The 288,358-nt window shown below is 43.4% G+C and overlaps 3 protein-coding genes and 1 long non-coding RNA gene across 6 annotated transcripts in view; 3 read left to right on the forward strand and 1 right to left on the reverse strand.

Annotated features, from left to right (window-relative positions):
• LOC109865060 (CTTNBP2 N-terminal-like protein) overlaps positions 1-9,218 on the reverse strand; it is a 27,059-nt gene extending 17,841 nt beyond the window's left edge. The window contains exon 1 of the mRNA XM_020453216.2: positions 9,131-9,218. The gene's annotated coding sequence lies outside the window, so the exon portion shown is untranslated. The remainder of the gene's footprint in view (positions 1-9,130) is intronic.
• A 34,797-nt stretch (positions 9,219-44,015) lies between these two features.
• On the forward strand, positions 44,016-47,487 carry LOC109865001 (uncharacterized). Its single transcript, XR_002251524.2, has 3 exons — positions 44,016-44,440; positions 44,607-44,715; positions 44,982-47,487. It is a non-coding gene; the product is annotated as an uncharacterized LOC109865001 (long non-coding RNA).
• A 7,450-nt stretch (positions 47,488-54,937) lies between these two features.
• LOC109864922 (potassium voltage-gated channel subfamily D member 3) lies at positions 54,938-194,015 on the forward strand. Of its 2 annotated transcripts, XM_031834832.1 has the most exons (8): positions 54,938-55,284; positions 56,153-57,300; positions 170,086-170,254; positions 183,419-183,523; positions 186,675-186,707; positions 187,204-187,296; positions 190,698-190,951; positions 192,108-194,015. In XM_031834832.1, exons 2-8 carry the CDS (start codon positions 56,198-56,200, stop codon positions 192,334-192,336), a joined length of 1,986 nt encoding a protein of 661 aa, XP_031690692.1. In that variant the 5' UTR covers positions 54,938-55,284; positions 56,153-56,197; the 3' UTR covers positions 192,337-194,015. The 2 variants fall into 2 exon arrangements, with proteins under 2 accessions (XP_031690692.1, XP_020308623.1); XM_020453034.2 differs by lacking the exon at positions 186,675-186,707.
• A 25,376-nt stretch (positions 194,016-219,391) lies between these two features.
• Positions 219,392-234,043, forward strand: LOC109877199 (PAK4-inhibitor INKA2-like). 2 transcript variants are annotated; one of them, XM_020469505.2, is made up of 3 exons: positions 219,410-219,805; positions 220,364-220,405; positions 230,483-234,043. In XM_020469505.2, the coding sequence occupies exons 1-3, from the start codon at positions 219,770-219,772 to the stop codon at positions 231,560-231,562; spliced, it is 1,158 nt and encodes a 385-aa protein (XP_020325094.1). In that variant the 5' UTR covers positions 219,410-219,769; the 3' UTR covers positions 231,563-234,043. The 2 variants fall into 2 exon arrangements, with proteins under 2 accessions (XP_020325095.1, XP_020325094.1); XM_020469506.2 differs by lacking the exon at positions 220,364-220,405 and having other exon boundaries at positions 219,392-219,805.
• The last annotated feature ends 54,315 nt before the right edge of the window (positions 234,044-288,358 follow it).

The following is a 288,358-nucleotide window of genomic DNA, read 5'->3' on the forward strand; positions in this document are numbered from 1 at the left end:
CACTAAATAATAAGTGTATTGGTCGCACACTCAAATTTGCAGATGTTATCGCAGGTGCAGCTAAATGCTTGTGTTTCTAAATGCAGTAATACCTAGCAACACAAAACAATACACACAAAATCCAAAAAGGAAGAGGAAAGAAATGACTCCAGAATATAAATATAAATCATTAGGAACACCTGCTCTTTCCATGCATAGACTGACCAGGTGAATCCAGGTGAAAGCTATGATCCCTTATTGAATCCACTTTAATCCGTGTAGATGATGGGGAGGAGACATGTTTAAAAATGTTTTTTATTTAAGCCTTGAGGTAATTGAGGCATGGATTGTGCATGTATGTCATTCAGAGGGAAACTGGGCAAGGAAAAAGATTCAAGTGACTTAGAACAGGGTATCGCAGTAGGTGCCAGGCGCACCGGTTTGTGCCAAGAACTGCAATGCTGCTGGGTGTTTCACGTTCAAAAATGTGTGTATTAAAAATGGTCCACCACTCAAAGGACATCCGGCCAACTTGACACAACTGTGGGAAGCATTGGAGTCAATATGGGCCAGCACCCCTGTGGAACGCCCTGACAAAGTGTGTGTGTGTGTTTGTGTATATTTTTGTTATTTTCTACATAGAAGAATAATAGTATGGACATCAATGAAATGAAATAACACACATGGAATCATGTAGTAATTAAAAAAGTTATAAACAAATCAAAATATATGTTCTATTTTAGATTCTTCAAAGTAGCCACCCTTTGCCTTGATGACAGCTTTGCACACTCTTGGAATCCTGGTTTCAACTGTACCCGGGCAGATGGCAGACAGCGTGGTTTCAACTGTACCCGGGCAGATGGCAGACAGCGTGGTTTCAACTGTACCCGGGCAGATGGCAGACAGCGTGGTTTCAACTGTACCCGGGCAGATGGCAGACAGCGTGGTTTCAACTGTACCCGGGCAGATGGCAGACAGCGTGGTTCCAACTGTACCCGGGCAGATGGCAGACAGCCTGGTTTCAACTGTACCCGGGCAGATGGCAGACAGCGTGGTTCCAACTGTACCCGGGCAGATGGCAGACAGCCTGGTTCCAACTGTACCCGGGCAGATGGCAGACAGCGTGGTTCCAACTGTACCCGGGCAGATGGCAGACAGCGTGGTTTCAACTGTACCCGGGCAGATGGCAGACAGCGTGGTTCCAACTGTACCCGGGCAGATGGCAGACAGCGTGGTTCCAACTGTACCCGGGCAGATGGCAGACAGCGTGGTTCCAACTGTACCCGGGCAGATGGCAGACAGCGTGGTTCCAACTGTACCCGGGCAGATGGCAGACAGCGTGGTTCCAACTGTACCCGGGCAGATGGCAGACAGCGTGGTTCCAACTGTACCCGGGCAGATGGCAGACAACGTGGTTCCAACTGTACCCGGGCAGATGGCAGACAGCGTGGTTCCAACTGTACCCGGGCAGATGGCAGACAGCGTGGTTCCAACTGTACCCGGGCAGATGGCAGACAGCGTGGTTCCAACTGTACCCGGGCAGATGGCAGACAGCGTGGTTTCAACTGTACCCGGGCAGATGGCAGACAGCGTGGTTCCAACTGTACCCGGGCAGATGGCAGACAGCGTGGTTCCAACTGTACCCGGGCAGATGGCAGACAGCCTGGTTCCAACTGTACCCGGGCAGATGGCAGACAGCCTGGTTCCAACTGTACCCGGGCAGATGGCAGACAGCGTGGTTCCAACTGTACCCGGGCAGATGGCAGACAGCGTGGTTCCAACTGTACCCGGGCAGATGGCAGACAGCGTGGTTCCAACTGTACCCGGGCAGATGGCAGACAGCGTGGTTCCAACTGTACCCGGGCAGATGGCAGACAGCGTGATTCCAACTGTACCCGGGCAGATGGCAGACAGCCTGGTTTCAACTGTACCCGGGCAGATGGCAGACAGCCTGGTTTCAACTGTACCCGGGCAGATGGCAGACAGCGTGGTTCCAACTGTACCCGGGCAGATGGCAGACAGCGTGGTTCCAACTGTACCCGGGCAGATGGCAGACAGCCTGATTTCAACTGTACCCGGGCAGATGGCAGACAGCGTGGTTCCAACTGTACCCGGGCAGATGGCAGACAGCGTGGTTCCAACTGTACCCGGGCAGATGGCAGACAGCCTGGTTTCAACTGTACCCGGGCAGATGGCAGACAGCGTGGTTCCAACTGTACCCGGGCAGATGGCAGACAGCGTGGTTCCAACTGTACCCGGGCAGATGGCAGACAGCGTGGTTCCAACTGTACCCGGGCAGATGGCAGACAGCGTGGTTCCAACTGTACCCGGGCAGATGGCAGACAGCGTGGTTTCAACTGTACCCGGGCAGATGGCAGACAGCGTGGTTCCAACTGTACCCGGGCAGATGGCAGACAGCGTGGTTCCAACTGTACCCGGGCAGATGGCAGACAGCGTGGTTCCAACTGTACCCGGGCAGATGGCAGACAGCGTGGTTCCAACTGTACCCGGGCAGATGGCAGACAGCCTGGTTTCAACTGTACCCGGGCAGATGGCAGACAGCCTAGTTCCAACTGTACCCGGGCAGATGGCAGACAGCCTGGTTTCAACTGTACCCGGGCAGATGGCAGACAGCCTAGTTCCAACTGTACCCGGGCAGATGGCAGACAGCGTGGTTCCAACTGTACCCGGGCAGATGGCAGACAGCCTGGTTTCAACTGTACCCGGGCAGATGGCAGACAGCGTGGTTCCAACTGTACCCGGGCAGATGGCAGACAGCGTGGTTCCAACTGTACCCGGGCAGATGGCAGACAGCGTGGTTCCAACTGTACCCAGGCAGATGGCAGACAGCGTGGTTCCAACTGTACCCGGGCAGATGGCAGACAGCGTGGTTCCAACTGTACCCGGGCAGATGGCAGACAGCGTGGTTCCAACTGTACCCGGGCAGATGGCAGACAGCGTGGTTCCAACTGTACCCGGGCAGATGGCAGACAGCGTGGTTCCAACTGTACCCGGGCAGATGGCAGACAGCGTGGTTCCAACTGTACCCGGGCAGATGGCAGACAGCGTGGTTCCAACTGTACCCGGGCAGATGGCAGACAGCGTGGTTCCAACTGTACCCGGGCAGATGGCAGACAGCGTGGTTCCAACTGTACCCGGGCAGATGGCAGACAGCGTGAATTGCTGATGTCAAAGTTCTGAACTATTTTTGAACTATGTTAAATTGTTGCATGTTGCGTTTATATTTTTGTTCAGTGTTTATAATGTAGGACCCCATTTAGTAGACTGGTCGATTTTATGATTGACAGGCTGTTGGTCGACCAAGATTTTTTTAGTCGAGCAGTGGCAAATGTATATATAAAAAAATGTATGGCACATGAGACACCAGTCTGATTCACACCTGTCCATTACACCAGTATCATCAGTAGTACATTTACCATTAATTACCATATTTCTCATCTACAATGTTTGTTTGGTTATGGTAATTTCTGATAATGCATTCAATATATTATTATTATTATTATTATTATTATTATTATTAGATCTTACTGTTGACATTGTAGGAGTGGACACGTTGTTTGCAGAGCGCAAGTAAACAAAGTTTGTTTTTACATCCATAGAGAATGACAATAGTTCCTCAATGTAGACTATTTAAAAAATCTTTCCAGCTCTCTCCCTTTTGAGAACCACTCAGCATGAAAGGGGTAAAAATGTCCGGCTCTGATCCGGTGGAATCGTCATAAAATAGGCCTACTTGATTACTTGTCCGCACGGGAAACTCTGAGGGCCCCGAATATTTTATACAATGTTGCAAGTCGGCTAGCAGAGCTTCTGGCCAGACCAAGTTGATACAATGTTTAAAGTTCCTTGCAGACAAGCCATGTGTAGCCAATGTGATTTAAATTATATTTATTTTTATCAGGATATACTTGCGGGACTTGCGGGCTGCAATGTTTTTTATTTGTTGGCTTTATGTACAGTGGCAAGAAAAAGTATGTGAACCCTTTGGAATTACCTAGATTTCAGCATAAATATGTCCTAAAAATTGATATGATCTTCATCTAAGCCACAACAATCGACAAACACAGTGTGCTTAAACTAATAACACACAAATTATTGTATTTACAAAAGTATCTCTAAAAGCCTTAATGTTCATCAGTCCACGGTAAGACAAATTGTCCATAAATGGAGAAAGCACTGTTGCTACTCTCACTATGAGTAGCCGTCCTGCAAAGATGACTGCCAGAGCACAGCGCAGAATGCTCAATGAGGTTAAGAAGAATCCTAGAGTGTCAGCTAAAGACTTACAGAAATCTCTGGAACGTGCTAACATCTCTGTTGACGAGTCTACGATACGTAAAACACTAAACAAGAATGGTGTTCATGGGAGAACACTACAGAAGAAGCCACTGCTGTCCAAGAAAAACATTGCTGCACGTCTGAAGTTCGAAAAAGAGCGTGTGGATGTTCCACAGCACTCCTGGCAAAATATTCTATGGACATATTAAACTAAAGTTGACTTGTTTGGAAGGAACACACAACACTATGTGTGGAGAAAAAAAGGCACAGCACAGCACACCAAAATCAAAACCTCACCCAACTTTAAAGTATGGTGGAGGGAGCATTGCTGCTTTGCTGCCCCATGGCCTGGACAGCTTGCTATCATCGACGGAAAAATGAATTCCCAAGATTATCAAGACATGTTGAAGGAGAATATAAAGCTATCTGTCCACCAATTGAAGCTCAACAGAAGTTGGGTGATGCAACAGGACAACGATCCAAAACACAGAAGTAAATCAACAACAGAATGGCTTCAACAGAAAAAAATATGCCTTCTGGAGTGGCCCAGTCAGAGTCCTGACCTCAACCCGATTGAGATGCTGTGGCATGACCTCAAGAGCGGTTCACACCAGACATCCTAAGAAAATTGCTGAGGAGGAGGGTTGGGAACAGGTTTTTTTCTTCTGGTTAGTCAATATTGATCTCTGGTTCCTTCTTTAGTACTTTGTGTGTCTTCATTTTTAATCGCAGTGCTTAAAGCATCAGACAAGCTCAGTAGCCTAGATGATTTTATTCAAACATAGGGTGTGTCTATATATGGAAAATACATGTTTTAAAATTTCGACCAATCGTTTGGTCGAAAGTCAAACGACTCTCAGTCGACCAAGATTTGTTTTAGAGAATGGATCTACAGCAGTAGTTTTATAGTATGATCCTTGAAAATAATTTTATATGCTGATGAACCGATGTTCATAGGGCCAGTTGTTCCTGACCAGGAAAAACATCTAATCAACTCCTAAACAATAGTGTCACCTCCCCCAATCAGCATTCCCATATCTGATTATCCACGACAAAAGCAGAAGACCTAATGCCCTCCGTATAATCTGCCTGCCTCAGTCTCTCGACTTTATTAGTCCCCCAGCTCCGACCACTAAGCATTCAGCAGGCCTGCTCCTATACGAGTTCTGTGGTCGCTCAGTAGAATTTTCCACATCGTGAAGTCATCAGGAGGGGCCAGCCGGAGCTCAGAGCGTTGCATAATGAGATGGGAGCCCAGGGTGCTTTGATTGTGAGCTGCTACTGTACTGCATCATGGGGGCTATGAAGCTCTCCCAGCATCCCAATAACTAGACACTTGAAATATCTGAATGGACATAGTCTGACTCTAGACTTTACGGGGTATGAATCAATTCCCTTTTCTGAGCTCTGGGACAGTAGCAAAGGATGCATCAGCAGAAATAGCATGGCTTGATCTGAATCTAATCACACAAAGTTATTACTCTAATACATTATGGTTCATTCTGGCAGTTTCATCCCAGATCCAAGCACACACTGTACTGTAAAATATCTATGATCTGTAGATGGGTATTCTCCAGACACTCATGGCTTGGTTTGTGTTCTGACCACATGGCTAGCAAGCCAATTGAAATCCCCACCTCCTTCAGTCTTGCTTTTACAGCCTCGCTAATTTCACAGCCGCTTGTAACCTGTCTGAAAATGTGTTCTTATGGTTTTTGAAACACGTTAGGCCAGATATAGCCTACATGTGATTTTCACACTTTAGTAAATAATTTTCTAATGATTTTTCTAATCCCTTGTTCTTGAAAACATATGACTGAAAGTACGCTCACTAGTAATGTGTTATTCAAATATATAGCATGGGCATGTTATTGAACGCATGGGAAACCCAAATATTCCCACACTCGTTCATTTCCGCTTCCTAAAGAAATGCCTGCGTCTATAATCCCTTTTTATCCCTGTTTGTTTTAAGCCTAGTCAGCCATGTTCCCCATGTAACAAACTTCTGACTGAACCTCGGAGGCTCACTGTCTGTCTGTCCATCCATCCGCCCATGTAACAAACTTCTGACTGAACCTCGGAGGCTCACTGTCTGTCTGTCCATCCATCCGCCCATGTAACAAACTTCTGACTGAACCTCGGAGGCTCACTGTCTGTCTGTCCATCCATCCGCCCCTGTATCAAACTTCTGACTGAACCTCGGAGGCTCACTGTCTGTCTGTCTGTCTGTCTGTCTGTCTGTCTGTCTGTCTGTCTGTCTGTCTGTCTGTCTGTCTGTCTGTCTGTCTGTCTGTCTGTCTGTCTGTCTGTCTGTCTGTCTGTCTGTCTGTGTCTGTCTGTCTGTCTGTCTGTCTGTCTGTCTGTCCATCCATCCGCCCATGTAATACACTTCTGACTGAACCTCGGAGGCTCACTGTCTGTCTGTCCATCCATCCGCCCATGTAACACACTTCTGACTGAACCTCTGAGGCTCACTGTCTGTCTGTCCATCCGCCCCCCCCCTCCCTCTCTCTCTTTCTCTCTTTCTCCCTCATAGCACACAAGTAGCAGATGCCAGGGGCTAATTAGTGAAATCCCTTTGGCCTGCTGCACACTGTCTGAATGACTCAGTCAGTCACTGCGGGTCACAACAGACAACAGACAACTCCTTGTATAAAGAAACGTATCAAGAGACTCGATCAGATTACAAAGAGATAACTAACATTAATTTTTTAAGTCTGCAGCATGCTGTCTGTGTGGGGTGTGCTGTGCAATAATTTGATTTTCAGTATCATGTCAGTGTTATTACAAATAAAAAACACCTTTTACAAAGTCATTATAATTCATTGATTTCCTGCTGGTTTATTCCCATGAAGTCGGATCTAATTTCGGACCTTACATTGACAGCTTAATGAAATACTAGCTACCCATCTGTGATACATCAAAACTATTGGATAAGATAGGCGTGTAGTCTTGTCTAGGTGTGTGCTCTTGTCTATTTGTTGACACAATGTTACAACGTAAAATGCTAGTGTGTGATGTTATATATGTTATATAAACATCACCAGACAATAAATAGACAAGACTGTAGAAGAGACTTGTTCAGTCACGTCATATACAGTAGCCTGGATCCCATCATATAGCCTGGTTCACATCATATAGCCTGGTACATGTCATATAGCCTGGATCCCATCATATAGCCTGGTTCCCGTCATATAGCCTGGTTCCTGTCATATAGCCTGGTTCCCATCATATAGCCTGGTTCCCGTCATATAGACTGGTTCCCGTCATATAGAGTGGTTCCCGTCATATAGCCTGGTTCCCGTCATATAGCCTGGTTCCCGTCATATAGCCTGGTTCCCGTCATATAGACTGGTTCCCATCATATAGCCTGGATCCCGTCATATAGACTGGTTCCCGTCATATAGACTGGTTCCCGTCATATAGCCTGGTTCCCGTCATATAGCCTGGTTCATATAGCCTGGTTCCCGTCATATAGCCTGGTTCCCGTCATATAGCCTGGTTCCCGTCATATAGCCTGGTTCCCGTCATATAGCCTGGATCCCATCATATAGCCTGGTTCCTGTCATATAGCCTGGTTCCTGTCATATAGCCTGGTTCCCGTCATATAGCCTGTGTAACCAATGTGAAATGGCTAGCTAGTTAGCGGTGGTGCGCGCTAAAAGCGTTTCAATCGGTGACGTCACTCGCTTTGAGACCTTGAAGTAGTGGTTCCCCTCTGCAAGGGCGGCAGCTTTTGCGGAGCGATGGGTAACGATGCTTCGTGGGTGACTGTTGTTGATGTGTGCAGAGGGTCTCTGGTTCGCGCCCGGGTATGGGCGAGGGGACGATCTAAAGTTATACTGTTACACCTGGTTCACGTCATATAACCTGGTTCACGTCATATAGCCTGGTACATGTCATATAGCCTGGTTCACGTCATATAGCCTGGTTCCCGTCATATAGCCTGGTTCAAGTCATATAGCCTGGTACATGTCATATAGCCTGGTTCACGTCATATAGCCTGGTTCTCGTCATATAGCCTGGTTCACGTCATATAGCCTGGTCCACGTCATATAGCCTGGTTCCCGTCATATAGCCTGGTTCACGTCATATAGCCTGGTCCACGTCATATAGCCTGGTACACGTCATATAGCCTGTTACACGTCATATAGCCTGGTACATGTCATATAGCCTGGTTCACATCATATAGCCTGGTTCACGTCATATAGTCTGGTTCACGTCATATAGCCTGGTACATGTCATATAGCCTGGTTCACGTCATATAGCCTGGTTCACGTCATATAGCCTGTTACACGTCATATAGCCTGGCTCACGTCATATAGCCTGGTACACGTCATATAGCCTGTTACACATCATATAGCCTGGTTCACGTCATATAGTCTGGTTCACGTCATATAGTCTGGTTCACGTCATATAGTCTGGTTCACGTCATATAGCCTGGTTCATATCAGTACATTAAGGACAGACTAGTATGTCTGCCAAATATAAAACAGAGAAACCAGAATAAAGCATGAATCAAATATGATGGGATATTTATATTAGCCAATCTTTGATTATAGGCTATCATTCAGGATATTTTAGAACTTAGCCCAAGTCATTCAGACAAATCTGAAAGTGTAAAAACATTGAAGACGCTATAAAACCACTCTACGTTTAGTTTAGGTACTGAGCATCAATGTTCATTCATTCTATGTTTTACTTCTCTCAGTTTAATTGTATAGGCTACTGAGGATAAGCCATAGTCATATAAGGACAAACAATTATAGGAGTTATTACAACGTAGCTGTGCAGATTCGAGTGTCTGGCCAATTATAATAATATAAAAGTTTATCTTCGTCATTCAACATACCTTCTATGTCTCTTCAATGCCTTTGTAAACGCCAACATGAACTTTAACAATTGTCAAAGATTGTCTTGCGTCTTCAGCTGTCGATAGCGGAAGAACTCATATGTGACATATCCGTCAGCCTATAGGCAAGGCCGAATTTAGATTGTTGACCTATAAGATTAGTCTTGTCTACCTCAGACGCAGAGTCAGGGAAAGGAAGCTGTCGCATGGGTTTTGGAATTTGGACGAATTTCTTTGTGTAGACTTTTTTCGGCAAATCTTTGCCTCTTTCAAAAGTCTTGATTTTTTAATTTCCTGTATATTTCCCGTTGCGTTAATTTACCTTGTATCTTACAACCTGTGGTGCTTCACTTAAAAGTACTATTTTGGTTTTATTCTCAAGAGTGTTTAGTTGTCACGCATAAGTTTTGAGTTCGCATTGTCAGCACACAAAAATATTGAAATATGTAAGGTATGTTGTGATTTTTATCAAATAGCAAGGACTGCGCCGAGACCAGGGAACATTCACGTTTATACAGTATCCTATTATAGGCTACCTCAATTTAGACTCAGTTCAAATAGGCTGTCATAATGTTTCCATAATAACATAACACTTTATTCTTAACTGTCCTAAAATATACACTTTGAATACTTCAATAATCCTATATAACAAAATTAAATTATCAGTTTAATCATGAGCTTTATAAAGTGATCTGATAAAGGGTCAATTATTGTTATTTTATTGCTATTGTTATTTTTATTTAAGGTGGCTCACATTAGTTTATTTCTGACTTTATAAACCAGTTGATCATTAGGGCTATACCCAATGATCATTGGCTATACCCCCACACATTAATTTGTTTCCCATACAAACATAACATTAAAATCCCTGGGATTCTTAGCAGGATTAGTAGGGATTGCAGTTGTCTCCTGATCCTCTCAGATAATCCTACCTGTTGTTACAACACGCCACCTGGTGGGTAGAGACAACACGATTCTGGTGTTTTTAAGATTTAAGGTGATTGTCATCACTGAACCTAAAATCCCTAGCTGTGGTTCAGACTTCAGATCCTGTTTGGTTTTGTGATTTTTGTCCCAGTACGTCATCATCTCACCTGGCTGAGAGAGAACAAAAAACAGCCAACAGAGCAGTCACTCCAAATGCAGGTGTTGACTTGCCCGTGACGAGAGATTCTTCTCTGTGACTTCAGACAGGATTGTCTCATACATCAAACCATGTGTGATGTCTTACTCATCAGCCTTTGGCTACTACCTATGTCTTCTCTGGGTCTAAGGCACTGTGCTAGAGGGGTAACTACAGACCCTGGTTCGATTCCAGGCTGTATCACAACTGGCCGTGATTGGGAGTCCCAAAGGACGGTGCACAATTGGCCCAATGTCGTTAGGGTTTGGCCATGTAAGGCCATCATTCTAAATAAGAGTTTGTTCTTAACTGACTTGCCTGGTTAATGAAAGGTTAAATAAACAATGTTATTTCAATATCCTCTCATCAGTAAGTTTGATTAGTGACTGGGAATGCTTCTTAACATTAGGAAAACAATACAGGGATGTACTCTTTAACAATAGGGAACATATTATTGCAGGTCTATGCTATGATGGTTCTTATTCACACAAAAGCTAAACTTTTTTCCAACCTCGTTTATCTCAGGAACCTCTGTTGCCAATTGCAATACACTATATTTGCCAGTAGAAAGCAGTGTTGTGTTATTCAAGCCAAGCCACTCCACAAATTTCTTGTTAACAAACTATAGTTTTGGCATGTCGGTTAGGACATCTACTTTGTGCATGACACAAGTAATTTTTCCAACAATTGTTTACAGACAGATTATTTCATTTATAATTCACTGTATTACAATTCCAGTGGGTCAGAAGTTTACATACACTAAGTTGTACCTTTGGATGTATTTCAAGGCCTACCTTCAAACCCAGTGCCTCTTTGCTTAACATCATGGGAAAATCAAAAGAAATCCGCCAAGACCTCAGAAAATAAATTGTAGACCTCCACAAGTTTGGTTCATCCTTGGGAATAATTTCCAAATGCCTGAAGGTACCACGTTCATCTGTACAAACAACAGTACGCAAGTATAAACACCATGGGACCACGTAGCCGTCATACCGCTCAGGAAGGAGACGCGTTCTGTCTCCTCTCTATCCTTGAGATGAACGTACTTTGGTGCGAAAAGTGCAAATCAATCCCAGAACAACAGCTATGGGGGTGCTTTGCTGCAGGAGGGACTGGTGCACTTCACAAAATAGATGGCATCATGAGGAAAATAAGAATTTGTTGTTATCTGACTTGCCTAGTTAAATTAAGGTACACTTAAAAAAAACCTGGCTCTGCCAGATGAAATGGGCCAAAATTCATCCAACTTATTGTGGGAAGTTTGTGGAAGGCTACCCGAAACGTTTGAACCAAGTTAAACTATTTAAAGGCAACGCTACCAAATACTAATTGAGTGTATGTAACCTTCTGACCCACTGGGAATGTGATGAAATAAATTAATCATTCTCTCTACTATTATTCTGACATTTCACATTCTCAAAATAAAGTGGTGAGCCTAACTGACCTAAGACAGGGAATTTTTACTGGGATGATTAAATGTCAGGAATTATGAAAAACGGAGTTGAAATGTATTTGGCTAAGGTGTATGTAAACTTCCGACTTCAACTGTAAGTCATCATATAAGTAGTGTAAGAGAGCAATGAATTAACTCAGTCATTCCAGTCTTTGTGTGGTTATACACGTCTTTGTGTAGAAGAGGTGGTTCAGTCAACAACACCTGCATGATAATGAATAGCTTTTCCTTGAGTCTTTTCCCAGACAGGTGCCTCAATCATCAGCTTTAGCTCAGAGGGCTATCGTGGGTTCATCTCCCAGTTAGTCATGTTGTACAGCTTTTTAATGGTTGGTTTTTATCTGGAGTGTTCTGTGGGATGATGGAGTCAGAGTGTAATAGACTGCTGAGGGGAGCAGAGTGGGCTAAGGCCTCTCCAGCCCTAATCGGGAGGCTCTATTTCAGGCTCTTCAATTAAGGAGCTCTGCTCTGCATCCTGACTGCCGTGGAGGACAAACTGTGTCCTCACTCTAAACTCAGGACAAATTTCTGCCACTGCACTTTTTATTGTTACAGTTTTTGTAACGACAAGAAATTACAAGGCTCAGAGTAGATTGCGTTCTTTAAGATTCAATGTTGTTTTCACAGACTCACCTTGAATAGGATTTGTTACTTGCATTTTGACAGTAAAGCCCTGGGGAAGAAGTGCTGTGTGATCAAACTGTGATCTGATTGTTTTGATTGTCTCTAGAGTTTTATAAAAATTAACAATTAGGTGAAGCATCCACAGAATGGTTTGTATTACGTGGTAGAAGATCATTGTAAGGACATAATGCTGAATGACAGAACATATTTTTCAACTACAGTGTATAAAATAATATTTTATATACCGTAGTTGAAAAATATGTTCTGTCATTCTGTTTCCTCTGTTATGAAAAAAATAAGGTTACACTTTATTTGGATAGTCTGTATAGCATCTACAGATGGACTATCAGTAACCTTTCAACTATCTATCGACTAACCCTAACCTTAACCCTTATCCTAACCCTAAACTTAACCTTAACCCTTACACTAGTGTAACCAGTGTGAAATGGCTCGCTAGTTAGCAGTGCGCGCTAGTAGCATTTCAATCGGTTACGTCACTCTCTCTGAGACATTGAAGTAGTTGTTTCCCCTTGCTCTACAAGGGTCGTGGCTTTGTGGAGAGATAGGTACCGATGCTTCAAGGGAGTCTGTTGTTTATGTGTGCAGAGGGTCAATGGTTCAAGCCCAGATTGGGGAGAGGAGAGGGACAGAAACAATACTGTTTGACAAGTCCTAACCTTAGCAAGCTTTTGCTTATCAACATATAACTGTTAATAGTATGACCATCTGTAGAGCATCTACAGCTGGACTATCCAGACTATCCAAATAAAGTGTGACTCAAATTACACTATAAATACAAAAGCACCCCTTCAAATGAGTGAATTTGGCTATTTCAGTCACACCCGTTGCTGACAGGTGTATAACATCGAGCACACAGCTATGCAATCACCATAGACAAACATTGGCAATAGAATGGCCTTACCGTCATAAGATGCCACCTTTCCAACAAGTCAGTTTGTCAAATTTCTGCCCTGCTAGAGCTGCAATTGTAAGTGTTGTTATTGTGGAAAAGTCTAGGAGTAAAAACGGCTCAGCCACGAAGTGGTAGGCCACACAAGCTTACAGAACGGGACCGCCAAGTGGTGAAGCACGTAGCGCGTAAAAATCATCTGTCCTCGGTTGCAACACTCACTACCAAGTTCCAAACTGCCTCTGGAAGCAACATCATAAAAATAACTGTTCGAAGGGAGCTTCATGTAATGGAATGCGTCAGCTGGAGTAGTGTAAAGCTCTCCACCATTGGACTCTGGAGCAGTGCAAATGTGTTCTCTGGAGTGATGAATCAGGGTTTACCATCTGGCAGTCCAACGGACGAATCCGGGTTTTGCAGATGCCAGGAAAACGCTACCAGCCCCAATGCATAATACCAACTGTAAAGTTTGGTGGAGGACAAATAATAGTCTGAGGTTGTTTTTAATGGTTTGGGATAGGCCCCTTATTTCTAGTGAAGGGAACTCTTAACGCTACAGCATACAATGACATTCTAGATGATTTTGTCCTTCCAACTTTGTGGCAACAGTTTGGGGAAGGCCCTTTCAGCATGACAATGCCCCCGTGTACAAAGCAAGGTTTGTCGAGATCGGTGTGGAAGAACTAAGCAAGTCCCCTCATCTAGTGGAAAGCCTTACCAGAAGAATGGAGGCTGTTATAGCAGCAAAGGCCAACTCCATATTAATGTCCATGATTTTGGAATGAGATGTTCGATGAGCAGGAGTCCACATACTTTTGTTCATGTAGTGTAGATAGCCAATGATAACCTCATTCCAATGAAATCTTCCCCAAAAAGTTTTACATTACCTGCCACAATACTGAATAAACAAAGTGGAATGTAACTTGAAGGTTAGGCACAAGGCAAGATATTCCGACTAAAAAGCTCTGTTAGAATTGTGTGGTGTCAGCATCGCATAGCTGTTCTCTTTTTTCTTCTTCTTTCATTTTAAACTCTGAAACTTTTCTTCCCCTCTACTTATTTACACTGACGTTATTGCTGAGAGAGGTGTTTTCATGCTCGTAAACATACTCCTCAAGGTGTGCTGGCTGGCCTTCAGTCAAATACAGAAGCTAACTTTACGTAGAACATTGACTGTGGAATCCAGTTGTCAGATTTAGCTGAAAATAAGATTGGGCTCCAATGATATTTGAGGTCACACTTTGTCTTGGACCCACAAGCTTGGATGAACAAATGTATTTGGTATGCATGGACAAAACGTAATGGATGTACAATCGACTAGACTAAACAAATTAGTTAATGGCAATTCCACGGTCACAGCGTGATGCTGAGACTCACTTTTTCACTTTAAAATGCATCCCAAGCAAAAACCATTTATTGCAAAGTTGAACAAACCATACACCTACAGTTGAAGTTGGACATTTACATACACCTTAGCCAAATCCATTTAAAATCAGTTTTTCACAATTACTGACATTTTAATCCTCATAAAAATTCCCTGTCTTAGGTCACTTAGATGAACACTTTATATTAAGAATGGGAAATGTCAGAATAATAGTGGAGAGAATTATTTATTTCAGCTTTAATTTCTTTCATCACATTCCCAGTGGGTTTACATACACTCAATTAGTATTTGGTAGCATTGCCTTTGAATTGTTTAACTTGGGTCAAACTTTTCGGGTGGCCTTCCACAAGCTTCCCATAATAAGTTGGGTGAATTTTGGCCCATTCCTCCTGACAGAGCTGGTGTAACTGAGTCAGGTTTGTAGGCCTCCTTGCTTGCACACACTTTTTCAGTTCTGCCCACAAATCTATAGGATTGAGGTCAAGGCTTTTTGATGGCCACTCCAATACCTTGACTTTGTTGTCCTTAAAGGCACAGTCAACTTAGTGTATGTAAACTTCTGAAACAGTGAATTATAAGTTAAATAATCTGTCTGTAAACAAATGTTGGAAAAATTATTTGTGTCATGACCAAAGTAGATGTCCTAACTGACTTGCCAAACTATAGTTTGTTAACAAGAAATTTGTGGCGTGGTTGAAGAACAAATTTAATGACTCCAACCGAAGTGTATGTAAACTTCCGACTTCAACTGTATGTGCATGTCTTCTTTTAACAACTGCCTCCTATTTTATTAAAACACATTTACTTAAGGAACAGTGCAGGTGCGAAGTTTGGTAAAAGAATTACAGTACAAATCTCCCCCAGTTTTTTTATGTGACCACGTTTTCCAAAAACTCAGCTATGATATGGCACCTTGAGTTTGAAAGAAATCTCTTTTGGTTATTGAACTACAGTAAGTGAAATGGATCAACACTCGGTAACAGAATGACATCATGGGTCCTTGATCTGTACTATACAGAAATGCATCATTATGGATGTAATTCTGTCATTCTCTTCATGGTGATGTATCCTGAATAGTACACAAAGGTAAGAATATGTAATATCCTCCTTTGCATGTTTGGGTATTATTCTACACACTAGATGTTATACTAATGAGCTCCGCCCCCAAACAGCACCAAATGTGTTTGGTCCAGACCAAATCTGTACCAATTATAGACGTCTATGTTTGGACAGTACAGCACAGTAATGCAGGGTACAGTAAAGTAGAGTATTTTATTTAGCTTTTATTTTGACAGGGAGTCATGCTGATACAAATATCTCTTTTACAGTAGAGTACAGTACAGAACAGCAGAACACCGTACAGTACAGAACAGTAGAGCACAGTACAGTACAGAACAGCAGAACACAGTACAGTACAGAACAGCAGAGCACCGTACAATACAATACAGTACAGAACAGTACAGTACAATACAGTACAGAACAGTAGAGTACAGTACAGAACAGCAGAACACCGTACAGTACAATACAGTACAGAACAGTACAGTACAATACAGTACAGAACAGTAGAGTACAGTACAGAACAGCAGAACACCGTACAGTACAATACAGTACAGAACAGTACAGTACAATACAGTACAGAACAGAACAGTACAGTACAATACAGTACAGAACAGTACAGTACAATACAGTACAGAACAGTACAGTACAGTACAGAACAGTACAGTACAATACAGTACAGAACAGTACAGTACAATACAGTACAGAACAGCAGAACACCGTACAGTACAGAACAGTACAGTACAATACAGTACAGCACAGATTAGTACAGAACAGTACAGTACAGCACAGAACAGCACAGAACAGCACAGAGCAGTACAGAACAGTACAGTACAGCACAGCACAGAGCAGTACAGAACAGTACAGTACAATACAGTACAGCACAGATTAGTACAGAACAGTACAGTACAGCACAGAACAGCACAGAGCAGTACAGAACAGTACAGCACAGAGCAGCACAGAGCAGTACAGAACAGTACAGTACAGTACAGAGCAGTACAGAGCAGTACAGAACAGTACAGAGCAGTACAGTACAGCACAGAGCAGCACAGAGCAGTACAGTACAGTAGAGTACAGCACAGAGCAGTACAGTACAGTACAGAGCAGTACATAACAGTACAGTACAGCACAGAGTAGTACGGAACAGTACAATACAGAACAGTAGAGTACAGTACAGTATAGAACTCTACTACACTACTCTACAGTACATTTATTTAATGTATTCTACTGTGCTCTGCTGCACTGTGCTCTACTGTACTGTGCTGTACTGTGCTCTACAGCACTGTACTCTACTGTACTGTGCTCTACTGTACTGTGCTGTGCTCTACTGTAATGTGATGTGCTCTACTGTTCTGTACTGTGCTCTACTGCACTGCACTCTACTGCATTGTACTGTGCTGTGCTTTACTGCAACAGTTGTTTGTGACTATTTGTTGAAGGAATTCTAAATTCCTCTAATTTTGATTGGGAAATAAAACAAACACTCTGTCAAGTCAGGTAACAGCGTTTAATTCAAGAGAGTCCTGGCTTCATACACATTTTTCCACAGGTTATAAACTGAAAATGACGTCAGCGTTTTCTAAATGTTCTATCTCTTCTTGCCACTGGTAGAGAGGCCCTATAGTTCTCGAGCCTTCCCTCCTCGCCTGAAGCCAAGGTCAGTCAGTGTAGATAGCATTCTAGACAGTCTGGAGACAGTCCGTCCCTGCCATCTGGAGATAGTTCATTCATTTGTACCAAGGCATTGTTCTAAACTCCTGAGAATTCATACATGTCCAGTACATGATAGCATTTGGACTAGTCAGTCCTGATTGAAATGTATACATAATTACTCATCATTGATAAACATTCCCTTAACACTATTATAATTACCCATTGTGGCCAATTCAATTGCAATCATTCTGTTACAGATTTGGTACCGATTCAATTAGTAATTCATAAACAAAACTGTTATCAGTAAAAACGCTAGACCTAAACTAATTGTTAGGTCTACCTTTACTTGTTACTGTGAATCTTCATAATGCTCCCTCCTTATGAGGGAGAGAAATGTGAAAATATCTTAAAGATATCTGGGTTTTTGGTAATAGAATGACACGAAAACGCAAATAATTTCTGCTAAACTAAATATAAGTGTTGATATTAGTTGGCAGGGGCCTTCAACATGATTGTGTTTTGATGTATTTCTAATTCCTTTTAAGACTTTTTCTAGTACATGTTTTTTAAAAACCATTTTCCATCTGTAGGACCAGAAATCAAAGCTTTTATTTATTTCTCATGGTTGAAAAACATACCTATGCCTTCATTTCCCTAAAATCTAGACTCTTTAAGGGCTCTCCACAGCGATTTCACAGTATAACGGAGCTCTGGTTTATTAAATGTTTTATTTAGCCTTCATTTAACTGGGCAAGTCAGTTAAGAACAAATTCTTATTTACAATGATGGCCTAGGAATAGTGGGTTAACCGCCTTGTTTAGGGGCAGAACGACAGATTTGTACCTTGTCAGCTCGGGGATTCAACCCAGCAACCTTTCGGTTACTGGCCCAACACTCTAACCATTAGTCTAACAGCGCCACATTAAAAAAATAAGTTGCACCACAAAAGGACATAGAACTATAGTGCTATGCAAATTGAGCTCCATCGGATCCGTTGCAGATCCACTGTGTAGACTGTGTGGAGACCTTAGCTTTCATTTGACACCAAATTTGATATGTTCCTACAAACTTTGCATGTTGGTGCTCATAGGTCCTTTCACATGGAAATGGACTTAATGGAATGGCTGGTCCTTACACTATCATCAGTATGATACAACCTTGAATCAGAATAAGGCTAAAATACACATAGCCCCTTGATAATTCTATAAATACATTTTAATATCACACTCCAGAAGGTCAAGTGACTCTGGATGAGAAACAGCATTCCACACGAGAATGATCTCCCTCCTCTCTATTTCACCTCTGCATTCCACACAGGAATGATCTCCCTGCTCTCTCTTTCACCTCTGCATTCCACACAGGAATGATCTCCGTCCTCTCTCTTTCACCTCTGCATTCCACACCGGAATGATCTCCCTCCTCTCTCTTTCACCTCTGCATTCCACACAGGAATGATCTCCCTCCCCTCTCTTTCACCTCTGCATTCCACACAGAAATGATCTCCCTCCTCTCTCTTTCACCTCTGCATTTCACACAGGAATGATCTCCCTCTTCTCTGTTCTACCTCTGCGTTACCCTACTCATTAAAATAGTGCATTCTTCCTAACGCTTAAATTAATTTTTCATATCCATTTCACACCTGGTGCTCCAGTCAATACCCAACGACACTCACACACATTCACTCACACACATTCACTCACACACATTCACTCACACACATTCACTCACACACATTCACTCACACACACACAGTGCAGGCAGTGTTGATCAGAGGAGCGGAGGTGAAAGGCTGTAAATATTGCATCAGCGTCTTGGCGGGAACATCGCCAATCTAAGACCTAATCTGCGGCTGTTATCGGCATCTGTTGCTTGGCACCCAGATATGTAGGGTATCTTTCACTCTGTCTGTCTGACTCCCCGTAAAGAGGACATAACGGCGTAGGATGATGTAACCCTTCAGCAACCCCTCCTGAGTCACACTTAGACAGCTACACCTCCAACCACGCACCAGCAGGGTCTTTTACCATACCAGACTGCTTGAAGAAAGTGATTCTGGGTTATTGATTTGTTTCAGCTGTACAGTCACGTGATGTGCAAATTGCCTCGCCGCTTGGCCTTTGAGAGTGACAGTGATTTTTTTGTATACCTCTTGAGGGCTTATTTATCACAGGTGTCAGTGTGTCACTGCAAACAAGGAGCAAGTACTGCCAATCTATTTTTTTTCACTTATCATTTAAATATACTGTAAAATAATAATAATAGTAATAATTTAACCTTTATTTAACTAGGCAAGTCAACAAATTCTTAAAACACTGTAGTAGTTACAGTTGAAGTCGGAAGTTTACATACACTTAGGTTGGAGTCATTCAAACTCGTTTTTCAACCACTCCATACATTTCTTGTTTAACAAACTATAGTTTTGGCAAGTCGCTTAGGACATCTACTTTGTGCTTGACACAAGTAATTTTTCCAACAATTGTTTACAGACAGATAATTCACTATCACAATTCCAGTGGGTCAGAAGTTTACATATACTAAGTTGGCTGTGCCTTTAAACAGCTTGGAAAATTCCAGAAAATTATGTCATGGCTTTCGAAGCTTCTGATAGGCTAATTGATATCATTTGAGTCAATTGGAGGTGTACCTGTGGATGTATTTCAAGGCCTACCTTCAAACTCAAGCATCTTTGCTTGACATCATGGGAAAATCAAAAGAAATCAGCCAAGACCTCAGAAAATAAATTGTAGACCTCCACAAGTCTGGTTCATCCTCGGGAGCAATTTCCAAAGGCCTGAAGGTACAATGTTCATCTGTACAAACAACAGTACGCAAGTATAAACACTATGGGACCACGCAGCCGTCATACCACTTAGGAAGGAGACACATTTAGTCTCCTAGCGATGAATGTACTTTTGTGAGAAAAGTGCAAATCAATCCCAAAACAACAGCAAAGGACCCTGTGAAGATGCTGGAGGAAACCGGTATAAAAGTCTCTATATCCACAGTAAAACGAGTCGTATATAGACATAACCTGAAAGGCCGCTCAGCAAGGAAGAAGCCACTGCTCCAAAACCGCCATAAAAAAGCCAGACTACGGTTTGCAACTGCACATGGGGACAAAGATCGTACTTTTTGGAGAAATGTCCTCTGGTCTGATGAAACAAAAATAGACCTGTTTGGCCATAATGACCATTGTTATGTTTGGAGGAAAAAGGGGGATGCTTGCAAGCCCAAGAACACTATCCCAACCGTGAAGCATGGGGGTGGCAGCATCATGTTGTGGGGGTGCTTTGCTGCAGGAGGGACTGGTGCACTTCACAAAATAGATGGCATCATGAGGAAGGACAATTGTGTGGATATATTGAAGCAACATCTCATGACATCAGTCAGGAACTTAAAGCTGGTTCGCAAATGGGTCTTCCTAATGGGGAAAATGACCCCAAGCATACTTCAAAAGTTGTGGCAAAATGGCTTAAGGACAACAAAGTCAAGGTAATGGAGTGGCCATCACAAAGCCCTGACCTCAAATCTATAGAATATTTGTCGGCAGAACTGAAAAAGCATGTGCGAGCAAGGAGGCCTACAAACCTGACTCAGTTACACCAGCTCTGTCAGGAGGAATGGGCCAAAATTCACCCAACTTATTGTGGGACGCTTGTGGAAGGCTACCCAAAATGTTTGACCCAAGTTAAACAACTTAAAGGCAATGCTACCAAATACTAATTGAGTGGTTGTAAACTTCTGACCCACTGGGAATGTGATGAAAGAAATTAAAGCTGAAATAAATCATTCTCTCTACTATTATTCTGACATTTCACATTCTTAAAATAAAGTGGTGATCCTAACTGACCTAACACAGGGAATTTTTTACGAGGATTAAATGTCAGGAATTGTGAAAAATTGAGTTTAAATGTATTTTGCTAAGGTGTATGTAAACATCCGACTTCAACTGTATTATACTGTATAAGGGTAATGCCAAAATATATATTTGTATCTATTACAAAATGACACGAGCAACAAAACACTTCCGAAAGTGTCCTCACTACTGTTACAGAGTAGTGTGAACAAGAATGTTGAACAAGTAGTTGGAGCTGAAACTACTGTCCAGTTCTAAATCCACATTAGGCATAGCTGACACTTCCAACAAAAACAAACAAACATTAAATCATGATGTTTTAAGAAACCTATGTCAAATGGAGCCATTGAGTGCTGTAATTATATTTGTAGACACCTGGGTTGACATTTGGGCTGGCATATGGCTCTGTTCATCCATTTGAAAAAGGTGTTTTTCCTGGCCTACTCAAATAAACCTGCCCTATCAATTGGATGTTGTCTGCTGCTAGCTGTAATAATGGCTGGCAAGGACCAAACATGCCGGGGTGAAACCAGTGAACAGAGGGAAGGGAGATTTATATTAGTTGGATAATAGTTTTTTGTCTCTGCACAGCTGTGCCATGGTGGAGTTTGTGATTGTACCTCAAACTCCTCAAAACCTTTCAAGGCGCTAAATGAAGTCAGGGATTTTTGGACAGCCTGCAGGAATGGAGTAGACTACAGCAACACAGCTGGTGTGATATGCTCAGAATTTGTGGATCATGGGTCATGTCTAGGTTTAGGGCAAACAGTCAAGTAGAGGATGATGCACAAATAGGCAGTGTTGGTAAGATGAAGACCTTTTGGGTGCTATGTTTATCATAGCTGAGTGAATAACTTTAGTCTACTGACAGTGTGTAACACTGCAGCAACACCATGCTGCTGTAAAATAAAATGACCCCATTACAAGCTGGTGATGGACATACAAATGTACACAGAGAATCCTGAAATTGAGGTGACATTCAACTAAATCCACCATAGCAATGTTTGCGAAATACTGCCCATGCAAGCACACTTATTTTGAAAACAGGAAGCATTCACCTGTGAGCAGAATCTCGTAGAAGTCGGTTTTAAGACTACCCCCAAACAGTCTGCGATTGAATTTGACCATGGGGAAAAGAGCTACTGTGTAAATACTGCAATGCGGTTTAGATGAAATGGAAACCCTGAGGTTCAGGTCTTCCCCAGCAGTACTCAAAATCAGTGGAGGCTGATAATAACATCTGTAATGGAGCAAATGACATCAAATAAATTTTTATTTAACTAGGCAATTCAGTTAAGAACAAATTCTTATTTACAATGATGGCTTAGGAACAGTGCGTTGCCTTGTTCAGGGAAAAAAAGACAGATTTTTACCTTGTCTTTTTTTTACCTGACTTTTTTTACCTGACCTTTTTTACCTGACCTTTTTTACCTGACCTTTTTTACCTTGTCTTTTTTACCTTACCTTTTTTACCTTTTACCTGCCGCCCCATGTATTTGATGCCATTCCACTCATTCCAGTCCAGTCATTAACATCAGCCCGTCCTCCCCAATTAAGGTGCAACCAACCTCCTGTGCTCAAAGTACCATCTCCGTAACACTGTCTGGGTAAACAATGAGAGAAACCCAGCTAACAATTCTAGGGAGAGAGAACCTTTTTTGTAATGTTACCCGCAATGGTCCCCTAATGTTTGAGTGTCCAGTTTTTCGTTAGTTAGTAGAACATTCCATGTCAGCAAAAAACATTCTGAGAACCTTTTCAGCATGTTTTGGTGGAATATTCTCCAAACTCACAGAAAACTGGACACATTAATGTTTTTGCCATATTCCCATGAGACGTGTCTAGAACTTTCCTATCTTATGTTCTGTGAACATCGCAATCATGTTCTGTGTATGTTTGGTGGGACGTTGATGGAATATTCTCCTTACCCACAGAAAACTGGACACACGAATGTTCTTGCAACGTGCTCAAGAAACGTGTCTAGAACATGAATATCTTAAGTTCTGAGAACATGGTAACCACGTTAGGGGTAAGCTCTATTTTGCATTAAGAGAACGGTCTTTTGGAAAGATTCCTTGTACATCACAGAAACATTTCTATGAAGACTTTAGTTAATGACCTAACGCGACTCTAAAGGGAACATTCTCAATAGTCGTGAGAACATTTGTTGTTAGCTGGGAAGCCCTGTCCACACAGACCAACACGGCGAGACAGCCAGGCAAATGGCTCTGCTAAGTACCAGATTATGAATGGTAATTTAATCACATAGAGTCCTTTCAAATGGCTCATTTCTGGTGTCTGCTCCACTTTTCCACGTATATAGTGTCAAATGTAATGATAGATATCAGGGGAGAAAAATGTTACATTCCATTTTATTCAGACACCTCAACTTTGCCTGATAAGGAACTGTGCTGGACACCAAAGGGGTTGATATGTACAGTGAGTTAGTGTAATAAAAACAAAGGCTGAAGATTTGACATGCCAGACTCGTTGCATTGAAACACTGTATCTATTAGTTGAAACAATATATAACCATCATACATAGACACTTAGAGAGAGTATATTTACTATTATTGACAAGATGCAGCCTATCTGTAAATTATAAATCAGATATATTCCCACATTAGTCCCTAGGGACTAATGTGGGAATAGCAGCACATACAATATAGCAAAATCCTATTACAAAAGACATAAACAACATTTTTTTCATGGGTCTGAGGGGACCCATGCTTCCCGCTGAGTAAAAGCACATTTCGATTCTGTGTGTCGGTGAAACAGACTATTTTGTCTGAGAAGCCAATTTTATACCTTTACTTTTTTATACTTTTAGTGCTATTCATTCAGTAGAATAGGTTTTACATTTTATTATTGAATCATTTGTGACCCTAGAACTGTTTTTTTTTTGTCATGATGTTGGTAGTAATCTGAGGACATGTTGAAGCAGCAGTTTAAACTCTCTTCCTAGAGAATGAAATGAGTGGCTGTTTGGGTTAAACGATGATGTTTCTTTTGCTATTCAGACAGAAGATGTTGCTCCTGCAGGTTCCCTGAACATCCAAATTAGTTTGCCATTAAACACTCCCCATGTATGTCATCTACAAGGTTGATGCACAAGGCAGAGGCTGTGGAAACAGTTTGGCTGCCAGGGAGCACGTTCAAAAAGGAGATCTCTTTTCTCTACAAAGGATGTTTGGCTCATTGAAAACCAATGACCTTCCCTTGATTCCTTTTATATAGCCTACAGGATGTAAGCTGCTGCTGCTGCTTTAATGTGTAAGTCAACAAGTATCTGAAATTAATGAGTCCCTTCAAACATGACAGTTTGCTGAACCTAATGATGACTGCATCTCTTTTGTAATTGAGGCTCTGCATGGCATTCATATATTACTCCGGCAACAATGGTAGTTAATACAGAAAGGGACTGTCTCACTCGTTCTAATACACACACATGCACACTCACACATGCATGTGCATACAACGTACACACACACTGCCTGGTCCCTCTTACCTATGGTAGATTAATAGTATGGGTAGGACAGTATAGATCAATGTATGTCAAAATGTATGTTCCTATTAATCTGTCACTTCATTACAATTCTGTATCGAAAAGTACCAAAATAATAGGATTATCGACTTGTCACATATAGACAAACAGAATTCCCCTTTCTCCATCAGTCCATATATTCAGACATTTGTAAACCTTTAGACTGTCTAACAAAGTAAAGAATGTGGATCCAGATAGATATGTAAATAGAGATTAGATAGGAGAGTTATCTACTGTAATTACAATATTTCACTCCAGGCTTGTCTGCAGATGGTCTTTGCTCTTCAAATCAGCATGCTTCTGGCTTTTAGAATCTAATTTCCTGTTAAAACATCTGGAAGCTAGCGGCTCCTCATCTCAAAAGAAATGTTGGTACTCAGACAGTTCAAGTAAACATTTGCCAATGCATAGGGCAATATCTTTTCAAGTACCTCTATTTGTAACTCACATTGGCTGCTAATAAGATTCATGAAATGCATTTCTTCAACATCACTGGCCTTGCCTCTACTCTCACTTCTGTAAGTCACTCATAAGTACCCCTGGCAATTTCAAATTTGAAGACTGGCATACAGAGATTCCCATCTTATCTCCCTTGACCAGATTTGCCAAATGTCAACTGCAGTAATCCTGAAGTAGAAAAAAAGAAAGAAAGTGCAGCTGTCACAGCGGTAAAGATCCAAGACACTAGGGCTGAGGGCTCACATGTTACTATTGATATTACCATAGGTCATCCCTCAAGTTCATGGTAGGATCAGATAACTTTACGGTATAAAATGAATGGCCATTTGGGGTGTCTTACTAAAAGCATGTCACTGTAAGAGATGTCCAAGTATCATCGTGTAATTGTTTCAGCTGTAGCCTACGTTCGTTTCTTTGTTTTGTTTTTACCTGAGGCATATCATTTTAGCATTTTAAAACTAGCTAGCATTTTTCTAACTAATTTCACTCTAGCTGACATGTCTGTCTCAAACCTCTTAGAGATTACATACTTTATAAAGTGTGTCTGTTTTCAAACAAATTTGATTTGCATCTGCAAACTGCTCCTTTACCAGGCTATAGGATACTGTGTTACCTGAGGCATCTTGTTTTAGCAATAGATTTTATTTAGCCTTTTGCATCATTATGATGATGTGGTCGGTGACACTTCACTTCTTGAAAGTCCAATATCTTGAAAACTCGACTGCTGACATGCAAAACATTTTGGGACTGTGTCAACAGTGGACAATAGTTTTGGAGTTGATTTTCCATTTAAAGTGACGTATGTCTGTGGCTGTGTGAAGCCTGGTCTTTTCCAGGTGGCCGCACATTATGTAAAGGGTACAGCATCAGACTGACCGTCGGGCTCTCTCTCTCTTTCTCTCTCTCTTATTAAATCAGTGCTCTGTAATTGCCTCCATAACCTTTACTATAATCCCATTAAACAAAGTTGCACAAGCACCTGAATGTCTCATTTGTTATGTGTTACATGTTGAGGTCCATGACTGGCATGGCTGCTGGCTAGCTGCTGACCGGCTGGCTGGATGGCTGTCTAGCTGCTGACTGGCTGGCTGGCTGGATGGATGGATGGATGGCTGGATGGATGGCTAGCTGCTGACCGGCTGGCTGGATGGCTGTCTAGCTGCTGACTGACTGGATGGATGGAGGGATGGCTGGATGGATGGCTGGCTAGCTGCTGACCGGCTGGCTGGATGGCTGTCTAGCTGCTGGCTGGCTGGCTGGCTGGCTGGCTGGCTGGCTGGCTGGCTGGCTGGCTGGATGGCTGGATGGATGGCTAGCTGCTGACCGGCTGGCTGGATGGCTGTCTAGCTGCTGACTGACTGGCTGGATGGATGGATGGATGGATGGATGGATGGATGGATGGATGGATGGATGGAGGGAGGGATGGCTGGATGGATGGCTGGCTAGCTGCTGACCGGCTGGCTGGATAGCTGGCTAGCTGCTGACTGGCTGGCTGGCTGGCTGGCTGGATGGATGGATGGCTGGATGGCTAGATGCTGACTGGCTGGTTGGCTGGCTGCTGAGGGCCTTGACCACTGTCTGTCTAGACACCATTATTCTAAGTGGTGTTTCCTTTCTGAACTATAAATATGCCTATCTAATTGTGAACATTTCGGAAATAACGGCACAAATAAAAATAAACCCATGTTTAGGTGTTGCATATACTTATCTATGCCTAAGCGTTTCATTGAAATTTCCCATGCTTAAATTGAGCCAGAGCTACCCGGAACTGTGCTCTTGCACCTTGGATCAAAGTGAGAGCCAAGCGGAGCGGAGCTACAGCACCTTTCGAGTTCAAGTAGGATAAATGTACGAACCCTAACCATATAACCCCCTTAACCTAAAATGGTCATGCATTGTACTTTTTAATTTAAAGAATATATATATATTATCTTTATTTAACCAGTTAGGCTAGTTGAGAACAAGTTCTCATTTGCAACTGCAACCTGGCCAAGATTAAGCAAATCAGTTCGACACATACAACAACAACAGAGTTACACATGGAATAAACAAACATACAGTTAATAATACAGTAGAAAAAGTCTATATACAGCATGTGCAAATGAGGTAGGATAAGGGAGGTAAGGCAATAAATAGGCCACGGTGGCGCAGTAATTACAATATAGCAATTAAACACTGGAATGGTAGATGTGAAGAAGATGAATGTGCAAGTAGGGATACTGGGGTGCAAAGGAGCAAGATAAATAAATAAACACAGTATGGGGATGAGGTAGTTGGATGGGATATTTACAGATGGGCTATGTACAGGTGCAGTGATCTGTGATCTGCTCTGACAGCTGGTGCTTAAAGCTAGTGAGGGAGATATGAGTCTCCAGCTTCAGTGATTTGTGCAGTTCGTTGGCAGCAGGAAGAATTGGCTTTGGGGGTGACCAGTGAGATTTACCTGCTGGAGCGTGTGATACGGGTGGGTACTGCTATGGTGACCAGTGAACTGAGATAAGGCGGGGCTTTACCTAGCAGAGACTTGTAGATGACCTGGAGCTAGTGGGTTTGGCGACAAGTATGAAGCCAACGAAAGCGTACAGGTCGCAGTGGTGTGTAGTATAATGGGCTTTGGTGACAAAACGGATGGCATTGTGAAAGACTGCATCCAATTTGATGAGTAGAGCGTTGGCGGCTATTTTGTAAAAGACATCACTGAAGTCGAGGATCGATAGGATGGTCAGTTTTACGAGGGTATGTTTGGCAGCATGAGTGAAGGATGCTTTGTTGTGAAATAGGAAGCCAATTCTAGATTTTATTTTGCATTGGAGATGCTTAATGTGAGTCTGAAAGGAGAGTTCACAGTCTAACCAGACACCTAGGTATTTGTAGTTGTCCACATATTCAAATTCAGAACAGTCCAGAGTAGTAATGCTGGACGGGCAGGCAGGTGCGGGCAGCGATCGGTTTGATGAGCATGCATTTAGTTTTACTTGTATTTAAGAGCAGTTGGAGGCCAAGGAAGGAGAGTTGTATGGCAATGAAGCTTGTCTGGAGGTTAGTTATCACAGTGTCCAAAGAATGGCCAGAGGTATACAGAATGATGTCGTCTGCGAAGAGGTGGATCAGAGAATCACCAGCAGCAAGAGCGACATCATTGATGTATACAGAGAAGAGAGTTGGCCCGAGGATTGAACCCTGTGGCACCCCAATAGAGATGCCAGAGGTCCGGACAACAGGCCCTCCGATTTGACACACTGAACTCTGTCAGAGAAGTAGTTGGTGAACCAGGCAATAATTTGAGAAACCAAGGCTGTTAAGTCTGCCAATGAGAATGTGGAATGTCTAAAGCCATGGCCAGGTCTATGAATATGGCTGCACAGTAATGTCTCTTATCGATGGCGGTTATGATATTGTTCAGGACCTTGAGCGTGGATGAGGTGCACCCATGACCAGCTCTGAAACCAGATTGCATAGTGGAGAAGGTACGGTGGGATTCAAAATGGTCGGTAATCTGTTTGTTAACTTGGATTTTGAAGACCTTAGAAAGGCAGGGTAGGATTGATATAGGTCTGTAGCAGTTTGGGTCTAGAGTGTCTCCCGCTTTGAAAAGGGGGATGACCGCAGAAGCTTTCCAATCTATGGGAATCTCAGACGATACGAAAGAGGTTGAATAGGCTAGTAATAGGGGTTGCAGAAATTTCTGCAGATAATTTTCGAAAGAGAGAGGTAGGCATCATGGAGACAAGTGGCTAGCTCTTCACCAAGACTTACAGCGGTAACCATTACCCGAGCCATAAACCTAACCTTTTTGCTCAACCCTTGGCCTTAACCCACCAGATAGGGCTCCCCATCTCCAATTTCCCAATTTAACCCTTCAACGTTTCCATCTTGTCTTGGTGAAGAGCTAGCTACTCGTCTCCATGATGCCAACCTCTACCACGTAAGATCAGTGAGGAAAGTAAATAAATGATTCTATACTGCAGGCTTGTGCAATCAGAAGTAAATTATGCATTTGTGTTATGCATCATTGTAAACTGGGTGGTTCAAGACTTAAATGCTGATTGGCTGACAGCTGCGGTATATCAGACCGTATACCATGGGTATGACAAAACATTTATTTTAACTGCTCTAATTATGTAGGTGACCAGTTTATAATAGCAATAAGGCATCTCGGGGGGTTTATGGTACAGTATATGGGCAATATACCATAGCTAAGGGCTTTGTCCGGGTACTCCGCGATGCGTCGCGCATAAGAACAGCCCTTAGCCATGCTATATTGGCCATATACCACATCCCCTCGTGCCTTATTGCTTAAATCTAATATTGTACAGCAGGCTATCACTTAGTTACTTGTAAACGTAAGCGAGTGCTATAATACACTGTGTTCCAACGGTTTCAAGATTGTGCTGTGCCTAAGTGTTCTAGAGTATATCAGTTCAGTGGTGTAGAGGCTTTTCCCCTGATAACCTTTATCTCAGGCCATAACTGATCTTTTTTGCTTTTTTGACCGAGTAGAGATATCCCACAGGACACGACATGACAGGATATTCCTCAGCCGGTGTGTTTGTCAAAGCCTGCACACTATATTCTGAGTTGAAAAGGCTGCAATATCGATCCAGTGCCTCAAATGGTGAGGCCTTTCAAAGCATCTCTCCCATTCCACACATCAAGGCTTTCTGTGAGAGGATTTGCAGAATTATTGCTGTCAGAAAACCACCATTCTTAGCACCATAAACAGCCCGTTCAGACAGATCAATTCATATGGCGTGAGTAAGAAGGAGATACTTTAACAAGACGTTTGTTGATATTGAATTGAGGGAGGCAAGAAATTATATTATTTCCATAGTATTTAATTCCAGAGAAGCAAAACAAAATCATTGAAGAACTGTATGCCTAGGTCACAAACATTCAATCTCAAAGCTCTGTCAAGGCTCGACATCGAGTGGATGTGTAAACTGCATTTAACTTACTAACCAATCAAGAGCAGCAATGTCCAGGGCAGTGTGGTCTGAGAAGCAGGATGTGACTTCTTGTGAAATGTTCTGTTGACACCTGGCTTTCTCATTTTCCCCATCCAGACAGATTGAGCCAAAAATCCAGTTGCTCCAGTGGATTTCCTGTTGGTAATTTCTATGTTTCACTGCTGGCTCGAATTGTAGCTTCTGTGGTGATTGCTATTTTTCTTGGAAATCGATTTATAACTACAACCATCCACAATGGCAAAACCCCATAGAGATTAGAACAGCTAAACACTATGCTTCACAGCTGACACATCTACTGGAGAATAGGGATGTGCAATACATCTGCGGAAAAAAAGAGATTGTTCTTAAAGATACAATATGAACAACTATAATACCTCTGTACGAACAGATCTGGGACCAGGCTGGGACCCCCCCCTGCCCCCCCTAATGTTATTATCATGAGATTGTAAGTAACAAAAACAATTCCCAGGACATAGACCTATATGATATTGTCAGAAAGCTTAAATTCTTGTTAATCTAACTGCACTGGCCAATTTACAGTAGCTATTACAGTGAAAGAATACCATGCTATTGTTTGAGAAGAGTGCAGAATTATTAAACAGCGTTTAATGCATGTCAAATATTACCTCACCAGAGAGGAAAAGGGCTTGATGAAGTTTGTATCCTTCATCCAAGAATATGAACGCACTCGGTCATGTTTCATTCTAATTAGATTGGAAATTAAATTCCTAAAATCCAGAACAAGGCAATGGAACTGACAGAGGTTTATAAATGAGCTAGTATAATAATAGCCCAGGAGAATCAGGTGTAAAGATATTGAGTCAAATTATACGGTTACCAAGTCCATTATTATTCCATGAAATACCACATATTGAGAGATGGGAACGCGTAATACAGTGAGTGTTCAAAACATTATGAACAACTAATAATACCTTTTCACAAACAGATCTGGGACCAGGCTATCACTTAATTAAGAAACATTATGAACATCTATAATACCTCTGCACAAACAGATCTGAGACCAGGCTAACACTTAATTAAGAAACATTATGAACATCTATAATACCTCTGCACAAACAGATCTGGGACCAGGCTAACACTTAATTAAGAAACATTATGAACATCTATAATAACTCTGCACAAACAGATCTGGGACCAGGCTAACACATAATTAAGAAACATTATGAACATCTATAATACCTCTGCACAAACAGATCTGGGACCAGGCTATCACTTAAGAAGCATTATGAACAACTATAATACCTCTGCACAAACAGATCTGGGACCAGGCTATCACTTAACCTCTACGGGATCGCTTTTGGATGAAAAGCATGCCCAAATTAAACTGCCTGCTACTCAGCCATAAAAGCTAGAATATGCATATAATTAGTAGATTTGGATAGAAATCACTCTGAAGTTTCTAGAACTGTTTGAATGATGTCTGTGAGTATAAAATAACTCATATGGCAGGAAAAAACCTGAGAAAAAATCCAACCAGGAAGTGGGAAATCTGGGGTTTGTAGTTTTTCAACTGGCCTATCGAATACACAGTGTCTATGGGGTCATATTGCACTTCCTAAGGCTTCCATTAGATGTCAATCGTCTTTAGAACCTTGTTTGATGTTTCTACTGTGAAGTGGGTGCGAATGAGAGGGGAATGAGTCAGAGGTCTGCCAGAGAGCCACGAGCTGGCCACGCTCATTCACGTGAGAGTTAGCTTGCGTTCCATTGCAATTCTGAAGACAAAGGAATTCTCCGGTTGGAACATTATTGAAGATTTATGTTAAAAACATCCTAAAGATTGATTCTATACATCGTTTGACGTGTTTCTACGGACTGTAACGGGACTTTTCGTCTGTTCCTAGTGATCGCGCATCATGAATTTGGAATACTGGGCTAAATGCGCAAACAAAAAGGAGGTATTTGAACATAAATGATGGACATTATCGAACAAAACAAACATTTATTGTGGAACTGGGATTCCTGGGAGTGAATTCTGATGAAGATCATCAAAGGTAACTGAATATTTATAATGCTATTTCTGACTTCTGTTGACTCCAACATGGCGGATATCTGTTTGGCTTGATTTGTTGTCTGAGTGCTGTACTCAGATTATTGCATGGTTATTGCATGGTTTTTTGGTTTTTTGGTTTTTTGAAATCTGACACAGTGGTTGCATTAAGGAGAAGTGGATCTAAAATTCCATGGATAACAGTTGTATCTTACAGCAATGTTTATTATGAGTATTTCTGTAAATTGATGTGGCTCTCTGCAAAATCACCGGATGTTTTGGAACTACTGAACATAACGCGGCAATGTAAACTCAGATTTTTCGATATAAATATGAACTTTACTGAACAAAACATACATGTATTGTGTAACATGAAGTCCTATGAGTGTCATCTGATGAAGATCATCAAAGGTTAGTGATTAATTGTATCTCTATTTCTGCTTTGGCTGGAAAAATTGCTGTGTTTTTCTGTGACTTGGCTCTGACCTAACATAATCGTTTGGTGTGCTTTCGTCGTAAAGCCTTTTTGAAATCGGACACTGTGGCTGGATTTACAACAAGTGTATCTTTAAAATGGTGTAAAATATTTGTATGTTTGAGGAATTTTAATTATGGGATTTCTGTTGTTTTGAACTTGGCGCCCTGCAGTTTCACTGGCTGTTGACGAGGTGGGACGCTAGTGTGAATTGCCAAGTGTCACATAATGCTGGTCTGATGAATGAAACATGTAAACCCCTACTGAGCATGTTAGTGTAATGCTGGTCTGATGAATGAAACATGTAAAACCCTACTGAGCATGTTGTGGTAATGCTGGTCTGATGAATGAAACATGTACAACCCTACTGAGCATGTGGTGGTAATGCTGGTCTGATGAATGAAACATGTACAACCCTACTGAGCATGTTGTGGTAATGCTGGTCTGATGAATGAAACATGTACAACCTACTGAGCATGTTGTGGTAATGCTGGTCTGATGAATGAAAATGTAAAACCCCACTGAACGAACTGCTTTCTCAAAAAAAGTGTGTGAGCATTACTTTTAGAAATAGAAAAGATCTGGTAATTCTGCTATTGGTTTTGTCGGTAATGTGTCACCAAGCTTGAGACAAGTGGGAAATCTATGAAGGAGGATTTAGACCATTTTCATTGTGTTTATTCCTCTCTCATGATACTTCCTGGCTGTAAATGGAGTAATTCAGTAATTCACACAAGTACCACTCTCACACTCTCTCTCAGCCTCTGAAGGTAACCACACCAACATGACCTATGCATGTAACTGTGTTGTTAGTGCAGCGGAAAGCGAAGGCAACTTCATATTCTTGTGGAGATGCGGCTCGCATCAAAGGAGAGCGGCTGGACAGCAAGATAAATAGAGGTTAGAGTACTGTATGGTGAGCAGAGTGCAGGGGGAAGGGAGGCCCTGGAAGGCGAGGAAGGGAATGAGGAGGACACAGTTCACAAAGTCCTCCAACAAAGTGAGAACAAGAGCAAGAGGAGGAGTGGGATGGAGTGAGATCGTCGGAGAGGCATCAACAAAGCATACAGAGAAAGAAGAAAGGTTGTGGCTCCCTGAGGAGATAAGACAGCCGAGAATCTCCAGGAAGAAAAACAAACAGTCATCATGGAAAGTGGAAGATGGGAGCTAAAGATTCTTCGTATTGAAATGCATGTGTTGCTTATGACAGATTTATAGTGAATTCATCATAACATTTACTGTAGTGGCCTTTTAGCAGACACCTTTATCCAAAGCGACTTACAGTCAGTAGTGCCTACACTTTTTATTTATGGATTGTCCTGGGATTCAAACCCACTAACCTGGCATTGCAAGCTCCATGCTTTACCAACTAAGCTACAGAGGAACAATAACAACTATTATAAACATTACTTCCTTGTTATTGCTCATAGCTGTGTAAACACTGCAGCTTGAATAGCTACCTGCCTGCCTCACAGCACAGTTAAATGATTATTGCTTTTGGCACCTCATGCTGTGAGGGTTATTCAGAGTAGCTTGCAGACAGACATCCCAGGTGTACACTAATGAATGACCAGAAAGAGGCAGCAGCAGTGATTCAAAGACACGTGGAAGTATACAAGAAAGACTCCCGCTGGTTAGCTTTTATTTGCTATTATTAAACAGTAACTTCTCGTGATTTGGACATTGATTGTTTAGTAAATACAGTAGTAAATACAGTTCCATTATATGGTGTGAGTTTCATCTGTATACAATTACAATTTTGTGATTTGGCAGACGCTGTTATCCAGAGTGACTTACAGGATTTAGTGCAGAGATTGTGTGGTATGATTCATACCACATGACAAGAAGAGGTACGGTTTCTCCCTCCCTAGTATCGTCTTGTCACCCCAAAATTAGCTATATTATCTCAGAAAATATTTTAATTAAAACTAAAATGAGCACACAGGGGAAGTTACAGGATCAAGCTGATTCATGTCAGGGTAATGAATTGCATGTGGTAATGGATATTCTCAATTATAGAAGTCTTCCCTGACAAATTCACCCAAAGGCTCAAAGGAGAAAAACTTTTATCTAATAGTGTTGATGAAAATGGAGCTGCTATGTTTCTAGTTACATTGATGTGCACCTTTTCCCTCATAGACTATCGGAGTCCAAATGTGTTTTATCAGTTTCCACACGAACACACGTAAGCATGCACACACACATGGAGCTAATGTGAGTGTGACGAGCAGACAACCCAACTTTGTCTCCTCTCGCGACCTAGTTCTACTGCTCCTCATCATTATCCGCAACACTCCAGTTATAGACAGACCTCAAGGAGTGTTTGAGACACAAGACAGGGGGGTATGGACACCAATCATCTCTGTATTTCAAATGCTCTAAATTAAAACAAACCAGCCAATAGCCACATTAAAACCCATGAAAATAACTTCAGCTGTCGCAGTCAAGCATAAATTACACAGCAGTTTAAAAATAAACATTTAAATCTTACTAACATGAGAATGATGGTGTGATTTGGGGAAATGTTGTTCTTGTCACGCCCTGGTCTAAGTATTCTGTGTTTTTCTTCATGTATTGGGTCAGGCCAGGGTGTGGCATGGAGTTTTTGTATTGTGGTGTGTTTTGTCTTGGGGTTTTGGTGTGTATGTTTTTGGGATTGTAGCTAGTGGGGTTATCTAGCAAGGTCTATGGCTGTCTGGAGTGGTTCTCAATTAGAGGCAGGTGCTTATCGTTGTCTCTGATTGGGAACCATATTTAGGCAGCCATATTCTTTGAGTTTGTCGTGGGTGATTGTCCTATTTGTCCTGAGTGTCTTGATGTCCTTGTTTGATGTTAGTTGACACAAGTATAGGCTGTTTTTGGTTTTCGTTTCGTTTATTGTTTTTGTAGTGTTCGTGTTTAGTCGTGTTTACGTTTGTTTAAATAAACATGGATCGCAATCGGCACGCTGCAGTTTGGTCCGACTCTCCTTCACCACACTTAGAAAACCGTAACAGTTCTATTGATTCTGGATCATCATTTATAGTGGGGTCTGAAATGATTGACACCATTGATAATGACTAGCAGCAATTACTGTATAAAAAAGAATATTCAAATACTTAGCTATATTTTATGCTAAAAACAATTGGGAAATTGTGTTATTAGAGGTCAAAAGGTCAAGATTATTAACAACCCTGTTTTCAATACCTTTCAATACCTCACCTTGCGAGGATAACGTCATTGTGCCTTTTTCCAAAATGTTTTATGAGTTGAAGAAAATATTGGGAGGGATCTTACACCATTCCTCCAAACAGAATCCTTCCAGATCCTTGATATCCTTTGTCTGTGCTTATGGACTGGCCTCTTCAATTCAAACCACAGGTCTTCAATGGGTTTCAAGTCTGGAGACTGAGATGGCCATTGCAAAATGTAGATTTTGTGGCCAATTAACCATCTCTTTGTGGATTTTGACGTGTGCTTAAGGTTATTGTCTTGCTGGAATATCTACTTATATTTATCTACTTAGCCTCCTGGCAGAGGCAACAATGTTTTTGGCTGAAATATCCTGGTACTGGGTAAAGTTCATGATGCCATTGACCTTAACAAGGGCCCCAGGACCAGTGGAAGCAAAATAGCTTCTTAACATGAAAGATACACCACCATATTTTACAGTAGTTATGGGTTTCATTTCTGCTGTTCAACTCATCAAACATTTTAGAAAAAGGCTCAGTGCCATTGTCGTCGCAAGTTGAGATATTGAAAGGTATTGAAAACTGGGGTGTCGATAATTTTGACCCCTACCTTTTTGAGAAAAAATACATTACTTGTTAAACAAAATTATTTTTCTGAGCAATTGTACAGTGCATTCAGAAAGTATTCAGACCCATAGATTTTTTTCCACATTTTGTTACCTTACAGACTCATACTAAAATTTATTAAATTGTTTTTTTCTCCACATCAATCTACACACAATACCCCATAATGATAAAGCAAAAACAGGTTTTCAGATCATTAATTTATATTTTGTATTTTCCCCTCTTTCTCCCAAATTCAATTATGATCTTGTCTCATCGCTGCAACTCCCCAACGGGCTCGGGAGAGGCGAAGGTCAAGTCTGAAACCATGACCCGCCAAACCTCGCTCCTTAACACCCGCCCTCTTAATCCGGAAGCCAGCTGCATCAATGTGTCAGAGGAAACACTGTTCAACTGATGCCCGAAGTCAGGCTGCAGGCGCCCGGCGGCATGCCACAAGGAGTCGCTAGAGCATGATGAGCCAAGTAAAGCCCCCCCAGCCAAACCCTATGGGATTCCCGGTCACGGCTGGTTGTGACACAACCGGGGATCGATCGAACCCAGATCTGTAGTGACTCCTCAAACACTGCGATGCAGTGCCTTAGACCACTGAGCCACTCAAGACTCAGTTTCTAGAAATTTTAGAAAATGTATTAAAAATAAAAAATGTAAATATGACATTTATGTAAGTATTCAGACCCTTTAATCAGCACTTTGTTGAAGCACCTTTGGCAGCAATGGCAGACTAAATTATTTTTGGGTATGAAGCTACAGGCTTGGCACACTTATATTTGGAGAGTTTCTGACATTCTTCTCTGCAGATCCTCTCAAGCTCTGTCGGGTTGGATGGGGAGCGTCACTGCACAGCTATTTTCAGGTCTCTCCAGAGGTGTTCGATCAGGTTCAAGTCCGGGCTCTGGCTGGGCCATTCAAGGACATTCAGAGACTTATCCCAAAGTCATTATTGTAAGGTTCTGTATTTATTTTTTTAGTCGACCTTGTGTTCTGTTTCTTTGTGTTCTTGAACGTAGCCCTGTCTTTCATTTTGGTTAATTAATTTCACCTGTGTTAGTTACTCACCTGGTCTCATCAGCTCCTTATTTAGTTCAGTTCATTCTGTTTGTGCCTTTGTGAGGTATTGTTCGTTTTGACTCTACTAAGCCTTTTCCTAGCTCGTTGGTGAGAACCAGTTATAACCTTCAGTCCTAGTTTTCCTACCTGTGTATGATGATTGCCCGCCTGTGACCGATTCCTGCCTTCTGCGTGTGAATCTACACCTTTTTCTCCCTGAGTATTCATTACAATTATGGGGTATTGTGTGTAGATGAGGATTTGTTTTATTTAATCAAATTTGGAAAAAGTGAAAGGGTCTGAATACTTTGCAAATGCACTGTATATAGTTGTTGTATACAAAATGTGCATCCACTACAGCTCAGTATTTGAATGATTTATTTTTGCTCATCTTTATCAAGGTTGTCAATAATTTCAGACCCCACTGTAGATGGTAGTCCTCAATTGTCATGAATCTGTGTTAGTCCTGGTTCGTCATGAAGCTGTGTTAGTCCTGGGTTGTCATGAAGCTGTGTTAGTCCTGGATTGTCATGAAGCTGTGTTAGTCCTGGGTTGTCATGAAGCTGTGTTAGTCCTGGGTTGTCATGAAGCTGTGTTAGTCCTGGGTTGTCATGAAGCTGTGTTAGTCCTCAATTGTCATGAAGCTGTGTTAGTCCTGGGTTGTCATGAAGCTGTGTTAGTCCTGGGTTGTCATGAAGCTGTGTTAGTCCTCAATTGTCATGAAGCTGTGTTAGTCCTGGGTTGTCATGAAGCTGTGTTAGTCCTGGGTTGTCATGAAGCTGTGTTAGTCCTGGGTTGTCATGAAGCTGTGTCAGTCCTGGGTTGTCATGAAGCTGTGTCAGTCCTGCGTTGTCATGAAGCTGTGTCAGTCCTGCGTTGTCATGAAGCTGTGTCAGTCCTGGGTTGTCATGAAGCTGTGTCAGTCCTGGGTTGTCATGAAGCTGTGTCAGTCCTGGGTTGTCATGAAGCTGTGTCAGTCCTGGGTTGTCATGAAGCTGTGTCAGTCCTGGGTTGTCATGAAGCTGTGTCAGTCCTGGGTTGTCATGAGGCTGTGTTAGTCCTGGGTTGTCATGAAGCTGTGTTAGTCCTGGGTTGTCATGAAGCTGTGTTAGTCCTGGGTTGTCATGAGGCTGTGTTAGTCCTGGTTCGTCATGAAGCTGTGTTAGTCCTGGGTTGTCATGAAGCTGTGTTAGTCCTGGGTTGTCATGAAGCTGTGTTAGTCCTGGGTTGTCATGAAGCTGTGTTAGTCCTGGGTTGTCATGAAGCTGTGTTAGTCCTGGGTTGTCATGAAGCTGTGTTAGTCCTGGTTCGTCATGAAGCTGTGTTGGTGAAATCATGTTAGCCACTGATACCGGTAAAACTCATGGTCTTAGCTATGAATGAGGGCTGTGAAGGTGGATTCTATGTCGACATGGTTCTCATGTTCTAACTACAGAGGAGGAAGATAAGGGATGTTTAGTGCCATTCACACCAGATGGATATGGACGTCAGACCTCAAACTCATTTGCACAGCAAAGTCCTCCAGATTATATCTATGGCACCAAGACACATGGATGCTGGCAACCAGTCAAGATAATGCTCATCTATTTGCTGGGTCTAAGATATAGACGAGTCTAATTAGACTTCACAAACAAATGAAATGTGTCAGATATGGTATTGATAAGTAGGTAGACTAGTATGAGATCAAGTTAACTAGTATGTAGATTATCTAAGGAAAGTAAGGGTTTTGATTATTTAACCAGCTTTATGTAAACACCCAATATTAATATACCATCTTGATGGATTTTGCTTTTTACAATTTCAATGACTGTGCAAATGAGACCTAGATGATGTATTTATTTGACAGTGAATACTTAAATACAAGTGTTTATTGTCACGACTTCCACCGAAGTTGGACCCTCTCCTTGTACAGGCGGCGTTCAGCGGTCGAAGTCACCGACCTTCTAGCCATCGCCAATCCACTTTTCATTTTCCTTTGGTTTTGTCTTGTCTTCCATCACACCTGGTTCCAATCCCATCAATTACATGTTGTGTATTTAACCCTCTGTTCCCCCCCCATGTCCTTGTCCGTAATTGTTTGTGTAGTGCTTGTGCACGTTCTGCTGGTATTTACCGGGTTTTGTTTGACCCATTTATTATTACTATTCTGTTTATGGTTATTAAACACAACCGTTGTAAATCAGTTTCCGCTCTCCTGCGTCTGATTTCTCTGCCGCCCGTAGCATCGCATTACAATTATCCTAGAAATTAAGTATCTTCACATAATTATGAGGGAGAAAGAAAAGATGCTTCACTTGATAATAAGAAATCTGATAAGCAGAGCAAGGTGCCAACCTCTGTAAATCCTCTTCTTATTGGATTGAAATCCCTGAGATTTATCAGACTACACACAGTATATCCATCTACTGTCGATGTGTCACCATCACAGACATTTCCAAGGTTGAATTGCTGATTGACTTTCACACTTTATTATGTTATTCAGTTCTTCCCCCCCAAAAGCCTTTCCTTATTGAACAGAATGACTGGGTGTGCTTGAAAAATATATTTTCTTTTTGAGGTCCACACACGTTGCTGCAGAGAGGAGAGAAAAATGTTGCCCCCTTTCATCTGACACAGCCATGCCCTCGGTCCTTGATTGGCAGTCCTTATACAGTACCAGTCAAAAGTTTGGACACACCTACTCATTTAAGGGTTTTTCTTTATTTTTATTTTCTACATTGTAGAATAATAGTGAAGACATCAACACTATGAAATAACACATGGAATCATGTAGTAACCAAAAAAGTGTTATACAAATCAAAATGAATGTTATATTTGAAATTCTTAAAAGTAGCCACCCTTTGCCTTGACAGCTTTGCACACTCTTGGCATTCTCTCAACCAGCTTCATGAGTTAGTCACCTGGAATGCATTTCAATTAACAGGTATTCCTTGATAAGTGAATTTGTGGAATTTATTTAGTCCTTGATGCGTTTCAGCCAATCAGTTGTGTTGTGACAAGGTAGGGGTGGTATACAGATAGCCATATTTGGTAAAAGACCAAGTCCGTATTATGGCAAGAACAGCTCAAATAAGTAAAGAGAAACAACAGACCATCATTACTTTAAGACATGGTCAATCAATACGGAACATTTCAAGAACTTTGAAAGTTTCTTCAAGTGCAGTTGCAAAAACCATCAAGCGCTATGATGAAACAGGCTCTCATGAGGACCGCCACAGGAAAGAAAGACCCAGAGTTACCTCTGCTGCAGAGGATAAGTTCATTAGTTACCAACCTCAGAAATTGCAGCCCTAGTAACAGACACATTTCAACATCAACTGTTCAGAGGAGACTGTGTGAATCAGGCCTTCATGGTCAAATTGCTTTAAAGAAACCACTAGTAAAGGACACCAATAAGAAGAAGAGACTTGCTTGGGCCAAAAAACACGAGCAATGGACATTAGACCGGTGGAAATCTGTCCTTTGGTCTGATGAGTCCAAATTTTAGATTTTTGCTTCCAACCGCCATGCCTTTGTGAGACGCGGAGTAGGTGAACGGATGATCTCCGCATGTGTGGTTCCCACCATGAAGCATGGAGAAGGATGTGTGATTGTGTGGGGGTGCTTGTTGGAAAAGCATTCCTCATGAAGCTGGATGAGAGAATTCCAAGAGTGTGCAAAGCTGTCATCAAGGCAAACGGTGGCTACTTTGAAGAATCTCAAATATGTAATATATTTTGCTTTGTTTAACACTTTTTTCATTACTACATGATTCCATATATGTTATTTCATAGTTTTGATGTCTTCACTATTATTCTTCAATGTAGATAATAGTTAAAATAAAGAAAAACCCTTGAATGAGTAGGTGTGTCCAAACGAGACCGTGCCAACTGATTATTCCAGGCAAGAGTCCTTCACTTTGAAATGGTAATAGCTATGATCATTACCCAGTGGACATCCAAGCCTACTGTAAGTGCTTCAACTGCATGATGTGACCTACGTTATTTTGTTTACCAATGCACAGCAGTGGTTCGGAATAAAGTGACAATATTTGCCATGGTTTCTCTGCTCTGGAAGTATTTTATCCTCTCAGAAAAAAACATTTTAGACAGAAGTGCTTCTCTTCTAATGGATTTCACCATATTGAGCTTAAACCGATACAAACAATTAACCAACTTTTCCCCTGTATCTCCTTTTCCAAGTCAAACAGCACTGATCAAATCAAATCAAATGTATTTATATAGCCCTTCGTACATCAGCTGATATCTCAAAGTGCTGTACAGAAACCCAGCCTAAAACCCCAAACAGCAAGCAATGCAGGTGTAGAAGCACGGTGGCTAGGAAAAACTCCCTAGAAAGGCCAAAACCTAGGAAGAAACCTAGAGAGGAACCAGGCTATGTGGGGTGGCCAGACCTCTTCTGGCTGTGCCGGGTGGAGATTACAACAGAACATGGCCAAGATGTTCAAATGTTCATAAATGACCAGCATGGTCGTATAATAATAAGGCAGAACAGTTGAAACTGGAGCAGCAGCACGGTCAGATGGACTGGGGACAGCAAGGAGTCATGTCAGGTAGTCCTGGGGCATGGTCCTAGGGCTCAGGTCCTCCGAGAGAGAGAAAAAAAGAGAGAATTAGAGAGAGCATATGTGGGGTGGCCAGTCCTCTTCTGGCTGTGCCGGGTGGAGATTATAACAGAACATGGCCAAGATGTTCAAATGTTCATAAATGATCAGCATGTTCGAATAATAAGAAGGCAGAACATTTGAAACTGGAGCAGCAGCAAGGCCAGGTGGACTGGGGACAGCAAGGAGTCATCATGTCAGGTAATCCTGGAGCATGGTCCTAGGGCTCAGGTCCTCCGAGAGAGAGAAGGAGAGAATTAGAGAACGCACACTTAGATTCACACAGGACACCGAATAGGACAGGAGAAGTACTCCAGATATAACAAACTGACCCTAGCCCCCCGACACATAAACTACTGCAGCATAAATACTGGAGGCTGAGACAGGAGGGGTCAGGAGACACTGATGATTATAGTTGGATACAGCGCTCATAAGAAAACATAGCGGACAAAAACAACACTTAAGAAATCAAAGTAATGTTTGCAGTCCATTATTCTCCCAAGGAATGCTAATCAAATCATGAAACTACATCTCTCAAGACCTCCTGAATAAGTCTCCTGTATTACTGTCTGTAACTTTCCTTTATCAGTGAGAATGTTTTTATGGCGATGAATGGCAAACATCTCTCTGCAAGACCTTGAGAGTGGCTACGGTGGGAAGGTTGTAAAGTTTGAATAGGCCTACAAAAGATCTCCACAAATGCAACACAAAGCCTAAAACTTTAATAATGTCTTCATCTTCTGCCTGTCTGACTCCAGTGAGAGGACCAGGTTCAAAGGCCAACAATTAATTGGCTGTGTGCCAACCAACATGCTTTCATCCACTCAGGAGCAAATATCCCAGAACAGGTGAGCAGGTTTTGATTCATGAGCAATATGGCTTTACAGTATGGTCCCAGTAAATGTGGCTCTAATTTAGTTCAACCAAGTGTTTGAATGACTAAATATTGCAGCTATATAGCCACAATGTTGTCACTGTGGCGGTTCTGGGGGGGGGGGGGGGGGGGGGGCAGTGCCCCTGTGACAACAATTTTGGACCCCCTTGTGGCCCCCCTAAATGTGGAGTATGAAATCATTTTGACAGAACAAATTTTTGCTATCGTTCTTTTTTTACATCTGTTATTAGACAGTGGCAACGATGACGATTATGGTCTTTGCCTGCTAATGCAGTGAAGAAAACGATGACTACAATAACGTCTAATGTAACTGGCCCCTCTAACAGTACAACTGGCCCCAGCTTGGCCCCCCCAGTTGAAATGGTCTAGAACCGCCACTGACTGTAAATTGTGGCTTGTGTGTGAAACTTCAAATCACTGAAGATTGACAGCTACAGTAATAACCGCAGCAAATCATTCTATTGATTTTGCATTGAACTGACAATGCTGAGTCAAAGGAATCTGGCAATGGAAATGAATCTTTAGTGCAATCATCACTTTTAAACCACCCTCTTTCTGTTTTTCAGATACAGACTTTGATCTGGGAAGTCAAGATCTCTTCCAGAAAAGTACTAGAGGTACTTAAAGGGCCAATCAGCAGTTGAAACAATAACAAAGTGCAGTCCCCACCACTGTTTTGGTAAAAAGCTGAGGGATGTGGCTGGAGAAATATTATCACTCTCAAATTCATAGACATAGCTTTGCAAAGGCTGAATATTCATGATATCAAAATTATAGTTTAAAGATCCCGAACAGTGAAAATCATGTTTTTCATCAAATTAGGTCCTATTCGGATAAAATCAGTTCAAAGTATTGTTACCCAAGTATGAAAAACGACTGTAGCTAATACATTGATAAAGTTTAATAAAGTTACTGGTCCCCTCCCTCTAGTTCAAACTCTTGGATTCAGGAGGCAGGCATTACCAAAGCTGGAAATACATCAACGGTAGCATCTTATCATCTTAACTCATTTAAATCCGTCCCGCTTTAAAACCGTCATCACATGTGCGCCTACTCCTTGCTTTGGCTTTGTTTACAAACCGTAAACTAGCTATTAGTCGCTAGCTTAAGCAGAACGTACGACCAAATATACTGGTAACCTTTCATCTGTGGTGTGACTGTTTGCTAGCAAGTTACTTATTAGCATGCCGGCAAAAGCACACTCTGTTGTGACTGGATGCCTTAGTGTACAATTAACCTTACACTATTTTCCGAAGAATTAAGACATCCGACGATAGTGGCTCGGGTGGACAGGCTGCAAATGAAGATCATGTCAGACATGTGCAGTGCACATTTCGAGTGAAGTTGCTTTATCAATTGGGAAGAACATTCAATGGGTATTGCCAGGAAGCCGATCCTGAAGACAGATGCTGTACCATCATCGTCAGTAGATTTTGCAAGCGTAGACCATGATGTTAGTATCAGAGTTTGATGAGTCTGTCATGATACGTTACCCCTGAAAATCATATTTTGCTATTCCATTGTGTGGGTTGTATTGTTTCACCTTCCATCTCCTTTTGTCTTTCCACTATCATCAAGCTGTAATGATAGACATTTTAGAAAATGTACTGTCTTTACAGCTTCCCAGGCAACCCACCGAAACAGGAATAGTGCAATACAAAAAACAGCTTTCCCAAGGCAAAGAAGGGGGACTTGGTGTGAAGCCTATGAAGTTGGACCTAACATACTGTAAGTCATATTTATTCATTTCAAATCTACATTTCTGGCACAGGAAAATTCCAATTACAAACATTGAAAAGTTTCACAATAAAGTTCACAATCAAATATTGCATATTTCAAAATGAATACTTCAAAAACACCATAAAACACATGGTAGAATGAGTAGAACACGACATCAAGGAATTGATAGCATCATAACACAGAACAGTAAATAAAAGGAAATTCAATTCACTACCCATTTACCAAACATTTATTTTTTCAAAAATATTGAAAAGGGAAGGCTCCTGGATCTCCTCTTCAACGAGGTCTGCCTTGAGCCAGCAAAGGACCGTATGCAGGGAAGCTGTGGGAGCTGACCATCCCAGAACCCCTGTCTGCCCAGTGTGAGAGACCTGACAAGGAGGCCATGTGGGTGACTGAAGCCAAGTGGGTGACTGAAGCCTGCTTGATTGAAGTGGGGTACATGGGTCCCCCTCTCATCCATCTCTATACTGTAGTAGGTTACATTCCCTAAAGCCTAAGTAATTCACTTTTACGTGATATGACATCACACTTTGTATAGTTTTTTTCAAGCATTCGGACGGGAGATGAGTGTTACAAATTGTATGAATCAATGGATCCTGCACATTGTAGTGTGCCGGGTGCCTATATTAGGCTTTTTAACGATGTACGCTGAGAGTCGGGAAGAAAGTTCAGGGAGTGAATACATTTAATTAATAAATGAACAGCGCACCGACATGAAACAGCAACAATGACGACTGGGGAAGAAACTGAAGGGAGTGACATATAAAGGGCAGGTAATCAAGGAGGTGATGGAGTCCAGGTGAGTGTCATTATGAGCTGGTGGCAGGCTTATGGCTCTGGGACCTTTTATGTCAAATGATGTCTCACCATTATTTATCATGAGTGATCATGTTGATCAATATTTCAGCTATGGTGGCCAATGGTAAATAATCAAATACATTTCTGATCAATACATATCATTCTGAACATATTGCCATTTATAATGCTAATTCAGAGGCACCAATACATTTCCAGTACATTTATTGTATGCTGTTTTCATATACAATCCCTTATGTCTAAGCTTCTAAGATGACTCAAGCTTCACTAATTCTTGTGAAGTGTACCAGTTAACTGTATTCTGTAATGAGTTACAAAACAATAGAAATGCAGTTGTGTATTGCTGCTGTTTGTCTGATATCCAACAGTCCATGATCCGCTCTGTTGACCATGGGAACATTTAGCAGGGAAAATAGTTTGAGGCATACCATTTAGGCTCAGAATGACATGTGGTCCATTGTTTACCTTGTTACCTGGCAGCGACCAGTGTTTTTCAAAGCGATGTCAGTCAAGGCAAGTTCATGAATATAAGCTCCCCGCCCATTCAGCCTGTTCGTTCAGGCTTTCTGATCGTTAGAGATGAGAGAAAAGGTCAAATGTCTTAAATTCTGAGCATTTTAATAGCGTCAAAATATTATAGGTGATGTTTTGGTCATTCAAAGGCTATTTTTAACTTGGGAAAGAGGATGACTGTGCATGAGCTATAAAACATGAGTGCACCATGTTTTATAGCTATACAGTGTTTGTTTACATTTACTTTGTTTACAAACATTGGAGTTAAACAAGAGTATATTTTATGTTCGACAGTTAAACTAAGCTCATGAGGCATTTCTAAGATATTATTCAATAATCAATAGGTATAAATTATTAATTTACAAGTCTAAATGGATGGATGTGAGGAGTTGGCTATAGCACAAACAGGTCTGGGGCCAGGCTATTGGGTGCTTTTCTACTCTGGGATTTGCTTTACAGTGCCAACTCACCTCCCATTGGCTGGGTTAACAAGGAAATAATTGCTAATGATTACATGAGGATTTGATACAGTAGGTAAGCTTGCATTTCATCTTGTCTTTATTAAGAAAATTAAGAGGAAAAATGTGACAAAAATGTCATGTTAAAGTGAGGTCTCTAGCCATCTATGTCATTTTTATCCAGAGCAGCTTACAGTCGTGAGTTTTCCCCACGGAAATCGAACCCACGACCCTGTCGTCGAAACCACAACCAAAACCCACAACCCTGCCACAAAACCCACAACCCTGCCGTAGCAAGTGCCATAATCTACCAATTGAGCCACACGGGACCACACATAGTTCAATATTTCATTGTTTAAAATGCTTTAGTGGGTCTTGTACGCTAGCCTAAAGACAATGTAGTATGGTGTCTGACTGTTTTTCTGAAAATAACTGTATTTATATATTTGTATCTAAGGGCTAGACATCCATATTTTTCCACTCAACAAACTTAATTTCCAATTCATTAACACACAGTAGGGGCTATTGAGCCAATAACATGACTGGCACAGGATCAGGGTGATAAACCTGCCATGAATACAAATCCATTTTTACACTGCCTGCTATTCTCTCACTCACCAAAGTTGGTATTAGAGAATATAATGGCATGGCACAGTAACTATTGACTGATTCCAAATGTGAAGCAAGTTTAGACCAAGGCCCTCTTCCTCCTTTGAATCATACAGTGTAATCTGATCTGCTGTAGTCAGACAGGGAATCTCAAGAATCAAAAAATGTGTGAAAAATATGTGGGTATAAAAGGAGCACAACAATGATCTCATTTTATAGAATAGTTGAAGAAACTAGGAGGCAGAGTTTTGAGAAGAAGACAGACTTCAGTTCAAGTAAAGGCATGGTAGGAATACAAAATGATGTATTGAAATGTATGTAATTTATGTAATGCTTTAATTAAACAAAATCTGTGTCTGCACTACGTACTCTCACTACTGGTGTCCCTTAGGGCTCGGTTCTAGGCCCTCTCCTCTTCTCTCCATACACCAAGTCACTCATTCTGACACCCAGGTGGCGACACGCTCTCTGCGTGCCTGGCAGATATCTCAACTTGGATATGGCCCACCACCTCAAGCACAACCTAGACAAGACAGAACTGCTTATCCTCCCGGGGAAGGCCTGGCTGATCAAAGACATCTCCATCACGGTTGACAACTCCACAGTGTTACCCTCTCAGAGTGCAAAGAACCTTGGCGTGACCCTGGACAACACCCTGTCGTTCTCTGCAAACATCAAAGCAGTGACCCTCTCCTGCAGGTTCATGCTCTACATCATCCGTAGAGTACGACCCTACCTCACACAGGAAGCGGTGCAGGTCCTAATCCAGGCACTTGTCCTCTCCTGTCTGGACTACTGCAACTCACTGTTGGCTGGGCTCCCAGCCTGCACCATCAAACCCTACCTGGTTTTCAACCTCCCCAAGTTCTCTCATGTCACCCTGCTCCTCCGCACACTCCGCACACTCCGCACACTCCACTGGCTTCTGGTCAAAGCCTCATCCACTAAAAGGGCCATGGTACTTACCTATGGGACAGCAAGAGGAACTGCCCCTCCCTACCTTTAGGCTATGCTCAAAGCCTACTCCCCAACCCGAGCACTCTGTCCTGCCATCTCAGGTATCTTGGCCCTCCCACCCCAGTCCAAGCTCTTCCCTGTCCTGTCATCCCAATGGTGGAACCAGCTAGGACAGCAGAGTCCCTGCCCATCTTCCGAAACCCTACCTTTTCAAACAGTATCTTAAATAATCCTCCTCCTCACCTCAACCCCCCCCCCCCCCCAAAAGAAATGAATACAAAAATTAGACTAATAACCAGCACTTGCACTTGACCCCCCCCACTCGGACTCTACTGACTTTAATGAGGAAAAATATACTTTCTATAACTGTGATATATGGTTGTCCAACCTACTGTAGGTATCTGTCACACCTGATCTATTTCACCTGTTCCTGTTATTGTCTCCACCCCCTCCAGGTGTCACTTATTTTCCCCAGTGTATTTATACCTGTGTTTCCTGTCTCTCTGTGCCAGTTCATCTTGTATGTTTGTATCTTGTAAGTCAACCAGCGTTTTTCCCATTCTCCTGCTTTTTGCGTTCTCCTTTTTCTAGTCCTCCTGGGTTTGACCCTTGCCTGTTTCTGGACTTTGTACCCACCTGCCTGACCATTCTACCTGCCTTGACCACGAGCCTGTCTGCCACTTTGTACCTCCTGGACTCTGATCTGGTTTTGACCTTTTTGTCTGTCCATGACCATTCTCTTGTCGACCCCTTTTGATTAATAAACGTTGTAAGACTCCAACCATCTGCCTCCTGTGCCTGCATTTAGGTCTCGCCTTGTGCCTTGATACTATCTTAAGATGACTGCACTAACTGTAAGTCACTCTGGATACGAGTGTTTGCTCTTCATAATGGCGCCGGAGAGGATGGCTGCCATTTTATTGGCTCTAAACCAACCGTGCTATTTTGTGAGTTTTTTTGCATTGTTTGTAACTTATTTTGTACATAATGTTGCTGCTACCGTCTCTTATGACCGAAAATAGCTTCTGGACAAAACAGCAATTATTCACCTTGAACTGGACAAATATATATTTTTTTATAATGTGACGGACGAGAGGGATTTACTTCAGACACCCGAACAGGCCCTCATCCCCGTCATTCGCAGGAGAAAGAGACAGAGATTTTGCGGAAGGAGATCAGGGTGCCTTGTGAGGATCAAGCGATGAGTGGCTAATCTGCCTTCGCCATCGGTACTTTTAGCCAACGTACAATCGCTGGATAATAAATTGGATGAACTAAAAGCATGTATATCCTACTAGAACAGCAGGCTCCAGTTAGACAAGGGGTGGTGGTCTATGTATATTTGTAAACAACAGCTGGTGCACGATATCTAAGGAAGTTTCAAGGTTTTGCTCACCTGAGGTAGAGTATCTCACGATAAGCTGTAGACCACACTATCTACCTAGAGAGTTTTCATCTGTATTCGTCGTATCTGTCTACATACCACCACAGACCGATGCTGGCACTAAGACCGCACTCAATGAGCTGTATTTCTCCATAAGCAAACAGGAAAATGCTCATCCAGAGGTGGCACTCCTAGTGGCCGGGGACTTTAATGCAGGTAAACTTAAATCCGTTTTACCTCATTTTTACCAGCTTGTTAATTTCGCAACCAGAAGGAATACAATTCTAGATCTCCTTTACTCCACACACAGAGACACGTACAAAGCTCTCCCTCACCCTCCATTTGGCAAATCTGACCATGATTCAATCCTCGTGATTACTGCTTACAAGCAAAAATTAAAGCAGGAAGCATTGCTTTGCCTGCGCAGACTGGAATATGTTCTGAGATTCTTCCGATGGCATTGAGGAGTACACCACATCAGTCACTGACTTCATCAATAAATTCATTGATGACGTGGTACCCACAGTGACTGTACGTACATACCCCTACCAGAAGCCATGGATTACAGGAAACATCCGCACTGAGATAAAGGGTAGAGCTGCTGCTTACAAGGAGCGGGACTCTAACCCGGAAGGTTATAAGAAATCCTGCCATGCCCTCCGACGAACCATCAATCAGGCAAAGCATCAATACAGGACTAAGATTGAATCGTACTACACCGGCTCCAGCACTCGTCGATGTGGCAGGGCTTGTAAACTATTACAGACTACAAAGGCAAGCACATCCGAGAGCTGCCCAGTGACACGAGCCTACCTGACAAAGCTAAATTGCTTCTATGCTCGCTTCGAGTCAAGTAACACTGAAACATTCATGAGAGCATCAGCTGTTCCGGGACGACTGTGTGATCACGCTCTCCGCAGCCGATATGAGTAAGACCTTTAAACAGGTCAACATTCACAACATTACCAGGACGTGTACTCCGAGCATGCGCTGACTAGCTGGCAAGTGTCTTCACTTACATTTTCACATTCTCCCTGTCTGAGTATGTAATACCAACATGTTTCAAGCAGACCACCATAGTCCATGTGCCCAATGATGTGTTCTCACATCAACACCATTATCACAGAACAGAACAACACATCCACCTTGCTGATCCTCAACACAGGGGCCCCTCAGGGGTGCATGCTCAGTCCCCTCCTGTACTCCCTGTTCACTCATGACTGCATGGCCAGGCACGACTCCAACACCATCATTAAGTTTGCAGATGAAACAACAAAGGTAGGCCTGATCACTGACAAAGACAGCCTATAGGAAGGAGGTTTAGAGACCTGGCCATGTGGTGCAAGGACAACAACCTCTCCCTCAATGTGAGCAAGACAAAGGGGCTGATCGTGGACTACAGCAAAAGCCAGGCCGAACAGGCCACTATTAACATTGATGGGGCTGTAGTGGAGCAAGGCGAGAGTTTCAAGTTCATTGGTGTCCACATCACCAACGAACTATCATGGTCCAAACACACCAAGACAGTCGTGAAGAAGGCACGACAGAACCTTTTCCCCCTCAGGAGACTGAAAATATTTGACAATGGTCCCCAGATCCTCAAAGTTCTACAGCTGCACCATCGAGAGCATCCTGACCGGTTGCATCACCGCCTGGTATGGCAGCTGCTCGGCATCTGACCGTAAGGCACTACAGGGGGTAATGCATACGGCCCAGTACATCACTGGGGCCAAGCTTTCTGCCATCCAGGACCAATATAATAGGCGGTGTCAGAGGAAAACCCATAAAATTGTCAAAGACTCCAGTCACCCAATTCATAGACTGTTTTCTCTGCTACAGCACGGCAAGCGGTTCCGGAGCTCCAAAGTCTAAGACCAAAAGGCTCCTCAACAGCTTCTACCCCCAAGCCATAAGACTGCTGAACAATTAATAAAATGGCCACCTGTCTATTTACATGTTTATTATCTATGCATAGTCACTTCACCCCTGCCTACATGCCTACGTGTACAGAAACTAACCTGTACCCTCGCACACTGACTCGATACCAGTACCCCCTGTATATAGCCTCATTATTGTCATGTTATTGTGTCACTTCTTATTATTTTAAATTTTTTACTTTTGTTAATTTGCTAAATATTTTCTTAACCAACAGTGCATTTCAAGAAGAGTTAATGGGTTGTAAGTAAGCATTTCATGTTAAGGTCTACACTTGTTGTATTCGGCGCAAGTTTGATTTGAAATACAATGCTTTCAGTTTTTGAAATATTTAGGACTAACTTATTCCTTGCCACCCATTCTGAAACTAACTGCAGCTCTTTGTTAAGTGTTGCAATCATTTCAGTCGTGGCATGCCGTCGTGGCATGCCGTTAGTAAAGACAAAGTAAGGGGCCTAGACAGCTGCCCTGGGGTATTCCTGATTATACCTGGATTATGTTGGAATGGCTTCCATTAAAGAACATCCGCTGTGTTCTGTTAGACAGGTAACTATTTATCCACAATATAGCAGGGGGTGTAAAGCCATAACGCATACATTTTTCCAGCAGCAAACTATGAACGATAATGCCAAAAGCTGCACTGAAGTCTAACAAAACAGCCTCCACAAACTTTTTATGATCGATTTCTTGTTGAATGTCCTTCCCTATAAGCGTGCTGAAAGTCTGTTGTCGATTTGTTTACTTTAAAATAGCACTGGTCAAACACAATTCTTTCCAAAAGTTTACTAAGGGTTGGTAACAGGCTGATTGGTTGGCTATTTGAGACAGTAAAGGGGGCTTTACTATTCTTAGGAGAAGGACTTTTTCTAGGCTTAAATTGAAGATGCGGCAAATAGGAGTGGCAATATTGTCCACTATTATCCTCAGTAATTGTCCATCCAAGTTGACAGACCCGGGTGGCTTGTCATTGTTGATATACAATATTTTTTTCACCTCTTCCACGCTCACTTTACGTAATTCAAAATTACAATGCTTGTCTTTCAGAATTTAGTCAGATATACTTGGATGTGTATTGTCAGCTTTTGTTGCTGGCATGTCATGGCTATGTTTGCTAATCTTGCCAAAGAACAAAATCATTAAAGTATTTGGCCATATCAGTTGGTTTTGTAATTAATTGTAACGGTTTTCTTGAGGTGAAGGAGAGGCGGACCAAAATGCAGCGTGGTTTCTATTCATGTTTAATTTAATAAAGACTCTACACATGAACAGACTAACAAAACAAGAAACGTGAAAACCTAAAACAGCCCTATCTGGTGCAAACACAGAGACAGGAACAATCACCCACGAACGCACAGTGAAACCCAGGCTACCTAAGTATGATTCTCAATCAGAGACAACTAATGACACCTGCCTCTGATTGAGAACCATACTAGGCCGAAACATAGAAATATCCCATTCATAGAAAAACAAACATAGACTGCCCACCCCAACTCACGCCCTGACCATACTAAATAATGACAAAACAAAGGAAATAAAGGTCAGAACGTGACATTAATGAGCCATCTGATTGAATGAATGATGGAGCAGAGTGTGCCTGTTTGCCCAAAAATTCATTTTGGGCAAAAAGGCTGGGTTAAATCCTCAGTGAAAATTCTCCATTAGTCATTAAGCTGCTGAACAGACATTGAAATGTTTGCATCAGCACCATCACCTCACAAGGCACAGAGGGTTCTGAAAGCACTTCTATGAACCCTTGTAAGGCTTTTCATTACAGTATGCAGAGCTGGCTCTAGCATTTTGGGGGCCCTAAGCGAGATTTGGGGCCCGCTTTTGACGGCAGAAGTACATTAAAAAAAAAAGGTTAATTTCCTGCAATTCTACACATTTTGTCATGGGGTATAGAGAAAATGTAGCAGTTTTAATGCACGTTTTCTGCAGTTCTACACATTTTGCCATGGGGTGGAGAGAACATTTATCTTTTTTTTTTAACACTTCATGCAATTATACTAATTTTGCCATGGGGCAGAATTTTTTTTCCTTCCTGTTTTACAACTAATTTCCTGCAATTCTACTCGCTTTGCCATGGGGTGGAGAAAAATTGTTTTAGTTTTAAAGCAAATTTCCTATAATTCTATACATTTTTACATGACTTATGCCATGTTACGTAACGATATCTGACTGAGAGTGACTAACAAAAGCTTTGGGGGCCCCCTGCAGGTCAGGTATTTCGGGTGTGATTACTAAGTTTAGATAGTCTTGCCAGCTGACTTACAAATGTAAATATTGTTAGCTGACATGGCTAATTGAGTGACTGTTAGTGACTGACATAACAAGAGAAAAATTGTTGATGCACAAACGAATTTAAAACTTGCACCAACAGTAAGTTGAGACCCCAACTGAGTTTCTTTCTAGGGCCCTAAGCGACCGCTTATATCGCTTACGCCTGGAGCTGGCCTTGATAGTATGTTTTAAATCTGAGGGTTATTTCACTACTTCAAGGCCTCCAGAGCAATTTGGTACCTTTTTAGAATACATCACAATCCTAATGATAATTACTAATTAGTGAAAGAATGTCCTTCTGGAGGGCCTTTTTGGACATGGATAAAAATTGGTACTCGGGGAAAGAAAATTGATCCAAAGGTTTTGTCCAAGTTTGTGAAGGCTACTATTAATCAACAACGAAGTTGAGGCAAAGTAAATACTCTGTGAGTTGTGTATAGGCTGAGCACTCTTACTGAATTTTATGTCTGCACCGCCACAGTGCAACAAGGGAATTTGATGATACATAGAGTTGGCTCAATGATAGCACACATACTTTCTTCAGTCCAATCAATGCTTACTGCCTCTCTTGGGTAATAACGATGGGTATGCTAGTAATAAGGAAAGTCGAGGTCGACATTTTTAATTATCTCAAATCCAACTTAATGACCTTTTATTTCATTTTATCATATAGTGATATGATAAATCATTTACATATTCACAATGTAAAATAATTAACAAGGTACTGTATTTACTTCGAAATTGCATGGTAATAAATGTCAATTATAGAGGCTATTAAATATTTTCATTATTGAGTGAATATGCGATTTGATAAGGGATCTTAAAAAAGATGAGACGACAATCAATTGAGATATATAACCATGTAATAAAGACAATGTTATAAAGCACAGACGCTACAAGTATTTCCTGATCATAGAGATGCTGGCTGCTATCAAGTGTTCTTGTTATAGTATCCTGTCATGTCATACAATTTGTCTAGAAGACAACTTCTCTCACTGTGCTGCGCGTAATTGAATTGAGGACATTTTCCAGTAACACCAACTTCCTCATTAAAAGTGTGCAGAATAAAAAGGTTTATATTTTCTCAAATTAACTATAAAAAGTAAATAAGAAAGAAAGTGTTGTTGACACATCCGTCCATTTAGTCGGTGGAGTGGACTGATTTAGCACCGTAAAATTGTGTGAGAGAGGAGCCTATGCGCACGATAGAGTAAGAGAGAGAGAGAGAGAGCGAGAGAGAGATTACGGAGTCTGACTCATGTCCATCACCCACTTTTCTAGTCATCATCACAGTCATGAGGTAGGTGGGAATATCATCCTGAAGGCTGCGAAATGAATCTGTGCTGTCTGTCCAAACCGCAGGTGCATCAATATGCAGGTGTGGTTTAAAGAACAGACTAAGGTTTTAGTGAATTTCACTAACACGTTTACGATCGTTCAACGCATCGATATCCCCATCTCGTGTTCCTCTATGCTTGTTTCGCTCATTCGCACAGAGCTCCTTTGTCAATGCGTCTTTCAATTTCTGTAGCTTTTCCCCAGAGGAGTTATTTTGCTGGAGGATCGCGCATTGAAATTGTTTGGATCTTTCCTTGTTTGGAGGTAAGTGATAAAGAAAGCTTAGAAGATGCACCTGATGCGTTTTCTATATTTGTTTCTAATGTGCTGGTCTGTTTTTATTCTCTTACTTCTACAAGTAGCCTAACATGTGGAATTGATCATCGTAATCAGAATGTTAAAGCATCAAAATACTGAATTGTATTCAACTAACGTTAGAGCATACACTCCTTTCGAGATTTTTTCTTTAAAAAAAAGAAGAGCTATAAGTAGGCAAAGGTAAACTTGATTTTCTATCATTTTACATCATTTTTCTTCACATTAACATGATCCTTAAATCTGATACAGACCTAGCGATATGGCACTTCTGACTCAACAGGTCTCTCTCTATTCTGGAGAGACCACTTCTATTTTTCATAGATGTTTAACAGAGCTTCCTAAAGAGGCCTCACATTATCCTCTCTTTCTTAAACCTTCTGTTCAGTGAGCTCTGGAAATAACAGGGAATTTGACCTCCTGCTTAGAGCTCTTGTGGTGTTGGTGTTTTGGCAGAGGGATTGTCATTATAGTCCTTGCATCCATCTCCATCTATGAATTCCAGAGTGGATACATTTCCTGTTATAACACCACACCAAGTGGTGGGGCTACTGTTGGGATGAATAACAGAGTCAGGGTTGTGACTCCAACAGTCATGAGAACACAGAAGACTAGCATCAGCGATGTAACCTATCATCAAATATTTGTTTGAGTTCTTTAGAACGCATTAGGCTCTTAGGTTTATGATGGAAACACTTTAATACTATGAGTTGCTATAGTAGTTTATAGTGCAAACCACCTACCATGCAACCAACTTATAGTGGAAATGCTTTATTCATGAGTTACTGATTTTGTGTTGTCTGTTTCTCTGCTCAAGATGACAGGTCATTTTAAGGCAAGCGGGAAACCAGAGTGAGTTGCCATGGCGGCAGGAGTGGCTGCATGGCTTCCCTTCGCCCGGGCAGCAGCCATTGGCTGGATGCCTGTGGCCAACTGCCCCATGCCTATCGCTCCTAGAGACCACACAAAGAGACATGATGAGCTGATCATCCTGAATGTGAGTGGACGACGCTTCCAGACCTGGAGGACCACACTGGACCGCTACCCAGACACCCTGCTGGGAAGCTCAGAGAAACAGTTTTTTTACGATGAGGAGACCAAAGAGTATTTTTTTGACCGGGACCCAGACTCCTTCCGTAGCATTCTCAACTTCTATCGGACGGGCAAGTTGCACTATCCACGCTATGAGTGCATCTCGGCCTACGACGAAGAGCTAACCTTCTTCGGCATCATCCCAGAGATCATCGGTGACTGCTGCTATGAAGAGTACAAGGATCGGAAGCGGGAGAATGCTGAACGTCTCCAGGACGACCAGGATGACAACAAGGACTGCAAGCTGCCCAACATGACATACAGAGAGACCATGTGGAGGGCTTTTGAGAACCCTCACACCTCCACCATGGCCCTGGTGTTCTACTATGTCACCGGCTTCTTCATCGCCATCTCAGTCCTCACCAACGTGATAGAGACGGTTCCGTGCGGTGCCACGCCTTCCCAGAAGGACATGCCATGTGGCGAGCGCTACACCGTAGCCTTCTTCTGCATGGACACGGCCTGCGTCCTCATCTTCACCATAGAGTACCTCATGAGACTGTTTGCCGCGCCCAGCCGTTACCAATTCATGCGCAGTGTGATGAGCATCATCGACGTGGTGGCCATCTTTCCCTACTACATCGGCCTGGTGATGACAGACAACGAGGATGTGAGCGGAGCCTTTGTCACACTCCGTGTGTTCCGTGTGTTCCGCATCTTCAAGTTCTCCCGCCACTCGCAGGGCCTCAGGATCCTGGGGTACACGCTGAAGAGCTGCGCCTCGGAGCTGGGCTTCCTCCTCTTCTCCCTCACTATGGCCATCATCATCTTCGCCACCGTCATGTTTTACGCAGAGAAGGGGTCGTCGTCGACCAAGTTCACCAGCATCCCAGCCTCCTTCTGGTACACCATTGTCACAATGACCACGTTGGGGTATGTCCTCCTTCTGTCTATCTCTCTTTCTTACCTTTTCTCGTCCCTATCTCTCGCTTATCTCTCCCTCTCTTTCTCTCCACAGTTTTAGTTCTCTCTCCTTCCACTCGTGTGGTCCATAAAATGTGTGTCTTCTCCGTTGGAATAATGCCCCCAAGATAATTCAAGATGGTGCCCAAATAATATATTCAAATCAGGAGCTCTCCATAAACCTTACTTGGCATCCTAAAAAGTAAATCCTCCAAAGTTCAATCCAAACAACAACTATGTTCCAAAAGTGCTATAATTAGTTATACAACTATAATTAACGCACCTTAAACGGTTTGACCTGATGCTAAAATGCTAAAATGCTTGCTTGTGTTGTACAAAAAAATGTAATACCTCAGGCTATTGTTTTGATGTATTTTTGTAATGGGTGTCCTGGATACTGTATGTGTTCTGCTGTTATGGAATATGGATAAAAGCCAACAGCACTGTGCTAAATTTGAAGTTGAAGCATGAACCATCTTCAATAGACTAGTGGGTGAATGTGGTATGAGGCTGCTGCCAGTGTGAGTGATGGATGGGTGCCACCACTACATTCACCTACTGTACCAGGCCTAACAGTGTGTGTGTGTGTGTGTGTGTGTGTGTGTGTGTGTGTGTGTGTGTGTGTGTGTGTGTGTGTGTGTGTGTGTGTGTGTGTGTGTGTGTGTGTGTGTGTGTTTACCTGAATGTTATGTGACAGTAGTGGGAGATGTGTGTTCCCATGTTGTCTTCATCTAGTGGGTGTATTGTGTCTATTGTCATTTCTATAATTTCCTTAATCTGCCAGTAATCGTGGTTTACTTTGGAACACATAGTCCCAGAAAACAATATTGTAATAATATTTAGGATCCTGAATGCCGGTGAAATTTGTATTTGTTATAATGAAAATAACTGCACATTATTTTAATGTTTTCAAGAACCGTCTATAGGTACTTATGAAGATTTCATACTTTTAAAACTCTATTTTCCTCTTTTTATACTTTGTCTCTTTCTGCCGACTTCTCATTGGGCTCTATCCATTACCACATTGTGTTAGTCATTGGGCTCTGTCCATCTCCACATTGTGTTAGTCATTGGGCTGTCTCCATCTCCACATTGTGTTAGTCATTGGGCTCTATCCATCTCCACATTGTGTTAGTCATTGGGCTCTGTCCATCTCCACATCGTGTTAGTCATTGGGCTCTATCCATCTCCACATCGTGTTAGTCATTGGGCTCTATCCATCTCCACATCGTGTTAGTCATTGGGCTCTCTCAATCCCCACATTGTGTTAGTCATTGGGCTCTATCCATCTCCACATTGTGTTAGTCATTGGGCTCTATCCATCTCCACATCGTGTTAGTCATTGGGCTCTCTCCATCTCCACATTGTTTTAGTCATTGGGCTCTCTCCATCTCCACATTGTGTTAGTCATTGGGCTCTATCCATCTCCACATTGTGTTAGTCATTGGGCTCTATCCATCTCCACATTGTGTTAGTCATTGGGCTGTCTCCATCTCCACATTGTGTTAGTCATTGGGCTCTCTCCATCTCCACATTGTGTTAGTCATTGGGCTCTGTCCATCTCCACATCATGTTAGTCATTGGGCTCTATCCATCTCCACATTGTGTTAGTCATTGGGCTCTCTCCATCTCCACATTGTGTTAGTCATTGGGCTCTCTCCATCTCCACATTGTGTTAGTCATTGGGCTCTGTCCATCTCCACATTGTGTTAGTCATTGGGCTCTCTCCATCTCCACATTGTGTTAGTCATTGGGCTCTCTCCATCTCCACATTGTGTTAGTCATTGGGCTCTCTCCATCTCCACATTGTGTTAGTCATTGACAATGACCTCTAATGTCTTACTGGTAGACCGGTGCTGTTCTGATTCTTCACTGGTCAGCTAGTAAAGTGACCTTGACGCTTATTTCGCCAAGCAGCTAGGAAGTCTCTCCAGAAAATAGTGCCATTTATTTTGCAGAAGCAGCCGCTACTCTTCCTGGGGACAAAACAAAACATGACAAGTAATAAAACACTGATACACTGATAGACAAGGACAGTCACACACATTTACAATACATCGATATACAAACAATACAACAACAAAAATAATGTGTGTTAGAGTGTGTCTGTGTGTGTGTGTTCGCCATTCCATGAGTTTTTTTAAAGGTAATTTTGTTGTTTATTTGAGTAGTTGGAGATGGGAGTTCCATGCGATCATGGCTCTGTATAAAACTCTGCGTTGCCGTGAACTCGTTTTGGATGTCTTGTGTGGGGTGTCTGAGCTGAATTTTATTTGATTATGTAGACAATCTGGAATTTTCGTCACAGTAATATTTCTCATAAAAACTAGAAGAGAGGCAGTTAATCTCTTGCCAACCCTCAACCAGGAAAGACATGGTATGCATGTTGTTGATGTTAGTTCTGTATGTGCGGTTAAGGACAAAGCGTGCTGCTCTGTTCTGAACCAGCTGCAGCTTTTCTAGGTCTTTCTTTGCTGCACTTGACCATATTACCAGACAGTAATCAAGATGGGACAAGACCAGAGCCTGGACAACTAGTACAGTTGATCTTTGTGTCAAAAACACAGAACATCTTTTTATAACAGACACCCAGTTCAGGCTTGTTTCTGTTTTGTTTTTTATACAAACTCACTTTGCTGCTTCATCTTGGATTGACATGGTTGTTGACCTTGAGATTTCACACTCCAATAACAGAGTGTCCTTCATTTCTATCGCTTAGTTTAGCTTTGGGTTAAGGTTCAACTTTTTGTCAAAATCTTGAAAAGCGAAATAACTGGAATACATGGGTATTTGGGTTGGCATTTTCAACATGTCTGTCTAATAAATCAATTTGTTCTATAATATAATAATATGAATAACCCCAATCTTCTATAATTTACTGTAAGTGTGGATAAAGCTTCTCATTATTACAGAATGGGATCACCACAGAAACTCAGTAGTCAGTCAGCCATCTTTTTATTTTTTTATCCGTTATTTTACCAGGTAAGTTGACTGAGAACACGTTCTCATTTGCAGCAATGACCTGGGGAATAGTTAAAGGGGAGAGGAGGGAGATGAATGAGCCAATTGTAAACTGGGGATTATTAGGTGACCGTGATGGCTTGAGGGCCAGATTGAGAATTCTTGTTCCGACACAGCGTTTCTAAAACCTGTCACTTTGCTCACCTGCTGAAGGGACATATGCACAGGTGATGAGGTCACCCATTTCCCATCTGTCTCTTTATGTAAGAACTATGGGTGCAAACCAAGCAACCTTTTCTGCCCCAAACACATTTTACCAGCAAATCTTCCCATTTAGGTATTCAGATTAAGGCTTTTGTGGATGTAGAGATAGTGTTATCTTTTTTATTTATTTTCCTTATGTTTTAGTAGGTGTTTTGTTGGATGGGACCTTACAATATAAATACATATACAGAGAATGTATGCTGTTATTCTCTTTGCAAGCTACAATTAGGGCCTAAAAATCTGTATAATGGAGTACTAACCCTCATCGGCATACCATCAGCTGTGATTATGCAGTATATGTGTGGTAAATATTCCTCTGCATCCCAACTCCATTATCAATTCCAGAAATACCTTTACCTGTGTGACGCTATTAATGAATGGCTTTCCATGTCAATGGACCCAGATTGTCTATTAAAGAAGCAATTTGGGTGTGTACATGTGTGTACATGTGTGTACGCGTGAGAGAGAGAGAGAGAGAGAGAGAGAGAGAGAGAGAGAGAGAGAGAGAGAGAGAGAGAGAGAGAGAGAGAGAGAGAGAGAGAGAGAGAGAGAGAGAGAGAGAGAGAGAGAGAGAGAGAGAGAGAGAGAGAGAGAGAGAGAGAGAGAGAGAGAGAGATTGAGAGATTGAGAGATTGAGAGACTGTTCTACAGGGTGTGATCGGAACCATACATCACTGAGTAGGAAAGGTCCCAGACTGGTTAATAATGCATTGTGTTTTGTCATAGAATATAGTAACTGTAACATCTCTTCAGAAACATACAGTATATAAGTCACAAATAACCTCTCTGACACCATTATTGGAAGATGTAGTGGGGGATTTACTTCACTGTGTGAATACCATATTTACAAACCAGACTGCTTATAATCCAAGGTGATTCATTTGTTACAAGACTGTTCAATCTCTTCTCTCAGTCTGGCCCTCCATTTTACTCCTAGACTGTGAAGAAGTTAGAATACATCTTTAACCTTCCTCACTCTTAACCCCCTCCAAGGGCAGCACCTCCCCCCTCCATCCCAGACCCTCCACATTCAGCAATAAACCTTTCAGTTCTGTGGTCAGCCACCTACATCTATGCAACCCTTTTTTTACAACCACTTTTGAACCTGTCTCCTCTCTTTGGCCGACTGCTCCCCTCCTCCATTCCTGTCAGAGAGCAGACAGTGCAGCCTGGGTAATTGGGTGTACAGGGGGCTGGAGATGGGGGAATCACACCTTGGCCACAGAGGAACAGCACTGTTCAACCAAACTCAGGTGACTGATCATCACACCTTGGCTACAGAGGAACAGGGCTATTCATCCAAACTCAGGTGACTGATCATCACACCTTGGCTACAGAGGAACAGGGCTATTCATCCAAACTCAGATGACTGATCATCACACCTTGGCCACAGAGGAACAGGGCTATTCATCCAAACTCAGATGACTGATCATCACACCTTGGCTACAGAGGAACAGGGCTATTCATCCAAACTCAGATGACTGATCATCACACCTTGGCCACAGAGGAACAGGGCTATTCATCCAAACTCAGATGACTGATCATCACACCTTGGCCACAGAGGAACAGGGCTATTCATCCAAACTCAGATGACTGATCATCACACCTTGGCTACAGAGGAACAGGGCTATTCATCCAAACTCAGATGACTGATCATCACACCTTGGCCACAGAGGAACAGGGCTATTCATCCAAACTCAGATGACTGATCATCACACCTTGGCCACAGAGGAACAGGGCTATTCATCCAAACTCAGATGACTGATCATCACACCTTGGCCACAGAGGAACAGGGCTATTCATCCAAACTCAGATGACTGATCATCACACCTTGGCCACAGAGGAACAGGGCTATTCATCCAAACTCAGATGACTGATCATCACACCTTGGCCACAGAGGAACAGGGCTATTCATCCAAACTCAGATGACTGATCATCACACCTTGGCCACAGAGGAACAGGGCTATTCATCCAAACTCAGATGACTGATCATCACACCTTGGCTACAGAGGAACAGGGCTATTCATCCAAACTCAGATGACTGATCATCACACCTTGGCCACAGAGGAACAGGGCTATTCATCCAAACTCAGATGACTGATCATCACACCTTGGCTACAGAGGAACAGGGCTATTCATCCAAACTCAGATGACTGATCATCACACCTTGGCTACAGAGGAACAGGGCTATTCATCCAAACTCAGATGACTGATCATCACACCTTGGCCACAGAGGAACAGGGCTATTCATCCAAACTCAGATGACTGATCATCACACCTTGGCTACAGAGGAACAGGGCTATTCATCCAAACTCAGATGACTGATCATCACACCTTGGCCACAGAGGAACAGGGCTATTCATCCAAACTCAGATGACTGATCATCACACCTTGGCTACAGAGGAACAGGGCTATTCATCCAAACTCAGATGACTGATCATCACACCTTGGCCACAGAGGAACAGGGCTATTCATCCAAACTCAGATGACTGATCATCACACCTTGGCCACAGAGGAACAGGGCTATTCATCCAAACTCAGATGACTGATCATCACACCTTGGCCACAGAGGAACAGGGCTATTCATCCAAACTCAGATGACTGATCATCACACCTTGGCTACAGAGGAACAGGGCTATTCATCCAAACTCAGATGACTGATCATCACACCTTGGCCACAGAGGAACAGGGCTATTCATCCAAACTCAGATGACTGATCATCACACCTTGGCTACAGAGGAACAGGGCTATTCATCCAAACTCAGATGACTGATCATCACACCTTGGCCACAGAGGAACAGGGCTATTCATCCAAACTCAGATGACTGATCATCACACCTTGGCCACAGAGGAACAGGGCTATTCATCCAAACTCAGATGACTGATCATCACACCTTGGCCACAGAGGAACAGGGCTATTCATCCAAACTCAGATGACTGATCATCACACCTTGGCCACAGAGGAACAGGGCTATTCATCCAAACTCAGGTGACTGATCATCACACCTTGGCCACAGAGGAACAGGGCTATTCATCCAAACTCAGATGACTGATCATCACACCTTGGCCACAGAGGAACAGGGCTATTCATCCAAACTCAGGTGACTGATCATCACACCTTGGCCACAGAGGAACAGGGCTATTCATCCAAACTCAGATGACTGATCATCACACCTTGGCCACAGAGGAACAGGGCTATTCATCCAAACTCAGATGACTGATCATCACACCTTGGCCACAGAGGAACAGGGCTATTCATCCAAACTCAGATGACTGATCATCACACCTTGGCTACAGAGGAACAGGGCTATTCATCCAAACTCAGATGACTGATCATCACACCTTGGCCACAGAGGAACAGGGCTATTCATCCAAACTCAGATGACTGATCATCACACCTTGGCCACAGAGGAACAGGGCTGTTCATCCAAACTCAGATGACTGATCATCACACCTTGGCCACAGAGGAACAGGGCTGTTCATCCAAACTCAGATGACTGATCATCACACCTTGGCCACAGAGGAACAGGGCTATTTCAATAAATATAAATAAAAGGATCTCCCTTGAATCACAGCAGGAGTCGCTCGAAGCTACTTCACCTGCTTTATAGATAGATACAGAGCATTTGGCAGCCAGCAGCAGCAGTGGGACTGGACCCAAAAGATTGATGGGGATGGAGGAAACCCTTTCTATCTCCCCTCTCTTCCATCCCCAAGTGGTTCCTCGGCGGGAAGGTGGCTATTTTAGGCCCATCAACAGTGTGATATCTGTTTAAAAATGCAATATGCGGATGGACCCACTAGTGTAGTAGGGAGCAGTCATTTTACCTGAGCTACAAGGCGTAGGCAGGCCAGGCACAAGAGCTTCACTGGGTTGTGTCATTGACTCCCCCAAATATTAACCCAAAAATGGTTCTATATTAATAACGAGGTGTGATGTGAACTGTAGTATGACTCCGGTGTTATAATTAGTCAGATTCTCCCAGTTGTAAAGTCCTGAACCAAAGTATTCTGTGGCAGAGCAGCAGAAGTGTTGTTATGCATGTAGGTCATGTTCCCGTCTGCCTTAATCACTGGCTATATATAAGCTGCTTCAGAGAGACATTTAGCCCTCTCTCCTGTGTTAGGACCGTCATTATAAGACATTTAAAGATTGGACTGGATGGTGCTGGATGCCAGAGAGAGAGGTAAAGGTAGAGAGAGAAAGCGAGAGAGAGGTAAAGGGATTGAAAGAGAGAGAGAGAGTGTACCACTTACAGCATGTGCTGTGTGAACATTGCAGAGGCCCCGAATTGTTATTGTGAGGCCCCTAACCAAGGAGAGGTCTAAAAGAGGCCAAACACACACACACACACACACACACATACTTTCTTACCTCTGTGTTTTCCAAAACAAGTCTCAGTAACACCCAGTGTATCTTTCACTCCAGTCTCCTTTTCACCTCATTTGTGACCCAAGCCTCGATTCGATCTTATGTAGCAACATTTGAAATCGTTTTATTTTTATTTTTTACATTGGATAAAAGTAGCAACTCAGAGGTACAAAATGCTAGATCATACACTGCCGTTGAGGAACAATGGGAAAGTAATTCTGCTTTGAAAGTTGATCAACTTGTAACCCCACTAGAAAATGGCCCTTGTATGTTTTGGTACACCTACTGGAGAGCTCTTCTTGTCTACATCCTTGGCCAACAGTATATTCTAATCTGACTTTGAAAGTGTCCAGAAAAAAATATTATGTGAAAGAAATGTTATAACCAACCTGCAGCCACATCTATCTAAGTGGATGGGTCACTATTGTTTAAACATGTACACATGTTCATGAAATACAATAGATGGCCATAATCACCCCCAGACACAACAGGCTAACTTGATGGGTCATGTAATCATTCTCTTGCGAAGTGGAGTCTTTTGTTTAGGCATGTAGCTAGCTATCAGGCTAACCATAATCCCAACCCATAGCTACAGACATGCGGATTGTCATAGCTATCTACTATGCATGAAATGCTGGAGCATGAATCTGCAGGTAACTAAAGCCAACCAACTAGGTTCAATGTTAGCTAGCAAGCTAACATTAGGCTATAACTAGCAATGCAAATGGCTTTCTAAGATACACCGATCATACACATAACATCAGCTAGCGCACCAGCCAGCTAACATTCACTAGCTAGCCTTTTACGACTAGGAAGCAGTATTTTAATTTTTGGATAATTTAAAAAAAGTTTTAAACAAGATAGTTTGTCACGAAAAGATGCTCGACCATGCATATAATTGACAGATTTGGATAGAAAACACTCTGACGTTTCCAAAACTGCAAAGATATTGTCTGTGAGTGCAACAGAACTGATATTACAGGCGAAACCCAGATAAAAATCCAATCAGGAAGTGCCGCATTTTTTGAAACCGCCTCATGCCAATGACTCCTTATATGGCTGGGAATGAGCTACGAATGACCAATTGCCTCGACGGATATATTATCGAATAGATATGTTAAAAACACCTTGAGGATTGATTCTAAAGAATGTTTGCCATGTTTCTGTCGATATTATGGAGCTAATTTGGAAAAAAGTTCGGCGTTGTAGTGATAGCATTTTCCGGTCGATTTCTCAGCCAAGCATGATGACCAAATGGAATCTATTTTGCCTACAAAAATAACATTTGCTATCTAACTGGGAGTCTCCTGAGTGAAAACATCCGAAGTTCTTCAAAGGTAAATTATTTAATTTGATTGCTTTTCTTATTTTCGCGAAAATGTTGCCTGCTGCCAGCAGAGCCTAGCATAGCATTATGCCATGATAAACTTACACAAACTCATCTTTCAGCCTTTCCAGCCCATCCATTATCTCAGCCAATCATGGCTAGCGGGAAGGTTCCTTCCTTTTTCCGTTGCTAAACCAACTGGGCCAAAAAAATAATTTGTATATATAATTTGTTAAACGTTCAAATGGCTCTCCTGTGAAGTATCGATGTGCGACAAGCGTCGAGCTACTTGAAATGGGTAACATTTATCACCCGATTTATTTAACCAAAAAAATTTATTTAGTAAAACAATAAAAATAATTACCCTTTAATAAAATGTACTGTCTTTATACGTGTGATATCGCAGGAAAAGTTACAAAATAACTGGAGGACGTCTGTAAAGAGTGGCTTCTTCCACCAGAGACGAGTGACTTGCTGCATCTGTCAGGCTCCCCGACTGTGTTCTATGTCGCTCAAGAAAAAATGTTAAATGCAAATTAGGTTACTTGCCTTTTTTTTACCATTGATCCCCATGGCACTGTGCCACTGAGCTGAGTGAACGTGACAGACATTAGCCAGGGGTGGGGAAAGAAAACCAATAACCTCATGGTTAGTTATGATGAAAGCCAATATGGCTCCCTTTCTCTAAGACTCCATCAGTCTCCCACTCTTCACTGTCAGTCTTTCTGAGAACTTTACCAGCATGTCACAGAACAAGCCATCTACTACCAACATTTTGGAACGTTGAATGTATTTGATTGACTGCTGTCTCCGCACATTTATCAAGTCATACACTTATATAATGTACAATAATTTATGATATTTTGGGTGTTGGATTATTATTTCACCAGGAGAAAACTAGGGAATGAATGAAGATTCATCAACAGTAATGAGTGAGTGGAAATAGAAGACTGGAGGTGTGGATTGCTCAAATGCAATCTGTCAATGGCTTTATTTCTTTCATGTCTTCATGAACGGCATGGTGTACTGTATATTATTGGTGAATAATTCAGTGTATCGGCAGCTAGATGAAACATAAGTGAAATGCACAGTTACATGTTTTATAAGCACTAGGAAGACGTTTCACCCTCATTATCAAAGCTAAGTTATCTTCAATGGCAACCTAACTTCGAAATGGAATTAATGGTGCGTTTTGCGGCCCTACAGCCTCGCTGATCAGAATGAACAAGCCTAGTAGGAAATAAAAATTATGCCCTTTATCTGGCTAAGAAACTTGGAACCAATTTCCCAACACAGCCCTCTCAAATTGGACCTTTCTAATGATAGCTGTGGAATTTAATTTAGCTCTGTCGGAGATTCATTTAGCACCTAAACTCATTTAAAAGTAATTATACTAACTCTTCTAGCCGTGGAAGCCAAAATAATGGGCAACTAGGCATTTTTATACATGACCCTAAGCATCATGGGATGTTGATTGCTTAATTAACTCAGGAACCACACCTGTGTGGATGCACCTGCTTTCAATATATGTTGTATCCCTCATCAGAGAGGAAGAGGAAGAGGAAGAGAGAGGCCCAACGTGGCAGAAAATCTGTCTCTGTCCAGCAGGTGGCAATTTTTTGTTGGTTCGCCCACCAAGCAAGGACTTTTTGTATGGAGGTCAATGAGAGAGTGTCAAATTTGGTATTTGCTTTGTGAGGTTTATTTGATCGAATAGAAGTTCCGCTTAAGTTGTTACGAGTGTACTGATATAAGTATGATGCGTAACATCCCTGAAACCTTGAGAAAAAACACTTTATTATGGAGTTGTCTCGAGGTGGCTATGCATATTCATGGTTTGAAGCTAGTAGCATAGCATCTCTCTCCATTCAATGCAGGCGGTTGCCGTAAACAATCCGCATTGAATATTCAAAAAAGTATTACTATAATGAGCTGTATCCACCAATCCAAAGAAAGGATATGGGGGAGCTAGACAGCCCACCGCGCCGCTTTGTGGATAACGACACCCATTGTTAGGGCTGAGAGACATGTATCTTGTCAGTATATCCATAATCTTTGCCCTCATTTAATCAAGTGTTTCCTTTATTTTGGCAGTTACCTGTATTTCACATGCTACTGTACATGGTAAAAGCACCAGCAGGCTCCATCGGTTTACAATGTCTGGTCCTGAGCCATGAGTCTGTGAGAGATGAGACAGGGTTCATGTATTCTAGGGAGTTTTTCTTAGCCACCGTGCTTCTACATCTGCATTGCTTGATGTTTGGGGTTTTAGGCTGGGTTTCTCTATAGCACTTTGTGACATTGGCTGAGATAAAAAAAGGGCTTCATAAATACATTTGATTGATTGATTGATTCAGATTGCTTACTTTGGGTTGTGTGCGGTGTTGGGCCAGAGACAGATATATGTGCAGACGTTCAGTGGGAATGAATGTAAGATCAGCTGAGCTCTCACTGTAGACAGTTCAAATCAAAAATGAAATCAAATTGTATTTATCACATGCACCAAATACAACAGGTGTAGAACTTACAGTGGAATGCTTACAAGCCCTTAATCAACAATGCAGTTTTAAGAAAAATAAGTCTTAAGTAAAAAAATAGATAATACAAATAAATGTAAGTAACAAGTAATTAAAGAGCAGTAAAATAACAATAGTGAGGCTATATACAGGGGGTAATGGTAAAGAGTCACTGCGGGGCACATTGACATTGTTGGCTTGGTGAGACGGGTATAGGTCATGCCAGAGTCTGGGAGGAAGGAGGGAGTTGACTGGACTGGAAACAGCCAGGCAGTGGCCAATTATATTTCTCTTCAGTCAGTTCAACAATATTAATTGGAATTCAATGAATTCAATTTATCAATTCAAAATCACCCATCATTTTTCTGTGTGGACTGTTCAATTCATGACGAAATTCTTTGAGCTGAAATTGAACTGACTCCAACCCTGATCCTCTCAAGATGTTGACATTATAGCATAATAGCACGCTTTCCCCAAAATAGGCAGACTCATTTTTATTTTTGCCTTATCTTTCCTAACACCTGGCAGGTGTTGGCCCATCGGTCAACTAGGGGACAGCATACTCTGTCAGACAGGGGTCAGTTTCATAAAAGCATTGTTGTCAGGTAAACTCAAATAAACAAAATGTTTTGTTGTTTATAATATGTCTGTATATGTTAGTGATACTGTGTGTATATGTTAGTGATACTGTGTGTATATGTTAGTGATACTGTGTGTATAATGTTAGTGATACTGTCTGTATATGTTAGTGATACTGTGTGTATAATGTTAGTGATACTGTGTGTATAATGTTAGTGATACTGTGTGTATATGTTAGTGATACTGTGTGTATAATGTTAGTGATACTGTGTGTATAATGTTAGTGATACTGTGTGTATATGTTAGTGATACTGTGTGTATAATGTTAGTGATACTGTCTGTATATGTTAGTGATACTGTGTGTATATGTTAGTGATACTGTGTGTATATGTTAGTGATACTGTGTGTATAATGTTAGTGATACTGTGTGTATATGTTAGTGATACTGTGTGTATATGTTAGTGATACTGTGTGTATATGTTAGTGATACTGTGTGTATAATGTTAGTGATACTGTGTGTATAATGTTAGTGATACTGTGTGTATAATGTTAGTGATACTGTGTGTATAATGTTAGTGATACTGTGTGTATAATGTTAGTGATACTGTGTGTATAATGTTAGTGATACTGTGTGTATAATGTTAGTGATACTGTGTGTATAATGTTAGTGATACTGTGTGTATAATGTTAGTGATACTGTGTGTATAATGTTAGTGATACTGTGTGTATAATGTTAGTGATACTGTGTGTATAATGTTAGTGATACTGTGTGTATAATGTTAGTGATACTGTGTGTATAATGTTAGTGATACTGTGTGTATAATGTTAGTGATACTGTGTGTATAATGTTAGTGATACTGTGTGTATAATGTTAGTGATACTGTGTGTATAATGTTAGTGATACTGTGTGTATATGTTAGTGATACTGTGTGTATATGTTAGTGATACTGTGTGTATATGTTAGTGATACTGTGTGTATAATGTTAGTGATACTGTGTGTATATGTTAGTGATACTGTGTGTATAATGTTAGTGATACTGTGTGTATATGTTAGTGATACTGTGTGTATATGTTAGTGATACTGTCTGTATATGTTAGTGATACTGTGTGTATAATGTTAGTGATACTGTGTGTATATGTTAGTGATACTGTGTGTATAATGTTAGTGATACTGTGTGTATAATGTTAGTGATACTGTGTGTATAATGTTAGTGATACTGTGTGTATAATGTTAGTGATACTGTGTGTATAATGTTAGTGATACTGTGTGTATAATGTTAGTGATACTGTGTGTATATGTTAGTGATACTGTGTGTATATGTTAGTGATACTGTGTGTATATGTTAGTGATACTGTGTGTATATGTTAGTGATACTGTGTGTATAATGTTAGTGATACTGTGTGTATAATGTTAGTGATACTGTGTGTATAATGTTAGTGATACTGTGTGTATAATGTTAGTGATACTGTGTGTATAATGTTAGTGATACTGTGTGTATATGTTAGTGATACTGTGTGTATATGTTAGTGATACTGTGTGTATATGTTAGTGATACTGTGTGTATATGTTAGTGATACTGTGTGTATATGTTAGTGATACTGTGTGTATATGTTAGTGATACTGTGTGTATAATGTTAGTGAGATCTACAATATCAATGTGAAGTGGACTGATTGTCCTGGTAACTGTTGGGTCTCTTTCCGTGTCTCAGGGCCAAATGATAATTTGAGAATCGCATGCACAACACACATATTTGTACACGTTTTCGGATCATTTTTTAATGAATGATTTCACTCTCAGATAGATCAAATTCGTATTCAACACAGCACACTCGATAAAGCAAAATTAATCTGGCAACAGCCAGCATCATGAAGTGAACAAATACGCACTGCTATATGCTAGGGCTATTTTCATATTCCCCTGTGGATTTAACTGCATCATTGTAATGCATTAAATGTTTATTCATAAATCTAATTTACAAGCTTTTTAATACAGTTCTCATCTCTCCCAAGGGTATGTTACATGGAAATGGTTGTTCCATTCCACTGAAGGGGATTGTAGTGTGTGCAGTTTACTTACTGCTTCTCTGCTCAGCCTTGTTTTTGTTTACCTCTGCCTCTGGTGCATATTCCTACCTGACGTTATTATATGCTGGCATGTTTATTTATGGTGAGCTTATGGCTTTCCATTAACATCATAAATACAGCCGGAGAGTGGAAGTCAGAAGTCAAATCAAATCAAATTGTATTTGTCACATGCGACAAATACAACCTTACAGTGACCTTAACCAACAATGCAGTTTTAAGAAAAAAATACCTAAAAAATAAATAAATAAATAAAAGTAACAAATAATTAAAGAGCAGCAGTAAAATAACAATTGCGAGGCTATATACAAATCTTGTCTGCTAAATTAACTAGTGTAGCCCACAGCCAGATCAGGACCTGACATAAAGACAACTCAGAGTATGTTATTCTGTTCTTCTGAAATACACTACATTTTCTTCCTATCATACTTCTTTAGACCTGTCTAAAATAATAATGGCTTTATTGTGAAGGTGTGGGCTATATTACATGGATTTATTAGACTTTTTAAAATGGAAATGTTCGAAAGGTCTCCATCAGCAGCTTGTAGGCCATGTGTGGAAGCCAGGAGATGCTAAATGTGTTTATGTTAATTAACGGTCAATTACCGGGAGACCAACAGTTATTTCCTTGACAATCACCGGCTGACAGAATGTCATGACCTCCAAAGCCCTATCCATGGCTATTGCAATTCAAGTTGTTCACAAACTTGTTGGATGAGAGCTTGTAGGAAAATGTCAGGTCACCTCTCAACAACAAGTATTGTAGATGGTGATAGAAGTCTGATGCTAGAATTCCTTCACACATGCACTGACAGGAAGCGATATACAAATGAAGATCAGTGTTTACATCACATAGGCCGGTTGCTCCCTTCCAAGCCACATGAGCACTCAATCTGCCACCTCAGTATTCACCACTTTACCTTGAAGTGAATCAATAGTGTTGTTAGTGTACTGTATATGCCAACTTTGTTAATATTTCCAGTATGACACTGTTACCCTGTTACCCTTATACTGTGTCTCTGAAGATGGTGTCTGGCAGGATAGCCATGGGTGGGGAACTTTGTGCTGAATTTCCACACAACATATTAGGAGAAGAGACGTTTAGCTCCCATCACTTGATTTGATTTTTCATCTCTGTTGACATTTTTCCATATCGTAAGACAGGGGTCCCCAACTGGTGGCCCACGGGCCGAATCTGGCCCATGGGTGATTTTATCCCCCCCCCCACCCAAAGATTTCTGAGCAATGTATTTTTGGGGAAAATAAAAGACTAAGTGATTTTATTTGGGGAATTCTGTTCAAATCAATTTGTATTTGTCACTTACCCTGTACATGTGTTTAACAGGTCTAGCGAAATGTTTGTGTTTCTAGCTCCAACAGTGCAGTAATATCTAACAAGTAACACTTTCACAACAATACACACAATACACACTAATCTAAAGTAAAGGAATGGAATTAAGAATATATAAATATTTGGACGAGCTATGTCAGAGTGGCATAGACTAAGATACGGTAGAATATAATATAATACAGTATATACATATGAGATGAGTAATGCAAAATATGTAAACATTATTAGTGACAATTTAAGTCTATGTACAGTATATAGGGCAGCAGCCTCTAATGTGCTAGTGATGGCTATTTAACAGTCTGATGGCATTGAGATAGAAGCTGTTTTTCATTCTCTCGGTACCATCTTTGAAGCACCTGTACTGACCTCACCTTCTGGATGATGGTGGGGTGAACCTGCAGTGACTCGGGTGGTTGTTGTCCTTGATTATCTTTTTTTCCTTCCTGTGACATTGGGTGCTGTAGGTGTCCTGGAGGGCAGGTAGTTTGCCCCCGGTGATGCGTTGGGCAGAACGCACCACCCTCTGGAGAGCAAAAATATAAGCGCGGCCCCTCCCGAGTGACGCTTGAGGCGTCAATACTAGACCCGGGTTCGATCCCATGTTGTGTCACAAATGGCTGTGACCAGGAGTCCCATAGAGCAGTGCACAATTGGCCCAGCATCGGCTGGGTAAGGGGAGGGTTTGGCCGGGGGGGCTTTACAGGGCCGGGTGCCTGCAGGCTGACTTCGGTAGTCAGTTGAACAGTGTTTCCTCCGACACATTGGTGCAGCTGACTTCTGGATTAAGCGGGCGGGTGTTAAGGAATGCGGTTTGGTGGGTCATGTTTTGGAGGAGTTGCAGCTATGAGACAGGATCATAATTGAAATTGGGAGAAAAAGATGGTATTGCTTTAGAAAGCTTTGTCCCATTTTCTTTATGAAATCTTTCAAGTTTTCCTACTTCTTCATAGGGATCCTGAAGCAAGAAATTTCTTAGACTACATGTTCTTCTTATAAAATCACATCTTAGTGGCATTTGCTGCTGTCGGACACGATAATATGTTAATATAAATATCCATTGCTGTTGAGGACAACACAGGTGTCACTGTCATCTTACACGGCCTGAAGCATTGATGATTTCAGTATTAACTAGTTGGCTGTTATTCTAGATGGAATGACGGTCGCTCATCTGGCGAGCGTGAAGGATGAAAACCTGGGGCACAGACGGCAACCTGACATTTGCGGCAATTATCTTGCTTAATCACGGTCTACTTACGCAGGTGGGTAAATTCAATCAAAGTTTGAATGGAGATGGCTGACACAAAACAATTATTTCACACTAATGCCCATCACATTACCATGTGTCTGTTTGTTTAGTTTTTGATGCAAAGGCACAAATCAAAAAAAGCCATTTGCCTGTTTCTTATAAAGACTTGCAATTCTATTTTAGAACAGACTTTTTCCACCCAACACAATAAATTACATGACCTTGGTATGGGATCCATTCAGCATGTGGAATGTCCATGAGATTGTCTGAAACCTCAGATGCCCATTTCCAGCAGTACTGGAGACAAATATGCCTCTCTCAACTCTGTGCTCCCATCAGCTGAGCAGTTTCCTTCAATGTCAAAAGTGTTGACATGTGGACAACCACCCCAGGAAACACTTTTCATGTACTCATAACTAACAGATTATCTAGTAGGTGGCCGATTTAATAAATCCTCTAGTGACTCCCCATCCCGCATGCGGGAGCGTAATCATCGCCCGACACTAATTAGCATAACATAAATATTCCTCGAAAATATTCCTATTCATGAAAATCACAGATGAAATATATTGAGACACAGCTTAGCCTTTTGTTAATCACCCTGTCATCTCAGATTTTCAAAATATGCTTTACAGCCAAAGCTAGACAAGCATTCGTGTAAGTTTATCCATAGCCTAGCATAGCATTTTGTCCAGCTAGCAGCAGGTAACTTGGTCACGGAAATCAGAAAAGCAATCAAATTAAATCGTTTACCTTTGATGAGCTTCGGATGTTTTCACTCACGAGACTCCCAGTTAGATTGCAAATGTTCCTTTTTTCAAAAAATATTATTTTTGTAGGCGAAATAGCTCCGTTTGTTCTTCACGTTTGGCTGAGAAATCGCCCGGAAATTGCAGTCACGAAAACGGCGAAAAATATTCCAAATTAGCTCCATAATATCGACAGAAACATGGCAAACGTTGTTTATAATCAATCCTCAAGGGGTTTTTCAAATATCTATTCGATAATATATCCATCGGGACAATTAGTTTATCAGTAGGACCGATTGGAGTAATGGCTACCTCTGTATTTTATGCGAGAATCTCTCTGGCAGCATCAGGTGACCACTTGCGCAATGTAGCCGCTTACGGGTATTCTTCAACATAAATGCGTAAAACTACGTCACAATGCTGTAGACACCTTCGGGAATACGGAGAAAGAGTAATCTGGTTGATAGCCCATTCACTGCTCAATAGGGACTCATTGGAACGCAGCGCTTTCAAAACATGAGGCACTTCCGGATTGGATTTTTCTCAGGCTTTCGCCTCCAACATCAGTTCTGTTATACTCACAGACAATATTTTACAGTTTTGGAAACTTTAGAATGTTTTCTATCCTAAGCTGTCAATTATATGCATATTCTAGCATATTGTCTTGACAAAATATCCCGTTTACTACGTGAGTTTTTTTCCCAAAAATGAAAATACTGCCCCCTAGTCACAACAGGTTTTAAGGATGAAACCCATTTGTGTGTTCCAGTATTGAGTCATGGTGTCTCTTCTAGACCATAATAGGAATTGAACAGCCTCTTGGAGCGGATCCATCAGGAGGGAAGAGACCGTATGCAGAGTCTTGGCAACCATCCCCAACTTAACAGTTTACAGTTTGACTTGACATGTCTGTTGTTGACGTTTCTCAGGGCCATGGAAACTGGTCTGTGGTTTCCACACTTTATTCGTAACCACTGTCCAAGTATTGCATGGTCATACTGACACTGTCATTTCAATGACTCAGAAATGTAAATCCTTACAAAGTGGTGTCGAAATAAATGTTAAATAATCTAGGGTCAGTTTTTACGAACCGCATGACCGGACCACATGACCAGACAAAAAAGCCCTAACAAGGAAAAGCTATGGACCCTTGTTGTCACTTCTATCATACTGGTGATGCGTTGCAGCTGGAGAGAGAGCGTGAGAGGGGGAGGGGGGGGGCAACTCCCATACTGTCTGTGTCTCTCCAGCAGTGCATCTCTGCATCAAGCAGGGCTATTGTGACCTAGCCTCCATCCTGCCACAGCAGGAGACATAGTTGAAACAGAATGACTGATAGACACAGCAAAGATTAGCTCAGCACTCCTCCAACTGCAAATTAAAATATATATATATATTGGTCACATACACATGGCTAGCAGATGTTAATGTGAGTGTTTCTAGTTCTGACAGTGCAGTAATATCTAACAAGTAGATGTTAGATACAAATTCACAACATCTACCGTATACATACAAATGTAAAGGGATGAATAATAATATGTACATATAAATATATGGATGAGCGATGGTCATGTTGCATAGAAAAGTTGCAGTAGATGGTATAGAAAATACATATGAGATGAGTAATGTAGGATATGTAAACATTATTAAAGTGGTGTTATTTAAAGTGACTAGTGATACCTCTATGTAATCATTATTAAAGTGGCGTTATTTAAAGTGACTAGTGATAACTTTATTAAGTCCATTTATTTAAGTGGCCAGAGATTTGAGTCTGTATGTTGACAGCAGCCTCTCTATGTTAGTGATGGCTATTTAACAGTCTGATGGCCTTGAGATAGAAGCTGTTTTTCAGTCTCTCGGTCCCAGCTTTGATGCACCTGTACTGACCTCACCTTTTGGATGTTAGTTGGGTTGAACAGGCAGTGGCTCGGGTGGTTGTTGTCCTTGATTATCTTTTTGGCCTTCCTGTGACATCAGGTGCTGTAGGTGTCCTGGACGGCAGATAGTTTTCCCCGGGGGTGTGTTGTGCACTACCCTCTGGAGAGCCTTGCGGTTGAAGGTGGTGCTGTTGCCGTAACAGGCGGTGGTACAGCCCGACAGGATGCTCTCGATTGTGCACCTGTAAAATTTTGTGAGTGTTTTAGGTGACATGCCAAATTTGGCACTGTTGTGCCTTCTTCAACACTCACCACACTGTCTGTGTGGGTGAACCATTTCAGTTTGTCCTCGATGTGTACACCGAGGAACTTAAAACTTTCCATCTTCTCCACTACTGTTCCGTCAATGTGGATGGGGGGGGGGGGTGCTCTATCTGCTGTTTCCTGAAGTCCACGGTCATCTCCTTTGTTTTGTTGATGTTGAGAGAGAGGTTATTTTCCTGACACCACACTCCCAGGACCCTCACCTCCTCCCTGTAGGTTGTCTCGTCATTGTTGGTAATCAGGCCTACCACTGTATTGTCGTCTGCAAACTTGATGATTGAGTTGGAAGCGTGCATGGCTACGCAGTCATAGGTGAACAGGGAGTACAGGAGGGGGCTGAGAATGCACCCTTGTGGGGCCCCAGTGTTGAGGATCAGCGGGGTGGAGATGTTGTTTCCTACCTTCACCACCTGGGGGCGGCCCATCAGAAAGTCCAGGACCCAGTTGCACAGGGCGGGATCGAGACCCAGGGTCCGGAGGGTACTATGGTGTTAAATGCTGAGCTGTAGTCATAGGTCTTCCTCTTTTTCAGATGAGATAGGGCAGTGTGATGGCGATTGCATCGTCAGTGGACCTATTTGTGCGGTAAGCAAATTGGAGTGGGTCTAGGGTGTCAGGTAGGATGGAGGTGATATGGTCCTTGACTAGTCTCTCAAAGCACTTCATAATGACAGAAGTGAGTGCAACGGGGCGAGAGTCATTTAGTTCAGTTACTTTAGCTTTCTTGGGAATAGGAACAATGGTGGCCGTCTTGAAGCATGTGGGGACAATAGACTGGGATAGGGATTGATTGAATATGTCGGTAAACACACCAGCCAGCTGGTCTGCTCATTCTCTGAGGACACGGCTAGGGATGCCGTCTGGGCCAGCAGCCTTGCAAGGGTTAACACGTTTAAATGTTTCACTCACGTTGGCAATGGAGAGGGAGAACCCACAGGCTTTGGTAGCGGGCTGTGTCAGTGGCACTGTATTGTCTTCAAATCGAGCAAAGAAGTTGTTTAATTTGTCTGGGAGCAAGACGTCGATGTCTGCGACGGGGCTGGTATTCTTTTTGTAATCCGTGATTGACTGTAGACCCTGCCACATACGTCTCATACTTGAACCGTTGAATTGCGATCCTACTTTGTCTCTATACTGAAGCTATGCTTGTTTGATAGCCTTGTGGAGGGAATAGCTACACTGTTTGTATTCGGTCATGTTTCCAGTCGCATTGCCATGATTAAAAGCGGTACGACATCTCCGATGCCCTTGCTAAAAAACTGGCTCACCGAGTCAGTGTATACATCAACGTTATTGTCTGAGGCATTCCGGAACATATCCCAGTCCACGTGATCGAAGCAATCTTGAAGCTTGGAATCCGATTGGTCAAACCAGCATTGTAAATCTCCGCCTTATCTCAGTTCACTGGTCACGATGGCAACACCCACCCGTAGCACGCGCTCCAGCAGGTGTATCTCACTGATCATCCCTAAAGCCAAAACCTCTTTGGCCGCCTTTCCTTCCAGTTCTGTGCTGCCTGCGACTGGAACGAATGGCAAAAATCTCTGAAGTTGGAGACTTTGATCTCCCTCACCAACTTTAAACATCTGCTATCTGAGCAGCTAACCGATCGCTGCAGCTGTACATAGTCCATCGGTATGTAGCCCACCCAATTTACCTACCTCAGCCCCATACTGTTTTTATTTTATTAACTTTTCTGCTCTTTTGCACACCAGTATCTCTACCTGCACATGTTCATCTGATCATTTATCACTCCAGTGTTAATCTGCTAAATTGAAATTATTCACTCCTATGGCCTATTTATTGCCTACCTCCTCATCCATGCACACAATGTATATAGATTCTCTTTTTTTTCTTTTGTTTTCTACTGTTATTGACTTGTTTATTGTTTACTCCATGTGTAACTCTGTGTTGTTGTCTGTTCACACTGCTATGCTTTATCTTGGCCAGGTCGCAGTTGCAAATGAGAACTTGTTCTCAACTAGCCTACCTGGTTAAATAAAGGTGAAATAAAAAATAAAATAAAATAAATAGACCTGAGCATGGGCGTTTCCTGTTTTAGTTTCTGTCTATAGGCTGGGAGCAACAAGATGGAGTCGTGGTCAGATTTGCCAAAGGCAGGGCAGGGGAGGGCTTTGTATGCATTGCGGAAGTTAGAGTAGCAATGATCCAGAATGCTACCAGCTCGTGTTGCGCATTCAATATGCTGATAGAATTTAGGAAGACTTGTTCCCAAGTAAGCTTTGTTAAAATCCCCAGCTACAATAATTGCTGCCCCAGAATGTATTGGTTCCAGTTTACATAGAGTCCAGTGAAGTTCTTTGACGGCGAGGTATCTGCTTGGGGGGGATATACACTGCTGTGACTATAATCGGAAAGAATTCTCTTCAAAGATAATACGTTCGGCATTTGATTGTAAGGAATCCTAGGTCAGGTGAACAAAATGACTTGAATTCCTGTATGTTGTTGTGATTACACGATGAGTCGTTATTAATTGTAAGGCATACACCCCCTTCTTCTTACCAGAGAGATGTTTGTTTCTGTTGGCGTGATGCATGAAGAAATCGGACTGCTGTACCGACTCTGACAACATATCCCGAGTGAGCCATGTTTCCGTGAAACAGAGAATGTTACAATCTCTGATGTCTCTCTGGAAGGCAACTCGTGCCTTAATTTCGTCCACCTTGTTATCTAGAGATTGGACATTGGCAAGTAATATGCAGGGAAGCGGTGGATGGTGTGCTCGCCTTCTGATTCTGACCAGTAGGCTGCTCCGTCTGCCTCTCCTGCGGCGACCACGTTGTTTTGGGTCAGCCTCTGGGATAAGATCCCATGTCCAGGGTGGAGGTCCTAACAAAGGACCCGCTTGGGGAAATACATTTTTCTGGTCGTAATGATGGTAAATTGACATCGCTTTTATATCCAATAGTTCTTCCCGGCTGTATGTAATAACACTTGAGATGTTCTGGGCTAACAATGTACGAAATAATACATAAAAAAACAAATAACTGCATAGTTTTCTAAGGACCTGAAGCTAGGCGACCAGCCAGGGCTAAAGAAGCCCTGAGTTCTGCAGCCCTAGCTTCTTCAGCCCTGAGTTCTGCAGCCCTAGCTTCTTCAGCCCTGAGTTCTGCAGCCCTAGCTTCTTCAGCCCTGAGTTCTGCAGCCCTAGCTTCTTCAGCCCTGAGTTCTGCAGCCCTAGCTTCTTCAGCCCTGGCTTCTTCCGCCCTAGCTTCTTCAGCCCTAGCTTCTTCAGCCCTAGCTTTTTCAGCCCTGAGTTCTGCAGCCCTGGCTTCTTCAGCCCTGGGTTCTGCAGCCCTAGTTTCTTCAGCACTGGGTTCTTCCGCCCTAGCTTCTTCAGCCCTGGCTTCTTCAGCCCTAGCTTCTTCAGCCCTAGCTTCTTCAGCCCTAGCTTTTTCAGCCCTGAGTTCTGCAGCCCTTGCTTCTTCAGCCCTGGGTTCTGCAGCCCTAGTTTCCTCAGCCCTGGGTTCTGCAGCCCTAGCTTCGTCAGCCCTGAGTTCTGCAGCCCTGGGTTCTGCAGCCCTGAGTTCTGCAGCCCTGGGTTCTGCAGCCCTGAGTCCTGCAGCCCTAGTTTCTTCAGCCCTGAGTTCTGCAGCCCTGGCTTCTTCAGCCCTGAGTTCTGCAGCCCTGGGTTCTTCAGCCCTGAGTTCTGCAGCCCAGGCTTCTTCAGCCCTGGGTTCTTCAGCCCTGGGTTCTTCAGCCCTGGGTTCTTCAGCTCTGGGTTCTTCAGCCCTGAGTTCTGCAGCCCTGGCTTCTTCAGCCCTGAGTTCTGCAGCCCTGGCTTCTTCAGCCCTGGGTTCTGCAGCCCTAGCTTATTCAGCCCTGGGTTCTGCAGCCCTAGCTTCTTCAGCCCTGGGTTCTTCCACCCTAGCTTCTTCAGCCCTGGCTTCTTCAGCCCTAGCTTCTTCAGCCCTAGCTTTTTCAGCCCTGAGTTCTGCAGCCCTGGCTTCTTCAGCCCTGGGTTCTGCAGCCCTAGTTTCTTCAGCCCTGGGTGCTGCAGCCCTAGCTTCGTCAGCCCTGAGTTCTGCAGCCCTGGGTTCTGCAGCCCTGAGTTCTGCAGCCCTGGGTTCTGCAGCCCTGAGTTCTGCAGCCCTAGTTTCTTCAGCCCTGAGTTCTGCAGCCCTGGCTTCTTCAGCCCTGAGTTCTGCAGCCCTGGGTTCTTCAGCCCTGAGTTCTGCAGCCCAGGCTTCTTCAGCCCTGGGTTCTTCAGCCCTGGGTTCTTCAGCCCTGGGTTCTTCAGCTCTGGGTTCTTCAGCCCTGAGTTCTGCAGCCCTGGCTTCTTCAGCCCTGAGTTCTGCAGCCCTGGCTTCTTCAGCCCTGGGTTCTGCAGCCCTAGCTTATTCAGCCCTGGGTTCTACAGCCCTAGCTTCTTCAGCCCTGAGTTCTGCAGCCCTGGGTTCTGCAGCCCTGAGTTCTACAGCCCTGGGTTCTGCAGCCCTGAGTTCTGCAGCCCTAGTTTCTTCAGCCCTGGGTTCTGCAGCCCTGGCTTCTTCAGCCCTGAGTTCTTCAGCCCTAGCTTTTTCAGCCCTGAGTTCTGCAGCCCTGGGTTCTGCAGCCCTGAGTTCTGCAGCCATGGGTTCAGGGCGTACAGCTTGTCTTGATCAAGCTGTCAAGCAAAAGGGAGATTGTAAAGGGTCGCTAATAAGCCATTAATAAACAGTTATAACTCAAAGGTTCACATTGCATGGTTAGATCCATCAGCACGTTCGTACCAAAAGATGATTAACTGACTGTACATGTCAGTGGAGGCTCCTCAGAGGAGGAAGGGGAGGACCCTCCTCCTCAGTGAATTTCATAAAAAAATATATTTTTAAACATTGAAAAGGTTATCATTTTTATATAGATCTATAGTAAATATATTAACATTTCACCAAACAATTGATTAAAACACACTGTTTTGCAATAAAGGTTTACAGTAGCCTCCACAGCACTCTGTAGGGTAGCACCACGGTGAAGCTGGAGGACAGCTAGCTTCTGTCCTCCTCTGGGTACATTGACTTCAATACAAAACCTAGGAGTCTCATGGTTCTCACCCCCTTTCCATAGACGTACACAGTAATTATGTTCTCTCTACCTGTGTGCACCTATGCTGTAAACGTTCATTAATCGGCTAGGTTTTTAGCAACCTCATGATGGGTAGAGAGAAAATTTGAGTAACATGTAGTAGCCTAAACCTATCAATGTTACATTGAACTGGGTGTATGGAATATGAATGACAGTCATCCAAAATGCTGTAATAGAAACAAGGCCATGCTCATGAGAAGAAACAAAATCGTCCTCCCTCATCTTAAACAGCACCGACCTCCACTGGTACATGTATAATGACAGCTGGGATTAGCAGAACAGGCAGATTTGTTCTTTAGTTGAGTCATTGGCGGTCATATTAATTAGCATAATTAGCATATTGGCAATAATACAGTACATACGCAACAGAAACTCAGTCTACATTTTCCGGTTGGAAATCAAAGTGCAAGATAACTGATCAACTCAAACTTAATTTTTTATGTGACAGAATGTATAGACAATATGGACAGTTTATGGATAGAATATGTAGTATAAGAATAATATATGAAGACTAATATATGTACAGTAATAGTTAAATAGGATAGGCCTGGACTAGAATACAGTATATACAGTCGTGGCCAAAGGAATGACACAAATATACATTTTCACAAAGTCTGCTGCCTCAGTTTGTATAATGGCAATTTGCATATACTCCAGAATGTTATGATGAGTGATCAGATGAATTGCAATTAATTGCAAAGTCCCTCTTTGCCATGCAAATGAACTGAATCCCCCCCCAAATGTTCCACTGTAGTTCAGCCCTGCCACAAAAGGACCAGCTGACATCATGTCAGTGATTCTCTCGTTAACACAGGTGTGAGTGTTGACGAGGACAAGGCTGGAGATCACTCTGTCATACTGATTGAGTTCGAATAACAGACTGGAAGCTTCAAAAGGAGTGTGGTGCTTGGAATCATTGTTCTTCCTCTGTCGGCCATGGTTACCTGCAAGGAAACACGTGCCATCATCATTGCTTTGCACAAAAATGGCTTCACAGGCAAGAATATTGCTGCCAGTAAGATTACCTAAATCAACCATTTATCGGATCATCAAGAACTTAAAGGAGAGCGGTTCAATTGTTGTGAAGAAGGCGCTAGGACTGTCTCCTAAAGTTGATTCAGCTGCGGGATTGGGGCACCACCAGTACAGAGCTTGCTCAGGAATGGCAGCAGGCAGGTGTGAGTGCATCTGCATGCACAGTGAGGCAAAGAATTTTGGAGGATGGCCTGGTGTCAGGAAGGGCAGCAAAGAAGCCACTTCTCTCCAGGAAAAACATCAGGGACAAACTGATATTCTGCAAAAGGTACAGGGATTGGACTGCTGAGGACTGGGTAAAGTCATTTTCTCTGCTGAATCTCCTTTCCGATTGTTTGGGGCATCCAGAAAAAAGCTTGTCTGGAGAAGACAAGGTAACTACCATCAGTCCTGTGTCATTCCAACAGTAAGGCATCCTGAGACCATTCATGTGTGGGGTTGCTTCTCAGCCAAGGGAGTGGGCTCACTCACAATTTTTCCTAAGAACACAGCCATGAATAAAGAATGGTACCAACACATCCTCCGAGAGGATCTTCTCCCAACCATCCAGGAAGTTTGGTGACGAACAATGCCTTTTCCAGCATGATGGAGCACCTCGTCATAAGGCAAAAGTGATAACTAAGTGGCTCGGGGAACAAAACATTGATATTTTGGGTCCATGGCCAGGAAACTCCCCAGACCTTAATCCCATTGAGAATGTGTGGTCAATACTCAAGAGGCAGGTGGACAAACAAAACCCCACAAATTCTGACAAACTCCAAGCATTGATTATGCAAGAATGGGCTGCCATCAGTCAGCATGTGGCCCAGGAGATAATTGACAGCATGACAGGGCGGATTGCAGAGGTCTTGAAAAAGAAGGGTCAACACAAAAAATATGGTCTCTTTGCATCAACTTCATGTAATTGTCAATAAAAGCCTTTAACACTTATGAAATGCTTGTAATTATACTTCAGTATTCCATAGTAACATCTGACTAAAATGTCTAAAGACACTGAAGCGGCAAACTTTGTGGAAATTAATATTTGTGTCATTCTCAAAACTTTTGGCAACGACTGTACACATAAAGTGGTTAAAACAGTATGTGAACATTATTATATAATATATATAAGTTATATTATTATATAAGTGTCCAGTGTTCCATGACTATGTACAGTACATAGGGCAGCAGCATCTAAAGTGCATGGTAGAGTAAGCATATATAAATATACAGTTGAATTTTACATACATGTACACTTTAGCCAAATACATGTAAACTCAGTTTTTCACAATTCCTGACATTTAATCCCAGTAATAATTCCCTGTTTTAGGTCAGTTAGGATCACCACTTTATTTTTAGAATGTGAATGTCAGAATAATATTAGAGAGAATGTCACGTCCTGACCTTAGTTCCTTTTTTATGTCTCTATTTTGGTTTGGTCAGGGTGTGAGTTGGGGTGTGCATTCTATGTTTGTATTTCTGTGTTTGGCCTGGTATGGTTCCCAATCAGAGGCAGCTGTCTATCGTTGTCTCTGATTGAGAACCATACTTAGGTAGCCTGTTCCCACCTGTGTTTGTGGGTAGTTGTTTTCTGTCTTTGTATTAGTTACCAGACGGAACTGTTTCGGTTGTTCTTTTTGTTTACTTTGTATTGTAGTGTTCAGTTCAATTTAATAAAATGACGAACACTTACCACGCTGCATATTGGTCCGATCCTTCCTACTCCTCCTCAGAAGAGGAGGAAAACCGTTACAGAACTACCCACCACAAACGGACCAAGCAGCGTGGTAACCAGGAGCAGAGGGTTCTGGACTCCTGGACTTGGGAGGAGATACTGGAAGGCAAGGGAGCCTGGGCACAAGCTGGGGAATATCGCCGCCCCAAGGAAGAGCTGGAGGCAGCGAAAGCTGAGCGGCGGCGATATGAGGTAAGGCAGCGCAACAGGCATGAGAGGCAGCCCCAAAAATGTTTGGAGGGAGGCACACGGGGAGATTGGCGGAGTCAGGCAATAGACCTGAGCCAACTCCCTGTGCTTACCGGAAGAAGCGCAGTACTGGTCAGGCACCATGTTATGCGGTCAAGCGCACGGTGTCACCCGTACGCGCTCATAGCCCAGAGCGCTATAGGCCAGCCCCCCGCAAGTGCCATGCGAGAGTGAGCATCCAGCCAGGGCGTATTGTGCCAGCTCAGAGTGTTTGGTCTCCAGTACGCCGTATCGGCCCAGGGTATTCTGCACCGGCTCTGCGTGCTGTGTCTCCGGGGCGCTGAGAGGGGGCAGTTCGCCCTATGCCTGCGCTCCGCCCGTGCCGGGCGAATGTGGGCATTGAGCCTAAGGGAGAGGTGTGAGTGGTATGCACCAGATCTCCAGTGCTCCCCCACAGCTCGGTTCAACCTGTGCCTGCACTCTTGGGTGTCCGGGCTAAAGTGGTCATCCAGCCTGGAGGAGTGGTGCCAAGGCTGCGCACCAGAGCCCGGTCCATCTGGTGCCTCCTCCACGCACCAGGCCTCCTATAGGTCTCCCCAGCCTGGTGGGTCCTGTGGCAGCCCCACGCACCAGGCTGTCTCTCCGTCTCCTCCCTCCAGGTTCTCCTGTCTGTCTGGAGCTGCCAGAGCCGCCCGTCTGTCCAGAGCAGCCAGAGCCTCCCGTCTGTCCGGAGCTGCCAGAGCCGCCCATCAGTCCGGAGCTGCCAAAGCCGCCCGTCAGTCCGGAGCTGCCAGAGCCGCCCATCAGTCCAGAATTGCCAGAGCCGCCCGTCAGTCCGGAGCTGCCAGAGCCGCCCATCAGTCCGGAGCTGCCAAAGCCGCCCGTCAGTCCGGAGCTGCCAGAGCCGCCCATCAGTCCAGAATTGCCAGAGCCGCCCGTCAGTCCGGAGCTGCCAGAGCCGCCCGTCAGTCCGGAGCTGCCAGAGCCGCCCGTCAGTCCAGGGGCGCCAGAGCCGCCCGTCAGTCCAGCGGCGTCCGTCACTCCGGCGCCGCCAGAGTCTCCCGCCAGAGTCTTATTTATTTCAGCTTTTAATTCTTTCATCACATTCCCAGTGGGTCAGAAGTTTACGTACACTCAATCAGTATTTGGTAACATTGCTTTTAAATTGCTTAACTTGGGTCAAACATTTTGGGTAACCTTCCACAAGCTTCCCACGATAAATTGGGTGAATTTTGGCCCATTCCTAGTGACTGAGCTAGTGTAACTGAGTCAGGTTTGTAGGCCTCCTTTCTCGCCACACTTTTTTCAGTTTTGCACACACATTTTTGATAGGATTGAGGGCAGGGCTTTGTGATGGCCACTCCAATACCTTGACTTTGTTGTCCTTAAGCCATTTTGCCACAACTTTGGAAGTATGCTCAGGGTCATTGTCCATTGGGAAGACCCATTTGCGTCCAAGCTTTAACTTCCTGACTGATGTCTTGACATGTTGCTTCAATATATCCACATAATTGTCCGCCTCATGATGCCATCTATTTTGTGAAGTGCACCAGTCCCTCCTGCAGCAAAGCACCCCCATAACATGATGCTGCCACACCTGTGCTGCACGGTTGGGATGGTGTTCTTCGGCTTGCAAGCCTCACAAGTTTTCCTCCAAACATTGCGATGGTCATTATGGCCAAACAGTTCTATTTTTGTTTCATCAGACCAGAGTATATTTCTCCAAAAAGTACAATATTTGTCCCCATGTGCAAACCGTAGTCTGGCTTTTTTATAGCAGTTTTGTAGCAGTGGCTTCTTCCTTGCTGAGTGGCCTTTCAGGTTATGTCGATATAGGACTCGTTTTACTGTGGATAAATATACTTTTGTACCTGTTTCCTCCAGCATCTTCACAATGTATTTTGCTGTTGTTCTGGGATTGTTTTGAACTTTTTGCACCAAAGTACGTTCTTCTCTAGGAAACAGAATGCGTCTTGTTCCTGAGCGATATCACAGCTGCGGGGTCCCATGGTGTTTATACTTGTGTACTATTGTTTGTACAGATGAACATGGTACCTTCAGGCATTTGGAAATTGCTCCCAATGATGAACCAGACTTGTGGAGATCTACAATTTTGTTTTCTGGGGTCTTGTCTGATTTCTTTTGATTTTCCCATGATGTCAAGCAAAGAGGCACTGAGTTTGAAGGTCGGCCTTGAAATACATCCACAGGTACACCTCCAATGATGTCAATTAGCCTATCAGAAGCTTCTAAATCTATGACATAATTTTCTTGAATTTTCCAAGCTGTTTAAAGTTACAGTCAATTTAGTGTATGTAAACTTCTGACCTACTGGAATTATGATATGGTGAATTATATGTGAAATAATCCGTCTGTAAACAATTGTTGGAAAAATTACTTGTGTCATGCACAAAGTAGATGTCCTAACTGACTTACCAAAACTATAGTTTGTTAACAAGACATTTGTGGAGTGGTTGAAAAACGAGTTTTAATGACTCCAACCTAAGTGTATGTAAACTTTCGACATCAACGGTATATACAGTACCAGTCAAAAGGTTGGACACCTTCTCATTGAAGGGTTTTTCTTTATTCTTACTATTTTCTACATTGTACAATAATAGTGAAGATATCAATATGTGAAATTACACATACGTGATCATGTACTAACCAAAACAGTGTTAAACAAATCAAAATATATTTTACATTTTGATTCTTCAAAATAGCCACCCTTTGCCTTGATGAGGTCGCTTCCAGGTCGCAATTGTAAATGAGAACTTGTTCTCAACTTGCCTACCTGGTTAAATAAAGGTAAAATAAATAAATAAATAAATGACAGCTTTGCACTCTCTTGGCATAAATCTATGACATAAATCTACTTAAAAAACTATTGGAAGACTTGAAAATGGTTGTCTAGCAACGATCAACAACCAACGTGACAGAGCTTGAAGAATTTTTAAAAGAATAACGGGCAAATGTTGCACAATCCAAGTGTGGAAAGCTCTTAGAGACTTACCCAAAGGTATTTCTACAAAGTATTGACTCAGGTGTGAATACTTATGTAAATTATATGTTTCAGTATTTTATTTTCAATACATTTGTCAAAAAATGTCAAAACATGTTTTCACTATGTCATTATGGGGTTTAAAACAACAAAATGTGGAATAAGTCAAGGGCTATGAATGCTTTCTGAAGGCACTGTATATACAGTGCTCCATTCCGTAAAAGTTTTACCCTGAAAAACTCCCCAGTCCTTAATGGTTACAAGCATACCATTACATTATACAGCCACCACTATGCTTGAAAATAAGGAGAGTGGTACTCAGTAATGTGTGGTATAAGATTTGCCCAAAACATACCACTTTGTATTCAGAACACTCTTCTGGGAAGGCTTTCCACTAGATGTTGGAACATTGCTGCGGGGACTTGCTACTGTTCAGCCACAGAAGCATTAGTGAGGTCGGGCACTGATGTTGGGCAATTACGCTTGGCTCGCAGTCAGTATTCCAATTCATCCCAAAGTTGTTCGATGTGGTTGAGGTAAGGACTCTGTGCAGGCCAGTCAAGTTCTTCCACACTGATCTCGACAAACCATTTCTGTATGGACCTTGCTTCGTGCACTGGGGCATTGTCATGCTGAAACAGGAAAGGGCCTTCCCCAAACTGTTACATCCAAATAGGACGTCTAGAATTGTCTAGAATGTCATTGTATGCTGTTGAGTTAATATTTATCTTCACTGGAACTAAGGGGCCAAGCCCGAACCATGAAAAACAGCCCCAGACCATTATTTCTACTCCACCAAACTTTACAGTTGGCACTATGCATAGGTAGCGTTCTCCTGGCATCCGCAAACCCAGATTCATCCGTCGGACTGCCAGATGGTGAAGCAGAAAACACATTTCTACTGCTCCAATTTTTATTATTATAATTTTTTTCTATTTCACCTTTATTTAACCAGGTAAGCCAGTTGAGAACAAGTTCTCATTTACAACTGCGATCTGGCCAAGATAAAGCAAAGCAGTTCTACACATACAACAACACAGAGTTACACATGGAATTAACAAACATACAGTCAGTAATACAGTAGAAAAAGTCTATATACAGTGTGTGCAAATGAGGTAGGATAAGGGAGGTAAGGCAATAAATAGGCCATGGTGGCGAAGTAATTACAATATAGCAATTAAACACTGGAATAGTAGATGTGCAGAAGATGAATGTGCAAGTAGAGATACTGTGGTGCAAAGGAGCAAGATAAAAAAATAAACACAGTATGGGGATGAGGTAGTTGGATGGGCTATTTACAGATGGGCTATGTACAGGTGCAATGATCTGTGAGCTGCTCTGACAGCTGGTGCTTAAAGCTAGTGAGGGAGATATGAGTCTCCAGCTTCAGTGATATTTGCAGTTCGTTCCAGTCATTGGCAGCAGGGAACTGGAAGGAAAGGCGGCCAAAGTATGAATTGGCTTTGGGGATGACCAGTGAGATATACCTGCTGGAGCGCTTGCAATGGCGGCAAACTTTACACCACTCCAGCCAACGCTTGGCATTGCGCATGGTGATCTTAGGCTATTGTGTGGCTGCTCAGCCGTGGAAACCCATTTCATGAAGATCCCGACGAACAGTTATTGTGTTGATGTTGCTCCCAGAGGCAGTTTGGAACTCGGTAATGAGTGTTGCAACCGAGGTCGATTTTTACGCGCTACACACTTCAGCACTCGGCAGTCCCGTTCTGTGAGTTTGTGTGGCCTACCACTTCGCGGCTGAGCCGTTGTTGCTCCTAGACATTTCCACTTCACAATAACAGCACTTATAGTTGATTGGGGCAGCTCTTACAGGGCAGACATTTTACGAACTGACTTGTTGGAAAGGTGGCATCCTATGACGGTGCTATGTTGAAAGTCACTGAGGTCTTCATTAAGGCCATTCTACTGCCAATGTTTGTCTATGGAGATTGCATGGCTGTGTGTTCAATTGTATACACCTGTCTGCAACGGGTGGGGCTGAAATAGCCAAATCCACTAATTTGATGGTGTCCACATACTTTTCTATATATAGTGTATATAAAATAATTCATGGTTTATTTTTACTTCAATAAGAGAGAGGAAGGGTAGCCTAAATGATGGCCAGACACTCCAAGGGCATGTGTTTGAACTAGATACTGGAGCCTTTTAGTTAGCTATCCTCTATCTATCCAGTGAGACTTAATTGGATATTAAAAGTCCTTGGATTCAAATCAATTAGGTTGTGCTTGTTGGCAGACCTTGTTGGCATGGTCTAGGTCTGCCGACTGTTATACATATTTCCAAATTGGATTGCTCGCTCATCCTTCCCATCCGTCTCATCCTAGCAACAGCCGTTCCCATAGTAACTTCACTTGGGATGAATGGTTCCCCTTAAAGAAGGATAAAAGGTTGACTAGACTATAAAATCCACTCATGCCTTTTTTGTAGAGACAATAGTTTCCACATGGTTACATTCATAACACTGTACAAAAACTGTTTGAATCAGCATTGTTTCCACGTCATTTCAACCAACATTTCAATGTGATGACATTGACGCAATGTGGAAAACTGATCAGATTTGCAAAAAGTAAATTGTTTCTTTTTTTCAACAAACTTTTAACCTAAATCTAATGACATGGTGATATTTTTGGTTCATTTCATGTTGAATTCAAGTTAGTTGACAACTCAACCAAATGTAAATCAAAACTAGACGTTGAAATGACATCTGTACCAAGTGGGATAAAGTATAATTGAAATGAACGACCTAAATGGAAGGGTTTGGGATCCATTAAGCTGTGAAGACATTAGGTGATTGAGGGCATCACAGACTGTCTGTTTCATATTGTCGGCTACACCCTCACTAGTACAGACTGTCTGTTTCATATTGTCGGCTAAACCCTCACTAGTACAGACTGTCTGTTTCTTATTGTAGGCTACACCCTCACTAGTACAGAATGCCTGTTTCATATTGTAGGCTACACCGTCACTAGTACAGACTGTCTGTTTCATATTGTCGGCTACACCCTCACTAGTACAGACTGTCCGTTTCTTATTGTAGGCTACACCCTCACTAGTACAGAATGCCTGTTTCATATTGTAGGCTACACCGTCACTAGTACAGACTGTCTGTTTCATATTGTCGGCTACACCCTCACTAGTACAGACTGTCTGTTTCTTATTGTAGGCTACACCCTCACTAGTACAGAATGCCTGTTTCATATTGTAGGCTACACCGTCACTAGTACAGACTGTCTGTTTCATATTGTCGGCTACACCCTCACTAGTACAGACTGTCCGTTTCTTATTGTAGGCTACACCCTCACTAGTACAGAATGCCTGTTTCATATTGTAGGCTACACCGTCACTAGTACAGACTGTCTGTTTCATATTGTCGGCTACACCCTCACTAGTACAGACTGTCTGTTTTATATTGTAGACTACACCCTCACTAGTACAGACGGTCTGTTTCATATTGTAGACTACACCCTCACTAGTACAGACTGTCTGTTTTATATTGTAGACTACACCCTCACTAGTACAGACAGTCTGTTTTATAGTGTAGGCTACACCCTCACTAGTACAGACTGTCTGTTTCATATTGTAGGCTACACCCTCACTAGTACAGACTGTCTGTTTCATATTGTAAGCTACACCCTCACTAGTTCAAACTATCTGTTTTATATTGTAGGCTACACCGTCACTAGTACAGACTGTCTGTTTCATATTGTAAGCTACACCCTCACTAGTTCAAACTGTCTGTTTTATATTGTAGGCTACACCGTCACTAGTACAGACTGTCTGTTTCATATTGTAAGCTACACCCTCACTAGTACAGACTGTCTGTTTCATATTGTAAGCTACACCCTCACTAGTACAGATTGTCTGTTTCATATTGTAGGCTACACCCTCATTAGTACAGACTGTCTGTTTCATATTGTAAGCTACACCCTCACTAGTACAGACTGTCTGTTTTATATTGTAGGCTACACCGTCACTAGTACAGACTGTCTGTTTCATATTGTAAGCTACACCCTCACTAGTACAGACTGTCTGTTTTATATTGTAAGCTACACCGTCACTAGTACAGACTGTCTGTTTTATATTGTAAGCTACACCGTCACTAGTACAGTCATCATGAGCATGATGACAGAGAATTAGTAATTTAATTGAAAATGACAATGGATAGAAAAAACCTAAACATGTTTATCACTCTTGGAGGGATGAATAAACTAACACAGTTAGACCTCCCCACACACATGCAGTTCTCTTTGGCTTTTCAGACATTGTTACTGGTTATTGTTTATGGTCAGGTCCTATTTTCAAAGGAGTGAACTTTATCAGTAACACTTTGGTGTGATTTAATTGTTGGGAAATAGTTGTATTTTTCTTGTCTCTGCAGCTCTTGATAGATGAGCAGCTAGCTACCTGTTGAGCCGGTGGCATGTGGACGTTTTCTCCTCGTCTCATATCTTGAAATATCTCTTTCTTCCTCAACGGCATTGTCTCCTCATCCTGGAACATCCTTGACATCCTTTTTATGAGGTTACTTGAGAGCTTCAAACCGCTCTATATATAGTTTATTCCATAATGATGAATCAGTCGGACTGAAATAATTAAATGAGATAAACCAGCATTTTCAACAGGATCATAATCTCACTAGGGGTGTCCATTTAATGGAGAAATATAGAAAGATCCCTATCATTAAAAACTCTCTGCAGCACCTACTTTCCATGTCTGTCCGCTAATAGCACAGGTTACAGTATCACTGAGGAGACCTAGTTTCACTGCAGTATAACAAATAGGGAAAACTTTTTTTTCCTTGCAGATAGATAACTCCCTAACATAAACTGTTTACTGTTCCAATAACTCATGTTGATCCTAAAAGAGCCTTTGACTGTCGTCTGTGGCTCTGTGTGTTTAGACTGCAGCGTCCCAGGTATCTCGTTAGCAATAAGTCACACTGACGGAGTCGTTCGGTCGGCCAGGACTGAGGGGTCGTCATGGAGACATCAGGCGCAGTCCTAAATCGCCGTGGCCTTTTTCTCCTGTCTCTGTCTACAGCAGATGCACATGCTCCTTTTCCTCAAACTGTTGTTTATGTCATTTGACTTCAAATCAAATTTGATTTGTCACATGCGCCGAATACAACAAGTATAGTAGGCTACACCCATAGACCTTACAGTGAAATGCTTACTTACTAGTCGTGCTTCTACACCTGCATTGCTTGCTGTTTGGGGTTTTAGGCTGGGTTTCTGTACAGCACTTTGAGATATCAGCTGATGTACGAAGGGCTATATAAATACATTTGATTTGATTTGATTTGACTAGTCCTTAAAACCAACAATGCAGTTTTAAGAAAATACCTAAAAGAAAAGGTAAGAGATAAGAATAACAAATGATTAAAGAGCAGCAGTAAATAACAATAGTGGGGCTGTATACAGGGGGTACCGGAACAGAGTCAACGTGCGAGGGCACCGGGGTCGAGGTAATTGAGGTAATATGTACATGTAGGTAGAGTTATTAAAGTGACTATGCATAGATAATAACAGAGAGTAGCAGCCGCGTTCCAGAAGATGGGGGGGGCAATGCAAATAGTCTGGGTAGCTATTTAATTAGCTGTTCAGGAGTCTTATGGCTTTGGGGTAGAAGCTATTAGGAGCCTCTTGGACCTAGACTTGGTGCTCCAGTACCGCTTGCCGTGCAGTAGCAGAGAGAACAGTCTATGACTAGGGTGGCTGGAGTCTTTGACAATTCTTAGGGCCTTCCTCTGACACCGCCTGGTATAGAGGTCCTGGATGACAGGAAGCTTTGCCCCGGTGATGTACTGGGCCGTATGCACTGCCCTCTGTAGTGCCTTGCGGTCGGAGGCCGAGTAGTTGCCATACCAGGCGGTAATGCAACCTGTCAGGATGCTCTTCACTCCACACTTTGCCATGTATTTTTTCCATATCTTTTCAATGTCTTTGTCGTTTCCATGTCATTTAGGAATTTCATATGTGCTTGTTGAAAGGATTTGCAGGTACTATTGTATATGCTTTTTACCTAGTAGTTCTGAAAGTAGTGCCCACAAGCCAAAAGTGATCCCTGGAAATTGCAATTACATACAGTATGTGCAGATATGTGCATCACGTCATTGCTCTCTCTCTCACTCAGCTGTGGTTGCATCTTGCTAACTGTCACTCAAATGGTGAGGGGCTGAAGCTCATTGGTTGAACTCAAATTTCTAGGAGGCTCCTAGGAGGCTCCCCCACTTTGGGGTAAATGGCGCAGCACAGCTTCCAGAAAAATTGTTGGTTTCAATCTAGAGACTTCGTGGCTAATTGGGGTAACACAGTAATTCTGCTCATATACTATGCATGTGTAAACTGCACATTGACCCAAAGCGGGATGTTTAAAAATACTTTGTAGTCACCAAAGTTACGGAGCATCTCGTTAATAAATGACTGTGGATCTAAAGTAAGTGGTCTCTTTACACAGTGAGATGATGCCATTAAATCTACCTGAAACCGAGACCCCACCTACAGTATGCATCCATATTGTGAGGTTTAGCAGCCATCTGTTTCCACTGTCTCCAAACACACCTATTTAATGCATGCTACACAGAGAAGACATACAGCCAGCCCAGGGTGAGTCATCATTTAACATGGTCGCTCAAACAGTGCTGATTTACTCAACCACTGATGAACCAGGCTTTCAGCGGCTCTGCCGACTCCACTTTGTTCTCCTTTTACCCGTTGATCCGTGTCAAGCCAACAGCTCTCTCGGTAAGTAGATGCTAGAGTAAAGACAGGCCACCTTGGTGAGTGCCAATAGTATGAGAGTACCTGATACCAATATCCTCAAATCTGACATGCTCTCAACAGTGACTGAAGTCATGGATTGAGGATGTTGGATGTTGCAGACGTCTCCAGGACCACTTTGAAAACAAGTGTTTTAAAGATGCACACTCAAACTTTGGTATAGTTTCAGCCAGTAGTTTTCAAACTGGTTCTCACAAGCCAAAGGGGGTCCTCGTTTTTTGTGTACTATGTCATCCATTCCGTGGGATATGTTACGAATTGTGCAATTCGTATGATATCCCCCCAAAATTGCAATTTGTGTGATATGTGACAAATTTGTTACACTTAACATCCCTGAGTGTATCTTTAATGAATACTTTTAAGTGCTATCCTATGGTAACACATTGTACATATTTGTACATACAATATATTGTTGTATATATATTTTTCCCAAATAAAACTGTATTCAATTCGACTTCATTCCTTTTTTCAATGTTGTCCTGCAGCAGCAGAGCCAGTGGAATATGCCAGCATGTTCTCCTTCCAGAAGCCTACAGGGCAGTGCAGCATGGTTAACAATGAGGGAGCAGACACCAGCGGAGGTCCAACAATGCATCCATTCCATGGTCATAAACGAGAACAGAGCTAATTAGCCATGTGACCTTTAGGAACGGCTAGACTATCATATTGACTGGTCTGATGACTTTTATTGCTGAGCACCAGTCTATTTGAACGGTCATGATTAGGGACAGCCGTTTCCCTGACCATGTGACTTTAAGGGACGGACACATTGCACCGTCGAACAGCTTAAAGCAGCAAGTGGCCATCCTATGCGGTTGCCATGGTGTTTTTATAGCGAACACCTACTGGGTACTGGCGAACGGTGGCTGTTTGTGCCTATTCAACATATAGAATCATCAGGAAATGATCGGGCGATATGCTGGTCAGAGGCACTCGTCCGTCCATCATTCTAGTGTGTTTCATCTCTAACCAGGGAAAACTCTGCTACTAGTTATTGGCAATATGTACAATGCATTGGTTGTTGTACATGCTGACCACACCGCTTGCGTCGCGTACACCTACATGTTATTCAATAATTGCACCCGCACTGCTCGTGCTCCTCAGGAAGCGTCTGCGTGGCCAGGGGCTAAAATAGAAATGTTTATTTCTATTTTATTTTATTTGTGACGCTCAACACGCTTCAAGTACGGCCTCTCCCATCTCCTCATTGGTTTTTAAAAGCATATACCCACGTGCCATCTCCTCATTGGTGTTTAGGAGCATATACCCACGTGGGTGATTGTTAGATGAACGGACTTCCACACTCCAGTCGGTTGTAGTAATGCACAGTAAAGTTGGTTGCCAACCGTCATATAAAGTCCAAAGAGGAGAGATGACAAGAAAGGAATTTGGTTGACCGTTTTATGTGTGGATTACTTTTGGCGGAGTAGAGGACCTTGTGCATTTCAGGTAAAATAACAACCCAATGTTTATATCCCAGGACAAATTAGCTAGCAACAGCAAGCTAGCTAAATAGGACAAATTAGCTAGCAACAGCAAGCTAGCTAGCTAAATTGCCATACATGTTTAATGCTTTTCGACCTGTCCCCAAATTAATATAAATGGTTCAGAGTTTGTTTTGAAATTTCAACCTGCACGCAGGCGCACGTGCACATCCGGTTTGGTCAGCATGTTAGGCAGATGTGTTATGTTCGAGAACTGTATCTGTTTGCGTTGGAGCAGTACCTACTGTAAGTAAACTCCTATATTACTCCTACAGTGGAATAGACATGAAGCCCCGTAGAGGCTGTCACCTTTCCCCATGTCTTGACATCCACACATACCCTCATTACTTTATTACCCCCCCCATCCCCCTTTCCCTGATACATGTGTAAATATTGGACTATAAATTGTGCCTTCCTGTAATATACTTGCTAAAATGTTTATTCTATTCTACTGAGCCATTTACTTTATGTCCATATTCTTATCTTTTATTACATTTGTATTCTTGTTGCAATGTCGAGAAGGAACCTGCAAGTAAGCATTTTGTTGTATGGTGTATACCATGTGTATCCTGTACATACAACTAATAAAACTTGAAACTTATGCCATACAGCAGCCTGGAAAACACAGAGAGTTAAATAGATTCTGCATGTCGCTGTTCCAAACACATTTCTACTTAGTATCAGGACAACAAGGAATCCTGGGGCTCCTCTTGTTTGAATTGTGCTTGTAGGTTCAATGACAATTGATGATCTATTTTCAGTTATTTGCATTGATGATTTATTACTCAACTACACCGCCTGTCTGCCCTGCAGCAATATAAAGTACAGGCCCTAATCAGGGTTGTAAAGGTAGATTCTATCGGTTTATTCTTAAACAACACAATTTGTTTGTTTTTCATCGCTTCAAGTACGTCCCAAAAGAGTGCAAGATTAAACTGAACTCTATTTTTAGGGCTTGTAAGCGCATCAGTTAAACGTAGAACTTGCTTTTTCCTGCATGGGGTGGGAGCCGTAACACTCAAAATGGCTTGCAAATGAAATTGAATGTGCTAAAATACTGTACTCCGAAAGCAGTTGTGTTGATGTGGGGGTGGATGGGTTCTGTTTTCATGCTGTATACAGACAAAGGAACTGAACTGATAAATGGTTGCTATTTACATTTCTTACAAATCAGCAATGTGATAAGTGGGTCTTTATATGCGTATGGCTATAGACCGTAGACCTCGGTTCAAGTACTGTGAGCATTTGATTGATTGAGTCTGCCTGGAATGCCAGATAAGCGGGGTTTGTACTATTGGGACTATTCCATTACTTCCATTGCGCCAGGCAAGCTCAATCAAGCACAGCTAAAGTATATGAAAGAAAACAAATACTATTTGAACCCAGGCATGGTACTCTGCTATCAGGATGATTTGTTGATAGATAATGTATCTGAGGAGAAGCTGAACTTCTTATGAAAAGCACATTTCAATTAGAGTCTGAAGGACGCTGAGAGCAAGTAGTAGATAATACATGCAGATGAAAAAGATTACAATGTGTTGATCAAGGAGCTGAGATTAGAGTGGTGGAAATTTGAATTCATGAACGTAGCTCCTGATAGACCTCTGTTTTGGGCTTCCTGTCACTTTGTTGACTGCTAAAAAGGCAGATAGTGGCTGAATCCTGAAAGGAGCACAGTTAGGTCTGGATTCAATCCGTATTGCAGAAGTAACACGGGAAGTTCCACGTTACTAGCTCGATTTAAATCCTGCATTCGCGGGATCTTTGGATTGAATCCAGCCCTTAGTCTTCTGTGTATGACTCATAGAAGGCTGTTTGGTGTCTTAATTCACTAATCTCAATTATAACAGGTACAAGCACAATATGGATAACCTGATTTCCAGACTATACATCTTTTTTTGAATTAATCTCTTTGAAATTGGAGCGTTTGTTATTCAATCAACAAAGCAAGAGATGTCTTAGAATACATTTTGATTGCATTATTGGTGAGTTAATGTTACAGAATACAGAAAAACAAAAATACACTTTGATTGGTTGATTGGTGTGGTAACGTTACCGAATAGAGAAATACATTTTGATTAGTGAGGTAACGTTACCGAAAAGAGAAATACATTTTGATTAGTGAGGTAACGTTACAGAATACAGAAATACATTTTGATTGGTTGATTGGTGAGGAAATGTTGCAGAATACAGAAATACATTTTGATTGGTTGATTGGTGAGGTAATGTTACAGAGTACAAGAATACCCTTTCCAGAAAAGGCTATCAGCAGTTACAGCTCATCTAACCTACATAGGACATGGATGGAGTGGCACATCTGCCTCATAGCCTCCTAAGCACACAACCAAGCCCATCCCTACACAGCCCATCCCTACCCAGCCCATCCCTACCCAGCCCATCCCTACCCAGCCCTACCCTACCCAGCCCATCCCTACCCAGCCCTACCCTACCCAGCCCAGCCCATCCCTACCCAGCCCATCCCTACCCAGCCCATCCCTACCCAGCCCATCCCTACCCAGCCCTACCCTACCCAGCCCAGCCCATCCCTACCCAGCCGATCCCTACCCAGCCCATCCCTACCCAGCCCAACCCTACCCAGCCCATCCCTACACAGCCCATCCCTACCCAGCCTATCCCTACACAGCCCATCCCTACCCAGCCATGCCAAGCCCTACCCAGCCCATCACTACCCAGCCCATCACTACCCAGCCCATCCCTACCCAGCCCATCCCTACCCAGCCATCCCTACACAGCCCATCCCTACCCAGCCAAGCCAAGCCCTACCCAGCCCAACCCTACCCAGCCCATCCCTACCCAGCCAAGCCCTACCCAGCCCATCCCTACACAGCCCATCCCTACCCAGCCAAGCCAAGCCAAGCCCTACCCAGCCCATCCCTACCCAGCCCATCCCTACCCAGCCCATCCCTACACAGCCATCCCTACACAGCCCATCCCTACCCAGCCAAGCCAAGCCCTACCCAGCCCAACCCTACCCAGCCCATCCCTACCCAGCCAAGCCCTACCCAGCCCATCCCTACACAGCCATCCCTACACAGCCCATCCCTACCCAGCCAAGCCAAGCCCTACCCAGCACATCCCTACCCAGCCCATCCCTACCCAGCCAAGCCCATCCCTACCCAGCCCATCCCTACCCAGCCAAGCCCATCCCTACCCAGCCCATCCCTACCCAGCCCATCCCATCCCTACCCAGCCAAGCCCATCCCTACCCAGCCCATCCCTACCCAGCCTATCCCTACACAGCCCATCCCTACCCAGCCCTACACTACCCTACCCAGCCCATCCCTACCCAGCCCTACCCTACCCAGCCCATCCCATCCCTACCCAGTCCATCCCTACCAAGCACATCCCTACCCAGCCCTTCCCTACCCACCCAATCCATACCCTGCCCATCCCTACCCAGCCAAGCCCATCCCTACCCAGCCCATCCCTACCCAGACAAGCCCATCCCTACGCAGCCAAGCCCATCCCTACCCAGCCCATCCCTACCCAGCCCTACCAAGCCCTTTTTTATTTATTTACATTTTATTTAACCTTTATTTAACTAGGCAAGTCAGTTAAGAACAAATGATTATTTGCAAGGATGGCCTACCAAAAGGCAAAAGGACTTCTGCAGTTGCTGGGATTCAAAATAAAAAATCCTAAAATATAAATATAGGACAAAACACACATCACGACAAGCCCTACCCTACCCATCCCTACCCTATCCAGCCCTACCATATTCAGCCCTACCCTACCCAGCCCTACCTTAACCAGCCCTACCCTACCCAGCCCTACCCTATCCAGCCTAGCCCTATCCAGCCCAGCCCAACACACTTCCTCAGCACATGCAGTGGAGTCAGTCTCTGTTCACCAGGGGTTAACTCATCCCTGGCTCCACCTGGGCCTGCAGCCACACAGCCAGATGACCACTTGGTCTGCAGCAGCTGCTCGCTCTTGCTGGATGGACCATATTGAAGACGTACTGAATAATGTGGTGTATTTTTAGCTAATGACCATTGGAATAATATATATACTTTGAGGTGGCCTTGGCCGTATTCAGAATGGACTGTATGTCATGGTCATGGGACACGTTATTCTAGAGATACTATTTAGGATAGGTGTTACCTATGTCTAATACTGTACGTTGTTGGCTTGGGGCTTAGCTTGACTAATATCACTAGGTCATATGTTTTGATCTTGATAGACTGGACCTTAATCTAAGGTGAATTATCATACAGTAGCCAGGTGAGGTTTTGTCCCCGGCGTCTCTGGTCTATCTGAAAACTACTCTGACTGAGGATTGGTTCTAATCCATTAAAAATAAAAGATTAAGATGGGCATAAGAACACAGACACTGTGTCCCACAGGCCAGCATCCCGGAGTCGCCTCTTCACTGTTGACGTTGAGACTGGTGTTTTGACGGGTAATATTTAGTTAGGCTGCCAGTTGAGGACTTGAGAGGCATCTGTTTCTCAAACTAGACACTCTAATGTACTTGCCCTCTTGCTCAGTTGTGCACCGGGGCCTCCCACTCCTCTTTATATTCTGGTTAGTGCCCGTTTGCGCTGTTCTGTGAAGGGAATAGTACACAGCGTTGTACGAGATCTTCAGTTTCTAGGCAATTTCTCGTAAGGAATAGCCTTCATTTCTCTGAGCAAGAATAGACTGACGAGTTTTAGAAGAAAGTCCTTTGTTTCTGGCCATTTTGAGCCTGTAATCGAACCCACAAATGCTGATGCTCCAGATACTCAACTAGTCTAAAGAATGCCAGTTGTATTGCTTCTTAAATAATCAGCACAACAGTTTTCACCTATGCTAATGTAATTGCAAAAGGGTTTTCTAATGATCAGTTAGCCTTTTTAAAATGATGAACTTGGATTAGCTAACACAACATGCCATTGGAACACAGGAGCGATGGTTGCTGATAATGGGCCTCTGTACGCCTATGTAGATATTCCATTAAAAATCAGCTGTTTCCAGCTACGATAGTCATTTACAACATTAACAATGTCTACACTGTATTTCTGATCAATTTTATGTTATTTTAATGGACAAAAAAAGTGCTTTTCTTTCAAAAACAAGGACCTTTCTAAGTGACCCCAAACTTTTGAACTGTAGTCTATGTAAATGAGGGAAGAAGCGGATTGGATTTTCACCAAAAAAAACTGAAGATGCTTTATCTGAGTATCAATGACCAAAAACGGAGGCCATCTTCACTGGCCTCCTATATCTCTAATGGACATCCCTTGGAGACTGGCTGGTCCCCAGAGGAATAGGAAAGCTCACTGGTGTTGCTCAGTTCACAGCCATCTCCATCTCTCCACGCATCTCCAGCTCTCTCCTCTCTCTGCTACATAATGTATTGTCACGTACCAAGAGCCAGTCTATGGTAGCGTATGCAGTGTATTTCCACTTACCAAGAGCCAGTCTATTGTACTGTATGAAGTCTGATTGGTATGTAGAGCTTGGACTGTAGCAACAAGCTAGCCACACTAACCATTTTAGCCAGGGTTATTTGAGTTGTTCTGTCCCGGTAGTTGAAAAATGTTGTGGACTCCGTGTTCTGACTTCAGATCGCTGCAGCTTTTCCCAGGCAGCAGCACTGTAATTGTGAGGACATAGAGAAATCTATCAGTTACTAAAGCAATTTAAGGTCAAGCCATGCAATGGCCATTAAATGACATTACTCAAGCTGACCCCACCTATCATTGGGTTTGTCACATTGCATTAGCACTAACAGTCTTGTGTCTGTTGTTAATCATTTTCATCAGAAAGGTCAGAGAAATTCACACATGAAATGGAATAGAACTCAGCTGCCTATAAACCAAGATTGAATACAAAATATTTGTTTTACTCTGCATTGTTGGGAAGGGCTTGTTAGCAAGCATTTCACGGTAAAGTCTACACCTCTTGTATTTGACGCATGTGACAAATAACATTTGATTTGATTTTGATTTGAAAATAAATGATGGCTGTGTATAATTTACCACCATCATGTATTAACTATGTTTGATGATAAGTTGTTCAGCAGAAGGAGATTAGTTGACAGTGCCTGACAGGCCTGGGTAGTGTTAAAAGGAAAAAGTGAGGTAGCCTAGGCAACCAAATCAATGCGGTATTAATTGTGCGTTGCTTGTTGTAAAGAATTCAATCTGATAAGGAAATGGGACATTTTAATTGTCTCTCTCTGCCTCTCTCTCTGCCTCTCTCTCTCTGCCTCTCTCCCTCTCTCTCTCTCTCTCGCTCTCTCTCTCTCGCTCTCTCTCACGCTCACTCTCGCTCCCTGCCTCTCCCTCCTTCTCTCGCTCTCTTTCTCACTCTATCTCTGTCTCTCTCTCTCTCTCTGCCTCTGCCTCTCTCTCTCAAACATACACTTCATATCTCTCTCATGCATGCCTACACTCTCACTAGCTGTCTGTTCACTAAAGAAATACTGTTTCACTTGGAGTTTAGCTAAATATAGACTGTAGCAATATGTTTCACTTGGAGCTTAGCTAAATATATACTGTAGCAATATGTTTCACTTGGAGCTGAGCTAAATATATACTGTAGCAAAATGTTTCACTTGGAGCTTAGCTAAATATATACTGTAGCAATATGTTTCACTTGGAGCTGAGCTAAATATATACTGTAGCAAAATGTTTCACTTGGAGCTTAGCTAAATATATACTGTAGCAATATGTTTCACTTGGAGCTCAGCTAAATATATACTGTAGCAATATGTTTACATCTTGAATGTTATGGTGATGTTTTTAACACCCCCAGACTGATTTACACTTACTGGTGGCTAAAATTACAGACCTTTTTTTTTACAAATAAATCTTTGTCTAGAAATTGGTCTGAATGCTGATGCTAAGTGCAAGGGATTCGATTAGATATTTTATGTTATTCTTTCTCACTCCCTAATTGCATGGCCTTCTTAGTGCAATTCTCTCTGTAGCCACTTAAAGACCCAGGAATCAGCTTCAGCTTTGTTAATGATTATGTCTATTGCTTCTTGTTCCCTCATATTTCGGTATGGAAGCTGTTATTTAATCAACGACACATGGCACTCTGCAGAGAGACAGACCTTCAGGTATTTTTCATTCTGCTAGAAATCTGTTTTTCTGAAAGAGGACAAAAAGAAACACAGACAAGATGTTTAAATGAAGAAGTGAATACGTTCCAAACGCAGAACACCTCAAGCACCTTGTTTCTGAGGCAGGAATGAAATACATTTTTAGATAGATATGTTTTATTAATCCTACACATCTAATTCATTATGAGACTGCTTGTTAAAAACCTGTTGTTGAGCCTTGGTCCTGACTACTTGATCTAATATGTCTTTCATGTATCTGTAGACAAAGTGTAAGCCTCTCAAACTGACCTGATGTAATTGTGGAATCTATTGTGGCTCTCCTCTCACCTTGTCTGGTTGCAGTAAATAAATGGCAGTGCAGAGACAGCAACAGCTGGACACTGCAGGCAGCCAGAGCCTAGATGGGGAAAACAGAGGTGACTCACAGATTACATCGCCACTCTCCAGGTAAATTGCACCGAATGCAATGAAGAGTGAACAGATTGACTGGCTGATTTGATTTCAGTGTCTGCACACCTTTCGAAAGAGCATAACGAAACAATATTTGCAGTTCCAGTTCTCTTTATTTGTTGCCGCCTCTTGTTGACGCTAAACGACCTTGCACATTTAACAAAAATTTTGATTTGTGACAGGCACACAAAAGTTAAATCCCATTGAATGATTATGTGTTGTCGGTCAAAGCCGTCTAGTGCTGAGCAATTAACCAAAATGTTGGTTATTTTCTTTTTTTAAACAAGTTATTAATGGAGGTCAGCTAAATTATTTGAACTCTATTTTGTTCGTTTTTTTCTGTAAACTCAATGCACAGTTTCTTGCACATTGCAGTTTCTCTAGAGATAAATCAGCTCCAACCTGAACTGTGTGACGATAGTATGGAGTTGTAGTTTTCAACAGGCCAATATTCTACATAGTTTACCGCATAAAACATGGTAATTAACTACAATGACCATAATCCATTGCGGATCTACTTGTCCGGTATGTGTTTCTCACGATGGTGAGGGGATATAGAGAGAAATAGTAATGCCACCTTTTTCTCTAGGCACTAACTCCACCGTGGCTCGTTGGTCAAAGCCAATGGGGAAATTAATGGAGTTTTTGGATAAACGCCGAAAAGAAGGTCTGTGGTAAACACAGGCTTAGGAGATCTTATACATTTTGTTCTATGAGATAATCTTCATCAGCTAACACCACTTTTTGTGAATTTTTAAGCATAAAGCACATAAAGGCTTCATAATTCATAAAGGTCATGTTAACTGACTGATATATCATAAAACAAAAAGTATATGATCTAAGCCTGTGTTAACCTCAAACCTTAATTTCGGTGTTTATCCCAAAACCCTACTCCTTCCTCATTCATTTTCCCCATAGGAATGGCTGAATGAATCAGAGGTAACTCATTTCAAGGTTTTAGGACTATTCAAGCTGGCGGGCTCTATAGAGAGCAACGGTTACTTCGCGAGGTACAGTATCTCTACCTGAAAATACATGATCTAAGTGATTGATAGATGGAATTCAGCTGTCATAAAAGTACACTACATGACCAAGGGTATGTGGCCACCTGCTTGTGGAACATCTCATTTCATAATCATGAACATTAATATGGAGTTGGTCCCTTTGCTGCTATAACAGTCTCCACTCTTCTGGGAAGGCTTTCTACTAGATGTTAGAACTTTGCTGCTATAACAGTCTCCACTCTTCTGGGAAGGCTTTCCACTAGATGTTGGAACAGATACGGGAACCTGCTTCCATTCAGCCACAAGGGTATTAGTGTGGTTGGGCACTGATGTTGGGCGATTAGGCCTGGCTCGCAGTCGGAATTCCAATTCATCCCAAAGTTGTTCGATGGGGTTAAGGTCAGAGCCATGTGCAGGTCAGTCAAGTTCTTCCATACCAATCTCGACAAACCATTTATGTATGGACCTCGCTTTGTGTGAGGTTGGAAGCAAAAAAATAGATAGAATTTCATTGTATGCTTAAGATTTCCCTTCACTGGAACTAATGGGCCTAGCCCAAACCATGAAAAACAGCCCCAGACCATTATTCCTCCTCCACCAAACTTTAAAATTGGAACTATGCATTGGGGCAGGTAGCGTTCTCCTGGCTTGGTGAAGAGTGATTCATCACTCCAGAGAGCGTGTTTCCGCTGCTGCAGAGTCCAATCGTGGCGAGCTTTACACCACTCCAGCCAACTCTTGGCATTGCGCATGGTGATCTTAGGCTTGTGTGCTGCTGCTCAGCCATGGAAACCCATTTCATGAAGCTCCTGACTAACAGTTCTTGTGCTGACGTTGCTTCCAGAGGCAGTTTGGGACACTCTAGTGAGTGTTGCACCCGAGGACATATGATTTTTACGCGCTTCAGCTCTCGGCAGTCCCGTTCTGTGAGCTTGTGTGGCCTACCAGCCATTGTTGCTCCTAGACATTTCCACTTCACACTAACAGCACTTACAGTTGACCGGGGCAGCTCTAGCAGGGCATGCATTTGATGAACTGACTTGTTGGCATCTTATCTAATTGAGAATTTCAATAAGCATTTCTCTACGGCTGGCCATGCTTTCCACCTGGCTACCCCTACCCCGGTCTTAGTATTTTGTGTTTATATATTTATTTGGTCAGGCCAGGGTGTGACATGGGGTTATTTTGTGTTGTGTTTTGGTATTGGGGCTTTTAGTAGGTATTGGGATTATGGCTGAGTAGGGGTGTCTAGCATAGTCTATGGCTGCCTGAGGTTCTCAATCAGAGTCAGGTGATTCTCGTTGTCTCTGATTGGGAACCATATTTAGGTAGCCTGGGTTTCACTGTGTGTTTGTGGGTGATTGTTCCTGTCTCTGTGTTAGTTATTTCACCAGACAGGCTGTATAGGTTTTCACGTTCCGTTTCTTGTTTTTGTATTGTTTGTGTTTTCAACCTCTATTTTGTATCGTCTGAGATTCCCAAAGATTGGAAAGCTGCTGCGGTCATCCCCCTCTTCAAAGGGGGAGACACTCTAGACCCAAACTGCTACAGACCTATATCAATCCTACCCTGCATCTCTAAGGTCTTCGAAAGCCAAGTTAACAAACAGATTACTGACCATTTTGAATCACATCGTACCCTTCTCCGCTATGCAATCTGGTTTCCGAGCTGGTCATGGGTGCCACTCAGCCACACTCAAGGTCCTTAACGATATCATAACCGCCATCGATAAGAGACATTACTGTGCAGCTGTATTCATCGACCTGACCAAGGCTTTCTACTCTGTCAATCACCACATTCTAATTGGCAGACTCAACAGCCTTGGTTTCTCAAATGATTGCCTCACCTGGTTCACCAACTACTTCTCTGATAGAGCTCAGTGTGTCAAATCGGAGGGCTTGTTGTCCGGACCTCTGGCAGTCTCTATGGGGGTGCCACAGGGTTCAGTTAATGGGCCGGCTCTCTTCTCTGTATACCTCAATGATGTCGCTCTTGCTGCTGGTGATTCTCTAATCCACCTCTACGCAGACAACACCATTCTGTATACTTCTGGCCCTTCTTTGGACACTGTGTTAACTAACCTCTAGACGAGCTTCAATGCCATACAACTCTCCTTCCGTGGCCTCCAACTGCTCTTAAACGTAAATAAAACTAAATACATGCTATTCAACCGATCATTGCCCGCACCTGCCCGCCCATCCAGCATCACTACTCTGGACGGCTCTGACTTAGAATACGTGGATAACGACAAATACCTAGGTGTCTGGCTAGACTGTAAACTCCTTCCAGACTCACATTAAGCATCTCCAATCAAAAATTAAATCTAGAATCAGCTTCCTATTTCGTAACAAAGCATCCTTTACTTATGCTGCCAAACATACCCTCGTAAAACTGACCATCCTACCGATCCTTGACTTCGGCAATGTCATCTATAAAATAGCCTCCAACACTCTACTCAGCAAACTGGATGTAGTCTATCACAGTGCCGTCCGTTTTGTCACCAAAGCCTCATATACGCCCACCACTGTGACCTGTACGCTCTCGTTGGCTGGCCCTCGCTTCATACTCGTCGACAAACCCACTGTCTACAGGTTATCTACAAGTCTCTGCTAGGTAAAGCCCCGCCCTATCTCAGCTCGCTGGTCACCATAGCAGCACCCACTCGTAGCACACGCTCCAGCAGGTATATCTCACTGGTCACCCCCAAAACCAACTCCCCCTTTGATCACCTTTCCTTCCAGTTCTATGCTGCCACTGACTGGAACGAACTGCAAAAATCACTGAAGCTGGAGATTCCCATCTCCCTCACTAGCTTTAAGAACCAGCTGTCAGAGCAGCTCACAGATCACTGCACCTGTTCATAGCCCATCTGTATACAGCCCATCTATCTACCTCATTCCCATACTGTATTTATTTATTTTGCTCCTTTTGCACCACAGTATCTCTACTTGCACATCCATCTTTTGCACATCTACCAATCCAGTGTTTAATTGCCATATTGTAATTAATTCGCCACCGTGGCCAATTTATTCCCTTAACTCCCTTATTTGACCTTATTTGCACTCACTGTATATAGACTTTGTTTTCATTTTTTCTACTGTATTATTGACTGTATGTTTTGTTCATTCCATGTGTAACTCTGTGTTGTTGTATGTGTCGAACTGCTATGCTTTATCTTGGCCAGGTCGCAGTTGCAAATGAGAACTTGTTCTCAACTAGCTTACCTGGTTAAATAAAGGTGAATTAAAATAAATAAAAATGACGGTGCCACATTTTAAAGTCATTGAGTTCTTCAGTAAGGCCATTCCACAGCCAATGTTTGTCTATGGAGATTGCATGGCGGTGTGCTCAATTTTATACACCTGTCAGCCACGGGTGTGGATGAAATAGCCAAATCCACTAATTCAAAGGGGTGTCCACATACTTTTTTATATATAGTGTAGGTCTTATTAACTTTGAATAACTACTAGAATAGTGATTTTATCAGACTTGCATAGGCAGCAGCTCTATAGAGATGATAACTTGACTGGCCTTTCTAGGGAGTTTTTCCTAGCCACCGTGCTTCTCCACCTGCATTGCTTGCTGTTTGGGGTTTTAGGCTGGGTTTCTGTACAGCACTTTGAGATATCAGCTGATGTACGAAGGGCTATATAAATAAATTTGATTTGATTTGATTTGATAACTTAGAATAATAAAATCATCATATAAAATAAATGTAATATACGCAACAAAGAAATATTTTATTAAATTAATGTGAATAAATGATGGTTAATAAGTGATAAGCAGTAATGGGAAGTCACTACCATCATGGGACTTTTAGTAATTGTTTTATTCTGTGTTGTGTTGTTACAGCATTCAACCCAAATAATCTAAACCGAAATCGAAAACTGTGATTATTTTTTTATTATTTAATCGAACCGAAACCGAACAGAAAAAAGCATTAATCGCTCAGCACTAAAGCCCTCAGAAACATAGATTACATTTCTATCTATAGATTATATTATTATGCTCAAATCAAAATCAAATCAGGGGGTACCGGTACAGAGTCAGTGTGCGGGGGTACAGGTTAAAGGACATTTGTACATGTAGGTAGGGGTAAAGTGACTATGCATAGATAATAAACAGCGAGTAGCAGCAATGTACAAAACAAATGGGGGGGGGGGGGGGGTCAATGTAAATAGTCTGAGTGGCCATTTGATTAATTGTTCACCAGTCTTATGGCTTGGGGGTAGAAACTGTTAAGGAGCCTTTTGGTCCTAGACTTGGTGCTCCGGTACCGCTTGCTGTGCGGTAGCAGAGGAGGGTGACTGGAGTCTCTGACAATTTCATGGGCTTTCCTCTGACACCGCCTATTATATAGGTCCTGGATGGCAGGAAGCTTGGTCCCACACACTGGGCCGTACACACTACCCTCTGTAGCACCTTACAGTCAGATACTGAGCAGTTGCCATACCAGGCCGTGATGCAACTGGTCAGGATGCTCTCGATGGTGCAGCTGTAGAACTTTTTGAGGATCTGAGGACCATTGCCAAATCTTTTCAGTCTCCCTAGGGGGAATAGGTGTTGTTGTGTTTTCTTCATGACTGTCTTGGTGTGCTTGGACCATGATAGTTCGTTGGTGATGTGGACACCAAGGAACTTGAAACTCTCGAATTGCTCCACTACAGCCTGTTGATGTTAACGGTGCCTGTTCGGCCCTTTAGTCCACGATCAGCTCCTTTGTCTTGCTCACATTGAGGGAGAGGTTGTTGTCCTGGCACCAAACTGCCAGTTCTCTGACCTCCTCCCTATAGGCTGTCTCATCATGGTCGGTGATCAGGTGAACACTGTTGTGTCGTCAGCAAACTTAATGATGTTGTTGGAGTCGTGTTTGGCCATGCAGTCGTGGGTGAACAGGGAGTACAGGAGGGGGCTAAGTACACACCCCTGAGGGGCCCAATGTTGAGGATCAGCGTGGCAGATGTGTTGTTGCCTACCCTTACCACCTGGGGGCAGCCCGTCAGGAAGTCCAGTATCCAGTTGCAGAGAGAGGTGTTTAATCCCAGGGTCCTTAGCTTAGTGATGAGCTTTGTGGGCACTATGGTATTGAACGCTGAGCTGTAGTCAATGAACAGCATTCTCACATAGGTGTTCCTTTTGAGTGTGGTCTAAGTGCCAGCATCGGTCTGTGGTGGTAAATTTGACAGCTACGAATAATATAGATGAGAACTCTCTTGGTAGATAGTGTGTTCTACAGCTTATCAAAAGGTACTCTACCTCATGCGAACAATACCTCGAGACTTCTTTAATATTAGACATCGCGCACCAGCTGTTATTGACAAAAAGACACACAAAACCACCCCTTGTCTTACGGTTAATTGAAAATCCCTCCAGCTCTGTATAATCCGTGTCGTGTTCAGCCACGACTCTGTGAAACATAACATTTTACGGTTCTTAATGTCCCATTTTACGATAATCGGAATCGTAGGTCATCAATTTTATTTTCCAATGATTGCATGTTAGCAAGTAGAATCAATGGCAGTGGGAGTTTACTCGCTCGCCCTCGGGTTTCTCAAAAGGCAGCCCGATCGGCATCCTCTTTTCCTCCACCTTTTCTTCACGCAAATGTTCATGGTGTGTAATCCCAGTTCTGATGTCCAGAAGTTATTTTCGGTCATAAGAGACGGTAGCAGCAACATTATGTACAAAATAAGTTAAAAAATAAGTTACAACAATGGAGAAAAAAAAAAGAACGAAATTGCACTATTGGTTACAGGCATGTAAAACGTCAGCCATCCTCATCTTAAGGGGCTTTACAATTTATCACTATTTTGTTCTCTGCATTATTCTGTGACCAGGAATACAATCTTCTAATTGTATCTGCATTAAAAACAGAAGTTGAACATTTCAGAAGCATGATCTGTCCGTGGTTCTCTTGCCACTGGAACACAGAACATCAGGATCACAGAGATTTCCGTGTGTAGGACACTTTAATTATAATTCAGAAATACAGTTCTAGAAGCTAATTTTACCAAGCCCTCTCTCCTCTGTAGAAAGGAAATGCTTCAGTGAAAGTACAGAGATGGAGAGAGCCTGTCTCTCGACCTGTATGTGTGTGGAAAAGGTCAGGTCAGGCATGAAAGGGGCCGGGGTGAGGCCTCAAAGCTAGGGTGGGATAGGGGTCAGGCGGACTTCAGACTCCCCTACTGGGGCTCAGTGGGCGGAGAGCTGTGAATAGCATGGACCATTTTCTGTTCCACCTTTGACCCTTCCAACTGAGTGGGATGAAAGGAGGAAGAGAGGGAAAGGAGGGATGAAGGGGATTCGAGAGAGAGAGAGAGGATGTACTTTTATTTGTGTGTTCTGAACAGTTCTTTACTTGTGACGTTGTATACTCTGGAACACACTCTGGAATACAGTATAATACAAATCTTCCTAGACTGTCTTGGAATATAATGTTCAGTTATGAGAAGGTGCTCTGCCTATCACAGCAAATCGTATGGGAAATATGTTTTAAGGCTCGGAACTGGAGCTATCACAAAGCTGAGCTGAAGGCATACTTCAATTCAGAACCATCTCCTGCTAAATGCCATCGGATCAGCTCTTGAGTCTCACTTCGTCTTTACGTTAGGATTCCTCTCAGGGATGCGCACTAAAAGCTTGTTCTTTGTCACAATCCCCTTTACAAACAATCCAGGATTATCTCTGCCACCACAAAGAAGATTTATATTCTGATGAGCCAAAGAGCAATCTCAGGAAGTTTCTCCCTGGCTAGAGCTGACAGAGCCAGACCAATGGATTTGTCAGATTCTGGTGTCCACTCCACACAGGGAGTGACCAAGGTCTTTTGATTGAAACATTGGTTAACGCTCCTGTTGTGTTCGTTTCATGTTAATTAATTCTGTGTTCCCAGTCCAAAATGACCGCCCCATTATAGCTGATTATAAAATAATAATAATACATATATTACCTCCTAATGTTGTGTTAGATCTTTTTATCAACTTCACTTCTTGTGAACATTACTTCTATTTTAAGTTTTGAACTTCTCTTTTCTATTGATGGCCTGTAGGCCTCATTGACCTGAGCTCATACAACTCGTTTTTGAGTAAAAAATGCATCATGTATGGGTTATTTTGACTATAACAAATACTCAGATGAAACATACTGTGCTATTTATCACAGACTACTTTGTGTAAAAGTTTAACAGGGACATTTGTTTTGAAACCATTTAAATGTTTTAAATAGTGGCAGGCTTTTATGTCATCAACCCAGGATTTGGCGTATCTCGTTGGCCCTGGGGTCATCCTGATAACATTTTCAGCCGACAGCCAACCTCTCCGGGGGATGATGTTGGGGATGAAGACCAGGACAAATTCCCATTGTTTGACCGGAATATAACAACAACCTCAGCAGGGCCCTTTTCTTCATCACTGGATGGTTCCACATCGGTTGTCTCTTGGTCTGGATCATATTCTGTGTTGTCTTCAACTTCTGACACTTCCTCCTCTAATGCATCTTCACTGTTAGTTTCCTGACCTCTCTTCTCCTCACCAGTGTCATGATCAAAGATATGATCAAGAGCCTCACATACAGTATATCGTTTGGTTATTGTGCTGCCACAGAATGAATTGTGAGCAAGCCCTCAAAAAAGCTTTATATACCAGAGCTGCGAGAAAAGTTCTATAATTGAAACGATGTTGCGATTGTTTGTGAGAATGCTAACAGGTGTGGTTCCCGTGGGGGAAAGATTATATTGGGGAAAGGTTACCGTTGGGGTTGCCATGGAAGCCTGAAAGGGGAACGAGGTGTGTGTGTGTGTGTGTGTGTGTGTGTGTGTGTGTGTGTGTGTGTGTGTGTGTGTGTGTGTGTGTGTGTGTGTGTGTGTGTGTGTGTGTGTGTGTGTGTGTGTGTGTGTGTGTGTGTGTGTGTGTGTGTGTGTGTGCGTGTGTTTGTGTGTGTGCATGTGGGGGTCTGGGAGTGGAAGTGTGTCCATCTGATGACTGGGCATGTGCCGGAACTCAATTTTAGAACCCTTAACTCCTAATGACTGGTCATTTTTGACCGGGAAAAAAAGTTAAATAAAGCACCCAAAATGTAATGAAAATCATCTAAATGTATTTTGTATGTTCAGATGTCCTGTGTGGACAGAGTCATGGAACCTTAGGACAATCAGATTAAATTAACTACATTTTTCAGAGAGAACTTCTAAATCGGTCCCATTCGACCAGAACACAACAGCAGTGTTAAATGTTATGGAGCATTCAAGACTGCCAGTGTGCTGGAGTCTCCTTTTTTCTGTCTACAGAGGGACAGCCATTACCTTTATAGCGCCGAGTGAATAGAGATGGAGTCAGATACTGAACAGTCAGTCAATGTTGCTGTTGGAGATAAAAATCCCCCTAGCAGCAATTCACAGAGAAACAGGATAGCTGGACAAGATAGCCTGTCATAGGAACAGTACCTTGTTTTGGCCTGCGTTCTGCGTTCATGTTCAGGGTTTCTAGATCCTAGATCAGAGATGGACAACTGGGCAAGATGCAATTTCTAAATTTGTTGTGCTTCAGCAGTTTTTCTCTTGTTATGTCAGTCACTGATAGTCACTCAATTAGCCCATGTCAGATAAATGTTTTTAGATTGGTAAATTCATCTCGAGGCCAGCTATCTAAACTTGTAGTAAGCATGGTCAAATTACCGACCAATTGATTTTGTCAGACTCACTCAGATATCATATAAAAAAATGCAAACATTTCTCTCCACCCTAGGGCAAAATGTTTAGATTTGGACGGAATGAGTTCTAAAATTGCTAAATCTTCACTCCGACCCAGGCAAAATGTGTAGAATTGAAGCAAACATGTTTTAAGCGTCAACATTTTCTCTACACCCCATGGCAAAATGTGTAGAATTGCACAAATGGTGACTTCGCAACTGCGGCCCATCATGATGAGCTCAGATATTTTGTGGCCACCACCCCAATCAAAGTTGCCCATCCCTGTCCTAGATAAACAAATGGAATTTACTTTCCCTAAGAGCGATGCATTGAAAACATGACAGTACCTCCAAAAATTGGATGTGTGTAATTACAGCTCTAACCGTCCAAGCAGGTTCCCACGTTGGGAATGAGAGACAAGGCCCCTCCATCTCTCCCTCAATCTCTCTCTCCCTCCATCTCTCCACTCTGTTATCCTCCCATCTTCATCTCTCTCTTTTTCCTGGTTCCCATTCTTCACCCCATAGGTCCCCCGTCCCTACAGGCAGCCCCCCCCCCCCTCCATGTTCCCCTCAGCCTGAGGCACTGACACACACACACACACACACAGAGAGAGATGTGTCATGCGGCGCGACCTCTACCTCTATGACATCATCCGGGGAATCAGTGTCAGGCCGCTGCCAGCATGCTACCTCTCCCTCCGGCTGTCTGTCTCTAGTAAGGCATTTACAGTGTTCAACAGTTGATGGATGGCCATGATGTAACAGCCATGATGACAAATAATAGGGCTCATCTGTCAAGGGGAGAAGCAGCTCCTGCCTCAACTCCAATGTTAGGTCATGTTGATAGCACTTAAAGATCCAACACAGCCATTTTTACCCCAATATCAAATCATTTCTTTGTAACATTTAAGTAGGCTACCGTATTGTGATTGTATTAGATTCAAATCGTTTAAAAAATAAATACAATTAGCTTCTTAGCGAAGAGTGATTTCTCAAGCAATAATTATGCTAGGACAGTCAGGGAGTGGTCTGTGGCGAGGGGAAAATGGAAAACTAGTAGTTATTGGCAGAGAGCTTTGGAACTCTCTTTCTTGATGGTCTATTAACTAATTTACTGCCTGGTGATGTCAACAGGCAGTCCAAAACTCAATCCCACCAAAACAGGCAGACATTTCAAGCGTTCTTTCTTAACAGCTCTTACACTAAAATTACATTATCAAAATTTCACAGAATTATTCCAAACTATAGTGTGGAAATATTATAAAACACAGACTACATTGTGACTTTAATATGTCAGATGCCACATATGTCACTGTCACAATTAGTTAAGTGTATCTGAGGCTCTGCTGGGGAGTGGGGTCGAAACAGCAAAATGCTTTCCTCTAAGAGGCAAGAGGCAAGTTTCCACTGGCCAAGGCTTTTTGTCAATATCACCTTTTGCCTGCCTCTCTACATTCATGCTCTGTGAGAAAAAAATCCTAGTAAGAAAATCCTGCTGTTTTTATGGTCAGTCCGATTGTAGCAATGAGATCCATTCAGTAATTAAAACTGGAGCATACATTCTGAAAGAGAAAGAATGGAATGGGTGAGCAACAAAATACAAATTACAAAAAAAACACTTGCTTTTATTTTGCTGTAGAACAGAGCCGTATCTACTAAATTGACACCTGTAAAATGTCAGCTATAATTTATTCAGTGAATATTGAGCAGCTTGTGAATCTTAATGCCCCAAAACCTATCTCTGCTGTGCAGCTGTTTGCTGAGGGAAATGGCAAAGCAAAGGATGTTTGTTTTGAGCCCTAAAACATGTATAGACAAGCCCAACCAGATGGTAATGACTGGGAATTACAGCTACATGTGTCTGTAGGGGCATCAGCGACAAAATCCCTGGTTTTAATATAATTATGTGAAAACTTAATGGAGCTAATTCAGGCTTTGACACTTTGAAATGCCACTGTCATTCAGCAACGTATTTTTCACTCCTCATGGATTTCACTGTCGAATCATCTACAGCTGAACACTACTGATTCATACCAGATTCACTGTCATCTTACATCGTGGAATGTGTATACTGGTTTTTATCTGAGTTTTTAAATGTTTTAATGTCAAAAGAGCTAACATTTTAGACAAACTTCCTCATTCTCAATACATAGTTAGGAGCGGCAGGTAGCCTAGCGGTTCAGCACGTTGGACCAGTAACCCAAAGGTTTCTGGTTCAACTCCCCAAGCCAGCAAAGTGGAAAAACATGCTGTCCTACCCTTGAGCAAGTTAACCACTAACAACTGCTTCATGGGCGCTGATGACGTTGATTAAGGCAGCCCCCTGCACCTCTGTGATTCAGAGAGGTTGGGTTAAATGCAGAAGACATGTTGTGCATCTAACTAGGTAGTCCCCTTCTCAGTGAGGATACACTGGGAATATATGTAGATTAAGGTATGTTAGCTACCTTATGAATCACTTTGTAAAGGAAGTCCCTTTATGAAGATATTCCATTATACTGGCATATTAATTGAAACCAAAGTTAATCCATTATTTCACCACAGAAGTATAGTAATCTAACATGGTTTGTAGTGTTTTTGGTTGTTATTGAATCCACACACACTGTTCAAAGAAAGACATTCCCACAGTGATGTTTCTAAAGAACTAGCAGGAACTAGCAGGGATTAGTGAGTAGCTTGGAGCCAACAGAGGAAAACAGTGAGCCTGGAGCTGTGTCTCTCTCTTCAATGGAAATGTCTTAGCAGTAATAATTGACTGTAGAGAATTGGTGCTGCTAGGATAGGGCAATATGCATTCCTGCAGGGTATAATGTAGAATTCAGACTACATTTCACATGGCAAGTACTAGCCAGGTAAGCACAGAAGTGTTGTCATAGTGCAATTCACTTATTAGAAATGGAAAACCATATAATGCATTTGACAAGACTTGGAAAATAAAGGTTATGTTTTGTGTCATCGCCAAGGCAACCATAGTTAATAGCAGGTATAAGTGGTTCTCTGCAATTGACTCTTATGACATGTTGTCCCTGGAGCTGTGTCAGTAACCACTTTAAACCAACCTGTATGGTGATAAGATCGTTATCTGATGCACAATACAGCTTTTGCCACATATGTTAAATTACACTAGCTTCTGTTTTGTTTGCAGGGAGAACGATAAATGATAAGTGACTTGGAAAGTGAAAAGTCTTTCGTAATCTCTTTGTTTTTACACCGATAGGATTTTCATTCAGTCTCGCTGCTCTTGTTCTCACCAAGGCTCTTACTGAAGTATCCAGAGCTGTCAGAACTGATATCAAATTACCGATAATGACCTGAGTTCACTCTTTTTGGGCAAAGATAAGCCTAACATGGGTTATTAATGCCCAACTCACTAATTAAAAGTTTTTCAAACCTTTCTCACTGTCTCCCACTAATTAAAAAAACCCAGGGGAAAACATGAATCTGGAGTCTCTTCTCATGGAGGGAGTAGATGTTAAGGTATTGAATTGGAACATGGCTATAGAATGATGGGAGATGGGGAAGATGGGTGTACTCCCACACACATTGCCTTTTCGTCCCCTATACTCGTTATGTGTTATAAACTCCCATATCAAATCTAACTTCTCCTCTCCTCCCCTTTAATTAAAGTGAAATCTATTCACACGTATTATGGTGTGCAGCCCCAGCCAGGCTCTTTGTAGAGAGAGGAATGTGTTTTAATCCATCTATCTCACGAGCATGAAGTCCTGGCAGACCGTCTAGGGACAGAGCTGTTTTGTGCCCATTTCGTTAGAAGCCAGATGATTCGGCCCATGCCTTTAGTGCTCATGCCAGTCGCCCCTCATGCCAGTCGTCCGTCCCGGCTTCTGCTCTGGCAGACTTGCACTGCTGAACACGGTTGCTCTTCACTGTTTGCATGTTTTGCCAAGCAGTAAGCTTGTGGTTCCTCTAGTCCCGTGGAGGCTCCTCAGAGGAGGAAGGGGAGGGCCATTCTACTTAGTGAATTTCATAAAAGTTAAAATAGTGAAACATAAAAAATTATACAATAAAACTATACTAAATATGTTCACGTCACCAAATAACTGATTATTTAAAAAACACTGATTTGCAATGGTCTACAGTAGCCTCAACAGCACCCTCTAGGGAGAGCTAGCTATATTTCATTGTATGTTTTCCCCCTTAGTTATGTTAATTTAACTAGGCAAGTCAGTTAAGAGCAAATTCTTATTTTACAATGACAGCCTACCCCAGCCAAACCCTCCCCTAACCCAGACGACACTGGGCCTATTGCGCGCTGCCCTATGGGACTCCCGATCACAGATGGTTGTGATACAGCTGGGGATCAAACCAGGGTCTCTAGTCATGCCTCTAGCACTGAGATGCAGTGCCTTAGACCTCTGCGCCACTCAGGAGCACTTACAAAGCTAATGCAGCTAATTTAGCCTACTTGACAACCTGACTTAAACAGAGAGGAATGCTATTTATGTTAGCTAGCTGGCTAAGGCTAGCCAACACTGAAACTCTTTCAAGTCAAGGTAAGCTTTCGGTTGTATTAATTTATTGCCACCGGGGCCTGCTGGTGTAACTGCTTGCTGTACACTGTACTGCGTGATTGTACACATGGATTGAATTGTGGGCTTAATAGCGTGTTAGCTCTACTTTGTTGACTATAATGTTAATATGGTGACAGCGATATAGGCTGTGTAGCAGTTAGCAATTATGGTTTGGCTTGGAGAGGTTTTTGTACACCTGGTAAGAGACAGCTGTAGTGTTGTTCATTGAAGTCCACTCCACAAGCGAAGGGAAAAGGTGAGAGGAGCAGAGTGCATAGATGCTGTGTGTGGCCATATTTTATGACAAACAACTTATATAGGTCCTCCACCATTAGCAACTGCAATTTCATTTCTAGGGTAAATTAGTTTAAATGAAATAGACTGAGAACTGAACTACCGCAATGTTACTTTTTGTCACGTTCTGACCTTGGTTCTTTTGTTGTGTCTTTGTTTTAGTATGGTCAGGGCGTGAGTTGGGTGGGTTGTCTATGTTCTTTTTTTATGATTTGGGATTTCTGTGTTTGGCCTGGTATGGTTCTCAATCAGAGGCAGCTGTCCATCTTTGTCCCTGATTGAGAACCATACTTAGGTAGCCTGTTCTCACCCTTGAGTTGTGGGTGATTATTTTCTGTTCTGTGTCTGCACCAGACACTGTTTCGGTTTCATTTTGTTCACTATTGTTTTTGTTCAGTGTTCATTTTCTTTATTAAAAAGATGAACCTGTACCACGCTTCACATTGGTCCTCCGATCCTTCCTACTACTCCTCCTCGTTAGACAACCGTAATACCCTACTTTTGTACCTGCCAGCGAGAGGAGCCTTGGGACAGAAGTACACAGCCTTGGGACAGAAGTACACAGCCTTGGGACAGAAGTACACAGCCTTGGGACAGAAGTACACAGCCTTGGGACAGAAGTACACTTCACTTACGTGAAAAGCTGATCCATCAGGTCAATTGATTAAGGCATAATTCTAATGATGTCATATTATTTTTAAACATTCAGTCACATGTTGATATTTTGCTAACATTATTAATATGTATGATCTAGAGTTGTATTTTTTTCCAGGTCACCAGTTTACATTGTGTTACATCCCTCCTGTAACTTCTCCCAGGCTAACACCCAAGGCCTTGCTGGCATGATACTTCAAACCTATGCTGTCATTTAGTCACTCGTGTGGTTACATAAACAACATACAGTACCAGTCAAAAGTTTGGACACCTACTCATTCCATGGTTCTTCTTTGTTTTTACTATTTTCGACATTGTAGAATAATTGAAGACATCAAAACTATGAAATAACACATATGGAGTCATGTAGTAACCAACAAGCAAAGAGAAAAAACTGTCCATCAATACTTTAAGACATGATTGTCAGTCAAACCAGAAATTTTAATGAACTTTGAAAGTTTTTTTTGCAATCGCAAAAACCATCAAACCATACGATGAAAGTGTCTCTCATGAGGACCACCACAGGAAAGAAAGACCCAGAGTTACCTCTGCTGCAGAGGATAAGTTCATTAGAGTTAACTGGCTCTCATGAGGACCACCACAGGAAAGAGAGACCCAGAGTTACCTCTGCTGCAGAGGATAAGTTCATTAGAGTTAACTGGCTCTCATGAGGACCACCACGGGAAAGAAAGACCCAGAGTTACCTCTGCTGCAGAGGATAAGTTCATTAGAGTTAACTGGCTCTCATGAGGACCACCACAGGAAAGAGAGACCCAGAGTTACCTCTGCTGCAGAGGATAAGTTCATTAGAGTTAACTGGCTCTCATGAGGACCACCACGGGAAAGAAAGACCCAGAGTTACCTCTGCTGCAGAGGATAAGTTCATTAGAGTTAACTGCACCTCAGAAATTGCAGCCCAAATAAATGCTTCAGAGTTCAAGTAACAGACTCATCTCAACTTCAGCTGTTCAGAGGAGACTGCTTGCATCAGGCCTTCATGGTCGAATTGCTGCAAATAAACCACTACTATAGGACACCAATAATAAGAAGAGACTTGCTTGGGCCAAGAAACATGAGCAAACAACATTAGACTGGTGGAAATCTGTCCTTTGGTCTGATGAGTTCAAATTTTAGATTTTTGGTTCCACCATCTGTGTCTTTGTGAGTCGCAGAGTAGTTGAGCAGATGATCTCCGCATGTGTGGTTCCCACCGTGAAGCATGGAGGAGGTGTGATGGTGTGGGGGTGCTTTGCTGGTGCCACTGTCAGTGATTTATTTAGAATTCAAGGCACACTTAACCAGCATGGCTACCACAGAATTCTGCAGCGATAATCCATCTCATATGGTTTGCGCTTAGTGTGACTATACTTTGTTTTTCAACAGGACAATGACCCAAAACACACCTCCAGGCTGCGTAAGGGCTATTTAACTAAGAAGGAGAGTGATTGAGTGCTGCATCAGATGACATGGCCTCCAAAATCACCCGACCTCAGCCCTATTGAGATGGTTTGGGATGAGTTGGACCACAGAGTGAAGGAAAAGCAGCCAACAAGTGCTCAGCATTTGTGAGAACTCCTTCAAGACTGTTGGAAAAGCTTTCCTCATGAAGCTGGTTGAGAGAATGCCAAGAGTGTGCAAAGCTGTCATCAAGGCAAAGGGTGGCTACTTTGAAGAATCTAAAATCTATTTTGATTTAACACTTTTTTGGTTACTACATAATTCCATGTTTTATTTCATAGTTGTGATGTCTTCACTATTATTCTGCAATGTAGGTGTGTCAACTTTTGACTGGTACTGTATGTTTGGAACTTTAAACAACTAAACACAACTCTAAAACCAAAAAACACTTCCAGTTCTGTTTTTTTTTATACTTAAATCACTCAAAACCACTTTTTGTTGTTAACTCAGCGGAAAAAGGTCAAACTGAGCTGTTTTTTGCAGGTAGGTCGTCCTCCACATTAGGTACGTGCTGACTTCACTGTCATTCTAGCTTTGTGTCATCTGAGAAAATGGGCGTTATTTTAGCCCTGTCTTACTTTCGTCACGCCTCTCCCCTATCATTCCACCGATTCTGTTGCAAACCGTTTCTTAAATGGAAGCAACGGGAACAAAATGTTTTTTTAAATGTTTTTTATTTCACCTTTATTTAACCAGGTAGGCCAGTTGAGAACACCTTTATTTAACCAGGTAGGCCAGTTGAGAACACCTTTATTTAACCAGGTAGGCCAGTTGAGAACAAGTTCTCATTTGCAACTGCGACCTGGACAAGATTAATCAGTGCGACACAAACAACAACACAGAGTTACACATGGAATAAACAAACGTACAGTCAAAAATAGAGTGTGTGCAAATGGCGTAAGGAGTAAGGAGGTAAGGCAATAAATAGAACATAGTAGAGAAGTAATTACAATTTAGCAAATTAACACTGGAGTGATAGAAATACAGTACATATGATGATGTGCAAGTAGAAATACTGGTGTGCAAAAGAGCAAAAGTAAATAAAAACAATATGGGGATGAGGTAGGTAGTTGGATGGGATATTTACAGATGGGCTGTGTACAGCTGCAGCGATCGGTAAGCTGCTCAGATAGCTGATGTTTAAAGTTAGTGAGGGAGATATGAGTCTCCAGCTTCAGTGATTTTTGCAGTTCGCTCCAGTCATTGGCAGCAGAGAACTGGAAGAAAAGGCGGCCAAAGGGGGTGTTGGCTTTGGGGATGACCAGTGAGATATACAAATCAAATCAAATGTATTTATATAGCCCTTTGTACATCAGCTGATATCTCAAAGTGCTGTACAGAAACCCAGCCTAAAACCCCAAACAGCAAGCAATGCAGGTGTAGAAGCACGGTGGCTAGGAAAAACTCCCTAGAAAGGCCAAAACCTAGGAAGAAACCTAGAGAGGAACCAGGCTATGTGGGGTGGCCAGTCCTCTTCTGGCTGTGTCGGGTGGAGATTATTACAGAACATGGCCAAGATGTTCAAATGTTCATAAATGACCAGCATGTTCGAATAATAATAAGGCAGAACAGTTGAAACTGGAGTAGCAGCACGGCCAGGTGGACTGTGGACAGCAAGGAGTCATCATGTCAGGTAGTCCTGGGGCATGGTCCTAGGGCTTAGGTCCTCCGAGAGAGAGAAAGAAAGAGAGAAGGAGAGAATTAGAGAACGCACACTTAGATTCACACAGGACACCGAATAGGACAGGAGAAGTACTCCAGATATAACAAACTGACCCTAGCCTCCCGACACATAAACTACTGCAGCATAAATACTGGAGGCTGAGACAGGAGGGGTCAGGAGACACTGTGGCCCCATCCGAGGACACCCCCGGACAGGGCCAACAGGAAGGATATAACCCCACCGACTTTGCCAAAGCACAGCCCCCACACCACTAGAGGGATATCTTCAACCACCAACTTACCACCTTTCCTATACCTGCTGTAGCGCGTGCTACAGGTGGCTGTTATGGTGACAGTCTTCATCGACCTGGCCAAGGCTATTGACTCTATCAATCACCGTATTCTTATCAGCAGACTCAACAGCCTTGGTTTCTCAAATGACTTCCTCGCCTGGTTCACCAACTACTTCTCAGAGTTCAGTGTGTTAAATCGGAGGGCCTGTTGTCCGGACCTCTGGCAGTCTCTATGGGGGTACCACAGGGACCAACTCTTTTCTCTGTATATACCAATGATGTCGCTCTTACTGTGGGTGATTCCATGATTCACCTCTACGCAGACGACACCATACTGTATACTTCTGGCCCTTAAAACAATGTGTTAACTAACCTCTAGACAAGCTTCAATGCCATACAACTCTCCTTCCATGGTCTCCAACTGCTCTTAAATGCAAGTAAAACTAAATGCATGCTTTTCAACCGATCGCTGCCCGCACCTGCCTGCCTGTCCAGCATCACTACTCTGGACGGTTCTGACTTAGAATATGTGGACAACTACAAATACCTAGGTGTCTGGTTAGACTGTAATCTCTCCTTCCAGACTCATATTAAGCATTAAATCTAGAATTGGCTTCCTATTTTCGCAACAAAGCATCCGTCACTCATGCTGCCAAACATACCCTCGTAAAACTGACTATCCTACCGATCCTTGACCTCGGCAATGTCATTCACAAAATAGCCTCCAATACTCTACTCAACAAATTGGATACAGTCTATCACATTGCCATCTGTTTTGTCACCAAAGCCCCATATACCAATCACCACTGCGACCTGTATGCTCTCGTCGGCTGACCCTCGCTACATATTCGTTGCCAGACCCACTGGCTCCAGGTCATCTATAAGTATTTGCTAGGTAAAACTCCGCCTTTTCTCAGATCACTGGTCACCATAACACCCAGCTGTAGCACGCGCTCCAGCAGGTATATCTCACTGGTCATCACCAAAGCCAACACCCCCTTTGGCCACCTTTCCTTCCAGTTCTCTGCTGCCAATGGCTGAAACAAATCGCAGACTCATATCTCCCTCACTAACTTTAAGCACCAGCTGTCTGAGCAGCTCACAGATCACTGCACCTGTACACAGCCCATCTGTAAATAGCCCATCCAACTGCCTCATCCCAATACTGTTATTTATTTATTTATTTTGCACCCCAGTATCTCTACTTGCACATTCATCTTCATCTATCATTCTAGTGTTTAATTGCTATATTGTAACTATTTCGCCACTATGGCCTATTTATTTCCTTACCTCCCTTATCCTACCCCATTTGCACACACTGTATATACACTTTTTCTATTGTATTATTTACTGTAAAATCAAATCAAATGTATTTATATAGCCCTTCGTACATCAGCTGATATCTCAAAGTGCTGTACAGAAACCCAGCCTAAAACCCCAAACAGCAAGCAATGCAGGTGTAGAAGCACGGTGGCTAGGAAAAACTCCCTAGAAAGGCCAATACCTAGGAAGAAACCTAGAGAGGAACCAGGCTATGTGGGGTGGCCAGTCCTCTTCTGGCTGTGCCGGGTGGAGATTATAACAGAACATGACCAAGATGTTCAAATGTTCATAAATGACCAGCATGGTCGAATAATAATAAGGCAGAACAGTTGAAACTGGAGCAGCAGCACAGTCAGGTGGAAGTTGAAACTGGAGCAGCAGCATGGCCAGGTGGACTGGGGACAGCAAGGAGTCATCATGTCAGGTAGTCCTGGGGCATGGTCCTAGGGCTCAGGTCAGTTGAAACTGGAACAGCAGCATGGCCAGGTGGACTGGGGACAGCAAGGAGTCATCATGTCAGGTAGTCCTGGGGCATGGTCCAAGGGCTCAGGTCCTCCGAGAGAGAGAAAGAAAGAGAGAAGGAGAGAATTAGAGAACGCACACTTAGATTCACACAGGACACCGAATAGGACAGGAGAAGTACTCCAGATATAACAAACTGACCCCAGCCCCCCGACACATAAACTACTGCAGCATAAATACTGGAGGCTGAGACAGGAGGGGTCAGGAGACACTGTGGCCCCATCCAGGGACACCCCCGGACAGGGCCAAACAGGAAGGATATAACCCCACCCACTTTGCCAAAGCACAGCCCCCACACCACTAGAGGGATATCTTCAACCACCAACTTACCATCCTGAGACAAGGCTGAGTATAGCCCACAAAGATCTCCGCCACGGCACAACCCAAGGGGGGGGCGCCAACCCAGACAGGATGACCACAACAGTGAATCAACCCACTCAGGTGACGCACCCCCTCCAGGGACGGCATGAGAGAGCCCCAGCAAGCCAGTGACTCAGCCCCTGTAATAGGGTTAGAGGCAGAGAATCCCGGTGGAAAGAGGGGAACAGGCCAGGCAGAGACAGCAAGGGCGGTTCGTTGCTCCAGAGCCTTTCCGTTCACCTTCCCACTCCTGGGCCAGACTACACTCAATCATATGACCCACTGAAGAGATGAGTCTTCAGTAAAGACTTAAAGGTTGAGACCGAGTTTGCGTCTCTGACATGGGTAGGCAGACCGTTCCATAAAAATGGAGCTCTATAGGAGAAAGCCCTGCCTCCAGCTGTTTGCTTAGAAATTCTAGGGACAATTAGGAGGCCTGCGTCTTGTGACCGTAGCGTACGTGTAGGTATGTACGGCAGGACCAAATCAGAGAGATAGGTAGGAGCAAGCCCATGTAATGCTTTGTAGGTTAGCAGTAAAACCTTGAAATCAGCCCTTGCTTTGACAGGAAGCCAGTGTAGAGAGGCTAGCACTGGAGTAATATGATCAAATTTTTTGGTTCTAGTCAGGATTCTAGCAGCCGTATTTAGCACTAACTGAAGTTTATTTAGTGCTTTATCCGGGTAGCCGGAAAATAGAGCATTGCAGTAGTCTAACCTAGAAGTGACAAAAGCATGGATTCATTTTTCTGCATCATTTTTGGACAGAAAGTTTCTGATTTTTGCAATGTTACGTAGATGGAAAAAAGCTGTCCTCGAAATGGTCTTGATATGTTCTTCAAAAGAGAGATCAGGGTCCAGAGTAACGCCGAGGTCCTTCACAGTTTTATTTGAGACGACTGTACAACCATTAAGATTAATTGTCAGATTCAACAGAAGATCTTTTTGTTTCTTGGGACCTAGAACAAGCATCTCTGTTTTGTCCGAGTTTAATAGTAGAAAGTTTGCAGCCATCCACTTCCTTATGTCTGAAACACATGCTTCTAGCGAGGGCAATTTTGGGGCTTCACCATGTTTCATTGAAATGTACAGCTGTGTGTCATCCGCATAGCAGTGAAAGTTTACATTATGTTTTCGAATAACATCCCCAAGAGGTCAAATATATAGTGAAAACAATAGTGGTCCTAAAACGGAACCTTGAGGAACACCGAAATTTACAGTTGATTTGTCAGAGGACAAACCATTCACAGAGACAAACTGATATCTTTCCGACAGATAAGATCTAAACCAGGCCAGAACATGTCCGTGTAGACCAATTTGGGTTTCCAATCTCTCCAAAAGAATGTGGTGATCGATGGTATCAAAAGCAGCACTAAGGTCTAGGAGCACGAGGACAGATGCAGAGCCTCGGTCCGATGCCATTAAAATGTCATTTACCACCTTCACAAGTGCCGTCTCAGTGCTATGATGGGGTCTAAAACCAGACTGAAGCATTTTGTATACATTGTTTGTCTTCAGGAAGGCAGTGAGTTGCTGCGCAACAGCCTTCTCTAAAATTTTTGAGAGGAATGGAAGATTCGATATAGGCCGATAGTTTTTTATATTTTCTGGGTCAAGGTTTGGCTTTTTCAAGAGAGGCTTTATTACTGCCACTTTTAGTGAGTTTGGTACACATCCAGTGGATAGAGAGCCGTTTATTATGTTCAACATCGGAGGGCCAAGCACAGGAAGCAGCTCTTTCAGTAGTTTAGTTGGAATAGGGTCCAGTATGCAGCTTGAAGGTTTAGAGGCCATGATTATTTTCATCATTGTGTCAAGAGATATAGTACTAAAACACTTGAGCGTCTCTCTTGATCCTAGGTCCTGGCAGAGTTGTGCAGACTCAGGACAACTGAGCTTTGGAGGAATATGCAGATTTAAAGAGGAGTCCGTAATTTGCTTTCTAATAATCATAATCTTTTCCTCAAAGAAGTTCATGAATTTATCACTGCTAAAGTGAAAGTCATCCTCTCTTGGGGAATGCTGCTTTTTAGTTAGCTTTGCGACAGTATCATTTTTTTTTACTGTATGTTTGTTTGTTCCAAACTGCTGTTTGTGTCGCACTGCTTTGCTTTATCTTGGCCAGGTCGCAGTTGTAAATGAGAACTTGTTCTCAACTAGCCTACCTGGTTAAATAAAGGTGAAATGAATAAATAAATAGGGTCCACTGAGTAGGCCGGGAGGTTGGCCTGGCTCAAGGCTAGTTTCGGGGCTGGGCCACTCAGTAGCAGCAAGTTAGCTGCCATGATCAGGAGTAATGGTCCAGGGCTTACAGTAGGAATCTGGTGTTGTAGTGGAGTCCGGTATGCTCAGGGTTGATATTGCGCTATGCAGACTGGCAAGTATTATCCAGGCTAACAGCGGCTGGTGTCTGTGCTAAAGGTAAAGGCCGCTAGTGGCTAAGTAGCTAATTAGCTGGTTAGCCTCTGATGGCTAGCTTCTGATGGAGGTTCTGGCTATAAGGTCTAAAAATAGCAGATCCATATCACATTGGGTGAGGCGGGTTGCCAGAAGGTATATTTAATAAAAAAATGGAAAAAGAGATGGAAAAAAAACTAATTTACATGGGAGAATGACAAACAATGTCTGCACTGCTACGCCATTGGATTGAAATGGGGAGGGACCTACCTTGATTTGTCCAATAGAAACTGTTGTGGTTTTGCAACTGTTTGGAATAATGATTACACCCCAGATCAGCTGCGAGACAGTATTGAATTGGTCACTTTCTGTCACCTCCAATTTGCCTCTCTACCTGCTCACCTACGTTATGCGGCAGGTAGCCTAGTGGTTAGAACATTGGACCAGTAACCGAAAGGTTGCTGGATTGAATCCCCGAGCTGACAAGGTAAACATTTGTTGTTCTGCTCCTGTTCCTCAGGTGCTGAAGACATGGATGTCAATTATGGCAGCCCCCTGCACCTCTCTGATTCAGAGGGGTTGGGTTAAATGCGGAAGACACATTTTAGTTGAAAGCATTCAGTTGTATAAACTTTGATATGTAGGCTAGATTTTAGCAACCTCATAATGGGCATTATATAGGGCAAATTCATTGGAGGCTGGTGGTAGGAACTATAGGAGGATGGGCTCATTGTAATGGCTGGAATGGAATTAATGGAACGGAGTCAACATTTCCATATGTTTGATGTGTTTAATACCATTCCATTTATTCTGTTCTAGCCATTAAAATGAGCCCATCCTCCTATAGCTGTTACGGTTTTCCTCCGTCGAAAGAGAGTCGGACCAAAATGCAGCGTGGTTAATACGATACATGTTTAATGACAAATAAACACGACAATACAAAAACAACAAACTGACCGTGAAAACCTATACAGCCTATCTGGTGACAACTAACACAAAGACAGGAACAATCACCCACGAAACACTCAGAATATGGCTGCCTAAATATGGTTCCCAATCAGAGACAATGAGAATCACCTGCCTCTGATTGAGAACCGCCTCAGGCAACCATAGACTTTGCTAGAACACCCCACTAAGCCACAATCCCAAAACCTACGAAAAACCCCCATACATAAACACAACACATTATAAACCCATGTCACACCCTGGCCTGACCAAATAAATATAGAAAACACAAAATACTAAGACCAGGGCGTGACAATAGCTCCTCCCACCAGCCGCCTCCGGGAGAATAATATTATCATGTAGTGGTCTGAACCTATAGATGTTACATTGAGCTGGGTGAATGGAATATGACAGCCAATGTGCTGTAATAGAAATAAGGCCATGCTCATAAAAATAAATTGTCCTCCCTAATATTAAACCTCTCCAAATGCCCCTGCTCTAATCTAATCAAATCCCAACACTGCAGGACAACTACAGTGCCTTGCGAAAGTATTCGGCCCCCTTGAACTTTGCGACCTTTTGCCACATTTCAGGCTTCAAACATAAAGATATAAAACTGTATTTTTTTGTGAAGAATCAACAACAAGTGGGACACAATCATGAAGTGGAACGACATTTATTGGATAGTTCAAACTTTTTTAACAAATTAAAAACTGTAAAATTGGGCGTGCAAAATTATTCAGCCCCCTTAAGTTAATACTTTGTAGCGCCACCTTTTGCTGCGATTACAGCTGTAAGTCGCTTGGGGTATGTCTCTATCAGTTTTGCACATCGAGAGACTGACATTTTTTCCCATTCCTCCTTGCAAAACAGCTCGAGCTCAGTGAGGTTGGACGGAGAGCATTTGGGAACAGCAGTTTTCAGTTCTTTCCACAGATTCTCGATTGGATTCAGGTCTGGACTTTGACTTGGCCATTCTAACACCTGGATATGTTTATTTTTGAACCATTCCATTGTAGATTTTGCTTTATGTTTTGGATCATTGTCTTGTTGGAAGACAAATCTCCGTCCCAGTCTCAGGTCTTTTGCAGACTCCAATCCATCTTCCCATCAATTTTAACCATCTTCCCTGTCCCTGCTGAAGAAAAGCAGGCCCAAACCATGATGCTGCCACCACCATGTTTGACAGTGGGGATGGTGTGTTCAAGGTGATGAGCTGTGTTGCTTTTACGCCAAAAATAATGTTTTGCATTGTTGCCAAAAAGTTCAATTTTGGTTTCATCTGACCAGAGCACCTTCTTCCACATGTTTGGTGTGTCTCCCAGGTGGCTTGTGGCAAACTTTAAACGACACTTTTTATGGATATCTTTAAGAAATGGCTTTCTTCTTGCCACTCTTCCATAAAGGCCAGATTTGTGCAATATACGACTGATTGTTGTCCTATGGACAGAGTCTCCCACCTCAGCTGTAGATCTCTGCAGTTCATCCAGAGTGATCATGGGCCTCTTGGCTGCATCTCTGATCAGTCTTCTCCTTGTATGAGCTGAAAGTTTAGAGGGACGGCCAGGTCTTGGTAGATTTGCAGTGGTCTGATACTCCTTCCATTTCAATATTATCGCTTGCACAGTGCTCCTTGGGATGTTTAAAGCTTGGGAAATCTTTTTGTATCCAAATCCGGCATTAAACTTCTTTACAACAGTATCTCGGACCTGCCTGGTGTGTTCCTTGTTCTTCATGATGCTCTCTGCGCTTTTAACGGACCTCTGAGACTATCACAGTGCAGGTGCATTTATACGGAGACTTGATTACACACAGGTGGATTGTATTTATCATCATTAGTCATTTAGGTCAACATTGGATCATTCAGAGTTCCTCACTGAACTTCTGGAGAGAGTTTGCTGCACTGAAAGTAAAGGGGCTGAATAATTTTGCAAAAAGTTTGAAATATCCAATAAATGTCGTTCCACTTCATGATTGTGTCCCACTTGTTGTTGATTCTTCACAAAAAAATACAGTTTATATATCTTTATGTTTGAAGCCTGAAATGTGGCAAAAGGTCGCAAAGTTCAAGGGGGCCGAATACTTTCGCAAGGCACTGTATATACTAGTATATGTAGCTACTATATTTGTATTCTGTTTTAACAGGCAACCAATCCATTTGTGATTTAACATGCACTGGATATTGCATTTAGTAAACTCTCAGTAGATCACCATAAGGGGGTATGGGATCTGGATTCTTAATTGGACCTGAGATTGACTAGGTGTTACCACCAGATAGAGTCAGGGACCAATCAGAATCTTGCCGTTGCTATGCTACAGAGATGGAGCTTTGAAGATCATTTGAAGATCATTTAAATAATCTAACAAAAGAGAAGTGGTGATCATTTAATGAGATTTGTTCTGTCTCGAGACTTCAATCAAGGAATTACGCCATCTCTCGATTGGTTCGTTCTTGGCCTCACGTTGATGTTTTATAGGTGTTTACTGATTGACTTATTAGCAGTGATGGTTGATCGTAAGGGGTTCAGCAATCAGCATAGTGAAGTGTACACTACTGGTACTGGTCACATTGACCCTCATTGGACCAAGATGTTTTCCTGTAGGTCAGGGTGGTCATGCTGATATGACATACCGAGTTTCGAACACAGGTGTCATGCACACCACAAGATTGCTGAACCTGCTGAACTAAACCCAAGGCATTAACTCGGGGCACTAACACAAGTCTTCACGTCTCAGGCAAGGTTACTCGTCACATGAGAGTTTTTGACAGATCCACCTCTGTTACTGTGGACAGTAACACTGCATTCTATATTATATCCTAATGACCACATCTGAGTGAACCAACATGAGACTGATCTTCTCTTACATCAGACAAGAACCTCTTAGCTTACTGTATACCTGCTGCATCACACATCATCTGTCTCTCTCATTCGTTGGTTCATTTGTACCCTCCGTGTGGACTCCTGAAGTGGGATGGGGGCCCTCTGGAGTAGAACAACAGTAGCTACTCAGGTCTCCTGAGCCTCGCTGGCAGCCTACTTTTGTCTGTAACCTAGTTTAGGAACTTTTTAAAAAGCCGGCATGGGAACCCATTGAAGCTGTTCATCTCTTTTCTCCTCGCTCTCCATGAGATGAGGGGAGGTGGGAGATTGAAGGGAGCATTTTTAATTAAAGAGCAGAGAATTGAAATTGAGCTGGATGGAGGTAGGGAGGGTGGGAGAAGTGTCTGGACACACCAGGGGTGGTTTGATCAGTGGCCAGATGTGTCTGTGCTCTGTCTCTCACCTGGACAAAGGGGGACATTACATGAGTCACTGTTACTGAGGCTCACTAAGGTAAATAATAATTGCATAGTCACTGACTCTACGCTGTGGCTGCTTTAGGATTATCTCACCCTGGATACCTACAGTACCAACACAATGTAGTTCATTATCCATAAGGTTTTGAAGTTGATGAATCAGCAAATGTGTGAAATACATTTAAACAGCAGCTGTGTGTGTGTACTTCCCCTCCACCAGAACACCATGGCCCATTCCTGTTAGTGTCCGTCTGGCAGACCATCTGCAGCAGACACAGGACGCTAATCTCTGAACTGCTTTCCCTACAGCCACCAGACCATTTTTTTCACTTGAGACCCTCATACCGGCCTTTTTTTAAATTTTCCTAGAGACCCGCACATTGCCCGAAATACCATATGGCCAGTCCGCCCCTGCCCAGGTCACTATTCAATGCCCCAGCCCACATCTCTGGATGCTAGTGGACTGAGGTGACCTAAAACATCCAGTTGTAGGAAGTTCAACCAGTTTTGCCCTCCTCTACTTAACATTTTGGAGACACATTCTCAAAGAGACGTTCGTACTAGACACGAGACATTCTTATGAGTGAGTCTGGAGCAGAGTCCCAACTTATATTGTTGGTGTCCTCCTCAATAACTTTAAGTGAGCAGGTGAAGACATCTTCTCTAAATGTCTGGGTAGAGTCTGAGTGTGACACTTTCTGTCCTTACATCAGCGGGAGATCCTAATGCATTAAAACCCATGTGTCTTTTAAGCCTGTCTCTTAGTTCAACAGGGACAGCCCTAGTGTGTGGCTTCCATCACAGATGAGGTACGCAAAGCCTGATCAGAGCTGCCAGATTGGACCATTACAGAGAAAGAGAAAGGTAGAGCTGGACAAAGTTTCATTTCTCACCTTACATCCCCTGACGCAATTCTGACTGAGGTAAGTCCCCCCGTTTAACCTCTCTTGGGTAGGGGTCAGTATTTTCACGTCCAGATGAAAAGCGTGCCCAAAATAACTGCATTTAATTGATATAGTTTAATTTCTCACCTTACATCCCCTGACGCAATTCTGACTGAGGTAAGTCCCCCCGTTTAACCTCTCTTGGGTAGGGGTCAGTATTTTCACGTCCAGATGAAAAGCGTGCCCAAAATAACTGCATGTTACTCAGACCCAGAAGCTAGGATATGCATATAATTAGATTTGGATAGAAAACACTCTAAAACTGTTAAAATAATGTCTGTGAGTATAACAGAACTGATATGGCATGCAAAACCCCGAGGTCAAAACATCCAAAAATAATAATAATTCAGCCAACCACTTTTTGGCTCTCATGGCTCTCTCAATGGCTCTCATGTTAATTATGGGGAAAAATCCTCCCAGATTGCAGTTCCTATGGCTTCCACTAGATGTTAACAGTCTTTAGAAAGAGGTTCGTGGAGGTTTTTGGAAAAATGAGCCAGAAATTGTAGTTTATCTAGGTGGCACCCGTTTTGGCTGTAGTGTTTCCAAGAGCATGGAAGAGAGCGTGTTCTTTGGTATTTTTCTCCGGTATAGACTAAAGATTCTCAGTCTTAAATTTGATTGTTTATTTACATATTAGGGTACCTAAGGTTTGTGTATAAACATTATTTGACTTGTTTGGACGAAGTTTATTAGTAACGTTTGGGATTCATTTTATATGCAGTTTGATGGAGGGAAACTGGGTGGATTATTGACTGAAGCGTGCCAGCTAAACTGTGTTTTTATGGATATAAAGAAGGACATTATCAAACAAAATGACAATTTTTGATGTATCTGGGACCTTTTGAAGTGCCAACAGAAGAACATCAAATGTAAGGCATTTATTATATCGCTATTTCTGACTTTGGCGCACCTGCCTGGTTGAAATATGTTTTTCATGCTTTTGTATGCGGGGCACTGTCCTCAGATAATCGCATGGTGTGCTTTCGCCGTAAAGCCTTTTTAAAATCTGACACAGCGGCTGGATTGACAAGAAGTTAAGCTTTGTTTTGATGTATTACACTTGTGATATTATGAAAGTTAAATATTTATAATTCTGTAGTTTGAATTTCACGCTCTGCAATTTCACCGGATGTTGGCCAGGTGGGATGCTAGTGATAAGAAGTTAAACACTAATGGTTCACTGTCCCATTGTGTTACGGAGAGATTCAAACTGTAATCGATAGTATGGTAGGAGTCCATTGAATAAAGATAAAGATAAGGACTTGAGAGGAAAGAAGAGAAACAGAGAAGAGAAACTAATTTGAGTTCAGTCCTCTGGAGCAGGTACTCCCAAACTGGGGTAAGCCAAATAAAAATATGATTCACATTTTAATTGATAATTATTTGAACAAAAAAAAACACAACAATTCTTCACGTTTTCAAACAGTCCATTTATATTTTCTAACGGGGCTATATATTTGAGGTTTTTTTCTCGCCTGAGTAGCCTCGTTTCACTGCCAAAAATAAAATTAAACCATCTAGTGTTCAGTGAAATAACAACACATTGTCAAATACAGGTAGCCTAGTCAAATAATTAACATCCAATCACATTAACCGTTACTCTCTCGCAGGAATTCCACTAACGGTCCGTATATAGCCAAATATAGAAGCTGCTCATTCCGTTTGCTCGAAAATTGATAAATGGTTAAAAAAAGTAAGGCCCGCATCCATAGAGACACATACCAGCTCTACTGGTAGTACTGCTACTACCAGCAGTACTACACCTGCACCTGTCGACGACACAAGTTGTTCTGCTTCCACGAGTACATCCAATGCTAGCATCAGTACTTCTACATTTGTTGTTAGTCCAGCTAGCATGGACACTGATGGTTGTGAATCTGATGCAGCCGAAGAGCTACTACCCACGTACCCGGGAAAGCACAGAACAACAAATCAAATCAAATGTATTTATATAGCCCTTCGTACATCAGCTGATATCTCAAAGTGCTGTACAGAAACCCAGCCTAAAACCCCAAACAGCAAGCAATGCAGGTGTAGAAGCACGGTGGCTAGGAAAAACTCCCTAGAAAGGCCAAAACCTAGGAAGAAACCTAGAGAGGAACCAGGCTATGTGGGGTGGCCAGTCCTCTTCTGGCTGTGCCGGGTGGAGATTATAACAGAACATGGCCAAGATGTTCAAATGTTCATAAATGACCAGCATGGTCGTATAATAATAAGGCAGAACAGTTGAAACTGGAGCAGCAGCACAGTCAGATGGACTGGGGACAGCAAGGAGTCATCATGTCAGGTAGTCCTGGGGCATGGTCCTAGGGCTCAGGTCCTCCGAGAGAGAGAAAAAAAAGAGAGAGAATTAGAGAGAGCATATGTGGGGTGGCCAGTCCTCTTCTGGCTGTGCCGGGTGGAGATTAAAACAGAACATGGTCAAGATGTTCAAATGTTCATAAATGATCAGCATGTTCGAATAATAAGAAGGCAGAACAGTTGAAACTGGAGCAGCAGCACGGCCAGGTGGACTGGGGACAGCAAGGAGTCATCACGTCAGGTAATCCTGGGGCATGGTCCTAGGGCTCAGGTCCTCCGAGAGAGAGAAGGAGAGAATTAGAGAACGCACACTTAGATTCACATAGGACACCGAATAGGACAGGAGAAGTACTCCAGATATAACACACTGACCCTAGCCCCCCGACACATAAACTACTGCAGCATAAATACTGGAGGCTGAGACAGGAGGGGTCAGGAGACACTGTGGACCCATCCGAGGACACCCCCGGACAGGGCCAAACAGGAAGGATATAACCCCACCCACTTTGCCAAAGCACAGCCCCCACACCACTAGAGGGATATCTTCAACCACCAACTTACCATCCTGAGACAGGGCCGAGTATAGCCCACAAAGATCTCCGCCATGGCACAACCCAAGGGGGGGCGCCAACCCAGACAGGATGACCACATCAGTGAATCAACCCACTCAGGTGACGCACCCCTTCCAGGGACGGCATGAGAGGGCCCCAGTAAGCCAGTGACTCAGCCCCTGTAATAGGGTTAGAGGCAGAGAATCCCAGTGGAAAGAGGGGAACTGGCCAGGCAGAGACAGCAAGGGCGGTTCGTTTCTCCAGAGCCTTTCCGTTCACCTTCCCACTCCTGGGCCAGACTACACTCAATCATATGACCCACTGAAGAGATGAGTCTTCAGTAAAGACTTAAAGGTTGAGACCGAGTTTGCGTCTCTGACATGGGTAGGCAGACTGTTCCATAAAAATGGAGCTCTATAGGAGAAAGCCCTGCCTCCAGCTGTTTGCTTAGAAATTCTAGGGACAATTAGGAGGCCTGCGTCCTGTGACCGCAGCGTATAGGTAGGTATGTACGGCAGGACCAAATCAGAGAGAGAGGTAGGAGCAAGCCCATGTAATGCTTTGTAGGTTAGCAGTAAAACCTTGAAATCAGCCCTTGCTTTGACAGGAAGCCAGTGTAGAGAGGCTAGCACTGGAGTAATATGATCAAATTTGTTGGTTCTAGTCAGGATTCTAGCAGCCGTATTTAGCACCAACTGAAGTTTATTTAGTGCTTTATCTGGGTAGCCGGAAAGTAGAGCATTGCAGTAGTCTAACCTAGAAGTGACAAAAGCATGGATTAATTTTTCTGCATCATTTTTGGACAGAAAGTTCCTGATTTTTGCAATGTTACGTAGATGGAAAAAAGCTGTCCTTGAAATGGTCTTGATATGTTCTTCAAAAGAGAGATCAGGGTCCAGAGTAATGCCAAGGTCCTTCACAGTTTTATTTGAGACGACTGTACAACCATTAAGATTCATTGTCAGATTCAACAGAAGATCTCTTTGTTTCTTGGGACCTAGAACAAGCATCTCTGTTTTGTCCGAGACAGACAGGGATGTTGGACCATCGAGGAGGCGCAAATATGATGAAAACTACATTGATTTGGGGTTCACTTATATTGGGAGAAGTGCCTTTCCTCAGCCACAGTGTGCTATATGTGCAAAAGCACTATCTCACAACTCGATGAAACCTTCACTCTTGCGCAGACATGTAGAAACCAAAAAATAAGACACAGGAGATTTTTGAGCGAGAATTAAGACAACTTTCGAGTAGTAAGACATGTATAAAAGCAACAGATACCATTAATAAGAAGGGGCTAGAAGCGTCTTATATGGTGAGCTACCGAGTGTCTAGGTGTCACGGATCCCTCGGGAACTTTCATTGCGTACACCTGGCCCCTATTTCCACTGATTTGTATTTGTGTATATGTGCCTTTTGTTGTCGATTATTGTTACTATGTCCGTTGGTTCATGTGAGTACCTGTGCTGTGTGTTTTTTGGCTTTCGTGCCATTGTGGATTGCGCAGATGATTACGGGTCTCGTCCCGTGTGATAATCTTTGTGCGTTTGTGTTATTTATTTGAAGTACTCCTCGCTCTTGTTTGGGTTTCAACCCTGTGTTTTTGTTACGTGTTTGTTTGGTCTTCACCCTCGTGCCTTTACATGGCACGCCGTAATTTGGGGCTTAATGAAAACTCCTATTACGTATTCCTGCGCCTGTCTCCCGAATCATTTATGCCAACGTGACACTATTACAGGCAAGCCCCATACTATTGTAGAGGACTAAAATTCTTCCTGCTGCCTCAGATATGGCTGTGACACTGCTGGGGGAAAAGGCAAAAAAAATATACAGACAATGCCTTCATTAAGCAACACTGTTTCACAATGCATCAGTGACATGGCAGGAGATGTTTCGAAACAATTACTGCTTCGCATACAAGACAGTGAATTCTATGGATTAAGCTGGATCAACAGACGTGGCTGGCCTGGCACAGCTCCTGGTATATGTCTGTTATGTTTATGGGAAGTCAATTAAGGAAGACAACCTCTTCTGCAAACCACTGGAAACCAGGACAAAAGAAGAGGATATTTTTTTATTCTTCGGGATTGGTATCCCTTCCACGGGACGGTTGAGCTAATGTGTGATTAGCATGATGTTGTAAGTAACAAGAACATTTCCCAGGACATAGAAGTACTGTATCTGATATTGGCAGAAAGGTTACATTCTTGTTAATCTGCACTGTACAATTTACAGTAGCTATTACAGTGAAATAATACGATGCTATTGTTTGAGGAGAGTGCACAATTTTGAACACGAGTTATTAATAAACAAATTAGGCACATTTGGTCAGTCTTGATTCAACATTTTGAACAGAAATGAAATGGTTCATTGGATCAGTCTAAAACTTTGCACATACACTGATGCCATTTAGTGGCCAACATCTAAATTGCACCTGGGCTGGAATAAAACATTATGGCCTTTTTCTTGCATTTCAAAGATGATGGTCCAAAGAAATACAAAAGAATGGTTGGTTTTGTCTTTGTATTATCTTTTGCCAGATCTATTGTGTTATATTCTCCTACATTCCTTTCACATTCCCACAAACTTCAAAGTGTTTCCTTTCAAATAGTACCAAGAATATGCATATTCTTGCTTCAGGGCCTGAAATACAGGCAGTTAAATCTGGGTATGTCATTTTTGGCGAAAATTGAAAAAAAGGGGTGGATCCTTACTGGACAGCTTTGTGACATCAAATGGACTTTGGTGGTCAAGATGTGTTGGTATCTGTACTGATGGCACAAAAGCCATGACAGGGAGACATAGTGGAGTGGTAAGTCCCGTGAAAGCAGTTGCTCCCAAAGCCACTTGGGTACACTGCAGCATCCACCGAGAGGCTCTTGCTGCCAAAGGAATGCCTGACAGCTTGAAAGACGGTTTGGACACTACAGTGAAAATGGTTAACTTTGTTAAAACCTCTTTGGGCTGCGATCCCGTTAAAGGGATGATATGACAACAGTCAGTGAAAATCCAGGGCACCATGTTCAAAACAGAAATCTCATAATTACAATTCCTCAAACATACATGTATCTTATACCGTTTTAAAGGTAGTCTTGATGTTAATCCCACCACAGTGTCCGGTTTCAAATATGCTTTACAGCGAAGGCACCACAAACGATTATGTTAGGTCACCACCAAACCACAATAAAAACAGCCATTTTTCCAACCAAAGAGAGGAGTCACAAAAAGCACAAATAGAGATAAAATGAATCACTAACCTTTGATGATTTTCATCAGATGATACTCATAGGACTTCATGTTACACAATACATGTATGTTTTGTTTGATAAAGTTCATATTTATATCAAAAAATCTGAGTTTACATTGGCACGTTACATTCACTAGTTCCATAAGCATCCAGTGATTTTGCATATCCACATCTATCCAACAGAAATACTCCTCATAAATGTAGATGATAATATAAGTTATACACATGGAATTATAGATATGCCTGTCGTTAATGCAACCGCTATGTCAGATTTAAAAAAAACTTTATGAAAAAAGCAAACCATGCAATAATCTGAGACGGCGCTCAGAACAATAGTCATATTAGCCACCATGTTGGAGTCAACATAAACCATAAATTACATGCTAAATATTCCCTTACCTTTGACCTTCATCAGAATGCACTCCCAGGAATCCCAGGTTCGATAATGTCCATTATTTATGTCCAATTAGCTACTTTTGTTAGCGCATTTGGTACACCTATCCAAACGCTGGTGCTGGTCGACCATTTTTTTCGGAAAAAATCTCCAAAAAGTTATATTACAGGTCGAAGAAACATTTTTTCAAACTAAGTACAGAATCAATCATTAGGATGTTTTTATCATAAATCAAGTTCCAACCGGAGAATACCTTTGTGTCTTGAGGAGGAACGGAGCGCAGGAAGATATCATGCGGTATGCGTGTGACCTGGTACTGGCTCTCTGCCAGTAGTCTGATTTATTCCCCTCTTATTCAGTCCCACAACACAGTAGAAGCCTCATTCAAATTTCTATAGACAGTTGACATCTAGTGGAAGTGAATCTTCATTCATATCGCAATGGGATTTCAATAGGGAATGGTTTGAAAATATACCAACCTCAGATTTCTCACTTCCTGTTTGGATTTCTTCTCAGGTTCTTGCCTGCCATATGAGTTCTGTTAAACTCACAGACATCATTCAAACTGTTTCAGAAACTTCAGAGTGTTTTCTATCCAATACCAATATTAATAACATGCATATATTAGCAACTGAGACTGAGGAGCAGGCCGTTTACTCTGGGCACCTCTGGGCACCTTTCATCCAAGCTACTCAATAGTGCCCATGCAGCCATAAGAAACAAGGCCCCTGAACTGTCATGTATTTTCTGCACTATGCAATGAATTGGGCAGCCACCATGTAATGCTTCTACAACATACAGAAGTGCGCTGGTTATCAAGGGGCAAAGTATTGACATGTTTTTTTTAAATGAGAGATGAGCTTAAAGTTTACTTTACTGACCATAATTTTTACTTGTCTGACCGCTGCATGATGACGAGTTTCTCGCACGACTGGCCTATCTGGGTGATGTTGTTTCTTGCCTGAATGTTCTGAATCTAGGATTACAGGGACTCTTCACAACTATATTCAATGTGCAGGACAAAATTGAGGCTATGATTAAGAAGTTGGAGCTCTTTTCTGTCTGCATTAATAAGGACAACACACGGGTCTTTCTATCATTGTATGATTTTTTGTGTGCAAATGAACTCAAGCTTACGGACAATGTCTAATGTGATATAGCGAAGCACCTGAGTGAGTTGGAAGCGCAATTACGCAGGTACTTTCCCGAAACGGATGACACAAACAACTGGATTCGTTATCCCTTTCATGCCCTGCCTCCAGTCCACTTACCGATATCTGAACAAGAGCCTCATTGAAATTGCAACAAGCAGTTTTGTGAAAATGTAATTTAATCAGAAGCCACTGCCAGATTTCTGGATTGGGCTGCACTCAGAGTATCTTGCCTTGGCAAATCGTGCTGTTAACCTGTGGTGAGTTATTCACAATTTTCGATGAACAAATAATGTTTTATATGTAAGATGGCTAAATAAAGAGCAATTATTGATTATTATTATTATATTATTATTTGTGCCCTGATCCTATAAGAGCTCTTTGTTACTTTCCATGAGCCGGGTTGTGACAAAACACTCCTTTTAATGTTTAATAAAGTTATCGCACAGTGTGTGTGTGGCAGGCTTACAATGATGGCAAAAACAAATTTGAGAGTACGCAGCTGGGGGTTGAATGTTTAAAGGGGTATGGGACTATAACACATTTGGGAACCTTGTCTTGCCCAGTATTAGTCCCACCAGATAGCACACTGATTTAGTCCCACCAGATTGCAAACTGATTTAGTCCCACCAGATAGCACACTGATTTAGTCCCACCAGATAGCACACTGATTTAGTCCCACCAGATAGCACACTGATTTAGTCAAGACAGATATACAACACTGATGTAGTCCCACCAGATATAGCACACTGATTTAGTCCCACCAGATATAGCACACTGATTTAGTCAAGACAGATATACAACACTGATTTAGTCCCACCAGATATACCACACTGATTTAGTCCCACCGGATAGCACACTGATTTAGTCAAGACAGATATACAACACTGATGTAGTCCCACCAGATATAGCACACTGATTTAGTCCCACCAGATATAGCACACTGATTTAGTCAAGACAGATATACAACACTGATTTAGTCCCACCAGATATACCACACTGATTTAGTCCCACCGGATAGCACACTGATTTAGTCAAGACAGATATACAACACAGATTTAGTCCCACCAGATAGCACACTGATTTAGTCAAGACAGATATACAACACTGATGTAGTCCCACCACATATACAACACTGATTTAGTTCCACCAGATAGCACACTGATTTAGTCCCACCACATCTACAACACTGATTTAGTCCCACCACATATACCATACTTATTGAGTCCAACAGATACTGTAGCACACTGATTTAGTCCCACCACATATACAACACTGATTTAGTCCCACCAGACATACAACACTGATTTAGTGCCACCACATATACAACACTGATTTAGTCCCACCAGACATACAACACTGATTTAGTCCCACCACATATACAACACTGATTTAGTCCCACCAGACATACAACACTGATTTAGTCCCACCACATATACAACACTGATTTAGTCCCACCAGACATACAACACTGATATAGTCCCACCACATATACAACACTGATTTAGTCCCAGCAGACATACAACACTGATTTAGTCCCACCACATATACCACACTGATTTAGTCCCACCACATATACCACACTGATTTAGTCCCACCAGATAGCACACTGATTTAGTCCCACCAGATATACCACACTGATTTAGTCCCACCAGATATACCACACTGATTTAGTCCCACCACACATTCAACACTGATTTAGTCCCACCAGATATATCACACAGATTTAGTCCCACCAGATATACCACACTGATTTAGTCCCTCCAGATATACCACACTGATTTAGTCCCACCAGATATACCACACTGATTTAGTCCCACCAGATATAGCACACTGATTTAGTCCCACCAGATATAGCACACTGATTTAGTCCCACCAGATATAGCACACTGATTTAGTCCCACCAGAGATAGCACACTGATTTAGTCCCACCAGATATACCACACTGATTTAGTCCCACCAGATATAGCACACTGATTTAGTCCCACCAGATACCACACTGATTTAGTCCCACCAGATATAGCGCACTGATTTAGTCCCACCAGATATAGCACACTGATTTAGTCCCACCAGATATAGCACACTTATTTAGTCCCACCAGATATACCACACTGATGTAGTCCCACCAGATATACCACACTGATTTAGTCCCACCAGATAGCACACTGATTTAGTCCCACCAGATATACAACACTGATTTAGTTCCACCAGATAGCACACTGATTTAGTCCCACCAGATATACCACACTGATTTAGTCCCACCAGATATAGCACACTGATTTAGTCCCACCAGATACCACACTGATTTAGTCCCACCAGATATAGCGCACTGATTTAGTCCCACCAGATATAGCACACTGATTTAGTCCCACCAGATATAGCACACTTATTTAGTCCCACCAGATATACCACACTGATGTAGTCCCACCAGATATACCACACTGATTTAGTCCCACCAGATAGCACACTGATTTAGTCCCACCAGATATACAACACTGATTTAGTTCCACCAGATAGCACACTGATTTAGTCCCACCACATATACCACACTGATTTAGTCCCACCAGATAGCACACTGATTTAGTCCCACCTGTACTGATTTCCCCTGAGTAAGTCAAAGGGAGAGTCTAATGAATTAGCATTGGGACAAGTAGTTAAATAACACCCAATGGGGATTGTAAATGAATGTGTTTTCTGTCGGCCTTTAGAGAGGCATGTACATGAAGGAAGACTTCATAAAATAATACTATATGCAGATGAACATGTTAGGCTTTTTGTGTTTGAAGATATAAGGATTCTGTGGTATCAAATGATAGGAGAGGAGATTGTAGACCAATAACCTTAATGAATATATGCATGTACTTGATGATATATGAAGTGGCTTGGCAGTCTGCCGTATAGCTCAGCTATTGTTCAAAATGGTAATCAGCTAGGTGTTTGTGGCTGTGTGTGGATTCTGTGATCTGCACAGCACCATGGGAGTACTGACGTAATGATGAAGAATTTGTACTAACATCCTAATTAGCCAAACCTCTTTCTTTCTTCTATTGAGCCATTGTCCTGACTGAAGCTACACTGCACTGGCCAATCGTAGTGTTGTCAGATATGATGCCTTGTATGCATTACATCCCATTCATAGTCATTGAAACATTTGACATCTTTTCCTTGATAATGTTATATACAGTCATAACACCAGCAGACATATTTTTGTTCAGTCCACCACACAGTACATTGCAATAAGAGAAGGCAGCAGCACTAATCGTGTATGGTTCAGCACCGACACACATTGCTCCTAAGTGTACTGCTGCCACAGCATTTCAGAAGCACCGCTCCAGTCAGAGTAAAACAGAAGTCAAATATACATTTCCATCACATTCTCTGAATGCCATGCTCCATTACTCTGGCTGATTGCATAGCCGACATTGTCAATGAATAAAGTGTGACAGCACGCCTTCCAATTTGATTGGGAGAAAACTCAGTCAAGGAGGATGCAGCATTGGTATTGGATTGGAATAAGGCAGAAGGACAATGAGCAATGATTTGCGGAGATAAACTAGGTGAATGAAGGGAATTACTAATGCATTAAGAGACCATGTGTTGTTTTAACCATGTGCAAGCGGAAATAGAAGCTCCTATCTCTCCTCTCTGTATGGACAGCATCTTATAGTATTCTTTTTACCCCTTTCTTTCTACCCAATTTCATGACATCCGATTGGTAGTTACAGTCTTGTCCCATCGCTACAACTCCCGTACGGACTCGGGAGAGGCCGCTCGCTTAACCCAGAAGCCAGCCGTAACAATGAGTCGGATGAGACATCATACAGCTGGTGACCGAAGTCAGCATGCATGCGCCCGGCCGCCACAAGAAGTCGCTAGAATGCGATGGGACAAGGACATCCAACCCGGATCTGTAGTAACGCCTCTAGCACTACGATGCAGTGCCTTAGACCGCTGCCCCACTTGGGAGGCCGTATTTTATAGTATTCTAGAGATATCCTGGAATTCCTGACAGGCCGACCCCAGGCGATGAGGGTAGGCAACATCACGTCAGCCACGCTGACCCTCAACATGGGGACCCCACAGGGGTGCGTGCTTAGACCCCTCCTGTACTCGCTGTTCACCCACGACTACATCAGTAAGTTTGCAGATGACACGATGGTGGGAGGCCTGATCACCGGTGATGATGTGAAAGCCTACAGGGAGGAGGTCAGTGACCTGGCAGTGTGGGACTGGAACAGCAACCTCTCCCTCAACGTCAGTAAGACAAAGGAGCTGATCATGGACTACAGGAAATAGAGGGGGGCGAGCACTCTCCCATCCACATCGACAGGGCTGCAGTGGCGCAGGTCGAGAGCTTCAATTTCATCAGAGTCAAATCACTAAGAAATGAAAATGGTCCACAGAGACGCACCCAGTCGTGAAGAAGGCGTGACAGCATCTCCTCTCTCAGGAGGTTGGTAAGGTTTGGCATGGGCCCTCAAAACTTTAAAGAGTTTTACAGCTATACTATTGAGAGCATCTTGACTGGCTGCATCACTGCTTGTTATGGCATCAGCACCATCCTCGATCTCATGGTGCTACAGTGGGTGGTGTGTTCAGCCCAGTACATCACTGGGGCCGAGCTCCCTGCCATCCAGGACCTCTATATCAGGCGGTGTGAAAGGAAGGCCCGGAAAATCGTTAAAAATCCAACCATAGACTGTTCAGTCAGTCAATTGAAATAAATAAATGAGTTCCTAATCTGTGGATTTCACATGACTGGGCAGGGGCGCAGCCATGGCAGCCAATCAGAATGAGTTTTCCCTTTAAATACTCCTCAGCATACAGAAATACAGACAGAAATACTCCCCCCCCCCCCCCCCAACACATCTGTGTAATGCTGTTTAATCAGCTTCTTGATATGCCACACCTGTCAGGTGGATGGATTATTTTGGCAATGGAAAAATTCTCACTAACAGGGATGTAAAGAAATTTGTGCACAACATTTGAGAGAAATTAGTTTTTTGTGAGTATAGAACATTTTCTGGGATTTTTTTTTGGTCAGCTCATGAAACATGGGACCAGCACATTACATGTTACGTTTATATTTTTGTTCAGTGTAGAATTGTTTTTAGCTAAGCTCTTCTGGCACACCCACCGCCTGTGTTTGATACCTGGTTGGTTACAATCAAATAAAATGTTATTTGTCACATGCTTCATAAACAACAGGTCTAGACTAACAGTGAAATGCTTACTTACGGGACCTTCCCAACAATGCAGAGAGACATTTTTAAATAATACAAAAAATAATAACACAAGGAATAAATACATGAGTAATGGGTGGCAGGTAGTCTCATGGTTAAGAGCATTGGGTTCAAATCCCTAAACCAAATAGGTGAAAAATCTGTCGGTGTGCTCTTGAGCAAGGCACTTAACCCTAATTACTCCTGTAAGTCGCTCTGGATAAGATCATCTGCTAAATGATTCGAATGACAACTTGGATATATATAGATGGGGTACCTGTGTTTTATACCTGGTTGGTTACAATACACAGACCTCCAGTCTCTCCAGCTTTTCCCCCACAGAGGGAGTTTTTCCTCAGTTTTCCTTTTATCAACCCCTCCTCCTCTGCTGAATTGAAAGGAGATATTGTAGGGTGAGGCAGAGAAGATTAACCTGTAATTCCCCTTGGGTAGTTTTTCACTTATTGCTTGTTCACTTTGGTGACAGTCGTTTAGTGGACTAGATTGGTTTCTGTGTCGGCAGTACAATGATTAGGCCACAGAGGTGGGTTACAAATGTACCTTGAAGAGTGAAATAGGAACCAATAAGAAAAACGCTGTGGGGGAGTTGTTTGCCCTGTTATAGTCTTAACTACTTATTTCAGAGGTCACTGTCCCAAAGGTCAAGAATAGACAATAATCATTTGGAGTATGTCTTTTTTTTAAGAGGGTGGATCAGCTTAATATTGCAAAAAGAATGTTGCTTCCAATGTAATTGTCTGCATCATTTCCAATCCCCCATATGTTTTTGGTAAATATATATCCATACACGCATGCATATATATATATACACATATATACACATATATACACTGTAATGTCTTTGCTTTGTCAAAGTATTATTGTTATTATTATTTCAATCCTTTCTCGTTTCCAATCCTTAAATTATAAAATTAACATTTATTTTCAGGCAACTGATATAATCCAAATTATGTTAATAACATGCAGACATGCTATGCATTTCTTTAAACCAACTATTATCCTGCAATGCCACCACTGGTGTATGGCTGTTGAGGAACCTGACAACACATTAGAAGGCACCTTGGTGACATGTCTGATGTCAGGTTTATTTATCCCTTACCAGGTAAATTGACTGAGAACACATTCTCATTTGCATCAACAACCTGGGTAATAATTACAGTGGAGAGGAGGGGGATGAATGAGCCAATTGTAAACTGGGGATTATTAGGTGACTGTGATGGTTTTAGGGTCAGATTGGGAATTTAGCCAGGACACCAGGGTTAACACCCTTACTCTTACAATAAGTGCCATGGGATCTTTAATGACCTACACAGGGCAATGTCCCCAATCACTGCCCTGGGGTATTGGGATATTTTTTTAGACCCAAGGAAAGAGTGCCTCCTACTGGCCCTCCAACACCACTTCCAGCAGCATCTGGTCTCCCAGCCAGGGACTGACCAGGACCAACCCTGCTTAGCTTCTGAAGCAAGCCAGCAGTGGTATGCAGGGTGGTATGATGCTGGCATATGCAGTTCAACAACACTTAAGGAGATTTGTTGTTTTTATAATTCCAAATATAATCCTCTTTATCAGTTTATTACAGTGGTTTGGGAAAGTATTTGGCGGCCTGCACTTTCACTGGCTGTTGTCAAATCGATCCTGTTAACGGGATTTCAGCTGTAAGAAGTTATAAATAGCTTGGGAAATTTCAGTATGTCATGGCTTTAGAAGCTTCTGGCAGTCTAATTGACATCGTTTGAGTCAATTGGAGGTGTACCTGTGAATGTATTTCAAGGCCTACCTTGAAAGGAATCCGAAAATCTACCCCTAAACTTTATTTCAACAAGTCAAAATAAGTTTATATCCACTCCTCAGATACCCTAAAATATAATCAAACTATAATATTTCTAACGGACAGAAGTATGCTCAATATGAAACCGATTTTAGAAGGTGCGTCCTGTCTTCATGGTGCGCAAACACAAATTTCCAAGACTGTGTCCCTGTACTAAAATATATATTTCTTATTAGTTTTTAAAGTTACAAGCCTGAAACCTTGAACATAGACTGCTGACGTCCTGTGGAAGCCATATGAATTGCATCCAGGGAGCTAATTCTCAGCATGACCTTTTACTTGCCTTTCTAAGAGGATGGTCTCTCAACAAAAAAAATCCAGTTGGTTTTTCTTTGGATTTTCTCCTACCATATCTATTATCTATTATATTCTCTTACGTTACTAACCTATCTTTACCAATTATATGCATATCCTGGCTTCAGGGCCTGAGCATCAGGCAGTTTACTTTGGGCACATCATTCAGGCGGAAATAGAGAAAAAAGGGGCCTAGCTCTAATTAAGGACAACAAAGTCAAGGTATTGGAGTGGTCACAAAGCCCTGACCTCAAGCCTATAGAATATTTGTGGGCAGAACCAAAAAGTGTGTGCGCGCAAGGTGGCCTACAAACCTGACTCAGTTACACCAGCTCTGTCAGGAGGAATGGGCCAAAATGCACCCAATTTATTGTGGGAAGCTTGTGTTTGACCCAAGTTAAACAATTTAAAGGCAATGCTACCAAATACTAATTGAGTGTGTGTAAACTCTACTATTATTCTGACATTTCACATTCTTAAAATAAAGTGGTGATCCTAACTGTCCTAAAACAGGGAATTTGTACTAGGATTAAATGTCAGGAATTGTGAAACTGTTAAGGTTTTCTTCTTCCTCTTCCTCTGAAGAGGAGGTGTAGCAGGGATCGGACCAAAAGGCTGCGTGGTTATCTTCATACATCTTTAATAAAGATAATGATGAACAATACAAAAACAATAAACGTAACGTGACAAACCGAACCAGCCCTATCTTCAATACCATTCATTCTTTACAACTCATCATTTTCATACATACTCAAATAATGGTATTTTAATTTAACTAATTTAACTCAACATAAACCCCAAACAAAACCTCAGGGGAGCATCTTCCCTCCCCGTCACCCTACAAAATACCTTTCCCTATCTCCCCGTCCCTAATCTATCCCCTTACAAATCTAAATGACACCCAGCCCTAAACCCCCCTTCCACCTCTCCCGAGCAGCATGCTGCCCCCACTTCCTCTCCTCCCTCTTCATCCTCCCCCTCAAATCTCCTTCCACCCTCCTCACTATCCCTTCCACCCCCCAATCTCTCGCTGTCTTCACCATGTTCTGCCTGGCTTCCCACAGCCCCCGTTTAAAGAGACTCATGAGAAGCCAGAGCAGAAACCTGTCCCTATCCGTCCCTCTCGCTCTCCCTACACCTCTCTCTAACCTGGCCCACGTCAATACAAAATCCGCCCTTACCAAACCTAACAACACCCATGCCCTAGCCCATACTACTCCGGCAAAGGCACAGTCCCAAAAGACATGGCGCACAGTCTCCTCCCTGCCACAAGAAGATCTTGGACAGGTGGGGGATTGCACCAAACTATACCGGTACATGATGGAACGTACCGGCAAGCACTTATGGAGGCTCAACCAATTCAGGTCCTTGAGCCTGTTGTCCAGACCCCGCGCCTGCACTCCCTCCCAGACCACTTCCGAGATGCCCACTACAGTCGCCGGACTCCCTGCCTTTCTGACCTCCTCGTACAGGTGCCTGTGATCTAAACCTACTCGGGCAACTTCAACTCATGACCAAAGTGCCACGGCAGCTGTTCCGCCCGAGGACCCGTGTTAGACCACACCATTACGCTTCTCGCCTGATACGAGAGCACCCGCAGGAGGTAACCGGACGGGTGTATCACTGGATGAGCAAGCTCCGTTAACAAGAAAGAAACAAAAATTGTGTCCAGCTTGAGGGGGAAATGTGGTACCCCCCTACCTCCCTCCCCGATGGGACAGAGCATGCGTGCCCTGGCGACCCACTCGCACCTGCCACTCCACATGAACTGAAACACAAGCCTCACTAGAGGCCTCCTCAGACAAGCCGGCAATAGCAATTGGGATCCGATGCAAGGATGGAGTTGTGTTCGGTGTTGAGAAATTGATTCTCTCCAAACTGTACGCCAAATACAAAAGAGACGGCAACACATCCACCTTTAGGACCAGAACTTTGCCCATAAAAGACAAATACCTAACCTTCCACATTGCTAGCTTCCTCTGTACCACTGTGATACACATGTTCCAGTTTAGTGTCGCTGAGCCGGAGGTCTCAAAATGGACCCCGGGAATCCTCAGGGCCCCCTCACAGAGAGATAACCCCCCAGGCACATCCGTTCTACCGCGCCATCTTCCGAAAAACTTGACCGAAGACTTTGCATGGTTCAGAACCGCTCCCGACGCTCGGGTGAAATCCCCAAAGATGGCAAGGGACCTTGTCAGGCACAAGTCCTTGCACAGCAGCAAGGAAGTGTCGTCGGCGTACTGCGTCATCTTAACACGCAGCCCACCACTTCCAGGGATCAACAAGCCTTCCACCCCTGTGTCTGCCCTAATGGCAGCCCCCAGAGGCTCCATGTACAAGACGAAGAGGAGAGCCGAGAGTGGGCACCCCTGCCTGACCCCAGACGAGAGGTCAAAAACGTCACCTAAGTGACTATTTACACTAACTCGGCACCCCGCTCCGACATATAATGTACGAATCCATCCTATGAACTTCTCCCCAAATCCTAATCGACCTAACACTCTGAATAAAAAGGATCTATTCACGCGATCAAAGGCTTTCGCCTGATCTAGCGCTGCTACCATTAAAGGCAGTCCTCTATCTTCAACCCAAGCGATGGAGTCCCTGATTAACTGTAGGTTCCATCTAATAGAGCGGCCCTCTACCTTGGCAACTTGGACGACGTAGGGAAGGGCTGTGCACAACCGGTCTGCTAAAACCTTTGCAAGTAGCTTGTAATCTACACACAGCATGGTCAACGGCCGCCAGTTGCCACGTCTGATCCTCATGGACGACGTAGGGAAGGGCTGTGCACAACCGGTCTGCTAAATCAGGCGACCCTGCTAACGTGAGTAACTACAGGCCCATTAGTATATTACCTATGGTGTCAAAGGTTGTTGAAAAGTGTGTGGCAGAACAACTGATTGCCCACCTCAACAACAGCCCCTTCACATTACACTCCATGCAGTTTGGCTTCAGAGCGAAACACTCCACAGAAACGGCCAACTGCTTTCTTCTGGAAAATGTGAAGTCCAAGATGGACAAAGGGGGTGCTGTTGGGGCTGTGTTTCTGGACCTAAGGAAGGCTTTTGATACTGTTAACCATGAGATTCCCATCACAAAATTGTCCAAGTTCAACTTTTCCCCTGATGCCTTGAGATGGATGAAATCATACCTTGAAGGCAGAACTCAGTGTGTCAGAGTGAGCAATGAGTTGTCGCCCACTCGTAGCTATGATGTGGGCGTGCCCCAAGGGTCAATACTGGGGCCCCTCCTGTTCAGCCTGTACATTAATGATCTGCCTTCTGTCTGTACTGGGTCTGAAGTTCAAATGTATGCAGATGATACAGTGATATATGTGCATGCAAAGAGCAAACAACAAGCTGCACAAGAACTCACTACTGTAATGGTCCAGGTTACAAAGTGGCTCAGTGACTCGTGTTTGCATCTCAATGTGAAAAAAACTGTTTGCATGTTCTTCACAAAGAGGGCAACAGATGCTACTGAGCCAGATGTCTATGTGTCAGGGGAGAAGCTCCAGGTGGTATCCGATTTTAAGTACCTTGGCATCATACTTGATTCCAACCTCTCTTTTAAAAAGCATGTGAAAAAGGTAATTCAAATAACCAAATTCAACCTAGCTAATTTCCGATTTATACGAAATTGTTTGACTACAGAGGTAGCAAAACTGTACTTCAAATCTATGATACTCCCCCACTTAACATACTGCTTGACTAGTTGGGCCCAAGCTTGCTGTACAACATTAAAACCTATTCAGTCTGTCTACAAACAGGCTCTCAAAGTGCTTGATAGGAAGCCCAATAGCCATCATCATTGTCACATCCTTAGAAAGCATGAGCTCTTGAGTTGGGAAAATCTTGTGCAATACACCGACGCATGTCTTGTATTCAAGATCCTCAATGGCCTGGCTCCCCCTCCACTCAATATTTTTGTTAAACAGAAAACCCAGACATATGGCAGCAGATCCACAAGGTCTGCCATGAGAGGTGACTGTATAGTTCCCCTAAGGAAAAGCACCTTTAGTAAATCTGCATTCTCTGTGAGAGCTTCCCATGTCTGGAATACATTGCCATCAGACACACATAACTGCACCACATATCACACTTTCACAAAATGCTTGAAGACATGGCTAAAGGTCAATCAGATTTGTGAACATGGTCCCTAGCTGTGTGTTGCCGCTCTCCATGTTGTCTGTTGTCTGTAGCTTGTGAGGTGTGGAAACACTTTGTTGCTTTTATGAATTTTGTCTTGCTGCTTTTTGTTTTATGCTGCTCTGTCTGTATGCTACGTCTTGCTTGTCCTATGTTGCTCTGTCTGTATGCTATGTCTTGCTTGCCCTATGTTGCTATGTCTTGCTTGTTCTATGTTGCTATTGTTTATATTGTAATTGTTTTTAATAACCTGCCCAGGGACTGCGGTTGAAAATTAGCCGGTTGGCTAAAACCGGCACTTTTATTGAAATGTTGATTAATGTGCACTGTCCCTGTAAAAAAAATAAAAAAATAAAAATAAAAAATAAAACTTTGCAAGTAGCTTGTAATCTACACACAGCATGGTCAACGGCCGCCAGTTGCCAAGGTCTGTTACTTCCCCCTTCTTATATAAAAGTGACAGCACACCAACAGCCATTGATCCCCCCGGGACCCCCGTCTCAAGGATGGCCTTCAAGACTTCGAGGACCACTGGTCCAAGTATACCCCAAAACTTGAGATAAAACTCAGCCGGCAGCCCATCCATCCCAGGCACCTTCCCTTTTCCCATCCTCCTAAGAGCGCTCTCAACCTCTTCTAGTGAAATCTGGGCCTCCATCACTTCTCTAATGTCCTCCGGCAACCGCCTGGACAAGTGTTCTAAAAACACATTTCCCTGCTCTACATCTATTTCCCTTTCCTTCAATAAACCTTGGAAATGATCAGTTGTCACCCTGACCATATCCTCTGGTTCTCTAACTATACTACCATTTTCTTCCCTAATGCCATGCATTATCTTCCTACTCTGTCTGGCCCTAACCGACTTAAAGAACATAGCAGAACAAGTCTCATTGTGTTCTAGAAAGCCACTATGCGCACACTCCAGGAAAGCTCGAGCCTTCCGCTCCTGCAACTCCCTGAGCTGCACCTTTAGGGTTGTGGATCTCTCCCAGTCAAACGACCCGCCGAGGTTGCCTGCCTCGTACTCGAGTTCAATTAACCTTTGGATACGATCCACCTCCCTCCTCTCCTCCCTTTTTTTTGTTTTTAGTCCTTCCTATATTTCTGATGTCCATCCAGTTTGATTTCTATTTGTAACTCTGCTATTTCACAAAATATCTGAACCTAAATACATTTTACAGACCACATATGTTTTACATTGGTTATCTTGTTATTAGTCCCACCCTTCAGCTCCATGCAACCCCTCCCATCTATCTCTTAACATCATCCATTTTGGATTGCTATTTTCCATACATTTTTCAACTGTGCTGTTATGCTTCACAAAAGTACTGAACCTTTCTATTCTCATAGCTTCTACAGGTTGTAAATTAAAGATAAACATTTTTGCTTAAATAATTATTATGTTATTGATTGATTGACTATGACTTTTCACATCACCCAGTATAGCTATCTGCAGCGTTAGTTCTAGGCAAATGTTGCAGTTCTTCAGCCATTCCTGGACCTGTGAACAAAAACAAGCTACATATGGACAGTACCAAAATAAATGATCTAATGACTCTGACTCCTCACAGCAAAATCTGCAGAGCTGGGAAGATTGTATCCCCCATATATATATATATAACATTCTATTGGTTGCAAGAATTTTGTATAATACTTTAAATTGAAAAATGTGAAGTTTTGAATCCAGCATTGTTTTGCATATCAATTCATGAACCATGTGCCATGGAATGGGTACATCGCAAATCTCTTCCCAACTATTTTGCAATTTATATGGCACAGCTGTCAATTGTTTGGTCCTTAAATGAAATTGTTATATGTTTGTATTCATCACAATTTTCTTTAACCATTTATGTTCTTTAATGCAGTTCCAACAGACAAGTTCCTTACTTTTTCCACCTTCTACTTGCCTGTTCCATTTTTGTGGTAATGCTGCAATTAGTTGGTTGTAATCTTGGGTTGAGCAGACATTTCCCTATGTCTGTTTTAACTGCATGTGTGACATAACTCCACCAGTCCTATTTATGATATCATTTACAAAAATTAAACTTAAAAAAAAATTGAGTTTAACCACAATATTTGTTGTATTATTTGTTCTGTCTTTTCAGGATTAAACTGAAATTGAAACCAACTTTCTAAGGCTTGTTTTAAAAAATTATGATATTTTGGATATTTTATGATATTTCAAACAACCGAAAGTGAGCCGTTGTAATCTGAATAAAGGGAAAAAAGGCCACTCTTGAACATGGGGTGAGACCAATTTACTAGAGAACCATTTCGGATTTAAGTATAACTTTTGTATGACTGATGCCTTTACTGAGAGGTCTAATGCTTTAATATTTAATCATTTCTGCCCTCAGAATTCATATTAGTTCCAGAAATAAGCCCTTTAATTTTGTCTGTAATATTGAAAATTTTTTGTTCATATTATTATTTAGCAGGTCACTAGGTGTAGGCAAACCCATAAGCAAATAGGTCAACTGTGGTGTAATTTTTCCACAAATAGACAGGTATTTTCCTTTCCATGGTAGCAAGATTTTATCTATTTTTGTTAACTTTCTATAAAAAATATTGGTGAGATAATTTCTTTTTTTCAGGATTTGTATAGCGAGTATGTCCACATCCCCATCAGACCATTTCATTGGTAAACTACTCGGTAATGTATAAGTTCATTTTTTTAGTTCTCCAATACATAATTATCACTTATCATAATTTGGTTTTAATCCAGAGAGGTTAGCAAAAGTATCTAGATCCTCTATGAGGCTGTGGAGGGATTAAAATTGTGGTCTTAAAAGAAAACAAGAATCATCAGCGTACAATGACACCTTTGTTTTAAAGCCACAGATTTCTAATCCCTTAATATTATTGTTGGATCTAATTTTAACAGCTAACATTTAGATGGCAATAATAAATAGATATGCCGATAATGGACAACCTTGTTTAACTCCTCTTGACAGTTTAAAACTTTCTGAGATGTAGCCATTATTTACTATTTTACACCCATGTATACATAACTTTAACCAATTTTATAAGAGATTCTCCAAAATTGAAATATGCTAGGCATTTATATGTCAACTCCAGTTGTACTTTAACAAAAGCCTTTTCAAAATCTGCTATGAAAACCAGTCCTGGTGTCCCTGATATTTCATAGTATTCTATTGTTTCCAGTTTTTGTCTTATATTATCTCCAATGTATTGTCCATGTAAAGACCTGTCTGATTAAGATGAATAATATCTGACAATACCGTTTTAATTATATGCTCCAAGCATTTAGCTAGAATTTTTGTATCACAAGAGGCCTCCAATTTTTTTAAATGGACTGGATCTTTATATATACCACTTGGATCCTGTTTCAGTAATAATGAAATCAGACATTCTTGTTGTGTGTCCGATAATCTACCATTTATATAGGAGTGGTTAACCTCTCTGGGATATTCGGGACGGTAGCGTCCCACCTCAACAACAGCCAGTGAAAGTGCAGGGCGTCAAATTCAAAACAACAGAAATCCCATAATTAAAATTCCTCAAACATACAAGTATTTCACACCATTTTAAAGATAAACTTGTTGTAAATCCAGCCACAGTGTCCAATTTCAAAAAGGCTTTACGATGAAAGCACACCAAACGATTATGTTAGGTCAGTACCTAGTCACAGAAAAACACAGCGATTTTTCCAGCCAAAGAGAGGAGTCACAAAAAGCAGAAATAGAGATAAAATGAATCACTAACCTTTGATCTTCATCAGACATTTACATTGGCGTTTTTCATTCAGTAGTTCCAAAACATCTGGGGATTTTGCAGAGAGCCACATCAATTTACAGAAATGCTCATAATAAACCATGATAAAAGATACAACTGTTATGCATGGAACTTTAGATAAACTTCTCCTTAAATGCAACTGCTGTGTCAGATTTCAAAAAAGCTTTACCAAAAAAGCACACCATGCAATAATCTGAGTACGGTGCTCAGACAACAAATCAAGCCATACAGATATCCGCCATGTTGTGGAGTCAACAAAGTGAGAAATAGCATTATAAATATTAACTTACCTTTTATGATCTTCATCAGAATGCACTCCCAGGAATCCCAGTTCCCACAATAAATGTTCGATAAAGTCCATAATTTATGTCCAAATACCTCCTTTTCTTAGTGCGTTCAGTTCACAAATCCAAACTCATGACGCGCGGGCAGGTCCAGGCGAAAGTTCAGAAGAGAAGTCATATTACAGTTCGTAGAAACATGTCAAACAAGGTATAGAATCAATATTTATGATGTCTTTATCAATAATGTTCCAACCAGAGAATTCCTTTGTCTGTAGAATTGCAATGGAACGCAAGCTAACTCTCACGTGAACGCACAAGGTCAGCTGATGGCACTCTGGCAGACCTCTGACTCAGCTCCCATTCCCCCTCCTTCACAGTAGAAGCATCAAACAAGGTTGTAAAGACTGTTGACATCTAGTGGAAGCCTTAGGAAGTGCAATATGACCCCATAGACACTGTATATTCGATAGGCAAAGTTGAAAACTACAAACCTCAGATTTCCCACTTCCTGGTTGGATTATTTCTCAGGTTTTTGCCTGCCATATGACATCATTCAAACAGTTTTAGAAACTTCAGAGTGTTTTCTATCCAAATCTACTAATAATATGCATATATTAGAAACTGGGCCTGAGTAGCAGGCAGTTTACTCTGGGCACCTTATTCATCCAAGCTAGTCAATACTGCCCCCCAGTCCCAAAGAAGTTCAAACAAGTTAATAATGGTCGTCTGAGTATATCAAAAAAAGTTTGGTATACTTCCACTGGTATGCCATCCAGCCCTGGAGTTTGGTATACTTCCACTGGTATGCCATCCAGCCCTGGAGTTTTCCCAGCCTTAAAGGCTTTAATTGCATCAAGAATTTCTACCTCTGTAATTTGGCCTTCACATGAGTCTTTCTGTTCAGATGTTAATTTTACATTATTAATAGGAAAAAAATCCATATAATTAGCTTCAGTTAGTGGAGATGGAGGAGACTGAAACTAAAACATATTCTTAAAGTACTTCACTTCCTCTTTCAAAATATAATTCGGTGAATCATGTGTGACTCCATCATTTGTAACAAGTCTCAATGCATTTTTTTGGTAGCATTTCTATGTTGAAGATTGAAAAAATTTGTGCATTTCCCCCATATTCCATCCAGTTCGCTTTATTTTTAATAATATATTACACTGGAACTTTCTTGAATAAGTTCCTCCATTTCTTTTTGTTTTTCCTCTAAAGTATTCTGTGCCTCTAACTGTACTGTTAGTCCTTCAATTTCCTTTGTTATTATCGACTCTTTTAATCTAAATTGCTTTTGTTTTATAGATGAGTGCTGAATTGCATGGCCTCTAAAGGCACATTTAAAATTGTCCCATCCAAAATGGATCTGCTGTACCTACGTTATGTCGTAAAAAGTCAGTTATAAATTATTCTATCGTAGTTATAAACTAGTTATCATCCAGTAGGCTTTGATTACATTTCCAATATCCTCGCCCACATGGAAATTCTGTAAGAGTAATATATATGCCAATTATGTGATGATCCGACCGCATTCTGTCCCCTATCTTTTGGTGCCAGAGAGAATTACATAAGAAAGTAATCAAGATGACTAGCTTGATTAAGCCCCTGCCATGTATATCTCACTAGGTCAGGGTATTTAAGCCTCCATATATCCACTAATTCCAATATATCCATGACATTCATGATTTCCTTAAGTGCCTGAGGGTGATAGTTTGTAGTGTGATTTCCTTTCCGGTCCATAGAGGTATTTAAGACCGTATTAAAACCTCCCACCCTAACAATAGTCTAGTGTTGCTTGTAGAGTTGATCAATTCTTATATATTCTTATATATATATATATATTTTCAAAGAAGCTTGGATCATCATTATTTGGAGCGTATAGGTTAATAAGCTATATCTGTTTATGTCCAATAACATATTTAAAATAATCCATCTACCTTGATGATCTGTTTGGACAATTTGCACATTTGGATCAAAATTACTTTTAATTAATATCACCACCCCTTTTGAATTCCTTTGCCCATGGGAAAAATATATTTCGCCCCCACAGTCCTTTTTCCACAAAACTTAATCTAAAATTGTTGAATGAGTTTCCTGCTAACAATATATATTTTATTCCTTCTCTTTTAGCCAGGTAAATACTGATTGTCTTTTCTTATTATCTGCTAAGCCATTATAATTATAACTGGCTATACGTATTCACCACTTACCATAATGAGACACAAGCTTCAAATCTATTTATCAAAATACTGTATATGTTTGTAAACATACCATTGAAAAGTAACATGATGATTGAGTGTCTATATAGCTGTATTATGATATTTGCATTGCTACTAAGTAAACCTCCAATTGGTCCTCACTATTCCACCTACTAAAAGCCCTCCTTATCCCGAGTTGGGTTGTCATCCCAATGCCCGGCAGACCATACCCGACTCCCCGGATCCCATCCTTCGAAAAGAGCACACAGTGCCACCCACAGAACAGAAGCAGATCAACCGCCAAATGCATTATATATAGCTATTCAAAAATATATATTTAAAAAATACTGTTTATCTTATTTTCCATAATTAGCTATTAATATTTGTACTAATGTAGGCAATTTGTGCAATGGATTTTTACCTCTCACCAGTCTCGCCATTACCAAAATGACATTATGGCAAGCAATTATTATATTAGCAAACAATTATTGTGAATCATCCTATATTGTCCCTAACATCTTTTACTCCTTCGCAAAAGTTCTGGGATACACACACACACCAACACACTCATACACACTCAATCCCTTTGCACCCACAACAACCATAGACTCACATTCTCAACAGTTGCACCATCCCAGAGCCCAACTCAAGAAAGGTCTTGATTTACGAATGCATATATAGTTGCAGCTGTATGAGAAGGCCTGCAGAACTGTGCAAAAAAATGGGCAGAAATGGGGAGATTTTATTAACCAATGTCACGTCATAGATGATGGAGGTCAGATGTACCTCCAACCCCTGAAACACCCACAACATGGTCCCCCGGATTGACCATTTTCCCAAGCATCTCCATGCAGTCAGACCTTTGATTTTGTGCCACCAGGGCCTCAATAATATGGCCCCTCTCTGAATGTCTGAGTGTGACCCCCTCCCCATGGGTTACTGCAGCAAGTGTTGCCAGCACTGCCACTGCCTGGGTGGGGGCACCCCACAGGAATCTCCACCGGATAGGTACAAGGTTATCAAGGTTCTCATTAGCAGCTTTGAGAATTTCCTTGTATATTATGCTCTCCCTTTAGGGGGCTTTGGCTTTGCAGGACCAACCCAGCCAAGCAGGCTCAGAATCTTGAGGGGGTAGTGCTGCTGTAGGTGTCTGACCACATTTTGGCTGCATACAGGCCACTTACAGCAGGCCCATAAAACAGTTAGGGACTTCTCCTTAGTATCTGGGTAATTCAGGTGGATGTCTAGGGTATAGGGTTGTGGACCGTTCCATCAATATAGGATCATAAATAAATCAATTAGATGTATCATTTATTTTTCAAATGTAGTTCCCCGTGATAGAACAATAAATCAATTATATGTGTAATTTATTTTAAAACGCTGTTCCACTATGATAGGACAATAAATATATAAGTATGTATAATGTATAATAAGTATGTATAATTCATTATAAAATGTATATCCCTCATCTGAACAACATTGAACGCTCTCTCACAACACCTGCTCACAGAAATACATTGGTTCAGGGATATGCAATAATTTCCTTTCTCACTCAACGCCACACTTTCCCAAAAAACACACACCACACCGTCCATCCACACATACTGTGCCTTCTGTTTACTGAGTTTATCTCCACCATGTTGAATTAGTGCTTTGTGTTCCAATTAATTATATTAGAAAATAGATAGAAAAGCTATATTTTTTGTATTATTAGAATCCATAACCGGACTAGAATTATGTGTTTCCTTATTTGCATCCTCTATGAGAACTTTGTCATTTTTAAAATGGCAAAGTGGTCTTTGTGTCTCAGAACAACTGGTTATCAACATACAGTTTATCGACGACAAGAGCTACGCATTTCCCTTTCAATCTTTTCTCTTTGAAAATTGGATACAGAACTTTACACCGTTCTGCAATTTCCTTTGGGAACTGGTCATTCATGACAATTTTCATGCCAGCAAGTCTTTTACACAGGCTTTTAACCATTATTTTATCTTTAAGGAATACCTCTGCCCTCTCTGTCCAAAGCGGTGTACAAGTTCAAGTTGGATTTTGTCATTTTGTCAATAGCTTCATGTGGAATCTGAAGTGCTGTAAGGAGGAACTCTCTAACTACAGATTCAGTACTTCTTCTTTCCCTTGGATTCCTGTAAGTACCAGATTCTCTCTCATGGATCTAGCCTGTATGTCAAGTAAGGCTTCTCTCAGAACGATGTTCTCCTTTTTAAGTTCATTCACTTCGGTTTCAATCTTATTGACCGTCCCTTTTAGCTTGTTTGTGTCTTTCTCCAATGTCGCAGCTTTTTCGTCGCTCATCTCGAGGCCTTCAACTCTTTTATATCCTTACTGACTAGTTCAAGTATACCCAGTTTGTCATTTATTGATTTTAACAGGTGGGTTTCGATCTTTACCATTCCCGCTGGTGAAAATATTAAATCCTCTGTGTCTGTAGAAGAGTCACGTTTTCATTTTGAAATAGGTTCCCCTGTCTTACTCTCCATCATGTTTGGGTGTTGCTTGCTTTCATAATATTTGTAGATACATTTCTCTTATGATTTGTTTTGTGTTGTTATCCAGATTGAAGGTTGTTACCCACCAGATTGTGCAGTCCTAATATTTAGTCTAACTTACCGATATTAAATATTACATTTTTATCTTGAGGTGGTCTACATAGCAGTGTTCAGTTCGCCATCTTGCCACTTCCGGAAGAGGGTGAATGGGCAAGACAAAATATTTAAGTGCCTTTGGACGGGTTATGGTAGTAGGTGCAAGGCGCACCGGTTTGAGTGTGTCAAGAACTGCAACACTGCTGGGTTTTTCCTGTGTGTATCAAGAATGGTCCACCACCCAAAAGACATCCAGCCAACTTGACACAACTGTGGGAAGCATTGGAGTCAACATGGGTCAGCATCCCTGTGGAACACTTTCGACAGCTTGTAGTCCATACCCCAACTAATAGAGGCTGTTCTAAGGGCAAAAGGGGGTGAAACGCAATATTAGGAAGGTGTTCCTAATGTTTTGTACACTCAGTGTATATTTCCACACTATTCATTTGGGATAATACTGTGAAATTGGAAAAAGTATTATAATGCCATATTAGTGTAAGAGTTGTTTTAAAAGACCGCCTGAAATTTCAGCTTGTTTTTAATGGGAGGGGTTCTGGACCACCTGGTGACATCAGGCAGCATAAGTTAATTGACCAATAACAAGGAGAGTTTGCCCTCTGCCAATAACAGCTAGTTTTCAGGTTACATGTCCCTCCCAATCGGCTAGTCCAATTAGGCCGCTCACTCAGACCACTCACACACAGTCCTGGCACAATTGTTGCTTGAGAAATAGCTTTGTGCTAAGAAGCTATTTTTGTTTCTTCTTGACCATTTTAATTGAAAACAATGACATTAAGGTACATAATTGATATCCAGAAATGATTTGATATTCAGATAAAAATGGATGCATTTGGACCTTTAAGCAAATCACAGTATTAAGTATGTTTGACAGATCTCCACTGCTTTCATTCGGTCCCCAAACAAGCTGAAATAATTGAGTTTAATGGATTGTTTTGGTTGTACTGCGTCTTTTTGAAACGACCGATTCAATGTGTTTCATTTCATGTTCATCAGAATACAATCAAGAAGAACCCGCTTTAAAAGATTTTGACCTTGTAGTGGAAACAATTGGAGACATTTATTTAATGAAGACCACAGTAAAGAAGAAATTGAAGGGATAAAACACGGACACAGACCGAATACATTTCTTCACAAGTGATTTTCTCCTCCCCGTCCTCCTCTCATTCCTCTGTAAAACGGACAATAGATCATGTCAATACGGAGCATCCCACAATACCAATATAATGCCTGAAGAAACTAATTTGCCAAAGGAATGACAGCATGCAGTAGTTGAGTATCTTTAGCTTTATCTTCTGTCTCTTGTAACCACATTGTTTGTTTCTCTGACAAATATAGGCTTGTTAGCCTATTCGTTTTTCACTCAAAGTAATTGTCAAAATCAAAACCATAGACCATTTGCTCTGTCACATGTTCACTTTATTGACCTGTATGAATTGGATTAGCTTGCAGTATGCATGTTCAAATGTTTAATTTTCTTTCTTTCCATCATAAAACGAGCCACTAACTTCCTGATTAATTATAATCACCTAGTTATAATGAGGTTCCATTCCAGTGACATCCACACTGTTTTAGGAGCTCTCCTCTCTCTCTCTCTCTCTCTGTGTGTGTGTGTGTGTGTGTGTGTGTGTGTGTGTGTGTGTGTGTGTGTGTGTGTGTGTGTGTGTGTGTGTGTGTGTGTGTGTGTGTGTGTGTGTGTGTGTGTGTGTGTGTGTGTGTCAGTGCAGCTTTGTTTATCTCTCCTCTCCTAATTTCCTCTGTCTTCCTCTATGGTTGTGTGGAGTGGATACTAATGAATGTATTTGTGTCTGAAAATCAAACTGTAGATTAGCCAAATGGTTTCGCAGTACTGGCTTTACAGTTTCACAGTAACACATTGTATTGTTTTCCTTCAACTCGAACAAAGGATGTTTTCCAGGTGAATGTGGTTTTTCATAATGTTAGTTATTTTACAGCTTTGATGTTACAGAGTGGACATCCAACTTTCCATGCCTCCACCTCCAATCAAATCCTTGCCGTTCTCTAAATGGCTGGTTCGTAATTCTAAAAGTAAGGTAATTAAATTGACCGGATCATAACCGTCAGGAATTTTTTAAACGTCTACTTCTCTTTTACTAAACCTAGAGAAAGGTAAAGAGAGAACAACTATTTGTGAGGCGTTATTTTTCACATTTCTATCTGGCTGTAGAGCTGTTATGCAGAGACGGAGCCGTTGTCATCAGTAATAGAGAGACAGACAGACGGCATGGACTGGGAGATCCACCACTTGGCAGCCAGGACACAACTCAACACACCCGTCTCAATGCTTCAGAGACGGAGCCGTTGTCATCAGTAATAGAGAGACAGACAGACGGCATGGACTGGGAGATCCACCACTTGGCAGCCAGGACACAACTCAACACACCCGTCTCAATGCTTCAGAGACGGAGCCGTTGTCATCAGTAATAGAGAGACAGACAGACGGCATGGACTGGGAGATCCACCACTTGGCAGCCAGGACACAACTCAACACACCCGTCTCAATGCTTCAGAGACAGAGCCGTTGTCATCAGTAATAGAGAGACAGACAGACGGCATGGACTGGGAGATCCACCACTTGGCAGCCAGGACACAACTCAACACACCCGTCTCAATGCTTCAGAGACGGAGCCGTTGTCATCAGTAATAGAGAGACAGACAGACGGCATGGACTGGGAGATCCACGTTGGATCGCAGACGTTGCAGCTCTGATACCCAATTCTGACAGCTGGGATCATTTTGGGCTGTTTTTATCCAGAGTTGCTGTCCTTTTATTATGTTGTGTGCCCCCCTCTCCATGTAAAGGAAATCTTTGCCAGGGGTGATTGACTCTGAAAAAAGCATAAGACAGCAGGAAGTAGAAGAAACATTTTATGGCTCAATTTGCTTTTTTAGGAGTAACCTTGGTATTGACACAATCCCATTTCCCTCAGAGAAGAAGTCGTGGGCATTCAGTGAGTGTGGCAGGCAGAGGGAGTTTGCAGAAGACGTTGGAAATGGAGAGGGAGTTTGTGTGACAATGCACATCAGGAAAGGTTTGATGCCAGTGCCCAAGTCAGTGGTGTGCGTCTTCCTGCAGGCCCCGAGAGTCCCCTGAGAGCCAGCAGAGGCAACAACCCATGTGTTACCTGTCAGTTGTCCAATCTGTGCAGGGCGCAGTGGAGAGGAAAGTTAATGGCCAGAATCAGAGCAGTCAGAGGACGCTTCTGTCACAGGGTTTCCTTTATCCGGCAATTACCGGCTTTTGGCCGATTTAAAAAAAGAAAACTGGCTTATGTGTATTTTTGTTCGTCATCATGTATTATATTTATCCAACACAACTATCACAAGTGCACAGCATACAGAGCAGAGGTTATTTTGAGAGGGCTTTCTCCTGCTGCTCCTCAGCTGGTTGCTGCTTGAGAAAAACATGCTTTTATAATCCCATTCGTTGTGCAACTACTGTAAATGTAATCATGTGTTAAAAAAACATTTTGGCGGATGTGGAGGTCCTGGGCTTGCGTAGTTACACGTAGTCGGCGGTTGTGAGGTCGGTTGGACGTACTGCCAAATTCTCTAAAATGATGTTGGAGGCAGCTTATGGTAGAGAAATGAACATAAAATTATCTGGCAACATCTCTGGTGTACATGCCAATTGCACGCTCCATCAAAACTTGAGACATCTGTGGCATTGTGTTATGTGACAAAACTACACATTTTAGAGTGGCCTTTTATTGTCCCCAGCACAAGGTGCACCTGTGTAATGATCATGCTGTTTAATCAGCATCCTAATATGCCACACCTGTCAGGTGGATGGATTATTTTGGCGAAAGAGATATGCTCACTAACAGGGATGTAAACTAATTTCTGCACATAAATTGAGAGAAATAAGCTTTTTATGCATATGGAATATTTCTGGGATCTTTTATTTCAGCTCATGAAACATGGGACCAAGACTTTACATGTTGCTGTATAATGTACTCTATTATAATTCGCAATGGATGTAAAAAATAAATACAAATAAAACGCTTTCCTACATTTCCGTGCAGCAGGCCAGGTACTTCTATGCTTGCTCAAACATGCTCATTGCTCACATGGAGAACTCCAGACAAAAGACAATGAAAGAATTGACAAATCTCATAAATGATGGTTGTGAAATAAACCAAAACTTGTTTTTCACAGGTGTAGCAGGTGTTGAACTCTGCAAACAATGTTTCAACTCCAAGAATGAGAACGGACTGTAATTAATGCATACATTAACAGAAATGAATGTAACCAAATGACAGGGATTAAAGGTACATTAACTGGTGACATATTTAATAATGAGGAATTGATTAAAAAAACAAAAACGGGCACGGTTTCAACATGGCTGCGTAAAGATGTGTTCCGAGGCCTCTCCACTAAGGGTTGATACTTTTGGGCTGCAGTCTGAGGTGCAGTTAACTCTAATGAACTTATCCTCTGGGTCTTTCTTTCCTGTGGGTGTGCAGAGAACACACTTTGCACACCTACTGGCTCTAGCAATGTTTGGGTGGCATTCTTGGATATGTCTGTAACTGGGAAAACGAGACATAACGGTAAATAAGAAGACACGACGAGGACTCGCAACAAGATGGCGGATGCTAAAGTTATGGAGATGCTAGTCATCATCCACGCAGAAATGGCTCCGCTACGCTCTGATTTTCATGACCAATCTTCGTACCTCTGTGTCAAGTCTACAAGCTGAAATTATGACAGAAGTCCAGTCAACTATGGGGACACTACAAAACAACATATGGAAACATTGTTCACCGACATCAATAAGTGGCTTACCAAATTGGAGACCAAAAACTATGAGTTACCCCCGAGAACGTAAAGCTAAAGGTTAGTCTAGATAAACAGGAAAACCGTTTCCGGAGACAGAACATACATGTGGTCGGAATCCCAGAAGGGACAGAAGGGTGCAATCCTACCGAGTTCATGGCCTCTTTCCTGCAAGACATCCTCGGTGGAGAGATGTTTGACAGACCCCCAGTCATCGACAGCTTATGGCCGTGAATATGATTAACTTTTATTTGCCCTATTTGGGTAGTCCATGCACCGCATATAGATGGCTGACTACCTCGGAATGGAACCGTCTACCATGCCATGGTAGGTATGCAAAGTAATCGTTAATAAGCGTTATGGTGTATTGTAACTAGCCTTTTCATTTACAGAACTGAGGTTGAAAGAATAAGCCAAAACCCAATGACGTTCCAATGACGTTCCTTAATTTGCTCCTTTAGTTGGGCCTCAAGGTAGACAAAGTGACGTATATTACTAGGATATATTAATTTACTTTAGGCCCGCAACTTGTAAAAAAAAAAAATATATATATATATATATATATATATATATATATATATATATATATATATATACAGTACCAGTCAAAAGTAGTTTGGACACACAAATCAAGCAAAGGGTGGCAACTCTAAAATCTATTATCATTTGTTTAACACCTTTTTGGTTACTAAAATATTTCCATATGTGTTATTTCATCATTTTGATGTCTTCATTATTACACTATTATCTATAATGTAGAAAATCCTAAAAAGAAAAGAAAAACCCTTGAATGAGTAGGTGTGTCCTAACTATTGACTGGTACGGTATGGCCCAATGTTTTAAAGTCTGTTTCAGTCAATTGGAATGGAGATAGCATTTCTAAGTTGATTGTAGATGGGGATATTCAAAGGTAAAGCCATGGATTTATCTGTGTAAATGTTGTACCGACAGGCTACCATATGCAGATATGATGTCCATTACACATCATCAGTAATTAATTCAATTCTATGATTTTCGGCACCAATAGAGATGCCCCTAGACCTTATTGCCTCAGCCAGTGGTTCTATGACTAACGAGAACAGAGTAGGAGATAAAGGACAGCCTTGACGACAGCCCCTACCGATAGGAAATCTTTCTGATAATTTACCAGTTGTGTTAACTGCCGCTGATGGGTCAGAATAAAGTAATTTTACTAAATTAATAAAACTGTCACCCCGATTGACTTTTTCTAATACAGGAAACAATCATTTCCACTCATCTCTTTTCAGCATCGAGAGAGACAATGAGTGCAGGGTCTTTCATGAGGCCAAGATGATTTATGATATTAAAGCACGTCTGACATTGTCCATTTTATAGAAACAGGCTAATGGATGCAGTTTTCCAGGACTCTGGTATGATGTCTGTTTCAAACATATCATTTAGAGCAGGCATGAAGATAGGCCAAAGAACTCTGCCGGGAAGCCATCAAGGCTGGGTTCCTTGCCAGAAGGCATTGCCTTAATAGTTTCCCAAACCTCTTCAGGAGTGAAGGGAGCATTTAGTCTATTTCCATGCTCATTTGATATACTGTAGTGGGCAAGATGATCTTATTCAGATATTTTATAATTTTGTTGTTAGATCTTGTACATTGTGAAGTATAAAGACATTTTTAGAAGTCGCAAAACATATTATTGACAAGCAATGGATCATAAGAAGTGTAGCCATCTGCCATCCTTATAGACTTAATCGATCTTTCGTTCTGTTATTTTTTAAGTTGGTGTGCAAGTAGACAGCATGGACGATTACCGAACTCAGAATATTTTTGCTTGATAAAAAACAATATTTTTTTTTACATGCTTTGTATGATCTAAATAGAGTTTGGCCTCAGCATGAGCTAGTGACTTCCTGTTCTCCTGGGTTGGTTGTTGTTTATGAAGAAGTTCTACAGGCTTTACTTCAGCCTCCAACCTTTCCCTATTTTCCATCCTAAGCTTCTTGATCAGAGAGGCTTGGGAAATTATAAAACCCTTTATAGTTGCTTTAGCAGCATCCTAGACAATTGCAGCTGAGACAGGAGAGAGTTGATTGTCGAGACAGTAATGTGATAATTGATCTTTTATCACAGAGCAGAATCCTTTATTGTTAAGCAGAGACGTATTTTGTTTTGGGATTGTTTTGCCAATTTCATTATCTATATACACTGGGGGCATGGTCAAAAATGACTATAGAACCAATAGCACATGACTGGACAACATGCATGTAAGTAGAGGGCATAAAAAATTGCCCAATCTAGAAAATGAATTATGGGGTCTAGAGTAGAAAGTATAGTCTCTGACATTAGGATTTAGCTCTTTCCATATGTCTACTAAACCAGATGAATCACAAATGTTTCTAAGAGTATTTGAGGCTCTATGAATCGAGACTGGAGCAGCTGAAGATTTATCCAGTTAATCCAAAGCCAGATATAATCTCCTGAAATAAACCCAAGTCCCTTTGGTGGAGTATGTATTCCGGGCATATACATTTAGTATAATAAGATGTTGACCAAGTATATTACCTGTATTCAAAATAAATAGTCCTTCCGGGTCTGTAACTTGGTGCTCAAATAATAAATGGGACATTTTATTTCCAAGGATGGCAGTGCCTCTTTTGTTTGAACTAAAATAAGAAAAATACCCCTGGCCCACCCAGTCCCCCTTCAGCATGTTCTGTTGAAGATAAATGGGTCTCCTGTAGCATAGCAATTAAAACCCTTTCCATTTTTAAGAATGTTAGAATTTTCTACCTCTTGACCACATGCCCCGAACATTCCAGGAGACTGTTTTCAATGTTTCATCTGTTTATGTTTCAGTAGTAGTAAATAATAACTTAACTCAGACTGAGTAGTGCATCACATAATAATACAATTTTGAAACCCCCCACTGCTGAGTCCCCAAATGAAACGACACACCCCAAAAACAGTATATACCCTGTTTTCTGTCATGTTGTTAACAGGAAGCCCACTAAGGGTTTTTAAGAAGTTGAATTATGTCCTATATTGAATAAAGGGGAATTAACATAGATCACATGCAGAGATCCTCCATTCACCTACTCTGCATCTTACAAAGACCAACGTAATTAGAGCAGTAAAAATACATATTTTGTCATACCCGTTGTATATGGTCTGATATACCACGGCTGTAAGCCAATCTGCATTCAGGGCTCGACCCACCCATGTTGTAATTGTGATGTTTGTATTTTGACTGCCTTTTTGTTTAATGTTTTACTCTATCCTTATTCCTTTTATTGTACTTAGTCTGTGTGGTGCACTTTGTCTGGTTGTCTATGTAACCCCTGTTAATAGAAAATAACATTTTAATAAAAAGATAATTACAAAAAACCTACAAAAACTACAAAAAACAATTCACACAATGAAACTGGCAGGAGACAGCTGAGCCATTGTGGAGAGATTGCCTATATCTTCGCCACATGCCCCTCCCCTTCTTCTTGTCTCAACATTTTAAATTATACTCTAGAAGACACTTTCTTAACACATATTTTAGATCCTTTTCACTGACAACAGCAACTCAATAATCAGCTAGGCCTATTGTCAAGTGCGCTGCCCAAATTGCAGGCTTCCCAAATAGGCATAGGCCTACGAGCTTGTGATTTGAAACAATCCACAGATATTTTTTAAAAGAAGCTAATGATCCTAGATTCCTCTGTGGCTAAGTCATGCTTTCTGGAGAAAGCATTTCCATTTGCTTTGCTATTTGCTTCTCTGTTTTTATATCATCTTTCTTTTTCGTTGTCCAGAAGCCAAAGGCACAATCTTAGTCATATTAGCAACTCATCCTAGTTGTTGCATCTTTAGATTCCACTTTCTCAAATTGCTCTGTTGTTTAACAGAATACATGGAATACACAAGGAATACATTATGACAAAGGTTGGTGTTCGGTAAAAAGGTCATAAATTGTCAGAATACATTTATAGTTGACTACAGATTTCTCAATCAGGGCAAATGACACAGGAAACAAAAGAAGTCACAGGAACATAACCTCTGATGATTGGTTTGCAGTGAAATATAACCTGGGCTGTGTGTGTCTGACATTCTCCAAACTCCACAACCTTATTTTACCTTTCTGTTTTTTTTAAACTAATTGATTCAGAGTAGGTCTGCCAAGTAAAACACTCTCAACCCCGTTAACCTCCCCGCCCTACCACTCACTTAGACCGCTGCTCCCGAGTGGCGAGCAGTGCATCTCAGTGCTAGAGGTGTCACTACAGACCCTGGTTCGATTCCAGACTGTATCACAACCGGCCATGATTGGGAGTCCCATAGGGGGGTGCACAATTGGCTCAGCGTTGTCCGGGTTAGGGTTTGGCCGGGGTAGGCCGTCATTGTAAATAAGAATTTGTTCTTAACTGACTTGCCTAGTTAAATAAAGGTTAAATAAATAAACACACACACACACCTCTGTTTTGGCTCAACTTCATGAGAGCTTGTACCTGAAGTCCCCATTGACAAAGTGATTTGTTCCCCTGTGCTCACCCTGCCTGCCCCTGAACTGACAAGAAAGGAGCTGTGCTGGCGTGACTTTGTTGTGCCCTGTCTGAGCAGCCCAGATAGCGCCTCTATCTCGCTGCCTCTCCCCACCTGTTACTAAGCCCTTCACTGCCTCCTCCACCTGTGTAATAAAATTAGCCTCAGCCGAAGGAACTGAGAGAGCAACACGTAATTGCATAGCAAGAAACGAATGGGAAGGCTGGGAATGAAAGGGTCGCTGTTGATATGGGTTTAGCCCCCAAGTCGAACAGTAGAGAGCGTCTCGGTACACAATACACAGACACACATACTCACATACACATAAACACACACATACACACGCACACATACCTAAACACACATACATACACACCTAAACACACACACACAACCTGCTGAGATGCTGACCCTTTGGAAGGTCAAATGTACAGTTTCAGAACTGGAGATTGCATTTTAAATGTATCCAATACAGCATATCATATTTTCTACTCTTTCTCTCTCCCTATTTCTCTCTCTATCTCCCCCGCCCCTCTCCCTCTCTCTTTCTCTCTCTCTATAGTTACGGGGACATGGTGCCCAAGACGATCGCAGGGAAGATCTTTGGTTCTATCTGTTCTCTGAGCGGGGTGCTGGTAATCGCCCTGCCCGTTCCCGTCATTGTGTCCAACTTTAGCCGCATCTATCACCAGAACCAGAGAGCTGACAAACGGCGTGCTCAGAAAGTACAGGTGAACACCATTCACCTGATGGATCACCTGCATCCAGCTGTAGGGAGGCAAGGGTGTGTGTGTGTGTGTGTGTGTGTGTGTGTGTGTGTGTGTGTGTGTGTGTGTGTGTGTGTGTGTGTGTGTGTGTGTGTGTGTGTGTGTGTGTGTATGTGTATGTGTGTGTGTGTGTGTGTGTGTGTGTGTGTGTGTGTGTGTGTGTGTGTGTGTGTGTGTGTGTGCGACAACCCTCGCCCCCCTATCTTCAGAGGCTAGCCCCGGCCCGCTAGACCTCTGGTATGCAGCATACAGACAGATGTGAGAGGTTACGCACTAGGAACTGCTGGGGGGTCGATGGGAGGCCCTTGTTCCAGCATCACACAATAAAACCACCATTTAGCAAAGGATCATTAGTTTAATGTCAGCGGCAAAGATCTGATGACAAATCTGCTCTGTTTGATGAAAGGCAGAAAGGATATTTTGGACATTTTCAGCTGGGTGTTCTCCCATTAAGTACGTACTCAGTGTCTGAGTAGCAGATTTATTTATTTATTTTTATTTCACCTTTATTTAACCACGTAGGCTAGTTGAGAACAAGTTCTCATTTACAACTGCGACCTGGCCAAGATAAAGCATAGCAGTTCGACACATACAACAACACAGAGTTACACATGGAATAAACAAACATACAGTCAATAATACAGTAGAAAAAATACAAATCTATATACAGTGAGTGCAAATGAGGTAAGATAAGGGAGGTAAAGGCATTAAATAGGCCATGGGGTGAAGTAATTACAATATAGCAATTAGACACTGTAATGGTAGATGTGCAGAAGATTAATGTGCAAGTGGAGATACTGGGGTGCAAAGGAGCAAGATAAATAAATAAATAAAGTATGGGGATGAGGTAGTTGGATGGGCTGTTTACAGATGGGCTATGTACAGGTGCAGTGATCTGTGAGCTGCTCTGACAGCTGGTGCTTAAAGCTAGTGAGGGAGATATGGGTCTCCAGCTTCATTGATTTTTGCAGTTCGTTCCAGTCATTGGCAGCAGAGAACTGGAAGGAAAGGCGGCCAAAAGAGAAATTGGCTTTGGGGGTGCCCAGTGAGATATACCTGCTGGAGCGCGTGCTACGGGTGGGTGCTGCTATGGTGACCAGTGAGCTGAGATAAGGCGGGGCTTTACCTAGTAGAGACTTGTAGATGACGTGGAGCCAGTGGGTTTGGCGACGAGTATGAAGCGGGGACCAGCCAACGAAAGCGTACAGGTCACAGTGGTCGGTAATATATGGGGCTTTGGTGACAAAACGGATGGCACTGTGACAGACTGCATCCAATTTGTTGAGTAGAGTTTTGGAGGCTATTTTATAGATGACATCGCCGAAGTCGAGGATCGGTAGCATGGGTGAAGGATGATTAGTTGCGAAATAGGAAGCCGATTCTAGATTTAGTAGTTGTCCACATATTCTAAGTCAGAACCGTCCAGAGTACTACTCGGGCAGGTGTGGGCAGTGATCGGTTGAAGAGCATGCACTTAGTTTTACTTGCATTTAAGAGCAGTTGGAGGCCTTTAAGAGCAGTTGGAGAGTTATATGGCATTGAAGCTCGTCTGGAGGTTAGTTAACACAGTGTCCAAAGAAGGGCCAGAAGTATACAGAATGGTGTCGTCTGCGTAGAGGTGGATCAGAGAATCACCAGCAGTGAGAGCAACATCATTGATGTATACAGAGAACAGAGTCGGTCTGAGAATTTAACCCTGTGGCACCCCCATAGAGACTGCAAGAGGTCCGGACAACAAGCCCTCCGTTTTGACACACTGAACTCTATCAGAGAAGTAGTTGGTGAACCAGGCGAGGCAATGATTTGAGAAACCAAGGCTGTTGAGTCTGCCAATTTGGCCAGGTCGATGAATACAGCTGCACAGTAATGTCTCTTATTGATGGCGCTTATGATATCGTTTACGACCTTGAGCATGGCTGAGGTGCACCGATGAGATGTCTACGTATCAGGGGAAAAGCTCAAATAACCAAATTCAAGTTCTAATTCTAGTTTCCCGAAACATATACAATTATGTTTTACTATAGAGGTTGCTTTTCAACATTAATACTCTAACATTGTTCCACATAATGGAAACAGTGCTCAAATTCACTGGTGTTACATAAACAATCAAAACAGGAATCAATAACCATCAGAATCCATTATCGCGATGTTTTACGATTCAGACATTCAATCTCCCTTTCTCATGGCCTAATACAGTCCAAATAAAGGCCACAAATCAATGATACCCACCTAGTGAATCAGCTGCTAGTTTTTAGCATCTTTCCTGACGACTCACATACTCATTTAAAAAATGTATTTGGACATTTTTATCACTTTCTGAAAAGTGACTCAAAACAATAATGCACGCATTTTCCTTCTAAAAGACACTAACTTCCGTGGCGACGAAAGTGCCTCGCGAGTGATGTCATCAACAAGCGCTCAACCTCGACTCAATTCGCAACGATTTTCAATGAATTGTAAATAATTGTTGGCTGTCTGCAGCAACAGTATTTCGGGTTCGATAAACCAAACCTAATTTATCACATCTGTTGAATCCTGAATTCGAGTTTACAACATCAATCAACATCTCTCATCTCCCAATTCGCTAAATTTATAAGAACATTTCGATGGGCACAAATCTATCGTAATTCATTTGATTTAAGTTACTGTCTCGTCTTTGATTTAGCATTTTAATTACGACTCTATTCCCAATATATTATTCCCAACAGATCATTTAGTGAACAGACATCGTCTTGCATCAAAATTCGCTTCGTCCTTATTTTAAGTTGAATGAATTAGTCTTTCAATTTGAACCAAACAAACTATTTAAAACGTTCAGTTTCTATCTTATACCAATAGTAGTGACTATAACTTTCTCTGCAAAACAAATAGTTTAATTACAACCAAAAACTCAGATATATATATATATATATTTTTTTTTTTGTTTACGCCTCAGCTGCTAACCAAACCCTGGACTGCAGGTTGTGAGACTGCTACCTCACCACTATACCACCGATGCTATGGAACTGACTGAGATTCTCCGCAAATAGACCCATTTTACAGTTATCTGTATTTGTTACTCCGGCATCTGGACAACAGAAAATAGCCCTACTTTAAACGCCCAAAGTTTTCCCTCAGTTAGGATTCTCATTAATCTCGCTCCCTTTGTACGTGACCCTTCTTTTTCTTTTTCTTTACCCGATTGTCGCCCCTGACCTTCCCCTCAGTTAAACTACAATATTGGTGGTGACGTCTTTTGCAGGGAGTGTTACACTCCCGGGCTAAATGTCCAATTTGGTTACAATTAAAACATTTTCTCTTTTTCTTTTGACTCGCCTTATCCACTTTTCTCGACTTTATAACTCTCGTCTCCCGTTAGTTCCGACACCTCCTTTGAGGAATTTATACCCATCTTTAATCCTTACCGTTATGTAGCTATGGTATTTAATCACTTACCTATGTGCGTGTTTTCTATGAATCTGCTATTTACCGTTACTTAGATACTTTTGTTGCTTTTCTGTCTGACTATGTGTGTGACTCTTTAATGATAATCAGTATGTATTCTCCTTTCTGGAAACCTCATCTATAGATGACTTTTGATTTGGACATTACATTTCACCCGTATACAATTATAAGCTCATTATAAACTATTGTTCCTTGGGACTTTCAACGTTAATATCTCATATCTCATTACTCTAGAATTGGCTTCCCTCTCCTCCCCTGGATATTAATCTCTTTCAGTATTGAATGGGTTCAGTATGTTCGCCTAGAATGTTCAGTATGTTCGCCTAGAATTGCCCTGCCTTCTCACCAAGCCTAATTTATCCTCACCTGTTTTAATATATCTATCTGCTACTTTTCATAGTCAGACTACTTCCCATATACAGATAGACTACTAGGTTAAAACTTTATTTAGGTATGTTTATTGAATTAATGGCTATCCTATTTGTACAGAATGACCGTCCCATCTAACAATACTTACTATATCCCACCCTTAAAAAATATTTCGGTTTGCAAGGCCAAGATTGATTAGGTCCTAGTTTACTTTCGGTAGCGCACCTTACCACGAGTCATTTCAGACTTGTTTCCTTCCTTCCTATCGATTTTGGTTACACACAAAGTAGAAACCATTGTATTTGTTCAAAATATTCAAGCAACTATCATTGATTAAGTCCAAACTCCTTTAGCACCTTTAATCAAAAATATCTTAAATAATTCCTCCCAAATTCGAGAATAAAGACTATTTACCTTCATCCTGTAGACTGGGAAAAGCAATGCCGGTTCGATTCCGTCACGTTCTCTGTCGACCTAAGATATATATACCGGCCTGTTATTAAACCTCTGCTGGAGGCCAGGACTTTAAATAACGAGTCCAGCCTCGTCCGTGCACGGTTTTCGGCTTTTCCCTTTGGACGACAGAGAAGTTTGTGGAATCCGGCTCGAAGGACCAATTGTTACTGTAATTTAATAATGCCAATGTGCTTTCATCAATTGAAAGCCCTTAATCTATTTTATGAGAATTTGTAAGATTTCTTGTTTACATAAAATAGACGCAGACCAGTCTTTAAATAATAGGTCATAGAATTTATTCTCGGAGCGCGCTCCCACTTAAACACGTGCAGCAGTTTATATACAGATCATGACGTCATTTCACTGCTTTAACAGAATCCCCTCCTCTCGACCGGGACAAAGTAAGGTGAAAAGTTCATTCTAACTTACTAACACACTCCCAGATAACTTATGACCCCTCAACATTATCGATCACCACTGAACTGACAGTTTTAATTAACAGAAAACCTAGGAATGCACTCACTGACTTATCTAAAAACCCCAGAGCTAAGTTTCAGTAGGGTCAACCATAGGCTAACGACCTTCTGTGTTTACACAGTCCACAACCCATTTGTTTCTGCCTAGTTGGAATGATGTTCATTAACTTTTTATTACTCCTTGTCCGTGTCACACAATCCCTTCTTATGAACTCATATTGTCAATCAGATAACAATAAAACAGAGTATAAGTTTACTTAGTTACAGTTCCATTTAAAATGATTTGTTCAGTCATATTAATCATAATTTCCTAACAGTAGGATAGATATAGGTCTGTAGCAATTTGGGTCTAGAGTGTCTCCCCCTTTGAAGTGGGGGATGACCGCGGCAGCTTTCCAATCTTTGGGAATCTCAGACGATACGAAAGAGAGGTTGAACAGGCTAGTAATAGGGGTTCGACAATTTCGGCAGATAATTTTAACAAGAGAGTCCAGATTGTCTAGCGCGGCTGATTTGTAGGGGGTCCAGGTTTTGCAGTTCTTTAAGAACATCAGCTCTCTGGATTTGGGTGAAGGTGAAATGGGGAGGCTTGGGCGAGTTGCTGTGGGGAGTGCAGTGCTGTTGACCGGAGTAGGGGTAGCCAGGTGGAAAGCATGGCCAGCCGTAGAAAAATGCATATTGAAATTCTCAATTATAGTGGATTTATCGGTGGTGACAGTGTTTCCTAGCCTCAGTGCAGTGGGCAGCTGGGACGAGATGCTCTTATTCTCCACGGACTTTACAGTGTCCCAGAACTTTTTTGAGTTTGTGCTACAGGATGCAAATGTCTGCTTGAAAAAGCTAGCCTAAGCTTTCCTAACTGCCTGTGTATATTTGTCCCTGACTTCCCTGAAAAGTTCCATATCATGGGGGCTATTCGATGCTAATGTAGAACGCCATAGGATGTTTTTGTGTTGGTTAAGGGCAGTCAGATCTGGAGAGAACCAAGGGCTATATCTGTTCCTGGTTCTACATTTTTTAAATGGGGCATGCTTATTTAAGATGGTGAGGAAGGCACTTTTAAATAATGACCAGGCATCCTCTACTGATGGGATGAGGTCAAGGTCGGGCCAGGTCGATTAGGAAGGCCTGCTCGCTGAAGTGTTTTAGGGAGCATTTGATAGTGATGAGGGGTGGTCGTTTGACCGCAGACCCATTACGGATGCAGGCAATGAGACAGTGATCGCTGAAATCTTGGTTGAAAACAGCAGACGTGTATTTGGAGGGCAAGTTGGTTAGGATGATATCTATGAGGGTGCCCGTGTTTACGGATTTGGGGTTGTACCTGGTGGGTTCATTGATAATTTGTTAGAGATTTATGGCATCAAGCTTAGATTGTAGGATGGCCGGGGTGTTAAACATGTCCCAGTTTAGGTCACCTAGCAGCACTAGCTCTGAAGATAGATGGGGGGCAATCAGTTCACATTTGGTCTCCATGGCACAGCTGGGGTCAGAGGGTGGTCTATATCAAGCGGCAACGGTGAGAGACTTGTTTCTGGAAAGGTAGATTTTTAAAAGTAGAAGCTCGAATTGTTTGGGTACAGACCTGGATAGTAAGACAGAACTCTGCAGGCTATCTCTGCAGTAGATTGCAACACCGCCCCCATTGGCAGTTCTATCTTGTCGGAAAATGTTATAGTTAGGGATGGAAATGTCAGGGTTTTTGTCAGGGTTTTTGGTGGTCTTCCTGAGCCAGGATTCAGACACGGCAAGGACATCCGGGTTGGCAGAGTATGCTAGGGCAATAAATAAAACAAACCTTTTCAGGGGACGAAGCGATGGCAGAGCCAGTTGAGAAAAACCCCACCGGGCGAATGACATCGGTGGTCCAGTCGTGATGAGTCGGCGGGGGTCCAAGCTAGTTGGCAAAAATAGATATTGTAGCCCAAGTAGTGGCTGGTGGACCTTTTTGGCTAGCCGGGAGTTGGGCCTAGCAAGGCTAGCTCCAGGCTAATTGGTTATTGCTTCGGGACAGTGACATTAGCCAGGAGTGGCCACTCGAATAGCAGCTAGCTAGCTGCGGTGATCCGGGTGAAGAAGAAAAAAAAGGTTCAGAGCTTGCGGTAGGAATCCGGAGATATGGAGAAAAATAAGTCCAAATTGCTCTGGTTTGAGTCGCACTGTGCAGACTGGCGAGAGTTGTCCGTGCTAAAGGTAGCTGATGACCGCTTGCAGTGGCTAGCTGACTACTATCTAGTAGCTAGTTAGCTGGCTAGCATCTGTTGGGGTTCCGGTTCAGGCGGCGGTTCAGACAACGGATCAGCATGGTGGGTATAGTGGCCAAAGAATTTGTCCGATGGGCCTCTTAAGCTAACAGTCCGATGTACTTTAGACAGCTAGCGGGCCGTGGCTAACTAGTAGCCAGTTAGCTGGTAGCCAGTTAGTTGGCTAGCTGTTGATGAGTTGATGAGTTCTTAAGTATAAATATAGCAGATCCATACCACATTGGGTGAGGCGGGTTGCAGGAGAGTATATTCAGTCCGTAGATAGAAAGTGATATTAAAATATTAAATATATATATGAAAAAAAACAAGGAAAAACTATGTTTACAAGGGACAAGACAAAAACACATGTCTGACTGCTACGCCGTCAGCCTGCACACATCCTGTGTGTTCTCGGAGTTCCTGGGAGAGTGACCCTCTACAGGTGCTCTGACCATACCCACTAAACGCTAAGTACACACACACACCAAGCATTAAGTGGCCGTGCCTAACTACTCTCACCACAGCCCCAGTGGTGTTGACCTTTCATAAAATGATAATAGTCGATCAAGGCAGAGTGTAGTTGAGTCCAGTATGAGGTCATACTCCTCAGGTTACACTCAAGTTACACTCCTCAGGACACACTCCTGAGGTTACACTCCTCAGGACACACTCCTGAGGTTACACTCCTGAGGTTGCACTCCCCAGGTTGCACTCCCCAGGTTGCACTCCCCAGGTTGCACTCCCCAGGTTGCACTCCCCAGGTTGCACTCCCCAGGTTACACTCCCCAGGTTACACTCCTCAGGTTACACTCCTGAGGTTACACTCCCCAGGTTACACTCCCCAGGTTACACTCCCCAGGTTACACACCCCAGGTTACACTCCCCCCAGGTTACACTCCCCAGGTTACACTCCCCAGGTTACACTCCTGAGGTCACATTCCTGTGGTTACACTCCCCAGGTTACACTCCTGAGGTCACATTCCTGTGGTTACACTCCCCAGGTTACACTCCCCCCAGGTTACACTCCCCAGGTTACACTCCTGAGGTCACATTCCTGTGGTTACACTCCTGAGGTCACATTCCTGTGGTTACACTCCTGAGGTCACATTCCTGTGGTTACACTCCTGAGGGCAAATAACTGGTGTGTGCTTTCCTATGGTTTCTACAGTGAGTAGCATTGTCATTTTATCTTCTAACACTGCAGTGGAAACGTCATAGACACGGTGCTAATCAGTCTCTAAAGACTGTCCCTGACGACCCCTACCCCCTACCTCCTGCCCGTACCTGCTAACAGTTATTACTCTCTTGTGCCAGGCTTCTGAAATGTGTACCACATGCACCTTCAAACTGGGCACACACTGGTTGAATCAACGTTGTTTCCATTTCATTCCTATGAAATTTCATTGAACCAACGTGGAATAGATGTTGAACTGACATCTGTGCCCGGTGGGTTGGTCCACGTTCGCTGACGAGCCAGAGCGGGTGTCTCTCAAATTAGCTGTCTTCTCCTCTCCCTCCCTCCCCCTCATCAGTCTTCCTCCCTGATTTAATAGCGGGCTGGCTGCTCCAGGCTCCCAGTACAATTAGCTGGCCGTCTGGGGCCAACACTGTAAAAGAACAGACTTCTCATGTATCCTATCCTGTCTTCCTCGTCCTAGTACAGACCTTTAACTTCATCTAGCAGACAGGCGGATAGTTATTCTATTTTCATAGCTAACTAAAGTACAATAATATGTAAGAAGGATACTAAGATTGGTATTGTTAGGCATCAACCCTGTGTGGCGGGCTCCCCTAACGCACCATCCCATTTACTCTAACTGAGGGTCGCCACTAGCTTGACCAGCCACACAAAGAGGACAAGTAGAACTTTGTGGCTCGTCTTATTCACTGGTGAAATGTTACTGAAGCCCAGAGTCATGGCAGCAAAGGTTTTATTTTAGTGTAACACAAATCACAAATCTAGTTGCTAGAGCAATAGGGAGGGCTCTCACCCACAGCACAGCAGGTTCTGACTGGGCTGGGGTCACGGTGTTAATGGCACAGCAAAGTTAAGTGGTGCCATACAGAGAGAGACAGTGTGCCATCAGGGCCAGAGAGAGACAGTGTGCCGTCAGGGCCAGAGAGACAGTGTCCCGTCAAGGCCAGAGAGAGACAGTGTGCCGTCAGGGCCATAGAGAGACAGTGTGCCGTCAGGGCCAGAGAGAGACAGTGTGCCGTCAGGGCCAGAGAGAGACAGTGTGCCGTCGGGGCCAGAGAGAGACAGTGTGCCGTCGGGGCAAGAGAGAGACAGTGTGCCATCAGGGCCAGAGAGAGACAGTGTGCCGTCAGGGCCAGAGAGAGACAGTGTGCCGTCAGGGCCAGAGAGAGACAGTGTGCCGTCAGGGCCAGAGAGAGACAGTGTGCCGTCAGGGCCAGAGAGAGACAGTGTGCCGTCAGGGCCAGAGAGAGACAGTGTCCCGTCAAGGCCAGAGAGAGACAGTGTGCCGTCGGGGCCAGAGAGAGACAGTGTGCCGTCGGGGCCAGAGAGAGACAGTGTGCTGTCGGGGCCAGAGAGAGACAGTGTGCCGTCAGGGCCAGAGAGAGACAGTGTGCCGTCAGGGCCAGAGAGAGACAGTGTGTCGTCAGGGCTAGGGAGACAGTGTGCCGTCAGGGCCAGAGGGAGACAGTGTGCCGTCAGGGCCAGAGAGAGACAGTGTGCCGTCAGGGCCAGAGAGACAGTGTGTCGTCAGGGCCAGAGAGGCAGTGTGTCGTCAGGGCCAGAGAGAGACAGTGTGCCGTCGGGGCCAGAGAGAGACAGTGTGCCGTCGGGGCCAGAGAGAGACAGTGTGCCGTCAGGGCCAGAGAGAGACCGTGTGCCGTCAGGGCCAGAGAGAGACAGTGTGTCGTCAGGGCTAGGGAGACAGTGTGCCGTCAGGGCCAGAGGGAGACAGTGTGCCGTCAGGGCCAGAGAGAGACAGTGTGCCGTCAGGGCCAGAGAGACAGTGTGTCGTCAGGGCCAGAGAGGCAGTGTGTCGTCAGGGCCAGAGAGAGACAGTGTGCCGTCAGGGCCAGAGAGAGACAGTGTGTCGTCAGGGCCAGAGAGAGACAGTGTGTCGTCAGGGCCAGAGAGACAGTGTGCCGTCAGGGCCAGAGAGAGACAGTGTGCGGTCAGGGCCAGAGAGACAGTGTGTCGTCAGGGCCAGAGAGACAGTGTGCCGTCAGGGCCAGAGAGAGACAGTGTGTCGTCAGGGCCAGAGAGACAGTGTGCCGTCAGGGCCAGAGAGACAGTGTGCCGTCAGGGCCAGAGAGAGGCAGTGTGCCGTCAGGTCCAGAGAGGCAGTGTGCCGTCAGGGCCAGAGAGAGACAGTGTGCCATCAGGGCCAGAGAGAGACAGTGTGCCGTCAGGGCCAGAGAGAGACAGTGTGCCGTCAGGGCCAGAGAGAGACAGTGTGCCGTCAGGGCCAGAGAGAGACAGTGTGCCATCAGGGCCAGAGAGAGACAGTGTGCCGTCAGGGCCAGAGAGACAGTGTGCCGTCAGGGCCAGAGAGAGACAGTGTGCCATCAGGGCCAGAGAGAGACAGTGTGCCGTCAGGCTCCAGAGAGAGACAGTGTGCCGTCAAGGCCAGAGAGAGACAGTGTGCCGTCAAGGCCAGAGAGAGACAGTGTGCCGTCAAGGCCAGAGAGAGACAGTGTGCCGTCAAGGCCAGAGAGAGACAGTGTGCCGTCAAGGCCAGAGAGAGACAGTGTGTCTCAGTACACATCACCCATATTTCCAATGCCTCCTTTCAGTTAGATTCTGCTCCAGTTTTTCATTTAAGTTTTTCCTACATCAAATGAAGCCTTTCATCAACTTGTCTGAATAAAGCGAATGACATGAAACAGGCAGCCTGCTCACTTAAGTGACATGTCCTATATCCCACTGGTGAGGGCCAGAAAAAGCAGCAGCATAGAAGTGCTGGCCTGTTCCCGGATCTGTTTGTGCTGTCTTGTCAATGACATAGGCGTTGGCAAGATAGTACAAACAGATCTGGGACCAGGCTACAGGTTCTGGCACAGTCACACATATCCACACGCTCTGTAATCCCCAAGGACAGCACAGGTTGTCTCACAGGTTGAATCACCAAACCTCTAAACCAGCAAATGGGTTTCATTACATCACAGGAGTCTTCTGGGAGAAGTGATGCTCCAACTCTTTTTCGGATTTCTAAAGTGTGTTTTTGCAAAGCGTTCGCCCGGATCAATGTAAAAGAAATGACACTCACCTTGAACGAGTGAAAAGCACATTAGACTGTTACAGTGCCGTTTGGAAGTATTCAGACCCCTTGACTTTTTGCACATTTTCTTACGTTACAGCCTTATTCTAATCTTGATTAAATAGTTTTTCTTCCTCATCAATCTACACACAATACCCCATCATCACAAAGCAAAACAGGATTTTAGATTTTTTTTGCTAATTTATATATTTAAAAAACAGATATCAAATTTATTCAGACCTTTTCAGACCTTTTACTCTGTACTTTGATGAAGCACCTTTGGCAGCTATTACAGCCTCAATTCTTTTTGGGTATGATGCTACAAGCTTGGCACACCTGTATTTGGGGAGTTTCTCCCATTCTTCTCAGCAGATCCTCTCAAGCTCTGACAGGTTGAATGGGGATGGTTACTGCACAACTATTTTCTCTTCAAAGATGTTCGATCAGGTTCAAGTCCGTGCTCTTGGTTGGGCCACTCAAGGACATTCAGAGACTTGCCCCGAAGCCACTCCTGCGTTGTCTTGGCTGTGTGCTTAGGGTCGTTGTCCTGTTGGAAGGTTGAACCTTAACCCGTCGGAGGTCCTGAGCGCTCAAGGAACTCTCTGTACTTTGCTCCGTTCATCTTTGCCTCGATCCTGACTAGTCTCCAAGTCCCTGCCACTGATAAAAACATCCCCATAGCATGATGCTGCCACCTCCATGCTTTACCGTAGTGATGGTGCCAGGTTTCCTGCAGATGTGACACTTTACATTCAGACCAGAGAATCTTGTTTCTCATGGTCTGAGAGTCTTTAGGTGCTATTTGGCAAACTCCAAGCGGGCTTTTACTGAGGAGGAGCTTCCGACTGGCCGCTCTACTATAAAGGCCTGATTGGTGGAGTGCTGCAGAGATGGTTGTCCTTCTGGAAAGTTCTCCCATCTCCACACAGGAACTCTAGAGCTCTGTCACCTCCCTGACCAAGGCCCTTCTCCCCCGATTGCTCAGTTTGGCCAGGAGGCCAGCTCAAGGATGATCAATGGAAACAGGATGCACCTGAGCTCAATTTCAACCTTATTTTTTAAAATCCATTTTAGAATAAGGCTGTAACTTAACAAAATGTGGAAAAAGTAAATGGGTCTGAATACTTTCCAAAGGTAGTCACTTGAATCTCACCTTTTTTTTCTCTCTGTCAGATGTCCTCTGTGATCTCGATGTACTTTTTTATTAACCAATAACTTGACTTATGATTCCGTCATAGAGATGGAGAATGAATCAAAATGACAATATATAAAGAGACTATGAGAGGAAAACCTGCTGCTTTAGCTACAAGGGAGACTGGGGCTGAAGGATAGCTTGATTCATTGGGATATGAACAGGACTGAAAAAGAGATTAATCACCCCCATTTACCATACTGTATAGCCGTTTCATAAGTCACAGACACACCAAGATCAAGGAAAGATCTCTAGGATTTAGAACAAGAGAGAACTTTGGAAGTCCTGCATGGATTGACAGACTCACAACTCACCTACCATAATGTCCTTCATCATGCTCTTCATCATCTTTATCACCATTTCAATGTTTTTACACTCATTGGCAGCAAGTTTTAATTGCTTATTTTTAATTTCCATCTACAATTAGCTTCTGTTTTTCTTCTTTTGTGTATAGTTATTCCCCACCAAGGATCCATTGGAAGTGCCTCAGTATCCTACTAAAAACAGCAATTGCACTAACATGAAATAGATCATAATAGCTAACATGAAATAGATTGAACCATAGGAAACTCTAAACCCTTTCAAGCCATAATAATACGAGTCATCATTTTACATCATCCAGGGACGGGGTGATGAGGCTGCACATTCTCACCATTAGATGATAAGACATTTCTCATCCTTGTCTGGTTCTGACACGTTAACCTCTCCCCACACAGAAAGCCAGACTGGCCAGGATAAGAATAGCCCAGGCAGGCAGCTCCTGCACGGGATTCCTTCAGAGCAAACGCAACGACCTCCTCAACGACCTGCTGGAGCTCACGGTAAGGCTCCCATTTGACCTCTGAGGGCCCAAGACTGCATTAGCCCACTGAGCTAAAGGACCCAGTCCTAGTTTGAAATATACACATGTCACCAACTAGGTTTGACCCCAGGATGTGTGCACCAAGTGGTGAATACCACAAGGCTGAGTTAGCCCGCTGAGCTAAAGCTCAAGCATGTCTGTTTTAGTGCTCTCTGCTGTCTGTGTTAGTGCTCTCTGATGTCAGTTTTAGTGCTCTCTGCTGTCTGTTAGTGCTCTCTGCTGTCAGTTTTAGTGTTCTCTGCTGTCTGTTTTAGTCCTCTCTATTGTTAGTTTTAGTGATCTGTTTTAGTGATCTCTGCTGTCTGTTTTAGTGATCTCTGCTGTCTGTTTTAGTGCTCTCTGCTGTCTGTTTTAGTCCTCTCTGCTGTCTGTTTTAGTGATCTCTGCTGTCTGTTTTAGTGCTCTCTGCTGTCTGTTTTAGTGCTCTCTGCTGTCTGTTTTAGTGCTCTCTGCTGTCAGTTTTAGTGCTCTCTGCTGTCTGTTTTAGTGCTCTCTGCTGTCTGTTTTAGTTTTCTGTTGTCAGTTTTCGTTCTTTGCTGTCTGCTTTAGTGCTCTCTGCTGTCTGCTTTAGTGCTCTCTGCTGTCAGTTTTAGTGCTCTCTGCTGTCTGTTTTAGTGATCTCTGCTGTCAGTTTTAGTGCTCTCTGCTGTCTGTTTTAGTGATCTCTGCTGTCAGTTTTAGTGCTCTCTGCTGTTTGTTTTAGTGCTCTCTATTGTCAGTTTTAGTGCTCTCTGCTGTCTGTGTTAGTGCTCTCTGCTGTCTGTTTTAGTGATCTCTGCTGTCTGTTTAAGTGATCTCTGCTGTCTGTTTTAGTGCTATCTGCTGTCTGTTTTAGTGCTCTCTGCTGTCTGTTTTAGTGCTCTCTGCTGTCTGTTTTAGTGCTCTCTGCTGTCTGTTTTAGTGCTCTCTGCTGTCTGTGTTAGTGCTCTCTGCTGTCTGTTTTAGTGCTCTCTGCTGTCTGTTTTAGTGCTCTCTGCTGTCTGTGTTAGTGCTCTCTGCTGTCTGTTTTAGTGATCTCTGCTGTCTGTTTTAGTGCTCTCTGCTGTCAGTTTTAGTGCTCTCTGCTGTCTGTTTTAGTGATCTCTGCTGTCTGTTTTAGTGCTCTCTGCTGTCTGTTTTAGTGCTCTCTGCTGTCTGTTTTAGTGCTCTCTGCTGTCAGTTTTAGTGCTCTCTGCTGTCAGTTTTAGCTCTCTCTGTTGTCTTGTGTCTTCTTTCAGTTCACAAGTCTGTTGTGTCTTGTTTTCCAGGTAATGAAGCGTAGTCAGGCATGTTGTCTTCTCTGTAGCCCTAATTAAACATGGTCAGACGGGAGAAGGAGAAACTGTTATTGTGTTTGTGTCACTCTTTGTTATTGTCCATGAATGTGCTGGCTGCTACATTGAAAGTTTACAGTAGAAAATGGCTCTAAATTATGCCATCGATTTAGAAGGCTTTAGTATGCATTGTGGGATGTTGTAGGATAAATTAAATTATATTGGTATTAATGTTATGGGATGAATTGAAATATGGTAGTATTCATGTTGTGGGAGAAATTAAACGATAGGGGTGCATCACAGCAGGCATTTATGGACAAATGTTCCATATCTCTTCACTTCTTCGCCATTTAGGGAGCGGTGGATGGATTACCATAATAAATGGCACAGACTGACATGACTGGCATTCTCTCAGCAACACTCTGGTTAACTGTAGCAAGGCCTGAAATCCCTCTATGTCTACTGGGCTCCCGAGTGGCGCAGCAGTCTAAGGCACTGCATCTCAGTGCAAGAGGTGTCAATGCAGTTTCTGGTTCACATCTGGCTGTGATTGGGAGTCCTGTAGGGCGGTGCACAATTGGCCCAGTGTTTTCTGGGTTTGGCTGGGGCAGGCTGTCATTGTAAATAAGAATTTGTTCTTAACTGACTTGCCTGGTTAAATAAAGGTAACATTTAAAGTAAATACTGTGTAATAGACTTGGAGCACAAAGTCCATGTGAGTTTAGGAACAGCAAAAAGTATGATAGAAAGCTGAAGCATTCAGAGGCATCATTTAGTTAGTTGTTTTACCGTGGCTGTGATACGGCTGCCAGCGCTCTGGCACTTTGAATTACTGTCATGTCACCGCAGTCAGTCAGTGCTGTGTGGGCCCACATACCGTAGCTGGAAGAAGAACTGGCAAACTCTGTCCTCTACACATTTTGGGAAGATTGTCTCCCCTTGTGGTTTTTCTCAGTCAGATGACAAGCTTTGTTTGGTTTTATCTTCTTGGTAATTTGTTTGCTAGTACCCCACACATCAACAAGCAAAATAAACTCACATGAGATTGTACTTCCAGATGAATTCATCCAACTGAAAAACCTTCATAGAGTAATCGTTCAAAGGAACGCTGTGTTAACTGTCCACTGAACTGACTGTGTGTGAAATTTGAATGAGAGTAAATGGAACAGATCTCTGTTGATCGAGACAGAAAAGTATTTCCAGCTATTGTGCAATGTTGTGCCTAGCACCATTTGTTGCAAACAGGAGGTATGTCTGCATATAATTTTTAAAATGTGTTTTACCGTAATTGTTGTTGAAACAGTTCAATGTTTAACTGCTAGATCAAGTTATGTTTCATGAAAATTGTAGAGAATGGGGGCCCTCCCGAGTGGCGCATCACTACAGACCTGGGTTCGATCCCAGGCTGTGTCACAACCAGCCGTGACCGGGAGTCCCATAGGGCAACGCACAATTGGCTCAGCGTCGTCCAGGTTAGGGGAGGGTTTGGCCGGGAGTGCTTTACTTAGCTCATCGCGCTCTAGCGACTCCTTGTGGCGGGCCGGGCGCCTGCAGGCTGACTTCGGTCATCAGTTGAACGGTGTTTCCTCCAGGTTAAGCAGGCAGGTGTTAAGAAGCGCGGTTTGGCGGGTCATGTTACAGAGGACGCATGACTCGACCTTCGCCTCTCCCGAGCCTGTTGGGGAGTTGCAGCAATGAGACAAGATCGCAATTGGATATCACGAAATTGGGGAGAAAAAGGGGGTAAAATACAAACAAAAAATATTGTAAAGAAATTGATCCATATGAGAAGTAAAGCCATTTCTGTCTTCATTTTTTTCTGTCGCTGTCTCTTCTCTCCTCTTCAACTCTCTGAAGCAACAACCTTACAAGCAAAACAATATCCACGAGGTATTTAATCAGCCATCACATGAGGTTACAATGAAAAACTACACATGCAACATCCTCAATCCACTTGAATTCTGTCAGCAAAGACTAATCTTAACCCTACCTGTCTGGTAGATATTGATAATGAGACAAAATGCCTTGAGCTCAATTGGCTAATCCACACACTTGTACCATTGTACAGATGTAGGATCTTAATTAGATCACTCTTTTGTTGTTGATAATTTTCCTGCAGACTTGTTGTGTATTTGAGGTTTAAAAATGCTTCTAAATTTGGCTATTTCCATGTTAAAATTTTAGACTTGATTTGCTCAAACGAAAAACATATCAACCCTAAAAAGAAATATGTTAATTATAATCCACATAATAATTATTTTCCTGCTGTAGCAGATTGACTCAAATTAAGATGCTACATCTGTATGCCATGTATGTGACTGTTAAAAATGTTTGTATTGTATGTTTTTCTTTGTGTTTTTGTGTGTTTCTGTGTGTCTCCACTAAGGGCTCAGACGATGAGGAACTGCTGCTCAGCAAGAGCATGTCATTATTAGAGAGTCAACACCACCATCTATTGCACTGTCTGGAGAAGACCACTGTGAGTCTCTAGTCCAACCATACTATATGACGAGAAAACCATACTCTAACATACTCTATGACTACAAAATCATAATATAACCATACTCTAACATACTGTATGACTAGAAAACCATACTCTAACATAGTCTGGCTAGAAAACCATACTCTAACCATATTCTAACATACTCAGTGACTAGAAAACCATACTCTAACATATTCTCTGCCTAGAAAACCATACTCTAACCATATTCTAACATACTCAATGAATAGAAAACCATACTCTAACCATATTCTAACATACTCAATGACTAGAAAACCATACTCTAACCCAGGGCTCTCTAATTCTGTTCCTGGAGAGCTACAGTCCTGTAGTTTATTTTGCTCCAAATGTGATCTAGTTACAACTGGAGTTAGAGCAAAAACCTACAGGAGGGTATTTTTCCGGGAACAGGGTTGGAGAGCCATGCGTCTAACCATACTCTAACATAATGTATGACTAGAAAACCATAGTCTAGCCATACTCTGCCATACTTGTCAGGATTCCTCTGTAAAAAACGTTTCATGATAAATATAGTCTTATTTGTTATTCAAATAAAGGAAACATGTTATCCAATGTTGTTATCGAGAGGAGTTGACATGCCCCACACCTAATAACTATTCTGTCACCATATAAACCTAATAACAACTATTCTGTCACTATATAAACCTAATAACAACTATTCTGTCACCATATAAACCTAATGACAACTATTCTGACACTATATAAACCTAATAACTATTCTATAACTATTTAACCTAATAACAACTATTCTGTCACCATATAAACCTAATGACAACTATTCTGTCACCATATAAACCTAATGACAACTATTCTATAACTATTTAACCTAATAACAACTATTCTATAACTATTTAACCTAATAACAACTATTCTATTACTATTTAACCTAATAACAACTATTCTGTCGCTATATAAACCTTATAGCAACTATTATGTCACTATATAAACCTAATAACAATTATTCTGTCACTATTTAACCTAATAACAACTATTATGTCACTATATAAACCTAATGACAACTATTCTGTCACCATATAAACCTAATGACAACTATTCTGTCACTATAAAAACCTTATAACAACTATTATGTCACTATATAAACAACTATTATGTCACTATATAAACCTAATAACAACTATTCTGTCACTATATAAAACTAATAACAACTATTCTGTCACCATATAAACCTAATGACAACTATTCTGTCACCATATAAACCTAATGACAACTATTCTGACACTATATAAACCTAATAACTATTCTATAACTATTTAACCTAATAACAACTATTCTGTCACCATATAAACCTAATGACAACTATTCTGTCACCATATAAACCTAATGACAACTATTCTATAACTATTTAACCTAATAACAACTATTCTATAACTATTTAACCTAATAACAACTATTCTATTACTATTTAACCTAATAACAGCTATTCTGTCGCTATATAAACCTTATAGCAACTATTATGTCCCTATATAAACCTAATAACAACTATTCTGTCACCATATAAACCTAATGACAACTATTCTGTCACTATTTAACCTAATAACAACTATTCTATAACTATTTAACCTAATAACAACTATTCTATAACTATTTAACCTAATAACAACTATTCTATAACTATTTAACCTAATGACAACTATTCTATCACTATTTAACCTAATGACAACTATTCTATCACTATTTAACCTAATAACAACTATTCTATAACTATTTAACCTAATAACAATTATTCTGTCACTGTATAAACCGTATAACAACTATTATGTCACTATATAAACAACTATTATGTCACTATATAAACCTAATAACAACTATTCTGTCACCATATAAACCTAATAACAACTATTCTATAACTATTTAACCTAATAACAACTATTCTGTCACTATAAAAACCTTATAACAACTATTATGTCACTATATAAACAACTATTATGTCACTATATAAACCTAATGACAACTATTCTGTCACCATATAAACCTAATGACAACTATTCTGTCACCATATAAACCTAATGACAACTATTCTGTCACCATATAAACCTAATGACAACTATTCTGTCACCATATAAACCTAATGACAACTATTCTGTCACCATATAAACCTAATGACAACTATTCTGTCACCATATAAACCTAATGACAACTATTCTGTCACCATATAAACCTAATGACAACTATTCTGTCACCATATAAACCTAATGACAACTATTCTGTCACCATATAAACCTAATGACAACTATTCTGTCACCATATAAACCTAATGACAACTATTCTGTCACCATATAAACCTAATGACAACTATTCTGTCACCATATAAACCTAATGACAACTATTCTAGAACTATTTAACCTAATAACAACTATTCTGTCACCATATAAACCTAATGACAACTATTCTATAACTATTTAACCTAATAACAACTATTCTGTCACTATATAAACCTAATAACTATTCTATAACTATTTAACCTAATAACAACTATTCTGACACTATATAAACCTAATAACTATTCCTTAACTATTTAACCTAATAACAACTATTCTATAACTATTTAACCTAATGACAACTATTCTATAACTATTTAACCTAATAACAATTATTCTGTCACTATTTAACCTAATAACAACTATTATGTCACTATATAAACCTAATAACAACTATTCTGTCACTATATAAACCGTATAACAACTATTATGTCACTATATAAACAACTATTATGTCACTATATAAACCTAATAACAACTATTCTGTCACCATATAAACCTAATAACAACTATTCTATTACTATTTAACCTAATAACAACTATTCTATTACTATTTAACCTAATAACAACTATTATGTCACTATATAAACCTTTTAGCAACTATTATGTCACTATATAAACCTAATAACTATTCTGTCACCATATAAACCTAATAACAACTTTTCTGTCACCATATAAACCTAATGACAACTATTCTATCACTATTTAACCTAATAACTATTCTTTCACTATATAAACCTAATGACAACTATTCTATCACTGTGTAACCTAATAACAACTATTCTGTCACCATATGAACCTAATGACAACTATTCTATCACTATTTAACCTAATAACTATTCTGTCACCATATGAACCTAATGACAACTATTCTATCACTATTTAACCTAATAACTATTCTGTCACTATTTAAACCTAATGACAACTATTCTATCACTGTTTAACCTAATAACTATTCCGTCACCATATAAACCTAATGACAACTATTCTGTAACTACATAAACCTAATATATTCACTTCTATAGGGTGAATATATAATCGAGCGAGCAGCATCTGTCTTTTAATGCCACTCCTCTGCAGGCCCATGAGTTTATGGATGAGCAGCTGTATGAACAGAACTGTCTGGAGACCACGGTCCAGAGCTACACCTCCCGTAGCCCCTCCCTCTCCAGCCAGGACAGGCCCATAGGCACCTGCTGTACCCGCCGGGTGAAGAGGAGCTCCCCCCTGCCCAACTCCAGCATGCCCCTCCAGCCCAGCCATCAGCATGGGCCGCTACAGGAGCTCAGCGCCCTCCGCATCCAGTGCGGGGACAAGCTACCCCCCACCACCAGGTTAGAGACTGCAGGCAGCCAGGCACAGGGAGACAGGTTGAATACGCTCTTGGCATCTTTTTATCCAAAGTGTTTGACACGGTTGATCATGGAAATATTACTTTAGAAATTGCATTATTACGGTTTTCATGATTATACATATAATTGGATATATAGTTATGTTTATTATAGAGAACAATTTGTTTAGGCAAATTGCTGTGCATCTACCATGGCCAAGATATCCTGCGGTGTGCCACAGGCAGTGGCGGATTTAGGTATAGGGGAGGGGGGGGGGGGGGGTCTTCTTTGATTCCTAAGATATATCAATGACCTTGCTGCTGTGTCTCCTACTCTACTTTACATTCTCTTTTCTGATGATACCAATTTGATTTTATCACACAACCATTTTTATTCACTAATTAATGAAGCCAACTCAGGTATGGCCACATTTTCTGAATGGTTCCAGATAAACAGATTATCTTTAAATGTTAAAAAGAAAGTCCTACTATTGTATTCACTAGTAAGAATAAGAAATAAAACTTTTTTTTAAAGAATGAAATAGAACAAGTCACATCCACTAGATATTAAATTTGTCAGTAGCAAAGTGATGAAATCTGTTGGTATCATCAGAAAGATTAGTGGTTAGGTACATCAGGCTTGCTTCCTAACTCTATACTTTTGCTTAATTTACCCATCTCTCATTTACTGTAATATTGTCTGGGCCAGTACATTTTTTTTGTACGTACCTGCACACCGTTTTACCAGTATTTATCTGTACTGTTTTGTCTTTCACTTCTTTTCTTTGGTGTGAATAAATAAAACCTAAACCCTATCCATTGCAGGTTGTATCCAATCCAAGTTTCCTCTCCTTAGGCACAGGTCTACAATCAACTTTAACTGGACTAAGCTGATCTTAAATCATGGTGCAACTTCATCATACTCGGCACAGACATGCGTCATGCACACATGGAGTCCCCATAGAAAACACTAGATGGCGGTGTAGGGTTGTATCTAGCACTTTTGTTACAAGTTGTTGGGCCATTTGTAAAATTACAGTACTTTTACAGTATTATTCCACCCTCTCCCTCTGTATGTCTGTCTTTATCTCTCTATCTTTCTTACTCTGTCTTTCTCTCTCTCTCTTGCTCTCTATACTCTCTGTCTCTCTCTCTCTCAGTCGCTCTAGTCTCAACATGAAGACAGACGAGGTGGGTCTGTTCAACTGCAAGGGCGGTCAGATTACCACGGCGATCATCAGCATCCCCACGCCCCACTCTGCCACCCCGGACGGGGACGGTCTTCACGGACCCCCCCAGCGCAGACCCCCCCCTCCCCCCACCGGCCCAGAGGCCGCCAGTATTAACACCACAGCCAGCTCCACTGTCTTCAAAGTGTCCGCTCTGTGACTGTGTGACTGACCCACTCGACAGACTGACTGAGCAGGAGGAGAGGTGAAGAGAGGCTTTCACTAGAACTCTACCTTGAAGGACCCCTGTCGCCCATTTCAGAGATAGAGAAATGGGAGAGAACTCCCCGTGTAACAAGGAGTATACAGCCTTTTAGGCAGCAAGGGGATAGGCTATACTAAGTGAAATGCTGCACGGCAGCTGATGGTAGAGAAGGCTACGATATGCGCATTTTCCTAAAACGGGCCAGTATGTGTGCATTTTGGGATTATGACAGGACAAAGGAAGTCACTGTGTCTTTGTGTACTTCGCACATACATATTATTGTTTTGATCTGCCTACAGCTAAACCCTGAATGTCTGAAAGATGAGGATGAAGACACCTATCAATGTTTTAACTTTAGGTTGTTAGGTCTTCTTTATGTTTTGTGTTGTCTTATCTATTTTCCGTGTGTGTGTGTGTGTGTGTGTGTGTGTGTGTGTGTGTGTGTGTGTGTGTGTGTGTGTGTGTGTGTGTGTGTGTGTGTGTGTGTGTGTGTGTGTGTGTGTGTGATACTTTTATGAAATGTTCATATTTTAGTGGGTTATAACCTTACATTTCCATCTATCCACAATGTCCTTAAAATCTAAACAACATAAATGCCTACTAGTACTCTGACAAATGTTCCATCAGACACGCTACAGTATTGCTGCTTTCCCAAATCTGTCTCTCTCTCTCGCTATCTCCCTGTCTCTCTCTCTCCCTTGCTCTCACTCGCTCTCTCTCAATTTCAATTTAAGGGGCGTTATTGGCATGGGAAACATATGTTTACATTGCCAAAGCAAGTGAAATGGATAAACAAACGTGAAATAAACAATAAAAAGTGAACAGTAAATATTACACTCACACAAGTTCTCTCTCTCTCTGTCTCTCTCTCTGTCTCTCACTATCGCTCCCTCTATCGCACTCTATATCTCTCTCTCCCTCGCTCTCTCTCTGTCTCTCTCTCTGTCTCTCACTATCGCTCCCTCTATCGCACTCTATATATCTCTCTCCCTCGCTCTCTCTCTGTCTCTCTCTCTGTCTCTCACTATCGCTCCCTCTATCGCACTCTATATATCTCTCTCCCTCGCTCTCTCTCTGTCTCTCTCTCTTTCTCTTCCAAACTGTCTTCATGTTTAAGACTTTAGCAGTTTAGTTGTTGTTGTTTCAGTTCAGTGGAAGACAGTATAGTCACCATGGCAACGATGAATGTCCATGTCAATGCCCTACTGTGATGTGAACAGGCCTCCTCTACATGTTACATTAACTGTTGTCCGTTGGAGGTCCATGCTGTAGGTGCCTGGTGTTTTGGAATAGCTTGTGACTACTTGCCAAGATGTGCTACACTAAAATTAGAACAGATAAACAAGTATTTTGTTTTCATTTTTTTGTGTAAATTATTATTTTACTCTGTAGGTTTTTGAATAATGAAAATGAAAATACCATGTTGCATTCAAGGTATCTGTATGTTTTTGTATTGACTTTGTGTACTCAGCCATGTGGTAGACAGAGGTAAGGACATACTGTCATAAAATCGCCACCTAATCCATTGTTGTGAGTCAATATGTAATGTGGATGTTAAAAATAGATGTTTTAACATGTTGACCATGTCACGTGAAAAGATGAGTAAAGTTCATATCAATGGGTTACTACAAACACCTATCTATTGGAGGGTGGTTCTTAACAATCCCAATTTGTCTCCATGCTGGTTGAGGCCTTGTCACATTTACCACACCCTTTAAAGAACGCTGTTCACTCATCTGGTTAAAACCTGGGTCCATAATGTGTAATGTGTAGGAGTTTTTCCTGGTCATATGAGCTGACCAAGCTGACCAAGGGCTCTATTCAGGGTGTATCGCTGAACTGTTAAAAGATTGGCCACTGTGAAAGTCATTTCCGATTGAGCCGACATGCAGCGTTTACCGTGAATGAAGTCTTCACGGACATTGCCTTTAATTGTCAATCGCGCTATAAAGCTGAACTTCCGCGATACGGATTGAATAGAGCCCAAGTTATAGTCAATGACTAGGGCATGGAGTTTTTCATTTGCCCAAGTAATGTGAATTCAGCAGTAGACCTAGTACACATTCTGTGTACTGTTTCATGCTTAGCGAGGACATCGAGATTACAAAGCTAACCTCTACAGAAAGCAGTGATGAAGTCTCATTCCTGTCTTGTGATGGGAAGATAATGGACACATTTATCCACCTGAGACAGAATGGAAAAGGTCGCTTGTCAAAAAGTATTTGTGTTGTCGTTTGTTTCCTCCTCCTCCTCTGTATTCTCTGTTTTTCTGTCTGCTCCGTATTCTCTGTTTTTCTGTCTGCTCCGTATTCTCTGTTTTTCTGTCTGCTCTGTTTTTCTGTCTGCTCCGTTTTTCTGTCTGCTCCGTATTCTCAGTTTTTCTGTCTGCTCTGTTTGTCTGTCTGCTCCGTTTTTCTGTCTGCTCCGTATTCTCTGTTTTTCTGTCTGCTCCGTATTCTCTGTTTTTCTGTCTGCTCTGTTTTTCTGTCTGCTCCGTTTTTCTGTCTGCTCCGTATTCTCTGTTTTTCTGTCTGCTCCGTATTCTCTGTTTTTCTGTCTGCTCTGTTTTTCTGTCTGCTCCGTTTTTCTGTCTGCTCCGTATTCTCTGTTTTTCTGTCTGCTCCGTATTCTCTGTTTTTCTGTCTGCTCCGTATTCTCTGTTTTTCTGTCTGCTCCGTATTCTCTGTTTTTCTGTCTGCTCCATGCTCTCTGTTTTTCTGTCTGCTCTGTATTCTCTGTTTTTCTGTCTGCTCTGTATTCTCTGTTTTTCTGTCTGCTCCGTATTCTCAGTTTTTCTGTCTGCTCCGTATTCTCTGTTTTTCTGTCTGCTCCATATTCTCTGTTTTTCTGTCTGCTCTGTATTCTCTGTTTTTCTGTCTTCTCCGTATTCTCTGTTTTTCTGTCTGCTCTGTATTCTCTGTTTTTCTGTCTTCTCCGTATTCTCTGTTTTTCTGTCTGCTCTGTATTCTCTGTTTTTCTGTCTGCTCCGTATTCTCTGTTTTTCTGTCTGCTCCGTATTCTCTGTTTTTCTGTCTGCTCCGTATTCTCTGTTTTTCTGTCTGCTCTGTTTTTCTGTCTGCTCCGTATTCTCTGTTTTTCTGTCTGCTCCGTATTCTCTGTTTTTCTGTCTGCTCCGTATTCTCTGTTTTTCTGTCTGCTCTGTATTCTCTGTTTTTTCTGTCTGTTCCTATTCTCTGTTTTTCTGTCTGCTCCGTATTCTCAGTTTTTCTGTCTGTTCATATTCTCTGTTTTTCTGTCTGCTTCGTATTCTCCTTTTTTCTGTCTGCTCCATGCTCTCTGTTTTTCTGTCTGCTCCGTATTCTCCTTTTTTCTGTCTGCTACGTATTCTCTGTTTTTCTGTCTGCTCCGTATTCTCTGTTTTTCTGTCTGCTCCTATTCTCCTTTTTTCTGTCTGCTCCGTATTCTCTGTTTTTCTGTCTGCTCCGTATTCTCTGTTTTTCTGTCTGCTCCGTATTCTCCTTTTTTCTGTCTGCTCCGTATTCTCTGTTTTTCTGTCTGCTCCGTATTCTCCTTTTTTCTGTCTGCTACGTATTCTCTGTTTTTCTGTCTGCTCCGTATTCTCTGTTTTTCTGTCTGCTCCTATTCTCTGTTTTTCTGTCTGCTCCGTATTCTCATTTTTTCTGTCTGCTACGTATTCTCTGTTTTTCTGTCTGCTCCGTATTCTCAGTTTTTCTGTCTGCTCCGTATTCTCCTTTTTTCTGTCTGCTACGTATTCTCTGTTTTTCTGTCTGCTCCGTATTCTCTGTTTTTCTGTCTGCTCCTATTCTCCTTTTTTCTGTCTGCTCCGTATTCTCTGTTTTTCTGTCTGCTCCGTATTCTCTGTTTTTCTGTCTGCTCTGTATTCTCTGTTTTTCTGTCTGCTCTGTGCTCTCTGTTTTTCTGTCTGCTCTGTATTCTCTGTTTTTCTGTCTGCTCTGTATTCTCTGTTTTTCTGTCTGCTCTGTATTCTCTGTTTTTCTGTCTGCTCCGTGCTCTCTGTTTTTCTGTCTGCTACGTATTCTCTGTTTTTCTGTCTGCTCCTATTCTCTGTTTTTCTGTCTGCTACGTATTCTCTGTTTTTCTGTCTGCTCCTATTCTCTGTTTTTCTGTCTGCTCCTATTCTCTGTTTTTCTGTCTGCTCCGTATTCTCTGTTTTTCTGTCTGCTCCTATTCTCTGTTTTTCTGTCTGCTCCGTATTCTCTGTTTTTCTGTCTGCTCCTATTCTCTGTTTTTCTGTCTGCTCCTATTCTCTGTTTTTCTGTCTGCTACGTATTCTCTGTTTTTCTGTCTGCTCCTATTCTCTGTTTTTCTGTCTGCTCCTATTCTCTGTTTTTCTGTCTGCTACGTATTCTCTGTTTTTCTGTCTGCTCCTATTCTCTGTTTTTCTGTCTGCTCCGTATTCTCTGTTTTTCTGTCTGCTCCGTATTCTCTGTTTTTCTGTCTGCTCTGTATTCTCTGTTTTTCTGTCTGCTCCTATTCTCTGTTTTTCTGTCTGCTCCGTATTCTCTGTTTTTCTGTCTGCTCCGTGCTCTCTATTTTTCTGTCTGCTCTGTATTCTCTGTTTTACTGTCTGCTCCTATTCTCTGTTTTTCTGTCTGCTCCGTATTCTCTGTTTTTCTGTCTGCTCCGTATTCTCTGTTTTTCTGTCTGCTCTGTATTCTCTGTTTTTCTGTCTGCTCCGTGCTCTCTGTCTGATGGTGTTTATCACGTGACTTTGTCTATGTGTCATAATGACTATAAAGTAGTGTCAGATAAAAGTATTTCATCTGCCACCCAAACCTGGCTTGTGAGCTTTCTTTTCGTGAACAGTTGTGGACATTTCCATGTCATTTTTCACACATGAAGTTGGTACAAAGAACTACAACAGAGAAGTAATGGAGATGTCTGAGACATATTACTGCAGCTCATATCACGTGTTCTGTTCTTCAGGTGCTTAACATCCTGCCTCATTAAAAGTGAATAGGTTCATTCCTCAAGCTGGCTGTTGTTACCCTGAGTGAAACCACATCTGGAGCAGATTGAGCCATATGGCAGTTTGCAGGTAAACTAAAGGACAAAAACATTCATTCTACTCACTTTTGCTATATGCACCCAGTCTTTCAATACAGATGTGGTAGCATGTATCACATCATTTGTGATATGACAGGCTTATGATTTCTTGGTTGTCCCTCCCCATTCTCTATTTAAATGTATACAATCGCATATGCCCAAAACTCAATGGCTGCCTTAACACAGGCAGCCCAATTCTGATCTTTTTTCCCACTAGTTGGTCTTTTGACCAATCATCAGATCTTTTTCGGAGCTGATCTGGTTGTTCAAAATACCAATTAGTGAGAGAAAAAAATCAGAATTGGGGCTGTCTGTCTAAACAGAGCCTACATGGCCAGATTGTGGTTAACTTGAAGGTGTGACCAGAGACAGAAGAGGAAGCTAACTAAGTGGACGAGACCCAGTTGCTAACGCATTGGTGCCAATGGTAGAGCCACCCCATAAGTAGAGTGGAATTGTGACCATTTCTGTCAATGGTACATGGCCTGAGTAAGACATCTTCATTTATCAATCATCTTTGGTGGGACCACACAACTACTGAGCAGCTTGCTAAGTATATGAGAGAGAAAAGTGAAGAGGAGTTGGTGAGCGCCACAAGTTGAGGCAATGATTAGAAGTTATTACTAGCAGAGGCATATACGGTTATTTTACAAGTGCATTTCGTCTTGGTGGTTCAAATGCTGAAATTCTTGGTTGAAATGGTTACACTTTACCTTCAATGTAAAATAGTGCAATGAGAATCATATAGCACTCTGATATTATTGTAAGCCACAAGGGGTCAGGTTAGGCCTGTCTTCAACCATTGAGCCAGCGTTGCTACATTTTAGAAAGCAGCTTGTGGAGATCATATTAATTTCAAAACAAGGTAACATCCGATCAGTCCTTATCTTCACCCTTAATCCCTTCATGAGAGTTACAGGGACAGTCGACGATGATGAGGAGAAACTGTGCAAGACAATGATGGCGCATTGGGACAATTTTGCTCGCACTGGGTGAACACTCACTCCAACATAAACAATAGTACATGGAATTGGGTGTGAAGTAGATGGTTGACCAGAAACTGAAGACAAGATGCACTGCCCAGTACTCAACTCAATAACCACTATCTAAAAGCATGTTCTTTGCCGCTGCAATGTGACACTGAATGATAGATGGAGAACAGTTGTTGTGTGGTCTGGCGCTGGACATGTTTCCGCAGACATCTTAGTCCTGGTGGCTGCTGGGGGAAATGGGAACATACAGGCGGGCAGCTGCAGGTCAGGGTCACGCATGTGTTCACATTCTTTACTAAAAGAAAGTTAGGTTGTCATATGTGACATGCATCCCATTACACTATGGCGGGAGGCAAGAAACTCTAAATACCGCTACAACAGTAACAGAGCTTCTCATTGCATCTGAATGAAGGCAACATGCAACAAGAAGACCGACTGTACAATGCAAATACCATAGAAACAAGAGCATCTCTAGCATAATACCATAATAACAACAATGATCTCTCTCTCTCTAGCATAATACCATAATAACAACAGGGATCTCTCTATCTCTCTCTCTCTCTCTAGCATAATACCATAATAACAACAGGGATCTCTCTCTCTCTCTCTCTAGCATAATACCATAATAACAATAATGATCTCTCGATCTCTCTCTCTAGCATAATACCATAATAACAATGGTGATCTCTCTCTTTCTAGGAAAATACCACAATAACAACAGTGATCTCTCTCTCTCTCTCTCTAGCATAATACCATATTAACAATGGCGATCTCTCTCAATTCATTTCAATTAAATTTGCTTTATTGGCATGACAATGTACATATCGCCAAAACTTATTTGGGATATTTACAATATAAAAATGAGAATCAAAATCAACGGGACAACAGTAACAACAATAACCAAGTGTCAAAATAACCATACATAACCATACATTCAACAATAACAATAAGCATACAGTAGAGGACATGTGCAGGTTGATTGGTCTGTCAGACACTGTCCCTCAACTTATGGCAGGTAGCAATGTAGTGCGCTGCCAACCCACAGCTCTCTGCGTCCTCCCCCAACAGGACAGGTAGCCTACTCTCATCAGAGAGGTCTTTGAAACCTTGAAAAAGGGTTTCAAATTTAGGGAAATGACACTCTCTTATTGTTTTATATTTTTTACATTTTGTCAGGAAATGCAGCTCCGTCTCAGGTTCTGCTGTGGTGCAGTGGTTGCACAGCCTTTCCTCTACAAGGAGCCAGGTTCTGCTGTGGTGCAGTGGTTGCACAGCCTTTCCTCTACAAGGAGCCAGGTTCTGCTGTGGTGCAGTGGTTGCACAGCCTTTCCTCTACAGGGAGCCAGGTTTTCCTGTGTCTACCCTTCTCAATGGCAAGGCTGTGCTCACTGAGCCTGTACTTTGTCAAGGTTTTTCTAAGGTTTTGATCAGTAACCATGGTCAAATATTTAGCCACAGTGTACTGTTGTGTTTGTGCTTGTGTTTCCCAATAAGCAATATAGTGTTGTTTTATTAGTGGATATTAGCCTAATTCTGCCCTGCATGCATTGTTTGTAGTTTTCCTCTGGACATGTAGGAGAATCTTACAGAACTCTGCATGCAGGGTTTCAATGGGGTGTTTGTCCCATTTGATGAAATTTTGTTTTGCAAGTGGACCCCACACCTCGCTGCCATAAAGTGCAATTGGTTCAATGACATATTCAATTAGTTTTACCCAAATTTTAATAGGTATTTCAATTTTAATTAGCTTTTTAATGGAGTAGAATGCCCTGCGTGCTTTCTTTCTCAGTTCATTCACTGCCTCATTAAGGTGTCCAGTTGAGCGTATGTTTAAACCTATGTAATTGTAGTGTGTGCAGTACTCTATATATGTTGTACCAATTGAGAACTTTGGTCTAATTCCCTGAGATCTGGATCTTCTCTGGAAAATCATTATTTGAGTCTTTTTGGGGTTTACTGCCAAGGCCCAGGTCTATTTTGGTATTATTTTGGTGGACATGTTTATCTATCAGGGTGTGTCTCTCTCTCTCTACCATCATACCATAATAACAACGGTTATCTCTCTCTCTCTCTCTCTCTCTCTCTCTCTCTCTCTCTCTCTCTCTCTCTCTCTCTCTCTCTCTCTCTCTCTACCATCATACCATAATAACAACGGTTATCTCTCTCTCTCTCTCTCTACCATCATACCATAATAACAACAGTGATCTCTCTCTCTCTCTCTCTCTCTCTCTCTCTCTCTCTCTCTCTCTCTCTCTCTCTCTCTCTCTCTCTACCATCATACCATAATAACAACGGTGATCTCTCTCTCTCTCTCTCTCTCTCTCTCTCTCTCTCGCTCTCTCTCTCTCTCTCTACCATCATACCATAATAACAACGGTTATCTCTCTCTTTCTCTCTCTACCATCATACCATAATAACGGTGATCTCTCTCTCTCTCTCTCTCTCTCTCTCTCTCTCTCTCTCTCTCTCTCTCTCTCTCTCTCATAATACCATATTAACAATGGTGGTCTCTCTCTCTCTTCCTAGCATAATACTATAATAACAACAGTGATCTCTCTCTCTAGTATAATACCATAATAACAACTGTGATCTCTCTAGCATAACACCATAACAACAACTGTGATCTCTCTAACATAATAACAACGGTGATCTTTCTAACATAATAACAATAGTGATTTCTCTTTATTATAATACCATAATAACAGTGGTGTGAAATCAAGCTGGCTAATAAAAGGAGACAGCGGGTTGAAGGCAGAAGCCTCTCTCTCTAAAGTACACTGATGTTTTAGGAGACAGCGGGTTGAAGGTAGAAGCCTCTCTCTCCCTAAAGTACACTGATGTTTTAGGAGACAGCGGGTTGAAGGCAGAAGCCTCTCTCTCTAAAGTACACTCATGTTTCAGGAGACAGCGGGTTGAAGGCAGAAGCCTCTCGCTCTAAAGTACACTGATGTTTTAGGAAACAGCGGGTTGAAGGCAGAAGCATCTCTCTCTAAAGTACACTGATGTTTTAGGAAACAGCGGGTTGAAGGCAGAAGCCTCTCTCCCTAAAGTACACTGATGTTTTAGGAGACAGCGGGTTGAAGGCAGAAGCCTCTCTCTCTAAAGTACACTGATGTTTTAGGAAACAGCGGGTTGAAGGCAGAAGCCTCTCTCCCTAAAGTACACTGATGTTTTAGGAGACAGCGGGTTGAAGGCAGAAGCCTCTCTCTCTAAAGTACACTGATATTTTAGGAAACAGCGGGTTGAAGGCAGAAGCCTCTCTCTTTCTCCCTAAAGTACATTGATGTTTCAGGAGACAGCGGGTTGAAGGCAGAAGCCTCTCTCTCTAAAGTACACTGATGTTTTAGGAGACAGCGGGTTGAAGGCAGAAGCCTCTCTCTCCCTAAAGTACACTGATGTTTCAGGAGACTGCGGGTTGAAGGCAGAAGCCTCTCTCTCTAAAGTACACTGATATTTTAGGAAACAGCGGGTTGAAGGCAGAAGCCTCTCTCTCTAAAGTACACTGATGTTTTAGGAAACAGCGGGTTGAAGGCAGAAGCCTCTCTCCCTAAAGTACACTAATGTTTTAGGAGACAGCCGGTAGAAGGCAGAAGCCTCTCTCTCTAAAGTACACTGATGTTTCAGGAGACAGCGGGTTGAAGGCAGAAGCCTCTCTCTCTAAAGTATACTGATGTTTCAGGAGACAGCGGGTTGAAGGCAGAAGCCTCTCTCTTTCTCCCTAAAGTACACTGATGTTTTAGGAGACAGCGGGTTGAAGGCAGAAGCCTCTCTCTCTAAAGTACACTGATGTTTTAGGAGACAGCGGGTTGAAGGTAGAAGCCTCTCTCTCCCTAAAGTACACCTCTCTCTCTAAAGTACACTGATGTTTTAGGAAACAGCGGGTTGAAGGCAGAAGCCTCTCTCCCTAAAGTACACTGATGTTTTAGGAGACAGCGGGTTGAAGGCAGAAGCCTCTCTCTCTAAAGTACACAGATGTTTTAGGAAACAGCGGGTTGAAGGCAGAAGCCTCTCTCTTTCTCCCTAAAGTACATTGATGTTTCAGGAGACAGCGGGTTGAAGGCAGAAGCCTCTCTCTCTAAAGTACACTGATGTTTTAGGAGACAGCGGGTTGAAGGCAGAAGCCTCTCTCTCCCTAAAGTACACTGATGTTTCAGGAGACTGCGGGTTGAAGGCAGAAGCCTCTCTCTCTAAAGTACACTGATATTTTAGGAAACAGCGGGTTGAAGGCAGAAGCCTCTCTCCCTAAAGTACACTGATGTTTTAGGAGACAGCGGGTTTAAGGCAGAAGCCTCTCTCTCTAAAGTACATTGATGTTTCAGGAGACAGCGGGTTGAAGGCAGAAGCCTCTCTCCCTAAAGTACACTGATGTTTTAGGAGACAGCGGGTTGAAGGCAGAAGCCTCTCTCTCTAAAGTACACTGATATTTTAGGAAACAGCGGGTTGAAGGCTGAAGCCTCTCTCTTTCTCCCTAAAGTACATTGATGTTTCAGGAGACAGCGGGTTGAAGGCAGAAGCCTCTCTCTCTAAAGTACACTGATGTTTTAGGAAACAGCGGGTTGAAGGCAGAAGCCTCTCTCTTTCTCCCTAAAGTACATTGATGTTTCAGGAGACAGCGGGTTGAAGGCAGAAGCCTCTCTCTCTAAAGTACACTGATGTTTTAGGAGACAGCGGGTTGAAGGCAGAAGCCTCTCTCTCCCTAAAGTACACTGATGTTTCAGGAGACTGCGGGTTGAAGGCAGAAGCCTCTCTCTCTAAAGTACACTGATATTTTAGGAAACAGCGGGTTGAAGGCAGAAGCCTCTCTCCCTAAAGTACACTGATGTTTTAGGAGACAGCGGGTTGAAGGCAGAAGCCTCTCTCTCTAAAGTACACTGGTGTTTTAGTAGACAGCGGGTTGAAGGTAGAAGCCTCTCTCACCCTAAAGTACACTGATGTTTAGGAGACAGCGGGTTGAAGGCAGAAGCCTCTCTCTCTAAAGTACACTGATGTTTCAGGGGACAGCGGGTTGAAGGCAGAAGCCTCTCTCTCTAAAGTATACTGATGTTTCAGGAGACAGCGGGTTGAAGGCAGAAGCCTCTCTCTTTCTCCCTAAAGTACACTGATGTTTTAGGAGACAGCGGGTTGAAGGCAGAAGCCTCTCTCTCTAAAGTACACTGATGTTTAGGAGACAGCGGGTTGAAGGTAGAAGCCTCTCTCTCCCTAAAGTACACTGATGTTTTAGGAGACAGCGGGTTGAAGGCAGAAGCCTCTCTCTCTAAAGTACACTGATGTTTTAGGAAACAGCGGGTTGAAGGCAGAAGCCTCTCTCTTTCTCCCTAAAGTACATTGATGTTTCAGGAGACAGCGGGTTGAAGGCAGAAGCCTCTCTCTCTAAAGTACACTGATGTTTTAGGAGACAGCGGGTTGAAGGCAGAAGCCTCTCTCTCCCTAAAGTACACTGATGTTTCAGGAGACTGCGGGTTGAAGGCAGAAGCCTCTCTCTCTAAAGTACACTGATATTTTAGGAAACAGCGGGTTGAAGGCAGAAGCCTCTCTCCCTAAAGTACACTGATGTTTTAGGAGACAGCGGGTTTAAGGCAGAAGCCTCTCTCTCTAAAGTACACTGATGTTTTAGGAGACAGCGGGTTGAAGGCAGAAGCCTCTCTCTCTAAAGTACACTGATATTTTAGGAAACAGCGGGTTGAAGGCAGAAGCCTCTCTCTTTCTCCCTAAAGTACATTGATGTTTCAGGAGACAGCGGGTTGAAGGCAGAAGCCTCTCTCTCTAAAGTACACTGATGTTTTAGGAGACAGCGGGTTGAAGGCAGAAGCCTCTCTCTCCCTAAAGTACACTGATGTTTCAGGAGACTGCGGGTTGAAGGCAGAAGCCTCTCTCTCTAAAGTACACTGATATTTTAGGAAACAGCGGGTTGAAGGCAGAAGCCTCTCTCCCTAAAGTACACTGATGTTTTAGGAGACAGCGGGTTTAAGGCAGAAGCCTCTCTCTCTAAAGTACACTGATGTTTTAGGAAACAGCGGGTTGAAGGCAGAAGCCTCTCTCCCTAAAGTACACTGATGTTTTAGGAGACAGCGGGTTGAAGGCAGAAGCCTCTCTCTCTAAAGTACACTGATATTTTAGGAAACGGCGGGTTGAAGGCAGAAGCCTCTCTCTTTCTCCCTAAAGTACATTGATGTTTCAGGAGACAGCGGGTTGAAGGCAGAAGCCTCTCTCTCCCTAAAGTACACTGATGTTTCAGGAGACTGCGGGTTGAAGGCAGAAGCCTCTCTCTCTAAAGTACACTGATATTTTAGGAAACAGCGGGTTGAAGGCAGAAGCCTCTCTCTCTAAAGTACACTGATGTTTTAGGAAACAGCGGGTTGAAGGCAGAAGCCTCTCTCCCTAAAGTACACTGATGTTTTAGGAGACAGCCGGTAGAAGGCAGAAGCCTCTCTCTCTAAAGTACACTGATGTTTCAGGAGACAGCGGGTTGAAGGCAGAAGCCTCTCTCTCTAAAGTACACTGATGTTTTAGGAGACAGCGGGTTGAAGGCAGAAGCCTCTCTCTCTAAAGTATACTGATGTTTCAGGAGACAGCGGGTTGAAGGCAGAAGCCTCTCTCTTTCTCCCTAAAGTACACTGATGTTTTAGGAGACAGCGGGTTGAAGGCAGAAGCCTCTCTCTCTAAAGTACACTGATGTTTTAGGGGACAGCGGGTTGAAGGTAGAAGCCTCTCTCTCCCTAAAGTACACTGATGTTTTAGGAGACAGCGGGTTGAAGGCAGAAGCCTCTCTCTCTAAAGTACACTGATGTTTTAGGAAACAGCGGGTTGAAGGCAGAAGCCTCTCTCCCTAAAGTACACTGATGTTTTAGGAGACAGCGGGTTGAAGGCAGAAGCCTCTCTCTCTAAAGTACACAGATATTTTAGGAAACAGCGGGTTGAAGGCAGAAGCCTCTCTCTTTCTCCCTAAAGTACATTGATGTTTCAGGAGACAGCGGGTTGAAGGCAGAAGCCTCTCTCTCTAAAGTACACTGATGTTTTAGGAGACAGCGGGTTGAAGGCAGAAGCCTCTCTCTTTCTCCCTAAAGTACACTGATGTTTTAGGAGACAGCGGGTTGAAGGCAGAAGCCTCTCTCTCTAAAGTACACTGATGTTTTAGGAGACAGCGGGTTGAAGGTAGAAGCCTCTCTCTCCCTAAAGTACACTGATGTTTTAAGAGACAGCGGGTTGAAGGCAGAAGCCTCTCTCTCTAATGTAGACTGATGTTTTAGGAAACAGCGGGTTGAAGGCAGAAGCCTCTCTCTTTCTCCCTAAAGTACATTGATGTTTCAGGAGACAGCGGGTTGAAGGCAGAAGCCTCTCTCTCTAAAGTACACTGATGTTTTAGGAGACAGCGGGTTGAAGGCAGAAGCCTCTCTCTCCCTAAAGTACACTGATGTTTCAGGAGACAGCGGGTTGAAGGCAGAAGCCTCTCTCTCTAAAGTACACTGATATTTTAGGAAACAGCGGGTTGAAGGCAGAAGCCTCTCTCTCTAAAGTACACTGATGTTTTAGGAAACAGCGGGTTGAAGGCAGAAGCCTCTCTCTTTCTCCCTAAAGTACATTGATGTTTCAGGAGACAGCGGGTTGAAGGCAGAAGCCTCTCTCTCTAAAGTACACTGATATTTTAGGAAACAGCGGGTTGAAGGCAGAAGCCTCTCTCCCTAAAGTACACTGATGTTTTAGGAGACAGCGGGTTTAAGGCAGAAGCCTCTCTCTCTAAAGTACATTGATGTTTCAGGAGACAGCGGGTTGAAGGCAGAAGCCTCTCTCCCTAAAGTACACTGATGTTTTAGGAGACAGCGGGTTGAAGGCAGAAGCCTCTCTCTCTAAAGTACACTGATATTTTAGGAAACAGCGGGTTGAGGGCAGAAGCCTCTCTCTTTGTCCCTAAAGTACATTGATGTTTCAGGAGACAGCGGGTTGAAGGCAGACGCCTCTCTCTCTAAAGTACACTGATGTTTTAGGAGACAGCGGGTTGAAGGCAGAAGCCTCTCTCTCCCTAAAGTACACTGATGTTTCAGGAGACTGCGGGTTGAAGGCAGAAGCCTCTCTCTCTAAAGTACACTGATATTTTAGGAAACAGCGGGTTGAAGGCAGAAGCCTCTCTCCCTAAAGTACACTGATGTTTTAGGAGACAGCGGGTTTAAGGCAGAAGCCTCTCTCTCTAAAGTACACTGATGTTTTAGGAAACAGCGGGTTGAAGATAGAAGCCTCTCTCCCTAAAGTACACTGATGTTTTAGGAGACAGCGGGTTGAAGGCAGAAGCCTCTCTCTCTAAAGTACACTGATATTTTAGGAAACAGCGGGTTGAAGGCAGAAGCCTCTCTCTTTCTCCCTAAAGTACATTGATGTTTCAGGAGACAGCGGGTTGAAGGCAGAAGCCTCTCTCTCTAAAGTACACTGATGTTTTAGGAGACAGCGGGTTGAAGGCAGAAGCCTCTCTCTCTAAAGTACACTGATGTTTTAGGAAACAGCGGGTTGAAGGCAGAAGCCTCTCTCCCTAAAGTACACTGATGTTTTAGGAGACAGCCGGTAGAAGGCAGAAGCCTCTCTCTCTAAAGTACACTGATGTTTCAGGAGACAGCGGGTTGAAGTCAGAAGCCTCTCTCTCTAAAGTACACTGATGTTTTAGGAGACAGCGGGTTGAAGGCAGAAGCCTCTCTCTCTAAAGTATACTGATGTTTCAGGAGACAGCGGGTTGAAGGCAGAAGCCTCTCTATTTCTCCCTAAAGTACTCTGATGTTTCAGGAGACAGCGGGTTGAAGGCAGAAGCCTGTCTCTTTCTCCCTAAAGTACACTGATGTTTTAGGAAACAGCGGGTTGAAGGCAGAAGCCTCTCCCCCTAAAGTACACTGATGTTTTAGGAGACAGCGGGTTGAAGGCAGAAGCCTCTCTCTCTAAAGTACACTGATGTTTTAGGAAACAGCGGGTTGAAGGCAGAAGCCTCTCTCCCTAAAGTACACTGATGTTTTAGGAGACAGCGGGTTGAAGGCAGAAGCCTCTCTCTCTATAGTACACTGATATTTTAGGAAACAGCGGGTTGAAGGCAGAAGCCTCTCTCTTTCTCCCTAAAGTACATTGATGTTTCAGGAGACAGCGGGTTGAAGGCAGAAGCCTCTCTCTCTAAAGTACACTGATGTTTTAGGAGACAGCGGGTTGAAGGCAGAAGCCTCTCTCTCCCTAAAGTACACTGATGTTTCAGGAGACTGCGGGTTGAAGGCAGAAGCCTCTCTCTCTAAAGTACACTGATATTTTAGGAAACAGCGGGTTTAAGGCAGAAGCCTCTCTCTCTAAAGTACACTGATGTTTTAGGAAACAGCGGGTTGAAGGCAGAAGCCTCTCTCCCTAAAGTACACTGATGTTTTAGGAGACAGCGGGTTGAAGGCAGAAGCCTCTCTCTCTAAAGTACACTGATGTTTTAGGAAACAGCGGGTTGAAGGCAGAAGCCTCTCTCCCTAAAGTACACTGATGTTTTAGGAGACAGCGGGTTGAAGGCAGAAGCCTCTCTCTCTAAAGTACACAGATATTTTAGGAAACAGCGGGTTGAAGGCAGAAGCCTCTCTCTTTCTCCCTAAAGTACATTGATGTTTCAGGAGACAGCGGGTTGAAGGCAGAAGCCTCTCTCTCTAAAGTACACTGATGTTTTAGGAGACAGCGGGTTGAAGGCAGAAGCCTCTCTCTCCCTAAAGTACACTGATGTTTCAGGAGACTGCGGGTTGAAGGCAGAAGCCTCTCTCTCTAAAGTACACTGATGTTTCAGGAGACAGCGGGTTGAAGGCAGAAGCCTCTCTCTCTAAAGTACACTGATGTTTTAGGAGACAGCGGGTTGAAGGCAGAAGCCTCTCTCTCTAAAGTATACTGATGTTTCAGGAGACAGCGGGTTGAAGGCAGAAGCCTCTCTCTTTCTCCCTAAAGTACACTGATGTTTTAGGAGACAGCGGGTTGAAGGCAGAAGCCTCTCTCTCCCTAAAGTACACTGATGTTTTAGGAGACAGCGGGTTGAAGGCAGAAGCCTCTCTCTCTAAAGTACACTCATGTTTCAGGAGACAGCGGGTTGAAGGCAGAAGCCTCTCTCACTAAAGTACACTGATGTTTTAGGAAACAGCGGGTTGAAGGCAGAAGCCTCTCTCTCTAAAGTACACTGATGTTTTAGGAAACAGCCGGTTGAATGCAGAATCCTCTCTCCCTAAAGTACACTGATGTTTTAGGAGACAGCGGGTTGAAGGCAGAAGCCTCTCTCTCTAAAGTACACTGATGTTTTAGGAAACAGAGGGTTGAAGGCAGAAGCCTCTCTCTTTCTCCCTAAAGTACATTGATGTTTCAGGAGACAGCGGGTTGAAGGCAGAAGCCTCTCTCTCTAAAGTACACTGATGTTTTAGGAGACAGCGGGTTGAAGGCAGAAGCCTCTCTCTCCCTAAAGTACACTGATGTTTCAGGAGACTGCGGGTTGAAGGCAGAAGCCTCTCTCTCTAAAGTACACTGATATTTTAGGAAACAGCGGGTTGAAGGCAGAAGCCTCTCTCCCTAAAGTACACTGATGTTTTAGGAGACAGCGGGTTTAAGGCAGAAGCCTCTCTCTCTAAAGTACACTGATGTTTTAGGAGACAGCGGGTTGAAGGCAGAAGCCTCTCTCTCTAAAGTACACTGATATTTTAGGAAACAGCGGGTTGAAGGCAGAAGCCTCTCTCTTTCTCCCTAAAGTACATTGATGTTTCAGGAGACAGCGGGTTGAAGGCAGAAGCCTCTCTCTCTAAAGTACACTGATGTTTTAGGAGACAGCGGGTTGAAGGCAGAAGCCTCTCTCTCCCTAAAGTACACTGATGTTTCAGGAGACTGCGGGTTGAAGGCAGAAGCCTCTCTCTCTAAAGTACACTGATATTTTAGGAAACAGCGGGTTGAAGGCAGAAGCCTCTCTCCCTAAAGTACACTGATGTTTTAGGAGACAGCGGGTTTAAGGCAGAAGCCTCTCTCTCTAAAGTACACTGATGTTTTAGGAAACAGCGGGTTGAAGGCAGAAGCCTCTCTCCCTAAAGTACACTGATGTTTTAGGAGACAGCGGGTTGAAGGCAGAAGCCTCTCTCTCTAAAGTACACTGATATTTTAGGAAACGGCGGGTTGAAGGCAGAAGCCTCTCTCTTTCTCCCTAAAGTACATTGATGTTTCAGGAGACAGCGGGTTGAAGGCAGAAGCCTCTCTCTCCCTAAAGTACACTGATGTTTCAGGAGACTGCGGGTTGAAGGCAGAAGCCTCTCTCTCTAAAGTACACTGATATTTTAGGAAACAGCGGGTTGAAGGCAGAAGCCTCTCTCTCTAAAGTACACTGATGTTTTAGGAAACAGCGGGTTGAAGGCAGAAGCCTCTCTCCCTAAAGTACACTGATGTTTTAGGAGACAGCCGGTAGAAGGCAGAAGCCTCTCTCTCTAAAGTACACTGATGTTTCAGGAGACAGCGGGTTGAAGGCAGAAGCCTCTCTCTCTAAAGTACACTGATGTTTTAGGAGACAGCGGGTTGAAGGCAGAAGCCTCTCTCTCTAAAGTATACTGATGTTTCAGGAGACAGCGGGTTGAAGGCAGAAGCCTCTCTCTTTCTCCCTAAAGTACACTGATGTTTTAGGAGACAGCGGGTTGAAGGCAGAAGCCTCTCTCTCTAAAGTACACTGATGTTTTAGGGGACAGCGGGTTGAAGGTAGAAGCCTCTCTCTCCCTAAAGTACACTGATGTTTTAGGAGACAGCGGGTTGAAGGCAGAAGCCTCTCTCTCTAAAGTACACTGATGTTTTAGGAAACAGCGGGTTGAAGGCAGAAGCCTCTCTCCCTAAAGTACACTGATGTTTTAGGAGACAGCGGGTTGAAGGCAGAAGCCTCTCTCTCTAAAGTACACAGATATTTTAGGAAACAGCGGGTTGAAGGCAGAAGCCTCTCTCTTTCTCCCTAAAGTACATTGATGTTTCAGGAGACAGCGGGTTGAAGGCAGAAGCCTCTCTCTCTAAAGTACACTGATGTTTTAGGAGACAGCGGGTTGAAGGCAGAAGCCTCTCTCTTTCTCCCTAAAGTACACTGATGTTTTAGGAGACAGCGGGTTGAAGGCAGAAGCCTCTCTCTCTAAAGTACACTGATGTTTTAGGAGACAGCGGGTTGAAGGTAGAAGCCTCTCTCTCCCTAAAGTACACTGATGTTTTAAGAGACAGCGGGTTGAAGGCAGAAGCCTCTCTCTCTAATGTAGACTGATGTTTTAGGAAACAGCGGGTTGAAGGCAGAAGCCTCTCTCTTTCTCCCTAAAGTACATTGATGTTTCAGGAGACAGCGGGTTGAAGGCAGAAGCCTCTCTCTCTAAAGTACACTGATGTTTTAGGAGACAGCGGGTTGAAGGCAGAAGCCTCTCTCTCCCTAAAGTACACTGATGTTTCAGGAGACAGCGGGTTGAAGGCAGAAGCCTCTCTCTCTAAAGTACACTGATATTTTAGGAAACAGCGGGTTGAAGGCAGAAGCCTCTCTCTCTAAAGTACACTGATGTTTTAGGAAACAGCGGGTTGAAGGCAGAAGCCTCTCTCTTTCTCCCTAAAGTACATTGATGTTTCAGGAGACAGCGGGTTGAAGGCAGAAGCCTCTCTCTCTAAAGTACACTGATGTTTTAGGAGACAGCGGGTTGAAGGCAGAAGCCTCTCTCTCCCTAAAGTACACAGATGTTTCAGGAGACTGCGGGTTGAAGGCAGAAGCCTCTCTCTCTAAAGTACACTGATATTTTAGGAAACAGCGGGTTGAAGGCAGAAGCCTCTCTCCCTAAAGTACACTGATGTTTTAGGAGACAGCGGGTTTAAGGCAGAAGCCTCTCTCTCTAAAGTACATTGATGTTTCAGGAGACAGCGGGTTGAAGGCAGAAGCCTCTCTCCCTAAAGTACACTGATGTTTTAGGAGACAGCGGGTTGAAGGCAGAAGCCTCTCTCTCTAAAGTACACTGATATTTTAGGAAACAGCGGGTTGAGGGCAGAAGCCTCTCTCTTTGTCCCTAAAGTACATTGATGTTTCAGGAGACAGCGGGTTGAAGGCAGACGCCTCTCTCTCTAAAGTACACTGATGTTTTAGGAGACAGCGGGTTGAAGGCAGAAGCCTCTCTCTCCCTACAGTACACTGATGTTTCAGGAGACTGCGGGTTGAAGGCAGAAGCCTCTCTCTCTAAAGTACACTGATATTTTAGGAAACAGCGGGTTGAAGGCAGAAGCCTCTCTCCCTAAAGTACACTGATGTTTTAGGAGACAGCGGGTTTAAGGCAGAAGCCTCTCTCTCTAAAGTACACTGATGTTTTAGGAAACAGCGGGTTGAAGATAGAAGCCTCTCTCCCTAAAGTACACTGATGTTTTAGGAGACAGCGGGTTGAAGGCAGAAGCCTCTCTCTCTAAAGTACACTGATATTTTAGGAAACAGCGGGTTGAAGGCAGAAGCCTCTCTCTTTCTCCCTAAAGTACATTGATGTTTCAGGAGACAGCGGGTTGAAGGCAGAAGCCTCTCTCTCTAAAGTACACTGATGTTTTAGGAGACAGCGGGTTGAAGGCAGAAGCCTCTCTCTCTAAAGTACACTGATGTTTTAGGAAACAGCGGGTTGAAGGCAGAAGCCTCTCTCCCTAAAGTACACTGATGTTTTAGGAGACAGCCGGTAGAAGGCAGAAGCCTCTCTCTCTAAAGTACACTGATGTTTCAGGAGACAGCGGGTTGAAGTCAGAAGCCTCTCTCTCTAAAGTACACTGATGTTTTAGGAGACAGCGGGTTGAAGGCAGAAGCCTCTCTCTCTAAAGTATACTGATGTTTCAGGAGACAGCGGGTTGAAGGCAGAAGCCTCTCTATTTCTCCCTAAAGTACTCTGATGTTTCAGGAGACAGCGGGTTGAAGGCAGAAGCCTGTCTCTTTCTCCCTAAAGTACACTGATGTTTTAGGAAACAGCGGGTTGAAGGCAGAAGCCTCTCCCCCTAAAGTACACTGATGTTTTAGGAGACAGCGGGTTGAAGGCAGAAGCCTCTCTCTCTAAAGTACACTGATGTTTTAGGAAACAGCGGGTTGAAGGCAGAAGCCTCTCTCCCTAAAGTACACTGATGTTTTAGGAGACAGCGGGTTGAAGGCAGAAGCCTCTCTCTCTATAGTACACTGATATTTTAGGAAACAGCGGGTTGAAGGCAGAAGCCTCTCTCTTTCTCCCTAAAGTACATTGATGTTTCAGGAGACAGCGGGTTGAAGGCAGAAGCCTCTCTCTCTAAAGTACACTGATGTTTTAGGAGACAGCGGGTTGAAGGCAGAAGCCTCTCTCTCCCTAAAGTACACTGATGTTTCAGGAGACTGCGGGTTGAAGGCAGAAGCCTCTCTCTCTAAAGTACACTGATATTTTAGGAAACAGCGGGTTTAAGGCAGAAGCCTCTCTCTCTAAAGTACACTGATGTTTTAGGAAACAGCGGGTTGAAGGCAGAAGCCTCTCTCCCTAAAGTACACTGATGTTTTAGGAGACAGCGGGTTGAAGGCAGAAGCCTCTCTCTCTAAAGTACACTGATGTTTTAGGAAACAGCGGGTTGAAGGCAGAAGCCTCTCTCCCTAAAGTACACTGATGTTTTAGGAGACAGCGGGTTGAAGGCAGAAGCCTCTCTCTCTAAAGTACACAGATATTTTAGGAAACAGCGGGTTGAAGGCAGAAGCCTCTCTCTTTCTCCCTAAAGTACATTGATGTTTCAGGAGACAGCGGGTTGAAGGCAGAAGCCTCTCTCTCTAAAGTACACTGATGTTTTAGGAGACAGCGGGTTGAAGGCAGAAGCCTCTCTCTCCCTAAAGTACACTGATGTTTCAGGAGACTGCGGGTTGAAGGCAGAAGCCTCTCTCTCTAAAGTACACTGATGTTTCAGGAGACAGCGGGTTGAAGGCAGAAGCCTCTCTCTCTAAAGTACACTGATGTTTTAGGAGACAGCGGGTTGAAGGCAGAAGCCTCTCTCTCTAAAGTATACTGATGTTTCAGGAGACAGCGGGTTGAAGGCAGAAGCCTCTCTCTTTCTCCCTAAAGTACACTGATGTTTTAGGAGACAGCGGGTTGAAGGCAGAAGCCTCTCTCTCCCTAAAGTACACTGATGTTTTAGGAGACAGCGGGTTGAAGGCAGAAGCCTCTCTCTCTAAAGTACACTCATGTTTCAGGAGACAGCGGGTTGAAGGCAGAAGCCTCTCTCACTAAAGTACACTGATGTTTTAGGAAACAGCGGGTTGAAGGCAGAAGCCTCTCTCTCTAAAGTACACTGATGTTTTAGGAAACAGCCGGTTGAATGCAGAATCCTCTCTCCCTAAAGTACACTGATGTTTTAGGAGACAGCGGGTTGAAGGCAGAAGCCTCTCTCTCTAAAGTACACTGATGTTTTAGGAAACAGCGGGTTGAAGGCAGAAGCCTCTCTCCCTAAAGTACACTGATGTTTTAGGAAACAGCGGGTTGAAGGCAGAAGCCTCTCTCTTTCTCCCTAAAGTACATTGATGTTTCAGGAGACAGCGGGTTGAAGGCAGAAGCCTCTCTCTCTAAAGTACACTGATGTTTTAGGAGACAGCGGGTTGAAGGCAGAAGCCTCTCTCTCCCTAAAGTACACTGATGTTTCAGGAGACTGCGGGTTGAAGGCAGAAGCCTCTCTCTCTAAAGTACACTGATATTTTAGGAAACAGCGGGTTGAAGGCAGAAGCCTCTCTCTCTAAAGTACACTGATGTTTTAGGAAACAGCGGGTTGAAGGCAGAAGCCTCTCTCCCTAAAGTACACTGATGTTTTAGGAGACAGCCGGTAGAAGGCAGAAGCCTCTCTCTCTAAAGTACACTGATGTTTCAGGAGACAGCGGGTTGAAGGCAGAAGCCTCTCTCTCTAAAGTACACTGATGTTTTAGGAGACAGCGGGTTGAAGGCAGAAGCCTCTCTCTCTAAAGTATACTGATGTTTCAGGAGACAGCGGGTTGAAGGCAGAAGCCTCTCTCTTTCTCCCTAAAGTACACTGATGTTTTAGGAGACAGCGGGTTGAAGGCAGAAGCCTCTCTCTCTAAAGTACACTGATGAATCAGGAGACAGCGGGTTGAAGGCAGAAGCCTCTCTCTCTAAAGTACACTGATGTTTTAGGAAACAGCGGGTTGAAGGCAGAAGCCTCTCTCCCTAAAGTACACTGATGTTTTAGGAGACAGCCGGTAGAAGGCAGCAGCCTCTCTCTCTAAAGTACACTGATGTTTCAGGAGACAGCGGGTTGAAGGCAGAAGCCTCTCTCTCTAAAGTACACTGATATTTCAGGAGACAGCGGGTTGAAGGCAGAAGCCTCTCTCTCTAAAGTATACTGATGTTTCAGGAGACAGCGGGTTGAAGGCAGCAGCCTCTCTCTTTCTCCCTAAAGTACACTGATGTTTCAGGAGACAGCGGGTTGAAGGCAGAAGCCTCTCTCTCTAAAGTATACTGATGTTTCAGGAGACAGCGGGTTGAAGGCAGAAGCCTCTCTCTTTCTCCCTAAAGTACACTGATGTTTTAGGAGACAGCGGGTTGAAGGCAGAAGCCTCTCTCTCCCTAAAGTACACTGATGTTTTAGGAGACAGCGGGTTGAAGGCAGAAGCCTCTCTCTCTAAAGTACACTCATGTTTCAGGAAACAGCGGGTTGAAGGCAGAAGCCTCTCTCCCTAAAGTACACTGATGTTTTAGGAGACAGCGGGTTGAAGGCAGAAGCCTCTCTCTCTAAAGTACACAGATATTTTAGGAAACAGCGGGTTGAAGGCAGAAGCCTCTCTCTTTCTCCCTAAAGTACATTGATGTTTCAGGAGACAGCGGGTTGAAGGCAGAAGCCTCTCTCTCTAAAGTACACTGATGTTTTAGGAGACAGCGGGTTGAAGGCAGAAGCCTCTCTCTCCCTAAAGTACACTGATGTTTCAGGAGACTGCGGGTTGAAGGCAGAAGCCTCTCTCTCTAAAGTACACTGATGTTTCAGGAGACAGCGGGTTGAAGGCAGAAGCCTCTCTCTCTAAAGTACACTGATGTTTTAGGAGACAGCGGGTTGAAGGCAGAAGCCTCTCTCTCTAAAGTATACTGATGTTTCAGGAGACAGCGGGTTGAAGGCAGAAGCCTCTCTCTTTCTCCCTAAAGTACACTGATGTTTTAGGAGACAGCGGGTTGAAGGCAGAAGCCTCTCTCTCCCTAAAGTACACTGATGTTTTAGGAGACAGCGGGTTGAAGGCAGAAGCCTCTCTCTCTAAAGTACACTCATGTTTCAGGAGACAGCGGGTTGAAGGCAGAAGCCTCTCTCACTAAAGTACACTGATGTTTTAGGAAACAGCGGGTTGAAGGCAGAAGCCTCTCTCTCTAAAGTACACTGATGTTTTAGGAAACAGCCGGTTGAATGCAGAATCCTCTCTCCCTAAAGTACACTGATGTTTTAGGAGACAGCGGGTTGAAGGCAGAAGCCTCTCTCTCTAAAGTACACTGATGTTTTAGGAAACAGCGGGTTGAAGGCAGAAGCCTCTCTCCCTAAAGTACACTGATGTTTTAGGAAACAGCGGGTTGAAGGCAGAAGCCTCTCTCTTTCTCCCTAAAGTACATTGATGTTTCAGGAGACAGCGGGTTGAAGGCAGAAGCCTCTCTCTCTAAAGTACACTGATGTTTTAGGAGACAGCGGGTTGAAGGCAGAAGCCTCTCTCTCCCTAAAGTACACTGATGTTTCAGGAGACTGCGGGTTGAAGGCAGAAGCCTCTCTCTCTAAAGTACACTGATATTTTAGGAAACAGCGGGTTGAAGGCAGAAGCCTCTCTCTCTAAAGTACACTGATGTTTTAGGAAACAGCGGGTTGAAGGCAGAAGCCTCTCTCCCTAAAGTACACTGATGTTTTAGGAGACAGCCGGTAGAAGGCAGAAGCCTCTCTCTCTAAAGTACACTGATGTTTCAGGAGACAGCGGGTTGAAGGCAGAAGCCTCTCTCTCTAAAGTACACTGATGTTTTAGGAGACAGCGGGTTGAAGGCAGAAGCCTCTCTCTCTAAAGTATACTGATGTTTCAGGAGACAGCGGGTTGAAGGCAGAAGCCTCTCTCTTTCTCCCTAAAGTACACTGATGTTTTAGGAGACAGCGGGTTGAAGGCAGAAGCCTCTCTCTCTAAAGTACACTGATGAATCAGGAGACAGCGGGTTGAAGGCAGAAGCCTCTCTCTCTAAAGTACACTGATGTTTTAGGAAACAGCGGGTTGAAGGCAGAAGCCTCTCTCCCTAAAGTACACTGATGTTTTAGGAGACAGCCGGTAGAAGGCAGCAGCCTCTCTCTCTAAAGTACACTGATGTTTCAGGAGACAGCGGGTTGAAGGCAGAAGCCTCTCTCTCTAAAGTACACTGATATTTCAGGAGACAGCGGGTTGAAGGCAGAAGCCTCTCTCTCTAAAGTATACTGATGTTTCAGGAGACAGCGGGTTGAAGGCAGCAGCCTCTCTCTTTCTCCCTAAAGTACACTGATGTTTCAGGAGACAGCGGGTTGAAGGCAGAAGCCTCTCTCTCTAAAGTATACTGATGTTTCAGGAGACAGCGGGTTGAAGGCAGAAGCCTCTCTCTTTCTCCCTAAAGTACACTGATGTTTTAGGAGACAGCGGGTTGAAGGCAGAAGCCTCTCTCTCCCTAAAGTACACTGATGTTTTAGGAGACAGCGGGTTGAAGGCAGAAGCCTCTCTCTCTAAAGTACACTCATGTTTCAGGAGACAGCGGTTTGAAGGCAGAAGCCTCTCTCACTAAAGTACACTGATGTTTTAGGAAACAGCGGGTTGAAGGCAGAAGCCTCTCTCTCTAAAGTACACTGATGTTTTAGGAAACAGCCGGTTGAATGCAGAATCCTCTCTCCCTAAAGTACACTGATGTTTTAGGAGACAGCGGGTTGAAGGCAGAAGCCTCTCTCTCTAAAGTACACTGATGTTTTAGGAAACAGCGGGTTGAAGGCAGAAGCCTCTCTCCCTAAAGTACACTGATGTTTTAGGAAACAGCGGGTTGAAGGCAGAAGCCTCTCTCTTTCTCCCTAAAGTACATTGATGTTTCAGGAGACAGCGGGTTGAAGGCAGAAGCCTCTCTCTCTAAAGTACACTGATGTTTTAGGAGACAGCGGGTTGAAGGCAGAAGCCTCTCTCTCCCTAAAGTACACTGATGTTTCAGGAGATTGCGGGTTGAAGGCAGAAGCCTCTCTCTCTAAAGTACACTGATATTTTAGGAAACAGCGGGTTGAAGGCAGAAGCCTCTCTCTCTAAAGTACACTGATGTTTTAGGAAACAGCGGGTTGAAGGCAGAAGCCTCTCTCCCTAAAGTACACTGATGTTTTAGGAGACAGCCGGTAGAAGGCAGAAGCCTCTCTCTCTAAAGTACACTGATGTTTCAGGAGACAGCGGGTTGAAGGCAGAAGCCTCTCTCTCTAAAGTACACTGATGTTTTAGGAGACAGCGGGTTGAAGGCAGAAGCCTCTCTCTCTAAAGTATACTGATGTTTCAGGAGACAGCGGGTTGAAGGCAGAAGCCTCTCTCTTTCTCCCTAAAGTACACTGATGTTTTAGGAGACAGCGGGTTGAAGGCAGAAGCCTCTCTCTCTAAAGTACACTGATGAATCAGGAGACAGCGGGTTGAAGGCAGAAGCCTCTCTCTCTAAAGTACACTGATGTTTTAGGAAACAGCGGGTTGAAGGCAGAAGCCTCTCTCCCTAAAGTACACTGATGTTTTAGGAGACAGCCGGTAGAAGGCAGCAGCCTCTCTCTCTAAAGTACACTGATGTTTCAGGAGACAGCGGGTTGAAGGCAGAAGCCTCTCTCTCTAAAGTACACTGATATTTCAGGAGACAGCGGGTTGAAGGCAGAAGCCTCTCTCTCTAAAGTATACTGATGTTTCAGGAGACAGCGGGTTGAAGGCAGCAGCCTCTCTCTTTCTCCCTAAAGTACACTGATGTTTCAGGAGACAGCGGGTTGAAGGCAGCAGCCTCTCTCTTTCTCTCTAAAGTACACTGATGTTTCAGATAATTAATTCATACATCCTGCCCATTTCCTTGCTTTTGGAGTTGGAGTCGGAGCTACTTCCTTCTCTCACATCCACCTGGGAAAGCCCAGCGGGGCAGATACAAAAACAAAGATGATAATAGTATTTAGATGGAATCAGGTCATACACCAGGAGCTCTGGAGCTCCCACTCCCAGTTCCATTTCTGAATTCTGGTCAAAGTGTCTCTGTCTGCAATACAAGAGGCATGTCACTTCTGCAAGAGCGGAATAACTATGAATGGAGTGCAGGTCAGGTTCAACCTCTTCCTTCCTCCACTGAGTTAGTATTGTATCCGGGTCAGGGATCACACAACAAAGGACTGTCACTCAGGTGCTTCCTTGCTGTGAGGGTGACAATGTTCTGCCCTCCTGATATAACCTATGTACTGTTCCTATTAGCAGTCACTTCCCTCAACACTTCCTCTGAGTAAAACCTTTTTGCAGATTTGGGCAACTTTGATGGGGGTGGCGGCCACAAAAAGGGCCCGCAGTGGCTCATGGGTCTGCTTACCCACATGTGGAACTGATCATGTGAATTATGCTTGTAGCACCAATGTCAAGCATAACACAACTGGCTTTCAACCAATCATCATCTGTGTGTCAAACACGGGGCCTTACATTCCATTTCAATTCCATTTAAATCATTTCAAATGAACAGGTGTCTTCACACCAGTGAAATTGTTACTGTAGTTCATTCAAATGAGTATGTTATATAGTCTAAAATACTGTCAACATATAGACCTACTATATATTTTCAACTAAATGTAGATTGGTTCATTTCAATACCACAAGGACATAACACATAACCTGACCTCTATTGCAAATACATGCCTTTTTAATTACGGCTCCAACAGCGTCAGCACTGTGCGATAGAAAATATCGCAACCTCATTGGATGATCAACCGAAGCGCTTCTCATGAATGAGAAAAAATATAGGTTGCACACTGTAAGCAAGGCATGGGATGACAAGTCGGAGATATCGACAGGCAGCCGTGCAAACCTAAAGCATGCTTTGGGTTTAACAATCATTTTTGGAGTAGGCTTAAATATACAGAGTGACAGATTTTAGAGTTCATGCCTTTGGAATCCACATGACAAGACGCGCGTATTCCAGAACAAGAGCGTCTTTACAGCGTTCCATAGTCAGGACGACAGTCGTCTCTTTATCAAAGTTTTTTTTTTCTGCGCACAATTTAATGGCCTATACTACGCGAGTGACATTTGTTAGAGACATGCTTGAAAGAACGAGCAAGTATTTCAGTTGAAAAAGCTTACATCTACAAAAATAGAACGACAGCTTCCCAAGTCAGAGCAAATAAATATGGATACTTGCTTAAGACGTCTGAAGCAGGAACTGGTATGTTGTCTTATTTGAGTTTTCTGCATGTTATAGTATACAATGTATGTTTGTTTTGTTTTTACTGTAAATACCGTTCTGATATACAATTGAAGTATATACATTCAGATTTTGCATTCAGATTTTTGCAAGTTAAAATGCAACTGGGTAATAAAAGAGTAAACAGCAGCTAAAATATACATACAATATACAATATTTCGTTATTGTTATACAGCTAACCCACTGGGCACAGACATTTCAACGTTTCGTTTTTTGGTTGAATTGTCAACTAACGTGAAATCAACAACAAATGTCACTATGTCTTTGGGATTTAGGTTAAAAGACTAACGTTGATGACTTTTTGCAAATCCAATCACTTTTCCACGTTGATTCAACGTCATCACATTTAATTATTTTGTTGAAATGACGTGGAAATAACGTTGTTTCAACCAGATTTTGCACCGTGGGGGGGGGGGGGGTTGCATAATAAGGCACGGTGCAATTGACTCCGTTTATAAATGGTTTACTCAAGCAAATCAAATAGCTCAGTGCGAACATCATGTCATGTACTTTTTGCAGACCGTTGTGCATGTGTCTGGGCGCCATGAACGGGAAGAAATGGTACAGTATAATGAATGGTCAAGCTTCCTGCTGCCTTTTCTTTTCATATTCAACTGCTGCTTCTTTTAATATTCTTATATTCATATTCCTAACCACCGAGGCTTGTATAGGCTATACACTCTCTTCAAACTCCTTTTAAACTGAGAAAGGATGTTCATTTAAACTTAACCCACATGGCCATGGCAAGGCATGCAAGGTCTGCAACATTACTCTTCTGTGGCTTCTGGGTTGTCTGCACTGAATTCGCTTGTGTTGCCCATGCCAATGTTCACACATGTCTGTCTGTGTCTTCCCATTCCTGGCTCCCTGAACACCCATGGCACAGAGGTACACTGCCAGTGGGGAAAAGCAAGGGTGTGTATATGTGCAACAGAATAGAGTGGAATAGAATAGAATACGGGCAGTAGATTAGCCTTCTTATTGTACATGTGGATGTTATGTCTCATTTTATGCACTGTTTTATCATCTGGGGTCTCTGTAATGTCAAGAAAATGACAAACATCTGCAACAGACCTTGACTTGACCCTCTGATCCACCCGCCATAGCTGGTAGGTAGCGCAGCACTATGTGTGGGAAAGTGTGGTGTCAAGAGGTCAAGCTGAACAGTGGACTTTGAAAGGGGACAAGGATCTGCCACGCTGGGCTCCTCAGGGGTGTGTACTTAGGCCCCTACTGTATTCCCTGTTCACCCATGACTGCGTGGCCAAACACGACTCCAACACCATCATTAAGTTTGCTGATGACACAACAGTGGTAGGCCTGATCACGACAACAATGAGTGGTGCCAGGACAACAACCTCTCCCTCAATGTGAGCGAGTCAAAGGAGCTGATCATGGACTACAGGAAAAGGCGGGCCGAACAGGTCTCCATTAACATCGACGGGGCTGTAGTGGAACGGGTCGGGAGTTTCAAGTTCCTTGGTGCCCACATCACCAACGAACTATCATGGTCCAAACATACCAAGACAGTCGTGGAGAGGGCACGACAAAACCTTTCCCCCTTAGGAGACTGAAAAGATTTGGCATGGGTCCCCAGATCCTCAAAAGGTTCTACAGCTGCACCATCGAGAGCATCTGGTTGCATCACCGCCTGGGATGGCAACTACTCGACATCTGACCGCGAGGTGCTACAGAGGGTAGTGAGTACTGCCCAGTACATCACTGGGACCAAGCTTCCTGCCATCCAGGACCTATATAATAGGCGGTGTCAGAGGAAAGCCCATACAATTCTCAGAGACTCCAGTCACCCAAGTTATAGACTGTTTTCTCTGCTACCGCACAGCAAGCGGTACCGGAGCACCAAGTCTAGGACCAAAAGGCTCCTTAACAGTTTCTACCCCCAAGCCATTAGACTGCTGAACAATTCATAAAAATCGCCACCGGACCATTTACATTGACCCTCCCCCTCCTGTACACTGCTGCTACCCGCTGTTTGTTTGTTACTTATGCATAGTTACTTCGCCCCCACCTACATGTGCACATTACCTTAACCCCTGCACACTGACTCGGTATTGGTGCCACCTGTATATAGCCTCGTTATTGTTATTCTTATTGTGTTACTTTTTATTATTACTTTTTATTTTAGCCAACTTGGTAAATATTTGATCTTCTTCTTGAGCTGCACTGTTGGTTAAGGGCTTGTAAGTAAGAGTTTCACGGTAAAGTCTACACTGTTGGTTAAGGGCTTGTAAGTAAGAGTTTCACGGTAAAGTCTACACTGTTGGTTAAGGGCTTGTAAGTAAGCATTTCACGGTAAAGTCTACACTGTTGGTTAAGGGCTTGTAAGTAAGCATTTCACGGTAAAGTCTACACTGTTGGTTAAGGGCTTGTAAGTAAGAATTTCACGGTAAAGTCTACACTGTTGGTTAAGGGCTTGTAAGTAAGCATTTCACGGTAAAGTCTACACTGTTGGTTAAGGGCTTGTAAGTAAGAATTTCACGGTAAAGTCTACACTTGTTCTATTCGGCGCATGTGACAAATAAAGTTTGATTTCATTTGATACCTAGTCAATTGCACAACTGAATGCATTTAACCCAACCCCTCTGAATCAGAGAGGTGCAGGGGGATGCCTTAATCGACATCATCGGTGCAGTTGTTGAGAGGGTTAACTGCCTTGCTCAAGGGCAGAACAGCAGATTTTTCCAACCTGCCAGCTCAGCGTTGCTGTCCCAACTTTTTATTATTATTATTATTATATATATATTTTTTCACCTTTATTTAACCAGGTAAGCCAGTTGAGAACAAGTTCTCATTTACAATTGCGACCTGGCCAAGATAAAGCAAAGCAGTTCGACACATACAACGACACAGAGTTACACATGGAGTAAAACAAACATACAGTCAATAATACAGTATAAACAAGTCTATATACGATGTGAGCAAATGAGGTGAGATAAGGGAGGTAAAGGCAAAAAAGGCCATGGTGGCAAAGTAAATACAATATAGCAAGTAAAACACTGGAATGGTAGATTTGCAGTGGAAGAATGTGCAAAGTATAAATAAAAATAATGGGGTGCAAAGGAGCAAAATAAATAAAATAAATACAGTAGGGAAAGAGGTAGTTGTTTGGGCTAAATTATAGGTGGGCTATGTACAGGTGCAGTAATCTGTGAGCTGCTCTGACAGTTGGTGCTTAAAGCTAGTGAGGGAGATAAGTGTTTCCAGTTTCAGAGATTTTTGTAGTTCGTTCCAGTCATTGGCAGCAGAGACCCAATGCTCTAACCTGGCCTGGCTACCAGCCGCCCGTATATCTGGGACTATTTAAACCTGTGCTGACTACTGGAAACATACCAGAGCCTGATAGATCTCCTAACCTTGACTCTTTACTTACATTTCCTTTCATATGGAAGTCCTGCATGGCAAAACAAACTCTTCCGTTTCTAACAATTCAATGTTGCTAAGCGACGATGATTCATAATGAGTCACACAAAGACTCAGTCCTTTTCAATGTTCCCCTGAGTATCTTCTAAATGGCAGTTGAACACTTGCATGGTGCTGTTATCTCTGAGACTAAAGGATATCAAAGCTTTTGATATCAATACTAACACGCGTTTTTGTATTTCATGGTTCTTCTATAGCTGTTATTCGCTTCACAACATTTAAACTAACTGGCTGTCCATTTGGAATTCTATTCAAAGGAGGGTGTGAGTGAGCCGCAAAGGTCATGGAACTTCTGAGAGGTGAACTCTGGCAATGCGGTTATGTCCTGAGGTGGTTAACCAAGCTACTGTGCTCACAGAGTTTGTTTATTCTTTGTTACCTCGAGGGCGTTGGGCTGGTAGTGGTATGGCTCTGAGTCTGAGCAGTGGTCTCTTTTTCGTTTGTTTGGAGCCTCTCCTGTGGTTCCATTCTCCAGCCAGCCCTTCCTTCCCCTCTGCTAAAATTGTCTGAGGTCACATTGGCAGCTGCATGATGTGATCATTGTGTTTCAGAGATCGCTGATAACCTCCCACAAGGACTAATGTATTTTATGCCACTCCAATCTGCACAGAGATCTGATGAATGTGATTCACAGTGAAAGTCAATTCTTCAACAGAAAACATAAGCAAGTTGCTCAAGACCTAATTAATATCATGGTTATTTGGGCAGCAGGTTTGTAGTGGTTAGAGCATTGGGACAGTAACTGAAAGGTTGCTAGATTGAATCCCGGGATGACAAGTTAAAATACTTTCGTTCTGTCCCTGAACAAGGCAATTAACCCACTGTTCCCGGTAGGCCATCATTGTAAATAATACTTTTTTCTTAACTGACTTGCCTAGTTAAATAGGCAAGTCAAAAATAGATAAAGTAATTACAATTATCTTGAGCGTTTGCAGTACAATGATGCAGTAACATTTGATATTGTTATTGTTATGCATTATGTTTGGATAGTAAACTAATGCTCACTTGAACAGCACACAGCATGTACAGACTTTCTGTTCTGCTGTTGGTCATTGTGAGCCAAGGCTCCAGATTGGATCACCAACTGTCTCCAAAACGGTTCTTCCAAAGAAGTAGCTTGGTAATCTCTCCAGCTACACTCGGGCCAGGAAACTGCCCATTAGACCACCTCCCAGTGTTAGATGCCCCAGGGGGCCTGGTCTGGCTCACCCCACCTCTGGTCCCTGCTCAATGGTCAGCGCAGTGTAGCGGCTCACCCCACAACAGGGCTCTGCTCTATAACATGGCTACAACAATAAAACTAGTAGTAGTAGTTTAAAGGGTAATAAAAAAACTGTGGTGCACATTCATGTTATAAACTATTTATCGTTATTGCGTCAATTGTATTTTTGTCCATATTGACCATCTCTAGTACAGAGGCATGGCCTGTATGCCCCCAACAAACATCCTATTACTGCTCCTGACCAACACAGCCTACCATTCATACTCAATGAGAGGGGTGTGGGGGGTTGTGGGGATGTTTGTGTGTGCGTGCATGTGCCTGCGCGTGTGTGTGTATGGGATAACGCCCTCTCTAAAAGCCCAGGGTTTGATAAACTGGCCTTGGCCTCCCATTTCCCCTGCCTCTGGTCAACAACTCTGAATGGCTCTCTTTACATTCATGACATTAAATAAGGGTGTTTAGTTGACTGTCCCTTATTACAATGAACTGACACTTAAAGACGTGTTTTTGTGTGTTGGTATGCTTCACTGAATCCAGTTTAACCGTGTCAATGCGGGTTCTGCGAACAACCACACATACAGGGAGCCGGCTTTAACCATTCCAACTGGGTCAGGTTTGCTCGCATTTATTTTCTCCTTAACTGAATGAGAAAACACGTAAGAGCACAGACCCTAATCTCAACTGAGCGCAATATAGTGTTTGTTTATTTATGCTGGGTTGGATTTAATTCACATTCATGCATATTCAATGACTAATGTGTGTTAACTGAACACTCCTTTCCTGCTTTCCTGCGAACATTTTATATGAATTTGAAGAAAGAAGCACTGACATCATCACCTTCTTAACTTTTAAAGGCCCAATGCAGCAGTTTATATCAATATCAAATCATTTCTGGGTAACAATTAAGTACTTACTGTAATCGATTTCCATTCAAATGGGCAAAATAGGTTTTTGGAAAAGATATTTCTCAAGCAAGAATTTACGTCGGCCTGTCTGGGAGTGGTCTGAGTGGGATGGGAAAACTGAAAACTAGCTATTATTGGCAGAGAGGTTTGGAACTCTCTTTGTTACTTGTCTATTAACCAATTTACCGAAACTCCCACCCATGCAAACCTGCTGAGTAGAAGGTCCTGTGTAGATTGTATTTTCAACCAGCCAGGCTGGTCTCATAGACTAGACGTGACATAGTAAATGAAAATCCAGGACACTCAAATAAATATGATATGTTACATAAGACAGAAGGTTACTGAAGGCAAAAACTAAAGGAAAAAACACAAACGTATAGCAATCCAAAGTTTGCGTGTTTGAATCTCATCACTGACAAATGTAGCTAATTAGCCACTTTGCAACTAATTAGCATGTTAGCTAAACCTAACACTAACCCTTAACCATTTAACCTAACTCCTAACCTTAACCCCTAGCTCACCTAGCTAACATTAGCCACAATAAATTGGAATTTGTAACATATCATCCATATTTCAAATTCTTAACATATTGTATCATACGATTTGTGATTCGTAAAATATAATACTAATTGTAATTCCTAACATATCATGTTACATCCACAAATTGATACATACCATACCAAACCCAACATATCATATCTATTTGAGTGTTCATTATGTGACGTCTACCCCTGAGTCCAGGTTGAACCAGGTTGAACCAGCAACTATCAGGCAATAACAGTGATACATTTTTTTCACACATTTACAATGTTAGTTTCATAAGCTGTTGTGCAATCTGATATAAAACACAGGAAAAACATAAATTGTACTGCACTGGGCCTTTAATGGCTGATCATTCAACATTAATTCGAGACTGGCAGCGATTACTCCCAGAGTTTGAGAGTATTGAGTTCTTCATTGACAATTAGCTTTAGTTTGTGTGTGAGGATGGCTGGATTGCCTTTAGCCTGCACTCTTACTTCTCAATACATACTCAGTCATTCCCCAAACCCTTACAGCTGACAGTTACAGGCAAACAGTAACATATCACACTGCTGAAGTAATGCTAGCACACTAACGTTACTGAAAGCTGCGGACTTAGCGTCAGTATTTGAGACATTGCTTAAGTTAATGGTACCACACAGTGTTTCATGCCCTGAAGCTCCTGATTCACAGATTTCAACCTGGAGGATGTGGAGCAGCGCCTGTCTGTTCCAGTTAATATGAGAGGGAGGCGAATAGCAGCCGTATTCTATGAGTCACTCACCCCATCCATCTCTGCAACACATTACAGTAAACATCTGGGGAGGTACAGTACACTGCCCTGGGGGACAGGGGGGTGAGCAGTCACTCAGTCAGTCTCATCCAGCAAAAATCTGATGCCAGCTATAGGATATGATTTGGGGTGGCAAGTAGCCAAGTGGTTAGAGTGTTGGACTAGTAACCGAAAGGTTGCAAGATCGAATCCCTGAGCTGACAAGGTACACATCTGTCATTCTGCCCCTTGAACAAGGCAGTTAACCCACTGTTCCTAGGCTGTCATTGAAAATAAGAATTTGTTCTTAACTGACTTGCCTAGTTAAAAATAAAAATCTGGAAATGTCTGACATATTTGGGTTAAAAGTTGTGGCCATGCGCTGGCAGAGCAAGTGCCTTAGGTGGCACAGTGAGGCCAACAATAGGACTGCTCCGCAGGGCACATTATGAATCATTTAACAGAGCCAGAGAGTCAAGATGGAGTAAACGACATGTGGTTTTTGATAACTGGAGGGAATGCGTGTATTTGGGGGCACAGGGAAGGGTTGCATGTGAGCAGTAAGCAAGGCATAAAAAAATGGCATGAACAAGTTAGCCAGCTAGATTCCATGAGAATAGGATGAATAGTAGCATCTCCAAACAGGGGTTGTAGTGAAGCTGTAGAAGGTTAACTTCTATACCTTGTGACGTAGTGTAACGGCGTTCGTCTGTTGAAAGAGGAGCGGACCAAAATGCAGCGTGGTGGTTACTCATGTTCTTTAATGAAAATGAACAAACGAACAATACAAAACAACAAACGTAACGCGAAAACCTATACAGCCTATCTGGTGACAACTAACACAGAGACAGGAACAATCACCCACGAAATACTCAAAGAATATGGCTGCCTAAATATGGTTCCCAATCAGAGACAACGATAATCACCTGACTCTGATTGAGAACTGCCTCAGGCAGCCATAGACTATGCTAGACACCCCACAAAACCCCAGGACAAAAACGCACCACAATAACCCATGTCACACCCTGACCTGACCAAATAAATGAAGACAAACATTATATACTTCGACCAGGGCGTGACACGTAGTCTTTTGAATCATACTGGTGTAATGTTTTTGAAAAAGCCACGTTGTTTAATGGAGATGTCTGTAATTGGGAAAGTGTGCATCATGTGGTAATGCTGGTTGAACTTTGATGTGGTTTGAAGTAAAACGTAATTATATACAGTCTGTTCCCCAGCTTCTAAAGACTCCAGCTAATTATACCTAATGAAGTCAACCATAGGTGTTAGCGCCTAGAACTGCAGGAGAACACAGAGATGACCTCATTGTTCCAATTACCTTCTCCTTCTATAATGGCTACTCAGGAAACAAAGACTACTTTGTCTCCAGCATATGCTTAGATAGACATATTATATGACCTTTGCCAATGTTATTCATACCCTAAGTTATTCCACTATCTTTCCATATGCTTCAGAGTAGGCCTACTGATGTTACTTTTCATTTCAGTGGAAATGTCAGCTGAGCTGCGTATGGATTCAAATGACATCTTCTATGAGACCTTTTCAAGTGCTTCTTAATGCGTAATGATCTTTGTTGGAATATGTGGGACTGAAAGGCCAGTTTAGCGTTTGTCAGTGCAGTGGCTCTTGCAACGGTTGAAAGTAGACAAATTACAAAATTCAACAGATTATTTTTCATGCAGATTAACTTGAGTTACTCTTTCAATATGAAAGTATGAAGTATTTTCAATGTGATTCATGAGGGCTCTTTACATATGAAGCATTATAACATGTTATTAACATGTCGTTACATAAAAACAACAGTCATACACTAGGACAAACTTACACATTATTATATTCACCTCTCAATCACTGCTGGTGATACTCTCCTGTCTGTCATATGCTACTGTGTTAGTTACTGTAAAACAGGATCCAATGCTTTCCCACTAGGCACTAATGGTACCCAGATACAGTACCACTGACCTTGTGATTTATGACACCCACCCACATCCCGTTCTTCAATCATTTAGACCGCTGCGCCACGTCTAGATGGATTAAGGCACTGCATCTCAGTGCTAGAGGCATCACTACAGACCCTGGTTCGATCCCGGGCTGAATCACAACCGGCCGTGATCGGGAGTCCCATAGGGTGGCGCACAATTGGCCCAGCGTCGTCCGGGTTAGGGGAGTGTTGGGCCAAGGTAAATAAGAATTTGTTTTCAACTGACTTGCCTAGTTAAATAAAGGTTAAAAAAAAATCAAACATATGGCAAGGCCCCCATAACGACCCTCACACCCGAACTTACCCTGCTGTTACCCCAAAACCACTTCCACTGCTGCTGACTCTCACCCGGTCTTTGTCAATCAATGTGTGCTTGAGTGAACCCACCCCCACAGTTAGGGATTAACGTCTAGACACACAGCTGATTGGCTACCAGGACAGGCACTGGCCCTGATTGGCAGGGGCATCATATAGGGGCTGACAGGAAGGGCTGTTTGAAAGGTGAGAGAGAGGGGAGCAGAGACTGACTGACAGAGCAGCCAACAGAGAGGAGAAAAGAGAAAGGGAAAGACCTCTGGGAAAGTTATAACAAGGTAAGTTGATTTATTAGGATCGTAGACTCATGGATAGATTGATGATCTAGGACGTATGGAGGGAGATATGCTGGGCAATGTAAACATATGTTTTCCATGCCAGTAAAGCCCCTTAAATTGAAATATTTAATTGATATAAAGGTGAATGTTGATGTTTCTGCCCTGTAAAAGTTTCAAGAACATTGACAGACCAGAGGTTTTCTATATGTCATTGTATTGAACAGCACTTTATCTAACTTGTTTCGATGTTTGTATTCTAATGTGAGTTGGAGCAATCTCATATAATGTTACATTGTTGGTATGGTGGGCAGATTGTGTTACCCAGGTGGAGGAGTTGTTCTAGGGTGAAAGCTGTCTATATTCAGAGAGATCTGTGTTCAGTGAAAACCCATAGTTGATCAGACTACTGAAATGTTATCCATTATTTTATCAATTTTACCAATGCGCTATTCAAATGTTCGAATACAACATGGTATTCTCAAAAGGATATCCGCAAATCCTTTTCTATTTCTGTAAAGCTACATTTGACGTAAGATCACGCAACTTTGCTTTTAATAGGTTGCATTCGCCTCTGTGTATTCTTAATTTCAAAGACATAACAGTCATATCAAAGTGAGTCATGGTGCATGACTTCATTTTTAACAAGTCAAGACATGGGGTCAGGTTGTTGCCTCAGGGATTAGTTGGTTGCAGGGGAAACAGTTACAACATGGTCACATGACGTAAGCTCAGTCCCACAGGATGCTGGCCCAGAGAAAGAGAGAGAGCTACAGCCAGTGCTACTCCTCCCTACAGCTGCCGGGCGACAGGGTCCTCTCACATATTCAGGCCAGATGGGGGCCCTATCATTCAAAACGGGTCACGTGACTGAACAAACCATGTGTGGCCTCAAAACACAAAAGGGCAACAGTGCAGAGAACTGTAGCAACACTAAATGAAGAATTCATTCATATGTTAGTACCATGTGTACATTTCGGTTTGTCCTTGAGTGCATTTATTTGTCCTAAGAGGTGCTGTGATCTAACATAAGTTCAACCGTACAGGGGCAATGAAAACAATGGTTGATGTTTGACAGAAGGTTATGGGTCAAGTGCTTGAATGGATGAGTGTTGCGGGTCCTTTTGTGAAGCTAACTAGCCATTTCCCTGTTGTGTTTTTCTCCCTCCTCTCCCTCTCTACAGGTGTCTATGAAGGAGGCAGGAGATGGCCTCCATGCACAGATGAACTCCATGATGGGGGCTCTTCAGGAACTCAAGCTTCTACAGGTGCAGACAGCGCTAGAGCAGCTAGACATCTCAGGGAGGTCTGTCCAAAGGGCGGCCCCACCAGCAGAGGACACATGCCCTGGCCCTATCCCCAGCTCCAATGCTACCATTGGCTTTGGCCACGATGAGACCCTGAGGCCCCCCCTGGTCAGGACATCCAGCCGGGGGGGACACCAGAGCAGCCTGGGCACCTCACCCTCTTCCTCCAGCCTGGAGACAGTAGACACTGAGACTGAGAACCAGCCTCTCCCTCTCCCCCGCAGAGTGTCTGGATACACCACCCCACAGGTGGAGTACTGTGGCCCACGTCTTAGCCAAGTGTTTCCAGAGCATCATCAGCCGGCTCACTCAGGCCAGGTATTGGATCTCCCTGGCATTCTCTACAGCCTGTCCAGGGAAGGCCCCTCGCTGGACAGCGACTACTCCCAGGACAGCATGGACGACTCCAGAGACTGGACCTCCTCGCTCATGAGCCGCAGCCGCAACCGGCAGCCGCTGGTGCTGGGGGACAACGTTTTCGCCGACCTGGTGGGCAACTGGCTGGACCTGCCTGAGCTGGAGAAGGAGGAGATGATTGGCTGGACCGACAGGCCCGACTCCCCGGCCCACCCTCTCTGTCTCAGCCGCTCCCAGGAGATCTGCAGGAAGGTCTCTCTGACCACCAATATCTTCAAGAAGTTCCTGCGCAGTGTGAGGCCCGACAGGGACAAGCTACTTAAGGAGAGGCCAGGCTGGATGGTCCCTGAGAGTCAGGAGGCCGAGCTCTTTAAGAGGCCCAAGAAAGTGTCTAAGCAGCAGACCAAGGGGAGCTTCTACCTCCCGTTCTGGGCAGGTGTAGGGCAGCAGGGTAAGGGACGGCCATGTCCCCAGTTGGCTGAGGAGAGACATCCCACGAGCCAGGGCCAGTTCTCTGGGCTTTACATAGACAGGAGACAAGGGGCCAGAATGGAAAAAATGCTGCCCTTGTTTGACTATAACACGGCTGTGTGGGTGTGATGCTGACGCTGCTCTAGGATGCTGCGGTGGTGGCAGGTGTTGGGGATTTTGCTGGGAGCTCTTGGGTGGAAACAAGGAGGTTTGTGTGTCTGTCTGTCTCCTTCTCCAAGAGAAAAGGCAGACTGAGGGATGAATATCCAGACTATTTCCCAATAGAGAGATTATCAGGGAAACTGTTTGTCTGACAATCCTAAGACCTTTTTGTCTGTGACTGTGAGAGCAACCAGGACTTTCTCTAATAGATGGGTTCACCAAAGTTAATAAGATTCTAATGAGTGCATAAGTTCCCTGGACTATACAATATACGGTACTTCAATATGGACATAATAATGCTCTGAATTTGTTACGGCATCATCATGGTTTCAAACCTCAACCCTGTTTCATATGTTTGAATTCTACTGTATACCCAAGTGTATCCCCACCCTCATCTCGTACTTCTGTCAGTTGTGACACATCCTGCATGGGCACTACTAAATGTTTCATCTATGACATTGTGAAACAGTCACTGAACTGCCACTGAACACAACCACAGGTGCTTCTCTGCCTCGCTGCCCAGAGTCAGACGGCTGGATGAATACACAAAGAGTGTAATATTGTTCCATCAGCCTAACTCAGGGATCGGGATGTGGCCTGTGTGACCGACTGGGTTCAAACCTGGATCTCCTGTACACCACAAGACTGTTAGCCCGCTGAGGTAAAGCCTAGGTATTAGCTTGGGAAGCTAACACAGGTCTTCAGGTCTCAGTCAAGGTTACTCATCACTTGGTTCCGAACCACCTCTGTTACATCTTCACCATCCACCTACACACACACAGGATAGGGTTAAAGGCCCAGTGCAGTCAAAAAAGAGATTTACCTGTGTTTTATATATATTTCCACACTATGAGGTTGTGAAAATGATTGTAATGCCCTTTTAGTGTAAGAGCTGTTTGAAAAGACATGCAGACATGATGGCACATCGTGACTCTTCAGCCAATCCTCCTGGATAGTGTATTATACATGGCAGAGAGAGAGGGAGTGAGAGCGAAAGAGCTGTGTACCATCTGGCTGCCTACAGTTACATAAGGACAAGCTAGCAGCACAGACAAGAGGTGCAGTCATTCAGCGTAGGCTGTCGAGTGTTTTGAAACCAACCCTAAGCTGTGATGCTGAAGTTACATGTATATGTCCTATGTATGTAATGCCAGACAGGGCCTGGAGACAGGGCCTGGAGACAGGGCCTGGAGACAGGGCCTGGAGACAGGGCCAGGAGACAGGGCCTGGAGACGGGGCCTGGAGACGGGGCCAGGAGACAGGGCCAGGAGACAGGGCCTGGAGACAGGGCCTGGAGACAGGGCCTGGAGAGTTCACGTAGAAAGCAGAGGACTGAGGAGGAGAATGTTTACAGTGAATCATTCCACATGTACATGCAGTACTAAATGTCATGATGTCAACAAAGTCGATTAGCCGTTGTGTAAAGTCATTTTAAAAAGGGACTTAAAGAGATGGAGGTTGAACCTGGTAGATATGTGGTTAGACCAAACACTCTTTATGAAACTGTATGAAGGAGGTGTTGTGAAGAGATTTGAGAGAGCAGCATGAACATTAGAATGGTTTAGCAACATTTGCAATCATTTTCCAGAGCTGAGCTCCACATATAATTTCCTCAGGGAAATCACTGTAATTACAAAAACTATTTATCTTCTTTAGAAAACACACGGTATGCAAGTACAATCCTCAGCCCTCACTAGTAATAAGAGTGGCCTGAGAAGTCAAACATCACCCCATCCATTAATTCAACATGACATGATTATGAATGTTCCAATGCAGCCATTTTTATCTCAATATCAAATCATTTCTGGGAAATAATTAAGTAACTTACTGTGATTGTTTTCGATTAAAATTGTCAAAAAGAAACAAAAATACCTTCTTAGCATGAGCAATTTCTCAATCAAAAATATAGCTAGGACTGAGTGTGGAAGGGAAAACTGTAAACTAGTTGTTATTGGCAGAGAGGTTTGGAACACTCATTGTTATCTCACCAGGCAGGCCAAAACTCCATCCCCACAAAACAGGCTGAAATTTCAGGCGTTCTTTTCAAACAGCTCTTACACTAATAGGGCTTTATCATAATTTTCACAATTTCACAGCATTACTCCAACCTCATAGCGTGGAAATATATATAAAACATAGGCAATCATGTTTTTGACTGCACTGGGCCTTTAAATATCTCTTCATGTACTGAAAACACATGGGTTTCTTTCAATATTCAGGTCGGATTATATTCAGTAAATCACACACACAGACGGACGGTCTACAAAAACTGTTATGCCATAAGAGCCTCTATGAGCCTCTCTCTGTCTTATTCATATTTACAGCTATAATTGTCATTTTAGCACTGTTGTTAAAACTGTGGTTCTGCTAACCTCAAAGTGTTCCTGAGTGTAAATTTGCACTGTAAAACTTCCACTGGCTCTTTGTAAATTAAACTTTTTTCTGAAGACACTGGTTTCTTGACTGGAAATTGCATTTGTATATTCTGAACATAAATGTACTATTTGACCGGTGACCAATTTTTATTGGGTGATTCTAATGTTGACCCAACATACTTCTTAACAATTTGTCTGTCTTGCTACGTTTAGATTTGTGGGGATATGTTTTATATATCAACGATAATCCAGCCTTCTCTTTACTGAAATGTTCCGAGTAGGATTTGACTCTGCCCTGATCTACTCTACTCTGCCCTGCTCTGCTCTGCCCTGCTCTACTCTGCCCTGCTCTACTCTACTCTGCCCTGCTCTACTCTGACCTGCTCTACTCTGCCCTGCTCTGCTCTACTCTGCCCTGCTCTACTCTGCCCTGCTCTACTCTGCCCTGTTCTACTCTACTCTACTCTGCCCTGCTCTACTCTACTCTGCCCTTCTTTGCTCTACTCGGCCCTTCTTTGCTCTACTCTGCCCTACTCTACTCTACTCTGGCCTGCTCTTCTCTGCCCTTCTCTGCTATACTCTGCCCTGCTCTGCTCTTCTCTGCCCTGCTCTACTCTGCCCTGCTCTACTCTGCCCTACTCTACTCTGCCCTACTCTACTCTACTCTTCTCTGCTCTACTCTGCCCTGCTTTACTCTGTCCTGCTTTACTCTGTCCTGTCCTGCCCTACTCTACTCTTCTCCGCTCTACTCTACTCTGCCCTGCTCTACTCTGCCCTACTCTACTCTACTCTGACCTGCTGTACTCTACTCTGCCCTGCTCTACCCTGCTCTACTCTACTCTACTCTGCTCTGTTCTACTCTACTCGGCCCTTCTCTGCTCTACTCTGCCCTGCTCTACTCTACTCAGCCCTTCTCTGCTCTACTCTACTCTGCCCTTCTCTGCTCTGCTCTACTCTACTTTGCCCTTCTCTGCTCTACTTTACTCTGCCCTGCTCTACTCTGCCCTACTCTACTCTACTCTGACCTGCTGTACTCTACTCTGCCCTGCTCTACCCTGCTCTACTCTACTCTGCTCTGTTCTACTCTACTCGGCCCTTCTCTGCTCTACTCTGCCCTGCTCTACTCTACTCAGCCCTTCTCTGCTCTACTCTACTCTGCCCTTCTCTGCTCTGCTCTACTCTACTTTGCCCTTCTCTGCTCTACTTTACTCTGCCCTACTCTACTCTCTCTTCTCTGCTCTGCTGTCCCGGCCGGGAGGAGGCCATGCCCTCCGCATCCCCCAGCTCTGGGTTAACCCGGATGGCGAGTTACGTCACCTCCTGTTGAGCGCACACCGAAACAGCCCCTCCGATGGTTCCTGTACGAATCGATGGCATCGACACCCACGCTCTGCTAGACTCCGGCAGCATGGGGACCCTGGCCAACCAGCAGTGGCTCACACGAGAGGGGAAGGATGAACCAGGGGACGAGGAGGTGACGGTGTCCTGTGTACACGGGGACACGAAGAGGTACCCAACAGTGCCAGTGAGGATAACCACCCCAAGGGGGGAGTGCTAGATTCGCGTGGTAGCTGTTCCTAACCTACCCATGTCCATTCTCCTCGGTCAAGACTGCCCTCTCTTCCAGGCCCTGTGGAGGAGGGACCTGGGGATGCGAGCACGGGAGGTAGGAAGAAAATTAAAAAGGACGGTGGCCTGTGCAACCCAACCCCCGGCACGAGAGGTGTCCACTGGGCCCGAGTCGGACCTGGAGGAGGGAGACTATCCCGCTCCGGCAAGCGAGCCACCGTGCGAGGAAGACCTCAGGCTCCCCTTTATGGAGGTGGAGGCCCTAGACGGACCTCCCAACACTGGAATCCTCACATGTCAGTTCGGGATGACCCAGTTAGAAGACCCCAATCTCCAGAACGCTAGGGGCCAGGTGATTGCGGTGGATGGCATACTGTTACCAGGGGGTAAGTGATTGACGCTAACCCTACTTCGCAATCAAGCATGATTTATTGTATCAGTTAGTAAAAGCATAATGGGGAGACAAAAGACTTGTTACTCATACCCACACCCACCCGTTTGGGGCACACCTGGGGATGGAGTAAACCAGGGAGCGGATCGGGAACCGGTTCCACTGGCCCGGAGTCAAGCACGCTGTGGAGGACTACTGCCATAGTTACCCGGACTGCCAGATCACAGCTCCGAGGGTGAATTATTGAAACCCTTTGGTTCCCTTGCCCATTATAGGAGTGCCATTTGAGCGGGTGGCAATGGATCTATCTGGTGGGTCCGTTGGTGAAGACCGCAAGGCGACACCAACACATCCTGGTCATCGTGGAATACGCCACCCGGTATCCTGAGGCAATCCCGTTACGCACGGCGGCAGCAAAAGGTATCACACGACACCTTCTCGTGTAATACCTCTTCCATTTATTTAGCTGGGTGGGTATTCCACAGGAAATCCTGACGGACCAGGGCACCGCGATCATGTCTTGGGTGATGAAAGATGTCTGCAATCTGTTACAAATAAAACAGGTGAGGACCAGTGTGTACCATCCACAAACGGACGGGATGGTGGAATGCTTCAACAAGACCCTAAAACAGATGCTGAATAAGGTCATTGAGAGAGACGAGAGGAACTGGGACCAGCTGCTGCCCCACCTGATGTTTTCAGTGCGCGAGGTACCCCAAGCATCCACGGGGTTCTCCCCCTTTGAGCTCCTGTATGGCCGTCGGCCCCGCGTGCTGCTCGACCTAGCCAAGGAGGTCTGGGAAGAGCAGCCAACCCCGCGGTGCCCTGGTCCGACTCTGACCTGCTCTACTCTGCCCTGCTCTGCTCTACTCTGCCCTGCTCTACTCTGCCCTGCTCTACTCTGCCCTGTTCTACTCTACTCTGCCCTGCTCTACTCTACTCTGCCCTTCTTTGCTCTACTCGGCCCTTCTTTGCTCTACTCTGCCCTACTCTACTCTACTCTGGCCTGCTCTTCTCTGCCCTTCTCTGCTATACTCTGCCCTGCTCTGCTCTTCTCTGCCCTGCTCTACTCTGCCCTACTCTACTCTGCCCTACTCTACTCTACTCTTCTCTGCTCTACTCTGCCCTGCTTTACTCTGTCCTGCTTTACTCTGTCCTGTCCTGCCCTACTCTACTCTTCTCCGCTCTACTCTACTCTGCCCTGCTCTACTCTGCCCTACTCTACTCTACTCTGACCTGCTGTACTCTACTCTGCCCTGCTCTACCCTGCTCTACTCTACTCTACTCTGCTCTGTTCTACTCTACTCGGCCCTTCTCTGCTCTACTCTGCCCTGCTCTACTCTACTCAGCCCTTCTCTGCTCTACTCTACTCTGCCCTTCTCTGCTCTGCTCTACTCTACTTTGCCCTTCTCTGCTCTACTTTACTCTGCCCTGCTCTACTCTGCCCTACTCTACTCTACTCTGACCTGCTGTACTCTACTCTGCCCTGCTCTACCCTGCTCTACTCTACTCTGCTCTGTTCTACTCTACTCGGCCCTTCTCTGCTCTACTCTGCCCTGCTCTACTCTACTCAGCCCTTCTCTGCTCTACTCTACTCTGCCCTTCTCTGCTCTGCTCTACTCTACTTTGCCCTTCTCTGCTCTACTTTACTCTGCCCTACTCTACTCTCTCTTCTCTGCTCTGCTGTCCCGGCCGGGAGGAGGCCATGCCCTCCGCATCCCCCAGCTCTGGGTTAACCCGGATGGCGAGTTACGTCACCTCCTGTTGAGCGCACACCGAAACAGCCCCTCCGATGGTTCCTGTACGAATCGATGGCATCGACACCCACGCTCTGCTAGACTCCGGCAGCATGGGGACCCTGGCCAACCAGCAGTGGCTCACACGAGAGGGGAAGGATGAACCAGGGGACGAGGAGGTGACGGTGTCCTGTGTACACGGGGACACGAAGAGGTACCCAACAGTGCCAGTGAGGATAACCACCCCAAGGGGGGAGTGCTAGATTCGCGTGGTAGCTGTTCCTAACCTACCCATGTCCATTCTCCTCGGTCAAGACTGCCCTCTCTTCCAGGCCCTGTGGAGGAGGGACCTGGGGATGCGAGCACGGGAGGTAGGAAGAAAATTAAAAAGGACGGTGGCCTGTGCAACCCAACCCCCGGCACGAGAGGTGTCCACTGGGCCCGAGTCGGACCTGGAGGAGGGAGACTATCCCGCTCCGGCAAGCGAGCCACCGTGCGAGGAAGACCTCAGGCTCCCCTTTATGGAGGTGGAGGCCCTAGACGGACCTCCCAACACTGGAATCCTCACATGTCAGTTCGGGATGACCCAGTTAGAAGACCCCAATCTCCAGAACGCTAGGGGCCAGGTGATTGCGGTGGATGGCATACTGTTACCAGGGGGTAAGTGATTGACGCTAACCCTACTTCGCAATCAAGCATGATTTATTGTATCAGTTAGTAAAAGCATAATGGGGAGACAAAAGACTTGTTACTCATACCCACACCCACCCGTTTGGGGCACACCTGGGGATGGAGTAAACCAGGGAGCGGATCGGGAACCGGTTCCACTGGCCCGGAGTCAAGCACGCTGTGGAGGACTACTGCCATAGTTACCCGGACTGCCAGATCACAGCTCCGAGGGTGAATTATTGAAACCCTTTGGTTCCCTTGCACATTATAGGAGTGCCATTTGAGCGGGTGGCAATGGATCTATCTGGTGGGTCCGTTGGTGAAGACCGCAAGGCGACACCAACACATCCTGGTCATCGTGGAATACGCCACCCGGTATCCTGAGGCAATCCCGTTACGCACGGCGGCAGCAAAAGGTATCACACGACACCTTCTCGTGTAATACCTCTTCCATTTATTTAGCTGGGTGGGTATTCCACAGGAAATCCTGACGGACCAGGGCACCGCGATCATGTCTTGGGTGATGAAAGATGTCTGCAATCTGTTACAAATAAAACAGGTGAGGACCAGTGTGTACCATCCACAAACGGACGGGATGGTGGAATGCTTCAACAAGACCCTAAAACAGATGCTGAATAAGGTCATTGAGAGAGACGGGAGGAACTGGGACCAGCTGCTGCCCCACCTGATGTTTTCAGTGCGCGAGGTACCCCAAGCATCCACGGGGTTCTCCCCCTTTGAGCTCCTGTATGGCCGTCGGCCCCGCGTGCTGCTCGACCTAGCCAAGGAGGTCTGGGAAGAGCAGCCAACCCCCCTTCACAGTGTAGTAGAACATGTGGAGGAGATGAGGGAGAGGATGACAGCGATTTGGCCAGTGGTGAGGGAGCACATGGCCCAGGCGCAATGTGCCCAGGAGCGTGTCTATAACCAGGGGGCCCAACCACGAGAGTTCTAACCAGGTGAGAAGGTCTTGGTGCTGATCCCTACAACGGAGAGTAAATTCCTGGCTATGTGGCATGGACCCTATGACATCGTTGAGCGGGTAGGCGACATCAACTATAAGGTCAGCCAACCGGGGCGGAGAAAGCCCCTCCAGCTTTACCATGTGAATTCACTGAAAAAATAGCACGCACGCGAGGCACTGTGCGTAACGTGGACCCGGCCACAGCAGGGCCCGCCCTCGGTCAAAGTTGCAATGGGGGAAGACCATAGTCCAACCCAATGACAAGAGCTCAGAGCTCAGATCCCGGAGGGTGGCAGTCCAGCGGGAAGTGGCAACAATGCTAGAAATGGGGGTACTGGAGTCACACAGTGAGTGGTCTAGCCCCATAGTGCTAGACCATGGAACCATCCACTTCTGTAATGACTTCCGGGGCCTGAACGAGGTCAGTAAGTTCAATGCCTACCCCATCCCCTGGGTGGACGAACTGGTCAACCGCTTGGGGATGGCAAGATATGTCAGCACCTTGGACCTGATGAAGGGGTACTTGCAGGTGCCACTGGCAGGTGCCACTGGCAGCGGCCTCCCGAGAGAAGACTGCCTTCTCCACCCCGGGGGGGCTATACCACTACTGGGTTCTGCCTTTCGGGCTCCACCGGGCACCAGCAACCTTTCAGGAACTCATGGACCACATCCTGCGGCCGCACAGTGAGTACGCAGCTGCTTATCTGGACGACATAATTGTGCACAGTGACCGTTGGGAGTCACATCTTTGTAGGTTACAGGCCATGGTGGATGCGTTAAGGGATGCAGGTCTGACCGCGAACCCCCACAAGTGCAAACTGGGCTACGCCAAGATGGAGTACCTGGGCTATCAGATCGGGAGAGGAATTGTGAAACCCCAAGAAAAAAAAATCGCTGCCATTAGGGGATGGCCAGTCCCCCGAACCAAGAGGCTGGTGAAGTCATTCCTGGGGTTAGCAGGGTACTACAGTAGATTTGTAGCCTGATAAATTTACTGTGTTAAATGAGGCCTCACCTCCTGGTTACACTAGTGGCAATACCCCCCTTGCATCCTGCAAAGGCGGAGGTGTTGCTAACATTTACGATAGCAAATTTAAATTTGTCTTTTGAGCTTCTAGTCATGAAATCTATGCAGCCTACCCAATCACTTTTTATAGCTACTGTTTACAGGCCTCCTGGGCCATATACAGCGTTCCTCACTGAGTTCCCTGAATTCCTATTGGACCTTGTAGTCATAGCAGATAATATTCTAATTTTTGGTGAGTTTAATATTCACATGGAAAAGTCCACAGCCCCACTCTAAAAGGCTTTCGGAGCCATCATCGACTCGTGTCTCTGGACCTACGCACTGCCACAGTCATACTCTGGACCTAATTTTGTCCCATGGAATAAATGTTGTGGATCTTAATGTTTTTCCCTATAACCCTGGACTATCGGACCACCATTTTATTACATTTGCAATCGCAAAAAAATTATCTGCTCAGACCCCAACCAAGGAGCATCAAAAGTCATCCTATAAATTCTCAGACAGCCCAAAGATTCCTTGATGCCCTTCCAGACTCCCTCTGCCTACCCAAGGACATCAGAAGACAAAAATCAGTTAACCACCTAACTGGGGAACTCAATTTAACCTTATGCAACACTAGATGCAGTTGCACCCCTAAAAACAAAAAACATTTGTCATAAGAAACTAGCTCCCATACAGAAAATACCCGAGCTCTGAAGCAAGCTTCCAGAAAATTGGAACGGAAATGGCTCCACTCCAAACTGGAAGTCTTCCGACTAACTTGGAAAGACAGTACCATGTAGTATCGAAGAGCCCTCACTGCTGCTCGATCATCCTATTTTTCCAACTTTATTGAGGAGAACAATCCGAAATGTATTTTTGATACTGTCACAAAGCTAACTAAAAAGCAGCATTCCCCAAGAGAGGATGCCTTTCACTTCAGCAGTACTAAATTCATGAACATCTTTGAGGAAACGATCATGATCATTAGAAAGCAAATTACAGACTCCCCTTTAAATCTGCGTATTCCTCCAAAGCTCAGTTGTCCTGAGTCTGCTGCACAACTCTGCCAGGACCTAGGATCAAGGGAGACACTCAAGTGTTTTAGTACTATATCTCTTGACACAATGATGGAAATAATCATGGCCTCTAAACCATCAAGCTGCATACTGGAACCTATTCCAACTAAACTACTGAAAGAGCTGCTTCCTGTGCTTGGCCCTCCTATGTTGAACATAATAAACGGCTCTCTATACACCGGATGTATACCAAACTCACTAAAAGTGGCAGTGATAAAGCCTCTCTTGAAAAAGCCAAACCGTGACCCAGAAAATAGAAAAAACAAAACAAATGTATACAAAGCACGAGGACAGATGCAGAGCCTCGGTCTGACGCCATTTAAAGGTCATTTACCACCTTCACAAGTGCAGTCTCAGTGCTATGGTGGGGTCTAAAACCAGACTGAAGCATTGTTCCTAGACCTTGGTGCTGCTTTTGATACCATCGATCAACACATTATTTTGGAGAGATTGGAAACCAAATTGGTCTACACAGACAAGTTCTGGTCTGGTTTAGATCTCATCTGTCGGAAGATATCAGTTTGTCTCTGTGAATGGTTTGTCCTCTGAAAAATCAACTGTAAATTTCAGTGTTCCTCAAGGTTCCGTTTTTGTTTTCACTATATATTTTACCTCTTGGGGATGTCATTCGAAAACATAATGTTAACTTTCACTGCTATGCGGATGACACACAGCTGTACATTTCAATGAAACATGGTGAAGCCCCAAAATTGCCCTCGTTAGAAGCCTGTGTTTCAGACATAAGGATGGCTGCAAACGTTCTACTTTTAAACTCGGACAAAACAGAGATGCTTGTTCTGAGTCCCAAGAAACAAAGAGATCTTCTGTTGAATCTGACAATTAATCTTGATGGTTGTACAGTCGTCTCAAATAAAACTGTGAAGGATCTCGGTGTTACTCTGGACCCTGATCTCTCTTTTGACGAACATATCAAGACTGTTTCAAGGACAGGTTTTTTCCATCTACGTAACATTGCAAAACTCAGAAACTTTCTGTCCAAAAATGATGCAGATAAATTTATCCATGCTTTTGTTACTTCTAGGTTAGACTACTGCAATGCTCTACTTTCCGGCTACCCGGATAAAGCACTAAATAAACTTCAGTTGGTGCTAAATACGGCTGCTAGAATCCTGACTAGAACCAAAGAATTTGATCATATTACTCCAGTGCTAGCCTCCCTACACTGGCTTCCTGTTAAGGCAAGGGCTCAAGGTTTTACTGCTAACCTACAAAGCATTACATGGGCTTGCTCCTACCTATCTTTCCGATTTGGTCCTGCCGTACATACCTACACGTACGCTATGGTCACAAGACGCAGGCCTCCTAATTGTCCCTGGAATTTCTAAGCAAACAGCTGGAGGCAGGGCTTTCTCCTATAGAGCTCGATTTTTATGGAACGGTCTACCTACCCATGTGCGATACACAGACTCGGTCTCAACCTTTAAGTCTTTACTGAAGACTCATTCAGTTCCCCTCTCTTCACTGGGATTCTCTGCCTCTAACTCTATTACAGGGGCTGAGTCACTGGCTTACTGGTGCTCTTCCATGCCGTCCCTAGGAGAGGTGCGTCACTTGAGTGGGTTGAATCGCTGACGTGGTCTTCCTTTCTGGGTTGGCGCCCCCCCCTTGGGTTGTGCCGTGGCGGAGATCTTTGTGGGCTATGTAGAGAAATGCTAATTCTTATGTAGGTGACCAAACTATTGTTGATAAAGGGCTACAACTCAGAGTTGAGCCTGTGGGGTCCCCTACAGGATAGCTCCCGCATTACACTAATGGCCAAAACCAGCGCACACACACATGATCTCCGTTGTAGCTGAACGTTGAATGCCCGAAGAGGATTCCACGATGACGGACAGACAACTGAGCCAATGGCGGAAGACTACAGACTACACCCCAGCTGAACCAATCCAAAGATCCGATCTTCCAGAATCAACCTACTTTCTGTTCTATATATAAGTGGTGTACTGATTGTATCGGTCTCTTCTTCGTCTGCGCTTCCGTACGAACCAGCGGGAGAGCCGTAATTACGCTGTTCTAGATATCTTCACTCTGAATAAACTGTAGCTTGTCATACAATTTACCACCTTGTCTGAATCGATCCTTGACCGACTCGTCCGTCTACATACCAAATTACTAACAGAAATGGTAGCAGAGTATAGTTTACTAACGATCCAGTCGAAGTGAGTTGATTTGGGTGTGGAGAAGGCGAGTTGGGGAAAGGACGATTCATTAAATAAATAAGAAAGACGGGTGAAGACTTTCGGGGGAGGGCAACAATTCTGCTCAACTCGGAAAACTGATTTCAAGGTGCACCATATAAAAATAAGGTAAGCAAAAGCCTGTTAAATCAAACTTTGCATATTGTCGAATAGTCTGTCCAAATTTTTATCAGTTTTTCCGAGTAAGTATGAATTCTTGTGTAAATTTATAATTTGCTGACGAGTCGAAATAACAGTGTATGTGAACATATGTAGTAACGAACCGGCGACGGCCGGTGTGATTTAAATCATTGATGAGATATCAGTCCGGTCAGCACAGTCTGCTAGCTTTCAATGATGAGTGATCACTGTTTTGTCTTTGTTAGTTCCGATAGGGGTCGGGAATAGAGATCAGTAGGGGATAGCTAATTACTATTCTTCAAATCTGGCACCGAGGGGGATAAATTGTAATTTTATCCTGTGGCCCGGTACGGCTCAGTCTGATAGAGATTCACCGATAGGGGTCGGACATGTGTGTTAGTTCCGATAGGGGTCGGGAATAGAGATCAGTAGGGGATAGCTAATTACTATTCTTCAAATCTGGCACCGAGGGGGATAAATTGTAATTTTATCCTGTGGCCCGGTACGGCTCAGTCTGATAGAGATTCACCGATAGGGGTCGGACATGTGTGTTAGTTCCGATAGGGGTCGGGAATAGAGATCAGTAGGGGATAGCTAATTACTATTCTTCAAATCTGGCACCGAAGGGGATAAATTGTAATTTTATCCCGTGACCCGGTACGGCTCAGTCTGATAGAGATTCACCGATAGGGGTCGGACATGTGTAATAATTCTGATAGGGGTCAGCTCGATAGGGATCAGGAATAGAGATCAGTAGGGGATAGCTAATTACTATTCTTCAAATCTGGCGCCGATGGGGATAAGTTGTAATTTTATCCTGTGGTCCGGTACGGCTCAGTCTGATAGAAATTCACTGATAAGGATCGGCTTTCAGGGGTCAGAGATATAACGTGCTGTTTTGTCTTGTTTTGTCTATTTGTAACTGTTTATGTTATGTTATGTTAAAATGCAATGTGGTTGTAATTGTTTCCATTAAGATTGTTGGTGGTTAGATAGAGGGAGAGAGAGAGAATTATAATAAGGGATATTGGATAAATCCGAAACTTCTATATTGTACCTATGTACCTATGTTAATAGGTACATGTATAAATGTATAATCAGGAATGAAATGACTGATGTATAATTGAAATAATATCTGAATATAATATTTAAATATTGAGACTAAATAGTCGAATAGATCCCTTGGTTGTGCGCTCCACAAATGCTATACCAGCCCATGCGGTTTTTCTCAACCTGAATATACGAAGGAGAAGCTCTGAGATAAGGCAGAGCACGAGCAATAGTGTCTCTTCGAATACCTCGTGGGCATTAATCAACGTCGGGCGAAGTATATGCTAACTATATTCAGATAGAAGGAGAGAATTTCGATTAAAACTACGATTAAATTCCGATTGAATTAAATTAAATTACGTTTAAAGCCAATTCACAATGGCGAACCCCAATACTCCAAAGCTGAGGTTTAATGAGTTCCTAGAACAAAAAATTGAATATAGATCAGGGGGAAAGGAACGATGGACGCCTATAAAGAAAGTTTGGGAGGGATTGAAGTTAAGATGGACACAAGCAGGTTATCTAGGGGGGTGGCCGCCAACAGGGGCCCAGCTGAAAACAATGGAATGTGAGTTGAGAGGGACGTAGCAGGAGGCCAGAGACAAGGAAGTTGAAAGAAATAAAAGCCATGTATTTAAGAACCAAGGGACCAAACAGAGAATGAACAGAAGGCGGGGCCATTGCGTCTCCCACTGGTCTGCTTACTGGCGTAAATGAAGATTTGTAAGAATCAAATCCTGTGCATGAAACACGCTTGATATTCAGTCGGGGACTAATATCGATATGAATGAGGTCGGGGACAAAGCGAGTGTGGTACATGAGGTGTTTCAGTTGGAGCTGGAACCGGTGAGAATGTTGAAAAAGTCGCAGGCTTGCTGATGAGAGTTATATCATAGAATATTGAGGGGGGTGCATGACTGTTGGAAAGAGTGTTAAACTCTATTAACGCAAATTTCTTTTTGCGGATTTATATTATGAGGTTTGAACTATACTAATGTTGTAGAATTACATAATCAACATCTGAACATACTTACGTTAAACATGAATTGAGCCACTGAATAATAGATAAGCTGTACACTAGGTACGGGGCGAAGGGTGTGGTCGATGTAAGACTGGAGTGGTGTTCTAACCAAATTATTTAGTTATTTTAATTCATTTACACAAGTACTTCCCGGGTATTGATTTTGGTTTGATTGTTCAGATAACATCATTGAAATTAAACAGGAGGTCAAGGTATACTAACATTAGAATCTGTTTTCATTATGGAGAACTATGAAAGGCCCGCAGAGTGGATTGCAGGCTGAGGTTTTTATGTTAAAGGGACAGTGCACATTTATCACAGTTGTGTGTGTCTGTCTAATGGCTGGGTATTTAAGAAGTATTTTTGGGAGAAAATTTGCAGAAACACGAATAAGACATGAAACATCGAGACAAATTATTTGAGTTTGAGGGGATTATCATAATTATTAGGTTTTGTTTTTGTAGTAAATGTTTGGGTTAAGGGGATTTCCATGTTCCCAGAGACATGATATTTTAAAGAGGCACGCTCACATATGGAACCTTTATGAGTTTATTTTATGAGTTTTAATTACACAAGCGATTTTTATTTTATTTTAAGGATAAAGGGTTCTTTAATATGTCTAATATGGTATGGAACACGAATGTGGGGGGATGGTGTAACCCGTGACCGGATTTCATGGCTCTCTCGGGTGGTCTGATCAGCCACAAGGGGGTGCCATTTGAATAATACATTTGTGGTCATGGGTAATACTGTTTTATAAAAATAAAAAATAATTTTTTTTTTTTTAAATTTAATTTTTTAAGGTAATTTAATTATAGTGGAGTTTACTTAACCTATATGAAGACTTTAGAAATTGCCACCATAGACATGTTTTTCAAAAAATAAAAATCCATGAGTTTAGATAAAGCCAAACAGTGAGACATTTAGTTAAAATGTGGAAACATGGGAAAAGGCAGACAGATGAGCCCTCCCCCGCACTGCAGAGACCTTGACGGTTGGAGAGCAGAGAGAAGTTTTAGAAGGGAGCCAGGACGAGCAAGGATAACGGAGTGTGTAGATAACAGTCACTGAGTGGAGACAGAGGGGAGAATTGGACATGTGAAAAATTAAAGGGGCGCTCCTACATGATAATGTCAGAACAGACGGATAATATACTAATCTTACCTAAGTCATTATTTAGAGCAGGTAAAGTTGTTACCTGGGCAAAGCTAGGTATCAAAAGGGGGATAGGTAAATTGTGGTCTAGGATAGGATGGGGCCTATTGGATAAGAAACTAATATTTTTTTTAAATGTAGTTAACAAATGGGCATAGAAGTTAAAGATAGAATCAGATCAAACATGAGAAACTGTTTGTTAACCAAGCCTGTATGTCCAGCATTTTATGCATTATAGGTGAACTGCAGGTGAAGTCACTCAATCCAGTCCCAGAGGCTTGTTGGGGGGACCATACCAAGGTCTCCTGGTGGCAGCTAGCTGAAAGAGCTACCCGGATTCATATCGCACGGTGGGAGGGTAAGACACACGGACACTATCGAACAATAAACAGTGTTCGAGAGGAGAACTGGAATTAACAGAATTCCGGGGGCCATCTCTCGAATGAAGAAAATCCTCCCTGTCCTGTCACCCCTGTTTTTGTTCATAGAAGTGAAGATGTGTCTGGCTCTTGCTAAGTGATGTGTTCTCGGGGAAAGGGTGGGGCTTCACATGGAAGCTGTTTGTCTGAGCTGTCTTATCGTGGGTGACATCCCAGATAACACAGCTCCGGATGAATCAGTACCCGAAGCCTCAGCTGGTTTGACCACCCTGGATCACGGGTTGACAGAAAACACTGGGGTGGATACTTCTGATTAATTGGGTTTGATAATATGTTTAGAAAATGGGGAAAATATTATGATCACTGTATTGTGGGCTACATTCACCTGTGTGACTGTTTTAGTTTTATGGGGCTGTTGTCTAACTCCCTGTCTATGAGGCCTTATTTCCAGGACTCTGGAGAAATCGATGGAAATAGATGGTGATGTACCAGCGGATTCCAGGTTCTGACCCGTGGAATGCTGAATGTATGTCTACAGAACAAGTGGACGAAAATTATAAATGAAATTATATTAAATTGGGAGGGTGTCCGTATGGGGATTACAGGATAACCGACTTGGGACAGTTCTGGGATTGGAAGAGAGGGTATCCTTATAGCATAGGGGATCCCACAAAGGTGGATAGGCTTTTCATGATATGGGAAAACCTGGGAGCACTGTTGAACTTTGTAAAGGTGATGAAATCTTGCTAACCATCAAAACTATTAAGCTCTCTGATGCAGGCACTTACACCCTCGGACTACAAAGGACCGGGACAGACACGATGGGTGTGTTTTCTATTAAGGTGCTGCCAAAACCAGAGGTCCCAGATGAACCAGGGCCAGACACACTCCTCTACCACCCCTGGACCGAACCTGCCACCACTGTATTAAATGTTAGACTATTCAGCTATTGATCAATTAGGCACTGAGACTGGTGTTATTGGTAGGGACAATTTGTGGCTTTCTTATGAGGTACAGTTAAGACCCTGAAAAGAAAGGACTACATGAGTTACATGAAACATTGGTCATGATGGACCTGTTCTGGCTACACACCCATTTGCTATAGGAGAAGGAGAGGGGTGGTTGTGTATTCTGAGAGGTTTATACCTGGTTGAGGCCAATTCAACTCTCTGTTCCTCTTTGAGCCTTGTCTTTCCTACAGTACCTCCTCATCGGGCCCCTTGGGGTGTTGAGGCATATGGGGGCAATTACAGTTGCATCACGGGTACAGGTAATGGCATTGATTATGGGAGATTGCCTGAAGCTGATTGCAGTAGTAACATAACCATTAATTCCACTTGGCCAGTTACAGGCCTAAACCAAACTAGTGGTCTGGCTGATGTGTGGTGGATCTGTGGACCCAAAAGAGTGCTGAGACTCATTCTTAGAGGAGACTGGCAAGGTACGTGTGCTCTGACCAGTTTGATAATTCCACTGACCATTGTTGATGTTACTGCTGAACAGTTGTTGGGTTCTGTATCCAGGGGACCTGAAAACATTCCATCCCATGGGAGACATAGAAGTAGTGCTCCATGGACAGAGGATGTAGTTGACATACACACTAACCTGTTGGGAGTGCCGGTGGGGGTTCCTCATGAGCTTCAGGCCTTGGGCAGGAATGATTGATTATAGGTCCAGCCATGGTGGATGCAAGACAGACTGCATGGATTCATTACATCTACTATGATCAACAGCGTTTTGTTAATTACCCCCGTGATGCACTCACTGGTATGTCTGAACAGTTTGAGGCCATATCTAGGGTTGCCAGACAGAATAGACTTGCTTTGGATATGCTTCTTGCCAGTCAGGGGGGCGTATGCAAGATGTTCGGTGAACAATGTTGCACATATATTCCTAATAACACCAGTCCAGATAGTAGTATATCTAAGGCCCTTAGTGGGCTTGATGCACTATCTGCTGAGATGTGGACCATGGCGGGGGTGGAGGAGTCTGGCCTGTTCTCTTGAGTGGGAGCCTGGTTTTGGTAAGTAAACTAGAATGGTGGTTACTGGATTTCTGACCCTAATTTTTGTTATTTGACGTGTTGTGCTGCTTGCATCATACCGTGTTTTAAGAAGTCTGTTACAGATGTGGTGAAGGCTTCAGGCATGATGATGCCTTTGCTTGATGCTCCAGTTGGAGATGCTGATACTGAAGCATGCTTTCAGGGGAGGATGAGACTGACTGAGGATGACCCATGGTATGCTGTGGGCGAGGTAGTAGAATAAATCTTACACCACCACAGTTCCTTGTTATACATCTTTATGATGGGTTTTCTTTCCAGTATGTTTGTTCTCCCTGTTGTTAAGGTTTTGAGTCCCTGGGTGGCATGAAGCCCAACTGGTGCAGGATAGGAGTAGCTGAGAGGACCAGATGGTTTATAATAATGCTTTGCTTTGTTTTACTCTGTTTTCCATGACCAAAGTTTTATCCGGTATCTTACATGTCAATAAACAATAAAGTGTTATCCTGTTTTTGCTAAGTGACACCCTTGTGGGTGTCAAAAGGGGGACTTAAATTTCACACAATTTTTTTTTTAATGTGCTGTTTTTGAATGAGCTGTTCTCTTTTGACATGAAGGTATTTTAAACTCTGTGACTGTTATATGATTCATTGCTGAATTTTTGTTCACACCCTGGGGGGTGTGAAAAAGAGGGATTATTGGTTCCTGTGTTTTACATTATAGCCATTACCATATATATGATTGAATATTATCTGCTGTTGGCTTGTGTTGATGTATGCAAGTGTTATGCAACATAGCTGACTTGAAACATTGTTAAAAGAGTCAGGGCCAGGGGACTTTCTCATGCTGGAAAAATACAGAAGGGAGGGCACATTCAGAGCGTGGGGTTGCGAGAACAAGCGTTTTTTTTTTTTTGTTGTTGTTAGATAACAGGAGCCAGGTGCGTGATAACGGTATGGAGCATGAGAGCCTGGCTGCAACTTCTCTTATGACATTCCAGAATCGCATTGCAGTAGATATGCTACTGGCGGAGAAAGGTGGAGCTTGTACTATGTTTGGTGAACAGTGTTGCACTTTCATCCCTAGTAACACAGCCTCCGATGGTAGCTTGACCATGGCCCTAGAAGGTTTGAGGACGCTTAATGGTAAAATGAAATCTCATTCTGGGATGGATACCTCTATGTGGGGACTCCTGGATGAGTGCGTTTGGTAAATATAAAACCCTGGTGTCCTCCATTTTGGTATCCATTTCGGTGTTCGCTGCCATTTTAGTTCTCTGTGGATGCTGTTGCATTCCATGCATCCGTCCCCTTGCCACTAGGGTTATCTCTAAAGCCATTGACCCTTCCTCCCCTTCCCAGATGTTTCCTCTGCTGGATAAAGACCTACATGAATTCGAGGAGGAGAGTGCCTATTTAGGTTTACATTATATCTGCTGTTGCCTTATGGGGATGTATGTATGTGTTATGCAAGTGGATCATTCCGCCTGACTTGCCTAGTTTAAGTCACATCTCTTTGGAGATGTGAAGAGAGGGAATCACAACTTTTTCCTGCGGGAAAAAAGTTGGCTTATGTAGACAAGCATTTACTTTTATTTTGAGCTGTTGTTCTCCGCTCTGTAAAATGAGGGTTGTAAGTTCCTAGGTGGCTGGTAGCCAACTTAGTACATAGTGGGATTGAATGGAGAACATGATGTAATACATATATATCTATTTCTGTTTAAAACCGTGCCTTATTTCATAGTCCCCTTGGGAGAAGTTTCTCTTTGTGTCTGGATCCAGTTAGGTTGTGTCACGTCTCTAGTGAGACGTGAAGAGAGGGTTTTGTAGAGAAATGCTAATTCTTATGTAGGTGACCAAACTATTGTTGATAAAGGGCTACAACTCAGAGTTGAGCCTGTGGGGTCCCCTACAGGATAGCTCCCGCATTACACTAATGGCCAAAACCAGCGCACACACACATGATCTCCGTTGTAGCTGAACGTTGAATGCCCGAAGAGGATTCCACGATGACGGACAGACAACTGAGCCAATGGCGGAAGACTACAGACTACACCCCAGCTGAACCAATCCAAAGATCCGATCTTCCAGAATCAACCTACTTTCTGTTCTATATATAAGTGGTGTACTGATTGTATCGGTCTCTTCTTCGTCTGCGCTTCCGTACGAACCAGCGGGAGAGCCGTAATTACGCTGTTCTAGATATCTTCACTCTGAATAAACTGTAGCTTGTCATACAATTTACCACCTTGTCTGAATCGATCCTTGACCGACTCGTCCGTCTACATACCAAATTACTAACAGCTATACCCGGCCTTGTCTCAGAATGGTAAGTTGGTGGTTGAAGATAAGGTGTGGGGGCTGTGCTTTGGCAAAGTGGGTGGGGTGATATCCTGCCTGTTTGGCCCTGTCCGGGGGTATCATCCTGATGGCGCCACAGTGTCTCCTGTCCCCTCCTGTCTCAGCCTCCAGTATTTATGCTGCAGTAGTTTATGTGTCGGGGGCTAGGGTCAGTCTGTTATATCTGAAGTATTTCTCCTGTCTTATCCTGTGTCCTGTTTGAATTTAAGTATGCTCTCTCTAATGATCTCTTTCTCTTTTTCTTTCTTTCTCTCTCTCGGGGGACCTGCACCCTAGGACCATGCCTCAGGACTACCTGGCATGATGACTCCTTGCTGTTCCCAGTCCACCTGGCCGTGCTGCTGCTCCAGTTTCAACTGTTCTGCCTGCGGCTATGGAACCCTGACCTGTTCACCGGACGTGCTACTGTTTTCAACTCTCTAGCGACAGCAGAGGCTTGGTTTCTGTACAGCACTTTGAGATATCAGCTGATGTACGAAGGGCTATATAAATAAATTTGATTTGATTTGATATATGTTCTTAGTTCTACATTTTTTGAAAGGGGCATGCTTATTTAAGATGATGAGGAAATGACTTTTAAAGAACAACAAGGCATCCTCTGCTGAAGGGATGAGGTCAATATTTTTCCAGATGCTGAATAAGGTCATTGAGAGAGACGGGAGGAACTGGGACCAGCTGCTGCCCCACCTGATGTTTTCAGTGCGCGAGGTACCCCAAGCATCCACGGGGTTCTCCCCCTTTGAGCTCCTGTATGGCCGTCGGCCCCGCGTGCTGCTCGACCTAGCCAAGGAGGTCTGGGAAGAGCAGCCAACCCCCCTTCACAGTGTAGTAGAACATGTGGAGGAGATGAGGGAGAGGATGACAGCGATTTGGCCAGTGGTGAGGGAGCACATGGCCCAGGCGCAATGTGCCCAGGAGCGTGTCTATAACCAGGGGGCCCAACCACGAGAGTTCTAACCAGGTGAGAAGGTCTTGGTGCTGATCCCTACAACGGAGAGTAAATTCCTGGCTATGTGGCATGGACCCTATGACATCGTTGAGCGGGTAGGCGACATCAACTATAAGGTCAGCCAACCGGGGCGGAGAAAGCCCCTCCAGCTTTACCATGTGAATTCACTGAAAAAATAGCACGCACGCGAGGCACTGTGCGTAACGTGGACCCGGCCACAGCAGGGCCCGCCCTCGGTCAAAGTTGCAATGGGGGAAGACCATAGTCCAACCCAATGACAAGAGCTCAGAGCTCAGATCCCGGAGGGTGGCAGTCCAGCGGGAAGTGGCAACAATGCTAGAAATGGGGGTACTGGAGTCACACAGTGAGTGGTCTAGCCCCATAGTGCTAGACCATGGAACCATCCACTTCTGTAATGACTTCCGGGGCCTGAACGAGGTCAGTAAGTTCAATGCCTACCCCATCCCCTGGGTGGACGAACTGGTCAACCGCTTGGGGATGGCAAGATATGTCAGCACCTTGGACCTGATGAAGGGGTACTTGCAGGTGCCACTGGCAGGTGCCACTGGCAGCGGCCTCCCGAGAGAAGACTGCCTTCTCCACCCCGGGGGGGCTATACCACTACTGGGTTCTGCCTTTCGGGCTCCACCGGGCACCAGCAACCTTTCAGGAACTCATGGACCACATCCTGCGGCCGCACAGTGAGTACGCAGCTGCTTATCTGGACGACATAATTGTGCACAGTGACCGTTGGGAGTCACATCTTTGTAGGTTACAGGCCATGGTGGATGCGTTAAGGGATGCAGGTCTGACCGCGAACCCCCACAAGTGCAAACTGGGCTACGCCAAGATGGAGTACCTGGGCTATCAGATCGGGAGAGGAATTGTGAAACCCCAAGAAAAAAAAATCGCTGCCATTAGGGGATGGCCAGTCCCCCGAACCAAGAGGCTGGTGAAGTCATTCCTGGGGTTAGCAGGGTACTACAGTAGATTTGTAGCCTGATAAATTTACTGTGTTAAATGAGGCCTCACCTCCTGGTTACACTAGTGGCAATACCCCCCTTGCATCCTGCAAAGGCGGAGGTGTTGCTAACATTTACGATAGCAAATTTAAATTAGTCTTTTGAGCTTCTAGTCATGAAATCTATGCAGCCTACCCAATCACTTTTTATAGCTACTGTTTACAGGCCTCCTGGGCCATATACAGCGTTCCTCACTGAGTTCCCTGAATTCCTATTGGACCTTGTAGTCATAGCAGATAATATTCTAATTTTTGGTGAGTTTAATATTCACATGGAAAAGTCCACAGCCCCACTCTAAAAGGCTTTCGGAGCCATCATCGACTCGTGTCTCTGGACCTACGCACTGCCACAGTCATACTCTGGACCTAATTTTGTCCCATGGAATAAATGTTGTGGATCTTAATGTTTTTCCCTATAACCCTGGACTATCGGACCACCATTTTATTACATTTGCAATCGCAAAAAAATTATCTGCTCAGACCCCAACCAAGGAGCATCAAAAGTCATCCTATAAATTCTCAGACAGCCCAAAGATTCCTTGATGCCCTTCCAGACTCCCTCTGCCTACCCAAGGACATCAGAAGACAAAAATCAGTTAACCACCTAACTGGGGAACTCAATTTAACCTTATGCAACACTAGATGCAGTTGCACCCCTAAAAACAAAAAACATTTGTCATAAGAAACTAGCTCCCATACAGAAAATACCCGAGCTCTGAAGCAAGCTTCCAGAAAATTGGAACGGAAATGGCTCCACTCCAAACTGGAAGTCTTCCGACTAACTTGGAAAGACAGTACCATGTAGTATCGAAGAGCCCTCACTGCTGCTCGATCATCCTATTTTTCCAACTTTATTGAGGAGAACAATCCGAAATGTATTTTTGATACTGTCACAAAGCTAACTAAAAAGCAGCATTCCCCAAGAGAGGATGCCTTTCACTTCAGCAGTACTAAATTCATGAACATCTTTGAGGAAACGATCATGATCATTAGAAAGCAAATTACAGACTCCCCTTTAAATCTGCGTATTCCTCCAAAGCTCAGTTGTCCTGAGTCTGCTGCACAACTCTGCCAGGACCTAGGATCAAGGGAGACACTCAAGTGTTTTAGTACTATATCTCTTGACACAATGATGGAAATAATCATGGCCTCTAAACCATCAAGCTGCATACTGGAACCTATTCCAACTAAACTACTGAAAGAGCTGCTTCCTGTGCTTGGCCCTCCTATGTTGAACATAATAAACGGCTCTCTATACACCGGATGTATACCAAACTCACTAAAAGTGGCAGTGATAAAGCCTCTCTTGAAAAAGCCAAACCGTGACCCAGAAAATAGAAAAAACAAAACAAATGTATACAAAGCACGAGGACAGATGCAGAGCCTCGGTCTGACGCCATTTAAAGGTCATTTACCACCTTCACAAGTGCAGTCTCAGTGCTATGGTGGGGTCTAAAACCAGACTGAAGCATTGTTCCTAGACCTTGGTGCTGCTTTTGATACCATCGATCAACACATTATTTTGGAGAGATTGGAAACCAAATTGGTCTACACAGACAAGTTCTGGTCTGGTTTAGATCTCATCTGTCGGAAGATATCAGTTTGTCTCTGTGAATGGTTTGTCCTCTGAAAAATCAACTGTAAATTTCAGTGTTCCTCAAGGTTCCGTTTTTGTTTTCACTATATATTTTACCTCTTGGGGATGTCATTCGAAAACATAATGTTAACTTTCACTGCTATGCGGATGACACACAGCTGTACATTTCAATGAAACATGGTGAAGCCCCAAAATTGCCCTCGTTAGAAGCCTGTGTTTCAGACATAAGGATGGCTGCAAACGTTCTACTTTTAAACTCGGACAAAACAGAGATGCTTGTTCTGAGTCCCAAGAAACAAAGAGATCTTCTGTTGAATCTGACAATTAATCTTGATGGTTGTACAGTCGTCTCAAATAAAACTGTGAAGGATCTCGGTGTTACTCTGGACCCTGATCTCTCTTTTGACGAACATATCAAGACTGTTTCAAGGACAGGTTTTTTCCATCTACGTAACATTGCAAAACTCAGAAACTTTCTGTCCAAAAATGATGCAGATAAATTTATCCATGCTTTTGTTACTTCTAGGTTAGACTACTGCAATGCTCTACTTTCCGGCTACCCGGATAAAGCACTAAATAAACTTCAGTTGGTGCTAAATACGGCTGCTAGAATCCTGACTAGAACCAAAGAATTTGATCATATTACTCCAGTGCTAGCCTCCCTACACTGGCTTCCTGTTAAGGCAAGGGCTCAAGGTTTTACTGCTAACCTACAAAGCATTACATGGGCTTGCTCCTACCTATCTTTCCGATTTGGTCCTGCCGTACATACCTACACGTACGCTATGGTCACAAGACGCAGGCCTCCTAATTGTCCCTGGAATTTCTAAGCAAACAGCTGGAGGCAGGGCTTTCTCCTATAGAGCTCGATTTTTATGGAACGGTCTACCTACCCATGTGCGATACACAGACTCGGTCTCAACCTTTAAGTCTTTACTGAAGACTCATTCAGTTCCCCTCTCTTCACTGGGATTCTCTGCCTCTAACTCTATTACAGGGGCTGAGTCACTGGCTTACTGGTGCTCTTCCATGCCGTCCCTAGGAGAGGTGCGTCACTTGAGTGGGTTGAATCGCTGACGTGGTCTTCCTTTCTGGGTTGGCGCCCCCCCCTTGGGTTGTGCCGTGGCGGAGATCTTTGTGGGCTATACCCGGCCTTGTCTCAGAATGGTAAGTTGGTGGTTGAAGATAAGGTGTGGGGGCTGTGCTTTGGCAAAGTGGGTGGGGTGATATCCTGCCTGTTTGGCCCTGTCCGGGGGTATCATCCTGATGGCGCCACAGTGTCTCCTGTCCCCTCCTGTCTCAGCCTCCAGTATTTATGCTGCAGTAGTTTATGTGTCGGGGGCTAGGGTCAGTCTGTTATATCTGAAGTATTTCTCCTGTCTTATCCTGTGTCCTGTTTGAATTTAAGTATGCTCTCTCTAATGATCTCTTTCTCTTTTTCTTTCTTTCTCTCTCTCGGGGGACCTGCACCCTAGGACCATGCCTCAGGACTACCTGGCATGATGACTCCTTGCTGTTCCCAGTCCACCTGGCCGTGCTGCTGCTCCAGTTTCAACTGTTCTGCCTGCGGCTATGGAACCCTGACCTGTTCACCGGACGTGCTACTGTTTTCAACTCTCTAGCGACAGCAGAGGCTTGGTTTCTGTACAGCACTTTGAGATATCAGCTGATGTACGAAGGGCTATATAAATAAATTTGATTTGATTTGATATATGTTCTTAGTTCTACATTTTTTGAAAGGGGCATGCTTATTTAAGATGATGAGGAAATGACTTTTAAAGAACAACAAGGCATCCTCTGCTGAAGGGATGAGGTCAATATTTTTCCAGATGCTGAATAAGGTCATTGAGAGAGACGGGAGGAACTGGGACCAGCTGCTGCCCCACCTGATGTTTTCAGTGCGCGAGGTACCCCAAGCATCCACGGGGTTCTCCCCCTTTGAGCTCCTGTATGGCCGTCGGCCCCGCGTGCTGCTCGACCTAGCCAAGGAGGTCTGGGAAGAGCAGCCAACCCCCCTTCACAGTGTAGTAGAACATGTGGAGGAGATGAGGGAGAGGATGACAGCGATTTGGCCAGTGGTGAGGGAGCACATGGCCCAGGCGCAATGTGCCCAGGAGCGTGTCTATAACCAGGGGGCCCAACCACGAGAGTTCTAACCAGGTGAGAAGGTCTTGGTGCTGATCCCTACAACGGAGAGTAAATTCCTGGCTATGTGGCATGGACCCTATGACATCGTTGAGCGGGTAGGCGACATCAACTATAAGGTCAGCCAACCGGGGCGGAGAAAGCCCCTCCAGCTTTACCATGTGAATTCACTGAAAAAATAGCACGCACGCGAGGCACTGTGCGTAACGTGGACCCGGCCACAGCAGGGCCCGCCCTCGGTCAAAGTTGCAATGGGGGAAGACCATAGTCCAACCCAATGACAAGAGCTCAGAGCTCAGATCCCGGAGGGTGGCAGTCCAGCGGGAAGTGGCAACAATGCTAGAAATGGGGGTACTGGAGTCACACAGTGAGTGGTCTAGCCCCATAGTGCTAGACCATGGAACCATCCACTTCTGTAATGACTTCCGGGGCCTGAACGAGGTCAGTAAGTTCAATGCCTACCCCATCCCCTGGGTGGACGAACTGGTCAACCGCTTGGGGATGGCAAGATATGTCAGCACCTTGGACCTGATGAAGGGGTACTTGCAGGTGCCACTGGCAGGTGCCACTGGCAGCGGCCTCCCGAGAGAAGACTGCCTTCTCCACCCCGGGGGGGCTATACCACTACTGGGTTCTGCCTTTCGGGCTCCACCGGGCACCAGCAACCTTTCAGGAACTCATGGACCACATCCTGCGGCCGCACAGTGAGTACGCAGCTGCTTATCTGGACGACATAATTGTGCACAGTGACCGTTGGGAGTCACATCTTTGTAGGTTACAGGCCATGGTGGATGCGTTAAGGGATGCAGGTCTGACCGCGAACCCCCACAAGTGCAAACTGGGCTACGCCAAGATGGAGTACCTGGGCTATCAGATCGGGAGAGGAATTGTGAAACCCCAAGAAAAAAAAATCGCTGCCATTAGGGGATGGCCAGTCCCCCGAACCAAGAGGCTGGTGAAGTCATTCCTGGGGTTAGCAGGGTACTACAGTAGATTTGTAGCCTGATAAATTTACTGTGTTAAATGAGGCCTCACCTCCTGGTTACACTAGTGGCAATACCCCCCTTGCATCCTGCAAAGGCGGAGGTGTTGCTAACATTTACGATAGCAAATTTAAATTAGTCTTTTGAGCTTCTAGTCATGAAATCTATGCAGCCTACCCAATCACTTTTTATAGCTACTGTTTACAGGCCTCCTGGGCCATATACAGCGTTCCTCACTGAGTTCCCTGAATTCCTATTGGACCTTGTAGTCATAGCAGATAATATTCTAATTTTTGGTGAGTTTAATATTCACATGGAAAAGTCCACAGCCCCACTCTAAAAGGCTTTCGGAGCCATCATCGACTCGTGTCTCTGGACCTACGCACTGCCACAGTCATACTCTGGACCTAATTTTGTCCCATGGAATAAATGTTGTGGATCTTAATGTTTTTCCCTATAACCCTGGACTATCGGACCACCATTTTATTACATTTGCAATCGCAAAAAAATTATCTGCTCAGACCCCAACCAAGGAGCATCAAAAGTCATCCTATAAATTCTCAGACAGCCCAAAGATTCCTTGATGCCCTTCCAGACTCCCTCTGCCTACCCAAGGACATCAGAAGACAAAAATCAGTTAACCACCTAACTGGGGAACTCAATTTAACCTTATGCAACACTAGATGCAGTTGCACCCCTAAAAACAAAAAACATTTGTCATAAGAAACTAGCTCCCATACAGAAAATACCCGAGCTCTGAAGCAAGCTTCCAGAAAATTGGAACGGAAATGGCTCCACTCCAAACTGGAAGTCTTCCGACTAACTTGGAAAGACAGTACCATGTAGTATCGAAGAGCCCTCACTGCTGCTCGATCATCCTATTTTTCCAACTTTATTGAGGAGAACAATCCGAAATGTATTTTTGATACTGTCACAAAGCTAACTAAAAAGCAGCATTCCCCAAGAGAGGATGCCTTTCACTTCAGCAGTACTAAATTCATGAACATCTTTGAGGAAACGATCATGATCATTAGAAAGCAAATTACAGACTCCCCTTTAAATCTGCGTATTCCTCCAAAGCTCAGTTGTCCTGAGTCTGCTGCACAACTCTGCCAGGACCTAGGATCAAGGGAGACACTCAAGTGTTTTAGTACTATATCTCTTGACACAATGATGGAAATAATCATGGCCTCTAAACCATCAAGCTGCATACTGGAACCTATTCCAACTAAACTACTGAAAGAGCTGCTTCCTGTGCTTGGCCCTCCTATGTTGAACATAATAAACGGCTCTCTATACACCGGATGTATACCAAACTCACTAAAAGTGGCAGTGATAAAGCCTCTCTTGAAAAAGCCAAACCGTGACCCAGAAAATAGAAAAAACAAAACAAATGTATACAAAGCACGAGGACAGATGCAGAGCCTCGGTCTGACGCCATTTAAAGGTCATTTACCACCTTCACAAGTGCAGTCTCAGTGCTATGGTGGGGTCTAAAACCAGACTGAAGCATTGTTCCTAGACCTTGGTGCTGCTTTTGATACCATCGATCAACACATTATTTTGGAGAGATTGGAAACCAAATTGGTCTACACAGACAAGTTCTGGTCTGGTTTAGATCTCATCTGTCGGAAGATATCAGTTTGTCTCTGTGAATGGTTTGTCCTCTGAAAAATCAACTGTAAATTTCAGTGTTCCTCAAGGTTCCGTTTTTGTTTTCACTATATATTTTACCTCTTGGGGATGTCATTCGAAAACATAATGTTAACTTTCACTGCTATGCGGATGACACACAGCTGTACATTTCAATGAAACATGGTGAAGCCCCAAAATTGCCCTCGTTAGAAGCCTGTGTTTCAGACATAAGGATGGCTGCAAACGTTCTACTTTTAAACTCGGACAAAACAGAGATGCTTGTTCTGAGTCCCAAGAAACAAAGAGATCTTCTGTTGAATCTGACAATTAATCTTGATGGTTGTACAGTCGTCTCAAATAAAACTGTGAAGGATCTCGGTGTTACTCTGGACCCTGATCTCTCTTTTGACGAACATATCAAGACTGTTTCAAGGACAGGTTTTTTCCATCTACGTAACATTGCAAAACTCAGAAACTTTCTGTCCAAAAATGATGCAGATAAATTTATCCATGCTTTTGTTACTTCTAGGTTAGACTACTGCAATGCTCTACTTTCCGGCTACCCGGATAAAGCACTAAATAAACTTCAGTTGGTGCTAAATACGGCTGCTAGAATCCTGACTAGAACCAAAGAATTTGATCATATTACTCCAGTGCTAGCCTCCCTACACTGGCTTCCTGTTAAGGCAAGGGCTCAAGGTTTTACTGCTAACCTACAAAGCATTACATGGGCTTGCTCCTACCTATCTTTCCGATTTGGTCCTGCCATACATACCTACACGTACGCTATGGTCACAAGACGCAGGCCTCCTAATTGTCCCTGGAATTTCTAAGCAAACAGCTGGAGGCAGGGCTTTCTCCTATAGAGCTCGATTTTTATGGAACGGTCTACCTACCCATGTGCGATACACAGACTCGGTCTCAACCTTTAAGTCTTTACTGAAGACTCATCTCTTCAGTGGGTCATATGATTGAGTGTAGTCTGGCCCAGGAGTGTGAAGGTGAACGGAAAGGCTCTGGAGCAACGAGCTGCCCTTGCTGTCTCTGCCTGGCCGGTTCCCCTCTCTTCACTGGGATTCTCTGCCTCTAACTCTATTACAGGGGCTGAGTCACTGGCTTACTGGTGCTCTTCCATGCCGTCCCTAGGAGAGGTGCGTCACTTGAGTGGGTTGAATCGCTGACGTGGTCTTCCTTTCTGGGTTGGCGCCCCCCCCTTGGGTTGTGCCGTGGCGGAGATCTTTGTGGGCTATACCCGGCCTTGTCTCAGAATGGTAAGTTGGTGGTTGAAGATAAGGTGTGGGGGCTGTGCTTTGGCAAAGTGGGTGGGGTGATATCCTGCCTGTTTGGCCCTGTCCGGGGGTATCATCCTGATGGCGCCACAGTGTCTCCTGTCCCCTCCTGTCTCAGCCTCCAGTATTTATGCTGCAGTAGTTTATGTGTCGGGGGCTAGGGTCAGTCTGTTATATCTGAAGTATTTCTCCTGTCTTATCCTGTGTCCTGTTTGAATTTAAGTATGCTCTCTCTAATGATCTCTTTCTCTTTTTCTTTCTTTCTCTCTCTCGGGGGACCTGCACCCTAGGACCATGCCTCAGGACTACCTGGCATGATGACTCCTTGCTGTTCCCAGTCCACCTGGCCGTGCTGCTGCTCCAGTTTCAACTGTTCTGCCTGCGGCTATGGAACCCTGACCTGTTCACCGGACGTGCTACTGTTTTCAACTCTCTAGCGACAGCAGAGGCTTGGTTTCTGTACAGCACTTTGAGATATCAGCTGATGTACGAAGGGCTATATAAATACATTTGATTTGATTTGATATATGTTCTTAGTTCTACATTTTTTGAAAGGGGCATGCTTATTTAAGATGATGAGGAAATGACTTTTAAAGAACAACAAGGCATCCTCTGCTGAAGGGACGAGGTCAATATTTTTCCAGGATATATAATATTCTTCCCGGGCCATGTCGATTAGAAAGGCCTGTTCGCAGAAGTGTTTTAGGGAGCGTTTGACAGTGGACCCATAGCGGATGCAGACAATCATTGCTGAGATTCTGATTGAAAACAGGAGAGATATATTTGGAGGGCAAGTTGGTCAGGATAATATCTGTGAGGGTGCCCATGTTTACGGATTTGCGGTTGTACCTGGTGTGTTCCTTGATAATTTGTGTGAGATTGAGGGCATCTAGCTTACATTGGCCGGGGTGTTAAGCATATCCCAGTTTAGGTCACCTAGCAGAACGAACTCTGAAGATAGATGGGGGGCAATCAATTCACATATGGTGTCCAAGGCACAGCTGGGAGCTGAGGGGGGTCTATAACAGGCGGCAACAGTGAGAGACTGGAGAGATTAAATTAAATTAGATTTAAATTAGAAGTTCGAACTGTTTGGGCATAGACCTGGAAAGTATGACAGAACTTTGCAGGCTATCTCTGCAGTAGATTGCAACTCCTCCCCTTTGGCAGTTCTATCTTGACGGGAAATGTTGTTGTTGGGGATGGAAATCTCCGAATTTTTGGTGGCCGTCCTAAGCCAGGATTCAGACACAGCAAGGACATCAGGGTGTGCTAAAGCAGTGAATAAAACAAACTTAGGGAGGAGGCTTCTGATGTTAACATGCATGAAACCAATGTTTTTACGGTTACAGAAGTCCAGAAATGAGAGGGCCTGGGGACACACAGGGCCAGGGTTAACCTCCACATCACCTGAGGAACAGAGGAGGTGTCACGACTTCTTCCGAAGTCGTTGCCTCTCCTTGTTCGGGCGGTGCTCGGCGTTCGACGTCACCGGTCTTCTAGCCATCATTGATCCATTTTTCATTTTCCATTGGTTTTGTCTTGTCTTCCCACACACCTGTTTTCAATCCCATTCATTACCTGTTGTGTATTTAACCCTCTGTTTCCCCTCATGTCTTTGTCAGAGATTGTTTATTGTCAGTGTAGGGTTTTTTGTATAGGTGCGCGATGGGTCTTCGAACCCATATTTGTTTATATTCATTTTTCTATTCAGTGTTATGGAGCATGTTACTTGGACATATATTAAAAGACTCCATTTTACACTCCGTTTGACTCTCCTGCGCCTGACTTCCCTGCCACCTATACACATATCTCTGACAGAATCTCTGACCAATATATATGAAGTCAGCACGAGAGGACACTACGCTCATGGAGGTGGAGGAACGCGTTCAGGAACAAGCGGAGGAGATTGACTGTTTAAGCTCCGTCATGGATCGCATTGTCCAGAATATGGATCGCTGGGAGAGACAGGGAGTTTCTCCAGCGCCACCACCACCACCACAACCAGAATCTCCCTTGAACGCTTTTTCCCCTCCGGAACCGAAGATCCATTTATCCCTACCCACGGGATACAACGGAGATACTGCCGGCTGCCAGGGTTTCCTCCTTAAGCTGAACTTGTATCTGGCCACGGTCTCCCCAGTACCATCTGACCGTGAGAAGAGTTACGCCCTCGTCTCATGCCTCACCGGGAAAGCCCTGGAATGGGCCAGCGCTGTGTGTAGAAGGGAGGATGCGGCGTTGGACTATTTTGAGGAGTTCACCCGCCAATTCAGGATAGTATTCGACCATCCACGCGAAGGCAAAACAGCGGGTGAGCTCCTCTATCATCTGAGGCAGGAGACGAGGAGTGCATAGGAGTTTGCTTTGGAGTTTAAGACCTTGGCTGCCTGCGCTGGATGGAGCGACAGGGCCCTGATCAACCATTACCGCTGTAGTCTACGCGAGGGAGCTGGCCTGTAGAGACACCACCCTCACCTTCGACCAGCTGGTGGACATGTCCATCAGGCTGGACAACATGCTGGCTACTCGTGGACGTCTAGATCGGGGTCTGGTTGTTCCATCCTCCCGCACCCTCTCTCCCGAACCTATGGAATTGGGAGGGATGGTGCGCAGGGAGACCGGAGGGGGTTCCCGCTCGAGCACCATTCATGGTCGCAGAGGGCACACTGCTGGTCGGTGCCGGGTTGGTTCCTCTGGGAATAGAGAAGGCAGGCAGGGCATTCTGGCATCACCCCAGGTGAGTAGGCACCATTCTCATCCAGAGCCCTCTGTTGCACTAATATTTGTCTCGGTCTCTTTTCCTGATTTTTCCCTGCACTCCCAGTATAAGGCGTTAGTAGATTCAGGTGCGGTGGGAATTTCATTAATAAAAGTTTAGCTCATAGTTTAGGGATCCCTATTGTTCCTGTGGATATGCCTTTCCCTATTCATGCCTTAGATAGTCGACCATTAGGGTCAGGGTTTATCAGGGAGGTAATCGCACCTTTATGTATGATAACGCAGGAAGGTCACAAGGAGAAGATTAGTATTTTCCTTATTGATTGTCCTGCGTATTCTGTGGTGCTAGGCCTACTCTGGTTAGCTTGCCATAACCCCACTGTTTCTTGGCCACAGAGGGCTCTCACGGGGTGGTCGTGAGAGTGCTCAGGTAGGTGTTTAGGGGTTTCCGTTGGTGCTACTACGGTGGTAAGTCCAGACCAGGTCTCCACCGTGCGCATTCCCCCCGAATATTCCGATTTGGCTCTCGCCTTCTGTAAAAAGAAGGCGACTCAATTACCACCCCATCGACGGGGGGATTGTGCGATAGATCTCCTGGTAGACGCTGCATATCCCAAGAGTCACGTGTATCCCCTGTCGCAAGCGGAGACGGAGGCTATGGAGACATATGTCTCTGAATCCCTGCATCAGGGGTTCATTCAGCCATCCATTACACCCGTCTCTTCGAGTTTCTTTTTTGTGAAAAAAAAGGATGGCGGTTTACACCCGTGCATTGATTATCGAGGTCTTAATAAAATCAGTGAAATATAGTTACCCGCTACCTCTGATCAATACGGTTATTGAGTTAATGCACGGGGCACGTTTTTTCACAAAATTGGATCTCAGGAGTGCGTACAATCTGGTGCGTATTAGGAAGGGTGATGAGTGGAAGACGGCATTTAGCACCACCTCAGGTCATTAGGAGTACCTTGTCATGCCATATGGGTTGATGAATGCTCCATCAGTTTTCCAATCATTTGTAGATGAGATCTTCAGGGACCTGCACGGGCAGGGTGTAGTGGTGTATATCGATGATATTCTGATATACTCCGCTACACGCGCCGAGCATGTGTCCCTGGTGCGCAGGGTGCTTGGTCGCCTGTTGGAGCATGATCTATATGTCAAGGCTGAGAAATGCGTGTTCTTCCAACAATCCATCTCCTTCCTAGGGCATCGGATTTTCACTTCAGGAGTGGAGATGGAGAGCGACCGCATTACAGCCGTGCGTAATTGGCCGACTCCAACCACGGTAAAGGAGGTGCAGCGTTTTTTGGGGTTTGCCAATTACTACCGGAGGTTTATCCGGGGTTTTGGTCAGGTGGCTGCTCCCATTACCTCACTGCTAAAGTGGGGCCCGGTGCGCTTGCAGTGGTCGACTGAGGCGAACAGGGCTTTTGGGCACCTGAAGACTCTGTTTACCTCGGTGCCTGTGTTGGCTCATCCGGATCCCTCTTTGCCATTCATAGTGGAGGTGGACGCATCCGATGCTGGGATAGGAGCAGTGCTCTCTCAGCGTTCGGGTACGCAACTGAAGCTTCGCCCCTGTGCTTTCTTTTCGAAGAAGCTCAGCCCGGCGGAGCGAAACTATGATGTGGGGAACCGAGAGCTGTTAGCTGTCGTAGAAGCTGGTGTGGAGGCATTGGCTTGAGGGGGCTAAACACCCTTTTCTCATCTGGACTGACCACCGCAATCTGGAGTACATCCGGCAGGCGAAGAGACTGAATCCTCGCCAGGCAAGGTGGGCCATGTTTTTCACTCATTTTGTGTTTACTCTTTCTTACAGACCAGGCTCCCAGAACGTTAAGGCAGACTCATTGTCTCGGCTGTATGACACAGAGGAGCGATCCATGGATCCCACTCCCATACTCCCAGCTTCGTGTCTGGTGGCGCCTGTAGTGTGGGAGCTGGACGCGGACATTGAGCGTGCGTCACGTGCAGAGCCCTCTCCCCCTGAGTGCCCAGCTGGTCGTCTGTACGTTCCGTCTGCTGTCCGCGACCGATTGATCTATTGGGCTCATACGTCACCCTCCTCTGGTCATCCTGGGATAGGTCGGACGATGCGCTGTCTTGATGGGAGGTACTGGTGGCCCACTTTAGCTAAGGACGTGAGGATTTATGTTTCTTCCTGCTCGGTGTGCGCCCAGTGCAAGGCTCCTAGACACCTGCCCAGAGGTAAGCTACAACCGCTACCCGTTCCTCAACGGCCGTGGTCGCACCTGTCGGTGGATTTTTTGACTGATCTTCCACCTTCACAGGGTTACACCACGATCCTGGTCGTTGTGGATCGGTTTTCGAAGTCCTGTCATCTCCTCCCTTTGCCCAGTCTCCCTACGGCCTTACAAACTGCAGAGGCCCTGTTTACACACGTTTTCCGGCACTATGGGGTGCCTGAGGATATAGTGTCTGATCGGGGTCCCCAGTTCACATCAAGGGTCTGGAAGGCGTTCATGGAGCGTCTGGGGATCTCGGTTAGTCTTACCTCAGGTTTTCACCCCGAGAGTAATGGGCAGGTGGAGAGAGTTAACCAGGATGTGGGTAGGTTTCTGCGGTCTTATTGCCAGGATCGGCCGGGGGAGTGGGCGAAGTTCGTGCCCTGGGCAGAGATGGCTCAGAACTCGCTACGTCACTCCTCCACTAACCTTACTCCTTTTCAATGTGTATTAGGGTATCAGCCGGTTCTGGCTCCTTGGCATCAGAGCCAGACCGAGGCTCCTGCGGTGGACAATTGGTTTCGGCACGCTGAGGAAACGTGGGAGGCAGCCCACGTCCACCTTCAGCGTGCCATAAGGCGCCAGAAAATTGCCGCAGACCGTCGCCACAGTGAGGCCCCGGTGTTCGCACCAGGGGACAGGGTCTGGCTCTTGACCCGAAACCTGCCCCTCTGCCTGCTCTGCCGGAAGCTGGGTCCGCGGTTTGTGGGGCCGTTTAAAGTCCTGAGGAGAGTGAACATCGAGGGGGTCCCGGCGTACTCTGTTCGATCCATTTTGGATTCGAGACGTCGGGCGAGGGGCATTCAGTACCTCGTGGACTGGGAGGGTTACGGGCCGGAGGAGAGATGCTGGGAAACCGGTGGAGGACGTGTTAGATCCTTCCATGTTATCAGAATTCCACCGTCTCCATCCGGATCGCCCTGCAGCTCGCCCTCCGGGTCGTCCCCGAGGCCGGTGTCGACGCGCAGCTGGAGCCGCGCGTCAGCGGGGGGTACTGTCACGACTTCTGCCGAAGTCGTTGCCTCTCCTTGTTCGGGCAGTGCTCGGCGTTCGACGTCACCGGTCTTCTAGCCATCATTGATCCATTTTTAATTTTCCATCGTTTTTTTCTTGTCTTCCCACACACCTGTTTTCAATCCCATTCATTACCTGTTGTGTATTTAACCCTCTGTTTCCCCTCATGTCTTTGTCAGATATTGTTTATTGTCAGTGTAGGGTTTTTTGTATAGGTGCGCGACGGGTCTTCGAACCCATATTTGTTTATATAAATTTTTCTATTTAGTGTTATGGAGCATGTTACTTGGACATATATTAAAAGACTCCATTTTACACTCTGTTTGACTCTCCTGCGCCTGACTTCCCTGCCACCTATACACATATCTCTGACAGGAGGAGTAGAATGAGGGTACAGCTAACGGCTATTAAAACTGGTCATATAGTGCGTTGGGGACAGAGAATAAAAGGAGCAGATTTCTGGGCATGGTAGAAAAGATTCAGGGCATAATGTACAGACAGGGGTATGGTAAATAATAGTAAACAATTTTGTGGTGTTGTTTTAACACTGTATGGTGTAAAGCCTAATTTGCATATACATTTTCCCTTGACTACATGTGGCTTTCACCAAGTGAATTCCTAGGCAAATGTTATCAATAAAAACTCAATGACAATACATATATCAAAAGGTCTTAGATATTGGCCTACAATTGGAATTTTTATTCATCCGCTACCTGCATTCAGAATGACTGTCAGGGTTAGGAAACTTGATATAAGAACACTACCTAAACCATTTAAACCAGAACAACCATTTCAGTACCGGGTGCAATACATCGAACTAACTGATTGGATTAGTTTAGAAAAATGTATGTTATTCATCTTTGTGCATAAGATTAATCAATAAATCAATGTACATGCAAAAACAGATACCTAAAAACAATCGTAAAAAAATTGGCCAGCAGTAGAGCATGCTGGGAAATAGGATAATGAGGGCCGTGGTTTTGATGGGACTGTTTTACTCTCCAGTGTTAAACAATAACTCTAGTTATTAACACCAACATTGGTGGTCTTACAGAGAGAATTTAACTCCTGAATCCACACTATAAGTGTAACACTGAAAATCAACACTAACCAATTTGCTGTGTTGGAGGGAGGGATGGAGTGGTGGGGGGATATGGTGGTAGGGTGGATGGGGGGAAGGGGGTAGCCATACTGCCTGGAATCCATGTTGGCACAGATTCCCACCTACCATCATTGGTCTTTCAATAGCCTCCTCAGCTGTTCAGTCCCACAGCTCTGTCAACTCTCCCTGGTATGTGCTCAAATTTCACTTTTTCTCTTTGTCAGCTCAGGAAAGCTCAGAATCTATGCTTCCCACGATACACACCCATACAGTATAGCAGGAAGGCAGGCAAGCACTGGCAAACCAAAGGTAATCTGCAACAGCATGTAAACACCCATACTGTACTGAAAGACTGCAGACGAAGGCCATACTGTTAGAGACAGATTTGAGGTGATAAAACCAAGAGTTAAATCTGGGTCAATTATTTTAGGATTTGCCATCTGGCCTCTTGTAGTGCATGTTCATCTAACAAGATAATTCTTTGACTCTCTCTCGATCTAGCGATGCATGTAATAGAACAGGCTCAATCTCATATTACTGAAATAAACATGTTCTCACAAATCAACATGATTTGGCTGCTGCCTCTGTTACTTGTGTTTGAATAGATTGGGAAACAGCAGACCAGTGTGTGCCATGGTTTAACGTTATCCATATGACAACTTGAGCGTCACATAATGATCACGGGTCTCCAGAAGGAGAAGGGTTGGGAGGACTGACCGATGGGTGATCTGACAAGTGAAACTCAGGAATGATTAGATGATTTAATCTGGTTCTCAGTCACATTGTTAACAATGTAAGGAATCCCATCTGTATGGTTAAGTTAACTAATGTTGATTCCTCCACCACCAGAGTATGTTGATACAGGAGTGAGACCTTTTCTTCCTGCAAGGTTTTGCTCCCAGTTTTAAATGTATTAGTGTAGTGTGGAGTCTACCAACAACGTCTTTGGTGGTAATTGTTGTTGACTCTTCTTTTACATTTTCAATCCCACATCAAAGAGAAAACACATAGACCTACTGAGCATGTTGCAATGACAAATCTGTTACTGAGCAGCCTTCTCAATTTGAAGAGATCTGTACCAATTTGAAGGATGGGCACATTTTTTTTATTTTTATGTACAGCCTGTCTGCTACATATAGATACATTTTCCATACATTCTAATTGTATATACAGCAATCACATAACAATAATACATTACTGAGCATATGCTCTTTAAACCCAACCCTCAGCCACTCTCAGCCCATCCCACCTATCACCATAGACCTCAGCTCTTTAAACCCAACCCTCAGCCACTCTCAGCCCATCCCACCTATCACCATAGACCTCAGCTCTTTAAACCCAACCCTCAGCCACTCTCAGCCCATCCCACCTATCACCATAGACCTCAGCTCTTTAAACCCACCCCTCAGCCACTCTCAGCCCATCACAACTATCGCCATAGACCTCAGCTCTTTAAACCCAACCCTCAGCCACTCTCAGCCCATCCCACCTATCACCATAGACCTCAGCTCTTTAAACCCACCCCTCAGCCACTCTCAGCCCATCCCACCTATCACCATAGACCTCAGCTCTTTAAACCCACCCCTCAGCCACTCTCAGCCCATCCCACCTATCACCATAGACCTCAGCTCTTTAAACCCACCCCTCAGCCACTCTCAGCCCATCACAACTATCACCATAGACCTCAGCTCTTTAAACCCACCCCTCAGCCACTCTCAGCCCATCACAACTATCACCATAGACCTCAGCTCTTTAAACCCACCCCTCAGCCACTCTCAGCCCATCCCACCTATCACCATAGACCTCAGCTCTTTAAACCCACCCCTCAGCCACTCTCAGCCCATCCCACCTATCACCATAGACCTCAGCTCTTTAAACCCGCCCCTCAGCCACTCTCAGCCCATCCCACCTATCACCATAGACCTCAGCTCTTTAAACCCGCCCCTCAGCCACTCTCAGCCCATCCCACCTATCATCATAGACCTCAGCTCTTTAAACCCATCCCTCAGCCACTCTCAGCCCATCCCACCTATCACCATAGACCTCAGCTCTTTAAACCCACCCCTCAGCCACTCTCAGCCCATCCCACCTATCACCATAGACCACCCTCGTTTGGTTTCCATGTGTCATATATTTTTCAATTGTACTGTGATGTTTTACATGAACCTCTAACCTTCCTAATCATATAGTATCCACAGATTGTGAGCTAAAGATGAAAACCTTTCCTATGAGTATTATTATATTATTGATTGACTGACTATGGCTTTCCAAATCACCCAACACTGCTATTTGTAAGGTTCATTTTAAGTGAATGTTGTGATTTTTTAACCATTCCTGAACCTGTGACCAGAAACAAGCTACATAGGGGCAATACCAGAATAAATTAGGTAGTGATTCCGTCTCTTCAAAGCAAAATCTACAGAGCTACAGAGCTGAGATTGTTGTATGCCCCATATACAGTGCATTTGGCAATTATTCAGACCTCTTGGCTTTTTCCACATTTTGTTACGTTACAGCCTTATCCTAAAATGGATTCAATTGTTTTTTCCCTCATCAATCTACACACAATACCCCATAATGACAAAGCAAAAACAGGCTTTTAGATATTTTTGCACATTTATTCAAAATAAAGACAGAAATATCACATTTATAATTGGCATAGGCCAGAACAATGGTTTTTATTTAACTAGGCAAGTCAGTTAAGAACAAATTCTTAGTTACAATGACAGCCTAACCCAGCAACAATTGTGCACCGCCCTATGGGACTCCCAATCACAGCCAGATGTGATGCAGCCTGGAATTGAACCAGGTACTGCAGTGTCTTAGACCACTGCGCCACTTGGGAGCCCCATAATTTAATAATGCCACGGTTCACTCACACATTCAAAACCCCATAGGTCTATTGCATATCTATGAGGGAGCTTTTTAAGAGAGAACTAAGCAAATAACATGGAAAACAGTCAGAAAAATACAATAGTAACAATAACAATAATAATAGGTAACATTGATAGAGATAATAACAGAACAATATTATAGATTCATGCACATATTAAGAAAGTCCCCGCAAAGGTTACAAGCATGTCAGCCCAGCCTACTCAGTTCATTGGATCCAAACAATGAAGCGAAAAATACCTATAAATATGGCAAGACCAGTTCTGGGTACAACAGCTTTAAACCAAGACGCGTGTGTAGCGTGAACCAAAAGGTAACCTCAGTAGACAACACCAACTGATGAGGAGTGATAGCAATCAGTAAATAATAAACAGGAAGTCGTTTGCTTTATGTGTGTCCTAGCAGTCCTCAATCTGAACCAGGAAGGTGGTGAGGGCCGCCAGGCAGGAAGAAGAAAAAGAGGCCTCTCTCTCAACCTCTCCGAGGTGAGAATGAACTACACACAGACTAAAAGTGACCTTAGTGGCTTCGGCTCAGTGTTCACCATTTAAAACTCACTCTGGCAACAAAGGCCTCAATTTCCCACAATGCCCACAAGCTCCTTCAATTCTATTAAAGCCGCTGAACGCTAAATAATTGAGCCTCGTATTTAGCCAGTCTTATCTCGGTGGGGTGTCTAGCTCCTTTAAAGCGGCTGTTTGCACTCACACGTCCCATCGTCCCCCTGAGACATGTTTCCTCTCTAAAGCTGAAATGGCCCCGGCCCAACGATAGCTCCTCAGAGCCCTTCATTAATCCAGATTAAAACAGACATAATCTCCTAAATTGACTCACACAGCATCATTGTGGACGGTTCTTCAACAGTACACTGTGTTATTGAACAGAGGACAATGACTCTGACTCACTTTGTTTGGATTTACTGGAGAGAGCTTTTAAAGGACTCTGAAGGCCACTTCATTGTTTCTTGATGCATTTTCAGGTTTGGTTTTACTACACGCTCCACTTTGTTCCTCCATTAGCTCTGCTTCTCGTGCTGTGTCGTTGATCAGGGCTTTCTGAGCAGAGCGGCTCCTCCAGATTGAGCAGACAGAATGCACTTGCTGTCTACACACATTTGTCTCTCCGCTTTGCTCTTAAGGGAGGAATGTAGTGAAGGAAAGGGAGATTATCAAGCTTGATGACGTTGCTGGTGCTTGGTGTGTTTCCAGATACACGCTTCAGTAAGTGCCACAGGATGGGAGAGGAAGCATAGTGCTTCCGATGTACGTGCAGAGTTCCTTGTCTATCGATAACGTACCAGTCAATTACTGTAAATTATGTGCATTTCTTTACTGGTTAAAGTGCCATTATTGGAGTTGCATGGAGATCCCACATCTGATATTGATGCTAAACTGAGGGCCAAGCTTCCACTTCCCAAATAAATGTCTCTGCTTGTGCCTTATCTTACAGTAATCTACTATCAGGCTCTCACATTTCCCCTTAACAAGAGCATGGTAGAGTAGCGAGATTGACATGGAGCTGGGTTTTCCCTGTGTTGACTCACTGTGCAGACCAAGGACGTCCAGTACTCCTATCTGTTTCTGAACACACCGCCATCACACAGCCTGACAGATGGGTCCATCCACATCTACACAGTGAAGAACAGACAGTTAAGACAATCTTAAATCACAAACACGGTACACCCATTTCAGATTTCACACACAACTCTATACATAACTAAGTGTAGGATATAAAGCTAAACACTGTACACCCCTTCTAGAAACTGCATCTTTGTTGGTTGTCTCATTATATTTCCCTGCTTATAACTAGGATATTAACTGTGTGCATTTTCCAATGTTGACATTTGGTTGTGTAGACATATGGGCAGCCTGGAGGATCCATCCCTCCACTGTGCCCTTTAAAAAGACTCTGGTTGTTCTACTGCAACCTCAGCATCAGGCCTGGAGCCTGGAGGCCACCGCCATTACTAATCACAGACCCAATTCTGTCTGGTGTCACAGAACCTCCTCGGGAGGGAGTATGCGTGCGCTGGCTACACGCACACAGAATGCTTCATGCATGCAAGAACATTGTTTCTGCTCCAGTAGGTCCTCTTGGAGAGGAAGAATTTGAGGGCTGGAGGAAAACACACAGAACTGGATCAGTCTCCTAGCTAGCCGATCCCCACGAAGCAAGCGGGAGCACGAGCAGGGCTGAGAATCATCACGCCTGGTTATACAACGCAGCGAGCAGAGCATGGTAGTCATCCACCCCTCTATATAACCGTCAATAGACCACAGTCATTAACAACAGAGAGTACTACTGTATATGTACTGAAAGTCAAAGCAGAGCTACATCTAAGGAAAGTTCAGCCTGGCCATCATAGATCATGTCAAGAGACAGACAGCCCATAGACATTGGTACAGCCTTGTAGCACCTTTGTCTCAACATGGGGAATCCTGGTAAGCCATTTGCTCTCTGCCTTGTAACTCAACCTTTACCATCAATGTGACAAAGGGCTTAATCCACTCCCAACTCCCCTAGGATCAGAGGCAGTGGCCCAGATCCTGACCTTCTAAATCCGTGTGTAGTGTGTGTGAGGTCATGTCTTCCAAGATGGCGTAGCAGTCAGACGTCTTTGTCTTTTGTCCTGTCGTGTCCCTTGTATATATCCTTTTACATCTTTTTCTTCACATATATTTTTTTAATATTTTCCTAAACCTCAACTTCTAAATACTCTCCTGCAACCAGCCTCACCCAATGTGGCGTGGATCTGCTTTTTTCTAAAGTATTTCTATTTACCTCCGAACTGGAATACCTCAACTGAAGCTAGCTAACTAGCTAACTACCTACCAGCTATCAGTTAGCAAACCATTGCTAGCTGTCATCAGCTAACCTTTAGCTCGGAAAGCTCTCGCCAGTTCAAACAACGTGACTCAGAACCAGAGCATAACGGACCTATTTTTCTCTCCATATCCCCGGATTCCAACCACAAACTCTGAACATTTTCACCTGGATCTTCGCAACTAGCTAACCGCAATCCCGGGTGACCACTCCTGGCTAGCGTTTCAATCCCGGAGCAAGCGCCAATTAGCCTGAAGCTAGCCCGGCCAGGGCTCCTGTGCTACCACCAAAGCCCACTCCTGGGCTACAATATCCAGACCCCTTCTACTGCCGGTACGGGGCACAGAACCCCTCCGATCCTCTACGACTGGAATACCAACCTAATCTGTCCGAGGATTCAAACAGGCCCCTCAGGCACGACGTCCGCTGAAGGCCCATTCTGCTAACCTGCTACGCCTGCTAGCTACCTAGAGCTACTTGGAACCCTACTAATTCCACGACTGGTCTATCGATGTCACCGCACGAAGAGATAAAAACAGACTTACCCCCATCGCGACGTCCCCCAAAGGCTAACTTGCCTGCCCCAGTTTGCTAACTGCTAGCTTGTCTGCACTGGTCTGCTAACTGCTAGCCCCTGCTAACTGCTTGCTTGCCAGCCCCGGTCTGCTAACTGCTTGCTTGCCAGCCCCAGTCTGCTAGCCCCTGCTAACTGCTTGCATGCCAGCCCCAGTCTGCTAACTGCTAGCTTGTTTAGCCCCGGTCTACTAACTGTTAGCGTGTTAGCATAGGCCTGCTAATTGTCTGAATCGCCGTGTTCCCAGTCAGCCTAACCACTCACTGGACCCATATGTTCACTTGGCTACGCATGCCTCTCTCTAATATCAATATGCCTCATCCATTACTGAACTGGTTAGTGATTACTGTCTTATTTCACTGTAGAGCCTCTAGCCCTGCTCAATATGCCTTAACCGACCATGTGGTTCCACCTCCTACATATGCGATGACATCACCTGGTTTAAACGTCTCTAGAGACTATATCTCTCTCATCATTATTCAATGCCTAGGTTTACCTCCAATGTACTCACATCCTACCGTACCTTTGTCTGTACATTATACCTTTAATTTATGCTATCGTGCCCAGTAACCTGCTCCTTTTACTCTCTGTTCCAAACGTGCTAGACGGCCAGTATAGCATTTAGCCGTACCCTTATCCTACTTCTCCTCTGTTCCTCTGGTGATGTAGAGGTTAATCCAGTTCCTGCAGTGCCTAGCTCCACTCCCCAGGTGCTCTCGTTTGTTGACTTCTGTAACCGTAAAAGCCTTGGTTTCATGCATGTTAACATTAGAAGCCGCCTCCCTAAGTTTGTTTTAATCACTGCTTTAGCACACTCTGCCAACCCGGATGTCTTAGTCATGTCTGAATCCTGGCTTAGGAAAACCACCAAAAACCTTTGGCAACACCGCCAAAGGGGGCGGTGTTGCAATCTACTGCAAAGATAGCCTGCAGAGTTCTGTATTACTATCCAAGTCTGTACCCAAACAATTCGAGCTTCTACTTCTAAAAATGCACCTTTCCAGAAACAAGTCTCTCACTGTTGCCGCTTGCTATAGACCTCCCTCAGCCCCCAGCTGTGCCCTCGATACCATATGTGCATTGATTGTCCCCCATCTATCTTCTGAGCTCGTGCTACTAGGTGACCTAAACTGGGACATGCTTAACACCCCGGCCATCCCACAATCCAAGCTTGATGCCCTCCATCTCACACAATTTATCAATGAACCTACCAGGTGCAACTCCAAATCTGTAAACACGGGCACCCTGATAGATGTTGTCCTAACTAACTCGCCCTCCAAATACACCTCTGCTGTTTTCAATCAAGATCTCAGCGATCACTGCCTCATTAACTGCATCCGTAATGGGTCTGCGACCAAACGACCACCCCTCATCACTGTCAAACGCTCCCTAAAACACTTCTGCGAGCAGGCCTTTCTAATTGACCTGGCCGGGATATCCTGGAATGACATTGACCTCATCCCGTCAGTAATGATGCCTGGCTATTCTTTAAAAGTGCCTTCCTCACCATCTTAAATAAGCATGCCCCATTCAAAAAATTTTGAACTAGGAATAGATATAGTCCTTGGTTCACTCCAGACCTGTCTGCCCTTGACCAGCACAAAAACATCCTGTGGCGTTCTGCATTAGAATCTAATAGCCCCCGTGATATGCAACTTTTCAGGGACGTTGGGAACAAATATACACAGGCAGTTAGGAAAACTAAGGCTATCTTTTTCAAACAGAAATTTGCATCCTGTAGTACTAACTCAAAAAGTTCTGGGACACTGTAAAGTCAATGGAGAATAAGAGCACCTCCTCCCAGCTTTCCACTGCTCTGAGGCTAGGAAACTCTGTCACCACCGATAAATCCACTATAATTGAGAATTTCAATAATTATTTCTCTACGTCTGGCCATGCTTTCCACCTGGCTACCCCTACCCCGGACAACTGCCCGGCACCCTCCACAGCAACCCGCCAAAGCCCCCACCATTTCTCCTTTACCCAAATCCAGAGAGCTGATGTCTGCAAGAGCTGTAAATTCTGGACCCCTACAAATCAGCTGGGCTAGCTGGACCCTCTATTTCTAATATTATCTGCCGAAAATGTTGCAACCCCTATTACTAGCCTGTTCAACCTCTCTTTCGTATCGTCTGAGATTCCCAAAGATTGGAAAGCTGCCGCGGTCATCCCCCTCTTCAAAGGGGGTGACACTCTAGACCCAAACTGCTACAGACCTATATCTATCCTACCCTGTCTTTCTAATGTCTTCGATAGCCAAGTTAACAAACAGATTACCAACCATTTCGAATCCCACCGTACCTTCTCCGCTATGCAATCTGGTTACAGAACTGGTCATGGGTGCACCTCAGCCACGCTCAAGGTCCTAAAAGACATCATAACCGCCATCAATAAGAGACATTACGGTGCAGCCGTATTCATCGACCTGGCCAAGGCTTTCGACTCTGTCAATCACCATATTCTTATTGGCAGACTCGACAGTCTTGGTTTCTCAAATGATTGCCTCGCCTGGTTTACCAACTACTTCTCTGATAGAGTTCAGTGTGTCAAATCGGAAGGCCTGTTGTCCGGACCTCTGGCAGCCTCTATGGGGGTGCCACAGGGTTCAAACCTCGGGCCGACTCTCTTCTCTGTGTACATCAATGATGTTGCTCTTGCTGATGGTGATTCTCTGGTACACCTCTACGCAGACGACACCATTCTGTATACTTCTGGCCCCTCTTTGGACACTGTGTTAGCTAACCTCCAGACGAGCTTCAATGCCATACAACTCTCCTTCCGTGGCCGCCAACTGCTCTTGAACGCTCTCATTGGTTGGCTCTCGCTTCATTCTCGTCGCCAAACCCACTGGCTACAGGTTATCTACAAGTCTCTGCTAGGTAAAGCTCTGCCTTATCTTAGCTCACCATAGCAGCACCCACTCGTAGCACGCGCTCCAGCAGGTATATCTCACTGGTCACCCCCAAAGCCAATTCCTCCTTTGGTCATCTTTCTTTCCAGTTCTCTGCTGCCAATGACTGGAACGAAATGCAAAAATCTCTGAAGCTGGAGCCTCATATCTCCCTCACTAGCTTTAAGCACCAGCTGTCAGAGCAGCTCATAGATCACTGCACCTGTACATAGCCCATCTGTAAACAGTCCATCTATCTACCTACCTCATCCCCATACAGTATTTATTTATTTATCTTCATCCTTTGCACCCCAGTATCTCTACTTGCACATTCATCTTCTGCACATCTACCATTCCAGTGTTTAATTACTATATTGTAATTACTTCGCCACCATGGCCTATTTATTGCCTTATCTCCCTTATCTTACCTCATTTGCACTTACTGTATATAGACTTTTTTGGTTTCTTTTGTTCTACTGTATTATTGACTATGTTTTGTTTATTCCATGTGTAACTCTGTGTTGTTGTAAGTGTCGAATTGCTATGCTTTATCTTGGCCAGGTCACAGTTAGAATTGAGAACTTGTTCTCAACTAGACTACCTGGTTAAATAAGAGTGAAATAAAAAATAAATAAAAAATAAATAAATGGTTATTTGTTGAAACGTGTGTAAATGTGAAACAAGACTGCTTGAGGCTTAATGAACGGTCCTAGCTATGGCCCATCCCTCAACTCCTGTTTGTCTTTATGATCAGAATAGGGATTACAATCACAATTGTTCAAATCAGAATAAAAGCAACAGCCTCTACAGTATATAGTCATATTGGGATTGTAATTCCTCATCTGGTCACAGAGATGAAAAAGAAGTGGAGGAGAGGGGTGTTTAATCTCAGAAATAGAGACACTCCCAACCAGCCATCATGTGGGCACTACAGCCAATGATGTACAGTTGAAGTCAGAAGTTTACATACACCTTAAACAAATACATTAAAACTCAGTTTTTCACAATTCCTGACATTTAATCCTAGTAAAATTCCCTGTCTTAGGTCAGTTAGGATCAAGACTTTATTTTAAGAATGCGAAATGTCAGAATAATAGTGGAGAGAATGATTCATTTCAGCTTTTATTTCTTTCATCACATTCCTAGTGGGTCAGAAGTTTACATACACTCAATTAGTATTTGGTAGCATTGTCTTTAAATTGTTTAACTTGGGTCAAATATTTCGGGTAGTCTTCCACAAGCTTCCCACAACAAGTTGGGTGAGTTTTGGCCCATTCCTCCTGACAGAGCTGGTGTAACTAAGCCAGGTTTGTAGGCCTCCTTGCTCGCACACGCTTTTTCAGTTCTGCCCACAAATGTTCTATAGGGTGGAGGTAAGGGCTTTGTGATGGTCACTCCAATACCTTGACTTTGTTGTCCTTAACCTCTCTGGGATAGGCGGGACAGTCGCGTCCTACTTGGCCAATAGCCAGGGAAAATGCAGAGCGCCAAATAATAAAAAAATAAAAAATCTAACTTTTATTAAATCACACATGTAAGATACCAAATTAAAGCTACACCCGTTGTGAATCCAGCCAACATGTCAGATTTCACAAAGGCTTTTCGGCGAAAGCATAAGATTATCTATTATCTGATGATAGCACAACAGTAAACAAAGAGAGTAGCATATTTCAACCCTGCAGGCGCAACACAAAACGCAGAAATAAAATATAAATCATGCCTTACCTTGGACGAGCTTCTTTTGTTGGCACTCCAATATGTCCCATAAACATCACAAATGGTCCTTTTGTTCGATTAATTCCGTCGATATATATCCAAAATGTCAATTTATTTGGCGCATTTGATCCAGAAAAACACAGCTTCCAATTTGCCAGTTCAAAATATCTCAAAAGTTACCTGTAAACTTTGCCAAAACATTTCAAACTACTTTTGTAATGCAACTTTCGGTATTTTTAAACGTTAATAATCGATCAAATTGAAGACGGGACTATCTGTGTTCAACACAGGAAGACAACAAACTGACACTACTTTTCGAGTCATGCGCCTCTCTCAAAAAGTACACTTCAAATGACACTCATTCAAGATGGGTAACCTCAACCAATTTCTAAAGACTGGTGACATCCAGTGGAAGCGGTAGGAACTGCAAACAAGTCATTGAATAGACATTGACCTCATTGAATAGACAGTGACCTCAAAAAATAAATCTGAATGGTTTGTCCTTGGGGTTTTGCCTGCTACATAAGTTATGTTATACTCACAGACATGATTCAAACAGTTTTAGAAACGTCAGAGTGTTTTCTATCCAAATCTACTAATAATAGGCATATCTGATATTCTGGGGATGAGTAGCAGGAGGTTGAAATTGGGCACGCTATTTATCCGAAAGTGAAAATGCTGCCCCCATCCCGAAGAAGTAACTTTGAAAGTATGCTTGGGGTCATTGTCCATTTGGAAGACCCATTTGCGACCAAGCTTTAACTTCCTGACTGATGTCTTGAGATGTTGCTTCAATATATCCACATAATGTTCCTCCCCCATGATGCCATCTATTTTGTGAAGTGCAACAGTCCCTCCTGCAGCAAAGCATCCCCACAACATGATACTGCCACCCCTGTGCTTCATGGTTGGGATGGTGTTCTTCGGCTTGCAAGCCTCCACCTTTATCCTCCAAACATAAAGATGGTCATTATGGCCAAACAGTTCTATTTTTGTTTCATCAGACCAGAGGACATTTCTCCAAAAAGTACAATCTTTGTCCCCATGTGTAGTTGCAAACCATAGTCTAGCTTTTTTATGGCGGTTATGGAGCAGTCGCTTCTTCCTTGCTGAGCGGCCTTTCAGGTTATGTCAATATAGGACTCGTTTTACTGTGGATATAGATACTTTTGTACCTGTTTCCTCCAGCATCTTCACAAGGTCCTTTGCTGTTGTTCGGGGATTGATTTGCACTTTTCGCACCAAAGTACATTCATCTCTAGGAGACAGAACGCGTCTCCTTCCTAGACGATATGACGGCTGCGTGGTCCCATGGTGTTTATACTTGAAAACTATTGTTTGTACAGATGAAAATTGCTCCCAATGATGAACCAGACTTGTGGAGGTCTACAATTTTGTTTCTGAGATCTTGGCTGATTTATTTAGATTTTCCCATGATGTCATGCAAAGAGGGACTGGGTTTGAAGGTAGGCCTTGAAATACATCCACAGGCACACCTCCAATTGACTCAAATGATGTCAATTAGCCAATGATGTCAATCTGATGCTGCTAAAGCCATGACATAATTTTCTGGAATTTTCAAAGCTATTTACAGGCACAGTCAACGTAGTGTATGTAAACTTTTGACACACTGGAACTGTGATACAGTGAATTATAAGTGAAATAATCTGTCTGTAAACAATTGTTGCTAAAATTACTTGTGTCATGCAAAGAGTAGACGTCCTAACCGACTTGACAAAAGTAGAGTTTGTTAACAAGAAATTTGTGGAGTGGTTGAAAAATGAGTTTCAATGACTCCAACCTAAGTGTATGTAAACTTCCGACTTCAACTGTGTATACTCTTACTATTTATTTTAGTAACTAATACAAAGTTTTAGTAACTAATACCATTTATTTTAGTAACTAATACAATATTGCTGATGCTATGTTTTGGCCATTGAGAGGCTCTGAAGCCACTGGTCGGCCATATTGGCAGTCCCCAGTAGGAGCAATCCTCCATAGGAATGAATGGAATTCTACAGTATTTCAATGAAATGTTTCAAGGACAAAATTATATGTATTTAAGTATTTTTTGTTATACTGGGAACAGTAACATTAGTAATCTCCCAAAAACATTTATGTTTTTTTATGTTTAGCTCACATATGATTTTAAAATATTAATTAATAAATGCATTTCTATAGCTTCCAAAATATGTTTTACGATGTTGTAGGAGTGCCAAGATGGAGGTGCAGTGGCTTCAACACAGCTCCCCTATCAGTCATCTAGTGTATATATAAATCATTGACTACAGCCCATCCGGAGTTATTCCCTCATCACAACCCACATCAATGAGATGTGAGAGATAGAACCCATCTGGACTCTGCTCTCTTCGCTCATATCATCCCTCTACTATTCTATCCGCAGTGGTTAGACCAATGCCAGTGCCCATCCTGGCCTCTGGTTCTACCATGTCTGGTGAGGAGGAGGAGATGGAGGAGGAGCAGGTGGTGGAGGAGATGGAGGAGGAAGAGGGGGTGGTGGAGGATGAAGATGAGGAGAAGGAGGAGGAGGAGAAGATGGAGGTATAGGAAGAGGAGGTATAGGATGAGGTGGAGGAGGAGAAGAAGAAGAAGAAGGAGGAGGTGGTGGAGGAGGAGGATGAGGAGGAGGAGAAGGAAGAAGAAGAAGAAGGAGGAGGTGGTGGAGGAGGAGGAGGAGGAGGAGGAGGAGGAGAAGGAAGAAGAAGAAGAAGGAGGAGGAGGAGGAGGAGGTGGTGGAGGAGGAGGAGGAGGAGGAGGAGGAGGAGGAGGAGGAGGAGGAGGAGGAGAAGGAGAAGGAGGAATAGGAGGAGGAGAAGGAAGAAGAAGAAGGAGGAGGAGGAGGAGGAGGATTATTTTGATTGACTTTAATAATTTGTTTATGATACCTGTGTTTGATGTTTGTGATGTTTTAATGTAATGTACTTGTTATTCTATCTTGTTATTCTTGTATCTTGTAGTTTTATATTTTATTTTATGTCCTCAGGGCACCATTGAAAATGAGACCCTGGTCTCAATTGGGCTCCCCTGATTAAATAAAAGTGAATAATAAATAACTAGGAGGAGGAGGTTGCAGAGGAGAAGGGGGAGAGAGGTGGAGGGTATTCTGGGATTGGATGAGATGAGACATTCACCAGCACTGGCCCTGAGGAGGGCTGTGGGGTTGGTGGGCGCAGGTTATAGGGTGGACAGTGGAGGGTGAAGGGCAGTGAACGGAGGGCTGTGTATGTAATGAATGGGCATCAGTGTGCATCAGTGTCTGACAGGCCTGTTATTAAGTCCCCTGGATATATCCCAAATTATAGAGGTTACAACCTTAACCCCTGTGGCTCGGGCGCTGACTGTTTGAGGCAGCCCTGCTGCTGCTGTAGTGGCTGCATGTCAATTACAGAGCACTCCAATCTCAATGCAGCATTGCTAAAGTGATACCAGATAAGTGTATGTGGCTAGAATCTCAATAAGTAAGACCATTTACTGTTCAGCCCCCTCAACAGATTCGAATGAAATGGGTGCTCAGACACACTTAAACAACACTGTACAAATCTACACTGATAACGCATACACTGTTTTAGCATTATGTTAGCAATGCATCATTGGCTGAGTTCCATTTGGTCTGAATACAGGCCATACTTTGATTCTACAGCAGCTCTGATCACTACACTCCTCTGATCACTCCACTCCTCTCTTTCGTATCGTCCGAGATTCCTAAAGATTGGAAAGCTGCCGCGGTCATCCCCCTCTTCAAAGGGGGTGACACTCTAGACCCAAACTGTTACAGACCTAAATCTATCCTACCCTGTCTTTCTAAAGTCTTCGAAAGCCAAGTTAACAACCAGATCACTGACCATTTCGAATCCCACCGTACTAGGTACTAAACGATATCATAACCTCCATCGATAAAAGACAGTACTGTGCAGCCGTCTTCATCGACCTGGCCAAGGCTTTCGATCCTGTCAATTACCGTATTCTTATCGGCAGAGTCAACAGCCTTGGTTTCTCAAATGACTGCCTCGCCTGGTTCTCCAACTACTTCTCAGATAGAGTTCAGTGTGTCAAATCAGAGGGCCTGTTGTCTGGACCTCTGGCAGTCTCTATGGGGGTACCACAGGGTTCAATTCTCTGGCTGACTCTTTTCTCTGTATATATCAATGATGTCGCTCTTGCTGTGGGTGATTCCTTGATCCACCTCTACGCAGACGACACCATTCTGTATACATCTGGCCCTTCTTTGGACACTGTGTTAACAAACCTCCAAATGAGCTTCAATGCCATACAACACTCCTTCCGTGGCATCCACCTATAGCACACGCTCCAGCAGGTATATCTCACTGGCCATCTATCACTACAGTGTTAATTTGCTAAATTGTAATTACTTCGCTACTATGTCCTATTTATTGCCTTACCTCCTTACTTCATTTGCACACACTGTATATAGATTTTTCTATTGTGTTATTCACTGTACTTTTGTTTATCCCATGTGTAACTCTGTGTTGTTGTTTTTTGTCGCACTGCTTTGCTTTATCTTGGCCAGTTGTAAATGAGAACTTGTTGTCAACTGGCCTACCGGGTTAAATAAAGGTAAAATAAAAAGTCAAATCAAAAAGTAAAAGGAGAACATTACTCCCTGGTCTCAGCTCGCCTCGCAAGTGTTCGGCCAAGATGGCTCTCATCGTCCACTTCCTGGTTTATAAAAAAGGCCTGAACATCTTGTGTGATTCAGTGATGCACACATAAGCCCTGTTTATATTGGGGAGAGGAGGCAGGAGACCCTGGAAACATACCATGCCTCCTCCTCCTCTCCTCCCTCCATTTGCTGACTGTTACATGTGGCCACAGCAAACAGCACTCTCTTCCTACCTCACTCTTGTTTGTTCCTCTAACCCACTTCCCCAAAGTTCTGCTCTGGAAGGGCCATTAAACATTTAACGGTATAATTTTACTCGTTTTTCAGTGCAACCAATTCCTTTTCCCTCTGCACATGAATATGTGAGGACACTGGCTTTCACAGCACAACATGCAGAGAGAGCCAGTGCTGGTTGAATGCTAGCTCTACGGTACATCACCTTAGGTGCAGAAACTATAACACCAACCTCCAACCCATTAGACTAGGCTACAGCTTCTAATTATTTTTCCATGCAATGGCAACAGTGATTGAAACCACAATCTATTTAAAGATGGAGATGGTTTGTAATGACCTTCTAGTCAGGGTGGAGAGACACAACTGTTAAGAAGACGGATGGACTTTCCCCTGGTGTTGCGATATCAATGATTTGTTAATAGGGAAAGAGGATACCTAGTCAGTTGTACATCTGAATACCATCAACTGAAATGTGCCTTAATCGAGATCCACATCTAATAGATCCACATCTAATAGAAAGAGACAGCTCAGCTCCACATATGGATCATATAGGTTTTCGAGAGTCTAAACGATTGTCTATTGTCCCTTTTCCTCGTTATCCCTGGTTAATAAATCTAATAGCAACTCAGTGTATTTTTCTTGGGTTCGGACTTTCAAAAAGTTAAAATCTCTCTTCTTTATGTCCTGACGCTAAACAGTCTTTCAACGACATAAAAAACTATAAAATCTCTCATTGTATCACCATTGTGACCCGATTCAGGAAACTGGACTTAAGTCACGACTTAACAGGAGAGCTGTTTGAACGTAAAACATTTTTTTAAAATCAAAATGCGTTTTTTTGGCAGAAGTGCCTTCTGGAACATGTGAACTTTCATGTGACTTCATTACAAACTCGTATGCCATCTGTAAATACGAATACAATTGTTCAATTATGAGCCTTGTTGGTTAAGCCACAGAAAAAGGTAGCAACCTTCCCACTGGCCATGATTGGCTGAGGTAATGAGTGGGCTGGACATCAATAGCAGTCAATATTGATCGTCATCTTAATTCAGTCTCATCTGAAAGTTGTAAATTCTTAGTTATCTGCGCGTACCCTGGCTAACAAGTTGAATCAGCAATACAAAATTGGGTTTAATTATTTATTTACTAAATACCTAACTAATCACACAGAATTACACATGCACATATTTAAATCATAACTTGATTACAAATTACGTCATAAAGGAAAACGTCCCTAGCGGGCGGAACAGATATGACAGCTGGTTACACAAAAGAAAAGGGGCTGGGTTTGAGTGAAAGAGCGGGAAGACTGAGGAACAAAGGGTGAAGCTGTGCTATCGTAAATACCGTATCTTATGCATTCTAAATTACCGGCCATTTGGAAAAGGAAAATGCAATGAATATTTACTCTGAGCTGCGCTTCGGTAGGTTGGTGGTAGACAGAAGACCGTGTTGCCCAGCCGAGTCCTTTGTCCTTTGAAGAATGTCTCTGCTGGTAAATTGAATACGTTGTAGTAACGTCGTTGTGTGGGAGACAGGATACTCTGTCTGTTCCTTCCAACCCCTCGTTTGCAGTGGCTGTTGCTAACTCAACGGCTAGGAGGTATCACTTCTGTAGTGAATAAGAGTTCAAAGTTCATACCATTCGCAACCAAAGCTCACGCGGATGTTGGCTTCATTCTGTAGTTATTATCTGAACCATTCTGACATCGGACCGTCGTCCTCACATCCTCGGAACAGGAGGTTATATTGTCGTCAAGGGCTTTTTAATTTTAATTTTTTTATTTCACCTTTATTTAACCAGGTAGGCAAGTTGAGAACAAGTTCTCATTTACAATTGCGACCTGGCCAAGTTAAAGCAAAGCAGTTTGACACATACAATGACACAGAGTTACACATGGAGTAAAACAAACATACAGTCAATAATACAGTAGAAACAAGTCTATATACGATGTGAGCAAATGAGGTGAGATAAGGGAGGTAAAGGCAAAAAAAGGCCATGGTGGAAAAGTAAATACAATATAGCAAGTAAAACACTGGAGTGGTAGATTTGCAGTGGAAGAATGTGCAAAGTAGAAATAAAATAATGGGGTGCAAAGGAGCAAAAATAAATAAATACAGTAGGGAAAGAGGTAGTTGTTTGGGCTAAATTATAGGTGGGCTATGTACAGGTGCAGTAATCTGTGAGCTGCTCTGACAGCTGGTGCTTAAAACTAGTGAGGGAGATAAGTGTTTCCAGTTTCAGAGATTTTTGTAGTTCGTTCCAGTCATTGGCAGCAGAGAACTGGAAGGAGAGGCGGCCAAAGAAATAATTGGGTTTTGGGGGTGACCAGAGAGATATACCTGCTGGAGCGCGTGCTACAGGTGGGTGATGCTATGGTGACCAGCGAGCTGAGATAAGGGGGGACTTTACCTAGCAGGGTCTTGTAGATGACATGGAGCCAGTGGGTTTGGCGACGAGTATGAAGCGAGGGCCATCCAACGAGAGCGTACAGGTCGCAATGGTGGGTAGTATATGGGGCTTTGGTGACAAAATGGATGGCACTGTGATAGACTGCATCCAATTTGTTGAGTAGGGTATTGGAGGCTATTTTTTAAATGACATCGCCGAAGTCGAGGATTGGTAGGATGGTCAGTTTTACAAGGGTATGTTTGGCAGCATGAATGAAGGATGCTTTGTTGCGAAATAGGAAGCTAATTCTAGATTTAACTTTGGATTGAATATGTTTGATGTGGGTCTGGAAGGAGAGTTTACAGTCTAACCAGACACCTAGGTATTTGTAGTTGTCCACGTATTCTAAGTCAAAGCCGTCCAGAGTAGTGATGTTGGACAGGCGGGAAGGTGCAGGCAGCGATCGTTTGAAGAGCATGCATTTAGTTTTACTTGTTAAGAGCAATTGGAGGCCACGGAAGGAGAGTTGAATGGCATTGAAGCTTGCCTGGAGGGTTGTTAACACAGTGTCCAAAGAAGAGCCAGAAGTATACAGAATGGTGTCGTCTGCGTAGAGGTGGATCAGAGACTGAAGAGCGAGAGCGACATCATTGATGTATACAGAGAAGAGAGTCGGTCCAAGAATTGAACCCTGTAGCACCCCCATAGAGACTGCCAGAGGTCCGGACAGCAGACCCTCCGATTTGACACACTGAACTTTATCAGAGAAGTAGTTAGTGAATCAGGCGAGGCAATCATTTGGGAAACCAAGGCTGTCGAGTCTGCCGATGAGGATGTGGGGATTGACAGAGTCGAAAGCCTTGGACAGATCAATGAATACTGCTGCACAGTAATGTTTCTTATCGATGGCGGTTAAGATATTGTTTAGGACCTTGAGCGTGGCTGAGGTGCACCCAATGACCAGCTCTGAAACCAGATTGCATAGCAGAGAGTGTATGGTGAGATGCGAAATGGTCGGTAATCTGTTTGTTGACTTGGCTTTCGAAGACATTAGAAAGGCAGGGTAGGATAGATATAGGTCTGTAGCAGTTTGGGTCAAGAGTGTCTCCCCCCACTTTGAAGAGGGGGATGACCGCAGCTGCTTTCCAATCTTTGGGAATCTCAGACGACACGAAAGAGAGGTTGAACAGGCTAGTAATAGGGGTGGCAACAATTTCGGCAGATCATTTTAGAAAGAAAGGGTCCAGATTGTCTAGCCAGGCTTATTTGTAGGGATCCAGATTTTGTAGCTCTTTCAGAACATCAGCTGACTGGATTTGGGAGAAGGAGAAATGGGGAAGGCTTGGGCGAGTTGCTGTGGGGGGTGCAGTGCTGTTGACCGGGGTAGGGGTAGCCAGGTGGAAAGCATGGCCAGCCATAGAAAAATGCTTATTGAAATTCTCAATTATAGTGGATTTATCAGTGGTGACAGTGTTTCCTATCTTCAGTGCAGTGAGAGGAGGTGTTCTTATTCTCCATGGACTTTACAGTGTCCCAGAACTTTTTTGAGTTAGTGTTGCACGACCAAATTTCTGCTTGAAAAAGCTAGCCTTGGCTTTTCTAACTGCCTGTGTATAATGGTTTCTAGCTTCCCTGAAAAAATGCATATCAAGGGGGCTGTACGATGCTAATGCAGAACGCCATAGGATGTTTTTGTGTTGGTTAAGGGCAGTCAGGTCTGGGGAGAACCAAGGGCTATATTTGTTCCTGGTTCTACATTTCTTGAATGGGGCTTGCTTATTTAAGATGGTTAGGAAGGC

Source organism: Oncorhynchus kisutch, linkage group LG1 (assembly GCF_002021735.2).
Source record: "Oncorhynchus kisutch isolate 150728-3 linkage group LG1, Okis_V2, whole genome shotgun sequence".
In the NCBI taxonomy this organism is placed as follows: domain Eukaryota; kingdom Metazoa; phylum Chordata; class Actinopteri; order Salmoniformes; family Salmonidae; genus Oncorhynchus; species Oncorhynchus kisutch.

Excerpts from the sequence above, each read along its gene's own strand:
- LOC109877199 (XM_020469505.2), top strand. The coding sequence starts at position 219,770 with ATGGATACTTGCTTAAGACGTCTGAAGCAGGAACTG. Across the intron at positions 219,806-220,363 it reads GACGTCTGAAGCAGGAACTG|ACCGTTGTGCATGTGTCTGG; the intron begins GTATGTTGTCTT and ends TACTTTTTGCAG. Across the intron at positions 220,406-230,482 it reads GCCATGAACGGGAAGAAATG|GTGTCTATGAAGGAGGCAGG; the intron begins GTACAGTATAAT and ends CCCTCTCTACAG.
- LOC109864922 (XM_031834832.1), top strand. The coding sequence starts at position 56,198 with ATGGCGGCAGGAGTGGCTGCATGGCTTCCCTTCGCCCGGGCAGCAGCC. Across the intron at positions 170,255-183,418 it reads GGCGTGCTCAGAAAGTACAG|AAAGCCAGACTGGCCAGGAT; the intron begins GTGAACACCATT and ends CTCCCCACACAG. Across the intron at positions 190,952-192,107 it reads AAGCTACCCCCCACCACCAG|TCGCTCTAGTCTCAACATGA; the intron begins GTTAGAGACTGC and ends TCTCTCTCTCAG.